The sequence below is a fragment of the Globicephala melas genome, chromosome 8 (assembly GCF_963455315.2).
Source record: "Globicephala melas chromosome 8, mGloMel1.2, whole genome shotgun sequence".
NCBI classification, from domain to species: domain Eukaryota; kingdom Metazoa; phylum Chordata; class Mammalia; order Artiodactyla; family Delphinidae; genus Globicephala; species Globicephala melas.
The window spans coordinates 38,598,744-38,887,101 of record NC_083321.1 but is presented as its reverse complement, the minus strand read 5'-3'; the positions used below and the strand labels follow the sequence as shown (position 1 = coordinate 38,887,101).

At 45.7% G+C, this 288,358-nt stretch overlaps 2 protein-coding genes across 6 annotated transcripts; one reads left to right on the top strand and one right to left on the bottom strand.

Annotated features, from left to right (window-relative positions):
• Positions 1-9,482: 9,482 nt before the first annotated feature.
• On the top strand, positions 9,483-38,858 carry C8H11orf58 (chromosome 8 C11orf58 homolog). Its single transcript, XM_030831492.2, has 5 exons — positions 9,483-9,686; positions 14,544-14,627; positions 34,555-34,615; positions 36,125-36,234; positions 36,959-38,858. Exons 1-5 carry the CDS (start codon positions 9,624-9,626, stop codon positions 37,190-37,192), a joined length of 552 nt encoding a protein of 183 aa, XP_030687352.1. The 5' UTR covers positions 9,483-9,623; the 3' UTR covers positions 37,193-38,858.
• A 16,452-nt stretch (positions 38,859-55,310) lies between these two features.
• On the bottom strand, positions 55,311-265,768 carry PLEKHA7 (pleckstrin homology domain containing A7). Of its 5 annotated transcripts, XM_060303469.2 has the most exons (29): positions 265,642-265,768; positions 265,449-265,525; positions 265,297-265,354; positions 139,945-140,028; positions 126,158-126,269; positions 125,288-125,389; positions 122,594-122,666; positions 121,096-121,196; positions 117,054-117,229; positions 103,834-103,992; positions 103,522-103,608; positions 94,333-94,855; positions 93,494-93,580; positions 90,816-90,869; positions 80,820-80,888; positions 80,565-80,645; positions 79,480-79,629; positions 78,813-78,914; positions 73,701-73,809; positions 73,306-73,532; positions 69,301-69,489; positions 69,091-69,208; positions 67,156-67,259; positions 66,410-66,610; positions 63,433-63,591; positions 61,102-61,235; positions 60,151-60,293; positions 58,596-58,706; positions 55,311-56,703 (listed from the first exon to the last, which is right to left on the bottom strand). In XM_060303469.2, exons 1-28 carry the CDS (start codon positions 265,722-265,724, stop codon positions 58,606-58,608), a joined length of 3,663 nt encoding a protein of 1,220 aa, XP_060159452.1. In that variant the 5' UTR covers positions 265,725-265,768; the 3' UTR covers positions 55,311-56,703; positions 58,596-58,605. The 5 variants fall into 5 exon arrangements, with proteins under 5 accessions (XP_060159452.1, XP_060159450.1, XP_060159451.1 ...); XM_060303467.2 differs by having other exon boundaries at positions 103,522-103,992; XM_060303468.2 differs by having other exon boundaries at positions 67,168-67,259; positions 103,522-103,992.
• Positions 265,769-288,358: the final 22,590 nt, after the last annotated feature.

Genomic DNA, 288,358 nt, shown 5'->3' with positions numbered 1-288,358 from the left:
GTGACTATATTACAAAAATATTTAATTGTGTACTTTAAATAGGTGAATTATGTGGTATGTGAATTATATCTCAATAAACCTGTTATTTAAAAAGCCTAAAACTATGCCAAACTATTATTGATGGAAAATATTTGTAAAATAAAAACTGATGCAATAACAAAAATCTGTACCTAAATCCTAAATTATATTATCCTGAAAGTGAGGGAGGGAAGAAAAGGGCAAAAGGAAAAGTGTTAAATTCTTCACACATTTGACAGGGGAGTCAGGAGACACTGAGATATTGTTTTAATCCTGATTAGAGTAAAAACTAAAGTATAACCATTAATAATATTGAAAACAAAATGTATATCCTCCAAATTAATAGAAAAAAGAAACTAGAAGGATTTACATTTAGATGTTAACTAGTTACCTCACAACTATGGCACTATGAGTGATTTTTATTTCCTCTTCATTTTCCACATTTTCTACAAAGGGTTGTTTTATCTTCATGTAAGTCTGCTTACCTTTGTGACTCTGACTTTTTTAAAATCTAATTTTATTTACTTATGTATTCACTTATGGTTAATTTTTAATATGCTAATAGATTCAGGTAATTTAAAATTCAAAAGATACAAAAAGGATGGTGAAAAGTCTTGCTGCTACCAGTGCACTCAGCCCCCAGCCACCACCACAGGCGTGGAGTCTACAAATATTAGCAGTTACTTCTTGGGTATCTTTGTTGACATATTTGATGCATATATATTAATTCTTTTCTGTCTTTTTAATACAAATGCAGTATAACGTATACACTGTTTTGTATCTTCCTTTTTTCATTCAACAATGTATCTTAGAGATTGTCCCATATCAGTACCTTCAGAGCTTCCTCTTTCTTTTTAATGGCTACATGGTAGTTCACTGTACGGATTACCATACTTTATTGAGCCTCATATTCACATACTACTTTTATAATTGGCAAGAACAGCAAAGTGATTTTGGAGAAAAAACTATCTATCTTTTAATCTCAGGCTCTTCTTCCTCATTCTACTTTTTTTTTTTTTCTTTTCCAAGTAACTGTCTTCTACATGTTCACTGGGTGAATGCAATCACTCTACTAGTTTGCCCATCATATCTAGATGGGTGATTTCCACATTTATGGCTCCCTCCTAACTTTGAAGCCCATATTTCTAACCGTCTACTAGACAACTTCACCTGGTATTCCACTAATACTTTAAATTTAACATGTCTAAAATTAAAAACTTCTTACCACATAAACCTACTCCTCTCTCACCACATTCATTCATATATTAATACAATAAAATTTTATTGAATCATGGTTTATACACAAGACATGATGCTAATCTTAGATCCTATCCAAAAGCATCTTACAGCCTAGAATAGCCAGCAAGACATATATCTTTGTTCATACCTCTGTAATAGCACATATATTTTTGTTGTAAATAATGATGACAGACTAACCAAGATAAATAAAAGGTAGTAGTAGAAAATAATATTGGAATGAATGTTGAGGTCAGAATATAGACCCTTAATTATAGGCTTAATTATATCAACTTAAATCTGTATAAAATGGAAAGCTCCAGAAGTTTTTGAGCAGGAGAGTGTCTACATTCCATTTTCAGATGATGGATCCCGCCATGATGTGTAAAATGGATTTAACTGGGGAACTATTCAAGGATGGGAGAAGGATATAATAAATCTATTAAACAGATGATTTGAACCTGAAGAGACAGAGTGGAAGACTGAAACTCAAGGCTTTGATCAGGCTGGCTTTGATCAGGCTACAGAGTTTTGTCTCGGAATATGATACTTTTGTGCTTATCAGGTTTCAGTCACACAAGACACTAACCATTTCCAAATACATGCCACACCCTGCCTCCACTGTTTTCCAAGGCCTAGCTCAAAAACTTTTGGGGAAGAATTTCCCCTTTTCCCTCAGCTAAAATGAACTGCTGTAACTTACTGGTGCCATTTAATCATTCTTCCCCCACCAAGCTGTAAACTCCTTGAGGTAAGGGATTACCTATTATTTATTCTGGTTTTCCAGAAATTTAGCACACTGCCTGACACATACTAAGTACCCTATATAAATGTTGAGTTATACTGGCACAGTGGAAAGTGCATGGGTTTTTGGAGTTTGACAGACTTAAGGACTCAATCCCAGCTGAGCCACTCGCTCGGTAGCTCTATGATTATGGGCAAGTATTTAACATTTCTTAAGCTTCATTATCTATAAAATAAAGATTCTTGCAAATTGTTGTGAAGCTTTGATATCAGTTATTTAAAAAGCACCTAGCAAAGTATATAGCACATAGTGGAATTCAATATATAATAGTTATAATAATGGCTTCAGGAATTTTTTTTTAGTCTCAAGTAAAACAGCAGATTTTTTTTGTACAGAGCTTTTATTTCTTCTTTAGGTTTGTTAACTATGCTCAGTTATGACTCCCCTTAGTTGAGGGATATCAATGTACGCACTCAACAAACATTTATGAATGCCTACTACATGCTAAGCATTGAGTATATAAAACTGAGGAAGGCATGGTCTCTATACTCAGGAAAATTATTTTAAAATCCTATTAGTAACAGGGTCTCCTTTCCTTGTCTTTACTACCCAAGAAAGAAGGACACTGCAGAGTTTCTGGGCCTTATACGAGATACAATTCTGTTACACTGTATAATTTCATATTTCCTATATTAATTTAAAAAATATTAACTACCCTGTGGCAGGCATTGTCCTAGAAGATACAGAAACAAAAAAAAATGAAGATGGAACAGTTCCAATCCTGAAGAAGGTATTTTAGAGTATCTTCTTGTTTTTAAAAACAAGGAAGAATGCACCCAACATAGGACCACCTCAATACATAAGGCAAATACTAACAGCCATAAAAGGGGAAATCGACAGTAACACATTCATAGTAGGGGACTTTAACACCCCACTTTCACCAATGGACAGATCATCCAAAATGAAAATAAATAAGGGAACACAAGCTTTAAATGATACACTAAACAAGATGGACTTAATTGATATTTATAAGACATTCCATCCAAAAACAACAGAATACACATTTTTCTCAAGTGCTCATGGAACATTCTCCAGGATAGATCATATCTTGGGTCACAAATCAAGCCTTGGTAAATTTAAGAAAACTGAAATTGTATCAAGTATCTTTTCCGACCACAATGCTATAAGACTAGATATCAATTACAGGAAAAGATCTGTAAAAAATACAAACACATGGAGGCTAAACAATACACTACTTAATAACGAAGTGATCACTTAAGAAATCAAAGAGGAAATAAAAAAATACCTAGAAACAAATGTCAATGGAGACACGACGACCCAAAACCTATGGGATGCAGCAAAAGCAGTTCTAAGAGGGAAGTTTATAGCAAAACAATCCCACCTTAAGAAACAGGAAACATCTCGAATAAACAACCTAACCTTGCACCTAAAGCAATTAGAGAAAGACGAACAAAAAAGCCCCAAAGTTAGCAGAAGGAAAGAAATCATAAAGATCATATCAGAAATAAATGAAAAAGAAATGAAGGAAACAATAGCAAAGATTAGTACAACTAAAAGCTGGTTCTTTGAGAAGATAAACAAAATTGATAAACCATTAGCGAGGCTCATCAAGAAAAAAAGGGAGAAAACTCAAATCAATAGAATTAGAAATGAAAAAGGAGAAGTAACAACTGATACTGTAGATATACAAAAGATCATGAGAGATTACTACAAGCAACTATATGCCAATAAAATGGACAACCTGGAAGAAATGGACAAATTCTTAGAAATGCACAACCTTCCGAGACTGAATCAGGAAGAAATAGAAAATATGAACAGACCAATCACAAGCACTGAAATTGAAACTGTGATTAAAAATCTTCCAACAAACAAAAGCCCAGGACCAGATGGCTTCACAGGTGAATTCTATCAAACATTTAGAGAAAAGCTAATACATATCCTTCTCAAACTCTTCTAAAATATAGCAGAGGGAGGAACACTCCCAAACTCATTCTACGAGGCCACCATCACCCTGAGACCAAAACCAGACAAAGATGTCACAAAGAAAGAAAACTACAGGCCAATATCACTGATGAACAGAGATGCAAAAATCCTCAACAAAATACTAACAAACAGAATCCAACAGCACATTAAAAGGATCATACGCCATGATCAAGTGCGGTTTATTCCAGGAATGCAAGGATTCTTCAATATACGCAAATCAATCAATGTGATACACCATATTAACAAACTGAAGGAGAAAAACCATATGATCATCTGAATAGATGCAGAGTAAGCTTTCGACAAAATTCAACACCCATTTATAATAAAAACACTGCAGAAAGTAGGCACAGAGGGAACTTTCCTCAACATAATAAAGGCCATATATGACAAACCCACAGCCAACATTGTCCTCAATGGTGAAAAACTGAAACCATTTCCACTAAGATCAGGAACAAGACAAGGTTGCCCACTCTCACCACTATTATTCAAGATAGTTTTGGAAGTTTTAGCCACAGCAATCAGAGAAGAAAAAGAAATAAAAGGAATTCAAATCGGGAAAGAAGAAGTAAAGCTGTCACTGTTTGCAGATGACATGATACTATACATAGAGAATCCTAAAGATGCTACCAGAAAACTACTAGAGCTAATCAATGATTGTGGTAAAGTAGCAGGATAAAAAATTAATGCACAGGGGCCTTCCCTGGTGGCGCAGTGGTTGAGAGTCCGCCTGCCGATGCAGGGGACGCGGGTTCGTGCCCCGGTCCGGGAAGATCCCACATGCCGCGGAGCGGCTGGGCCCGTGACCCATGGCCGCTGAGCCTGCGCGTCCGGAGCCTGTGCTCCGCAACGGGAGAGGCCGCAACAGTGAGAGGCCCGTGTACCACAAAAAAAAAAAAAAAAATTAATGCACAGAAATCTCTGGCATTCCTATACACTAAGGATGAAAAATCTGAACGTGAAATCAAGAAAACACTCCCATTTACCATTGAAACAAAAAGAATAAAATATCTAGGAATAAACTTACCTAAGGAGACAAAAGACCTGTATGCAGAAAATTATAAGACACTGATGAAAGAAATTAAAGATGATACAAATAGATGGAGAGATATACCATGTTCTTGGATTGAAAGAATCAACATTGTGAAAATGATACTACTACCCAAAGCAATCTACAGATTGAATGTAATCCCTATCAAACTACCGCTGGCATTTTTCACAGAACTAGAACAAAAAATTTCACAATTTGTATAAGGGCTTCCCTGGTGGCGCAGTGGTTGAGAGTCCACCTGCTGATGCAGGGGACACGGGTTCGTGCCCCGGTCCGGGAGGATCGCACATGCCACAGAGTGGCTGGGCCCGTGAGCCGTGGCCACTGAGCCTGCGTGTCCAGAGCCTTTGCTCTGCAATGGGAGAGGCCACAACAGTGCGAGGCCCGCGTACCGCAAAAAACAAAAAAACAAACAAACAAACAAAAATTTCACAATTTGTATGGAAACACAAAAGACCCCGAATAGCCAAAGCAATCTTGAGAACGAAAAATCGAGCTGGAGGAATCAGGCTCCCTGACTTCAGACTATACTACAAAGCTACAGTAATCAAGACAGTATGGTACTGGCACAAAAACAGAAATACAGATCAAAGAACAGGATAGAAAGCCCAGAGATAAACCCACGCACATATGGTCACCTTATCTTTGATAAAGGAGGCAAGAATATACAGTGGAGAAAAGACAGCCTCTTCAATAGTGGTGCTGGGAAAACTGGACAGGTACATGTAAAAGTATGAGATTAGAACACTCCCTAACACCACACACAAAAATAAGCTCAAAATGGATTAAAGACCTAAATTTAAGGCCAGAAACTATCAAACTCTTAGAGGAAAACATAGGCAGAACACTCTATGACATAAATCACAGCAAGATCCTTTTTGACCCACCTCCTAGAGAAATGGAAATAAAAATAAACAAATGGGACCTAATGAAACTTAAAAGCTTTTGCACAGCAAAGGAAACCATAAAGAAGACCAAAAGACAACCCTCAGAATGGGAGAAAATACTTGCAAATGAAGCAACTGACAAAGGATTAATCTCCAAAATTTACAAGCAGCTCATGCAGCTCAATATCAAAAAAACCCAGCAACCTGGGCTTCCCTGGTGGCACAGTGGTTGAGAGTCCGCCTGCCGATGCAGGGGATGCGGGTTCGTGCCCTGGTCCAGGAGGATCCCACATGTCACGAAGCGGCTGGGCCCTTGAGCCATGGCCGCTGAGCCTGCGCATCCGGAGCCTGTGCTCCGCAACGGGAGAGTCCACAACAGTGAGAGGCCCGTGTACCGCAAAACAAACAAAAAAAAAACAAACAAAAAACCCCAAACAACCGAATCCAAAAATGGGCAGAAGACCTAAACAGACATTTCTCCAAAGAAGATATACAGACTGACAACAAACACATGAAAGAATGCTCAACATCATTAATCATCAGAGAAATGTAAATCAAAACTACAATGAGATATCATCTCACACCGGTCAGAACGGTCATCATCAAAAAATCTAGAAACAATAAATGCTGGAGAGGGTGTGGAGAAAAGGGAACCCTATTGCTCTGTTTGTGGGAATGTAAATTGATACAGCCACTATGGAGAACAGTATAGAGGTTCCTTAAAAAACTACAAATAGAACTACCACACGACCCAGCAATCCCACTACTGGGCATATACCCTGAGAAAATCATAATTCAAAAAGAGTCATGTACCAAAATGTTCATTGCAGCTCTATTTAGAATAGCCAGGAGATGGAATCAACCTAAGTGTTCATCATCGGATGAATAGATAGAGAAGATGTGGCACATATACAATGGAATATTACTCAGCCATAAAAAGAAACGAAATTGAGTTATTTGTATTGAGGTGGATGGACCTAGAGTCTGTCATACAGAGTGAAGTAAGTCAGAAAGAGAAAAACAAATGCCGTACGCTAATACATATATATGGAATCTAAGGAAAAAAAAAAGGTCATGAAGAACTTAGGGGTAAGACAGGAATGGAGACGCAGACCTACTAGAGAATGGACTTGAGGATGTGGGGAGGGCGAAGGGTAGGCTGTGACAAAGTGAGAGAGTGGCATGGACATATATACACTACCAAACGTAGAATAGCTAGCTAGTGGGAAGCAGCCACATAGCACAGGGAGATCAGCTCAGCGGTGCTTTGTGATCACCTAGAGGGGTGGGATAGGGAGGGTGGGAGGGAGGGAGACCCAAGAGGGAAGAGATATGGGAACATGTGTATATGTATAACTGATTCACTTTGTTATAAAGCAGAAACTAACACACCATTGTAAAGCAATTATACTCCAATAAAGATGTTAAAAAAAATACAAGGAAAAAGAGTATTACCGAGTTTTTCTGCCACATATGCAGTTCTATTACACTGCATAATTTCATCCTTACCTATAGCCTTCTGTATATGAAACTGAATAAAATCTGATGAAACGATCCAGACTTTATTATCTCCTACGTTACTTCTTGGATTTTAATCTTGTTTTATGATAACTTGAAAATTTAGCCATCCAAGTGCCAACAATTCTGGTGAAGAAATAAAAGGTCACTAGCTCATTAAACTTTTCTGGACTTTCATCAATTAGTAAAGTTTGAACTATTTACTAACTACTAACCTTACTGATGGCCCTTTTTTATTTCAGAATTCTTTCAGAAGTCTACATTACCTATTCAGCCATCCTATTTGTTTATTGATAACAAAAGTAAGGATTCTAAATTATATATATTATAGTCTGTCAAACCCTTTGAGTATGAACTGTAGTCCATCCTAGAAAATTCTGTAACTTAACTGTATTTCATTGTAGTTATGATAATAGAAACTTGGTAGAATCATGGAGTTAGGCAAAGCACTATAAATAATTTAATTAATAGTAAAGAGCAAGCAACCACTTCCCAAAAATACCTTTTCTCCTCATGGGTTTACTCTTCTCCTCCTTAAGGTTTATTCTTACCACAGAACTAATTGATAAAGATACCCTTGCTTGGTTATAAAATATGACCCTACCTTAGATTTTTAAAAATATTACCCTAATTAGAATTGTTATTCCTTTGCTTCCAAAATAAAAGAGCAAAATTTGAATACATGACTGCATAAGTTAAAGAACTGTCTTCCACTAGTCACAGTTCTATAAAAGATTCAGTGATCATCTGAAATCTAGTAAAGTAATACTATTTCTGCACAGGCAGGCAAACTAGTGTAACTGCTGAGATCATAAGCTAATAGTTAAGCAGTTTCACAGGCTGCTCTCAGTACCAAATTGCACTCTTCATCTGTATTGTCTGTACAGACTGTACTTACTTTTGTTTTAGAACAAAATTAAAATTCTGAACAAGGTCAGAAAGCTTCAGAATAAGTAAGGAAAAAGGAGGTTCAGATTCAGGCCTAGTTAAAACTTCAGATACCTTGACACTCCATGAATTAAACTCCAGTATCCTAGTAATACCTATAGATTCAGTGCTTTCTTTCTGACAGTGGTTGGTGGGGAGAGGGGAGATGGGGGAAGGGCTTCTTAATGGGTATTGACAGTTCCTTTTGGGGTGATGAAAATGTCTTGGAACTAGGAAGAGGTGACGGTTGCACAGCACTGTTTATGTACTAAGTGCTACTTAACTGTACACTTTAAAATGGTTAATTTTGTATAATGTTAATTTCACCTCAATTTTTTTTTAAAGTAAATATTTCTTAAAAAGAAAAGAAAAAGATACAGGGCTTTTTCGCAGAGATGGACTTCACTTTGAAAAGGCCCCCAAAGTACAAAGCCTACATACCAGCAGCGAGGTTGAAGAGGGTCACTCCCACTTCACATAAAGCCGCATGGAAAGCTTACAGGATTCCCTCATATGAACCTTGGTTACAATAATGGCCAATTAAGTGGCATTTACCACCAATATGAACTCATTTCAGTGAGAATGAGAAAGCGGGAAAATGTTTGGCGGGAGTTTTTTAAAAGCTGCCCCACCGATTTAGAAATCACCTACGAGCAATAGAGAACACCACGGGGGAAACGGTAGGAGCCATATTTTTTTCTGAACGGTTTTTGTCTTGCGGTGACTGTACTCGTGAGGATTCAATAAGCCTCAAACATTACCTTTAAACCTAGGTGCTTAACTATAACAAATGCATTTGTCAATGGGGCAGCGTCTCACAGGAAAATGCGAAAAGCCAGCCTAAGTCTCTTTCTGTAGCGACGAAGCTTGAGCACAAGGATCACCGCCATACCCACTCGACGAAAAGCTCCCTCCACCAGCCGAGGAAGACGCAGCTTCGGCGGGCACTCCCGCCACACAGCGCGAGCTGTGCCGCTGGGCTTCCTGGGATTTGTAGTTTTAGTCAACCCTCCGTCCCCTTTGTTCAGGCGGTATGTGGTGAACCAGAAAACTACAACTCCCAGAGCGCTCCTGGGTGGAGAGCGCACGCGGCGGTGACGACAGTGGCGGAGAAGACCCGGAGAGGCTCTGCGTTGTGGAGTGGCGCTCCTTGGGCTGGTGGCGGACTGCAGGCTGCTGGCGCCGCGGCTGAGGAGAACGGCGAGTGGGTTCGGCATTTCCCGTTGGGGTCTCCGCAACGATGAGTGCTGCCAGAGAGTCCCATCCGCACGGGGTGAAGCGTTCAGCCTCCCCAGACGACGATGTAAATAACAATGGCGGAGTGGTGGAGGGTTGAGGCCTACTAAAGGCTGGGGTAGGCCGGGAAGGGTGGATGAAGACGGAGGAAGCGTCTGAGGTGACCTGAAGGGGGAGGGCCGAGGGGAAGGACCCAGAAGAATGGGAAATATCCCTTTTGCTTAATTTGAGTTGGAATGTTTGAAGAGGTCCGCATGCTAAGAGCCGGAGGCCTGCGTAGGAAGGGGAATCGAGGAAGGAAATCCTGAATGGTTGGTTGAGAAGTGAAAGAGCTTAGTCAAGGGACCATGTTTGCCTGTTCGTGGGCTGATGAAGCTTCTTTATGGGGCCTTTCTATTCAGTAGAAACGGCAAGATCCTCCCTGTTTTAGGCTTAAAATGCTGCTGTGATAAAGTCAAGATGTTCATGCAAATTTGGACAGATTTTTCTGGCCGGGATTATTTTTGCAATGTACTGTTAAGAGTTAAACTTAACTGTACTATTAAGAGTAAACCAATAAAATATTGAACGGAAAAATGGTACCAGGGGAATAATTTGGTTCTGGCGCACCGTGCTGAGGCCTAATACGTTGAGACGTAGAAGCCCGTTTCGATGTCAAGTACCTCTTTTCCCTCTCCTCCCTCCCCCTACAGTTGCCAGTTTAAATTGCAAAGCATTCATTCCTTAAAGTAAACCATTAAATATTTACTGCTGTGCCAGGTGTTGGGAATTCAAAGATGAATAACTGTGGTGTTTATCCTAGGCCTTTTGTGTGTTTGTACTAGCCCCTAGCGCGGTGTCATGGATGCTGCAGTAACCAATAAACGTAAAACTGGGTCCTTCATACAATGGATAAATGCCATGGAAACGTTGATGGGGAAACTGGGGGGGGGGGCCGATGGAGAGGTCATAGTTAAGAGTGAAGAAGGGAGGACATCTAGTTTTCTTTAGGTTGTTTAAAGTGCTGTCAATTTCTGAATGTGTAGAGTTTATTTTCTATAGTGCAGTTGAGTTCCTTTCGTAATATTTTACTTTGCGAACTATAGAAAGCTCACTGAACACTGTTAGTGCATCAGTTGTAGCAAATGAGATGATGTTAAGACTCATCCCTCTTTGGGTAAGTGGTGGGGTTAGGTCCAGAATAGTAAGGCTCTTTACTGAAATTGATTTTAGCTGTGCAGAAAGATTAGTAATCAGTAAAAATTTGGGGACAAATAGTTATATAGTGAGATTTATTCATTCCTGCTGTTCCTCCCTACAACTGGTTTTGAGATCTTTTCTTGTTAATGTGGTAGGCCAGTACCTACCAGGAATGTATCTAGGCTTTTGAGTAACTTGGGTGCCCTTTTAAAAACTATTACATTGTTTTCCTCCTGGTATTTAACTGTGACTTGATTGCTAGAATGTCAAGCACCTGTTTTGCTAGAATCAAAGAAATAATCTTTTTGACACAAAACTCTAGGTGATATTAGGTAATTTAACAAAGTTAAAGGGATTAAGTAATTAAATCTCTACAGCTTTTGATGGGATCAGTTTAAACTAGATGACCTTTAAGACCTTTTCCAATCCTATAAGCATTTTCTTTAAAAGAGGTGGTTACAGTTGCAATTCAAGATTAGGTCCTAGGACCTTCACACGTTATCTGAAAAGGATTATGTTACTAATTCTATATTTTAGTGCAATAGAGTAGTAACTTGTCCCTTGACGGTGATTTTTTTTTTTTTAGTCAGTTTCTTTAATATTAATTTTATTTTTGTTGGTAATTGGGAGTTATCTTTAAGTGCTTGTGTTTTTAATCTTTTAAGCATAATATATATTTTTAATAGATTTATTCTATTTATTGGCTACGTTGGGTCTTTGTTGCTGTGCGCGGGCTTTCTCTAGTTGTGGAGAGCGGGGTCTACTCTTCGTTGCGGTGCAAGGGCTTCTCATTGCAGTGGCTTCTCTTGTTGCAGAGCACAGGCTCTAGGGGCACAGGCTTCAGTAGTTGTGGCTCACGAGCTCTAGAGCGCAGGCTCAGTAGTTGTGGCGCACGGGCTTAGTTGCCCTACGGCATGTGGGATCTTCCCAGACCAGGGCTCGAACCCGTGTCCCCTGCATTGGCAGGCGGATTCTTAACCACTGCGCCACCAGGGAAGCCCCAGAATATAATATATTTGTTTTTTAAATATATGTCTACGTTTAGAAAATAACCCAATTATAGTGTGTAGTTGGTCAGCAATTTCTAATAAACCTCTGCATGTAAAAGATAAAGTTTTCTTTGCCCACTGACCTCACACATTTAATGGGGGTAACAAATCATTGAATCCAGTTGTAGGAAAACGCTGACAATGGTAGAAATAAATTCTAAGAGTTACTACAGGGTGTACTGAGGAGGAGGTAAATTGACTGCTGTTCTATAATAAGGGTATTAAGGATGAAGCCAACTTAAAAATGGTTTCATTGGTTTGATTGGAGGGGAGAATTGAAAGCTATCTTTCAGGAAGTAAGAGGAATGGGGAGGTTAATTTTAGTAACTGGTGGAGAATCTCTAAGAATGTATCAGGCACCCATGTGATTTTTAGAATGCAGCACTTGAGCAAGGTACTTGCTACTCTATGCCAGGTCCAGGGAACAGTGATTTAGTGAGAATCAGAACTTAAGCCTCACTGGTACTTTGTTTTTTTGTTTTTTGTTTTGTTTTAACTATATTGAGCCAGAAACAGTTAAGAACTAACTAGTCTATGAAAAAATATGAACTGTCAGATGGAAAGAAGTAGAGATTTGGAACTTAGGTAGCCAAAAGGAATAGCCATAAGTGGGTGTCCAGTATGGTACAAATACTTCAACTCTCATATGCCCAGGAGGGATGGTCATCATTGTTTGATATATGTATTATTCTATTAGTCTTTTATGAATAATATTCAGAAGAATAAAAGGATAGTAAAAACAACTTTATTAGAAATTTTGATATGAACTGAACCATAGCAAACCTAGTTTTCTTGATTTTTCACCATATATATACCCAAAATGTTTAGCATTTTCTGAATATAGCTAACAGCTTATCAGTTGTCATGTGTGAAACTGAAACATATAATTTCAGATTTCAAATATGTTTCTAATAGATTTTAGCTTTATTTTAGTTCTTGGATTTGCATCATCAAAATATACTTGAAGAATTTTTTTGAAGTGTTTTCATTGCTCATAGTTTTGTGTCAAACGGGGTTTGTCTTCTTTGCTCTATAATTGCAAAACATTTTCATTTTTAGATTATAAACTCAATGAGAATGATCAATCCAATGAATGTTTTTCATTTCTATATTCCTTCTAGTCACCTGCCCTCGGTACTTGTCCACTTACAAACCATATCAAGTAAATTTTGGTGTACAAATATCATAAAAGATGATATTAAATAGTCACATACCTCTTTAGAAAAACGGGATGGTCCAGGCTGTTGTAGCAATATTGCAAAATATTGCAAGATGAAGTTCTTCCTATTGAATGGCTTTCTAGATGAAAGTACCATATATTTTTGTTATTTTGTCTCTCATTGACTCCCGGTTGGAGAAAAGTTATCTAGTATTTCATCATCCAAAAACTCGTTTAATTGCAGTTAAGTTTGCCATTATCATTAGTTTAGACACTACCTGTCATTTTGCATTCACCTTGTTATTCGTCTAATAATTGTGAAATGCCTTCTGTCAGTTTTCAGTTTTTTACTCGGTTGTCATGAGTAGAAATTAAAATTTTCAGCTGGGTCCAAAGAGAGCTAGAAGCATACAACAGAGGGGTGATGTCTTCTTGAAAGATGATGCAGCACTTTGGACAACACGATGAGAAAACTTTTCTACCACTTTTCTATCTTATTATTTTAGTCATTTTTAGCATATTTGGGAATGATTAATGAATTATAATGAAATAATTCTTAAATTTGTTTCAATATGTAGGGAAAAATATCGCTAGGATTCCATAATATATATTAGATTTATAAAAGGGTTCAATAGACCCATTTGATAATTACAAGATAGAATGAGTTCTATTCTTTTTTTTAAAAAAATTAGTAAATTTTCTCTTTGTTCTTTGGAAGACCTTTAAGTAAGAATAAAAGTCCTAACAGGTACTTCCCTGGTGGCACAGTGGTTAAGACTTTGCACTCCCAATGCCCGGGGCCTGGGTTTAATCCCTGGTCAGGGAACTAGATCCCACATGCATGCCACAACTAAGAGTTCGCATGCAGTAGCTAAGGAGGCAGCCTGCCACAACTAAGACTGGGCCCAACCAAATAAATATTTAAAAAAAAAAGTCCTCACACATCAGTCCTTACAAATAAGGAAAGTGTTCAAAAAAGAAACTAAAATTGGGTCCAGTTGACTCTGATATTGTACTGTTCTTTAGAATATCAATATAGCCAGGGTTTTAAGTTCAGTTAACAGCTGTAGCAGCCTCCTGGGTTCAAAGTATTAGGTACCCTAAGGCCCTGCAAGGCTCTAAGGCAGTAGGTCTCAAAGTGTGGTACCCTACATCAGCAGCATCAGCATCTCTTAGGAATTTGTTAGAAGTGAAATAAATCTTCAAGCCCCACCCCAGATCTGCTAAGTTTGAAACTCTTGAGGTGTAGCCCAGCAGTTTGTGTTTTAACCAGCCCTCCAGGTAATTCTTATAGTATAAACTTTTGAAAACCAGATCTCTGGCTGCAAAAGAACTAAAGGACTTTCCCTTAAGGTAACAGAAAAGGAGTATATTCTAATTCGAATATTATGCATATGCTTAACTTCCTAAGCAAGAGTGAGTCCAGTTTATAGTGAAAACTGACAGGGGGAAAAAGCTTGGGATTTACTGGTAGACTCTAAATTTTTAAATATTTATTACTATGCAAAAAAGATTAATTGGCTAATTTCTTTTCCAGCTTGGATCTAGCAATTGGGAGGCAGCAGACTTAGGTAATGAAGAAAGAAAACAGAAGTTCTTGAGACTTATGGGTGCAGGAAAGGTAAGCATCAGACAGAATACATTTTTTACCTTTTCTGTGAAAATAATGCCCTTTTTTATGTATGTTAAGTGAGAAGGAATGAATACACTTGGATCCCATTTTACTGTTCTGCATGGCTACTTTAGGCTTTCGGAAATATAGCTGACCTCACTGAGCTGCTTCTAGGATTCTCAGTGCCACTGGGTGGTAATGTTTAGAGACTGCATAGAGAAAAAATTTGGTTTGAGGAGACTCTCGTGGAAGAAAGAAAACGTGAAAGTTCATGATTTGCCATCTGTTAGCCTGATAATTTGATACAAGGTACTTCTGGTCAGACCATTTGGTAGGTCTTTCATATTTTATAGTTCCTTCCAGCTCTTGAAGTAGTAGCCAAGGGAATAGCCTTTGTCAAAAACTTAATTTTAAAAATGTTCAGTATATTTTGAAATCTCTTTCAGTTCGATTAACGTAATAGAAGATATAAAATATAGGTGCCAGGAAACATCACGTGTTGGAAAAAACTGTTGTTCCTAGCAATTAATTTTTACATACAAATACAGTGATCTCTAAATACTGATTTTTTTTTGTAAGCAAGTACATTTATTTTCCTAACACTGTCCCAGTAATCTTTCTGCAAACCTGATGTGGAAGAAAAAGGAAAACTTTTTTCTCTTTTAAGCTCTTTAGAAATAAGTTCTGCCCTTTGTTTTTTATTTGTATGGGAATGCATTTTACCAACAGCTGTTGACTACTACATGCCAGGCACTGTACTAGGTCCTGGGTGGGGGGGTCACGTAGATCAGTAACATAAGTTTGGAGCTATCATGTGCTGGAGGAAACCAGATAATGACAATATAGAATTATAATTGCTATGGAAGAGCTATGCACATAATGCTGTGGAATCAACAGGCAAGGGAAGCTCACTCTGGCTTAGCAGCACAAGAAAGCTTCCCAGAAATAGAATTGATCTGAATCTGAGGGGATTAAGAGTTAGCCAGACTAGAACAGTGGATTTGGGCATAAGGAGAGATCATGTAAGATGTTAAGCCCTATACAAAGGAAGCATTTGTATAATATCACATTAATCCAGATTTCCCAATAATTTGTGATTTGTCATAGAAAGTAGTCTGAAGTTTCTCTTGGTTCATGCAAATAAAAGATTTTGCTAAGGATATATAAAGTAATAGTTTAAGGGTATGCTCAAGCTAGTAGGATCACATTTCTTTAAGTACCTAGGAAGAAACACCCTAACATAAAATGTATGAAATTTAGCTACCAATAGTCAATTGTATCTCAATAAAACAGGGCGGGGGTGGGTGGAGAACAAATTGAACAATTAAAAAAAAATTTGGCTGCCGATCAATGGGCATAGCATACGTTAAATTCTTTGCTAACAAGTGCAAAGATCATAGCTTTGATCTTTTACGTAGGCTGTTTAGATTTATACTGTTTTGTGGCCCCAAAGTACATTCCTAATCCTAGCCACTGAGTATTTTATTGTCACAGGGAGAACCAGCTGAGAAAGTATGATAGACCAGTATAATACTATCATCTTAGAATAACTTGATGCCATTATGTATATTCAAATCTTGTTATGAGGTGTCTTCTGCAATAAAGGAACAAACTACTGAATTATTGATTTGCTTTTGTGCTAATAACATGTAAGGCAATAAGCATTAATGCTTGAACCTTTTCAGGAGTATCATCTTTGGGTATGGAGAATGTGTCATGATTTCACAATAGGGTGATTTGTTATTTACTATATACACAGATAATTGGGTAAGATTGCTTTGCAAAGTCAAATTTAATCTCACTTTCACTCAGTTTTAGTGAACAATTTCCCTTTTTTTTCAGTTGGTTTTTTTTTTCTTAATTGAGGTATAACTGATTTACAATGTTGTATTAGTTTCAGGTATACAGTGAAGTGATTCAGTTATGCATATATATAGATAGATTGATATTCTTTTTCAGATTCTTTTCCATTATAGTTTATTATAAGATCTTGAATATAGTTCCCTGTGCTATATAGTAGGACCTTGTTGTTTATCTATTTTATATATATAGTAGTTTGTTAACCCAAAATTCCAAATTTATCCCTCCCACCGCCTTTCCCCTTTGGTAACAATAAGTTTGTTTTCTATGTAAGTCTGTTTCTGTTTTGTAAATAAGTTCATTTGTATCATAACTTTTAGATTTCACATGTAAGTGATATCATAATATTTGTGTCTCTCTGTCTGACTTCACTTAGTATGATACTCTCTGGGTCCATCCATGTTGCTGCAAATGGCATTATTTCATTCCTTTTTATGGCTAAGTAGTATTTCATTGTGTGTGTGTGTGTGTGTGTGTACCACTTCTTCTTTATCCATTCACCTGTTGATGGACATTTAGGTTGCTTCCATGTCTTGGCTGTTGTAAATGCTGCTGCTATGAACATTGGGATGCATATATCTTTTTGAGTTAGTTTTCTCTAGATATATGACCAGAAGTGGGATTGCTGGATCATGTGGTAACACTTAGTCTTTTAAGGAACATCCATACTGTTTTCCATAGTGGCCGTACCAATTTACATTCACACCAACAGCATCGGAAGGATCCTTTTTCTCCACACCCCCCTCCATTATTTATTATTTGTAGACTTTTTGATGATGACCATTCTGATCAGTGTGAGGTGATACCTCCTTGTAGTTTTGATTTGCATTTCTCTAGTAATTAGTGATATTGAGCATTGTTTCATGTGCCTGTTGGCCATCTGTTTGTCTTCTTTGGAGAAATGTCTATTTAGGTCTTCTACTCGTATGTTGATTGGGTTGGGTTGTTTTTGTTTGTTTTGTTTTGGGTATTGAGCTATATGAACTATTTGTATATTTTGGAAATTAATGCCTTGTTGGTTGCATCATTTGCAAATATTTTCTCTCATTCCATAGGTTGTCTTTTCATTTTGCTTATGGTTTCGTTTGCTCTGCAAAAGCTTTTAAGTTCAATTAGGTTCCATTTGTTTATTTTTGTTTTATTTCCATTACTCTAGGAGACGAATCCAAAAAAATAATGCTGCGATTTGTGTCAAAGAGTGTTTGGCCTGTGTTTTCCTCTAGGAGTTTTGTAGTATATGGTCTTACATTTATGTCTTTAATGCATTTTGAGTTTATATTTGTATATGGTGTTAGAGAATGTTCTAATTTCATTCTTATGCATGTAGTTGTCCAGTTTTCCAAGCACCACTTCTTGAAATTAGTGGTCTTTTCTCCATTGTATATTCTTGCCTCTTTCATCATAGATTAATTGACCATAAGTGCATGGGATTATTTCTGGGCTTTCTATCCTGTTCCATTGATTTCTGTCTGTTTTTGTGCCAGTACCATACAGTTTTGATTACTGTAGCTTTGTAGTATAGTCTGAAGTCAGGGAGTGTGATTCCTCCAGCTCTGTTCTTAAAATTGTTTTGGCTATTTGGGGCCATACAAATTTTAAAATTATTTGTTCTAGTTCTGTGAAAAATGACATTGGTGATTTGATAGGGATTGCATTGAATCTGTAGATGGCCTTGGGAAGTATAGTCACTTTAACAATACGGAGTCTTCCACTTCAAGAACACGGTATATCTTTCCATCTGTTTGTGTCATCTTCAGTTTCTTCTATTAGCATCTTATAGTTTTCACAGTACAGTTCTTTTGCCACCTTAAGTAGGTTTATTCCTAGGTATTTTATTCTTTCTGATGTGATGGTAAATGGGGTTGTTTCTTTAATTTCTCTTTCTCATATTTCATTGTTACTGTATAGAAATACAACCAATTTCTGTATATTAATTTTTTATCCTGCAACTTTACCGAATTCATTGATGAGCTGTGGTAGTTTTCTGGTGGCATCTTTAGGAGTTTCTATGTATAGTGTTATGTCATCTGCAAACAGTGACAGTTTTACTTCTTCCTTTCCAATTTGGATTTCTTTTATTTCTTTTTCTTGTCTGATTGCTGTGCCTAGGATTTCCAGTACTATGCTGAATAAAAGTGGCAAGAGTGGGCAGCCTTGTCTTGTTCCTGATCTTAGAGGGAATGGTTTCAGCTTTTCACCATTAAGTATGATGTTAGCTGTGGGTTTGTCATATATGGCCTTTATTATGTTGAGGTAGGTTCCCTCTATGCCCACTTTCTGGAGAGTTTTTATCAAAAATGGATGTTGAATTTCATCAAAAGCTTTTTCTGCATTTATTGAGATTGTCAACTGAAAAAGTGCACAACCTAGAAGTTGAGAATTATGTTTTATTTGGCGGATTTTCTGAGGACTTAAGCCTAGAAGATAGCCTCTCAGATTGCTCTGAGGGACTGCTCCGAAGAGGTAAGGGAGGAACCAGGATGTATAGGAGTTTTGCAATAAAAACTGGATAGTTGGAACATCAAAAGATTACTGTTAATTAAAGAAACTGTTAAGGGAAACCAGACATGTCAAGTTAATGAATTTAACACTTTTCTACATCTAGGAAGATGCAAGACTGGACTCATTGAAATCATTCATTTGATTTGCACCTTAACTATCTAGGGCCAGTATCCTTCTTTTCTCCATTCTGAATCCCCACAGGGTGCACGGTTGGGAGTAGCTGCAATGGCTGCTGGTTTGATGGCTGCAACATCCTTTGTTTACTGATAGGGCAGCATTTTTCATTCACAGTGCTTCCCCTTGATCATAAATTCAACCAACATTTGGGAAGCATTTCATGACCAATTTTGTCCCACAGTGCTAGGAAGGCTCATTCCTAGATCAGGCAAAGATTCTGTTGATAGGCCACTCAAATTTTTGGATTAGGACCTGTTAATAATCTAAAATTCTCTGGATCACCTATCTTGCTAGTCTGCTATGACCTAGAAAATGTTTTCTCTTGTTGCTTCTTTTCATACGAGAGTTGCACTGTTACAGTTATCCTGTGTAGAGTTTTTTATATACATATATATATATATATTTGTGTGTGTGTGTGTGTTTGTATATGATCAACTGTTTCAAGACCTTTAGCCATCATTAATTTTTTTGGAGACCTGGTTACACATTGGGTAAGAGACAATCTTATAAACTAGACAGGATAATTAATATAGTCAGTAACATTAATAAGGTCATAGTATGGCAGAGAGAGACACAGAGCATAAACAATTCAGGAACAAAGAGAACAAATTAAAACAATGATTAATAGATAACTAATAAGAACCTGCTGTATAAAAAAATAAATTAAATTCAAAGAGAAAACAGTGATTAGTATAACTAGTTGTAATCTGGTCACAGTAAACCATCAAGTCCATAGGAGAGCCAGGTGGAGAAGCCAAATATGGAAGGATTAGGTAGAGAGGAAAAAATATGTTTTATTTTTGTTTATAAAAGAATACTTGATCAACTTGTAGGTCATAGCATAATAGAGGAAGAGTTTTTCTGGAAAACAAAGAGGAAAAGCCAATATATTTCCCCAAAAAAGTCATAAAGTTATAAATCATATTTATAAATTCATTCAGTCCCATGTAATTCCTGTTGATTTGGATGAAGTAGTCAGGTTTTACATTAGAGTTTTGTCATTTCTTACCCAGTTCAGTGGTATGATCTAAAAGTTATCAGAAACTTATACTTGTTAAAAAGTCCTTTTTATGAATCATCTTGAAGATCTTCCTTTTATAAAAGCATCAGACTAAAACAATGACTATTTATAAATGACAGGACTTAAAATGCCATGGTTAAAGATCTGATTACAATGCAGTTGACAAGGAACTTGGATATTTCGATAATAACTAGAATTATGATTGATAACATTATACCAGGATATCTTAGATTTTAGTAATTTCATATAAATTTTGGAATATCTGTATTAATGACATTTATACATACAATATAACATAAGGTTCATCACTAGTTACTTGGCAGTGCTTTGCAAGTATTGGTTGGCCAAAAAGTTCGTTTGGTTTTTCCATAGGTTGTCTCTAGTAGCACTTAGTTGTCTTTAACTTCATTCGAAACAATTTTGTTAGATTGTATTGTGACAGTTGTCATATCAGTGTGCATTTTAAAAAAACTTTATCAAAACTGGTGAATTTTTGTGTAGCCATTTTAATATTGAAGAGAAAAAAAAAGCAACAGTTTCGGCATATTATGCTTTATTATTTCAAGAAAGGTAGAAACACAACTAAAACGCAAAAAAAGATTTGTGCAGTGTATGGAGAAGGTACTGTGATAAAGTACCTTTGACTGATTGAATGTGTCAAAAGTGGTTTGCAAAGTTTTGTGCTGGAGATTTCTCGCCGTACGATGCTCCGTGGTCAGGTGGACCATTTGAAGTTGACAGCAATCAAATCAAGACATTAATTGAGAACAGTCAATGTTACACCACATGGAAGATAGCCTACATAGTCAGAATATCTAAATCAAGCACTGAAAATCATTTCCACCAATTTGGTTATGTTCATCGCTTTGATGTTTGGGTTCCTCATAAGTGAAAAAAACCTTCTTGACCGTATTTCCACATGCGATTCTCTACTAAAACCTAACAAAAATGTTCCGTTTTTAAAACAAATTGTGATGGGTAATGAAAAGTGTATACTGTAGAATAATGTGAAATGGAAGAGATCATGGGGCAAGCGAAATGAACCACCATCAATCACACCAAAGGCCGGGCTTCATCCAAAGAAGGTGATGTTGTATATATGGTGGGATTGGAAGGGAGTCCTCTATTATGAGCTCCTTCCAGAAAACCAAATGATTAATTCCAAAAAGTACTTCTCCCAGTTAGACCAGCTGAAAGCAGCACTCGACGAAAAGCATCTGGAATTAGTCAACAGAAAATGCATAATCTTCCATCAGGATAACACAAGCCTGCGTGTTTCTTTGATGACCAGGCAAAAACTGTTACAGCTTGGCTGGGACATTCTGATTCATCTGCCATATTCACCAGACATGGCACCTTTGGATTTCCATTTATTTCGGTCTTTACAAAATTCTCTTAATGGAAAGAATTTCAATTCCCTGGAATACTGTAAAAGGCAGCTGGAACAGTTCTTTGCTCAAAAAGGTAAAATTTTTAGGAAGATGGAATTATGAAGTTGCCTGAAAAATGGCAGAAGGTAGTGGAACAAAACAGTGAATACGTTCAGTAAAGTTCTTGGTGGGACTTCCCTGGTGGTCCAGTGGCTAAGACTCCACACTCCCAATTCAGGGGACCCAGGTTCGATCCCTGGTCAGGGAACTAGATCCCACATGCCCCAACTAAGAGTTCACATGTTGCAACTAAAGATCCCATATGCCACAACTAAAAATCCTGTGTGCCACAACTAAGACCCAACACGGCCAAATAAATATTTGTTTGTTTGTTTATTTTTGGCTGCATTGGATCTTCGTTGCTGCACGCAGGCTTTCTCTAGTTGCGGTGAGGGGGGCCACTCTTTGTTGCAGTGCACAGGCTTCTCATTGTGGTGGCTTCTCTTTTTGTGGAGCACAGGCTCTAGGTGCACAGGCTTCAGTAGTTGTTGCTCGTGGGCTCTAGAGTGCAGGCTCAGTAGTTGTGGTGCACAGGCTTAGTTGCTCCGCGGCATGTGGGATCTTCCCGGACCAGGGCTCGAACCCGTGTCCCCTGCATTGGCAGGTGGACTCTTAACCACTGTACCACCAGGGAAGTCCCTAAATATTTTTTTAAAAATAAATAAAGTTCTTGGTGAAAATGAAAAATGTGGTGTCTTTTGTTTTTACTTTAAAACCGAATGAACTTTTTGGCCAACTGATTAATTTATCATACCACATAAGCTAATTAGTTTGACATTGCTCTCTGAGGTGTCTTGGTTCCTTTGAAGCATCCCAGAGTTAGCTGGAGGTCAAAAGAACTTTAGAATTTGATATTTGGGAAGTTTGTCAAAAATATCAACACTTGGTCAAATAGGATCATATGTCACTGAAATAATACTTAACCACAGTGACAAAAGATTTCAAAAGCAAATATAGATCACTTAAAGACAGAGAAACTCACACAATCCATTGTCAGAAGCAGTGTTCTAATAAACCTTTGTTCTTTAAACAGAGGAACCAAATCCAATCGTGTACCAGTCTACTTTTAATAACAAAATCCATTTACATAATTAAATTCATTCTGAGTTTAGTCAATCCTGACAGTGTACAAAATTCTTTTCTCAGGGTTCCTTTTCCACAATCCTTCCATCACTTTCTATATCCGTATTATTTTGTCTCTTACTTTTCTCATCTAGAAACAACTAGCTCTAGGACAAAATTATTTTCTTTTCCCTTAACAAAATGCAAATCCATTCCTCATACCTTCTTTGTTCACAACACACTTATTTTTCTAGCATACTGAACTGTTTTTCTGTATTATTTCTAGTAGCTTTAATTTCATATTTAAATTAGAATTCTCAACCCTTAAAAACTTTGATTTCTAGTGAATACTAAGAAGTAAGCAATTATGAACTGTCTTTTACATTAGCGTTCTGTAGATTGGTGAACATAAATACCAATTTTTGTAAAGTTTCATCTCAATTCTGCCAACTTTTACACCTTTGACGTTAGTTTCTCTTAGGACCCAATCAACAAGTCTTGGTATTACAAGGAGTCCTAGAAGCTTTCCTTGCTTTTATTCTCTGACCATTTTATCTATTTTGTATAAAAGGCTCTGGGGTCCCCAGTGAGGGGTTGAGCCAACTGACTCAGGCCCTTTTGTCAACTTGATTAATTGGCCTAATTGTTGCCCCAAGTAATTGTTGGTCAGGTACCTCAGTGTAATTTTCTTCCACCATTTAAATATATATATTTTAAACAGGGGTAAATAGAGCAGACTTGCTTGGGGTCCTTTAATGTTGGGTACCAATACAGTGGAGGGGGGGTTCCATTTGGCCCATTGAACCTTAGGAATGTTGTATCAAGATGTTTTGTTTTAATCCCATTAACATTCATTTTATTTATCCCATTTTAAAGTAATCATCTTAAGATTTCTTTATCCATTTGGGATAAGTTCCATTAAAAAGTTTACCTTGTGGGGAAAGAGTCTCTAGACTTTCCCTTTAGTTTTTTCTCTTATTTTTCTGTTAATCAACCTAATTAATTATTCTAATGTTTTTATTAGCATCTGTAAGATCCATTGAGGGAAAGCAGAAACCACAATAAGGTCTCCCAAACCAGTTTTTTTGGTTTGTTTTAAACTAAGCGAGTTCTTAGGTAAACCATTATATATTTTTTTCCCACCTTTAATTTTTTTTCCCCATAGATATCAATAAAACACCTGTTTATAATGAGAGTTCTCTAAAAATTTACCAATTTAGAAGTTTCTCCAATTTAAAGGATCTGTCGTCTGGCCATTAATGAGATATATGTTAATAGTGACTTAAACCAATAGGATGCAAGAGGCTTCCCCACAGGAGAGTGTGAAGGATGCGACCTAAACAGATCCAGAAAGTTTACTCCCAAAAATAGTCTAAGAAAGTAAAGGCCCTCACTAAACAGGCTGACGCAATGAAGGTTAAGATGGCAAAAATTCAGACAAAAGCCTGCTCAGGGGGCTTCCCTGGTGGCGCAGTGGTTGAGAGTCCGCCTGCCGATGCAGGGGACACGGGTTCGTGCCCCGGTCTGGGAAGATCCCACGTGCCGCGGGGCGGCTGGGCCCGTGAGCCATGGCCGCTGGGCCTGCGCGTCTGGAGCCTGTGCTCTGCGGCGGGAGAGGCCGCAGCGGTGAGGGGCCCGCGGTGAGGGGCCCGCGTACCACAAAAAAAAAAAAAAAAGCCTGCTCAGAATCTCAGTCTATTCGATTGGCTGCTAAATGTACACCATATGTGTACCTTTTGGATGACAGAGATCAAGTACTCAAAACACACACACATGCACGCGCACGCACACACGCACACGCCTGAAGATCAGATAAAACATTTACATCTCAAAGACACAGGAGGAGGAATGCAACTTCCCCCTAGAAGGGCTTTTGTTTTTTTAACATCAGAATTCTGAAAATATGTTTTTATCAAGCCAACTTTTTCTAACATAGCTGCGTATACAATAAAAGAGCTCCATTTAGTCATTTTCAGAGCAAGATTTCCTTTATTTACTTGCAGGTATGAGCTCTGTACATACATGAATCTGGCTAGAGTGCTAGTTGGAGGTTGGCTTTCTGACGCCCCTCATTTCTCTGAGAGAATCTGTTTCCCATTTGAACTTGAATTTCTCAGGCATAAAATTTTATTAGTGCACTTTTATCCTGACACATTCTTGTCAAGATAGCCAATTGGAGGAAAATGTCAGGTAAACCTCTTACCTAACCAACCATTCAGCTGAGACTGCTCAGTATCTTTCAAACTGAGGAAATCCTGGTGTCTTTCAATTGAGTTACCCTAGTATCTTTCAGGTAGGGGGCACTTTCTCCCAATGTCTTTCAGCTGGGCTCCCCTAGTATTTTTCAACTAGCAGGGGCCACTCCCCAATATCTTTTAACTGGGGAGCCAGTACCTGTTAGACACCGCCAAATAAAACTCAGGATCATCAGCCAGTAATTGGGAGATCCAAGAACCAGGAGGGACTCACCCAAATTCATCTGGACTCTGCAGAGCCGGATGGGCACAACAGGCCTCTGCTGGTACCAAGGCCCCAGTTCCTTGTAGAGTTCAGGCAAAGCAGAGACGTCTGCTCTGAGTCCCTTCCTGGTCACCAAAACTGTCAACTGAAAAAAATACACAGCCTAAAAGTGGAGAATTATGTTTTATTTGGCAGATTTCCTGAGGACTTAAGTCAGCCTCTCATATTGCTCTGAGGGACTGCTCCAAAGAGGTAAGGGAGGAGCCAGGATATACGCATTTTGCATCAAAAACTAGGTAGTCGAAACATCAAAGGATTACTGTTAATTAAAGAAACTGTTAATTATGGAAAACCAAACATGTCAAGTTAATGAATTTAACACTTTTCCACGTGTGGGAAGTTTCAAGAGTCTGGACTCATTGAAATCATCCCTTTGATATACACCTTAACTATCTAGGGCCAGTTTCATGCTTTTCACCATCCTGAATCCCCTCAGGGTGCACAGTTGAGGGTGGCTGCTGGTTTGATGGCCACAATATCCTTCATTTACTGATACAGCAGGCCACAGCATCTTGTGAATACAAGATGATCATTTGGTTTTTATTATTTAGTTTGTTAAAGTGGTGTATCACACATTGATTTGCAGATATTGAAAAATCCATGCATCCCTGGGATAAATCCCACTTGATCATGGTGTATGATCTTTTTAATGTTTTGTTGGATTCGGTTTGCTAGTGTTTTGTTGAGGATTTGTGTGTTTATGTTCATCAGTGATATTGGCCTGTAATTTTCTTTTTGTGTGTTATCTTTGTCTGGTTTTGGTATCAGGGTGATTGTGGCTTCATAAAATGAGTTTGGGAGTCTTCCTTCCTCTGCAGGAGGTTTTAGAAGGATAGGTGTTAACTCATCTCTAAATGTTTGACGGAATTCCCCTGTGAAGCCATCTGGTCCTGGACTTTTGTCCGTTGGAAGTTTTTAAATCACCGTTTCAACTTCAATACTTGTTATTAGTCCCTTCATATTTTCTATTTCCTCTTGGTTCAGTCTTGGGAGATGGTACCTTTCTAAGAATTTGTCCATTTTTCCTAGGTTGTCCATTTTACTGGTGTATAAATTGGTTGTAGTAGTAGTCTCTTGTGATCTTTTGTATTTCTGTGATGTCAGTTGTAACTTCTCCTTTTTCATTTTTAATATTGATTTGAGCCCTTTCCTTTTTTTCTTGATGAGTCTGGCTAAAGGTTTATCAATTTTGTTTATTTTTTCAAAGGATCAGCTTTTAGTTTCATTGATCTTTTCTATTGTTTTCTTATTTCTGCTCTGATCTTTATGATTTCTTTCCTTCTGTTAACTTTGGGCCTTATTTGTTCTTCTATCTCTAGTTGCTTTAGGTGTAAGGTTAGGCTGTTTGAGATTTATCTTCTTTCCTGAGGTAAGCTTGTATTGCTATTAACTTTCCTCTTATAATTGCTTTTGTTTTCTGTTTTTTCTCATTTTGTTTAGTTATATATATTTTATTGAAATACAGTTCAGTTACAATGTGGTGTTACTTTCTGGCATACAGCAAAGTGATACTTTGCTGTACTATATATATATTCTTTTTCATATTATTTTCCATTATAGTTTACTACAAGATATTGAATATAGTTCCTGTACTATACACTAGGGCTTTGTTGTTTATTTTATTTTTTATTTTAATTTAATGTTTATATTAGAGTAAGGTTGATTTACAGTGTTGTGTTAGTTTCAGGTGTACAGCAAACTGATTCAGTTATAGATATACATATATCCATTCTTTTTCAGGTTCTTTTCCCATATAGGTTATTACAGGATATTGAGTAGAGTTCCCTTTGCTATACAGTAGGTCCTTGTTGATGATCTATTTTATATATAGTAGCATGTATATGTTAATCTGAAATTCCTAATTTATCCCTCCCCTCCCACCTTTCCCCTTTGGTAACCATATGTTTGTTTTCAAAGTCTGAGAGTCTGTTTCTGTTTTGTAAATAAGTTCATTTGTATCATTTTTTTAGATTCCACATATAAGTGGTAGCATATGATGTTTGTCTTTTTCTGTCTGACTTCATTTAGTATGATAATTTCTAGGTCTATCCATGTTGCTGCAACTAACATTATTCTTTTTTATGGCTGAGTAATACTCCATTGTATATGTGTACCACACCACAGTATCATATGAGATTTCTCTTTCTCTGTCTGACTTACTTCACTCAGTATGACAGTCTCTAGGTCCATCCGTGTTGCTGAAAAGGGCATTAATTCCTTCTTTTTAATGGCTGAGTAATACTCCATTGTTTACATGTACCACATCTTCTTTATCCATTCCTCTGTCAATGGGCATTAGGTTGCTTCCCTGTCTTGGCTGTTGTAAACAGTGCTGCAATGAACATTGGGGTGCATGTATCCTTTCGGACCATGTTTTTCTCTGGATATATGCCCAGGAGTGGGATTGCAGGGTCATATGGTAGCTCTATTTTTAGTTTTTAAAGGAACCTCCATACCGTTCTCCATAGTGGCTGTACCAGTTTACATTCCCACCAACAGCGTAGAAGGGTTCCCTTCTCTTCACACCCTCTCCAGCATTTATTGTTTGTGGTTTTTTTTTTTGTTTTTTTTTTTGCGGTATGTGGGCCTCTCACTGTTGTGGCCTCTCCTGTTGCGGAGCACAGGCTCTGGACGTGCAGGCTCAACGGCCATGGCTCACGGGCCTAGCCACTCCACGGCATGTGGGACCTTCCCGGACTGGGGCACGAACCTGTGTCCCCTGCATCAGCAGGCGGACTCGCAACCACTGCGCCACCAGGGAAGCCCTGTTTGTGGATTTTTTGATGATAGCTGTTTTGACTGGTGTGAGGTGATCCCTCACTGTAGTTTTGATTTGCATTTCTCTAATAATTAGCAATGTTAAACATCTTTTCATGTTGGCCATCTGTATGTCTTCTTAGGAGAAATGTCTGTTTAGGCTTTGTATTGCTGTATTCTTTTAGTTTTCACTTGTCTGGGAAATTCTTTATCTCTCCTATTCTAAATGATAATCTTGCTGCATAGAGTATGCTAGGTTGCAGATTTTTCCCTTTTAGGACTTTGAATATATCTTGCCACTCCCTTCTGTCCTGGAGTGTTTCTATAGAGAAGTCAGCTGATAGACTTATGAGGGTTTCCTTGTAAGTAACTCTTTTTCTCTTGCTGCCATTAGAATCCTCACTTTAACTTTTGCCATTTTAATTATAATATGTCATGGTGTAGCTTTGCTTGGGTTCATCTTGTTTCCGACTCTGTTTTTCTTGTACCTGGATATCTGTTTCCTTTTGGTTTGGGAAGTTTTCAGCCATAATTTCTTCAAATGCATTTTCAATCCCCTTTTTTCTTTCTTCTCCTTCTGGGATCCTATTATGTGTAGATTGACTTGCTCTATTTTATCCCATAAGTCTCGTATATTGCTTTCATTTTTTTTCACTTGTCTTTTTGTCTGCCGTTCTGATTGGGTGATTTCCATTATTCTGTCTTCCAGATCACTTATTCTTCTGCATTATTTAGTTTGCTATTTATTGCCTTTAGCTCAAGTTTTATCTTGGCAGATGAGTTTTCTAATATTAATTGGCTCCTCTTTATAGTTCTAGTTTCTTGTAACAGTGATCTGCATTTCTTCTGATAGTCTTTGTTAATTCGTTTAGTATTTTTATTACCTTCTGTTTGGACTTGGGGTCTAGTAGACTGGAGAGGTGTTTCATCGTTTGTACTTCCAGGGGATTTCTCTTGTTCTTTTAGTTGGGAGCAGTTCCTGTGTTTCTTCATTATACTTGTTTCTCTGACTCTATGACTTTAGGAGAAACAGTTATCTACTGTGGTCTTAAAGGGCTGTTTTTATGTGGGAATGTCCCTGTGTAGCCTGAATGAGTCTAATATTTTTGGAGTAAAGGCCGTTTTTAGTATGGATGACTGCCACGTCTTTCCTCAATGTGTGCTTGCCCTTTTCCCCTTGATAGGGGGTGTGATTGGTGTTGTGGTGACCAGAGCCTGCACTGGATGTTGAACAGGGGCCTCCACTTTGCTCTGTAGCTGTCACAGCCCTGCCAGGGGCAGGGTCTGCTCCCCAGGTGTTGGAGTAAAAGCACTCAGATCCGTTGCTAAACTGCAATGTGAGGTAGATGGGACTAGAGTGCTCCCACTGGGAGAGGAGCCACTGGGTATTCTTCCCAGGAGCTGTCCACTGAAAAGTATGCTCTGTGGTGTCTCCTGTCACCTGTCATGAGTACTCACAAAGTACACTGTTGTTGGCACTGCTCTTGGCCCCGCTTCAGCTGTGGGAATGCAGTCAGTTGGTCCAGATGCCCCTCAGGTGCAGTTATCAGAAAGCAACCAGTGCAGATCTGCCCAAGTCAGGCACCATGACCCACCATAGTCGGGCACCTGGACCCACCGTGGGAGCTATGGAATTAGCCCTGGACCCGCCCTAATCACAGAAGCACCAATAATATGCTTGGATGTCCCCCAGGTGCTGAGCTTACAAAGGCACCAGAGGCATAAATCTGCCAAAGTCTCAAAGCTGCTGGCTGGACACAGCTCATATTTCAGCCCCACCTCTGTGTGTAGGCAACCACCAGGGCTTGTCTACTAGCAGAGCTCATAGAGTCAAGAGTTGTGCCCACTGTGAGCACAAAGAGAATGAGGCTGCTGTGGTGGGGTCCTGACCCTCCCTTCATGAGCACATTACCAGTGGGGCTTCTATGGTGGACCCAGGCAGTATCCTGCTCACACCTTGTGGCCTGGGCCATACTCCAATACATTTTGGCTGTCTCCGCGCAGTCAACCCCAGTCCTCTCCCCAGGTCTGTCCCCTAAAGCCTGAGTTTTAGCACCCAGCCCCCTCGCACCAGCAGACACACATCTCAGGCTGGGGAGTAAGTAGAGCGAGGTGGCCAGGACCATCAGTGCTGGTCTCTCTTTGTTCTGCCTTCCTAAAGCCTGTTGCTGCACTCCTCTGAGCCAGTGAAGCACACTTTCTGTCCTGGCTGATTTTTCCCAGCTGGTGAAGGGGGTTCCTGGGGTTAGAGAACCTTTCCTCTTACACAGCTCCCTCTCCCAAAATTGTTTTGAATTTGTTTTTGTATGTCTTTCACCTTTTGTTCTCTTCTCTTGTGATTTGATGACTATCTCTAGTGTTGTGGATAATTTTGTGTGTATATCTATTATAGATTTTTAGTTTGTGGTTACCATGAGATTTTTGTAGAGCAGTCTATATGTATACGTGATTGTTTTAAGTTGCTGCTCTCTTAATTACAAATGCATTTTTGAAATCCTGCGTTGGTACTCTCTTCCCCTCACAATTACTGTTTTTGATATCTTTTTTTTTTTTTTTTTTTTGCGCGGTACGCAGGCCTCTCACCGTCGTGGCCTCTCCCGTTGGGGAGCACAGGTTCCGGACGCGCAGGCTCAGCGGCCATGGCTCACGGGCCCCGCCGCTCCGCGGCATGTGGGATCTTCCCTGACCGGGGCACGACCCGACGTAGGGGACTCCCAACCACTGCGCCACCAGGGAAGCCCTTGATATCATATTTTATATCTAATTGCTTTGTGTATCCCTTAACTGCTTATTATAGATACAGATAATTTTTCTACTTTTGTCTGTCAGTCTCCCTACTGGTTTGCATTTGGATTATTTCCTATATGTTTGCCTTTGTCTGTGAGCTTTTTCATTTCTTAATTTTCTTGTTTCTAGTTGTGGCCTTTTCTTTTTCATCTAGATAAGTTCCTTTAGCATTTGTTCTAAAGCTAGCTTGGTGGTGCTGAATTCTTTTAGCTTTTATTTGTCTGTAAAAGTTTTGATTTCTCCTTCAAATCTGAACAGGAGCTCTGCTAGGTAGAGTATTCTTGCTTGTAGGTTTTTCCCTTTCATCACTTTTTTAAATATATCGTGGCACTCCTTTCTGGTCTGCAGTTTCTGTTGAAAAATCAGCTGATAGCCTTATGGAATTCCCTTGTATGTTATTTATTGCTTTTCCCTTGCTGCTTTTAATATTCTCTCTTTTATCTTTAATTTTTGTCATCTTGATTACATTGTGTCTTGGTGTGTTCCTTGATTCTTTGCACTTCCTGGACTTGAGTGACTGTTTCCTTTCCCAGGTTAAGGAATATTTCAGCTATTATCTCTTCAAATATTTTCTCAGGCTTTTTCTTTCTGTTTTCTCTTTCTGGGACCTCTTTAATGCTAATATTAGTGTGCTTGATGTTGTCCCAGAGGTCTTTGAAACTGTCCTCATTTCTTTTCATTCTTTTTTCTGTTCAGTGGCAGTGATTTCCAGTACTCTGTCTTCCAGCTCACTGATCCATTCTTCTATATCACTCAGTCTACTGTTTATTCCTTCTGGTGTATTCTTCATTTCAGTTATTGTATTTTTCATCTCTGTTTGGTTGTTCTTTAAATTTTCTAACTCTTTGTTAAAAACTTCTAACTTCTTGCTCTGGCATCCATTCTCCTCCCAAATTCTTTGGTCATCTTTACAATCATTATTCTGAACTCTTAGGTAGAATCTTGTTCCTTCATCTGGAACATATTCTTCTGCCACATCATTTTGTCTAAGTTGGTATTTTTATGTATGTGGTAGGTTAGTTACATTTCTTGACTTTGGAGAAGTGGCCCTCTAGGATGTGTCCTATGCATCCCAGCAGTGCACTCCCTTCTCGCCACCCAAGCTATATGCTCTAGAGTTTCCTCCTAAGAGGGCTGTGTGGGTCCTTCTGTTGTGGTGGCCTGACTATGTGGGTGATCTGGTGGGCTTGGTTGGTTGCCAGGCCCTGCCTTGTGCGGATGCTGCTGGCTGCTGTTCAGCAGGCCCTGGTCATGAAGTGACTGCTTGCAGAACCCTAGGGGGCCCCAAGGCTAGTGCTGGCTGGGTAGTCAGAGTCAGGTTCATGAAGACTCTGGGGCTGTTGCCCACCCATTGGCAGGTTAAGCCGGATTCTGGAGGCAACTGGGCAGTCAGAGCTGGTTCCTGGAGTCTGGCTGCAGGGCCCCTGGATCCCAGAGCACATATAAGATTTGGGGTTGGGAGGTGGTTCTTGACACAGTTGGTTATGGGGTCCAGGGTGTCCTGAAGGTTGCATTGGCCTGCTAGCGGGCACAGTCTGGCCTGCTGTGGGCAGACTTGGTCTGTAGTCTGCGGGAATCATATTTTTCTTGCATCTGGTGTCTGCCCCCTGGGTGGTGAGGCTGCTCTAGAGGCTTGTGCAGGCTTCCTGGAGGGAGGGGCTAGTGTCTGCCCACTAGTGGGTGGAGCTGGGTCTTAGTCCTCTCATGGGCAGAGCCATGTCTAGGGGGCATATCTTGAGGTGGCTGTGGGCTCAGTAAGTCTCTAGGCAGCCTGTCTGCTGAGGGGTGGGGCAGTGTCCCTGCCCAGTTAGTTGTTTAGCCTGAGGAGTCCCAGCACTAGCACCTACAGACTGTTGGGTGGGATAAGGTCTTGGAACTAATGAGCCAAGATGTCAGCCGCCAACAGTGTTCCCCGGTATTCTGCCATCAGTGTCTGTGTCCCTAGGGTGAGCCACAGTCCCCCTACCACCCCGTGTCTCCAGGAGACTCTCCAAGACTAAGAGGTAGGTCTGGCCCAGGTGCCTATCAAATTACTGCTTTTGCCCTGTGTCCGGGTGCATGTGAGATTTTGTATGCTCCCTCGAAGAGTGAAGTGTATTTCCCCCAGTCCTGTGGAGCTCCTGCAGTTAAGCCCCAGTGGCCTTCAAAGCCAAATTCTCTGGGGGCTCATCTTCCTGGTACCAGACCCCTGGGCTGGGGAGCCTGATGTCGGACTCAGAACTCTCACTCCTCTAGGAGAACCTCTGCAGTGTAATTATTCTCCAGTTTGTGGATCACCCACCCCAAGGGGTATGGAATTTGATTATATCCAGGTTGTTGTGGTTCCTTCTTTATGTCTTTAGTTGTAGAAGATCTTTTCTGGTGGTTCCCAGTCTTTTTCATCAATAGCTGTTCTGCAGATAGTTGTGGTTTTCGTGTGCTCGTGAGAGGAGGTGAGCTCAAGATCTTTCTACTCTGCCATCTTGGCCAGTCTCCCAAACACTTTATTTACCTTGTGAAACTGATGCCGAAAACTCGGCGTCTGTGCACCAGTACGGAATTGAATCTCGGAGACAGAGTTTTGGGTGAAGTAGAAGAGAACAGCTTTATTGCTCTGCCAGGCAAAGGGGGACACAGCAGAGTCAGTACCTCTCAAAACTGTGTGTCCCGACCTGGAGGGATTTGGTGAGGAGTTTTATAGCAGTGGTTCAAAGGCAGGGTTGCTGATAAGGATCAGGGTGTGTGCAGGGCCTGGCTTCAGGTGGTCTGATGAGTTTCTGTGACTCCTTTAATCTGGCCTCAGATGGTCTCTTGAAGAGCTTCTCTGGTTCCTTTTAATCTGGGATAAAGAATGCTAACATCTTACATTTGTTGGGGGTTTTCGTTCTGTAAAGAACTCATTGTTATGTGTATCCCTTCAGGCAGAACCAGGACCCTATCCAAAGGCTACACTGTTGTTTCTTGACTGCTCCTCCCTTGTCTCTGCATGGCAACAGTTCAAATCTGCCCTTTGGAACTCAGGGAGTGTCACGGAGGCTGGAGTCTGTTCCCTATAAACAAGAAACTGGGGACACGGAAAGGCTTCCATGCCCGGGAGCCCCACAGGCTCATGCTTGGTTTCAAAACTAAATATGAACCATGAAGAGTGGATTGGAACTGATAAATTGAGAGTAATTATGTAAGCTGATTAGTTGGTAACTAATTACCAATTGAGTCATTTATTTTTATGTTTTATAGAACTAGATTGTTTTAAGTTCTGTGCTTTTTGATAGTTTGAAAGTGGGTGTTTATTGTAGTCAAAAGTAATGAGCTAGCTATTTGTGGTATGTTGTTAAATAGTAATGGTTATTTTATGTTTTATATTTTAAATTTCGATTCCATTGTTCATTATAAAGCTATTATTTTTATTCAGTTAAATCTCATTTGCTTTCTTTCTATGATATATGCCTGAGACATCAGAAAGAGAAGGTGGAAAAATCAAAGCAACTCATTTTACTGGCATTTTAGGAAAGAAAATGTTTAGATTGATCCACTTTTCTAGCTGTCTATCCCATTTAAAATTCCAGCTTGAACTCTACATACTTTCTATCCCCTTCCTCTGCTTGGTTTATTGTAATTACACTGCCTTCAGACATACTGTAATTTACTTACTGATTTTGTGTCCCCTCCCCATCCCTATCCACGCAAGAATGTAAATTCCATAAAGACAGGGATCTTAATTTAGTTCTTTTTCTTCACTGTATCCCATAAGCCTGGAATATTGTCAGGCACATAGTAGACACTTAATAATTATGTTGAATTAGTGGTCTCAAATTCTAATAAATTTCCTGCCTTCTTACAGAAAGAACATACTGGTCGTCTTGTTATAGGAGATCACAAATCCACATCTCACTTCCGAACAGGTAAGAAAGTAAAATATAATTAAAGTGGAGGTGCTAAATTTGGAATATGAAATATTTGTACATATTTTGGGATATTCTAACTTTCGTGTATAATTGTTGATTAGTTCTAATGATTAATAAATATTAGAAATATATGTAGTATATGTAAACATGTTACGTATATCATGTAACAGTTAGTATATACTTTCATAAAAGATTTGAGTATATGTACATCGATATGATATTCTAACCAAGAAACTAACCAGTTTCTGTCTTCATTTTTACTAACTCACAACGTGTAGTATTTTAATTGTAGTGAGGTTTTATGCCTCATCTTGCCAACTATAGTATCTAGAGTTTACATGTATTTTGTAAATTATTTAACATACAGTGTTATAGTTGGCATATTATACTGGTTTTTAGTTTATTCACTGAGTTTTGCTCTGAAATCTTGGAAGAGTATAAACTCATTGGAATGCCTGAAGAAATTAATTTTTCTTTTAATTTTGGGGGAAAAACTTTAAAAGTAAAAACAGAAAATGAATTAGAATTTGGATTTGAATTCAGTCTGCTGAAAAGTAAAGTTTTATCCCATTTAAAATTGGCCCTAATCTTAGACATTAGAAATTGATAGGCATTTTATATTTCTGGTGTTGAACAGTTATTTCAAATTGATTTGCACTGCTACAAAAGGCAAAAGAGTCCTGAGCTTTGGCAGAATGGAAATATATTTAACTGTTGCATTCATTCTTTTAAAATATGAAATTCTTCTTGTATTTACAAATTAAAATGTCACGTACAGAAAGCTTCACTGGTATTGGTAATGTTCTGCTTCTTGGGTGGTAAGTTTATAGGTGGTTGTTTAGTATTCTGCTTCATAACTTATATATATAACAATATATGTTAAAAATAATTTATATATCAAATGTTGCATGATAAAATTACAAATAAGTTTATGTTGGTGCAGTAAACTGATATGCAAAGAAAGGCGTAAAGGGAAGCCATTCCAAGGTCATCTTACATTTTTTTAGCCATTCTCTAAACAGAATTGTGTGCCTTTTCAATATTTCTGTTCAAAGACAGAAGCTTTTGTTTGTTGGAGGATTTTTTCTGCATGACTAGGAGGAAACTTTCAGGAGAACCATTATTAGACTATAAATAAACTAAAACATGATGCCCAAAGTTCTTAGTAATTAATAGTTACAATATGTAAACTTAAGCAGTTCTGAGATTCCTGTATCTGGTTTGAATTATTACATGGGAAAAATTAAGTTTTTCATCTTTAATAAACAACTTGTGCTTCAGGGGGTTGGTTATTAAAGAAGTAATCATAAATACATCCTTCAATTATTTTATCTGTTGGGTAACTACCTATGGTTTATAAACCCATCCACAAAATTCGCTGTAAAATTAGTCACAGTTAGAGAAATCAGCCCTGAATATAATAGCATCTGTATTGTGGGTTTTTTGTGTAATCAAATATTTTTATTAATTTGACTGAAACATAATCAAAGTACACTGGACATACAGGGGAAGAAGACAAGAAAATTAACGAAGAACTGGAGTCTCAATATCAACAAAGTATGGACAGTAAATTATCAGGAAGATATCGACGACATTGTGGACTTGGCTTCAGTGAGGTAGTAATTATGTATTTTCATTAAGTGGGAAGATAATTTCCAATTTGATTATCATTTATTTGTGTTAAATTACTCTAGCGATCAAGAACCCTATGTAGAAGGCTTTCTTTATGCAGTTACATTTTTACATGCCAAACTAGGTCTTTGTAGATAATGAGAATAGATATTTTTGACAGTTTTAGAAATATGTTTTCTGATACTAGCTTAATATAAATTCTGCTTAGATAATCATTAGGGCACATCTTAAGTAGGCATGAACAACATACAAGTTACGTGAAATATTTCATGTAAATACCGGTTCAGGAGAGTTTTCTTGGCTGTTTCCTACATCATCTCTTTTCATATAATAACTATTGGTCCATTACTCCAAAGTAATATAATATGCAAAACATAGATAACTGTTTAAATATTCCCATGGATCAGTGGTTAACTTGCCTTATTTACTTAAAATAATACTGTTTCCATCAGGAAGATAATAATATATTATTTTCAAACTAGGGGGGAGGGGAGAAGGTGAGTGGTCTTCAGAGCCCTTTCTTAAACCAAAATCCTACTCAAGTCCCAGGGTATAAAACACATGGAGGTGCCTGAGTCCTCATTTCTTCCCTAGGCAGCCTCTGATCTTAAACTGTTAATGGCTAGGGAGTGAGACAAAAATTTTGGGGTCTTTTCCAGTTTTTATACTGGATAATGTATTTTAATAGCTGTTGATTGATGTTTTTAGGTAGATGATCATGATGGAGAAGGTGATGTGGCTGGAGATGATGATGATGATGATGATGATTCACCTGATCCTGAAAGTCCAGATGACTCTGAAAGTGATTCAGAGTCAGAGAAAGAAGAATCTGCTGAAGAACTCCAAGCTACTGAGCACCCTGATGAAGTGGAGGATCCCAAAAACAAAAAAGATGCAAAAAGCAACTATAAGATGATGTTTGTTAAATCCAGTGGTTCATAACTCCCAAACACTTAGTCTTTGTATTAAAAGTAAGCCTTATTGTTATAATGCACAGTGGAGGACTGCTTATAGAGCACAGACCTTTGTATTATAATTTTTAAAAAGGCCCTTTTAAATAATTACAAAGAGTGTTTGCTTTCAGATGCCATGGGTTACACTTTTATGGGCATGACTATAACCATTTTTGTAAACAGTAAGAGTTGTATAAAATAAGAAATAAATACAATACTCAACTTCCTTTCATGTTAGCATCATCAAACTTCTAATACTACCTTTTTACCCCTTCAAATACAGTTACGGGGGAAACAGTATTTTTTGTGTGGTAGCTGTTTATCTTTTTTTGTTCCTTCATGTTTCTCTCTTATAAAAGTTTATCTGGTACTGTGATGTGTTCATAAAAATATTCTTTTATTATACTCTCTTATAGTAGAACTATTCACCATGGATATTTCTGCTGCCAGTAACAATCTAAATTAATGCTGGCAAAAGATTAGGTACTTAGTTTACTCTTACTGAATCAGCTCTACTCTTTTGGACCAAAGCAACATGAGAGCAAATACTTTTCACACCGGTTAGGATGGAGTTGCAGTTGTCATATATTTGGAATGTTATGATCCCAAGCAGTCTTCGCATAATTTGAATGACACTGTATGTTAGATTTTTGATAAAATTGGCCAGTTTTTACAGAAGAAATTTTTTCTCTGATCATTTGGTCCTATCTATTTAGGAATATGTAAAACTGGATTTTTTTTTTTAAGGTAATATGTGACCAAAGTTAATTTTCTTCCTAACACCTAAATAAAGAGAAAGCAGTTTCTCATATGTGGTTGTGATACCTTTATCCTCATTATCTGAAAATGAGGAATAGGCTTATTGAACAAGAAGCTGAAACAAGATATTCTCTTCATTTTATCCCAGTGCTGTTATCCTGATTATCTAATTACAAAAAGGAGTATTGCTGTATGATTTTATCGCCACTTCTGTTGGAGTAAGATCTGACTGTTATTATGTGGTTAATTTGTACAGCAGAGTAACACAAACTGCATTATGGGCTAGCCAATGATCTTTGAGTAATTGGGTTCAAAATCTTAATGTTTAAGTGACATGTTCAAAGGCTTTGAGTTAAACCTTTTTGTTTGCTGAACTGTTACACATCTAGATACTTAAGTATGTGTTTAATGTGTTTTTTTTTTTTTTTAATTCCTGTGTCATTTTGAAGTTTAGAATTTTCGAGGAATGTAGCAAATAGAACAAGCGATTTCTGGATTATGCAATCCATCCTGAAATTTTTTCATGTATCAGACCCCCAACATTTCATTTTTTCTTATGTCTCACATTGTTTTATAATAGGTGCTACCCTATATAGTAAAATACTGAGTCAGTGACTAGTAGAATGTGTAACATTTAACAAATAGTATCTGGTTTAAACAAGTTTGGCTTTGTTCAAATTTCAGTTTGGCCACTGATTGTCAAATAGCTAGTCTGTAGGGTTGCTTATTACAACTAATTTAAGTAGAAAGTGAAGACTGATATATGTTTAAGAATGGAAGAGGGAGAGACCAGTATTATGTTTTAAAAGGTATTTTCATCAGTTTATTTAAATATGCTTGGTTATTTATAAGTCTTGGTTCTTATATGTAAATAGAAGAGCCTCCTTCTAAAATAACTACACTGGAAGACCTTTTTTCTTCATCTTCAGAGAAAGAAATTCTCATTCCAATTCATATATTATTGGACATTAACAAAATTCAGGGTTGGAATAAATTTAGGTCTGTTGGTCCATGTGGCCTAGTGTCCCAGCACCACATTAAATATCATGGCTGTCTTTTAAGCATGAACATTGGGTTGGTTTTTGCTTTTTTTTTTCCTTATCAAATTGTGTGTGTGTGGTGGGTGGATTAAAGGAAGAGAGATGCCATGGCATTTTGATATCCCTACTGAAGTACCATAAGGGAAAACACATTTTTGGGGGGGCAGTGAAACATGCTATTGAGGGGAAAGTTGAGTGGCAACTTTTTCTTACTATTGATAATTTCTTACCTGAAATACACTTCTCCCGAGTGCTTGACTATACCAGTGATCCAGTGATCTTTCTATTGTAAAGGTTTTCAGGAACACAGATTCCAATTTTGTGTGTATTGATAGGTAAAAATCCTCTTCTCAAATCTAATTTTTTAAATCCGGATGAATTGCAGGTACAGAAGAAAGTCTGAAGTGATTGCTGTTCTGATAAAACAACAGTTTGAGAGCAGAAAGATAGGTCATATTCTCTGAGTAAATTTTGAGGAAATAAATTGCAACTACCTGGTTGACATCAGTGGCCACTTACAGGGCTTTAGTTCCATTACTCTTGTCTCCACAGCAGCCACATCTTGGCTACTTTCAATATCCCAAAACAACTTTACCTCTGAAATCACAAATGTAGAAACCTCACCTCTGACCATAACAGTTGTATTCCTTTACACAAGTTCAAATCAGGTCATTATCAGTCTGTTTTCACCAGTTCCATAAGCCCTGTCTAGATTTTTAAGTGATCTGTCAATTCAGTGTCACTGTTGTCAGTATCCCAAATAACCCTCCCCAGTGTCATAACCTTTCTGGAAAATACAGCCCTAGCTGTATCCAATTCCCTATGGATTATTTCTGGAGAAAGGCCACCAACTGTACAAATCAATATTACTAAGTGTTAATTAACAACACTGCATGTTATCCTTACTGTTACCTCTCATCAACTCTTTTCCTGTTCTTAACTGTTGAAAACTTCTCTTCTCAAACTTGTGACCCTGTCTTTTCTCCTTCACTCTTATAACATGTCCTTGCTTTCTGGCTTACATTAAAGAGATTTTATCAGGCAGAAATTCCCTAAATTGACACCTGTGGAGAAGTGCTCCAATGCTCTAGGTGACATCCCAGCTCTACTAACTTAGTGATAAACTCAGTGACCTTGGGCATAATTAAATCTGAGTCTCCTATCCTCATCTGTAAAATGAGAATATCAGTAGCAACCACGTTGTATGGTTATTGTGAGAATTAGTTGAAACAGTTAAAAAGTTTAAGCACACTGATAAAAAACAGCTCAGTAAATGTCAACTACTGTTAACCCTTTGCATCATCTTGTGAACCTAGTACTTATGATTATCTTGTTTTAGGAGTCTTCAACCTCTCCCTCTCCCTTGATCCTTTTTTTGTCAACATTTCTCCCCAAGTCCCTAGGTATTTCACATCTTTTAAAAAAGATTTTTCCTAGATACCATACACTTCGGCTATAATCCTAGCTCCACATTTTCAATATTCAGTTTTAATAACATTTCTATTACTGTCTGCTTCAGTACCATCCCCTTCCCCCTCAATCCACTCCAATATAGCTTCTACCCAACTTTTTTTTTATTATTGTTTCTTTTGGCTGTGTTGGGTCTTCATTGCCGTGTGCAGGCTTTCTCTAGTTGTGGTGCGCGGCCTTCTCATTGCGGTGGCTCCTCTTGTTGTGGAGCATGGGCTCTAGGCGCTCGGGCTCAGTAGTTGTGGCTCGTGGGCTCTAGAGCGCAGGCTCAGTAGTTGTGGCACACAGACTTAGCTGCTCCATGGCATGTGGGATCTTCCTGGACCAGGGCTCGAACCCGTGTCCCCTGCATGGCAGGTGGATTCTTAACCACTGTGCCACCAGGGAAGCCCTACCCAACTTTAATACAGCTGTATTGAAAACTACTTTGATCAAATCAACAATTCTTATTTTCCTAAACCATATTTTTTAATTCATTCCTTGCTTGACCTGATAGCATTGCTTGGCATTGTTAGCCAGTAGTCTTCAAATGAATACACACTCCTGGGATACATGAAGGGGTTCAACAGAATCAATTTCCCAACACTGTACATTCATATGTACTTGTTCTAAATTGATCTCTGAAAACTACTATTCCTTTCACTGTAACCCTTCACCCGTTAGAAAAAAGAAATACCTCTCATCCATCCCAAAACTCACTGTGTTTACCCTAAGGAGTAAAGCCTCCAAACAAAGGGACAATTTGAAACGTTGATGTTAAGGTCTGAATGACTCCTTTTGCAAGTCAGGTAGTTTCCAGTTACATGCCCTCAATAAAATTGGTAGAGAACTGGATTGTCAGCTGATTCATTAGATATAAAATTTGAAGAAAGATCACTATGATATTTGGCCTAAATTCCAAGAGTTCAGAGGATTAAGTGATGTTTCTAAAATCTATTACTGACGTCATGTGAGCAAGGTTTCTCAGTGCTTTCATCTATAAAAATAGAAAATAGAAATTTTCTCCTTTAGAAGCTCCAATTATGTGCATGTTACATCTCCTATCTCCATGTCATTTTTATTTTTATGCTTTCTCATCGTGATTGAGCACTGTATACTCTATTATTCCAATTTTGTATTCATTTTTATGATTATTATGTAATTTTTTTCCTTGAATTCTGCCAGCTCATGTTTCTTCTGTTTCCTCATATCCTCTTGTATTTCTGATGTCGGCACTTTACCGAGATGTTAAGATATTAAGGTTGTCATGAGATCTTTGATTATAGTTTTCAACTATCTGTTGAGGCAACATTTTTCTGGTGAGTGCTCTTCACCTGCCATGTATTTTTTTTTTTTTTTGATCCTTTTCTATTTTTATATCCTCCTCCAAACCCTGTGCCAGTTCTTTTTTATTGTTTGGTCAACTGCAAATATTTTCTCAGCACCTGCTATGTGCCAGGCACTGTTCTAACCACTGGGAATACAGCAGTAAACAAAATCAGTCCCTCCTTTAATGAAGCTTACACTGTGGTGGAGGGGAGACAAACAATAAACAAATATATATCATTTGTTTTATAAATATTAAGAAAACAAGGTAAAGAGATGCAATGAATAATAAAGCTGGGGCAGCAGAGGGTTGTGAGATGAGTTCAAAGAGAGAGCAGGAATAAGATCATTAGAGTTGTGACATGAACTTTGGATTTTATGCTAAGGAGAGTGAGAAGACATTGGAGAGTTTTTATTAGAGTGACATGATCTAACAAAGCTTAGACAGCTGTAGGGAGTCAACTAGAAAAATGGAGAGCACAATTATGAAATTATTGCAAGATTCTAGGTGAGCACAGGGGCTCGGACTAGGGTAGTCATAGTGGAAGTAATGAGAACTAGATTCTAGATTGGATGTAGTATATGAGAGGAGTCAGAAATGAGCTCTTGGAAGAGAGGAATTTCTGTTTACCTGGATGGGGAAACAGATGACTCGTCTTTAAATGAAGTTCTTCCCAGGTGTTGCAGGGTTTTCATGAAGGGGAAAGGTCAAGCTGGCAGAAAAATTTATCATGGTCCAGAGTTATGTGTGTGAACCATTGTAGCTCTGCCAGTGAAATCAGATGCCAAATGGCTTTTCACATCGCAGGGGACCGCTTCCCTGCTGCTCTAACAGACCTGTCTCACAAATAGCCTCACGTTCAAGAAGACACTAGCTAGGTTTCTCAGATCCTGCAGAGGCAAGCATACCCCCTGTACTCTCCTTTGACCTTTACTACTTTTTCAGCTCTTTCACCCATTTTAGAGTTAAGAGTTTCAGATGTCTCCTAGTTTCGTTGAAGCTGGAGTCAACTTCCTTTTCTCATTCTCCTTATTGCTTCTGGGTGATTTTCAAGAGAAGAGAGAAAGGACTTAACTCTTCTGTCTCCAAACTCGGAAGTACACATTAACTTTTAATACCCAAATTACTATGCCTTGAACCCCTACTCATTTGATTTCTGAACTTCAGCTGCTTACCCCACTGTCAGAAAGCATTCCACAATTACTACAGGCCTGAGAAAAAGCAAAGGAATACCTCCCATATGCTCCCCACAAGATATGCCACCCACAGTTACCCAACAATGCCTTCCCTCTTCTCCCCAACTCCCAAAACCTGCGCTCAAAGCTGGCCTCAAGTAGCCTAACTTGCACTACTGAAAATGGTGCCTCTTGTGCCGTTACCAGTAACAAGATGTTGCCTCCTCAGGCTTTTTCATATGGAGACACTTTACCTGCTGGTCTTTTCAAATTAGGTGAAGCCATTTCCTAAAAGACTGTTATATTAGAAATAAGATCAGTCCTGAAAACAGGCTCACAGTTAGTTAATGTAGTAAATACGAAACTTAGCTTTGAGCTTCCAAACAGCCAAAGTCAAAGGTGCACACACCTATGTCTCTAGTAAACCGGTGATGTGCTTTCTGTCACAAAGCAGGCCATTGGTATTAAGTTTCAAGTGGGTCTTTCTCGTCTGGAGTACCATCCTTTGACCAATGGTTGTCAACCAGGAGGGGTTTTGCCCCATCAGGGAACATTTGGCAATATCGAGATATTTTTGCTTGTCACAACTGGGAGGTGCTACTGATATGTACAGGATAGAGGCCAGGTATGCTGCTAAATATGCTACCATGCACAGGACAGACCTTCACAACAAAGAATTATTTCGCCCAAAATATCAGTAGTGTTGAGATTGAGAAACCCTACCTTTAGACCCAGGTAAGATGGGCTCCTGCCTTGGGGCCTGTGTGTTAGAGGTTCCTGCATATCACAAATAGATTTTTATCAAAGAGCATGTGGGTGCCTCAGTCACTCAGAATTTGCCACTGAGGACTAGCATAATGCAGCCTATAACCTTAAATATTTAACCTTGTAACCAGGAAAATCCTCCACGCCTTTTGCCCTATGTCCTTGAAACAAAAGGTGGCCATGTCCCAATTCCATGAAGGTTTGTGGGTTATGTCAGAGACAGACACTGCTTCTTAGTACAGGGAAATTCGAGTGGCAAAAGCATTTCAGTAAGAGAAATGCTAGTTGATTTGTCAAATCCTTTTCACATGGATGTAATGGATTCTTGCATAATAAGATACTGTTTCCCAGGAACGGACAAAGAGAGAAAAAAGGGCTAGCATTCATATAATTGGAGTCCCTGAAAGAGAAAAGAGAGAGTATGGAGAAAATCAATTTTCAAAGAGATAAAGGTTAAGAATCTTCCAAAACTGACAAAAGATACCCACACATAGATTTGAGATCTACAAATACTAAGCTGGATAAAGACAAAATCACATCTAGGCATACAACAGTGAAAGAGCTGCGACCCAAAGAAAAGAAGAAAACAAGTACAGACAGAAAAAAGGACACATTAACTTCAAGGGTGCAAGAATAAGACATTTAACTTCTCAACGTAAGCCAAAGAAGCCCGAAGACAATGTAATGATATCCTCAAAGCACTGAAAAAAATCATCACCAATTTACAATCCTATCCCAGTGAAAATATCCTTCACGAATAAAGGTGAAGAAATCCGTGGTGGCCAACCCATATAGGGCTTCTAATCATTGAAAGGGAAGCACACGCAATGAGTCCCACATTCCACCCAGGTTTCTCCCTGAGGTCATTTTTCAACCACAGTAAAGCGAACAAGCACAAACAGGTGGCAGACTCGCTGGGTGGAAGAAACAGACAAGCATACAGGGCTGACAAGAGATTGCAATTTGGAGGGAAGAGTACCAGACGTGAGAGAGCTGTAGAGCCCCCAAATCTACATAAAGATACTCCCCTGGGTCCTTGACTGACTCCTAAGCTGTACACAAACATAGTGAGACTAGGACAGTCTATCAAAAAACAGCTCAGGCTCTCACAGCCAACAGCTTTTGGAATGGACAATTCACTTCAGGAGGAAAAGTGATACCAAATGTTGACCTCATGCTTCCTATTTTTCCTCTGGATCTTGGCTCCATAAATTTTCGCAGCTTTACTAGCTCTCCATTGCCTTCAAATATGTATTTTCAAAAATATTTTAGCCTCCTTTTCCATTTGTTCTCAGTAGGAAAGTTGGTTCAAAGCATCCTTGTCTACCATTGCTAGAAGCAGAATTCTTTTTTTCTATAAAATATTTTGGAGAGAAATATTTAAAGGTTTAAATAAATGAATTTATCATATTCATAGATTAGGACACGCATATTGTAGAGATGTAATTCTTTCCAAAGTAATCTACATGCAATGTAGTCTCAATAGAAGAAAAAATCCAATGGAGGATGGGGAGTAAAACTTGACATGTTTGTTCTAAGATTTATAAGGAAAGGCAAAGACCAAAAATAGCCAGGATAGTTGTGAAAAATAAGAACAAGAGAGACACATTGCTTTTCTGTGTGTCAACACTTACTATAAAGCTCCACTAATTAAAATAGTGCGATATTGGCACAATGACAAACAATGGAACAGAAAAAGAGATTCATACATATACTCGATTATGACAAAATGGCACTGTACAGCAGTGGGAAGGAAATGATAGATTCTTCAATAAGTTGCGCATCTATGTGGAAAAATGAAACCTGATGCCCACTTCACACCTTACTTAAAAACCAGTTCCAGGTAGATTGTAGATCTGTGAAAGGTAAAACAAGAAAGCTCCTAGAAAATACCAGAGGAGAAGATTTTTATGACTTAAGTACAGGAAGACTTTTTGAACAAGATGCAAATAACCACAAACTACAAAGGAAAAGACTTAAACACTTGCTTACCTTAAAATTAGTAATGTCTATTCATTGAAAGTCACTGTGAAAAGGCAAGCCCAGATGGGAAAAGACATTTACAAGGCATATCATCTATAAGAGGCTATGTGTCAGATATTCCTCATGCTCCACTGCACATCCTCTTGGCACCCATTTTATTCTAGGTATTACTGCAGTAGGATCTCATTTTAGCCACACCTCTCACGTGATGCCCCAGGGCTTCTTAGCTGCCCCAGCGTGGGCTTCCTATGGGAATCAGTCACACATGTGGGATCTGGAGATGTGAGGGATTTAACACCCCATGGGGAGCCCTTGGTCAAGGGGGGGCCCTGAGCTAGAAGATAAATGCTCTTCTCTTTTATAACACAGGTGGATAATTTTGAGGAACATTGTACATGGCTCTTCAGAAGGTCCCAACGAGAATGAGTCCAAGTTTCCCACAACAGTGACCAACTTGAGAAGGCGTGCTTCTATTGGTTTCCCCTCCTTTCCTTTCTACTTCTGTTCCTTGGATCATTTCCCAAATTAACTCCTGCCTGCAAGCCCTTGCTTCAGGCTCTGCTTTCTAGGGGTAGCCCAGGCTAAGACAGGCTTACATCTAGAACCCCTACAAATCAACAAGGAAAAGATGTATAACCCAACGGAATAATGATAAGAGTCCTGACAGGTACTTCACAAAGAAGGAAATCCAAAGGGTCAACAAACTTGAAACGGTGCTCAATACCAGTAATATCAGGAAGATGCTAACCTAATTCATACACATTGAAAATGGGACAATAAAAAAAAAGTCTTGTTGAGTACATTGATTATCTATTGCCATGTAACAAAGCACCCCCAAAACTTCACAACTTAAAACAATAAACATTTATCTCGGTTTCCATGAATCAGGAATCTGGGCTCTGCTGGGTGCCTCTGGCTGAAGCTCTCTCACAAGGTTGTAATCAAGGTGTCAGAGAGGGCTACAATCATCTCAGGGGTTAACTGGAGGCTGGGAGGACCCATTTCCAAGCTCATTCATGTGAGTTCTCAGGTCCTCACTGGCTGCTGGTCAGAGACATCTGTTCCTTGCCCTGTGGGCCTCCCCACAGGTTAGCTCACAACATGGCCTTCACAGTGAGCAAGTGAGAAAGCAGAGGACGCCCAAGACAGAAGCTATAGTCTCTTTGTAACCTCATCTTGAGAGTGACATCCTGAACTTTGCTGTACAGAACACAACATTGTAAAGCAACTATACTCCAATAAAAAAGAAAGAAAGAAAGGAAGCGACATCCTGTTATGTTCTGTCACATCCTATTCATTAGAAGGGAATTGCTAGCTCCAGCCCACACTTAGGGGGAGGGGCTTACAGAGGGTGTGAATGCAAGAAGGCGGGGATCACTGTCTCAGAGGCTGCCACCACAACGAGGATGTGAGGCAACTCACATGTTCATGGTAGGAGTATAAATTAGTACTACTTTGGAAAACAGTTTGGCATTTTCTACCTAAGTTGAAGATATGCTTACCTTATAACCTAGCAACCCTACACCTAGGTATACACCAAAAGAAATATGAGTGCACGTGGATCAAGAGATATGTTTAAAAATGTACATAGCAGCATTATTTTTAATAACTTCAAACTGGAAACATCCAAATGTTCTTTAACAGAATGGATAAATACTCCTCGAATATTCCTACAGTGAATACTATACAACAGCAAAATGAATGAAACAGTTACATGGATGAATATCATAAACAATGTTCAGTGAAAAAAAGCCTGGCACAAAGGAATGCATTATTATTCCATTCTATTATTCCATTTGTACACATTTCAGAGAACAAATAAAACTAAGAGTATCTGACGATGCCTGATTAGATAGAAAAACTATAAAGAGAAAGCAAGTAAGGGACTTCCCTGCTGGCGCAGTGGTTAAGAATCCACCTGCCAATGCACGAGACATGGGTTCGAGCCCCGTCCAGGAAGATTCCACATGCCACGGAGCAACTAAGCCCGTGCGCCACAACTGCTGAAGCCCGCGCACCTACAGCCCATGCTCCGCAACTAGAGAAGCCACCGCAATGAGAAGCCCCCACTCGCTGCAACTAGAGAAAACCCAGGCGCAGCAATGAAGACCCAACGCAGCCATAAATAAATTAATTAATTAATTATTTTTAAAAAGGCAAATAAGTAGTAACAACAGAAGTCAGAAGGGTGGTTATCCTTTGTGGGAGAGGGAGGGCCTACTGAGCAGGAAGGGGCACCAGCACGGCTTCCTGCATCCTAGCAAACTTGAATTTCTTGACTAAGGTGGTGACTGCAGAGATGTTTGTTTTCTGATCATTTACTGAGCTGTGTGCTGTTATTTTATATACCTTCCACATGTATGTTACATTTTACCATAAAGAAAGCTTTCACAAAACTACACACATACCCACATCCTATTATCCAATTGCACACAAAAGGGGGCCCAGCAGAGGGCCTGGCCTGAGGTAAGCGCTCAGTGTATGTGAGCCAGTATCCACTTCCGGGACCCCTGCGGGTGGGAAATCCTGTCTGCCCCCTCTCTTTGACCATGCCACGCCCTGGGAGGAAAGAAAGGCAACAGGGCTGTGCCTCCTGGAAGCCCCGCCATTTGCAGCAGGGTTTGGCCTGGAGGGGCCAAGGCCCCTCTACCCGTTAGAGGGCCCAATCTTCTCCCATGTTCCCAGCAGGAGGCAGGAGTGGGGCTGGCTGGGGGGACCTCGGACCAGGGGTCAGGGACCAGGAGCCCTTTTGGAGCAGTCACTGGAGCTCAGCTCTAAGACAACCTGCCTGTCCCACGTGACTTCGGCGAGAAGACGCAAAAACCCTCTCTAACCACCACCCCCCCGCCCCAAACACACACACACAGGACTTCAATGAAAAGGTCAAGGGAATTTTCCTCCCCTGTAAGTGGAACGAATCTTTCTTGGGCCCAGAAAGAATTATTTATCAGGTGTTCATGGCATTCCGAGTGCCTTTACAGGGCCTGGCTGTGCTCTGAGGCACAATAGACAACTTTCTTCCTGAAAGCTCGGTTTACAGGCCAACTTCAAAGCCCATGTCCTCAGGGCAGGGCACGAGGCTCCAGTGTGGGAACTGACATCAAAGGCACCCACAGCACAGGTTGATCTGATGTCGGGTGGACAGCCGCAGGGCTGCCAGGGGAGGCCCCAGAGGACTCGCCTGTCCTCAGCCCCTGGAGAATTCAGGGAGGCAGCCTGGTGGTGGCACGGGCCCCGTGAGCCCAAACTTCAAAAGCCCTGGGCCATTGCTTTACTCGCTGCAGGCAACTGTCTAAAATGGCAGACGGATGGTGGAGGGCAGAAGACTGGGGTGGGCGATAGCAGCTGGCCCCAAATCCGTTTATCCTGCCGAGCCGGGGAGAGGAGACAGGCTTTAAATGTGGAAGGACTGCCTGGAGCCTTGCTGTTCGTAAGGATCATACATGAGGGCAAACCAGCACGGTGACTACTGGCTGGGTGTCCCTGCCAGGGATGGCGCTTCAGGATGATCTCCTTTAGTCCTCACATCACCCATGTAAGGTAGGTGCCATTATTCCCATCTTTCAGAGAAGGAAACTAAAGCTTAGGGAGGTTCAGTGACTTGCCTAAGGTCAGAGTTAATAAGGGGATTTGCATTCCACAACTCCTGCTCTTACCTACTACTCAAGGAACTTACAAATAGGGTACTAGGGATGCTCTCTGGGGGCTAGAGTATAAAAGTGCAACAGAGCAGAGAAAGGCAAAATCATCTGAAAAAGAGAGAAGGCTCCCTGGGCAACAGCCCTTGACTTCTTTCATTCTCTCATTCATTCAACGAATTATTTCTTAGCAAGCTCATATTCTTGTGAGGGAGACAGGCAATAAACAAGTAAACAAAGAATGAGAATGTGGTATGTGTTAAATAATTATAATTTAAATGTAGGTAAATGAGAACTTATATGCCATATTTTTTCTAGTGCCTCCTATGGGGCCAGGAACCATGCTTAGCATTTTTTAAAAAAAAAATAATAAAAAATTATTTTTCTTTCTCTTTCTTTCCTTCCTTCCTTCCTTCCTTCCTCCCTCCCTCCCTCCCTCCCTTCTTCTTTCTTTCGTTCTTTCTGCTGCGCCGGGTCTCCTTTCTATGGGGTCAATCTCCTAAAAAGGGACTGGCCAGCCATGGTCACAGAGAAAGGGGGCACCTGAGGGTCAGTGCCATCTTATTCTATCCTGAGAGAGGAAGCCCTGGTCTGGAAATGTGGGCCCCAGGTCTGTGGAATGGGGGCATCCTGCAGTGGAGGTGGGACCTCGGGCTGCTCAGTGTGCTGCTCAGGGACACCAGGATTCTTCAAGACTGGTCCCGAGACTGCCAGGCCACCTTCCAAGAAAGACTTGGCCCCTGGAGCAACAGGGGTGAGGGCAGGGCGCATGGCAGTGAACACAGTAGCTTGGCAGTTGGGCTCTCACTCGGTTTCCTCCATGTGCCTCCTGAGCCCAGTCACTGTGAACATAGCCTTGAGAGACAGCCCTGCTCTTGGTGGTGACAAATCCAGTTTCTGAGCTGCAAAGCCCAGGGACCAATGGCCGGGTTAAGTGAGCCGAAGTAATGCCCCTTCATGGGATCCCCAGGCTGTCAAATCATGGCCGTGGGCGCAGCTTACCTTCGCTGAGCTGAGCACCTCCTGCTCTCCAGGCACTGTTAGGCGCTTCCCTGTGGGTCTCTCTTCATGCTGTCCATGAGCTCTCTGTCCTCACCACAGGCAATGCTATTTCAAGTGACCCAGAATCCAGGCCCACAGGACTGTCTTCCCCCACCATCTCCTCTTCCCAGGGTAACAGCAGCCAATGCAGTGGTAAAGGCTCTCTGGAGTCAGATACAAGCTCCAGCTTCAACTCAGTCTCTGACTAGTCACGGAACCAACATGCCTCAGTTTTCTCATATGTAGTACGGGGATAATGATACCTACAACCTGGGTAGGCTAGATTATGCAACAGTAGAAAGTAAAGCCTAAAGTCCCAGGGGATGAATACATCAAAGTTTATTTCTCACTCATGCGAAGTGAGCCGTGGGCCTCAGGGCCTCTGCTGGGTAGTCCCCTTCCAAGTGGAGATTTAGGACCAGTCGGCTTGCATCCTGTGGTTACTCCGTCCAGAATGTGTGGCTCCCAGTTGTCCACTACAGGGGAAGAGAAGGCTGGGGCGACTGCACTGGCTGTTAAATGCTTCAGTGGCTGTAGGAGAATGAGGAAGGAGTCCTGTGGTAGACAGTCTCCAAGACGGCCGCCGTCCATCCCCTCCGTCTGCACGTGCACGCCACTCCACCCATCAAGGGGTGGAATCTATTTCCCTCCCCTTTAAGCTGGCTGACCTGTGCCTGGCCTTGGTCAAGAGAATGCGGAGGAAGTCACCCTGTGCCAATTCCAGATCTACGCTTCAAAAGGCCTGGCAGCTTTGCTGCCCTTGGAAGCCAGCTCAGGTAAAAAGTCCAACTACCCTGAGACCTTCACGCTGTAAGACGGAGCAGACACGTGGGGAGGCCGTGTGGAAAGACGGAGAAGCCCAGCCAGCTCCCAGCTCCCCAAGCCATCCCAGCTGGGGTGCCAGACATGTGAGTGAGGAAACCACCCTGGACACCCCAGTGCCCCCTCACCACATGGAGCAGAAGACCTGCCCAGCTGAGCCCAGCCCAGGTTGCAGAATCATAATAAATAACAAATTGTTATTTGGGGTGAGGGAGGAGGAAACATAGAGAACGTGTCTGAGCCCCACAGACAGGGGACCTGAGCAGAAGCTTGAAGAAGTGGCTCTCCCCAGGGCTCTGGGTGAACCAGAGCACACAAAACCTTCTCTGGGACCCGAGAGCCACAGAATTAGGGAGCACAAGTTCTCCTACATGCATGCAGACTGCGGCCTGGGCTTGGCCAGGGAGGACTCGCGGTGAGACACACTCATCAGGCACTTCGAGGGTCCGCAGTGCCGGGAGAGGGCTGTGAACTGGGCAGGGACGGTCTCCCTGGGACACAGGCAGTGGCTTCATGGCTTGATGACATCCAGGAGTTGCAAGTGGAAGAACTGCAGCTTGAGAGGCCAGTGGTGAGCTCACGTAAGATATGCCTCGGGACCCCAGAAATGACTGGGGAGACATGGACACAGGACCTGGACCCTCATTGTGAGCAGAAGCGGGGCAGCGGCCATGAAACCTGAGTTTTTACTGTCAGTGGAACTTCCCTGGTATCCACTGGGTAGTGTGGCCTCAGGAAACACAGATAACAGCAGGAAGGCCCGAATGTGACAGCCAAAAACGCTAATTTCAGAGTGTATGTGAGACACCCCTGGGGGCTCCCACAGAGGTAAGAGGAATCTGAATGGGGCTGGTGTCCCCAGTTGTGGGCAGAGAAGACTGGGTATCTTCCACCATTTGTTACTGCGATTCTGACCCCGTTTTGACCTTCCCAGGCCAATCTTCTAGGCTGGAGGTTTGGCAAGGACACTGAAAGGATTTTGCTGAGATGCCCAAGTCCTGGGTTCTTCCAGCACAGGACCTGATTTTCCAGCTCCTCCCTGGGATGATTCTGCCTCTGATCTCGAATTCTGGGTCTAGAAAGGAGGTGCTTTCTAGATCCAAGAGGCCTCCGGAGGCAAACAGACCCTTGGAACTCACTCAAAGGCGGCGGCTGTGTGCCTTCAGTGGGCCGGGAGAGGCCCCTTGTGTGGAGGAAAAAATGCGACTCCGGATGCTTCCAAGGGCCCAGGCCAGGATGGCAAGAGGGACCACTGCTGTGGCCCACACGATCAGCAAAACGTCCTAAGACGTCAAATCAGTTGACGATCGGCATGCAGCTCAGGGCTCAGCAGGAAAGCACCTGCAGTTGTTAAGTGACGTCAAGGGCTGAGGACAGTGGCAGCTTCTTTTCTGACTCTGTGACCTCACCCAAGGGGCTGTGCCTCTTATTCCTGCTCAGTTCTAAAACACAGCGTAAGAGAAAGCGAGTGGCTGAGTAAGGAGCCCCTTATTCCCAAGGACAAAACCCTCGCCCATCAGAAGGGGCCCCTAGCAAGTACTTCTCAGCTCTCCACATAAAAGCCTTTGAGAAGCTCAGCTGGGAAACCTCTTCCCTGTCTCCTAAGCTGTCCCCAGTGAGCTCAGAGAGATCCTTTTTGGGGTCTGTGTGTGCTGCTCCGCAGGCTCGGCCTCTCTCCCCAAAGCTTAGCCCTTCCTGGGCTGGCCTGCACCCTCCGCTGTGTGGGCACGTCCACCCCACGGGTGCCCTCGCTCCATCCTCATCTGCATTTAACATCCCTTGTTGGGCTGTGGCAGAGAATACTCAACAGACTCGTATTAAAAATGCCCTTTAAAATTCAAAAGCTTTGAACTAAAGAAATACCTCGAGAAGTTTTCATGGAAAGTTCAGTTCCGCTGGTTCAATTCACTACACTTAGATGCAGCTTTTCAAATAATAGGAAAAAAATGTAACAAGGTCAGACCCAATCAATATGGTTGTTCAAACAGAATTGCGGGGACTGTGATGTGTGCACATTTTGTACTCTGCCTTTGTACCCTGCCACTCGCTCTGAAGAAAGGTTTCTTTGCTCGGAGAGCAATGAAAGTGGTAGCCTTTGGAGTGGAGATGGCAAAGCAATGGCGTGTTTACCGGGCCGGGAGGGGCTGCCATTTTTCACATCCCCCCCAGCCTCGTCTCTTTGTTCTTTTCGTAACGGCACGCAACCCACATGTGCAAAGTCCCTCATGTGCCCCGGTGTCTGATGCTGAATCGGAAGCAGAGGGCTCCCAGCATTTGCCTGCCTCATCTCAGAGATGTGATCTGTGGATTAGACAAATAATCCGCTGCTTCTTTCCCGCCCTTGGTGCGAACACAAAAGGATTTGCCGTAGAGTTCTGTACCATAGCTGGGGGAAACTCCCAAAGCCTAAAATGGGCTCTTGTCCAGCTGAGTCAGGGTCCACATCCACTCCACCCCCCATGCCTTCTATCCCCAAGCTGACCTTGGGCAGATGGAGGTTTCCCTGGCCTTAGGCTGCAACCTACAACAGCCAGGAGAATTCTAGAACCCAGCTTAAGTGAAGGTGGCCAAGGGGTCAGAGGGAGAAGGGACTAGTTGCGGATCCCATCCCCCCAGCCAGACACAAAGGCGGGCAGAAAAGTGAATGAAAGGGAGCAAACAAAAGGCCTGCTTTCAACACCCGCATCAGTCTGGGCACATCTGCCTCACGTGCACTCACAAATGCACACACACCTCAACTTCAATCATTTAAACAACACCCTGGACATGTTGAGAATCTGGGCAGTTCAGAAGGGTCAAGCGGGCATTAGGAAAAGATTATTCCCAACCCCTGTTAATACTAGATCCTAAAATGTTCTTGTTGGTTCTTGCTAAAATAAGATAGACATACTGGGCTCGACCGGGACCTGGGTTAGAGTTAAAGTCAGGAATGGATGTCAGCAGGGGTGCAGAAGTGTGCTCATGCCCCCTCTGCTGACTGCAATCCCATCGTTTCAAACTCTGCTCAGGCCCGTGGGTCCCGGTAAAGAAGCAAAGCCGGAATCGTTGGGCCACGTGGGGTTTCCCAGTGGCCCCCCCACCTGGAGGGTCCCTGGTCAGCCGGTCCTTCCGCAGATGGCATCTTACCTCAGGTAACGAGTCCTCTCCAGGGGGCGGAGAAGGGGGCCGGGCCATGCGCCTGCTCACACGTGACATAGCCAGAGGGTGCCTTTTCCAGATCACGCGTGCTCTCCATGAAGTCTGAGGCGAGGGCCTGTCACGCTCTCTGTTTGAAATTTGGGCCACGATTCTTACAGAACAGGCTACCCCTCCTCCCGGCAGGAGTCACCCTGTGGGGCGGGGGGGCCTCCTGTACCTTTTTTCTTGCCTTGCACTCAGGCATGGACAAACCCTCCTCCCCACCGCCCCTGCCTCCCTTTCATAGGTTATGGAGATAGGTCCAAGTAATGCTTAAAACCAGAGAGTATTTTTCATTTTAAAATTCAAAAGGAGAGCAGTAGCTAAAAAAGCAGCAGCATTCCCTCTTCGGAATGCCTTGGTATCTATTTTCTCCAGTTTAACTAGTTGGAAAGTCACTCTAAACTGAGGGCGCCCTTCTTGGCAACAGAGAAAAACTGCCATAGCAACAAACTTGGAAGCACACGCATCCCTAAACTGAACTGGCCTCTTGCCTTCTGCTTTAAGCACATATCACAAGTCAAAACGAATTAAACACAAGTCCAGTTTGCAATGGTCCGTCACTAACCCGCCTCATTGGAACGAGCTGGAGGCGTGTGGGCTGGAAGAGGGCCTGCGGAGTCCCTCCCTTTGTCTGGGATTGCAGACCGCCTGCCAAACCAGCCCCGCACAGGAGTCCACAGCCCGGCGGCCCCTCAGCCGGGCGGGGGCGAGGTGGGGGGCCATCCTGAGCGGCTGCTGAAGCCCAGCCGAAGGCCCAAGCGTGCAGGCCTTCCTCCCTCAGGCCTCCAGAGTCAATCACGTGTCACGGAACTGTCATCAGGAGAGACTTCATAGGTGAACACCGCAGGATCCAGAGCTGACACTGGGGGTTTTCCAAGGAAACGGGAAAAAACCTAACACAGGCCACTCAGGAGAATATAGGCAGCAAAAGGCAGGAAGCATATCAGGTTAATAGTTTAATCTGTACATCACATTTTTTTTTTTTTTTGCAAACCATTACAGTTTTATTTAAATTAACTTTTTCTTGCAAAATAGTCATTTCATTTTTTCCAACAAAATCTTATAAAGGCAAAAATAAAATCTTATTTTGGCAAATGTCATGAGGTTGATACTGGCAGCATATGGAGTTAGTTAAAAATAGACGGCAACTTCTAAATATATTCAAGATGATTTTTCTGACCACAGTCAAAGACAAATTTTCATTTAAAGTGTGGCTCCACCCAATGGAGTTGTTTTGTTTTTTTCCAACTTCATTTTCCGAATGCAGAATATCATGACTTACATAAAGGGCCACAAACACTGAGCCTGGCTTAACAGCACCCTCCCCGTTTTAGGCTGGAAGTCAAGTCATAGTCCTGTCATCATGGCCCTGCTGGCCATGAGGGAGGGCAGGGGCCCGCTGCCTGCCCACCTGCCACCTGACCCAAGTCCTGGGTAGGCTGACCTGTGTTCTCAGGGGCCAGCCGCAACGAGCCCGGGTTACCTATCACAGCCTAGTGCGGACTCGGGGAGCTGTAGGTAGATGCCACCCAGTGTGACGTTTATTGCTTATGATACAAATCAAAGGTGTTTCTTCTCACCTTTTCTGTATTTCAAAGTGTTTTTTTTTTTTTTTTTTTTTTAATTACAGCGAACTGTTTTTGTATTTTTTGAAGAGCCCTTTGCTGAGAGAACCTCATGGGCAGGTTGGGAACCGAAGTTCTTGGACACACCTTTGGGCCTAAGCCAGACCCAAGGCCGAGGCTCCACGTGCCAGCTCGGTGGAGTTTCACCCTACAGAGCTGGTCATCAGGCCAGGTCAGGGTCAGCTGATCACTGCCCTGGACAACACACCAATGAGCCCAACACTGGAATCCACTGGAAGTACATCTCCAATCCAACCTCACCTGAGTTCAGCAGATGCTGGACTGGCCTCTGCTCACCCTGCCCTTCAGCTCCCACCCACACCCACCACCCAAACGGTACCTGAATCTGTATGTGCAGCTCCAAAATCCTGCATCCTCACCTTCTCAGCCACTCAGCCCTTGAGGTGAACATTATAAAATATAGCCTGATTCTAAAATACAGAGTCAGTATTTTACAGTGTGTATTAAAAGTGCCTTTGTCACATGTAAAAAGGAGTCTGAACTAAAACAAGCGTGGGTGTTAGGCCCTAGCCCTGTGGTGAATGCCCCACAGCTGGTGGTGCTCTGTCCTCCGGCCTGAACCCCGGCTCAGCTGGAAGGGGAAGAAGGATCAATCTTCTCGGAGGAAACTGGTTCCACTGGCCCCTGGCTCCAGACTTCTCTGCACGCTGGATCACGGGTCAGTCACTGCCTGGGCTGGCAAAAAGCACAGGAGACAATGAGAGGCTGGCAGGACCCCAGCCCACGTCTGGGGAGCAGGCGGTGGGCATGTCTGTGCACACGTGACAAGGAATGGCAGGCTGACAAGACAGAGAACAGCAGAGCAGGGGGCTGGGGCAATGCGGCCGCTGCTGGGGGACCCTCGGCTTCGAGGACTAACGGGCATCCCACCTTTCCTCCACCCTCACCACTTCTAGGAAGTTTGCCAGACACATGCTGGCCCCTAGACTGGGTCCCTGCTCTGATAGGGCAGAAGGCCTGAGCAAAGAGGACTCTGGGGTCCAGTTCTGGCCCTGCCCTTCATTTGCTGAGGGACTCTGGGTAACTCTCTCAGCCTTCATGGGCCTCGTTTTCTTAATCTAAAAACAGGGTGACTGTACCAATCTCCTAATGAGGGTGCCGGAAGGGTACAAGGAAATGTGTGTGTGCTCTGAAAAGAGCATTAGAGGCCTATCTCATGACCACAGGGGCACTAAAAGCAGAGAGGAACAGAGCCTCTCTTCTGCCTCTCTGTGGCCTGGGGTGGTGTCACCACACTCGGATCTCCAGGAGAAAACCATACACCATCCCGTGGCCCCAGAAGACCCTGCAGCCTTTACAAAAGACCTGGCTGGAGCTTTCCCTGGGGTTCCTCAGTCACGAGGTCCCTACTTCACACCTCCCGAGATCCTGGCCCAACAGGCCGACTTCCTCCTGCCACCCTCAGGACAGCGAAGCGCCCAGGCGGGTGGACACTTGCCCAAGACCATGCCTCCGTCCCAACCACACACCGCCATCCCTCACTGCACTCCCTTCTCCAAACATCTAGAGCCCCCGGGGGTGGCCCAGGTGGGCCAATGGAGGTGGCCCAGGTGGGCCCAGGGTGGCGATGGAGAACAGAGGCTCTGAACTCGCACCGAAGGGGTTCGAGCCCTGGCTCTGACACAGCCGCAACTCCTTGGGCAAGCCCCTCAGGGTCTCTGAGCTGCGCTTCCTCATCTGTAAAACGGGGTGAATATCTCCACTGGGTTGCTGTCAAAGGAGACGATCAGCACAATGCCTGGCACGGAGCAGGCGCTCAGCCACGTTAACCGTGTGCACAGAGGGATGCGAGGGGAAGCCCTACACAGTCGTACGAAGTGGGACATCAGGGAGAGGCTGCGGAGACTCCTGATCCGCCCTCCCCGTCCAGGTGAGGCAACAGCCAAGAACTCAGAACAACAGCCTGGACTTGGCCCCGGCCTCCCGACTCCTGGTCCAGCGCTCCCTCCCTACTCCCACGCTGCCTCCTCTCACCAGTAAATGCCCACATGGGGAGGACTCAGAAGGGGTGGTGCTGGAATGTTCTGCAGGAGTGAGGGCCATTGCCCCGGGCAGCCTCCTCCTGAAGCTTCCCTTGTGACTGGAATGAGCCCCCACCCCTCACAGGGCCCGTGTCCTCATCTGCAAAACTGGTTTTTCTAGGCTTCCGGTTCTTCAATTTCTTTGGTCAAAGCCCTGACGGGGAGAGGCCATGATCTAATTCGTCCTTCCCAGCCACCGCCCCTCCTTCCCAAGCTGGCCGTCTGGCCTGCCCTGGTCCTCTGGGGCACTGGGCCGCCTGCAGGAAGGACAGCGGGGCGGGAAGGGGCACAGCTCTGCCTCCTGAGATTTCAGGGAGCCAGGGGGCTTGGATCACACAGTCTCTACTGTATCGGAGCCGCTGAACATTGAGTTCCTAAAAATCATCAGCCCCCAACCTGCCTACCGGTCCAGGAGGGGTCTCCCCAGCAGCCGCTTTGCCCACGGAAGGAAGCATCAGCAGGTGGCACTGCAATCATCTCAGCAGCAGAGGGGAGGGGACATGCTCAGCGCCAGGTGAGGGGCCACACCAGGAGGGGGGCTCTTACTTGGAAGGTGTTAGACAAAGGTGTAGTGGAGTCCGTTGTTTAAGGGGGGGTAAGGTGGCACCGTCCTGGAGGACAGGGGGGCTTTAGGCGGGAGGAGGGCCAGATGCTGCGCTAGACGGGCAGACAGGAATTAAGTGGCGCGTTAGGTTCCTCGTCTGCTCCTGCAGCACCAGACGCCCTGAGCGGCAGGGCCGGGGTGCCGTGGGCCCCGCTGCCCACCACTAACGGCCTGGGCTTGCGGGGGCATATCCATGGGGCCTGGCGGGGGTCTGGCCTGCAGTTCCCAGAAATGTCTCTGAGCTGGAGAGAGGGAGCAAGAGTGAGCAAAGGCTGCAGCAAAGGTGGCCACTGAGCAGGGACGTGACTGCGGGTGTCAGGTCTGGGGCACGCTCGCCTGCTGGTGGTTAAGGAAGCCGAGGACAGTAGGTCCACATAGGTAGAGCAAGCACAGGCCAGAGAGGAGGGCACTTTATGGCAGGGAAGGTGCCCCTGCTAGAGCCCTGGACACGGGAAGGAATTCAAAATCGCCACGATGGGCTCAGGGAGCCCCAGGATCATTACGAGGAGGGGCCCGGGAACGCCGTCTGCTGTCTCCCCAAGGGAGACCCCCTCTCAGCCCACGCACATGTCCTCAGGGGAGTCAGAACAGCAGGGACTTCAGCGACTCTGTACGGGATCCGAGCTGGGAGACAGAGAACAGGCTGGCCCTTGTCCTTGGTCATACCCATGGTTCTGCTTCCCAGGGCCAGCCACTTCAAGGTCCAGCAGGCCCCACCCGTGGTCACTTCTAGACCCTTTGGCCAGGGCTGGAGGGCTGGTGGGGACTGTGACCCCACTTCAGGCTCTATGACCACCCCTCTCACACCTGGCCAAGGGCACCACCTAGACATGCAGTGGCAGCTGCATCTGGGGAGAAACAGCACTAGGTGAACTGTGAGAGCTCACACGGGGGGGCACACGTGGGTGGGGAGAGGAGCCAGGAGTCTCCTTCCTGGCGCGCGCGCGCACACACACACACACGCCCTCCCATCCCGTGGTGCTATTTTTTTCCCACTGGACAGCGAAGTCCCACTTCCCAAGTCCTGCTTTCTGGCACAGGCCACTCTGATAGGTGAACAGTGACTTTGATTTGGGAACCAAAGCATGGACCCCAGGGAGGGTTAGAGGGGCCCCATTCTGCCTTGTCCCGGCAAGAAATCCAAGCACCAAAAGGCTTTCCTGCCCCTTCTTCGTGAGGCCAGAAACCTTAGCCTTGACCCCTTAGCTCAGGAGAACAGGAAAAACCTGTTCTCAACCCACAACCTCAGAGAAAGCGGAATAGCAGTACCACTCCGAAGATTTAAGAATGAGCTATACACCCTCTCCCGGGACACCCCTGAGCCCCAGTCCCCCTCGCAAGCCCTGCAGTGCGCCTGGGACAGGGGAACATACCACTGTCCCTCATCTAGCGAGCCTGACGCCTGCTTTTCCACTGACCCCGACAGGCCATGCCAGGCCCTGAGCCCAAGGAGCAGGGGGTGTGGCCCAGCCTCAGAGGCTGTCCCCAGGGCCTCACCTGCCACCTGCTTGCTGCGCTGGGAGGCCTCTGAGGCCAGGGCGTAGGAGATGTTGATGATGCGCTCCTGCGCCTGCAGCTGCGAGTCCAGGTCGGCCACGCCATCCCGGTCCTGGCCAGACACCGGCTGCAGGTTGCACATGCTGTGGGAGAGCCAGAAAGCAAGCTGTGAGCCTCGCCACCCCCAGGCACCTGCCTCAGGAGAGCAGAGTCTCCCTGGCCGGAGGATCTCACCCTTTTGGGGGCATCAGATAAAAATGGTGCACCTTCTCTCCAGACAAAGGTGCACATGCTTCTCCCCAAACACCTAGTCACAGCTTTGTTCCTCCTTTGGTGGATCACAGACCTCAAGATAAGAGTTCCAGCTCTAAGCTCCGATTAAATCCAGACGGGAAAAGGCTAACCGCTCTCTGAAAGGGAGACCCTCAAATACCCAGTTTACGTTTCTGAGGCTACCATCCTGGCCTCCAGGGATGTGGGCAAGGCCTCTGGCACCTCAGGACGAGGCTGGGCCCCTGGCTGTGGTCTGGGGGTCTGTGTGAGGGAACAATGGCCCTAAGGCTGGGAGGGCCGTCCTTGGGGCCTATCTCCAACTGTGTCCACTTCACCACCACACTTGGCTCCACTCCCCACGCTTGCCAGGGCCACGGGACCCAGATTTGGGGCCAAGGGCCTAGGAGGGCCCTCTGAGTGCTTTAGACCTCCCGGATGACCTGGGCAAGCTCCCTCGCTGATCTGCGGGTGACGTGCTGAGAGCCGGCCTGCTCCTTACCATGAGCAGCGCTGGTCTGAGACGGAGGCCTGGCAAGACACACTCCCCGGCCAGCCCAGCCCAGGGCCCAGCCTGGCATGACACACTCCCCGGCCAGCCCAGCCTGGGGCCCATTCAGCTGAGACACCCCTGGGGTCGGCCTAGCGGGTCGTCAGGACTCAGGCAGCAGGAGGGCTGACCTGGACCGGGTAAGGATGTTACGGATCTTCTCGGCCTTGCGGTACCGCGCCTGCAGCTCCTCCAGGCTGGGCGGGTCTTCAGGATCCAGCTCCACGTAACGCTCGGGGATGGAGACCTTCTCTGGTTTGGAGAGCTGAGGAAAGGTGGTGGGAGGCACAGATGTTGGGTTTGGGACCTGCTCCCCCCATCCTGTCTCCCGCCATGAGGCACGCGGAGGAGCCCGCAGACTTCAGTAACTTGCTAAGATCACAGTGGCAGTTCACTGTGCAGTCCCGATCTGAATCTGGGTCTGACTCCAAAGCCTGTGTTCTATCTACCGTACCAGGCAACCTCCTACAGGCCAAGGGAAGGGAGGGGGGAAGGCGAAATAACTAGACCAGTAAGCCCTGAGGATACAAATGATCACCCTAAAAGCTACCCTTGATGTGATCTGACCTCTCCAGCCACACTGACCCACCTCGGCCCCTGCTCTTTCCTCTGCCTGGGATTCTCCTTCCTTGGGCTCCATGGCCTCTTTCTCATCCTCCCAACCTCACCTCCAGAAAGCTTCCCTGACCCTCCTTCTCCCATCCACCCACCCCTGCCACTCCCTCCCATTTCCTGTTTGTTTCTCCACTGTCTAGAGCAGGGACTTGGTACTTAGCAGCCCTTCAGCAAACACTCCTTGGATGGGTGTCTGGGTGGCTGGGTGGAGGGATGAAAGAAAGTGATAGTGCTTTCTGCCCCTACAAAAGACCCAGACAGAAGGCAGCCACATTGAATCTACTGCTCTCAAGAGGAAAATGACCCCAGCTCCTCCCCTCACCAGTGTCTCACACAAACCCAACAGCAACCTCAGCTTGGTGAACCTTGACGTGGGCCAAGAGCGCTAAAGGCAACTTTTGCACACACCTCAGGGAATTTTTTTCTTCCTTGAACTACATTAAAATGGGGCTGATTGAAACTTCCAAAAACAAGCTAAATCCAATCCCAGGGCAAATCTGGACTTGAATTTAAGCCCATGCAGACCTTTCATTCTGGTGAAAGATGGCAAGAAATAAGCTGTTTTCTGTTATTTCCCATGAGGACAGATGCAGAGGAAGGAAGCAGATTACATTGTAGCAGGAGGGATTTAGGTTAGAGATAAGGAAGAACTTTTTCCCCTGGCTGGCAGGCCAATTAGGACACCGCAAAATGCACTTCCATTGCCAAGGCAGTGTGTAGAAGCTTCTTTTGTGGACCTGAGAAAGCACGGACCTTTGGCTGTTTCAGAGGTGCCAAAGGGAAAAGGTCTGAAGGCAGGGGACCAACCTCGTTAAACCCTGGAGCCCCTGCTGATCCCAGAACCCAGCCACTCCACAGGCGTCAGTTTGCCCCCATCCTGTCTGATCTATCCTTCATGTGGTGAGAGCATTTCGCCTCATGCAGTTTCAGGCCAGGCCAAGTCCTCATACAAATGTGTTTGGGATATCTGTGGGCCACTGTGCACTTCATTCAACAGAGCCGTCATTCAGCAAATATTTACAGAGCATCTACTGTGTGCCAGGCCTGGTGCTGGGTGCACAAAGGTGAACCAAACAGCCAAAGACACTGCTCTACAGAGCTTACAAATGGCACAACATAGGTCACAGGAGACCACCCTATGTCTTGAAGACCCTAAGTGTGTCACGCTCTGACTCCCTTTCTCTTCCCTTGGGTAAGAGACGGTCCTGACTGCAGTTACTTGCTTTTCTGGGCCTGCCCGGCCATGATGCGTTTGAGCCACCAGAGGGCGAAATAACCCAGACCAGACCTATCCAGGTCTCCTAGCCTCTGCCATGGCTGGATATTTCACCTGTGATTTCTAAACCTGCCCTGCCTTTTCCCCAAGTCTGACTGCCCAAATTGGCCTGACTGGCCAGATGCAAGACCAACCCTGGTTGGTCCCCCTGGTTTTCCAGGGAACATATGCTAACAGTAACAACTACCTCATCACCTGCCTACCATGTGCCAGGCCCTGTGCTCACAGCTTTCTGATCATTGCTAATTGTTCGGGCAATGTGCTGAGTCACTTAACCCTCCCCACAACCCACATTACTGCTGAGGAAACTGAGGCACAGAGAAGTTAAATGACTTGCCACAAATTACAAAGAGAGACAGCTCTGAACCTGCATCAAAATGTCTGGTCTCCTCTTACTACCTCCAGGTGCTGTCCATCCATCCTCCTGGGCCACACTGAGACGGAGCCTGTCCTTATTCAGGGCAACAACCCCCGCCCCCCGCTCCGCTCCATGCCCCTGGGAGGGTTGGTCAGGCTGGCATCTGAAGGCTGGGCCTCCTGGGGGCAGCGTGAAGGAAGCCCCTGCCCTCACCTCTCTGCTGATGTCCACGTCATAGTCTTGTGGTTCCAGGTCCAACTCAGTGACAGGCATAGCCTGCACCTTCAGCCAGCCATTCTCCTCCTTGTCCTTTCTGTCCCCTGGTACGGCCCGTTCCAGCAGCTGCAGGTCAAAGTCCTGCTCGCGCTTCCACTGGTAACAGAACAAGAGGGTGAAATGTAGTCACTTCCTGGCTATCCCTTTTGGGTAGGTCTTGCAGGCACTGGGGCCCTTGGGAAGATGGGCCTGTGACTCATTAGCGAAAAGCTGTGTGACCATGGACCTCAACCTCATCTCCAAAACAAGGCAGCAGCAATCCTGTGACACGGATGGTCTCTGCTGTGTTCTGAAACTCTGGGACAGAGAGAACAAGGCCTCTGCCCCTTTGATACAGCCGGACTCCAGACTGCTGATTTCTCTCTGATATGGGCCCCAAAGTGTCCAAACCTCCCTGGCACGGGTCTAAGATCCACGACTTCAGACTCACAAGGGTCCCCAGGGATACAGGAGGCTCCCAGGTCCAAGAAGGTGACCCTAAAACAGAAGCTGGGACAGAGCTCAAGAGAAGAGGTTTGCCGCTTCTGTTGCATGACAGATCACGGAAGCCCTTCTGGTTCGGGAGCCATATGTTGTTCCAGCTCAGAAACAATGGGCGAAACAAACCCTCTGAGGCCCTGGTAAGCGAGTGGAATAGCCAAGAGCCTCTCTAGTGGGCAGTCCCAGCAGGACACAGTTAAGGGTGGGGAATAATGCCCCCACGGTGGGACTGGGGAGGTGCAAGAGGAGCAGCTTGCGGCCAGGGAGGCCGATAAGCTGCTGCGTATCAGCAGCTATTTGGGGCAGATGTTTTAAGTTAGAAAAACCAAACACGTGTAAAATTTAAATGCTAAATCAAATGCAACAATTCCAACTCTGTAACAAGCAGGCTTCACAGAGGGAAACTCTAACCCAGCCACTTTAAGATCCCAGCACCACGGTTTGGCTCCGCCGCGGCCTTCCTAATCACCTGTGGCCTGCATCCCCACAGGCCTCGACGCTGAGCAGGTTGTTGAGAGGAGGGAACGGGCCCAAAGCCTCCCTTTTCTTGAGCAGAAGCCAAGCAGACGCTTCTCCATCCCAGGTTGCCTTCTCCTTCCCACCCCACCCGCCTCACAGAGCCCCAAGTGGTCACCGTTGTCTTTAATGCCCCCTCAAGCCCGCACTCACCCAGGCCCCAAACCCACGGCCATAGCACAACATTTCACCCATTCGTGCACAAGCTCTCCATACTGACTCTACGTCAACGTAATCGCTTTTAGGTGATGGTTTCCAATTAAAGTGTAAAAGGATTAGGCATTTGAAGATTCAGGGATGAAAAATTAATTTCATGATTCACAAAGAAAACACACATTTTCTTACACGCTCACCAGTGCCCCAAAGAGAGACAAGACCTCACATAAACCCAGCCTGATTGTTTCCACAAACAGAAAAAGTTCACTGGACTCTACAATGTATCCTGGGGAAGAACCACGCCAATCCATTATCATTAAGCAACACGTTTATTGGCGCTGAGGCAGAGACTTACACAAGTCTTTTTTCTTAAAAAGAAAAATTACAAGGTATTCAAGTTACGATTTTTAGATCATTTTTCTACATTTGAGACATCAGGTTGTGAAAAGTCAGTCTTACCTCATATGACACTTACTTATAAAGTTTAAAAGTTACTGGCTTTGCAGCTTTTCAGGATATGAGTATCCTGGGTCCTACCCCTTTGGTGTCTGAGCTAACAGCTGCAGAGAGGCCCTCTGAATACAGATCATAATGTATCTTGCTACCCGTTCAAGTTATTAAATACTAGAAACACAAAAAGTTTTCCGTAAGAAATTGTGCCGATGGGGCCGGAGGAATTAAAACTGAACCACCGCAGACTTGGCAGAATTTATTCCAACATGCAATCTCTGAAGTCTGTGTCTACTGTCCAGATGTGAGGCGTGGACTTTGATAAATTCATCATGCCCAGACCTCTGACAATGACCACGGCCCTCAGGCAGTGGGGCTGGCTCAAACTTGTGGGGCAGCTTTTGGGATAAGGGAATTATGAGTCAGTAAGCCTGCATAAAGGGGGCGGCAGAAAGGTGAGTCACACATGGGAGTGCTCACTAGGCTACGGAGAGAAGAGCTGCTATTATAAGCCTGGTAACAAGAGCACAGGCCAGTTAGAGAATGGTTGATGCAAATTAGAAGCGTCTGTAGACACAATCAGGCAGGATTAGAGAGGCAATGAGCGGTAACGCTAAAAGCAAAAGAGCTTGTGCAATGAATTAGGGAAAGAGCAGTCAGGCTAGAGGTCTAGGGAAACATTTGATTTCAAACAACAGGGAAAAGTCAAACGGAATGTTTCCAAAAGGGACCTAAGGCGACTGTGGGCAGGGTGCAGTGCCTGGAAGCACCACCAGGGGGCAGAAGACGCCCCGGCTCTCCTGGGGCATGGGGAGGCCCGTCAGCACCGTGGTGGTGGGAGAGCCCCAGTCCTCAGAGGTGAGGGCCACCACCCTCTGCTCAGCTGCCCCACAAGGCACCCGCTTGGAGGTCTGGGAGGCTGGTTGGCTTGCACTCCTCCTCCTCAAATCATAGCACCACCTTTCTCCTCCACTCCTCGAACCCTGTACTTCCCAAGTCCTTGGTTCAGCTGAGAGACTCCAAATGCTTACAAAGGCCTCCCTCAAGCTCGACTGCAGAACTGACTGTGGACGTTCTCTCTGGCTCCTGGGCTCCTGCAGTGACATCCTCGTTCCTGCTCTAGTTCCGGGGCGCCCTCTGACCAAGTCACACATGCGTCCCGGCTTGTGGACACACAGCCCGTGGGGGTGTTCTCTGAGCCATCCAGGTCGACAGCCCACTCCCTCGGCGCTGAGAAGTGCTTGTGTCTGGAGGACTCGGGGAAGCTCTGCTCCCTGTCCCAGCCCCGCCTGCCTGGACCCTCCTAACATACTGAGCCGAGATCTCCAGGGAGTGGTTGGCCGAGGTAGCGGGACGAGGGCAGACCCGTCCTCTCTCCTTGGCTCAGCGTCCTCTTGCGCTCCCGGACCAGCGCCTTCTGGTGCCGCTTCATGCGCTCGAGCTGCTCCTCCGCGCTCATCTTGCCCCGCTGGTGGTCCCCTGAGTACAGGCGCTCCAAGGCACTCCTGGGTCTCTGAGGGGCAGGAGGGACAGACAGGGCAGCTGGGCTGGGAACACAGAGGGCAGCCGCCCTGCCGGCTTCATCCCCGTCTTTCTTTCTCTCTGTCTCTGTCTCTCTCTCTCTCTCTCTCACACACACACACACACACACTCCAGTTGGGCTCCTCCTGGCCACTGAGAAGCACCTCCTCTAAGCACACTCGTGGACATGATACCGCTGGCCCTCACGGGCTCTCTGGGCAGCACCCAATTCTGCAGATGCAGACACTGAGGCCCAGGCCTGTCCAGTTGAGCAGAAGCATATCATGGGCCACAACTCAGGGTGTGACTCACTGGGCGAGACTGGGGAGAAAGGTGGGAGCCCCTTGGGAAATGGGGAGGGCAGTGTGATGCCCTCACTGGTGGGCAGTGGTGAAGGCATCATGAGCATATGGTGACAGGGAATCTGAGCTCTGGAGGGGTCACCTGACAGAATCCCAGTTACCGTCTACCTCAGAGCCCTTCCCTCTGTGCGTGAGGGAGCAGTGAGCCCCTCAGGAACTTCTCAAGGCCACTCACAGGGTAGGTCACCTTGCTGCTTTCGGCATCTAGACCCCTCCGAAGCGTGACGTAGGGAGCAATGGTGGACGACTGCTGGAGCCTTGACGTGGACCCCGAGAGCCCTTAGTGAGGAAAGAGAAATGCAAGTGGATTTGTGGTGAGGAGGACAGGCCACCAGTCCCTTCTTGATCAACTCTCACTCCCGTGAGGGGACCACGAGGACCCAGCCAACAACCCACGCTTCTTCCTCCCCAGGGCCCGGAAGAGCAAGGCCCCAGGTAGGGAATGAGGGGCCAGCCCATGGGTGCCCTCTGTCCCCTAAGGAAGATCTGGGGACTACCCTCGTCTTCCCTCACATGCAGAAGACCTGGGCTGCTTGGCAGGAGGAAAGGATGGAGGGCGAGGAATGCCCTGCCTCACTTCCTGCTGATGAACTCCTATGCATACTGTGTGACCCAACTTGGATGCCTGCCTGTGAGAAGCCTTTTCAAATGCTCCAGGCAGAATCAGTTATTCCCTGTATTCTTCAGTATATTCACCGGTTACTGCACTGACCACAGTGTCAACACGCCTGTCTACAAATTCAACAATGCCTGGTTGAATGAATAAATGACTGACTGAATAAATGAAGAGTGGAAAGAAGACGGCATCAAGCATTTACTGAGTACCTACTCTATAACAGGCAGGCATCGTGACAGGCATTTCATATAGATTTTGTCCCGCTGGCCCTACAAAGTAGCATTACCTCACCACCGTGGGGGTACGCAACCTAAAGCTCAGAGAGGTGAAGCAACTTGTCCAAGGTCACACGGAGCCTCAGCCCGTGCTTTCTCCACTAGCAACATTCTTAGCAAGGCTGGTCCCTGACATCTGGAAACGGGCATCACACTGAGGACTCCACCAGCATTTAGCACGTAGGAAAAAGAATGATAAATGTCCTGCAATGCCCAGAGACTCCTGAGCGACAAAGAACTGTCCTGCCCACAGGCCACTAACACTGCCATTGATGAACACCTCTAGGCTGTAAAGAAAGAAGGGAAAAGGGTCCCCAGGCACAGTGCCAAGGGTTGCTGTGGCCCAACTCGGCAAAAGCCAGTCCCCTCCAGGACACAGCAAGCCTGCACAGCATGGTGGGCTGGGAGTCACATAACCCCATAGGAGCCCAAATCATGGCGTTGTGGCCTCCTGTTTCCACACCCTGTCAAGGGGGGAAAGCGCCTGACCTCCCACCAAATGAGGGAGTGTGGTCAACCTGCTCTGGGGTTCCAGATGGCCTCCTTTTAAAAGGATTTCAGAAAGAGGATCTGGCTATGGGGAAAAATAGGGCATGGGTGAGCCTAATGGCCTAAATCTGTTCCCACCCCCATCTCAAAGGGATAGGGGAGGAGAGTGAGAAGACCCAACTGAGGTGAAAGGTGTGTTTGTTTAAATAAAGGACTCATTGAGTCTTAGAGTGACACAGAAGAGGAGAAAAGTCTCTGGAAGGCATGGGATGGGATGGCCAAGCTGATGACAGTCACCCAACATCCCAGCCTGCAGGGTGGGATTCTGGCTCTATCACTTATTGGCTAATTGGCAAGTTGTTTCATTTCTCTGGGCCTTGGTTTTCTTATCTCTAAAATGGGGATAACAATAGTACTTCCCTCACGGGATTATCATGAATCTTAACTAAGTGAATATAATAAAGTGCTTAAAACAGCACTGGGCTTTATAGTAACTGCTATTATCATTGCTCCCGGGGGAAGATGTAATAAAAGAGGATGAGAATCAGGATGTGAGCCAGAGGCAGGACGGACAGGCCCTCCCTACAGCCCAGAGTCGGCTGACAGCTGCTACCCAGGCTGAGGCCCCACGCTGCAGGCAGAAGGGTGTGAGGACCGGGTAGGGCTGGGGAGCAGTGGTGTGGCAGTGGCGGGGACGCCCAGGAAGACTCCATGGAAAATCTCGCCTTACCTCTGCCTGGCAACGTCTGGTACCTGCTCTCAGAGCCCACGAGTCCCAGGGAGGGAGGGGCCATGTCCCCACTGAAGGTCGCCAGCTCAGGCTCACTGACGTATGACCGGAGTTCCACCTGTGGGCAGAGTCTGAGGCCGTCACACCTGCCCCGCCGCCGTCCCTCTCCCCACACACAGCGGGGCAACCCCAGGGGTCCCCCCTGCTCACCCTCGAGTCCCCGTTCACACACTGCCCCTGCTCCCGGTCTCGTTTCCTCTCGTCCGACTGCCGCTTGAGGCCCCTCACTGAAGTGTGCCGGATGATGGTGGCCTCCCTCGGTAGAGGTGGCACGGCCGGGGGCTGGTCCTCCGGGCTGTAGAGCTCAGGGAGCGGGGGCCTGGGAGGTGCCTCGTCTTCCTGCTCAGAAACAAAACCAGAACCAGTGCCCGGTGAGAGGATGCTCAGTGGCACCATCATCGTGGTGGCCCAAAGGGAAGGAGCAGGACACCTTGGGTCTGCAGGGAGTGACCACTTCAGCCCAAAGATGCCAACGTTTCCCCTGGTTGAGCTGTGAGGTCGGGAGACGTCTCTGCTCCAACCCCATCCTTCCCTTTGATTCACACATCTTCCATTTTTCAAAGTGTGATCTACACACAATGCAGAACTCAGGACACGGGTCCACGCTCTCATTCCACTGGCTCGGAGTGCACCAGCAGGGGAGGCAGGCTGGTAACTCTGTGTTTACCTGTATGTTTATGACAGCACCCCACCACCGCCACCCCATCCCACCATGCTCAGACGGAGCCAGCCCGCGGTCCCTGCACCGTCTCTGGATCCTTCAGCAGGCTGGGGATCTGAGCAAGGACCATCTACATCCTCCTGCCCTTTCTATCAGAAATGCACATGGTTACAAAATATTTCCTCCTTCCCGACTCAGGCACAGAATAGGCAGTCAGGATGGGTGACTCACTGCCTTCTCCACAGCCCACTCCCTGGGCTGGGATGAATGTAACTATTTTCCTTGAACCCCCCTGTCCACAATGCTCTCCGAGGGCTGTGGCCTCTCTACAGACCGAGAGCCTGGCCCCTGACTGCCATGGACACCCACTCCTGGCACAAATGTCCATCCAGACTCCTTCCTCCTAACCACCCCCTTTCTTAGCCTCATTTTGCTTTGTTTTTCAGAGTTCAGGAAAGGGTGCTGTAAGCTTGTTTTGCAAAAGTCTATCAGCACTCTTCTAAAGCAACACATTTCATTATTGTGTGAAGTTTAAGCTGCCGACCTAAGACACCCAGAGGCTCTCTGAGCATCAGTGGTTTCCAAACCCTGACAAGATCTTGGAATCACCAATTCCTAAAAAAGCCCCCCAGAAAGATAAACGCAAACCATTGATTGCCTTTGATTGAAGGGAATAGAATGTCTGAAGACACGGGGTGGAAGGGAGACGTTTTATTACATATTTTTTTATATCCTTTGACTTTGTACCCTTTCAGAGTATTGTTTAATAAAAAAAAGACATTAAATTTAAGAAAAGCCAAATAAAAATGAAAGAACTGGGCTTCCCTGGTGGCACAGTGGTTGAGGGTCCACCTGCTGATGCAGGGGACACGGGTTCGTGCCCCGGACTGGGAAGATCCCACATGCCGCGGAGAGGCTGGGCCCGTGAGCCATGGCCGCTGAGCTTGCGTGTCCGGAGCCCGTGCTCCAAAACGGGAGAGGCCGCAACAGTGAGAGGCCCGCGTACCACAAAAAAAAAAAAAAAAAAAAAAAAATAAATAAAGAACTATAGCTACATGCAACAATATGGGTGAATCTCACAAACATATTGTTGAAAGGATGCAAGATATGAAAGAATAAACACAGTATTATATATGGGCAAAATAGAAGTGTTTTGGATGCAAATATAGGTAGTGAAACAAAACAAAACAAAAAAGCAAGGAAATTATCAAAAAAGTCAAGATAGTGGTTACCTCTGGGAGAAAGAGAAAGGGCCTACACTGGGAAGGGACCCCCAGGCCCAAGGGCTTCTGATTGCTGGCAAAGTCCTATTTCTTAGAGTCACAGACGTAGAGAACAAATGTAAGGATACCATGGGGGAAAGGGGTGGGGTGGGAGGAATTGGGAGACTGGGATCGACACATATACGTTATTGATACTATGCATAAAATAGACAACTGATGGGAACATGCTGTATAGCACAGGGAGCTCTACCTAATGCACTGTGGTAACCTAATGGGAGGGAAGTCCCAAAGGGAGGGGATATCTGTATGTATATGGCTGATTCATTTTGTTGTGCAGTGGAGGATAACCACACTGTAAAACAACCATCCTCCAATAAAAATTAATTTTTTAAAAAAAGTCCTATTTCTTGGTCTGAGTGTTGGTATGAAATGGGTAGTCTCTTTATTATTATTTACTAAATTATATATCCATGTTTTTTTGTTTGTTTGTTTTTTTCAGTACGCGGGCCTCTCACTGTTGTGGCCTCTCCTGTTGCGGAGCACAGGCTCCGGACACGCAGGCTCAGCGGCCATGGCTCACGGGCCCAGCCGCTCCGCGGCATGTGGGATCCTCCCGGACCGGGCTACGAACCCGTGTCCCCTGCATTGGCAGGCGGACTCTCAACCACTGCACCACCAGGGAAGCCCAATATCCATGTTTTATGTCAATTTCAGGATGGATATCATTGTTTCACAAAAATAAATATAAAACAAGCAACCAACAATAAAAATGGTAAAACTGGTGAACATATATACAACTAGAAGGAGGGGAGAGAAGACCCACCCACCTTGGGGACCCTGATGCTCAACCAAGTTGAAAAGCCCTGCTTCCAAGCCACAGCAACCAAGCTATGGAGAGGAGCCTCTGTCTTCATCTATTTCAAGCTGCTTGTTCTGCACAAGGGGAAACTGAGGATGCTCAGAGAGGGTATGGGCCTTGCCTGAAGACCCAGAGACAGACAAGGGCTGGAATCCAGGCAGTCCCGCTCACAGGCCTTTTTCCCTTTGCTCCTCGTCCCAGGGGGCAGGCATCTTGCATTATATTAGCACCTGTCTGTCCCAGCCATTCCTGCTATTTGTTTTGCTATTTTCTACCTCCTGTTTTGTGGCTGGTGCTCCATGACTCTTAGATCTGGGAGTGGGAAGGAAATCTCAAGATAAAGAAGTTCACAATGACCCTGGTTCCCTGCACCATTTCTTCCAGCTCTGGGCTCTAGACCATGGCTGGAAGCAGACGGTGAAGACCAGGTATAGGAACTCGTGTGAACTGTGCACTGATCTTGTCAGACGTCCTAAGCATACATGGTGCCCAGGCAAAGCTCCTTCAAGCCCTCATTGGCGAAAACCTAGAGGTCTTCATTCCAAGGTCCCCTCTGCTATAGCTTCCCTGTCACTCGGACCAGCCCCCTCATGTTTTCCAGCCAAGGCTGGCCTGCCCTGGGAACATGAGCTATCACAGTACTTGACCACATCTTTTATTTCCTTAGAGTCTTCTGTGCTCCCAGACTCAGCCAAAGGCATGGCCCCTCTATGCCAGGCAAGCCAAAGTGTTGGCCCAGGCAACCACACAGGCCACATACCTAACCTGAGGACCAGGGCTGCATGTCCAGTTACATGTCAGATGGCACAAAGAATGGTCAGGAGATGTGGATTGGATCCACTAACTAATATGGAGACCTCATGCAAATTTTAACACCTTGGGCCTCAGTTCTCTTATCTGTGGGATGGAGATGCTGACCTTCCTGTCTGTACTCCAGGAGGTTACTGTGAAGATCAAATGTATCCTCACCACCCAGCACGATCCTCAGCTGCAGGTGGAGATAAGGATACTCTTCTGCTAAGATGAGCTCACTGCCCAAACCGCAGGTTTGCACGGAGCCCTGCATGGGGCAGCCACACACTTCTCTGCACGATGCAGATCACAAATTCTACCCTACTCAGTGCAGTCACTGCCTCTTGCTAGGCTTCAGTTTTCCCAGCTGCAAAATGGGAGAGTGGGCTAGATCGCCTCTAAGGGCCCTTCCAGTTCTGGGAGACTAAGCACAACGGCAGGAGCCCCTACCTCTCCTTAACTGCTCATGGCTCAGGAACCCCTCAGGACTCTGGCTGGTCTGTCTCCCCAAGCTTCCCTAAAAGCTTCTCTCCCAAGAGAAGAGGACCTGAGGACAGACAAGGACAATTGTCTGCCAGAGAGGAAACGACAGCGCCCAGCTCCTGGTCATCAATACTCACAACTTTGGGCTTCGTCTTGGTTGGTGACTGAAGGGGAGACATCACCTTCCTCAGCTGGGGCAGGTGAGGTCGGTACGGCACGTAGGTTTGCAGCTGGGGGAAGAGTCGAACCTCCAGAGGGGTCCGCATGGGGCTGGTGGGAGGGCTGGGCAGCAGGGACGGCTTGCTCTCAGAAGAGGAGATTGAAGGCACAGGCGGGTAAGGAAACAAAGGCACTGTTTTCCTCTCTGAGGGGTGTGGAGAGAAGCAAAGGGTGCGATGAAACAAAGACCCTCTTCCTCAGAGGACAAGGGGAGTGACTTAGGCCACGAAGGCCCGACCTCCCCAGGGGCCATCCCCCAGGCTCCAGGCGCTGGCCTCCACCACCCCCACCCCCAGGAAGATGGCCCGCTCACCCGGATTTTTGACCGATTCCACCAGGATTCTGAAGTTCTCTTTATTTGCACTCAGGCCTGCAGTGACATCTTCGATCCTCCAGAGATCCTTCTGTATCTGCGATTTCTCCTGAGAAAGAGGAGGCAGTGGGTTCACTTCCTTCTTAGCTCCTCACCAGAAGTTTCTTCTTAGGATTTCTGCTGTCATTCAGACAGAGCCCCTCACCCTGGGGGGCAGTATACCCTTTGGAAACCCCACCAGGTCTACAGCCAAGCCTGCTTCATGGCTTCCTGGGCAAATGCAGACGTGAAAGACGCCCAGGGTCCAGGGGAGAAGTTTCAGAGAAGCTCTCACAGTCTGCCTTTCCTGTTTCCACCTCACTTAAAAATAGACTCCCTTAAATACTGTATGATTCCACTTATATGAGGTTATCTAAAGTAGCCAAATTCAGAGACAGAAAAATAGAAGGGTGGTTGCCAGAGGCTGGGACGAGGGGGAACAGGGATTGTTTTGTTAATGGGTACAGAGCTCCACTTTTGGCTGGGGGGAGGGGGGAATGCAGATTGTTGTTTAATGTGTACAGAGTTGCAGTTTTTCAAGATGAAAAACATTTCTGGAGATTGGCTGTACAACAATGTGAATCCACTTAACAGGACCAAACTGTACACTTAAAAATGGTTAGGTAAGTTTTTATGCTACGTATATTTTACAATTTAAAAAAAGACTGTCTTAGGCAACCACGGCAGAAGGGAAGAGAAGGCAAGGACTAGAGGTTACACCATCCCTAGAACATAAAGGGCATCTTTTTGAAGACAGAGCTGAATCTTGGGGTGTGGGATTTAGTATAAGGGGCAGTGGATATTATGTGGCAGTAAAAAGGAATGAAGTACTATGTCTGCTACCACATGGATGAACCTTGGAAACATGATGCTAAGTGAAAGAAGCCGGACACAAGGTGCCACATCCTGTATGATTTCATTCATAGGAACCGTCCAGAATAGATTAAGTCCATAAAGACAGGAAGTAGATTAGTCCTTGGCTAGAGCAGGGGTGGAAAGTTGGGGTGGGGGTGGGGAGTGACTGTAAATGGGTACCGGGTTGCTTTGGGGGCTTGATGGAAATGTTACACAACTGACTGTGGGGATGGTTACCCAACTCTGTGAATGTGCTAAAAAAAAAAAAAAAAAATCAGTGAATTACATACTTTAAAATAGTGAATTTTATGGTATGTGAATTACATGATAAAGCTGTTATTTTTTTTTTAAAAAGTACGATGGGAAAAGAGGCAGGCTATACAACCATGCGCAAACTCTGAGAAGCTACACCCAAACCACCAGGGAAGAGGCCCTAGAAAGAGGTGAGCAGGGTCTGCTGTGATTAAAGGGTCGTGGGCACCTTTTAATCGAGTTGTGTAAACATCAGATATGGTATTCTTTTTTAAAAAATTATCATGGTCCCACCCCATGGACTTAAAAAGGAAGGCTCCACACCCCTATCTCCTTTCCAGGTACATCGCTGGCCTCAATTGGAAGAGTTCTCACGTGTGTGATATTTATGGACCACTGATCCTGGATACATCCCCACAGGGCTGGGCAGTGAGCAGGTTCTCAGTACATGTACGCTGAATAAATAAAGGACCAATCACATAAAATTCCCTGATCAAATACTATCTAACAGGCATAACAACAGACGTCTGAAGCCTCCCTCCTAAGGGGAGCTCACACTCTCATACTCTCTCCACCCTTCCAACGCCAGTGCACATCCTCAGGGCTGATAAGCAAATAACAGGCTTAATGCTCAGCTCCCCACTAAAGAACGAGTGTCCTAAAACAGACATGTTACTGAGCTAACAAGATTATCTCTAGAGCTGAGGTCCCCAAGCAGAGTGTTTGGGAACAGGTGAAGAAGGAGCATGGGGTTAAGATCATCTCTCCCTCTCTCTCTCTTTCCTCCCCTGGCAGTCTACCTGGCGTACTTCTACCTGTCAGTTCACAATCCTGCCCCCATTTTGCCTGTCACCTCAACGTGTAAGAGAAGAGCAGAGAGAAGCAAAGGCCAGAGAACTTCAATCCAAGGACGATGGAATTTCAGAACTTAACGACAAGGTGAAGGAAGCTTTTGGGGAACACGAGAGTGGGGTTTCATACCTGTATCCTCACATCACACCGAGCAGGAAGGCTCCAATGTACTACATTCAGCAAAGGCTTGAACTCACTGTCCAGACGTAGGGACACCTACACGTAGCCTCACCTCTCACTGACTCTCAGGGTTACCTGGAAGTTCTCTTACCCTCTGGTTTCCCTGCTTGGGTGGCCATGAGGATCTTCATAAATAAAGCTACTCATCTTTACTCAAAAGGCTATGGGTTTTCTCACAGCCAACCCTGGCTAAAGAGGGGTGAGTTTCCAAGCCCCACTGCTGAGAATTTGCATATGGGGCTGCAAGCCTATCTCCAGCGTCAATGATTTATTCAGGACTCTAACAGCTTGCCTGGCCTAGAATTACACCAAAGCAGTTAGCACAGAACCGGCTCAAAGAAAGGCTTTGTGAGCTTCCCGGGTCATTGTGGCACTCAGGGAAAGCATGAGCAATGCCACTAGGCTAGGTGGAAATCAAGCTGCAGGGACCAGGCTTCAGACTGGCCCATCTCCTAGTGACTTACAGGGCTAAGTTCTCTAGGAGGTCCGTGACAAGACCTATACACGGCACCCATTTGTTTTCTGGAGGGAGAAAAGGATCCTGGGCCTGCTGTATGTTACATTACCACGAAGTAAGGCACAGTAGAAATACAAATAGCCAATAATCATAAAAAAAGATGTTTAACCTACTAGTAATTAAATGAATGCAGATGAAAACATGATGTCCTTTTTCAGCACGCAAACTGGCAAAAACTAAGAAGACCGATAACATCAAGTGTTGGCAAGGATGTGGGTAAACAGGTTCAGTACTCTCATGCACTATGGGCGGGAGGGCAAATGAGTGCAGCCTTTTAGAGGGTGATTTGGCGGTATCTGCCAACATTTAAGATGTACACTCAAGTCAACCCAACAAGTCCACTCCTAGGAGCCTATCTTAGATAAATGCTCATAAACAAGCTCTAAAGGCAGTTACATAGATGCTCACTGTGATACCATTTATAAAAGCAAAACACTGCAAATAATTTAAATGCCCATCAGAAGAGGAATGGCTAAATAAAGTATGGGATATCCACACACTATGAAACCTGTAGCATCAAGACCAACAATGTCTAACACAATTTCTGAGATTATGTAAATCTTCCATAATCTGTGCTGTCCAATACAGAAAGCCACTAGCCACATGAAATAATTCTGGTGTGGCTAAGGAATATATTTTTAATTCAGTTAATTTTAATTAATTTATGTTTAAATTTAAATAGCTACCATACAGGGCAGCATAAACTTGGGGGTATCTTTCTTGGAAAGATTTCCATTACATACAGTTATGACAAAAAAAGCAAGTTACCAAACAATGTGTGTAAGTATGATTCCTGTTTAAGTAAGCCCAACTCCCTCCCCCAAATAAATTATATGATACTATGTACGTGCATACGTTTGGAAGTGCACAGAAAATGGTCTGGAAGGCAACACTGCGAACCGATGGCACTGATTACATGCTGGGAAGGTGAGGGACTGGGCAGAGAAGGGAAGGAGGGAGGAGGAGCTTTTGTGTCCTGTTTTAGTTTTGCTTCTCATTGTTTGGACTTTCCAGGGAGATGCATTTATGTGTTTTCTGTATAATTAAAGAAACATAAGGAATGAAAAGCTAAAAAAAAAAATTATGGCTGAAATTAATGAGGATGGTTGAAGTTCAAGAAGATAAGTCTAATGAGACCGAACAGTTCAAGGAACTAGTAACTAGAAACAATTGTTTAAAGGACTTTGCCAACAATATTCACCTATTTATTTTCAAGCCACTATGCTAAATACTGGGGATACAAAAAGAAGAGGAAAATGTTAGCTCAAATGAAGGGAAATTATGGGAAAAACCCAACAGCCACAGGAGACAGACAAGTTCTGCGTGACCTCACAGGCCAACCCTGAACTACAGGCAAGAGTCTCCTCCACATACTCCTAGACCAGGCTCTCTGGGACCAGCTCTAGAGCGCTGAGTGGAGGTGAGTGGAAGCATAGCAGGGCCTGGGAAAAGCCTCCTGGTCCACAAACCTAAACCTCCTCCTGAATTCCTTCAGTTTTCTGGGGTGATGCTGATGTGAAGAGAGTCAACACATTCATTAAGTCACTTGAATGAAGAGGCTTGGCTAGAATTAGCAAGCCTGGCCCCCCGACTGGCCCAACAGGCTGCCTTGTACACAAGAACCCTCAGTTAATGCTTGCTGAATTCAAATAAATAGAATTTATGTCAGGGTCCTGAAAGAAGAGATACAGATCTGAAGTTAGGTTCAAAAGCAGGCTATTTTCCATTTTCAAAACTTTGAGTGTGGGGGAGAAGCCTGGTTGGGCACCCAATGGGGGAACACTGGCAGCTGGAGGACCCAACCTGGAAGAAGGAAAACCACACAGGGCCTTTCTTCCTCTCAGCTTTGGAGGCAGAGGTAGCTATCAACGGGGCAGCCTGGTTTTAGGGCAGAGAAGGCAGGGCTCTAAGGCTGCCTTTCCTGAGTGAGGCAGGGGCCACAGCAATGGGTATCACCCCACCTGGCCTGAATTCACACTACTGATCAGGTGAAGGCTTGATAACATCTATCCTCAGGAGTCCGGGAGGGAAGGAGGCGGGGCTTCCTGCTGCTAAGTGAGTAGCTAGGAACCCAAGGCAGGGCCGAGAACCAGGAACACAGATCACCCTCAAGTATTTGCAAGGTTAGGTCACTACTGTCTCCCCTTGGGGCTGTTTCCCCAAATGATCAGTAGTAAAACCCTTAGAAAAATGCCCAGGAGCTTGTCTTTGAGAGCAAAGAGGCAGGGGGAGCTGAGGCGAGGCTTCTCACGACAGCCTGGCTGGGGCAAGGGTTCCCCAAGGGAGCGCTTGGGGTGGTGAGCAGGCTGAGTCCAGGTGCAAAAAGAGAAGGCCCCTGGGTAGGGCTAACATCCCCCACAGGTGAAGACTCCAAGAAGAAATCAGAGCTCAGAAGGGATGAAGAACCCTTGGGTCACCTGGAAAAAAAAGGCTCTTCTGTGTCGTTCCTGCAGGGTCTGCTTCAGCTGCTCCACATCTCTCTCTAACTTCAGGTATTCATTCCAGGCATTTTCCATCTCCTGTTGGCCAAGGAAATGCTTCTGATTCTTCGTTATGCCACGCCCACCCCTCAGAAGGCCCCGTGAGCACCTGTGCTCCTGACCACTGCTGACCCGACAGGGGAAGAGGGAAGGGGAGCCTGGTGGGTCTCAGGCAGGCCTGGGGAGACAGACAGGCCACCTGCACCGTCCCCTCTCCCACCCTTGGGGATGCTTTGGTTCCCAGCTCTGGCAGAAGAGGCCTGTACCACATCAGATAGACAAATAAAAGAGTAGAAATTCTGACGTCTCAGAGTTAACTGTACACAGATCAGGGGAACAGTCTTGCAGGCTGCTCTCAAACATCTGACCCCTTGAGTGTCGCTGTAGCCACCCAGGAGTCACTGGCAGAAAGCACCTTAAGGCACCGGTAGAGACAAGGTAAGCTACTGTTAGGAGGCAGCCTGGAGGCGTTCTCCTATGCCAAGACTCTCGCCCCCAGCCACCAACTCCACTACAGCTTGGGAGGTGAGAAAAGCAGCCCCCTGGCCAGCCCATGCTGGGGAGGGCAGGGGAGCGTCTGCCACCCTCCACACCCTCTACGCACAGTGGACTCTCTGGAGAGCTCTGCCCGGATGTGGACAAGGTCCTCCTGCAGCAGCCTCTGCTGGTAGGCAATCTTCTCCAGGTGCTGGGGCTGGTCTCGGTACTGCTCCATCTGCCTGTGCAACACCTCCAGCACGGATTCCAGCTGATCCTGCACCAGACAGACCGGGGCCAAAGAGCAAGAGAATGGCAGAACATTCCCAGGAGGCCGTCCCCTCCAACCCCGCCACGCCACGCCACGCCAGGAACTAAGCAAACCTGCTGGATCTAACCGAGGCTGAAGGGGCCAGGGGCCAGCACCCAGCTAGGGGCCTGAGAGTCAAGGCCTCTGATTCCAGCTCTGACTCTGCCCGTTGGGTGGCCTCCTGGGACAAATCACCTAACAGCTCTGTGCCTGTTTCCTCATCCATAAACTGGGCATTAGGCCGTCCACTCCTTAGGGGATAAACTATGAGGCTAAATCAAAGAACAGATGGAAAACTCTCTAAGCACTTGAATAAAAAGGCCATGTTATTTATAAACCTTGAGCGTCACAAACATAATGCCTTGTTAAAATGCGGAAAAGAAAAAATTCACACGAAGTGTCTAAGAGACCAAACATCAGTGGCTACCAGCCTATTCCTCCCCTCCCGACCAGACTTGCTTCCCCTATGGCCCAGATCCTTAGAGGAAAGGAGCTTTAGGAAGTGAGAGCCTCTGCCCTGCTACGACTCTGGCCACTTTCTCCAAGGCAGCCCCCGCTTCCCTGGGGTTCAGGAGCCTGGGGTCATCACTGCAAGCCAGTGGAGCCGTACTCTCCCAGGCTCACCTCACAGGGCTTCCAGGGAGAGGTGGGGGTGGCCCAGAGCAGAATTAAGGTCAGGGAGGTAGTACTTGGAATAAGTAGGCTGAGGTCTCCCTATAAGGTTTCCTCTGGGTTCAGACAGAAACTCCACAAGAAATACCCTTTAAATTCAAAAGACGTTGTTCTGGATAAACAGACATCTGTTGTCCAGTACTAACATGAGAGTCCAGTCTATACTGAGGAAACACAGGATGACAAAACCCCTGCCACCCAGCCCAAGACTACGCAAAACCGATACATACTTTGTTCTCCTTGAGGGCTCGTATCTTGTCTTCCAAGTCCTGGAGGATCCTGTCTTGTTCACAGAAGACGCTCAGTTTAACCTGTGAACAAGAACAGGTTGGAGAGGGCCTGGGATGATGAGAAAAGGCCATGGCCTTGGAGCATGATCCAAAAGCCTTTGGCTACAGAGCCATCCAAACCCTGCCCGAAGCTGCCCACCCTGGGTCTGGAGGCAGCAGGCAGGTGGGGGTCAGCCTGTTACTCTGCTCACTCACGTCAATGTCACTCTCGGCAATCTTCACTGGCCTCAGACTTCGGTCCTTGAGAAGATCCCGGCCTGTCATCTGGGAGGTGAACAATTTAAAGGAGGTTTAACCACGGGGTTCGGAATCAGAAGTCAAGAAGGAAAGTTACCCCTACAACGGACAGGTGTGGAAGTCTCGTCAGTGGCAGGTAGGGTCACGGCATGGAAAGGGCAAAATCTTGGGCAATACCTGCTTTATTTTTATGCTTATTTCATTTCAGGGAAAAAAGAAAACCTTTTTGAGATCTTTTAGTAGTACTTGTAAATTTCTCAAATTGAAGAAAACACAGACTTTCAAGTTACAGTATCATCAACTGTAAAGGCTTAAATTTGCCCCAAGTGAGTTCAGTATGAATCTTGGAAGATTCGCCACTGATAAGAGAGTTTTGCTACTAAACCTGGGGTCAAACATAATTAACAGAAGTCCACGACCCCGCCCAGGGCCATAGGATGGGTGGACCAAGAAGAACTAGCAAATCCCTTGGGCATCGTTGAGCCTTACTTCAAGGAAGTCTGAACAGCCCACCTCCCCATGACTAAGATCAGCCTTCCTCACTCTTCTCCTATTTGGGAAAAGGATCTGGCCAAGAGAAGAAACCTGGATTGTTCCTGGCTGAGGTTTTCAACTGATCCCTGAATAGCTGTACTTGCAATACAAGTTACAAGCTACCCTGTCCTCTCAAGAAAGGAAACCACAAAGCAGTAGACAAAAATCACCCAAACTTAGAAGCCAGTGGAATTTCACAACATTTGCCATCTTTCCCTAGACCCAGCGTGGGCGACACGTTGCCCATCTCTCACTGACACCTATGAAGTTAAACACTAACTCTTTTAGTCCGTGTTTTCATTTCCTCCAAATCTCCTTCTTCGTCAAAAACTGTGCAGGGGCAGGGGAACCATTTTCATAGATGTACCCCCATGGCCAAACCATGGTCAGGGATGGCCAGGTCAAACGTGCCCCTTGTAGGGGAGGCCGTCTGGCTGAACTCCATTTTGCAGATCTGACCAGAGAAATGGAGGATGGAGCTAGCTATAGCAGAGCTAGCTATGCAGAGGGTCCCAGTATGGAGGGACACACAGCTGCTGGAGAAATGGCCCTCACTTTCTCCCTACTCCGTTAAGTTTGTGAGTGTGAATCAGAAGCAGAGATATATTAGCAAACATTCCCCTCAAAACTCAAGCGGACCACGTGCCCAAATCTAAAGGTCAAGGGAGAAGCCCTCTCCACGCCCTGAGCGGAAGGCTGAGCCTGGGCTGCAGACCCGCCCCCACTCATTCCCCTGCTCCCTTTGGCGGCACAGTAGAGGATAGGGACCACTGTCTCCTTTATCTTGGTAAAGTCAGCCCCGAACGGAAGGCCTGGCACACTGGAATGCACTCGGCAAATTGATTATTGCCTCACAGGTAGGTGAAAGGGAAATACATGTAGGTCAGTTGTAGAAAAAGTAGAACTCCAGCCAAATTCTGCTCTTCAAACTGGCAAATTTTGTGTACATACAACCATACACACAGTCACAGAACACACCGACCGCAGCAACAATCCACAAAAATGCTGGCTCCTGCAAGGGTCGGGGGCGCAGTGTGGGAAGCGAGGAAGGGGAAGTAATCCTGGTGAACCACCAACAACCAGGCAGGTGTTGAATTTCCCAGGCAGGACTTGGGACCCTAGCAGGTAGAGGTAGGGGAGTCTTCACTCTGGGTCACAGTCCTTTGCCAAAGTGAGGCGCCGTAAGCTTGTCTACTCTCCAAGGGGCTGACCCTTGCCTCGCTTCCTAGGAAGCAATCATTTTCAAATTGAGATAATTCTTTGGGGACTTCTCCTTTTAGCAAAACTCTTCCCTTTATGGTCACTGAAGCTTCTTCCAGATGATATGTTTTTGATACTGAAATAGCAAGGCAGAGAGTCTAACTGAGCAATGCCTCATTTATCCAGCACCATCAGGCGAGGAATGAGGTATTTCTGCACAAAAAGGGCACTTTCAGAAAGCTGTCTTTTAAACGTTTTGATGGAAAGCTTTCTAAAAGTATGTCCTTTACTACCTTCACAGAACACTGAATATAAATGCAACCTTTTGGGGGATGAATCAGAGTCATTACAAAAATCAGTAATATAGAATTTCTTAGAAGTTCGTGATTAGGACTATTTGCCTATCTAGCTAAATGCTCCCAAATGTCTGCGCTTTCATTTCCATTTCAGATTGACTTATAATGTTTCTTCTCTCTCTCAGGATATGAGCACTCCCTCTTTCCTAAGAAGTAACTTTGTCTTTGTCCCCTTTTAATGTGCTGCTTTTAAGGTGCTATGAATTAGGAGTTCAAATGACTGAGTCTATGAGGATTAGAAACTCAGCAGAAGGGACACACTTGCTGCTCTTCCCTGTCTCCCTCCCTCCATCTGGGTTTGGTACCCAACAAGGGACATCCTCCCACCCCTTGTGTCTGCCACTATCATGGGCCTTAGTAGATGATCTGTTGTCTCCCCTCACTTGACAATAACCTAATTAGGAGGGACTGTGGGGACTGTGATGTATTTTCTCTGTACCGTCAAAGCCCAGCCCAGGGCCCGGCGTGAGAAGCGTTTGCTTAGTGAGTCTGTGAATGTGACAAAACGAGGTGAGCTGGCTGTGCTCAGGGCCTGAGACCTCTTTCTGTGGAGTAAAGGTCACAGGGTTTAGAGCAGGGGCTTCGTGACAGTGTTTACACAACTCACAGGCCCTTGAAGCTTCTGAATTTAGCTTTGTTCCAGACAGCTGAGGCTTCTAAGACACAGCCACAAACAGTATATTCCACCTCATTTTCCTTTTAAAATTGCACATTTGTGATAGCAATGTTTAAATCCATTCAAAACATCAACTATGGGTCCCTAGCAGCTCTGTCACCAGAAAAAGTGAAAGTTAGTGGGCACTCATCCATCTGAGAGAGTCTCCACGTCGGAAAGCAATTAAAGGCCTCCCAGGCACCTTACTCCCCTCCAGCACATCCCAAGACACCTATATGCAGGGCTCAAGATGACTGGACACAGCTCCCGCTTTCCAACCTGCAGCCTCCCTTGGAATGCTGTAAAAGCTGGCCACGTTTCAGGCACTACCTCTGCATCTCTCAAAGGGTGGATGGTGGGGAGGTGGGCGTTTTGTTCTAGTCCAGCTCCAGAACGTTTTCAAACATCAACACCCTGCCCTGAAGAAGAGCCACCCTGATCCCTGGGCCACGGTGGAATCTTGGGACACCCCAGCTCCTCCAAGGTGACCAGGAACTGCTGCTCCCTCCCAAGGAACCCAGGCTCTAGGGCAGCCCTCACCATGAAGGCAGACGAGCGAGGATGGGGACACAACACAAGCTGGTGGCAAGCTAGGCAAGCCCCACCACCCCCCGCCCCCAATGGCAGCGCAAAAGATGGAGTCACAAAACGCTACGGATGAGAGGCTCAGCCTCGTGCACCAGCCAAAACGCTGAGGGAGCTTCAAGAGACAGAAAATAAACCGAAATGACTCGCGGGAAGCCTGGAGGCGGTCAGGAGAGCCCCTGGTGAAGCAAGTGATGGAGTCGGCACTGAGCCAGAAGCAATGGAATGGCCCCGCCTGGAGATACAGATCAGATCATCTTACGCTTCTCCTGGGCCGACAGCCCTGTGCTGACTTCTTCAGCACTTTGTAAAGCACGTTGATCAAAGGTTCATTATTTTTTATCTGTTCCAAACAAAAAGGCAAATACAACAAATCGTAACAGGTAAGACATCAAATGACATTTGAAGGAGCCAGAATTTGGGGAACTGGCAAGGGGAAACCTTAAGGAGGATGTGCGTTGTGCAGTTCAAATGAGTGTGTCTCAGCCTGGTTATGCGGCTTCCCAGCCGGTGGACCTTTCCAGACTTCAGTTCCCTCATCCGTAAATGGGGGATCATAAGCGCTGCCTGAAGGATCTTCGTGAGAGTGCTGATTTCAGTGCCCATGTCCTTCCTGGTTCTGCCACAGAAGGCAAGAGGGGACTGCTTCTTCCCCTGTCCTCCCACCATCACATGCTGTAAGATACTGAATCTGTAGTTTAGAGTGGAGCCATGCATTAGTCTCAGCCCCACCCACCTTTGGTCCCTCAGACCCTCGCCTCCACACCTAAACCACTATGTCTTACCCATGATGCCAAATGCTTCCAGCTCCTTTGAGAAGGAACCGTCCCCACCCACCAAGACCCTGGATCTCAACCCTGCCTCCACCACTGAGATCACCCAGGAGCTTTAAAAGACTGATGCCTGAGTCCCACTCCAAGAAAACTTGGATGTAATTGGCCTGGGGTGGGGCCTAGGCACTGGGATTCTTAAAAGCCCTCCTGGGTGGGTCTGATGTGCAGCCAGGAGTGGGAATCACTCCACTGAAAAATGGTTCTCACACTTGAGCATGCTTCAGAATCATCTGGAGGGCTGGGCCCCACCTCCAAAGGTTCTCACTAGGCAGCTCTGGGGTGGGAGCCAAGACTGCTCATTTCTAACAGAGCCCCAGAAATTGCTGACACTGTTCATCTGGGATCACGCTTTGAGGACCACTGCTTTTAAACCATGTTTCTCAGCCATACCTACACATTAGCACACCTAGGGAGTGTCTTTCTTTCTTAAAGAGTAATACCTGAGTATTACCAATTAAATCAGAGTCTCTAAGGGGTAAGACCCAAGCATCCATTTTCATTGCTCTAGTTCATGACCAGCGTTAACAATCTCTCTTCAGAATAAAAGACCTCTGCTTACTGTTCACAAGAATCACCCCAGAGCTTGATTTTAAAAACACAGAATTCTGGGCATCATTTCCAGCGGTTCTAATCCAACAGAACCCTCCAGATCTGCAATTTTTTTTTTTTTTTTTTTTTTTGCGGTACGCGGGCCTCTCACTGTTGTGGCCTCTCCCGCTGCGGAGCACAGGCTCCGGACGCGCAGGCTCAGCGGCCATGGCTCATGGGCCCAGCCTCTCCGCGGCATGTGGGATCTTCCCGGACCGGGGCACGAACCCGTGTCCCCTGCATCGGCAGGCGGACTCTCAACCACTGCGCCACCAGGGAAGCCCCAGATCTGCAATTTTACATCAAGCTCCCAGATCATTCTGAGATAGATGGTGCTCCAGACCATGACTTAAGAACTCTGCTCCAGAAGCTAACTGGAAACAGACTCTGAACAGAGAAGCCTACATCTCAGGCTCTGTTAGGAAAAGTCCAGAGGCCAGCACCTGGAGCCACTGATGACGTCCCTCACTAGGGACAAGAGCCCCTTTGGGGCTGACTTCAATCTGCTCCACCTAAAAGGCACCACCTGTGTGGTTGCAGGTGCCCTCCCCCCACCTCACTTTACCAGCTGTGCTTCCCAGATGCATAAAAACAATTCAAGCCGTAAACAACAGCGAAACTTCATACCCCCTTTTCAGACCTGGCTCCAGTGTAGGGTTCTGAAGAGCAGAACATTAATGCCAGAAATACAACTCAGCGAATGCAACTTCAGGGCAGATGAGGTACATGGCACACGGAAGAAAGGAGGCAGGTGTGAAGTTGGTCACAGGGTTCGAATCTCAGCTGCATACCTTTGCAGAAGTTACCTCTCTGATACACGGGTTCCTGATTAGTAAGGTGGGGATAATAATTCTTATTTGCTCAAAGGTGCTGAGAGGATTAAGTGAGATAATGAACAACGGGTGCCCCACAATTGCCAGGCAAGGACAGATGCTTAATCAGCGTGAAACCCTTTCCACCCTGACACTGCCAAGTAAAATGCCAGGAAAGTAAACATTTCCAAAGAGGACACCAACACAGAGCACCTTCTAAGAGAGTGGAGTCTGCTTTTATTTGCTCACTTGGCACCCCAGCAGGAATGCTCACTTCAGGAGACCAAGCTCCACAACATGCGGGCAAACACCACCAACGGCTTCTGGAACCCAAGCATCAGCTGATGGAGGTGGAGGGGAGATGGGCTCTGGATCCTTAAGTCTGCGGCCTTTGGGACAGGGACGCGGGGGACCCTGTGCCAACCTGGTGGGGGCAGGGAGACCATCCTTCTCCAGAGAGGCTTACCTCTCCCGACAAGGACTCAGGAGGGACCTCTCACAAGAAGCTGGTCACAGCGGGGCTGTGCTTGGCACCATCTCCATGACCAGGCTGGGCTACACGGCCCATTCAGTTGTGTCTTCCGAGGCCCTCGTCTCAGGGACCCCACTGGGCTCGCGGCAGCTCATCTTGTCTAGCACGTCACAGGATCTCAAGAGTCAACGGGCCTGAGGGTTTTCCTGATCCAGTCACATCCCACTCAGTGCTCACCTGGCCTCAGCTGCGCCCCAGTGATGGGGAGGTCACTGTGACCTGTGGTGGCCCTTTTAGAGAAGTCTTTCTTCTACTCAACTAAAACCGTCTACTTGTAGCTGTGATCCGCTTGTCTTACTTGCCCCTCAGAGCCACGGAAGACACATGGTAACATGTTAGAGCTTATAGACTGTCTCTATGTCTTGCCTGCATTGCCCCCTTCCTCCTTCAACCGACCACACTGTAGCTGTGCTGCCTGCTGCTGTGTTTCTTGTTTCTGCCCAGTCTGCTTTCCATTAGGGAACCCCCCACCCTTCACTCCACAGGGAGGCTCGGCTGGGATGAAGCCAGCCTGAGTGTGCAAGTGGCCACGTTTCTTCCCTGGCCGTGTGGAAAGTGGAACAGTTGGTGGCATGGCCTGAGCTCCTGGAACGCAAGCCCTGGCTACGTGAACCAGTATATTCCCCTTGTAGCTCAGCAGGCTGATTTGGGTTTCGGACACCTGCCAACAAAAGCATCCCGCCTAATACACTCCTCAGACACAGTTCTTGCAGCCCCTCATCACCTCTCCTTTGATTCCAGCCCTTCCCTCGTCTGGATCCTGAAGTGAAACGTCCATCTGGGAACTCTACACCCCAGCTGGGTCTGAGCAGAGCAGGCCCACTGCCTCCCTGATTTGGAGGGAGGCCTGTCTCTTGGAGGGAGGCCAAGGTGATATCAGCCTTTCTGAATGATGACTCACACACAACACAAACCCCAGCATCTTTTCCCACCCATGTTGCTGGTAAGCCAAGTGTCTCTCACCTGCTGGTGCTGTTACTGGGGGACTGGTTCTCTAAGAGGAGCTTAGCAACTGAAGTAGCGGCTATAAGACCAGGGAAATTCTGGTATCAACACAGCTGTTTTTCAAGATAAACAGTGACAACTTCCAATCACTAGTTAATGTTTTGGTCACATACGGCTCCTAGCTGGTGAAAACACCCCAAGGATGCAACCTTTTCTCTATCACAGCATAAATATTTCCTGGCAGAAGGACCTCAGTTCAGCTCCACAAAAAACTTAATACCTTCGGGTCCACAGTAGTAGAAGCAGCATTGTAAGAGCGGCTGGGGGGCAGGGTGATTAAGAGTACCAGCTTCAGAGTCAGCGCTACTCCCAAGTACTGGCTCCCCCGTAACTACTAACGTGGCCTTGGGAGAGTCATTTACTTCTTTGAGCCTCAGTCAGTGAAAAAAAGATAACACCACCTCCCTTATAGGGCTACTGCCGCGGGTACATAATTTCACAGAAGTAAAACATGGTGACTGACACACACTTTACCCTCTATGGTTATTCCGCTTCTGTTGGCGGTCAGGACACAGACTCCTGGCTCTACTCTGCTATCCTATGCCTCAGTTTTTCTCTCTCTCTCTCAATCCCTTTTATTGAGCTCAAGTTCTATAATCTTTAAATAAAACCAAGCTGAGCTGGATCTTCTCTCCAGGACCAACTGTGAGGTCGGCTATCTCACACAAACAGGAATCAGAAGACACCTATTTCCTGTTACTCTGGCTCAGGCACTTTATGAGGTCCCCTCGCACCGTGCACCGAGCACGCTGAAGAGTGTCTCCTGGTACACCTGTGCTGCTGTGAGCCACGCCTCTCCCACAGACCTAGGTACATCGTGGATGCTCTACAAATACTTCTGTGTCACCTGCATGGCCCCGGGCATGGTGAGGCCAGGGAGCAGGGACATGGTGGTACACAGGGCAGGTGGAGGCCGGGGGCTGCTCCAGGTCAGATGGGGGAGGTGGGCATGGTGGAAGGACCTACCCAGGTTCAGAGCGCCGGAGGGAGGGCTGGGCTGCACATCTGGCCCACACCACCACGTCTGGGTACCGAGGCCTGACTACCATACTCACTCACTCATGCTCTACGTGATCTGAATACCACGTAAGCTAGAAAACGTCCTGGTTCTGAGAGACCCCTCCTTGTTTTGCTCATGTCTGAAAGCCAAGCCTGACTTTTCTTCACTGCACCTTCCTTCCTAAAGCTTCTGGACAATCTGTCCCCACTTTTCCAGCCACACCACCCTCACCCTGGCTCTCCCTGGCTCCCACAGTTCCCTTCCCTTTAACGTCAACCAACCTAAACCCTTGGCTCTGCAAGGCTCTGGACACACGCCACCTCCTCCAGAAGCCTTCCCAGCACCGCAGCCACAGTCATCCTCACTATCTCAGCTCTGAGCACTGGGCCAGACAAATCTTTATACGCTCATTGCAAAAAAAGTCTGTGTTATTTCAGGACGCTTTCTTTCCCCGACCCAGAACATCTGGAAGTTTCTCAAGGCCAGAGAGCCTCAATTTTTCTCTTCCATCCCCCCTAGCTTCTCCAGAGCTGGATACAGCACAAGTGCTCATTACCAGATACATTAAGTTAACTGAGGGATTCCTAATCAAAGGTGTTGATCTTGCCTCAGAGGGGGGAGGCCCCTCCTCTGCTGCCTTAGGACCTAATGTTCCTACCCCTGCTCCTACAAGGCTGGATGACAATCCCCAAGTTAAAAATATCTCAAGCCAGTTACACTGGGGACCGAGGGAGGCATGTCCCCCGCCGCAGTCACCTGGGTGTCCTCCCGCAGGGCCCTCTGCCCGCCCTCTCACACCCGCAGTTAATTAAAGGTCACATTCCTTCAGTCTTAAGTCATGGCTCAGGCATAAGAAGTGCTTTTCACAGTGGGAGCTTTCAGAGAGCTGTGGGAACAGAACAAAAGCAGCTCTCTTCCAGGCAGAATGCCTCTCGCTTCTCTAGCAGCTTTCCCAGCTCTGTCTGTGCGGTGGAGGCTGACTTAGAGCCTGAACGTCATCGCCTACAGGGTGGGGCCCGACGTTCATCTCCTAAACACGGATGGGAGGGATGGGAGACACCGGTACCCCTCAGAGCCACGTGATTCCATGTGGCACTTGCTCCCCACACTACAAAACCAGGCAATCCACCAAACTGCTTGTGCCTGAAAACACATCAGTGGCGCCCTGTGAAACAAACCCATCCCAGCCCCACTGGAGGCTCTGAAGAAGCAACTGGTTATTATACGGAGGAACCCTGTGGTTCTAACCAAGGACAGGAAGAAAGCAAGATCTCGTGCCCTCATTCTGTAAGCCAGAGACCTTACAGCAGAATTCGCAAGTAACTGAGAAGAGCCCAGAGTCTGAGGCTACGAGAAATAAGACTCTTCTAAAAGGTACAGACTTCCAGTTATAAAATAAATAAATCATGAAGATGTAATGTACAGCATAGTGACTATAGTTAACAATACTGTATTGCATATTTGAATGCTGCTAAGACAGTAGATCTTCAAAGTTCTCATCATAAGGAAAAAAAAATTTGTAACCAAGAATGGTGATGGATGTTAATTAGCTTTGTGATCATTTCCCAATATATACAAATATCTTTATGTTGTACACCTGGAACTAATACAATGTTATATGTCAATTATATTCAATTTAAAAATGAAATTTCCAAAAGCCACAGCAACCAAAGAAAAAAATCAAAAACCCCAAAACAAAAAATCCCCCTTCTGATTCAGACAGGAGACATCTTCATTTGAAACCCAGATTTGTAAGGCCTGCAAGGCCTTTGGCTTTGGGGCTGGTCTCCAATGAGGCTGACACTCTCAGAAAGGTAAGTGTCCCAGGACAGCAAGACCCCTGAAGCCACTCACCTTTAGGTCCAGGTACTCCAGGTCTTTCTTCAGCTGGAGGTAGGTATCGTCAGCCTTCAAATGAAGCAGAGAGAGAAAAAAGCCAGTTATGAACACCCAAGGTGTCCACAACTCAGGGCTTCACGGGCGACTCATTTACACCTGTGCAGCTTCGGGGACAAGAGACCACAGCAGACCAACACATCCAGGCCACAGAGGAAGCACACATGTCTCGGCGCAGCTCAGAGCTCTCTCAGCATAGTGGATCTCACAGGTCTACCATGTGGGGAAAGCCAGCTTGTTCCCACCATTGGCTGGGGACAGTTTGAGGAGGAGGAGGGAGACAGCACACATCCCACCAGAGGACCAGGCCAGCAGAGCAGCTGAGGCGGAGGCGAGCTCCTGAGACAGAACTAGAGAGGTCTACCTGGAAGAGGACATGCCACGCTCCAAACCTTTGCACTGGGCCACTTCACATGCATGAAGGAAAATGACCCCCTGACGGGTGCGGATGGATGCCTGGAAGAGGCATGGAGATGACCTAGGTGACCCGGGGAGGTTCCCTTTTGACCTTGGGTTCTAGAACGATAAGCACCAGGAGCTGCAGAAAGTTTCCTGAAAGCTTTGGCTCCGTCTGCTGAGCATGGAGCCAAGGTGGCTGGGTCAGGAGCTAGATAAGGAAGGTCCAGGCAGACCTGTCTGCTTGTGTCATCTCTGACAGTCTGTTGAGTTCTTCAGTATAATTACCAGAAACAGTGAGAATAAGGAAAAGACCCTTTGATTTCCTAGAACTTGTGCTTCCTATGTAATGGATCACAGAAGCTAACTGTGAGGGAGAGGGGCTACGAAAGCTTAAGAAAAAGAGTCCGGGCACTTTCTCAGCCAACTAAGGGGCCTCTCAGCAAGCCAAAGCAAGCCAGGGCTAGGAAGGTCCGAGTTTAGAGCTCTGATGTAAAACAAACAAAAATAAATAATGCAAAACGTTCAGGCAGCGCTTTTAAGCATGAGAAGGCCTGAAGGAGCACTGCCAGGGACACCAGTGGTTTGCAAGATCTTACTTCTGTCCCTAAACTGTCTCCTTACCCATCCCTACTTCCTCAATCAGCCCAGTCCTGCAGTAAGAGGGACAGAGCAATGTTACTAAAAATCACCCAAATTCACAAATTAGGATTTTTGCATGTGCTCCCTTATATTCATTTTTCCAAATACATTTCCTGTATCTCTCAGGTCCCACTAAAATAGGACAGGTAAGGATAGTGACAATTCCCTCAACCTCCTCATCTGTCCTCTGCCTACTTCTGTGCAGCTCGGGGGACCAGGCTCGTGTGGACCAGCATCTTCTTTAAGATGCTTGGGATGCCCAGGAGAACGACTGTCTGGCTACTCCTCGAGGAGCTTGCCTGCAACCCCTCATGTCTTGGAAACAGTTTAGAACACTGTGCCAGACAGGACCTGGAATCTGGCTCCAGCCTGCAGGCCACTAGCTGAGGGATCCTGGGCAAGCCACTTTCCCACCTGTCCTCCCTAACCTCTCCCAGGCTACTGTGAAATTCACTGAGATCAGGGGTGTGAAGATGCTCTGACAGTCAGCAGGGCACTATCCAGATGAGAGGGCACCATGCCTTCTCCCTCCAGGCTGACACACACCTCTCAGCATCCCAACGAGGACCCAAGGTGGCAACAAGGATGACAGTTAGCGCAGCCCTTGGACGTGACCACACACCAGCCTGGCAGTCATTACTCACAGGCAGAGAAGCCACAGTTCAGGTCCCTCACACCACATGCAGCCTCCTCCCCAGCAACAGGGGCGTGGGCCCCACGATGGCTGCACAGTGTCTGGCAGTAGCATCCAGTAGCAAACAGGCAGGAACAAGGGAGAGAGCCAGACAGCAGGACAGACTAGAGCACGGGCACGAGGGAGCACAGGCCAGCATGTCACTCCCCTGTCCCCGGGGCGGCCCCCAGCCCTGAGAGAGCCCACCGGCGCTGACCTGGCAGGTGGGAAAGGTCAGCTCGTGCTGCAGTAACTGGCTGATGGCGAAATTTCGCACCCTGGCCAACTTGGCCTGGTGCCGCCGTAACCGGGTGAGAAGCAGTGAGAGCTCCTCCAGCTGCAGGTGTGTAGACACATCATGAGGAAATGAGGCACCGCAGGAGCACGACGCTGTAATTACTCTTCGCCCCGGTGCCGGCACAGCATTGATGCGACACCATTAAGTAATTATTGCATTAATTCTGTCATTAGGACAAGTAAAGGCACCGGCAGAAAAGGGGCTGCAGGAAGTAGTTTTTATCAGGAAACAGCCACCAGCAGTGCAACCTCACCCAGACTTGAGTTTTGAAGACAGTGAACTAATCAAAGCAAAGACCAGGAAGAAAGGAGAGGAGCTAACCGGAGAAAAAGGCAGGTGGCTGGAAAATGCTGCAGACAAAATGCTGCCCAAAAGAGAATAAACACCACAGTCTCCTCCACTTCCCCCGCCACCCCCACCCCCACCCCCCGCTCTTCCGCTGACCTCAGGAGGTCCCAATGCCAGCGGGATGGGCCTGAGCAAGTCATTCGACCTCTGAGTCTCAGTTTCCTCATCTCTAAAATGGGGATTGCATCTGACTGGCTCAGGGGAGAATTCTGATGAGATTAGCCCTTTGAAAGCTGGATAAGATCAGTCGCCTGGAGGGGGAGAGGAGGTGCTGCTTACCGATTTTCCATGTAAACTGGGAGCACTGACAGTGTGGGTCATGTAACCCATGGAGGGCATGGAGCGTCGGTCCAGATGAGAGGAGTTCTGCAGAAGGGGAGACATGGTCACACGGAGAGCCGGGCGTGGAGGGGGGCGGGGGCCAGAGCCTCTGCCACTCACTACCAGGGCAGCCAAGCACATGGCACGGCACCTCTCTCAGCCTCACTCTTCATCCGTCAAATTGGGATACACATCTTTCCCACCAGGTTATGACAATGACAAACTGTGAGAGCCCCTCCGGATTTAAAACTTAAGTCAGGTTATTATAAATAATTGAACTAGTTAAACACAGACATCTTTCCCTGCCTTCCAAGCTGCAAGGAAGCAGACTTCTAGTTGTGTGACCGTGTGCAAGTAACTTCATCCCTTAATGCCTAAGAGTTCTCACGTGTGAAATGGGCATACGGGTATCCCCTGCTTTACAGAAGTTCGCTTTATGCCACTTTGATTTTACAAAAGACCTACCTTTAGCACCTGATAACCGAAATCCAAAGGGGATTTTCACTTTCACAGAAAATGTAATTGCTTCTTTGCTTTATGCCACTTTGGCTTACTAAAGGTTTCATAGGAACGCTCTACCTTCAGATAGCGGGGGAAACCTGAAATAATAGCACCTACCTCATAGGGGTGTTGTAAGAATTAAAGCCTTTAGCGCTACACCCAGCGCTAAAGTACAGTACTACGTAAGTGTTACCTACCGTTATCCTACATTGCTCAAGTTTGTGTTCAAACCATGTGAGGCTCCTAACGTCCTAATGCTGGGCCCCAGCAGCCCGGCAGGGCGTCCGGAGTCTCACCTTGGTGGTGTGGCCCCATGTCTTCCTGGGAGAACCGCTCAGTGAGATGTCCACACTCCTTCTCCGGTCCGGTGGCTTCACAGTGACCCTCTCTGCTGGCGTGTGTGGCCGCCGGGGTGGGAAGGCCCTCATGGGTCCCGGGGGAGGAATGTCCGAGGGAGATGGAGGCACAGAGATGGAGCGGGGCACCTCTAGCATGCTCCTGCTTCGGCCCTGGTCGGTGAACTCCGGGGAACCGGCACAGATGGGCGCCGTGGGGCTGCCGTGCCGGAACTGCTGGCGTTGCTGCCACTCGTAGAGCTGCCACACCGTGCCATCCCGGTGTGCCCGGCGCTCCTCACTCGACATCTTCAGGTGGCTGGCTCGGTCCTGCGCGTACTTGTAGTCACTCGGCAGGTTGCGGGGAGGGGGCGAAGAGCCCCCTGAGGGGTGTCGGCTGCTCCTGGGAAGAGTCTGGTAGTTTTCTGGGAAGGACAGGGATTGGCTGGGACCATGGCGAGGAAGGGTCTGGTCCAGGGGCAGGCTGAGGAGAAAGGAGAGGACAGGTAAGAGGACCAGCAAGGGGTCTGCTGGGCTTCTGGAAACACAGCTAGGCAAAGCCACAAAGCCAGGCACGTGAGAGAGCCCTGTATGAACCCCAAAGAACAATCAACGCAGACACCCAGGACTTCAGTCACTTCTTCCCTTTGCACAGGATTCCTAAACCACTTTATCCATCAACCTTGGAGGGTCAACCCCCCTACCAGGCCGACTTGGCTGCCCCACTTCAAGTGCAGCATGATTAAACCTGCCTCTCTCTCTTGCCATCAGTCAGCTTTTCCATCAGGTATGCATATCTCTAGGCGATGCCTCATGATTCTCCCGGTCACCAAGATGTTCCCCAGCACCAAGCCCTGGAGGTTCTTAAAGGAAGTGGCTGGCATCAGTTCCTTTCTTTCCCTATTACTTTAATCCAGATCCTGATTAACTACCTCCACCCAGACAACTCTGAGACCTTCCTAACTAGTTTCCATGCTGCACAGAGTCAACTGCTTGGATATAATCACTCCTGTGCTCCAAAACCATCAATGGCTCCCTAATGCTTATGAAATAAAATCTAACCCCCTTCTCCTGATACTCTCAGCCCTCTAGCACCTGACCTCAACCCACCTTCCCTTCCTGCTGTTTTCTCACTGCTCCTCCTACCCGGGCCAGGATCAAATTGGGGCAAGTTGGCCGTCAAGGGTCCAACACTGAAGGAGGCACCCCCCTCTCAGGTGCACCCCTGCACTTGCTGGAGCCTGAGTGTGAGGGCCTCACCCTAATCTTGCCTGGCCTCCTACACACTTGGACAACTTTCTGCAGTAGAAAAAGCAGAGGAAGTCTGACCTAGGGTTGAATCCACTGGCTGTGTGACCTTAGGCAGCTTACCTGACTGCTCTGAGCCTCAGCTTCCTTACAGATAACACGAGGACAGAGCTACCTGCCTCCTAAGGCTGCCCTGAAGAATACATGAGACAGGAAGAGAACACAGGCTCCTTGCCTGATACACAGGCAGTACCTTCACCAGTGGGTGCTCCCTTCCCACTTCTCTCTCCTTACTCTCATCATACTGTTCCTCCTTCCCCTACCTGTATGGGCTCACCTTGCCCTATCACCAAATCTCACTCATTCTCCAGGTCACTGTCCCATGCCTCTTCCACAGAGGCCTTCTGCAATGCCACAGCCCTCAGGGTTCCTGCCCTGCTCTGACCTAGTTACTGTACAGTCTGTAACTTTTCCAAGGTCCTGTATTGATGTAACCTTTTCCTACCCGTAAGCTGTCTCTTCCCCAGACAAGCTGTAAATCCTCGCTGGGCAGCAACCGTGTCTTACACTCTGCGGTGTTGTCCGCGGTCTGAGAAAGTGCTGACACATAACCAGCCCTTCAACAAATACTCCAGCACACAAAAGCCGGATAGGATGGTGAAAACTACTACCGACCAGCCATCTTATTTTCTGAAAGAAAAATTCAGCAAGGGCCAACTACAGTTTTATTAAGCTTTAAAAGTCTAACCTGAGAGGCAGCAGGATGTAAAACGGCCAGGTTCTGGAGTCAGGCCTGGGCTGGAATCCTGACTCTGCCTTTACCTATCAACTTTATCTAACAAATCTTTATACAGCGGCGCTCACCAGACCTTGTTCTAAGCTCGAAGTGTAGTCCAGCAGCATCAGCACCACCTGGGAGCTTGTCAGAAATGCAGGTTATCAGGCCCCACCTGAAATCAGGAACCCTGGGGGTGGGGCCCAGCCACCTGTGGTTTAACAAGCCCTCCAGGTGGTTGATGTTTGAGAAGTGCTGTTCTAATTGTTTTTTAACTCATTGTATCACCCTCCTTACTGTAAAATGGGGCTACTAAGAACCATTTAATAGATTGTTGTGAGGATTAAAAGTAGTTGTCATTCAAAAAATGGTGGCTTTCTTCTCCCTTTTTATCGTTATCTTTGCAATTACGGGAAGTAATTTTAAGATCTCTTCAGCTTGCCCAGCTTGTCTCCTTGCCACCAGGTGGCAGGGTTTGCTATGGATTTCCCAGAGTCAGAGGGGAATGTGTCTCTGAGGAAGGGGCAGTGCCTGAACCCTCAAACAGCAGTGGTGGCAATGGCAGAAACCAGGCTGGGGGCTTACCCCGGGGAGTTCATGACTTTACTAACCATTGCTCATTCTGCCTGAAGCAAAATGCAAACGATGCGAAGCACGTCCCCAAAGACCCCAGTGCAATGGTGAGTCCTGGTGCCAGAGGCCAAACCACAGTAACCAACGGATGGTGGAGGGAGGGACACAGGAGGTGGGATTGTAAGACTAGGTAAAGGTCACCCTGGAGCAGGCAGGAACGCGCAGAGCAGCTCTGTCCTAAGAGCAGATCCATTTGCTGGCCCCCAACCCCAGCTTTATCCAAAAGAAGGCTCGAGGTCTCCTGCCCTCAAATCCCGCTGTGCCATGGGGGGCTCCCTTTCCAAAAGGCACCTATATATTCTGATATAGCCCCTATAAAATGGTCATATCGAAACATGAAATCAAGTTTTATAACCAATTACTTATGCAGCAGGCAGTCCTTACCTGAGCTTCCACATTGGTTGTGCAGGACTTCCACGTTTTACTCTGTTCCTCGTGGTAATGTTTGCATCCCTGACTCAACACCCACCCCTGCCATTTTATTTTACAAGTATGCATTACTTTAAACACCGGGGAAAAAATGGAAGGCTAGAATTTCGAAACAACCTCATAGAATGGGGTAAGATTCTAAGGGTGTATCAGTCTGTCCTTGCAAACCATCATTCTAAAGGAGTTTAAAAAAGTGAAATATAAATATACATCTCCAAGCACTAAAAGAACAATTAGAAAGAATTCCCTGTGTGGTCTAGAGCCGAGAATATGAGATCATATTACAGTTCTAATAACCCTCCTTCCAATTTAGCACAGTTTCAATCATACACAGAGCAGGGATATCCCTCTTCTGTACTATCAACAGGAGGAGGTTCCTTTATTAAGCAGCCAGAACTACTTATTACTTGACTGTAAGAAATGACAAACACATCTTTAAGGAAAAAAATAAAGATAACTCTGATATGCAATATGCTACAAGGGAACAACCAGCTACAAGTGAACGATCAGATGCTGAGCACTCTGCTTACGCAGAGGCTGACGGCTTTCTTCTCAAAGGGTCGTCTTCAATCCCTCACGTTTACTTTTCAGCCCCCTGAGAACTATTTCTATCATTAGACTGAGATTCCTCTTACTGAGTGCTCAATGACCTTCAAGGCCAACAAACTGTTTTCATTTAGACCTAATGTCTCCCTGCCCCTTAGATAAGAAGGGCTCGAGCTCCCCCCTCACATCCTAGGGACAGTCCGACGCCTTCCCAACCACCTCTTATCTCCTTGCAGTTGACTTCTCATCCTTTAGCTCCCCATGTGCCCCCAGCCCTCATTATGTGTAGCAGAATAACGTAGGTCTGTGGGCTGCCAGAGTTATGTAGAGACATTTCACAACCACAACTTATAACTTACAACTTATACCAGCAGTGCAGCTTTGCAAACTCCTTTCTGCACCCCTGCCAAGAAGGGTTTCTCAATGGCCATGCCTTCCTTCTGGTTCCCTTTGGCCTTCCCCTCGCATTACTCTGCCTCCTGACTTAACTTCAAAATTCTAGTTCTATTAAGAAGGTCTACTCATCTAAGCCCATCAAGAAGCTCAGTGGAACCAAAGGCCTCTGCTACTGAGCAGGAGACCAGCAGAGAGACCCTGACATTCCAGATTCTCCTTCCGTGGTACCCAGCCTCCTTAGAAGGCACCACATCCAGGGAGCAGTCTCATGCTGCCCACTGGACTCCTTCCAAATGAAACTTCCCTCACCACACTCCGGTTTTCCTCCTCCATCTTCTGCTAGACTTCTTTATGCAGACTCTGCTTTTGCCCACCCCCTTGGACTGGAGATCCTCAGGGTTCTGCCTTTGGCCCTCTGCTATTGTTCTAAGCTAGTTATTCTCAACCCTGATTACATGCTAGAATCACCAGGGGTGGGGGTGGGGGGTTTGAAAACTCCTGATGTCCAGGCTGAAATTCGGATCATCAGAATCAGATTTTCCAGCATGGGACCCAGGCCTCAGTAAATGTCAAACCTCTCATATATACTGGTATCACCTGGAGAGCTTTTAAAACAGACTGATGCCCTCACCTTGCCCCACACCAAATAAGGCAAAATCTCTTGAGCAGGGCCTCAAATGACCAAATTGTGCGGCCACGATTAAGAACCACTGCTCTAAGCATTCAACCCTCAGTGATCTTGACTACGGCCAGGGCATCAGTTTCCACCTCCAGGGCAATGACTTCCAAATCTCTCCCTAAGCTGAACCCACATTCGCTATAACCTACGGCTTATCTCCACCTGGCCACTCCACAGGTACCACATTCCCCTTCAAGCTCATTTCTTTCTCCCATGCTCACATCTTGTGCACAGCGCCACATGCACCTATTAACCAAGTCAAACTTGAATGTTAACCTCAACTCCACCTGTGGCCCTCCTCACCTTCCAGCCGTGGATGAATCAGTTTCCCAAGCCCTATACCTACCCAATCTCAACGTCTGTGTATCCCATCCAACCCCTCCTCACAATCCTCACCATCTTTACCGCTTTTGTTTAGGTCTTCTTCGCCTCCTACCCCAAATATGACCACCTCATACTTGGTCATGTTCTTTCCAGACTCTTCTCCATTTAACCATCTTCTCTATGGTCACCAGAGCAAGCAGTTAACCTAAAACAGTAGTTTTCAGAGATGATGTGGGGTGGGGAAACAGGGACACTTTTGGTGGGGTATAAACTCAAACAGCATTGTTGAAGGTCAATTTTGTAATATCAATCAAAATTAAAATCACATATATCCTTCAACCTAGTTATTCCACTTCAAGTAATTTGTTCTTCAAGTATACCTGCACTTGTTTGCAAAGACAATTAAGCACGGACATTCACTGCAGCATAGTTTGTAATAGCAAATGTTTATAACCAACCTAATTATCCATCAATAGGGAAATGGTATAAAGATCACTGTAGATGCATACAATGCAATACTCTGCACCATTTCAAATTAATAATATGTCTAAATGTGCTGATATAGAGAGCCAAGATATCTTAAAATATCTATCGATATATTTATTGATATATTAAGTGGAATGAAGCAAGGTGAAGAACATGGATTTTTGTTTTGTTTTGTTTTTAATATAGTGGTTGGTCTTTGGGGAGTAGATCTAGGTTTCTGAAATAAAATAGGAGACACTTATTTTTCAGTATTTATCCATTGGTCTTATTTGGATTTTTTACCTTGTAAGTATATTACTGATTATTTGAGGGTACTGAGCAAAGAGAGATTTACACATTTAGCTATGAATTTGGCGATGAATTAGTAATGGGTACAGAGAAAACTAAGCAAGCTATAAGCATGAAAATTATCAATACCAGAAAATAAAAAACTGTACCACAAATGAAATTTAATTATTGTATACTACATGGCCCAGCTGTGAATATTTATACTTCACATTATATAATAATGTAAAAACTGACTAGTGATCTAAACAAAAATTATGCTATAACTATATTATGAAGCTGGGATAAGGGTAAGTGTGTCTTTGGAAAGGAAAGGTAGAGGGGGGAATAAGAGTCTTGAATCTTTATCACCTAGAGTAGAATGTTGATAGCTAATTAAAACTGAAAACTCAAGAAACAGCAGTATAAGTTATCTTATTTGGAAATATAGAGATAAATACATAAAACTACTAAAAGAATTGAAAGTGGTTGCCTCAAAGGTGGTGGAATCAGGAATAGGGATGGATGGGGTCATACTACTTAAATTCTTAAAACTATATACAGGTATTACTTTAATAAAAAAAAGTTTTTTAAACAAGGGGTAATTAAAACTGCCATTCTGGGCTTCCCTGGTGGCGCAGTGGTTGAGAGTCCGCCTGCCAAAGCGGGGGACGTGGGTTTGTGCCCCGGTCTGGGAAGATCCCACATGCCGCGGAGCGGCTGGGCCCGTGAGCCATGGCCGCTGGGCCTGCGCGTCCGGAGCCTGTGCTCCGCAACGGGAGAGGCTACAACAGTGAGAGGCCCACGTACCGCAAAAAAAAAAACCAAAAACCTGCCATTCTCATTTTGGGTGGGGTACATCAGAATAGCCTGGGAAATTTCTTCACCATATTCATGGACCTGCTGTGTGAGAACTGAGATGAGGTAAGGAATATCTACCTAGTCTGAAAAAATCTCCTGAGGCCTCTTCCCTGCCGACACCCTTCAAACCACCCTCCTAAATATTAGACACTATCATGCCATGCTCCTGTTTTAAGTCCATCAATGGCTTTCATGGGCCTTCAAGATTAAATCCAGACTCTTCAGTAGGAAATACAGGCTTATCAGGGCCAAACCCATGCCCTTTCTATCTGCTTCTATTTCTGGTTTCTCCTGCTTTTACCTGCCCTTGTCAGCCCCATACCGACTTCAGTTCCTAAGAGTTGCTGTCAATACATATAAAAGGAAACAGCTAACTTATCACGAGTAGCTTCTCTCTGACACACTGTCTCCTCTACTGGATCCCCCTTCTGTTGTTAACATCCAAGTTGGGATACCACTTATGCACTGATTGCTCCCAATCAGCATGTCCAACCAAATGTCAAACCTCCACGCCACAATCCATATCCAAGTGCCTAACCTAACACCTCCCTCACTGGGGAGTTAATAGGTTTCTCAAACTTAAAAGTCCCCAAAATGGAAACCCCGATTTGCCCCCAAAACTTGTTCCTAAGCCTTCCCCATCTCAGCAACCACCCGGTTGTTAAGTCAAAATTTAAGGGGTCATCCTTGTTCCTCTTCCCTTTCTCTCATCCTGCACATCCAATTCATTGACAAGCTTTTCTGTTTCAACCTCCAAAATGTACCTCAAATCTATTTCTTTCTATTTCCATTGGCACCATGCTGGACTACTGCAACAGCCTCTTCCCTAGGCTCTTCTTTGTGAATCAGATCACATCATTTACCTGTTTAAAACCTTCCAGTGGCTCTCCTTATTGCTTTTTCAAATAAAATCCAAATTCCTTACCTTGGACTATGAGGACCTGCACGATACAACCCCTGCCAGCTTTCCAATCTCACTCAGCAGTAAGGTCACTTAGAACTACCTCCTAGGAGGTCTACCTAGCCCAGCACCAAGAATAGCAGCTTCCCTCCTCTGTGTCCTTGGGCAGTAGCTATTTTCAATAAAACACAAAATCTGATCAAACAGAACTGACACCTGGTCTGTCCCAGGAGGGAATGGGAAGGTATCTTAGCTACAACACAAAGGGCCTTCCTTCTCCTAGTCTGACCCACAACAATGTCTACCAACTGCTTAGGGAGTTTCCATTAACTCCCAGCGAGTTCTCCACCATCTAACCTCACAATAGCCCACCTGGACCAGATTAAAGAAGTTACACAACCCGCACATGCATACAACACCCACATATTCACAACAGCCCCACCCACCTAAAAAGAGGCCTAGCCTATTCCCCTTGGAGCACCACCACCTCCAGACCCCATAGTGGAAAGTGTGGGCCTCACACAGGGAGAATGGAGAGCAGCACTTTAAAGCATGTGTATCAGGCCTGTGGCAGACTTGGCCTGAGCTCTGACACATTCACTGTGGCCCCTCCAGCCCTTGGCGGGTTTTCTGAATGCACCACGACTTTGCTATCTCGTCTCCAGTCTGGGGTTTGTTTTAGAAGCCTGAGGATGGGGCTTCCCTGGTGGCCCAGTGGTTGGGAGTCCGCCTGCCAATGCGGGGGACACGGGTTCGTGCCCTGGTCCGGGAGGATCCCACATGCTGCGGAGCGGCTGGGCCCGTGGGCCGTGGCCGCTGAGCCTGCACGTCCGGAGCCCGTGCTCCGCAGCGGGAGAGACTACGGCGGTGAGAGGCCCGCGTACCGCAAAAATAAATAAATAAATAGAAGCCTGAGGATGGCGAGGGGGATTTGCTGTCTTCAAAGTGAAGACAACACACAGTGGCTTCTAAGGACAATGTGGAAGCTGAGTGACCCTGAATTCTTCACATTCATAAATGTGTCCTAATTAATCTAAAATTATAATAAAATACAGATAGTGCTTTGCAAATGGCAAGAGATGCATTCCCTCTAAATAATTAAAACCACTTCTTGAAGGAACGGGTATAATAAAGCTTAATGTCAACAGTGCCTGAGCACTTCTCTACGTGCCTGGAATTAAAAACGGATCTGTATTTACTCAAGCTGCTACAAATATTTCCCGGATGCAGAGAAGTAGCTAAGTAAGAGGAGAAGATCAGTTACTGTCTACATGCCGACAGTCTCAAGGCATGCTCCCTGGGGAATGGGAAACCCCTAACCCGATATAATCTCGTGTGCACTTGGGAGGCTCACGGACTGAGTCTAAACTCTGCCTTTGCCGCTTATCTGTGTGCCCTGGGCAGGTTCCCATACTTCTCCAAGCCCCAATTTCTTTGTTTATAAATTGAGGCTATCACCCCTCCTTGCAAGGCTGTTGCAGGGATTTATGGAGATAACAGAGGTAGAGTTCAAGGCCGGCATGTACCAGCATGTGCTGGGTAAGTGATAGCTACTCTTATGACATTTTTATGCTCATTAGCAGCAGCGATCCTGAGTCCACTACTGACCTCCTGCCGTCCGCCTTCTGGGTCTTTGCCCATTGCTCCACGTGCGCCAGGCTGCTCTTCCTCTGGCTGTGCTTCTCAGCGTTGGTCCTGGAAGGAAAGACCCGCTGGTACCCGCCAGTCCCGTTCTGCTCTCCTGGGCCAGATGTGCCAGGCAGCACACCGTTCCTCTCTGCCCTTTGGGGCTGAGCCTGCTGGCCTCTTGGGCCACAGGGTAAATCCACGAACAAGGCATCCTCTTCGGTGGGTGAGTATGGGGACCTGGCCTTGCTCCTGTCCCGCTTGCCCTCCAGTGGGTCCCTCTGGGAGCGGTACCGGTCTTCCTCCTGCTCCCGCCTCTCGAATCCAAAGGAATCCTCGCGTTTGCGATGAGAACAATCCCTTGCATGTCCAGGTCCCACGCGGCCACATTCTCGACAGGACTCTGTGTGGTTGGCCTGGGGGACCGCCTGCCGCTCCACCTTCTCCATGTCCCTGCAATGACAGCAGCACGTTCAGCCCCATCCAGACTGGAACCCCCAGCCGAGACTCCCCAAAGGATACACTTTACACTCCAATTACCTCCAGGCCTTTGCATGGGCTCTTCCCTCTGCCTGGAGCTCCTTTCATACCTATCCCCTTACTCTGCTGGCCTAACTTCTACTCTGGCTTAAATGTCACCTCCTCCAGGAAGCCACCATACACACACACACACACACACACACACACACACATACACACACACACACACACACACACACACACACACACACACACACACACACACACACACACACACACACACACACACACACACACACACACACACTCTAGATCAGGATCTCAGCTGACCCCACTATCACACTAATCACACTGGACCATAACTGCATGTTTACTCATCTAGCGCCCAAGTAGACTATGAGCTCCTTCAGGCCAGAGGCCCAACTGGCCATTCATCGTATGCCCAGAACTTCCATGAAATAACGGTACAGAATAGGAGCTCTATAAATACCAATAAACAAATAAACGGTACATGTGGTATTCTCATGCCTTTCCCTTTTGCTGTTTGTCCACCTGTCTGTCTGGGGCAGGTCAGCTTGGCTAGAAGGCTCCTGAGCCCAGGGTCTCTCCCACTGGCATCCAGCACAGCCCAAAGTACAATTAGCAGCATAATTAACATTCTTCCAAGATGGTGGGTAGAGAATTGGCACAGCAATCTCTTTATATGACTACTTTTGTATCTTGTCGGGGAACTGCTCAAACAGGAATGCAAGAACACTGACCTGACCACAATTCTCTGAAGTATTATTAGTCAGATTTCAGAGATAAGGAAATGGAGGCACAGAGAAGATAAATGACTTGCCCAAGACCATACTGCTGGGAAAGAGAGACACCAGGGCTTAATCCCAGGCAGACTGCAGAGCCCATGTGCTATAGCCACTGCTCTCTACTGCCTCTCCAAATGCATGTCCATGATTTGCACATATGCAGACCTGGAAACTGCAAAGGAGAATGGGGTGGGGGTGACAGGGGAGGACGTGAACCAAGGCTAAAGAGCTTCTGGGGCATAGAGAAGGGCAAGTTTCTTTCATGGCCCATCTCACACTGGAAGCTGCCTTTCTCCCCACCTCCTTGGGTCCTAGTTAGGTCTGCCTCCTCATTACTTGATACCAGAGAGACAGCAGCAGCAGCTCCATAAGCTTAGCAGAGTTTAGACTGGGGAGGCAGGGGAACCCACTCCAGCCTAGCTCAGAAGGACCAGAAAAATTACCAGGGAACCTTGAATGGGCAGCTGGTCGACTTGTGCTCCTTGGTAAAAAGGTCCTGGTCTAGACATCCCTCACTCCTTGAAATGGCCAAGCCTGAGGGTTCTCCATTTCAACAGGAGAACGAACAACGGAAATGCTGCTGCATTTACATCTTGGTGGCCAGACCTCAGGCGTCCCTGCAACATATCTCAGAACCTCAGCTACCAATAATCAGCACTGATTCAGGGCAGATCAATCCAGTCAGGGAGCTGGTTAAAATGTCAGTGTAAAGTGAAAATCCAAACCCTAACACAGGTCTGCTTCTTAGTGTGTGCAGGCTGAACTGTTGGCCTTAACTTAGGCATGGAAACTGAGAAGAGCAATCTCACATCTCATGTCCATGTACTCATGACTTCTCCATAAAAACCCAAAGCTTTGTGGAGGGGGGAAGCTTGTTTGGACCTCCTTCTATCCATCACTAGGGCACATCTTCCCCCCCATCTCCCACCCCTTCTTCTAACAGTGTTTCAGTTTTCATTTGGGGATCACCCTCCCCACGCTCAGTCCTTGTGGTTTAAAAGGTGCTGCTGACTCTACAAGTCCCTGTGGAGCTGAGGATCCAAAGTCTCAGTGACTGGCTCAGAGGCTGACACATCACCCAATCCAGGCCAATCAGAGTTAGCTCCAGGACTCTGGTTGGAGCTGGTCTTGAGCTGCTACGACTACATGGGAAGCAGGTACTTGAGAGTGAAACCAACACCAAGAAAAGCAGACGGAGAGAAATAGAATCTTAAAGACTTGGCCTGAACTAGATTTAGCCACACCTAAACCAGATATATCCTTGGACTTCTTGGTTGTGCATCAATATATTCTGTTTCTCACTTAAGCTAGTCTGAGTTTGGTCTCTATTACTTATAGCAGAAGGAGTCCTATTACATCATTTTATAATGACATATTTAGATGGTGATCTCCAAGGACCCTTCCATTCCTAAAGTCCAGTGAGTCTATAAGCTCAAGTAGTAGGAACAGATGGGAAATATTCAGGGACCTGCACTTTAAGAAAAAGCAATTCTTACCATAAGTTTTTAAAGGGACGACTCTGTTCCACAATGTACACATTATAGGTTTTAACTTTGTCTTTCTTTTCTTCCTTTAATCCTCCCTCCCAACACCACATCAGTGTAACCCCAGTCTTCAAGTCATCTAAGTTGGCCTTTATCTTCTCTACTGTTTCTCAAATTCAGGAAACCACCCCTTAGTGGTGTGCTTAGGCTGCTGTCTAGAAGATTAAAGCTCTGGCTGCCCTCTGGGTCACACCCCAGCCAAGATGCTGAAGCTTTATAACCTGCTTACTCCAATTGTGAGACCGAAGTAACTGTACCTCCTTGTTGTTCCCACCACAAAGATAAACAGCGCCTTGTCGTAAAAGCCATGTAGTAAAACGAATATGCACCTAAATGGATGACATTAGAATTGAAGGGAAAAGAGGGTTTCTTCAATCGACAGATGAATGGATAAAGAAGATGTGGTACATATATACAATGAAATGTTACTTAGCCACTAAAAAGAATGAAATAATGCCATTTGCAGCAACATGGATGGACCTGGAGATTAGCATACTAAGTGAAGTAATTCAGAAAGAGAAAGACAAATACCATATAATATCACTGATATGTAGAATCTAAAATATGACACAAATGAACTTATCTATGAAACAGACCCACAGATATAGAGAACAGACTTATGGTTGCAGGGGGTGGGGAGGTGTGGGGATGGATTGGGAGTTTAGGATTAGCAGATGCAAACTATTATATATAGAATGGATAGGCAACAAGGTCCTACTGTATAGCACAGGGAACTATATTCAATATCCTGTGATAAACCAGAATGGAAAGGAATATGAAAATGAATGTATATATAACTGAGTCACTTTGCTGTACAGCAGAAATTAATACAACATTGTAAACCAACTATACTTCAATAAAATAAATTTTAAAATAAAATAAAATAAGAAAATGTCCTCAACTTCAGAACCCGGGGGTTGTGGGTACTGTGTCTTAGCCGAACCAACTGTAACGGGCATTTTTCTTCTTTTACCAATCAACTTCCATGTATTTATTGAGAACCTATATATCCCCACTGGTACAGGCACTAGGGGATATAAGAAAGTAGTAGAGAAAATAGCCTCTGCTGTCAAACCCAGACAATCCTAAAGTCTGATTTAATCATGGTAACCACATTTAATACTGTTCTCATAAGCTGACCCCAAATCATGGAGTTTGCCAGTCTTTTCTAACCTTGGAATTAACTTATAACTACAAATATTAGCCCCTACTGTGTGTGTACATATGAGTGTATATACTCTGACACATGCCAACACGTCCTGAATATAAAGTTGATTGAGAAAGATAAACCCTTTTCTCAGATTGACACCAGCATTTACTGCAAAACAAACCTTTAGAGGATGGCTAAAAGAATGGCTGTCTGCTTGCTACCTGGCAGCTTTCTAGGCCCTAATACTCGGGCTTATGAACAGCTTCTATTTCCACAGCTGCTGGGACTCACCTCAGATAAGATGCCTTTGTGTCCAAAACGTTCAGGCTCTGGCTGCACGGAAGAAAGGTGAAGGGAATGTTCCCGACCCCCCCACCTTACCTGACAAACATTTAACTTAGTAAGTTACGGGACTTAAGGCAAAAGTGTTTTTTGGTCTTCTCCCTGTCTCCTTGCATTCCCACCAGTGTAACACATGACTTCTCAAAGCAGGAGATCTATCACAATAGATTTGCAATGCTCAATTTAGCACAGTGGTGGGAAAGAATGAAGTATTCCTTGGCTTTCAGTGACGGTGTCATTCAGAGAAGTTGGCCATGCAGGGCACAGATGTTCAGCTAAGATGACACAAGCCTTTCTCGTGCAGGTCATTACTATCGTTGTGAGCACCTGGAATCAGTGACTCTTCAAAAACACAGGGAATTCCTGACATTTGGTGACCATTTTGGCCACATGTGTCACTTCTCAAGCTTGACAAACCCAGAGTGCATAGGATTAGAGCCAGTCAGACCTGGATTCAAGAGCTGGCTCCAGCCCATAGAAGCTGGGTGCCCTTGGGCAAGTCCCTAACCTCTCTGGTCTGAGGTTCCTCATCTACAAAATGGGGACAACCCCCGCCTCCTTGGGTCGTTTTGAGGATTAAAGGAGACAATGCACAGAAAGAGCACAGCACCGGGGCTGGCACATAGCGTGTCCTCAAATAGAAATGTACTGGCTTCAAATATCTATTCCCTCCTTCTTCCTTGCCCCGGTTTTTTCAAAGTGGCAATGTACCCAACAAAAAACTTACATTTCCTAACCTCCCTTGGAGCTGACGGTGTAACATAAATCTGGCCAATAAGATGTGCACAGAAATTGCTGGATGGGTTTCCAGGAAAGCCTTTAAAAGAAGGAATGCTTAGCTCTCTTAGCTAACCCTTCCCTTCTTCCTGCCTGGAATTTAGACTCTATGCTGGATTGCAAGGTGACAAAAATGAGGATGAAAGCCACCTGCCAAAATCTGGGTAGAAAGTGAGAAAGAGCCTGGGTCCCTACTACATTAGCCCAAATTAACTGACTCTAGATCCCTGCTAGTGAGAAAACTAAAACTCAATTTGATTACGCCACCCTAAGTTGGGTTGTTCTATTACTGGCAACCAAACGCAATCCCTAACTGATGCAAGGGGCTGAGCCCATCATTAGCAGGGACTGGGCCACCCTATTTTCAGCACATCACAGCAATGCTTTATGTCTGCTTAGAGAAAATCCTTGTTTTCCCCTGCAAGTGGGAAGAGCACCTATCTCAGACTGAGGATACTTCTATCTTATTCCTGTCCTTCACAAGAACTTGGAAGTAAACAGATCATACCAAGCAGTTGTACACTGACTATTATTTTATTCTGCCTCCAAACGCTTTATCTCACTAGGAAATAAGGAACAATATTTACTTCTATCTTAATGTTAAACACACACACCCACTGAAATCTCATTCAAAGACTTGGGTGAGAAAAGGAACGACAGCTTGTAGGAGCTTGGCTGGACCTTGGTCCTGTTGGCAGACACAGCCTTCCTGTTGCAATCCCACTGGAGGATCCCTCCCTACTCACCATACCTAAATGACCAAACTAATAGCCCAAGAACAAGGGTCAGGCCACTGATAATCCTTGGAGAGTTTGGTCTGAGCCAGGTCAAGGGCAGAAGTTCCTGAGCACTGACCCCAAGGCTCAGGAGGGCAGTGGGCTCAAAAGCTAGAACCCACCCTGAGCACAGTCCATAGACTTGTATAAAAGGCTGAAGAGGATGGGCCCAAAGTCTCTAGGAAGCATGAAGGCAGGCTTGCTCAGTTGAATTAGTTCCTAGATTTGAGGAAGGAAATGGCTGGAGAGAAATGGAGACAGGAATCGGGTTCTACTTTTCCCCAGAGTTAAATAGGGCAGTTCCCCTGCGATGGGGGAAGATAACTTGCTGCCTTTCACTCTCTGCTCTAAATAAACAAGAAGAGGGCCTGTCCTCCCCCAGAGAAGAGTGAGACTGAAGGATAAATGAAACACCAGACTCCCACCTGAGGCCATCACTTGCCTCAGCAGAGTGGCTATCGGCAAAGTCCCCTGTGGAGTTTTAAGGACCTGACAAACCAGACGAAGAAGAAAGGAAAGATATATAATGGCTGCCAGGTCTCCTCACTTTGCTCATTCCTGCCCGGAGAATCCTTCCCTCTTCCTTCTAGCTGCGTAAGTAACGCTCAACTGTCACAGCCCAACCTGAGCCAGTCTGGCACGCACCAAGCTCCCTCACTTCCCATCTCTCTACAGCAGTTACAGTCTGGGTCATTCATTTTCTGTGGCCAATGCTTGGTTATTATATGCTGCGTCCTACTGTGTGCCAGGAACCGGACATAGGTTCCATCTCTAATCCCTACAACAATCTTGCAAGGTCAGTACTGTCAAGCCCAGAGAGGCTGAGGGCACTCACGTGAGCACCAGATTACTTACAATAAATTGTCTCTACTGAAAGATAGGGACTGTGGTGAGCACGTACTAACTGCAAAAGTAAGTTAAGCTATAAGCACTTCAAATATATTATCTCTTCTTATCATTGCACAAAGCTAGAGATATTATTGTTTCATTATAGGTAATGAACGTGAAACTCAGGTTAAGCAACTTGCTCTGAATCATGCAACCAGCGACATAAGCAGGACTCAAATTCCATCTGATCCAACTCCAAAGCCCCGCACCTGGGCTGAAAACATGTCTATAAATTACTTCTGTCAAGGGTCCAAGGGGCTTGTCCAACCTCAGGCGTTGTCCTGCCACACTTTAACCAAAGGGATCAGAGTTTGGAAGGCCAAAGATTCCATGCTCTGAGGAGAGTGCACATAGCCAGAAACGTGTGGGCCACTTCTGAGCAGGCTGAGTCCCCACAATCAATCCCACAGCAGTGCTCAGACGGCTCTCAGACACCACAAGTCCTTATCTGAACATCTTACAGGTAGAAGTTTTGTTCATCCATCCAACCACCCACGTGCCCAGCCAGCCAAACACCCACACACCCATCATTAACTGAATGCTTACTATGTGCCAGGACTATTCTCATTTTCAAGGAGCGTACAGTCTAGCGGGGTGACAGTGAGAAAGCAGGCCAACATAACTTTAACATGAAAGTTCTATGCATAAGGAACGAAAGAGTGCTACAAGCAGAGGCATCTGACACACTGAGGGTCAAAGAAGGAAGACATATGCATAGGCTAGGACCTGAAGGCTGTGCTGAATTGTCCTAATAAGAGTGAGGGCCAGGGGAGCAGATGAGCAAGGCCCAGAGGGATCCTGGGCCTCACGGTATGGACCTCCATCTACCTGCCAGAGCTCATCACAGTCTCTTCTCCCCCTAGCTCGCTTTGATTGGCCACAACTCTCCAGCTTTCTGTTCCTTGAATAAACCGAGCTCCTTCCTGCCTCAGGGCATTTGTAAGTGCCATACCTTCTGCCCAGAACAGTCTTCTTCGAAGTTTTACATATGCAAGTTTCTTGCATCAATCAGGCCTCACCTCCACACGTTCCCCGTATGGAGGCCTCCCCTGACCACCCCAACAAAAGTGGCTGCTCCCTGCCCCTTAGTCCCTTCCCATCTCATCACTCCATTTTACTGCCTTCATGCACAGATCGTGATAGAAAATCATCTTGCTGATTTGTTTGCCTGTATACGGTCTCTCTCCCCCTCACCCACCCAAGAATGCATGGGACTCTGCCTCTCTAATGAAGACTGCTGTATTTCTCAGTATGCTTAACAGTGTCTGACGCACAATATGCCCTCAATAAATAACTGTAGAATTAAAGACTAAGTGGACAAAAGTACAGACAAACACACCCAATTCAATAATTTGAGTATGGTTGGGGCCGAGAGGATAAGGAATAGCATAATGTGAGCCAAAGGCACCTGCAGGGACCAGACTCAGGCAGGGATCAAAAGCCCTACTAAGGAGACTGGATTTTATGCCAAAGGTGACTAGGCTATAAGTTCCTTCAGTCCCAAGACAGGACTATAGTTACACCACAGACCAGAGACGTTTGGAAACTGATAAAAAGCGATAAGTTGTCTTCCGATAGGCCCTCCTATCTGAATTGCTTGTCAGTTTTGTGAACTGTAACGACAAGCTGACCTCCTTGCTTAGTGCTTTAGCTTACTGGAAAGAACAAGACATCCTTAGACAAGAGAAGAATAACCAGTTCAACAGCGGGGAACTCAGAAGACAAATGTCAAGGAGGCTGCAGAGAATCAAAAACCAGAATCCAAAGTCTGGTAAGTGGAAGAACATGGAAACAGGGGAGAAGAAATTATGGACAGAAGGAGGTAGAGGGCAGGCTCTGGCAGCAGTGCTTGGTGCGCCTTACAGCCTAGGGCTGGGGCCTCAAGAATACTTGTCTATCAAGAGACCCTGAAGCCTGTGTAGGAAACAAGAGGACAAAGGGAGGAGGTACAGCAACGGTGCTCAGCACCCTCTATGGTTAGAGGATGTAGGAAGAGGCTGGAGGAGGAGAGCGGCGAGGGGCAGGCTGAGGGACAGTGCTGTAGGGAGCCTGGACTGCTGAGCCACAACTCACACTGCTAGGGGATGGGCACATCCTGGCAAGGGAGAGAGTATGATTTGCTCACAGGAGATTCATCATCAATGTAAACCAGAGGATTAACGATGAAACTGGAAGGGTGCAAAGGAAAAAGACCCAATGACATTGTTAAACCAAACCCTATGGAAGCTAGCACATCTGAGATGGACTATCAACTATGTCTTAGGCAATGTGCGAAGTAAGCACTTTATACACTCATTTAATTTAATCTTTGCAAAAATCCGATAACTTAGAAAAACTGAGGTTTAAAAAGCATACCTAAATTGCACAAGTGACACAGCTAGAAAGTAGTAAAGCTGGGATTTAAACCCCGGTCTACCCAACTTCAGAGACTAAACTTTGGAAGGAGTTAGTACTTAAGGCAAAAGAAATTGATACAGTAGGAAGTGGCCTGGATACTGGTTGCTTACATCGCGTTTACCACATCCCATCAAGTCATTTCTCCTTCCTCTGCCCATAACCCTAGCATTACTTGGGAATCCACCCCTACCTGGCTCTCAGTCCCCATGGTCTAGTTCTCAGAAGTGAAGCATGTATCCCAGGTCTGTGCCAATCAGTACATGCATTCCCTAGCCACAGTATGTGATTTTGGGAATCAATGTGACCTAAGCCTGTCTAATCAGAATAAGACCTCAGAGCTTCTGGATAAGACTCTGGCTCTTTCCTGCTGAACTTAACTTGGACAACACAAGTCTGGGGCTACTGCAGCTATCTAGCCACCAGGTCCTAGATATGCCAGGGACCTCCACATGGAGTTTAAGAATGAATCCAGCCCAGGCAGGCAGAGCCTGAGAGAATTACTTGTAATGATACTGTCTGAGCCTTGAACCCAACTGTTTCTAAAGCTAGAAGCTATCCTGAACTTTTCATTGACATGAATCAATAAATTCCTCCCCTTTTAAGGTAAATTTGCATTTTCTTTTACCTGCAGTCAGAAGTCCTAATGTACCACATTCATAAAGAAAGCATTTGCCTGTATGAATAAGCATAGAAGCTTTTGGGTGAGAAACAAGGAGGGAGAGAACAAAAAGCTATGGTTGGGGCCACCCACGTAACAGAGATGGAGGTTTTGCAGAGCAGATCACCAAAGTGGAGGAGAGGCAAGACGCAGTCCTGCATGATGAATACTTCTAACTAACCAAATGTCTGACCATCTTATTCTGGTAAAATAGAACATTTAATAAGTCTGAATTTCCTTGGCTGATAATTTCACCTCTCAGAAAATTAAGAGGAAATGTTATTCTGCTTTTTGTCTGCGTCAGAAGGTATAACAAGTTTGTTTTTTTTTTTTTTAAATGGGGAAGAACCTTGGGCAAAGATGATTATGGGATTTTAAGAGTTTATTAAGAGCATAGTAAGAACACATTTAAAAGTTCAGGAAAAAGCTAGGGACAATACAAATGGCCTGAGATCTGGAAGGCAGCCCAGTGGAGAAGGGAAGGAGCCCCTCTAAAACCAAAATCTGATAGTTAATTACAAAATCTTCAGGTAGGAAAAAGTAAAAAAACAACAACAAAAAAAATCCTAATCTCAGCTAGCAAGTTCATCCTGAACGGTTCAAGGCAGACATCACTTATCAATCACAGCACTTTTTCCTATTAAGCCTGATCTCATTCTCAAGTTATCTTTGACCCAATGCCCTAGTCAGGCACGAAGAACCGAGCAAAGCTGGGACACAAGAATGAACCCATTTAACGTTGCCGGTAGAAAGAAACCAATGTAAAAACACAGGGAGCTCTCAGAGCTCACGTTATAAAAGGACACAAGAAATTCATCAAGCAGAGATAAAATACAAATCCAGTGGAATGGGCCTACATGAATGACTACAGAAACAGTAAAGTCTAGAAGGACTGAGGTTTGTTTATTTAAAGCAAAGTAAAATAAAACAAAATTTTCTATTTTCTAAGAATTAAAATAAAGAAGGGGAGAACTTTAAAAAAAATATGAGACATAGGTATCTCTGCTTGGGAAGATGACCACAGCACAAATAAAGTTGAATTCTTCAACTTCTGGATTTAGTTCCTTATCTTCATTGAGATGAATGAACTTCATCATGAATAAGAGAACAACCTTGGTTAAGAGAGACTGAAAGACCAAGGTGGGGAGGAAGATGGAAAAGACCCAGCTGTTAGCATGCCAGGGCCCTAAGGGAGCTCGGAGATGGGCTCAAGAAACCTCTCAGGTGATCTCTGAGGAATCCAAGAGAACAGGGAAAATGCCAGAATATTACAGACTAAATAACAAGACTGGAGAGCCTATAACCAACCTCTGCAATAGGCTAAGCTGCATTCCTAACTGGGCAGATATCAGCACATGTAGGAAAGGAAGCATAGAGGAAAAGCAAGCAACTCGGTAGAAAAATGGGCAGAGAATAGGTACCAGCAATTCAGTGCAGAGGAAATACAAGTGGTCAATAAATATAAAAGGTCCCTACTATCATGAAAATACACATTAAAATAACCAGATACCATTTATCTACACAGCAGCTCAGCAAAAATGAAAAAGATTGATAATATCAACTGCTGGCAAAGATGTGGGGAAATGAGCGCTCTCACTAGTGGAATATACAGCTTCCTTTAAAGGGCAGTTTGGTGGTATTGATTAAAATTAAAAATGCATTGTATATTGACCTAGCAATCTGAAAGCCTCACACACGCAGAGGCCTGTAGAAAGTTTTTCATTACACAAAACTACCTACAGCAGTAAAAGAGGACAAAAAATAAACTATCCAAGATATGGCACACGCTTAAATACATTATGGTACCTCTACCTTATGAAGTATCATACAGCAGTCAAAAATAAAGGTAGCCCATGTACACTGATACAGAATGATTTTCAAGATCAGTATCATTCATGCTATAAAAAAAAGCACAAAAACCCCCTCTATATTTATATAAGCACATATATGAATAGAAAATAGTTTAAAAGGATCCCTGTTAACTTGGTAACAGAGGTAACCCTGGGAAGGTGACCAAGGATATTTCTCTTTGCTTTCTGCATTTTTTTTTAATTGTTAATTTTTCTGGCCTTTATTGTGCTGATTTTTTTTTTTCTTTAGGCCGTGCCACGTGGCATGTGGGATCTTAGTTCCCTGACCAGGGATCGAACCTACGCCCCCTGCATTGGCAGTGTGGAGTCTTAACCACTGGACCGCCAGGGAATGTCTTCACTTATTGTACGTATGTACGTATGTATGTATAAATAAATTAATTAATTAATTAAAAAAAAAAGAATGAACAACAAAAACTAGGAAACAGTGAGCATGTACACTAGGAGTAAGTCGTGTCAAACCTTCCCAGTTTCCTTCTCCTAGGATGAAGGTGGAAATGCCAATGTCACTCTGAACAGAGTACCTGCAGGTTAATGGCACAGGCTTTCATATCATCATTATGGACATAACAGAAGAATTCAGGCTGGATGACAATGCTAAGAAGCAGAGGCAAACCTGACTGAATACCTGTAGTTAAAGAGTTACTGATTCAGGGCCCACGGGGAAACCTCCAGGACAGTCTTTGGTCCTGGTTCTGTTCAACGTATTCATTCATTCTTCCTATCTCTCACTTACTCACTCAACAGACACTTGAGAGCTTACTATATGTCAGGTGTGCAGAATATACAAAGATGATTCCCACCTGAAGCCTAGGATACTGAAAAATAGACAGAAAAAAAAAACCCAGCATGACAAATGCTCGACTGAGTTGCTAGGAAGCTCCAAGGGTAGAGCCTGACCTCTTGAGGGAGGTCACTATCTATATCAAAGGTCTGATCGTCTCAGGAAAGATATCATGAAGCTAGGAAGTACCACTAACACCAAAAATAGCATACACGTGAGTTGGAAAAGGTGGACAATATAAAAACATCCATGTGAAACCCATTTGCAGTTACTGAAGAATCTTGTCTTTAGGTTGCTGGAGAACACTACTCTTGTTTTGAGCCCTCACTAACAGACCTTTGTCAAAGAGGCCTCTAAGCAGAGCAAGGTGTCCAGAGAGTGAAGAACGGGGCTCATGTCAGATGAGGACTGGCTAAAGGCACTTTCCAGGACTACCCCACCTTCCCCAAGCCCATGACTCCACTCATGTTTCTCCTCTGCTTTCTCACAGGGAATCACCCACAGTCAACAGACTCAGGAACTTCAAGATCCCTGATGGTACCCTGGTTCGCCCACTCGAGGGAAGAGGCAGCTGGACGACAGCTCCCAAGTCAGCTCCCAACAACAAGGTGGGCCGTCGGTGGCATGTTTCCAGTTTGCAAGATCTTTCTTGTCTGTCTGCTCCCTCCTCCCCAATCTTAGCCCCAAGGTTTTCCCTTCCACCACACACAAGAGAAGAAAGACTGAGAAACATGCAACCAGGTACCAAGGCTGTGTATCCCAGGCAGTCATTTCACCCTCCCAGCCCTTCCTGTTTCTCTGTTTAATGAGGACAGTGGACTAGATAATTCCTAGGGGACCTTCCAGCTCTGCCTGCAGCATGTGCCTGCCCTGTAAACAGTCTCCTCCTGGAAGAAGTCACCATTTAAAAGGACTTCAAAGAGAGGGCAATGCTTAATAAGAGTGAGTGAACGGTGGAATTCTGGGCATCCAAGAGTTCTTATTTGGGTTCCCCCACCTGTGTAGGAAGCGCTCTGGCAGAGACCCTCCATGGGGACTGACCTCTTCAGTGACGATCGAGATAGCACCTGTGCAGCCTGGTTCATGGCCCTGACCCAAGCGTTCATGTCCTCCTGGGTGTCGGCACTGAAGTAGTAGGTCCTCATGCCTGACTGCTCGGCCTGAGAGCCCCTGGTGGAGCTATTATAGATGAGTGCTCGCATCCCCATGTGCACGGCCTGGAGGGAGAAGACGGAAACCCAGGTCAGAGAGGTTAGTGCGCGTCTCACTTCCAGGAGCAAAACCCAGAAACGCCCCGGCCAGGTTCTCCCTTCTTCCAGACTAAAAGCCCATGCACCACCCAGCTTATTTCCACACCTCGAAAAAACGTCACAGGCTGGATTCCCTTTTCTTGGTGAAGTCAGGCCTAGGAACAGCTGTGTCTGTTCCCCGCAGCAAAAGCCCCGCAGCTGTACCTGTTTCCTACTTATCTTACTCCCACTTAGGGAGGGGCACACAGTCAATTCAAGGTTTATTTGAGAAAGAGATTTTTTAAAAAAAACCCTCAGTCCATAGAAGCAGACTCTCGGGAGTCCCTGTTTTGGTTCTTCTGAAGCACCTGCTGACTGGAACTGATGCAAAAATCAGCTGCTCAACAGCAGGCAGCTCGGTGCAGATATTCACTCTGCTTCCTGCTTGGGCGTGAAACATGATGTACGCCCATCAAGGAAGCTGCTCTTTTGTCTCGCCAAAGAGGCAACACAAAGCTCAGCTGAGCAGTCCAACACTTGACTGAAGACCCTGGCACACCTACTATACGTCAGGAAGCATCAAGGTGCTTTCACATGTTCCACAGGTACTGGGAAAAGCAACCGCAATGGACTACGAACAAGAGGTTTTCCCCCTTGTGCTCTGATAAGCAAGGTCCTTTAAATTGGCAAGGAAAAAGCTCACCAAATCCACATAGGAAAATGATGCGGAAATAGGAAGATTTACAGAGTGCCTACTATGTGTCTCCTAGGTACTTCCGCGACTTTAATCTCATTTTAATCCTAACAGCCTTATAAGGAAGGAACAGAATCTCTTTTACAGATGTGGTAAGTGAAGCTCTGAGAAGTTAAGTAACTTTCCTAGATTTCCACACTTGGTCACAGATTCTTCACAGCACCTATTACCTGGTATTCTTTATTTTACATGCTTGTTTATCATCTGTCTCTTCCCTGCAGAATATAAACTCGATGAGAGCAGGGACTCTATTTTGTTCACTACTATATCCCCAGGAACAGTGCCTGGTACATAGTAGGTGCCCAATAAATAAATAAATAAATAAATATATATATATATATATATATATATATATTTTTTTTTTTGCAGTACGTGGGCCTCTCACTGCTGTGGTCTCTCCCGTTGCGGAGCACAGGCTCCGGACGCGCAGGCTCAGTGGCCATGGCTCACGGGCCCAGCTGCTCCGGGGCATGTGGGATCTTCCCGGACCAGGGCACGAACCCGTGTCCCCTGCATCGGCAGGCAGACTCTCAACCACTGTGCCACCAGGGAAGCCCAATAAATATTTTTTGAATGAATGAAAAGTTGGAGGCAGGATTCACACCTAGGAATCCTAGGAAGCTTGGACTCTGAGTCCAAGCTTCTCTGTTCAGTGCTCTCAGGCTCTATCCAGAAATGAGTCTGATACAGATCACTAGTCTGATAATCTGGATCCAGAATGACAGACAGACGCCATGCAAGGACCAGTCAGAGAAAGCAAAATGAGAGAACTAAACAGAATCTGGAAAATGACATGTTTCTAAAATCACCAATGGTCATGGATAAAACCTCTCAGATGAACTGTCAGCATTCACTTCTCCACTCACATGCCTAACATCCAGGTCCAAAAACGATATTAAATACGGGCCTGCTTGTGACATTCACATATCTGAATCCATCCAGCCCAGTGCCAAGGGAGTCCAGGCAAACTCGGCCTGCAGCTAAGGGTTCCACAGCGGGTTCTGGGGCAGGCATTTACTTGAGTAAGCTAAGGTGATTCCGTGAACAATCACTGACTTGCAGAGGACTAAACATGAAACAGAAGTAAGCCTGAACGACCTTAACTTGGGAAGTATAAGGAGTGTCATTCACCACAACTCCTACTACAAATGACGGCTCCATGTTATCTGTTTGCAGAATGAGACTAGCCCCATCTACCCTGGCAGAACTAGCTGATGGTTAGTTCTCCTGTAGAAAGCTCTGAATGGGTAATCAACCATTTATAGTGCAGTGATACCAGACCTGTGGATGTTCAGAAGAAAAGTACCTAACCCGAGGACTTAAGGAAGGCTTCCTGGAGGAGGTGGCCCCTGAGCAGACACCTAAAGGACAAGTAAGTAAGAGTTGGGGAACTCTTCAGGGCATTCCAGGCTGTGATTAAAGCTCAAGGGGGGTGGGGGTGGGGGGGAACGATGGCTCCTAAAGGCCACCGAGAGCCCTGCTTGGCTCGTCCTGCAGACCTAGCGGAGCCTCAGGGCACATCTAGCACCCTGGCTCCCTGACAATGCCCAGGAGCTGCCTGGCTGAGAGTACAGTTAGAGAAGACAGACGAGAGAGGACCACACAGCCCTTTAGGCTCTGCCTATGTACCACTACAGGTACTCTGAACAATCTCAGGCAAGGTACCCTAGCAACAGTCAGAGAATTTCAGCTCTGCAAACAGAAGAATTGACATCAGAGGCAAGCATAAGGCACAGGACACAAAATACTGCACACTCCTCAGTATGCCCGAGAACATGGATCCTGAACTGTCCCAGGGCCCATCCTCAGGTTCCTAAAAGAATGACACTGCGACCCAAAGGGAAGGGAAGTATTTCACACTCAGGAAACCACAGCCCTGTCTGGAGAACCACCTGAACATCACCCATTCTGTCTGCAATAGCTTTTCTCCCTTCTCAGACCCTGAAGACCCCAATCTTCCCCACAAACATGCATGCCTTCTGTCTCCCAGAAAAAATATTTAGGGAACACTCCTGGTGAAGCCTATTAAAAAAAAAAAAAATGTATGACACATAAAAGATGTTTTCCTAGAATGTATTTTCACACCTCCCAACAAAGTGTTAAGATGAACTATATATAGTTATTATAATCAGTTACTCTGAGGATATCCCAAATGCTGTCGCCCCCCCCCCCAAATTCACATGCAACAGCGTTATCCCAATTGTTTGCCCAGTAGCAACACTAAACCCTAGAAAGGAAGGTTTTTCTGAGGAAGGCTTTCAGGCTGCAAAAGACCAGTGTGACACCCATCGAACAAAATGTTTTCAGAGCCAACAATAAGCAAGAGAGGCTCTGAACAATTTAATAGAACAGTATTCCTAAAATGATAACAATAAACATTAATTGAAACCACCTCCCGCCTCCTGCAATGTGTATATGGGTGACCAGAGTAAGACATGGAAGAAAAGCAGAGAAGAAGAGAAAGAAATTGTCCTCCCTCCCTGTAATGCAACTGAAAGAGGACAGAGTTCAGGGTGGAGATCTGCCTCCATCATCTTCCAACTTTGGGACTGTGGGCAAGTTTTTTCAGCTCTCTGATCCTCGTGTTCCTAATCTATAAAACGAAGCTAATGATCCTGACCTCACAGGCTCCCCACAAGCACCAAATGAGGCAACATGGATAAAAGTAGTTCTCAGTCACAGAAGGTTTTACAGAAATAAGGCAATACCATATCACGCAACATGAAGTGAAGGAGGATCCAGAATCTTCAACCCACAGCAACTCTGGAGTCACCGGGGACAGTGGCAGTGGTAAGAAAGCATGAGAAGGGCCGTGCTGATACTTGTCACAGAAACAGCGACAGGAAAAGAGGGGTCTAAAAACTCAAGCAAGGCTGGGGGACTCAAAAGCTAAGATACAAATGAAAGTACTGTGATGTGACATTATTCTTGTTTAAAGAATTTATAACTTTGTTAACATGAGTCTGAAACGCTCAACCTCTTAACTTCTTCCCCCCAACCCCCAACAGAAACAACTGCTTTTGTGAAGCCATTTTGGGGAACACAACATTTCTTAGGATGGAATTGCTGCACTGGAGGAGCGGGGGTCGGGGGGCAGTACCTTAAAGGAATACTTGCGACTTATGCGATCCTCGGGGGCCACTGTTGAGATCACGTAGCTGGGCAGAGGGATGCTCCCAAGGACCACTTCTTCTCGGCTGTCTTTGAATGGAAATACAAATCAGAATAACCTTCTGTGGCACCTTCCTTGGGCTGGTCCATCCCACTGCCCTAGTTCAAGGCTCCTTATCTCTCCCAGGATGACAGCAATCACGGATCGCCCATTCAGGTGCTCTGGGGACCTTTGTGCTAGTGCTGGAACTACACAGGTGAATCAGACAGGGCCCTCTCCCCGAGGAGGGGGACAGGCATGTAAACACGCTCAGCTCGACCTGCTAACTCCTGAAACACAGAGGCATACCAAGTGCTGCGGGAACACACAGACAGGAGTGGCACACAGCCTGGGGAAGTGGAGATGGCTTCAGAAGGTGATATTTAAACTTTTGCAAAGGATGGGGAAGGGAATTCTGGGTGGTACACACCTCATAGGCAATGTTAGAGCAGGTGTGAAATATCCTACCTTTTATGTCTATTCTCTTCCTCCCCCAAACCGTCTTCGTTACCAGAGGTAACTTCCTAATGACAGAATTGGTCCCACTGCTCTCCCACCCAAAGGCACTTGCTGACTGCCCACTGGATACAGGATGAAGCCCAACTTCCTCTGTCTAGTGTCACAGCCCTTTTGCATTTGGGCTCTTACCCACCTCCTGAGCCTTATCTCCTAGCGTGTGCTCCATGCAAGACTCACTCTGGCTTTGCAGGTCTGTCATTCCACTTTCTTCTGCTTCTAGAACTTTAATCAAGTTGTTTCTTCTGCCTAAACGCCCATCATCCCCCTACACGTGGGCAAAGCTCAACCCATCCTAAAAAGCCCAACTCGAGCCCTAATTCTTCTGAGGAGCCTGCCCAAGTTCTCCAAGATGGAATTGGCTTCTTGTTCCTCTTGAACTGCCTAAGCACTTTGGATGTCTTCAAAACCTAGTCTTGTCTTAAAATTAGGCTATCTCTTCCTCCATATTTTGAGCCTTACTTTCTTCTCACCTTTGCACAGCCCCTAATTCTACGTACTGGGCTCCACAAATGTTCCTATGGCCAATTTAGTTCACCAGTTGCCCATCCAATAACGGGATAAATCCAGATAACAGGTCACAAAATATAATGTTCACCTATACTTCCCATCTCTCCAGACTGAATCAAAGGTGTGCCTGTGCCACAAGTGGGGCAGAAGCTGGAAAACCTCCAGATCTTGAGACCTTAAGTAGAAGGCAAACCAGATTCTATTATTTTAACTCAACAAATGGCACTTCCAGTGCTGGGACTGGTAAAAATGAAATCACCAACCATGCACATATGTAAAAGTGAACACTTCAGCAGGTCAACAGGTTATCGATTAGCTCAGGCCACTGGTCCATTCACTGGATTTGAGAAGACCACCATTTGCATGACCTCACCACCCCCTCTGGCACAAAGACCCCTTGGTGGCCTGAGCCTCAGCTCACCTTTATAGTAAAACAAGCAATAATCAGCAAGCACAAACCACCTCCTCTTCCACAGCCTCATCCCAGAACTGTCCTGCAAAGCAAAGGAAACTAATCAGGGCAATATCTGAGCATACTGTTCCCCCTCCCCAGTCATGTACAACCTGATTCTGGAACCGAGACTTGCCCATATTCACTCTTTCTTTCAATAAATTAATAAGGTTTTTTTTTTGTTTTTTGTTTTTTTGCGGTACGCGGGCCTCTCACTGTTGTGGCCTCTCCCGTTGTGGAGCACAGGCTCCGGACGCGCAGGCTCAGCGGCCATGGCGCACGGGCCCAGCCGCTCCGCGGCATGTGGGATCTTCCCGGACCGGGGCACGAACCTGTGTCCCCTGCATTGGCAGGCGGACTCAACCACTGCGCCACCAGGGAAGCCCGAAATAAATTAATAAGTTTTTACTGCATAGCCATTCTTTGAATAGGACATTAAAATTTAGATCCAATGATGGTTTAACCCCAGGAAGTTTTGTTTCCTATAAACAGACTAGTGTATCATAAGCATCCTCCTTTTAGAAAGGAAGATATGAATTCAAAAATACAGTTCTTGGGCTTCCCTGGCAGTCCAGTGGTTAAGATTCCACGCTTCCACTAAAAGGGGCGTGGGTTCAATCCCTGGTTGGGGAACTCCCACATGTCGCACAGTGTGGCCAAAAAAACCCAAAAATACAGTTCATCCATTAAGAAAGAAATCAGTTTTTAACAAAAGGGAAGTTATTTATTTACTCCTTCCGTCCTTCATTCATTCACTGATTCAGGTGCTACACTAAAATACCTTCACTTATACTGATTAGAAAATTGATTTACATAGTATGAAACAAAGAGTTTAAGTTAGCTAATTAATCAATGAGGCAAAGTTCTCATTTGACTAAGTTCAGTTATCTACCACAAAGGAGTGATTTTGCTGTCTTTTTCCTTCCTTTCAACAGAAAAAGACCTGGATTTTCTTGTGAAAAGTTTTTTAAAATATGGCTAGGGTAGGAAAATAGTAGTTTTAGGGTCACTTTTCTCCCAAACCTAGGAAAATTCCAGAGCCATTTTTAGCTGTTAAAATTGTCTTCCTTCTGCAAAAGTTTTTGACAGGCTTAAATTTTTTAAAATTTTATTCATCCTCCATTTGCTAAAGTGTTAAAAACTTGCTAAGCTCCTGCGTTTCTTGGTTTTATCTTCTGCATTAACCAGATGATCTGGCATACGATACTTGCTTTGTCTGAAAAGCTCTTCTCCATCCTTCCACATCTGCTTCAAATGTCATTTCCTCTGGAAAGCCTTTCAGGACTCCCCCAAGCATAGCTACATTCTCTCTGCTGTGTGCCCACAGCACTGTACACAGACCTTGGTTACAGCTACAGCCAAGGAGCCGAGGGGCCTGGGCCAGGGGGTGTCTGTTGGGGAGAAGGATTATTTACAATACCTTCCCTCTACCTCCACATTTCAAAGGAGCATCCTTTTGTTTAACGGAGACGGGGATGCAAGTGGAAAAAGTCAGAGGGTTAGATTACTCAGGTAAGAAAAGAGAATGAGAGCAGAGCTGTGAGGGAAGAGGGAAGCATTAAGAGAGGGTGGTGCCAGAGGAGTACCGGCCGGAAGAGGCTGGAGAGCTGTGGGAGATTTCAAGGGGACATTTAGGAATTTATTCTGTGTGGTGTGAAAGGTAATGTCTTCCTCTGTTTTCCCACAAAGCCTTTAGTAAAAATGTACATCATTGCTCTCAGAATTTGTGTTTTTTTTTGGATAATATGCTATGTGAGAGACTGCGCTGGGTGATGACATGACACGTGAGAGGTGTTTCTACGTTTCCCCCTGCAGACTATGACATGAGTTCCTCAAGGGCGGGAACCACATGTTACTCATCTCTTTGTCGTTGCTGTGAGAGCACTTAGAACACGGCAGGCACTTGGTGGGTGGGTGGGTAGATGAATGGATGGATGGCAAGAAGAGAAGGGAGGAGACAAAAGGGACGTGTTCTCTGACCCTGGGAGCTCACAGCCTATCCAAGGCCAGAGGACCAGAGGCAGAACAACTGCCTCTGGTGAAGTTGTGGTGAAGTGTGGTGAAGCTAGAGATGAAGGATGGCCCATGGGAGAAGGAGCTGGTGATGGTGCTGAAGTTTCTAACCTGGGTGCCTGGGAAAATGGTGGTACCCCCATCAAGATCCAGAAGAAACAGTTCAGGGGAAAAAGACAGGTGAGGGGTGAGGAGACAGTGAGCTGAGTTTGGCCGATTTGGAACCTGAGGTGCTAGGATGCCAGGTATGTGTGTTAGACTGGGGGGAAGGAAAAGATGGGATTTTTCAGGCAAATGATAACAAAGGCTCTTTCACATCAGGAAGGCAAGTGCTGGCAGAGGATTGGCGGTAAGGCTGGATTCATACTGACCCACCCACACTTGGGCCCGAGTCCCAGGACAGCCAAGAGCAGTGGGAACCAAAGTGGTTAAGTGGGTTTGGGGAAGGAAACTGCAGCCACTGAGCAGACTGCCGACGCACAAAAACGAACAGCAAGTCGCTTAGCACAGTGGGCAGGATCTACTGGCCTCAGACAAACTCAGGAACAGAAAGCTTATTATGAGCCTGTTCCCAGTTCCCGGGAGTCAGGGTAAGGAAGGAATTCAGCAAGAACTACCTCCCTGCCACCCCTCCCTCCTCAGTCTCCTCACCTGCTTGTGCAACCAGCCCCTCACCACCACCGGAACATTGGGGTTCCTCCGAATGGCTTGGTCCCTCTTCCCAAAGCTGTGGACTTTACTGGACTTTATGATCTAGGAAAGAGCAGACTTGAACTCTAGCAGCAAGGGGGATTTGGGGAGGCCCAAGAAGCATCTGCACGATAGGAGGGCTGTAGGCTCCCTGCGCCGTCATCTATGCAGCAGTGCCCTCTGATCAAAAGAACAGCAAGAAGACAGAGAATGGGCGTGCACATGGCCGCAGCATCCTAGTTAAAAGGTGGGTGCAAGAGCTAGCAAGCTTCCTGTTTGGGTCACAGAGGAAAAAAAATGTAAAGGGATTTTTCAATCAACTTTCACCAGCAGCTTCTGGCCCTAATATGTCCTATGGCTTTCTGGAGCAATGCTACAGTCTGGTCACAGAATTTGCCAATTTCCAGATATTTACCCCTCCCATCTGGTTCACTCCTCAGCACCCTCCCCTTCTCTGCAATGCTGGTTCTCTTCCCTGTTCCTCAGTCAGTGCTTCCATATCGTGGGCACAGAAACCTCTGGGCCCTTCTGTTGTGAATCTCACCATGCAGTCTTTGACACACATGTGAACAGAGGTGTGGCCCTCCAAAGACACGACAGGAAAATGAAGAATGCGGCCAAGGCCGTAGATGTCAGTCCTGGTTCTGTCAGCAATCACCTGTTTTCTTGGACATGTGACATAACCCCAACTGGCCACAATGTCCTATCTGTCATCTGGGGAGAACACTTATTACATGTCTCCCTCACAAAACTATGGTGAAGATCAAACGGGTTTCTGGCTACAAAGGGGCCTGGCAAAATGCAGAAGAGGGGAAGTGGCCAGGAGCTCACCTTGGGGCCAGGCTTGGCCTCCACGGTAGAAGTGGTCCCAGCCGTGGACGTTTCACTGACCATGCTGGACGGTCTTTGGTTTCTCTCTCGCTTCGACATATGCAGATTTGGCCTGTGGGGAGACAGAAGGGAATCCAGTGATTAAGTGGCCAGGTCGCAATGGGAAGTGGAATCTGAGATTTATTTCAGGTTAGAACTGGTTGATGGACCTTAAACAGCCCAAGACAGATCTTCTAGACACCACCTAACTCCAGACTGCCGTTAGAGGGCCACGACACCCAGCCTACCCACGTGCTTCAGGGAATCAAGAGCATGACAGATGGGCAATCTCCACAGCCTGACACCCCACGAAGGGGCCGGGTCACTGCTGCCTGCTGTCCCAAGGTCCCCACCTTTCTTACTCGGGTGTTTGTGGCAACTGCCCCATCAGATGGGCCCACACGGTTTACCCCACTCTTTACAGCAAAAGCAATCCACACTCCTTACACACACACACACACACACACACCTCCATTTCCCCTGGCTCCCAAAAGAAGCTGTTTCTAATTAGTAACAAGAAACCACTTGCGCACACATCCATACCCCCGGATACATAGAATCGCTTACATAAATGCCAGTGGGGCTTGCCTCCCAAAATAGATTACCCAACAAAGAGTCTTATTCTAGGAACACTCCATTAGCCCCAAAATAGAGCCATTGAAGATATTAACCCCTTGTGCCATGCCTGGAGAGCATGAAGAAATGAAGCACGCCTGCATCCCCAGTGAGGTTCCCCTTGATGTGTCCCCATCGGCATCCAGCAACATCACGCGTCCCACCAAGAAGGTCCACCTGCCCTGGGAGGGCCAGCGCCCTGGGAACATCATGGTATAGCACTTAAGAGCCAACACAGAGAACCCTTCTTACCTGCCTCCACGGAGCCCCAGCATTTGCCAGAGTCTTTCAAAGCAGCAGCGGCAGCAGAATGACTCCACACAATCCAATCCCTATCCTTAAACAGCTCAACGCTTGTTTCCCAGACCCTGCTAACTCTAGGATCCCTAAGCCTTCCTCAAAGTGTAAGTCCCAGCATTCTATGGCTGGGTTGTCTGCTGCTCTGATGGGCAACAGGACCCAGGTAGCTGCAGTAGACTGAGGCTTTTGGCTTGAGGAGTGGAGAAAATCCGATTTGGAGGCCTGGGCCAGGGCCCTGAGTAGATGGAGATGGAGGATCCAGGCAAGACACAGCTGAGGAAGACACGCTCTGGATGTCTGTTCGCCAGGCTCACTTTTACACGGGTGCTACGAGGGAAAATCCTAGTTTCCACCCTGCAGACACTCTGCTTCCTTCAAAATCACTGCTGCTCAAAGGATAAGTGATCCTTCCCACACCCCAAGACAGAGACCTGACACCCTGTACCATTAGAGAAGTCCTTCGCGGAAGTAGCTGTGACCCCCGTGCTCTCTGAGCTGTGCCAACAGCAGGACCACTGCAGCGGGCACCAGCTTTCCAAGCGGCTGGGCCCTGCCGGATGCTTGGCAGCTGGAGGTGCAAGTCCCACCAGGCAGAAAGATCACTGGCTCCTTGTCAGCTCAGGCACTCACTCCAGATTCCCCGCCCCCGGCCTCCATCCCAGCCAGACTTTTGTTACTGCTCCCCACTCAGAGAATGTCACCACACTTAGAGTCCGCTCAGTGTTGGCAGAAGCTGTGTGCAGCACAGATAATCGCCAACCGGGGGTGGGAAGGGCCTCTGAGAGGCTGCCTTGTCCAGCCCCTGCCTCCAGACAGAACTATGCCCGAAACGTCTTCCTGGAACCTGGGCTTGCCTGACTTCAGATTTACAGAGGTTGAGACAAGGAAGAAGAGTTCTCAGGTTATCTCAGTCACGGCAGCTGTATCTCTAAGCCAAAATTCAGGACACAAAGTCCAACAGTAAGAAAGGTTTGTTTGGGATTTTATCAAGTTTAATTGGCTCCCATTTAAGACACTGATATGCGGTTATTACAGAATACTTGAGAAATATAAGAAAAAAGCTAAAACGAAAGAAAAAAATATCACCATAGTTCTGTTACCCACAGAAAAGTCATTTTTAATACTTGGTATATTTACTTTCATTCTTTTTATATGCCTGTGTTTTTTTTGGGGGGATGTGTGCTTTTTTGTTTTTATATCATTGTGATCATACTGTGTTTACGATTTGGCATGTTGATTTTTAAACTTATTGTAATATAAACATCTTCTCCTTTATTCCTTTTTTTTTTTTTTTTTTTTTGCGGTACGTGGGCCTCTCACTGTCGTGGTCTCTCCCGTTGTGGAGCACAGGCTCCGGATGCTCAGGCTCAGCGGCCATGGCTCACGGGCCCAGCTGCTCCGCGGCATGTGGGATCTTCCCAGACCCGGGCACGAACCCGTGTCCCCTGCATCAGCAGGCGGACCCTCAACCACTGCGCCACCAGGGAAGCCCTTCTTCTTCTTTTTTTAAAAAAATATTTATTTATTTATTTGGCTGCACCAGGTCTTAGTTGTGGCATGTGGGATCTTTAGTTGCAGCACGCGGGCCCTTAGGTGCGGCATGGGGGACCTAGTACGCTGACCAGTGATTGAACCCGGGCCCCCTGCATTGGGAGCATACAGTCTTACCCACTGGACCACCAGGGAAGTCCCTCTACTTTCTTTTAAACTCATCCATGTCATTTTAAATGACTGCATCACATTCCATCAACTAGATACGCCATCACTACTCTGTGAGACAAAGAAGAGACTATCTGGATTGGTGATTGCTCAGGAAGTCCGGGACAGATGCCCACCACTTTTGCCATTTCTGCACCTTACAACCTTGAGCTCTAACTGTAGTCATCTTCCTGTATTCTAACCCCATGTCCCCTCCCTACACTAGCTTCTGGGATGCTGGCTGGCCGGGGAGCTCCTCCAGCTACAAGTGCAGGAAGAAAGATGACTTTCTTGCAGCCTTGGGTAGGTGAGGAAAGAAGGTACGACTACCACCTGGAGAGCCAGGTATGAACAGATTTCAGCTGGAAAAGGACTGTTTGTGGCCCCAACACTGAACATTAGTGAGGGATGGGACAGGGGTGGCGGGGTGAGGACAGGGAGAAACACATGAAGACAACTTCATTCTCCATGACTATAGAGACCTCTGCTCAGCAACATCCAGAGAAAGCTGCCTCATTAGCAGACAGGACTGAAGTCCAAACTAAATCTGCCCCAGAGAGGGGACCACGTCATCTCTACAAACAGGGAGCGTGTCTTCACCAGGACTCCACACTCAAGCAAAAGACTCAACCATTACCTAGCAGTCCCTGACCTGACTCTCTGAAAGAACGAGGCGCACACAGCTACCCACCTGGCCAAGTAACAAGATCTGCATTCAGAGGATGTTCCTCTGAATCTCTTCAGCATGGGCCATGGTCTCTTAGGTCCCTCCAAGGATGACTATCACTTCTGGAAATCACTAGAAGTTATGTGGAATTTCAACTGGTTTAAAACAAAAAAAACCCAAAAAACGATGGTAGTCACCCTTGGGACACCATTTGGTATTCAAAAACGAGGATATGAAAAATGTCTCAAAAATAATTTTCTCACTTGGCTGAAAAGGTGGCTCTGATGGAAACTGCTAGAGGTCGTTGACCACATTATTTGGAGCAGTGGGAACATCAGTGGAGCATGTGTGTAGCCTCCTGAAGAGACAGCTCTGAAAGGAGCAACAATCACTTGGACGTGGGCATTCTGGCACATTTGCTCCAGCCAGTTACATCTTACAGGTGTGTTCCCCACTTAAAAGACTGACAGGGCAGACACTGATTTGTCCTCAACTCCCCAGACTCCTGACAGGTCTTACTCAAGAACAGCGCCCTCCCCCAGAGAAGAGAAGAAGAGTCTGTGGCCCTGAGCTGAGCAGCTGTGAGGGTGGTTGGGTTCCCGGCAGCATGCCCTCAGGCACATGAGTCACACAGATGCCGGCAGAGGCGACAAAAAAACTGCACACACGAGGGGAAGGCAGACTCTTAGTGTCATTCAATAAAATCTATTACCTTAAAAGCCTGTGTGCCAGGTTTCTGTGCTATCCTGAATCCCAAAGTACAGTGGGATGATTTGAACAAAGACTTCTCTTTCCTTGACTTGGGCTACATGAATGCTGATTATTTGCCGGAGGGGTGTGGGCTGAAGTTCAAAACAGTGTGAGCTGGAGTTTTAATTCAATTGCCTCCCCTCTGAAAAGAACAAAAGAAGTTAGAACCACACAAAAATCAGTCTGGAGAAGCCCAGGAGGAAAGTGACCTTCATTCTACTCTGAACTTCCTCAAGGATGTGTCAGGTGAACCTGGGCAGGAAGTCATTTTCTCTGTCCCTCAATTTACCCATCTACAAAAGGAGCTGCTTCTGCTTCCTACGTTTCCAGGAGCAAATGCATATAACACCGTCAGATGTAGTAAGAGAGAGAAGTTATAAATTCAGAAGCCACTCCTTTCTGCTGGGTCTGAATTTAGGTGTGTTTGGTTAATGGGCTCCTCAGCTGCCTCTCAGTCAACATCAGGAACTGGAGCAGACTGAAGCGGTGGCACAGCAAGACCCTATTGCTGTTGCAACAGGTAGGTCGCCAGGCCAAGTATCACCAACCCTTAGGGACGGGTACACAAGGTCCAGCAAGCCCAGGGACCAGGCTGTATTTGTCCAGCACCTGCTGTGTCAGGCACTTTGCCTGCATTATCTCACTTACCCTTGCAAAGCCAGTTTTACCTTCTCCGTTTTGTCAAAGAGGAAACTGAGGCTCAGAGAGATTAATGACTTGCCCGAGAGAGAAGCTGGACTCCAAAACCTAGGCTTCGCCACAGAGATACCATCCCACGGCAAGTCCCAAGGTCTGGCGGAAACAGGCTTTTGCTCTTCTCAACCCCAAGAGCAACCCCCAAACCAAGAAGATCCTGGGGTGGTGGAAAGACCACGAGCCCAGAATAACGGGATCTCAACAAAGCTCTGCAGCTCACTGACTCTCCAGGAGTCATGTCACTGTTCTGGGCCTCAATTTCCATTTTTGCAAAGTGAGGTGAAAAGAACTCTCGTCTCACAAGGTGGTTATGTAGACTGAAATGACTCTTCGAAAACCACGAAGCACTGCACTCAACGAAAAGCACTGTTTGTCCCTGTTACCAGTGGAGACTCCAGAATTTAAATCTCAGGTTTACTTTATTTTTATTTCTAAGGCACTTCTCTCCAGAAAGCTGAAGGTACCAGATCATTAACCTCTGAACAGCAATCATTTCCCATAAACAGCCCTATAAACACCTTCACTGGGGCTTCTTTAACGTGTAATAACCCTGTGGCTGCGGCGCTGGCCTCCCTTTCTTTCTCCAGGAGAAAGGTAATGTCAAGAGTCTTCAAGGCTATGATGGGAGGTTAGGAAGCTATGAGAAATCAGGAATCTCTTACGAAGAAGACATCATTAGATGACATCTGTGTCCCATTAATTCCTAGAAAAATAGGCACCCCGGGCTTCCCTGGTGGCGCAGTGGTTGAGAATCCGCCTGTCAATGCAGGGGACACGGGTTCGAGCCCTGGTCCGGGAAGATCCCACATGCCGCGGAGCAGCTAGGCCCGTGAGCCACAACTACTGAGACTGCGCGTCTGGAGCCTGTGCTCCGCAACAAGAGAGGCCGCGATAGAGAGAGGCCCGCGCACCGCGATGAAGAGTGGCCCCCGCTTGCCACAACTAGAGAAAGCCCTCGCACAGAAACGAAGACCCAACAAAGCCAAAACTAAATAAATTAATTAATTAATTATTTTTTTTAAAAAAAGCCAAGCATTTGAAGAAAAAAAAAAAAGAAAAATAGGCACCCCAATTCATGCTCTATCCTCAAGGATTCTACATGGAGAACTCAGCTGAGATTACTGGGTGCACGAGAACAGGCACACTCACAAACAACCAGCACAACCAGCATTTTTTAAGCCGCTCACACCCACTACCCTAAGGGGTTTGGGGAGAGCAATACACAATGAAAAGCAGGAATAAAACAAAGTTCTTGTCCCAAACAGGCAGACATCTCCACACCCCATCTTCCCAGAGAAAGAGACACACAGATGGACCACCAGCACTCCCTGTACACACTCCCAACACCCCGGGGAAGGCTGTCTGACAGGGGTTTTCATTCAGTGACTGTGGCCTCATTACTCAGCTAAGGCTTCCTGCATTCCTTCCCCTTCACCCCCAGCTCCTCTCTTGAACACAAGCTCCCATTCCTCCCCCTACTCCACACCACCTCGGGGGCTGGAAACCAGCCCAAACGGCAGCCCAAAAGGCAGCCCTCACCAGGCACAGCAACAACCCAGCAAGCTTCGAGGGCTCCTCTCTCCCACCTTCAAACCCAAGCACTGTCCTGAACTTGGCCTGAGTCCCGCTCTGCCGTATGAGCCTGGTCCAGTCTCTTCTGCTGTCCAGGCTCCATGTCTCTGTCTATGCCGAGGGAGAACCAGACTTTGACCTCTACTGTCCTCTTCACCTTTGTTCTGCTGTTTCAGAGATGCTACAATTCTAACCCCAGCCTTTGGCAAGCCCTTTTCTAAGCAAATCCGCTCCTCCTGGATAACCAGGCAGCCACTTTACACAGTAGGAAATAGCCTTTTCTAATGGAGATCTGGGTACTTCCAAGATCGAGAGGAGGTCAAGGAGGGCAGTCACAGGAAGACAAAATCACTGTGCGAGCAGCAGCCTCCCTTCCACACACAGTAAAGCCACCACTGCAGCATCTTCCTCAGCACAGACAGCCGGAGACGTGGTTGCTGTGTGGCAACGACTGCATCCCCAGTGCCAATGCCCTTCGAAACATCAACATCAAAAGCCAAGCCAACACCCAGGTGTCTGAATGAACTAAGGACACCATCATCACCTCTTCCCTTACCTGTGATTGTCACCAACACCGTCTCTTAGACCAGGAAGGAAAACTGAACAGTCAAGTTTCTGCATCTGCTTGCCAGGTGTTCCCATTTTTCCTCATTTTTCTGCTGCCATGGCAACCAAATGCAACAGGCAAAGCTAGCCCAAGACTGCCAGTCTGGAAAGACAAGGTGCTGGCTGTATCAGCCACAGACAGGAACACATCAGCCTCACAGCCCGGGACTCACAGGACAGACTCTTTCTCCGAGCTCAGAGTTGTAGCGCACCCCCTCTGCCAACCTGGGCTCTTAATCTCTCACTGCGAGCTTTCACCAACTTGAAACTGCAGGAGGAATGGGAGACAGCCATCTCTAGCAGCAGGAGATACCCCACCCCCAGGCATAATCAGCATATGCCTTGGAGAGTCTTGCCCTGCAACCTGCAGAGTGAACCCCCAAAGAGGTCAAAGGTCAGGAAGGTAAGTCTAACCTTCAGCAAGATAGTATCTTTTAAAGTCTTATCCTCCAAACACCACTCATGAAATTCTAAGCAATTCCAGCTGTGGTTTTTTTCTAAGCAGTCCAATAAGAAAACGAAGGGCTGCTCAGACCTCAATGGAAGGAACAAGCTAAACTTCCTAGGTTGCCCAGGAAAGAAAGACAGGCCAGGCAAGGGTCCTCTCCCCTGGTTAGGAAACTCCAAGGTGATCTTGGGGGCCTTACAGCTGGCTTCTGAGCAGAGCAGGCTTCTGAACTTCCAGAGCGCATACTCTCAACCAGGCCCCACCTCGTCATCAAATGGTTAACAGAGCCTGGGGATCAGTGTACACAGCCTGCTGCCAGCCTCACGGCTCCGGAATGCTTCTCTCCTCTTCCCCAAGAGCTGCAGAGGCGTCTGTCAGTGGCTTCCTGGGCATCCCAGCACCGAGGAGTAAATGCTCCTGCGCACGGCACCAACCACCAAAACCACAGCCTGGGAGTTCTCTGTGCCAAGGCTTCCGCCTTTATGAGGGCCCCTGGGTGTGGTCCTTTAAGCCACAAGCTCCCAATTCAAGAAAATCACTGAGAATCAGGAAAGAGGCCTTCAGAAGAGACCAAATGATCCAATCACTGTAACTGAAGCTCTGTAAAAAGGCTCGAGGATGTTTTCTGGAGAAGAGACTACCGGGGAAGCTGGCTCCTTTCAAGCAAGCATGAAGTTATTAGATCAAATTTCATTACTGCAAATACAATTACAATTAAAATTTCTAAGTAGCAGTAGCCTACTTAGTCAACACATTAACGCCTAAGTACAGCCAAGGAAGGGGAATGTCTCCTGAAGACCAGTGAAATGAGAGGCAGTAGGTGTCGTAGTTAGAGGCACAGCATCTGCAGCCAGACTACTTGGTTTCAAATCCTAACTCTGCCACTTATTAGCCGTGTGACTTCTGGCAAGACTCTTAACCTCTCTGTGCCTCAGTAGCCATGATAATAACATTATCTTCCTCAAAGGACTGTTGTGGAAATTAATATATGGAAAGCACTTAGAAAAGTACCTGACAATAAATCATAAGGACTCTAAGTATTAGCTATACAAATAATAATAATATCAATATTATTATTAGTGGAAAAAGCCAACTCTTATTCTAAGAAGTAGATTACTTCATTTAATGTTAAAGATGAAATTCTAGATCTTGAAACAAGGGATGATAGAAAATCTCCTTCCTAGAAAATTAGAGACTGAGCTGAAATTTGCCTGCCTTTTACTTTTACTCATTGATCTGATGCCTGCCTTTGGCAGCCACACGATAAACATACCCCACTTCCACCTGCCAGCCCTTCTTGAAGACTTACAGCACATCCTCCTTCATCTTCTCTCCTAAAGACTAAACATGATCGGCCATAGGACAGGGTTTCCAGACCCCTTTTCATAAGGGGATTCCCCTCCTCGGGGATATCTCAATTGCTCAACATCCCTCTTGAAACTTAGTACCCAGATCAGAGCGTCTGGGGCTTGGCATGTCCCTGGGGCTCCATAAACTCAGAATGAATTAATGAAGTAGTCCACAAACACCATGGTATACCAGAACTATTCTCCCCCTTTCTCTACACATTATATTTTTATTAATGCAGCCTGGGCTTATATCAGCTCTTCCAAGAGGGATTTCCACATGCCCGTTGGCTTGGGTATACAGGGGTCTCCCCTGGGGGTCAAGGCTGCAGGACCTGTTGACTGATACCCACCCGCCTTGGGGGTTCTAACAAAGAACTCAGTAGCATAACAGAAAAGGTGAAATGAAAAAACAAATGCTAGTCATGCAACAAAAGATGCTCGTCAGCGACAGTCTCAAAAGGTCCTGCTTCCCTTAATAAATCTGCACTGTGGGTTATTAAGTGTAGTCATTAGTGCTGACCAACAAATATTTCTGATTTCCTCTCCAGATGCCTGGTAGAAAAGCACTTCCCTGCCCCCTTGGAGTTAGGAGTGGTCATGTGACTCGTTTTAGCCAATGAGATGTGAGTGAAAGAGCCGGTGTACAATTCACCAAGTTTCCCTTTTCTGGCCTTTGGCAATCATGGAAGCACAGAGATGCAGGTCCTTCAGTAAAGGTGACAGAGCTGAACCCCTCAGGGGACCTATGATGGACACATGGGGCAAAAGTGAGAACCTTAATTGTTCTAAGTCACTGAGATTTTATTTGTCGTTGTTATTACCAGAGCAGACCCTAGACTATCCTGACTGAACCTGTATTACTGAAACAGAAACTAGAACATTCAGAGTTTATGTCCTCTAGATCCACCAGATCACAGCTTTCACATTCTTTCTCTTCTCCATGCTTCTAATCAGTAAGATGGGAAACAATCTTTTGGTGGGCATGCACCTGGTACACCAAACAGCTCAGGTGAGCCCCACCTGCCAGCAGTGCGGGAGATGGGTTATCTGTTCACATCAGTAATGCTCTAAAGGAAGTCACCATGGAGAATGTTTTTTTTCTTCTCACAGGATAAGGAATCCCAAGATTATCTGACTAAAATCCATCTGAGATTGCCACTGTAGCCCAAAGAATGATGGGTTATCTGGAGGAGACTTAAGGATAAATAGAAGAATCTGGGAGTAATTCAGGAGGGATGGGAACAGCAGGTTGTTTAAATCAGTGGTTCTCAAACTCTTACCAGAATCAGAATCACCTGAAGGCTTGTTAAAACACAGTTTATGGGGGTCCTACCTCCAGAATCTCTGATTCAGTAGGTCTGGGGTGGGGCTTGAGAACTGCATCCCTAACAAGTTCCCAGGGGATGCTGGTTCAGAGACCACACTTTGAGAACCACCGCTCTAGAAGTGGTGAAACCGAGGCAGAGGCTCTGGCGAGAGGAGTCAATGTGACCGTAACAGACTTTTGGAGAAGGAAAAGAAAAGAGCCAGTTTTCCTTTTTCTACCCAACACATTAATCTGAGAGCTGATATAAAGACGAAAAAGGTCATCTCAGCCTTTTTTTCCTCACCACATAACACACTACACGACAAAATTAAGCTCCTCTAAAGGGAACAAAGTGGAAATCATACTCCTTAGCACAGTTTTTAAAAATGGTTATTGGGAAGGCAAATCATGCCTCACTCACCCTCCGGAGCTCCCCCAGGATTTACCTGGAGGAAAAGCCAAGTCTATTTGGAGAGAGGAAGCAATTTGGATAATTGGCTGCAACCTCCCTCTCCAACCTTATCTCTCCTTCACAAACCTCCGTTACATGTCAGTCTTCTGGAAGGCTGCCTATCTCCACTTTATTGAGTTGTTTTTCTGGGGTTTTATCTTGCTCCTTCATCTGGTACATAGTCCTCTGCCTTTTCATTTTATCTATCTTTCTGTGAATGTGGTTCTCATTCCACAGGCTGCAGGATTGTAGTTCTTCTTGCTTCCGCTGTCTGCCCTCTGGTGGATGTATAGGGTAATGCCTTATTTCTGCTAGTGTTGGAGGGTCTCCTGCAGAGGCGGGAGGCAGCTGTGGCTCACCATGGGGACAAGGACACTAGCGGCAGAAGTTCTGGGAAGTGGCATGTCAGTCTTCTTGCCAAGGCTGGTCACACTTCCCTCAGCTGTGAATGACCCTCACACTCGTGCACACTTATCTTCTCTTATCTAAATCTTACCCCTTCCTCCAGTTTAGGGCCAGACACTTCAAGAAAGTCTTCCCTCTCTTTCGTCCCCATCACAGCCAATCAATCACCAAGTCCTGTCAATTTTACCTCCTAAGTATCTCCAGAATCCACTTTGTGCTCTTTGTTTTTCATTCTAACTCAACTAGTATAGATTCCCCATGCTCTCCCCTCTCCGTCTTTGCACGAGTTGTTCACCTTGACTGGACAGGTCTCAATTTAAACAACATCCTTTCCCAGCATGGAGAGGCCTTCCACAATCCCTGAGCCAGGTTAGAACTCTCTTTTATCAACTCCCATTGAACCCTATGTTCCCTCTATCCTGAACATTTATCACATTTGTGATATCTTGTTTAATTATCTTCCCTGCTCAACCGTAAGCTCTTCACAGACAGGACCACATTTGTCTTGTTTGCTGCTATAACTGCAGAGTCTGGCATAGCCCCTGACACACGTAGGCACTGACTAAGTATTCAATGAATAAGTGCAGCAATTACCACATCAGTTCATAGGAATCATCCCTTCCTCTCAACGCCTAAAGCACATTCTGTCTGCTTCAAGGAATGTCTGGCCATATAGTTGTTCCCATCATCTGAAATGAGCAAGCACCCCTTACGACATTCAGGAAACGGGATCTAGAGGGAAAAAGTGACCCTTGAAAAGAAGGAATATCTTTTCCTTGGAAACTGGATGGAATTGAGATTAGCTGCAGAGATATTTTGGTAGGATAAAGAGGCTACCTTCTCAGAAGTAAGTGGTCAAGGGATAAAGTCTTCTGTTAACAATGAGAAAAAGGATGTGTGTGACAGAGGTGTTTAGTGATGGAAAGTGTGCATTTCTCCAGAAGCTCTTATTAAAGTTGGTAACTTCTCAAGCTAAATGTTCTGATGGATTCTACATCCAGACCTTTAATAATGACAGGCGCCCGTGTCTCCTGGATGCTTAAGGAGAGGGGCTGAACTCAATAACCTCCCAAGAGCTTCTAACCTTCAGGATTCTATAAACAAACTCATTCCAACCTGGAATTCGGAGAATCCACATTCTGGCTTTGTCTTTACACAGCAGGTCTTTTTCAATGTAGGAGACAAGACAATCTTTACCTTGCATCCCCTCTTTCTCTAATAGTATTAATGCTTTCAAAGTCAAACACCCCCCAACCCCCCACAAGCCCCACAGTCTGGCTGTCATGTCCTGTGGGCCACGAGCACCCAAGTAACTGAGCAAACAGCTTCTGACTAGGGCAAGGGTTAGACCTGACCAAAAAGAGATCAGGTTGGGATGGCATCCTGGCTTTTCTACTTCTAGCCAGGCAACTTTGGGCAAGTGACGTGACTTCTTTGGGTCTTAGTATCTTCGTCTCTAAGATGGTGATGATGGTCTACTTCTCAGGATTATTGTATTAAATGAGATATGCATATAAAAATCCCCAGCACAGAGTAAACATGCAAGGAATGTCAGTATGATCATAATTACAGATTTCTAGTTTTAAAAGTTCTGTTGGATAATGATTCTAAGTTGAAAACACTATTGAGATGAAATAATATGTTCGGAATTTGCTTCAAAATAATCCAGGGGTGAGGGGGAGGGTACAGATAAAATAAAATCAGCCATGTTTTGGAAACTGTTGAAGATGGGTAATGAATATATCGGATTTATTACTGTATCTCTCTACTTTTGTGTATGTTTGAAATTTTCTGTGTTAGTTTAAAAGTTTAAGTACTGAGAAAGGGGAATGCTGTAAAAATATAAATACTGATAATTTAAGATTATATTTGAACATATCTAGGTGATTGAACAGAAGAAAAATGATTTGAAGGGGGAAAAAAAAACGCTTGGGAATTCCCTGGCGGTCCAGTGGCTAGGACTCCGCATTTTCACTGCCGAGGGATTGGGTTCAATCCCTGGTCATGGAACTAAGATCCCACAAGCCGTGTATTGTGGCCAAAAAAAAATTTTATATATATATATATATATATATATATACACACATACACACACACACATTATACATATATTATATGTATGTGTGTGTATATTTTTTTTTAAAGAAAAATGCTTAAAGCCAACGTCTCTATTAGTTTCTCAGACAGAACTGTTTTCTTCAGACAGAGCTATCTCAAATGAGCAGAAGGGAACACAGACACTTGCACACGTTTCTCTGCCTTCATTTTTGGGAGGACACCTCCCCAAAATGTATGCGTGGGCTGTACATGCATTTTTAAGTAGACAAGCCCTGGGTGGTATAAACTACCTCTGAGCACCCCAGAGGCCCTGGTGAAATGGGACTGAGGGGCAAGACGGTGCCCGTGTTAGGGAAAGCAAGCAGAAAGGACTCAAAATGTTCAGGGACAATGGGGGCCACCAGCCCTCCTCTCTTCTAAGCCCTGGCTTTGGGCTCCTATATGAGGCCTCCTCAGGAGGTTGGTTCAGCCGGACCTGAGGCTGATTTAAGGTACTCTCACAACAGGTGAGTGGGTCCTCTCAGAGCACAGCTAGTGTGTTAGGTGACGCTTGAGGGGAAAGGGATCATTCAGGGAAAGGGAGCTATGAAGAGGCTCTGACAATAACCATCACAGCACATCCCCATATCATCTCCCCGCTTCCACATCTACCCGCTGAAAGAAGTCTAGAGACTGACAAACAAAATTCTCGAGTTTCACCTTGAATCAAACAATCCACGTCAAGCCCCTACGTCTGAGAGAGAAAACAGTCCAACAAGCTTTGTTTTAAGCAAATGCCTTTAAGCTCAAGCTGTGCCTGGAAAAGGAGAATATACAAATGTACTTACTCTTCTTGAAGAATAAATTCGCTATTTTCTGGAGAAAACTGCCCACTCACAGGATGTCTGAAGGCTGTGGTCTGCTGGTTATGGCTAAAGAGAAAGAGAGATAATGAATGAGAAATCCTGTGAATGGAAAGGCTCACAGACACAACAATAGGTCATTAATGTCTGAGGACCCCTGGTCAACACAGACTCCTCCCAGGGTAAGACCACTCCAGAAGCCAGCTTCACTGAAAAACCAAAAACTTCCAGCTCAGGCGCCAAAGCTCACCTAAGACGTGGGGATTTCAATTCTAGGCAAGTCTTGCCTCCAAGACAGCACTGTATCTTAGAGAGACAGTCCATGAAGGGCTAACTCCAAGAAACTGACTCACTCAGCGCAAGTTACTTTAAGATGGCACGAGCTGAAAACAAGAATGAACGAAAGCAGATGGCACTTTCAACAGCTTCCAAAACCCATGAACCAGGAAAAGAATCCTAAGAATTAACATCCACCCAGAAAAATCTATCTTCTTAAAATTCTTCTCCCTACTACAAAATGTCTTCGCTTCAGTGATGGGATATAAATGTATGGGCATGTCTCTGCAACATGACCTGTACAATTTCAACACTGTGGAGTTTCTATCACCCTTTTGAAGTGAGAAGGGATCAGCTTCCACGCCGAGTTGACAGACACAACCGAAGTGTGTAGGTGTTTTGTGTATTCATAAAGGCTGCCTGGTTCTTTGAAAGGAAGGAGGAGTTGGGTCTAGAGGCTGCTGCTCTGATCCACACGAATAAACTAATCTAACCTCCTTTTTCTATTCTTTAAAGAATATGATTTATGTTAAAATGTTTTTCTCAATCGCAAAATCATAGTTGTTTTAGAAATTTTAGAAAATATAGAAAGAAAAAAGGTCACCCATGATCTCACCACCTAGAGATATACCTGGGTTTCTTCTCTTTCCTAGCTTTCTTTTTTTTTATCATTTTATTTTAAAAAATATGATTTTACTGTATTTAGAAATCTGTATCCTGCTTTTTTCACATCCAATTAACATAGACAATTTCCTATGTCATTAAGATGTCTTCATTTGAAATAGGTGAATAATAAATAGTCTTATCATATAGATGTAAAATTTTTACTGGCCATCTGTGTGCCAGGTACTGCCTGAGGTGCTAGAGATACAGAGTGAACAAAAAAGTCCTTACCCCACAGTGCTTACCTTCTAGAAAGATTTACATTCTTCTAATGCTGGACATTTTAGGTGCTTCCCCTACCCCACCCCCACTATTATAGTCAATATATCTTTGCATTTATGGGCTTTTTCTGCAATTCAAATTATTTCCTTGGGTTAAAGTCCCAGAAGTAACATTACTAAATCAAAGGGCATGGTCATTTTTTAAGGCTCCTTATACAGACGGTTAAAATGCTTTTTCTTGTCAGAGTCAACATATCATCTCAGTTCGATAGTGTTAAGATATCAGCCCCATCCCCAAACTGAGCCCTGACTCACCCCAGAGATTAGTAGGTTTAAATGAGCATAGCATAAAGGTTAAAAAAACAAACAAAAAAACCTCTAAGCCTACAAAGTTTGCCTTACTCTGCCCTGGAGCTGTCAGAGCGTCCTGCGTCTGGTGGCTGGGTAAAGCTGGCACTGAGATCTGAGCAGCCTGAATCCTAATAAGCCCTAGGTGAAATAGGCAGAGCTATCAGGCCAGTCTGCTCCCTGGCCCTGCAACTGCACACCACCCCTAGCACCCCCGCAACCCTCCCAACCACTGCCGGCCTCCGAATTCCCAGCTTCTGGCTCCAGGCAAAGCCCTTGGAATCCTATGACCTCATCTGGCAGGCAGCAGACTGTTCTTCCCAAAAAAAATAGAGTTGAGGAATGAGCGTCTGGATAAGGATGAGAAGCAGGCCCCCATAACACCAATTTCAGAAATCCTTGCATTGTGTTCATGGGTTAGGCTTTATTTGCACCCAGTTTCTTTTCGCCATCTCCATTCACCAGGGAATTTGAAAACATTCTACCTAAGCCTGCCTCATTTCTACCTAGAGGAAAAAAAAAAAATGCTCTGATCATAATGGGAATAACAATAATCCCTAACCACGATTACCTCTACAAAGCCTTTTCTTACACATCTTAACAATTAACACCGTCGACCCCTGTTTGATGAATGAGGAAATGGCTCAGAGAGGTTAAGAGACTTGCTCTAGATAACTTTGTCAATAAGTGATAAGACTGGGCCATGAATCCAGGTCTTCAATTTCTAAATTCGATGCTCTTTGCATGCTAACCTGCTGTCCCCTTCCCTTAGGAGTCTGTGGGGCTGGCAGCTTCCTGGTCAAGATCAGAAGTCCCTAAAGTCAAGGCATCTGAAAAACAGCAGCATCTACTGCTACCTCCTCTCCCTCCCCTTATGCCCAGGGCCAAACTTCTGAATGACACCACCTGTGTGGCACTCAGTAGCCCCCAAACAGCCTTTGGTCCTATGCCAAGGTCAGCCTGGTGAATCTCTGGTAGGTGTGAGCAAAGAGCAAACCTTCTATGTGCTTGGAGCAGCAGCCGGCATCCAGCAATGCCTTCATACACACTGTACAACCTGAATAGCAACTCCTGGGCTCCCCACACCCAACTTGTACCAGCTTAAATAAGCCCAGGGTCTTGGGTAAATGAACCCTGAGCTGGAAGGTGTAGGCACTGTGATGATTTTCACATTCTAACATTAGAAGAAAGATAGTTTTTTTAAGTGGACAAAAATATAGCTGTCATTTGATCAGACCTAGAGGCAGCTCCTCAGCCTTCCTTCCCTAATATGGACGCTGCCCTTTTTGCTAAAAACAATTACCAACCACAGCACCATCACCACCATTTCCTGCATTTACATGAAGTTTTAAGTGTGGTCACATTCATTATTGTATTTGACCCTCCCAAGTACCCACTGAGGTAGGCAGCACAGATATTTTTATTCCTATATTATGCAAAAATAAATGAAGATGTGGGTCACGGGATGTTATTGGAAGACTAAATTAAAAAAAAGGACTCAATACATTGAGAAAAGAGATGAATCAAAGCAATGCCTCCTGGGGGACTTCCCTGGTGGTCCAGTGGCTAAGACTTCGAGCTCCCAATGCAGAGGGGCCCAGGTTCGATCTATGGTCAGGGAACTAGATCCCACATGACACAACTAAGAGTTTGCATGCTGCAACTAAAGATCCCACGTGCCGCAACGAAGATCCCACGTACAGCAATGAAGACCCGATGCAGCCGAATAAATAATTAAATAAAATTTTTAAAAAGTAGTAATGCCTCCTGAATACTGAGGTCTTAAAATTCGATGGTTTCTGATCAAACTCGCCCAGCTTGCTAATGGCAGAGCTTCTGGTTCAGCACTTTTTGGCAAAGGAAGAAGAGTTAGGTCCTTGGACTATTTCATTCAATCTGCCTAAACACCCAGCAGGGCAGGCTGTGTTTCGTTACATCAAGCCACAGGTGAGGAAAGGCGCAGAAAGGGGAAATGACATGCCCACAACAGTCAACTCCTGTGCTCCTGCACCCACCACCTTTCTGATCTCTTTCTACCACTCCAGGCTCACCTTCACCAAATGGAGGTTGCCTATGGAACGCTAGATTCCCCCACCCATTGGGAGATTGCAAAGTCCTCTGACTTTTCCTGCTGTCCTTAACTCCTCAGCCCAAAAGCCCCCAGCCTGCCCCATTTCCTGACTTTTGATTTTCTAAAACCCATGAAGAATCTCATGTCCTATGACCCTATCTTAAGATGAAGTTAGCAGGCACAGACAAATCCCCTGAAATACCTGTTCTTAAACCTGAATTGCCACCTTGCTCCCTGACAGTGATGTAGGTGACCCGGCCGGGAGCCAGGTGGCTGGTTTCAGTGGAGCACAGAAACTCTCTCTCCTCCATACAAGGGCTTCTGTTCCATTTCAGACTACTGAGACAGTAACTCGGCAAATGAGGTAGAGCAGAACCTAGCCTTTATTTTCAGATCCCACTCTTCCTCCCAGGAGCAGCCCTCCAGGTTGGAGGGCAGCCAGTCTCACCTGTGAGAGGACCAGGGAGCACGGGTGGAAGATGGCAGGGAAGGACAAGCCCCATAAAGGCGGGCCATGGGTAACCATCCACGTAAACAAGCACGTCTTCACAAGCCCTGGGCTGGAAGGACTTGGGTTAGGCCCTCAAGAAGTATGACAGCCAACACAGGAGACTTGGTAAGAGAACAGAGTGAGGGCCAGGGAGAACCGGAGACTGATTTGAGCTCACTAGAAGGAAGAACCCACCTACAGCCACAGACAGGGCTAGTCAAAATGTAAATGAGTCCTACAGTTTCTTGCAACATTTTTGCAAGATTAATTCTTCCATTCATACAGATTTTGACTATAACGTGAACAGTGACTCTGGTTGGTTAAACATAAAGGTTCCAATTTACTTAGCACAGCCACTGTTTCTGGCATGGCAAGAAGTTCTGGAGTTATGTGAATGGTGCTCAAGAGTGGAGGTCGGAGCAGCCTGGTAAATCTGCTTTTCTGACAGTGGTGGTATTGGTATGCTGAGAGCGTGACAGATCTGCTCTGCCAGCACGAGCTCTTATCTGGCCCCTGCTGTAAAGAGCAGAAGAGACAACTTAAAATGTAAGGAAAGCATCCGGCCTTGAAGCCCACGGGGGGACTCTATCAAGGCTCTCCTCATTGGTATGCTTGGCGGCACCTGCCACTCTGGACCTTCTGGCTCCTCAATACAGCTCTCAGAATGCTGTGAACGAGTCACCCTACAGACATCAAGCCACAGTCAGCACTGCCTCCAGACTTGTTACGGCACTTACTATCTTTGTGCTGAATCCCAGTGTCTCCAGAAAGCCAAGGTTCCAGGTAACCTACTAATCCTCCCAGTTAGGTCCCCGAATTAATAACCCAAAAACACAAGAAATTGCCTCCCCGCCTTCAGCTCCCATGTGGGCTGCAGAGTAAAGAGATAGCGGCCAATAGTCGAAATGGCATCTCTACATTCCCCCAACACTTCTTAAGAAACTTTTGTTTTATTTTACTTAACACTTTTACAAAATTGCTCATTTAGTAAAAAGTGTCACCGCTATTCGTGTGGCATTCCTAAGGGGGCTGAGGACGTTACTGAAGTGGTCTTTGGAGCTTGCACTATTTGAAAATGTCAAGCAGCTCGCTGCACACTGGCATGACTCTGACAGGTCCTCCTTCCAGAAGCATGGGAATCAGACCTTGGCGAGACAACATATGGTCCCCATCCTCTCTCCAGGTGAGTGCCATCAACACAGTATTAACCAGCCTCCTTCAATATCCACCCTCGGCAACAAGTCAGCCCAGAGTCCTGGGGTCAGAAGACCTGGGTTCAAACCAGAACAAGCCACCTCAGGTCTCTGAGCCTCATTTCATCCATTTGCAAATAGGAAATAATAATAATATCCTTCCAAACGGTTGTTGTGAGGATATATGAAAGGGCATCACACAACGCCTAGCATACAGAAGGTACTCAATTCATGTTTGTTGAACCTGGCTGTGTCTTTTTTGTTTGTTTGTTTTTTGGTTGTGTTTGGTCTTCGTTGCTGCATACAGGCTTTCTCTAGTTGCAGTGAGCGGGGGCTACTCTTCGTTGCGGTACGCGGGCTCTAGGTGCGCAGGCTTCAGTAGTTGTGGCTCGAGGGCTCTAGAGCGCAGGCTCAGTAGTTGTGGCACACGGGCTTAGCTGATCCGTGGCATGTAGGATCTTCCCGGACCAGGGATCGAACCCGTGTCCCCTGCATTGGCAGGCGGATTCTTAACCACTGCGCCACCAGGGAAGTCCCCTGGCTGTGTCTCGACAATGGCAATGACTAACAGGCATCTAAATTTTAACAGGGCAAAAATAGAATGAATCTCCTCCCCTCACTCCCACCAAATCCAATACTCCTCCTCCAGGTTTCCCTATGTCCGTTATCAGCATCGCTATCCAACAACCTAGGAGTCATCCTCCACTCCTTTACCTTAACCGCTACACATCATATGTTCACAAGTCCTGTTGCCTCCATCTAAAAAACATACTCTGAACTCATACGCTTCTTTTCATGTCTACAGCCAGCACACTAGTCATCGCAACAGCCACCTAACTGCTCTCCTGCTTCCACCCTGGCCTCTGTACCACCCACCCTACTCATCAAAAGCCTGACGGATCTTTTAAAATGTCAGTTAGATCACACACACTCCTCCTTTCAACCCTACAACAGCTCCACATCACACATAGAGTAAAATTCAAGCTCCTTACCTTGGCTTACAAGATCCTAGATGATCTGACCCCTGCCTAGCTCCGTCCTCTTCTTGCACCACTCTCCTCCATCCCCATCCTGCTCTGGCCACATCGGTCTCCTTTCTGCTCCCTGAATACCAAGCTCTCTCTTACTTAACAACCTTTGTACTGGATGCTCTTCCCCTTACTTTCTAACTGGTTCCTTGTCATTCAGACCTCAGCAGAATTATCATCTCAGAGCCCTTCCCAACCACCCACTGAAGTAGGCTCCCAGTCACTTCATATCACATCACCCTATTTTAATTGTTACTGTTATTTTTCTTACTTATGTCTGTGTTTGCTGATCATCAGTAACCCAAACTAACAGTGTATTCCAGGAGAGCAAGGACCTTGCCTGTCTTTTTACTGCTATTATCAGCTTGTAACAGAGTCTGGCTCTGTGATATGTGCTGAATGAATGAATGAGAAATAATGATGAAGGAGACTCCTATTTTAAAGCGAGGCCATGCCTCCAAATAGGCTAGCTAACCCTACTGAAGTCTGGACTTGGATCACAGACAGACAAAAACAAGGGTCATAAGCCATCAAAAGGCAGTGGCTTCTGCTCTTACCACCTGAGGAAGGAAGCATCAGACACCAACATAGTACGAATGCTTAATCCTTGGCTCTCTCCCAACTGTGTTACAATATAATTTGGAGAAATTAACCCTCCCCTGCAACTCCCCTCCCCCTCACTGCTGCAAAGGAGAGGTAGTACACTTGGCAGAGAGAATCAAAGAATGGAATGCAAACACCCTAGAGGCAATTACTGAGTGATTAAAAACACACAGGAGGATAATACAAACATCACCTGTATCTCCTTTTTGTGAACTTGGAGCCGTATTTGGTGTGAAACCTACAATTTGGTGACTGGCTATATGCTCTCACATTGCTCTCTACTGTTTCATGTGTGTTTGCTCTCCTCCCCCTCTCCCCCTACCTCCAGTAAGATCCTAAGGTCCCACAGGGCTGGGGGCAGTCATTCACTGATTTCTCATGTATCTCCTGCAGCACAGAACAGCAATACCATGGAGCAGGCACTTGAAGTCCTTTATCTGAACAGCCTGAGCACAAACACACGCCACCTTCAGGGAGAGGCTGTGCAGAACCGCTCTCATTTTCTGGTTTCAGCAGTCCAAGGATCACATGCCCCAGAGAGAGTTGGGGAGGCAGAGGCCCCCAGGCCCTGATAAAGGATCCTACACCCAGGCTAGGAGACTCCATCAGCCCTGGGGAGCACGGTGCAGACCAAGGAAGGGCCTTCCCCACTTCCACACTGTCCACAGTTGACTCACTCAACTAGGCAAAGACACTGAAATGCAGCCAAACCTCAGACCCACCACCCAGAGGGGCAGTCAGTACCTGTTCTCCTTGCCCAAAGGTGCCAAAAGGGGATGAGCCTGGCACAGACAGAGCTGGGCTCAAGGGAGTCACAGAATTAACTGAGTTAACTGGAGGCTCTCACATCTTGCAAGAGGGAGGTCTCTCCTTTCCAAACACTGAATTTAACAGACCGAAATCTTCCATCATGATCTGAAAAGATCTATGTTTCATTAGGCTCTCCACTCAGTGACCAGCTCATTTCATAAATTACCTCTTCTGACCCAGTAACCCACACTGCAAGCCTCTCTTCTCCCCAAGCCCCAACATGGGGCTCCAATACTTAGGATTGATGGTTAATAGGAAGTTTTAATTGTGGCTCCACAGGACTTCAATAACCATGAAAAGACTAAAGCCAAACTCCTGACTGAATGAGGAAATCAAACCCAGATAGCCTCCCCTCCCCTAACTCTTTTTTTAAAGGAAGTTGGCAGAGAAGCAATGTAATAGGAGCCGAGGTACCAGCTCTGTTACTACCAACTAGTTTCACACCCCTGAGCAAATACACAACCTCTCTGGCCCTTAGTTTCCTCGTCTGTCCAATGAGGGGCTTAGACTCTCCATCAAGGCCACATGCAGGCTTCAAAGCATGAAGCCCAGGCTATTCAGTCATACAGGCTGCATGCAGTTCAAACCCCAGCTCTGCCGCACGCTGGCGGTACCCGACCTTGAAAGAGTTAATGACCTTTCTGAGTGTTGGTTTCCTTATCTGTAAAAAGAGGAGACAATTCCAACCCTGCAAGATTGTTATAAAGAGTACCGATAATGTGCCTGGCCTATGGCAGACACTCAACCTTCAGTGTCTGTTATATTTTTCTTTTGCTAGCTCTAAAACTCCACTCTAATAGAGTTGTTTTGTCTTTTTCTATGTTGCAAACTCCCATATTATTAGCCTGGCTCAAGAACACATTTTCTTCCCTTTGAGTTAAGGCAAAACACCCAGCCTCTTGTTTAAACTTAGAACTCGCCTGCCAGGCAAAGTAGTTTCAGATCAATAAGCACCTTCCTTCAGCCACGCTTCTGTCCCTCACTGGGTCGAGCCCCATGGTTCAGAAAGTGCAGCCCAAGAAAAAACAGCCTTCCCAGCAGGCTGTGCTGAGCCAGGGACACACACTCTACAGAAGTTTTAAAACTTCATGGTAACATTTTCGACCTCAGAGAACACCCAGTTTTATGCTTCTCTTTAATGCTCTTCAATAAGTCAGGTTCCTCAAGTGTAAAATGAGAAGGCTAGACCAGGTGATGTTCTAGGGATCTTCCAGCTGTAACATCTTGAGACACTGAGGTTCATCTCAGACTACTGCTGGAGCCACAGACTGAAATGTAACAACACTGCACATAATTGAAAACACAAAGGAAGGAGGCAGAACAGCTGTCCTCCCCAGTCTCGCTTGCCAACAGAATATCCTTTGTAATAACATCGGGGAGGTGTAGTTAATGATACTTTTGTCCTGTTTATTCCCAATTAAATTGGGCTCTTCTTTTTTTTAAACTGCAGACGCTCCCAACCAACCCATCAAAAACTCCCTTTCTTTGTCATTACTTGACTTTCATGAATCAGAATAAACGGCAAACTGAATCCCAGTAATAGTAACCAGTATAGGACTAACCTGCTCTCCAGCTCTGTTCTCGCTGGGAAAGGCGGCAGACACACTCACTCTCTCCTCGAGCTCCATGCTGTGTCTTCCCAGCCCGGGCCTTATGAAAACCCCAGTTCAGGTCAGACTGGGAGGGAGGGTCCGGCCACCTGCAGAGGTGAAGCAGAGGCTCCCAGCCCGCCTGTTCTCTTTCAATTTCGGTTCTGGAGCAGCTGCCTCCCAAGGTGTTACAAATCCAGCAGCCACTTGCTCCTACTCATTCATTCTCCTTTCTCCTCGCCCACCCCTACGCAAAACCTGGCAACTATGCAGGAACACAGTTCCAGCTGTGAGTCACCGCCACGCTGTGGCCAAGTGGAGCACCGGCTGGAGGTAAACACTGAGGCAGGCACTTTGTGTCTCCAGGCCCCAATTCTTCTGTTCTTTAAGACCATGGGGTTGGCTGCCCCTCTTGTAGCAGAATATAAAAAAACACCTCCACTTGTGAGCCCAGGAGTCAGAATGAATTGCTCACTCGGTTCTGCTCTGCCACACTGTGGCTGAAATCAGCCCCAAAGCAGAGAGTCTTTAGTGGAGAAATGAAAGCTCCTCTATCACTATCTCTCATGGTCATGGCCAGGAAGAGGCTGAGCGGTTACAAGCCATCATACTCACTCCCAAATCTATGATTCTTTCATCACTGCTTGGGATGGCTACCAAGAAGGGCAGGGGGTTAGAAAGGCAAACTAAGGTATCAAAGTGCCTTTATCTTCACGGCCTCAGAGCAACACTGTGGCTCTTCACTGCATCTGTGTAGGTCTACAAGTCATGATGCAGGTGACAAGGACTTCTTTTTTCACAGCTATGTTCCAATGCCTACATATGCCTGGCACACAGTAGGTGCTCAATAAATATTTGCTGAATGAAAAAAAAACAAAAAACATAAAACAAAACAACGGGGTTTTGTTCTGAGTCTACTTGGAATGACAGCTTTACTAAAACCTGTATCCATTAACATCATTTTTTCCCTTTTAGAAATTTCCATATCCTTCACAACTCCCACCCCTGCCTGTAGGGAGTATTCTATAAATCTTTAAATGCAGAGATGATTTATTGTGAAACTAAGGAATTTCAAGTATTAGGGCCCCTCACTTTCACAAGCCCCTTCCAAGGCCCTAGAAAGGGGCCTAGCAACGTGTGTACATGCTTTCTACAACTGTATATATTTTAAAGAAGACCTCCCAAATTTTGTAAACATCAAGTCCCACAAAACAGATCTGCCACTGTAGAATGAAAGAATGAAGGACTCGACAAGCCATCCTGACATATCATCCTAACAAGGGCATTTGAATTGACAAAACTTGTTTCAGGGCTTCCCTGGTGGCGCAGTGGTTGAGAGTCCGCCTGCCGATTCAGGGGACACGGGATCGTGCCCCGGTCCGGGAATATCCCACATGCTGCGGGGTGGCTGGGCCCGTGAGCCATGGCCACTGAGCCTGCGCGTCCGGAGCCTGTGCTCCGCAACAGGAGAGGCCACAACAGTGAGAGGCCCACGTATCGCAAAAAAAAAAAAAACTTGTTTCAACCACAGAGAAGTTAGTCTCTCAACTACAGATACACCCTAATCGATCAACTGTTTGTAACTGTTTGTAAAGTCAACTGTTTGTAAAGGCTGGAGTAGGTTTAAGAGCACAAACTCCATTCATTCAACATTTATTTAGCGCTACTATATGTTCTGCGCTGAGTGTTTTGGCCTAAAACAGTGATTAGAACATAATTACTCCCACTGAACTGGAGCTTACAATCCAAAAGAATAGACTGATATGGTCATAAATAGATACAGTAAGTATTTTATAATATTAAACATAAATAATATAAATATATATAACTGCAGATCAGAGTGAGTACCACAGTGTAAAACTACAGCAAGGCCCACGAACTTGCTATGTGTCAATCTGCTGGGTACAACGACCCTAGAAGGTAAATCGTTTTATCCCCATTTTGCAAACATGAATATTGAAGCCCAAAGGGGTCAAGTGCCACCCCACGGTCACATAACCAGTAGGTGACAAAGTCAGACTTCAAGCCCATATCTGCCTGACTCCAAAGTATGGGCCTGTTCTTAGCAGCTACACTTCAGTCAATGGCCAGTTCCTCCACAGAACCTCCAAAATGTCTGGGGAGACACGCTGGCAGCAGAGGTACAGGAAGCACATCGAGCACCAACAGAGGCTGGCCAACTTCCAAAGCCCACATTCCTGAGAGTGGAGAAACGGGAAGTGCTGTGAGCTTATTCACCAGGTATATAGCTATAACTTTGTTCACCAGGCAACACCCTGGCAGGGATCAGTGACAGCTAGCTGGGATCCCAAAGAGGCCACATGACAGGCTCCCACCCTGTAGTCCTGCCTCCAAACTCCCGCGTCCTTACTGCCAGACTGATCATGCTGGAGCACCGCTCTCGTTCCATTATCTCCTGGCACACACCCTCCGTGGCTCCTCACTGCTAAAGCCTCCCTCTCTCTCACCACTTCCCTAGACCCTCAGCTCCTACCAAATTTAAGCGTTTATCAGTACCCAAATCACCCGGTCTATCCCACCCCTGGGCTTTGTCTCCTGCAGTCTTCTTCCCTAACGAATTCTACCCAATCTTCAAGGCCTCTTTCCTTCCCAGTAGTCCTTCCTGATCACTCCAGACCACTCTGCCTTCTTCCTTCCTTGTACTCTCAGCACTGAAGGCTTACACTCTTTATACGGCAATTATGCTTCCCAACAACTCTTTTCATTTTACCCTACAAAAATTAAGTACAGTCGTCCCTTGGCATCTGTGGGGGATTGGTTCTAGGACCCTCCCCAATTCCAAAATCCACAGATGATCGGGTCCCTTATATAAAATGGCATAGCACAGTGAGCCCTCCTTATCTGTGGGTTCTGCGTTTGCGGACACAGAGGGTCAACTGTATTCCGTGTTACAGACAGGTATAAACTAAAAAGCAGAAGGTCCCTTTTTTGCCTTGAATTCAGTGTCAATCTCAGAGGCAACACCTTTACCAGTTTCTTGTGTATTCTTTGTTTTTCGCCTTTATGAAATTTTTATGCATTTAAAATTTATATACACATCTTTTTAGAAAAAAATTTACATAAACAGAATAAAACTGTACACATTTTTCTTTAACTTGCTTTTTACTTTACGTATCTTCGATTCCTCCATATCCACATGCAAGGATGAACATAAGCGGCCCCCTCCGCACACAGCTCCACTAGGACCGCCCCCCCCCCACCAAACCAGACCAACCCACAGAGAGATGACCCAGGAGCCCATCCCATATGCCAATCTGCCCCAACATATATAAGAGGTTTCAAACTGATTACCTGCAAACCAATTTGCCCCCAGAATTCATTTTATTTGAACCACATAGATTTTTAAAATTGAGCCCAAGTTTAACAACAGGAAATTTTCATACAAAAACCCAGCTCATCTTGGAAAACCAAACACTGTGGCAACAGCAGGCCCCCATGAGAGGTGGGATGGCCCTTCTAGTTCACTGCAGTCCCCACTACTCCCTACTGCTTCCTGATGTTGAGGGTGTACACCTAGTGCTATTTGTCATCACACCTTTATTTCTAATTTCCCTACAGGACAGAAATTTCTTCATACCCATATCTCAACCAGAATTAGGGAAACAAAAGATAAACAGAGAGGACAGAGTATTCCTAAAACAAATTGGAGAGCATACACACAGTCTGGTTTTTTGTTATCTGCTAAGCCTCTACAGACATTTGTGTTTGCAACACCTATCTTGTACCAACACCACTGATTCTAGAGAAGCTCCTCCTTTTAAGAAGATCTGTTTTAAAGAATAGAGATTTCTTACATAAGAGTAAGAATGGAAAGATGACGCAAAAATAGGCCAAAAAATTTCCCTCTCACAAAAAAACTTCGAAGAATCTTCCCAACAATAATGGCAAGTGGACTCGCCTTTAGCCTTCCCTGACTGGTCTCCTGAAAAGGTGAACCCCATGACAGCCAGCAGACTGTTTCTTGCACAGAGTGAAAAATCCAGAGAGGCACTGCTAACAGTCTGACCCTAAAGAATGCAAAAGAAGAGTGGTGTCAGTGGCTGCAGCTCCTTATAGACACCCACAGGGGCCACTGAAGGCAAGCGGGGCCTCCTGCAACAGAACAGCATCTGGCCAGGTTCTGTCTGGAGCAAGATCACAGACCTACCCCAAGCTGAAAAATGCAGTCTCCTGTGGTGTTTAGAGCACAGGCACTGGAGTCCAGCCACACAGCCGCCTATTTCACAGATAAGGAAACTGCTCCAGAAAGCAACTTCGAAACACTGCCACCATCTTTTAAAAATAATTGCTTCTGGGTTGGGGGGAGGAAAGAAATAGGTGAGGGAGATTAAGAAGTACAAATTTCCACTTGCAAAATGAATGAGTCATGGGTATGAAATGTACAGTGTGGGGAATACAGTCAATAACTAAGCAATTCCTTTATATGGTGACATATCGTAATTACACTTATCATGTTGATCATTTTGAAATGTACAGAAAAAAATAACTATGTTGTGTAACAGGAACTAACGTAGCATTGTAGGTCAATTATACTTCAAAAACAAACAAAAGCAAATATACAAACAAACCTACAGAGAAAGAGATCAGATTTGTGGTTACCAGAGGCGGGGGTGGGAGTGGTAACAGTAAGGTGAGTGAGTTGGGGGAGGGGGAATTGGATGAAGGTAGTCAAAAGTTACTATGAACTTCAGTTATAATATAAATAAGTACTAAAGATGTAACGTACAACATGATAAATATAACTAGCACCGCTATATGTCATATATGAAACTTGTTAAGAGAGTAAATCCTAAGAGTTCTCATTACAAAAATTTTTTTTCTATTTCTCTAATTTGTATCTAGAAGAGATGATGAATGTTCACTAAACTTATTGTGATAATCATTTCATGATGTATGTAAGTCAAATCACTATGCTGCACACCTTAAAATTATAGAGTTATATGTCAATTATATCTCAATACAACTGGAATATAAATAAATAAAAACTATTGCTTCTGCTAGGAATACACTCAGGAGGAATCTTAACAGGCCCGCAATTACTAGATGATCAGACCTGAATGATACTGCATTACTTGCTCCCAATAATGATACATAAGTATATTCGTTCACTCACGCAACCAATATTTAAGAGCCAACTAGATGCCAATCCTGCAGAGTCTCATACTACATGAGTAATCGAGAAGAGGGAGGGGGTGTGTCACAGCTCAGACTCTATGTCCTGTCAAAGGTGAACAGAAGGACAGTGTTTTTCGGATTTTCAGATTCATGAATGATTGTCTTCTTAGTCAAGAGCTGTAAATTCTCAATCAGTTTATTAAGGCAACTTGAGCCCTTTTATCACCAAGGGTAACCCCTGCTTTCCAGAAATCACTGTATTAAGAATTTTAGAGCTGAAAATGACCCAGAGTTCACTCACCTCATCCAATCTCTTTGTTTTACACATGAGGAAATTGAGGTCAGGGAAGGTTAGAGAATTGCTCAAGGTCCTAGCTATTACTAACCATAAATTAACACTAGGTTCCTGAAAACAAGGATTATGGAAAGAAAAAAAAAAAAACCAAAAAACATCATCACCACACTGTTTTAAAATTTATTTCCTGCCTTAAAAAAAATCCATCTTCCAGTGACTAATTTCTGCTAACAAACATGAAAAATATATTTTAGAGAGCTGGGAATCCTCGTGTCCAGTCAAGAGACCTTGCACAGAAATCCAGTGCCGTTGGTCTGGATTTAAGTGGCACATAAAACACATGCAGGGAGAGATGGTCACGTGAAGCCAGAGGCCAAGAAGCAATGCGTCTACAAGCCAAGAAATGCCAAGAATTGCCAGCAACCACCAGAAGCAAAGAGAGAGGCATGGAATGGATTCTCCCTCAGAGCCTCCAGAAGGAGCCAAGGCTGCAGATGCTGTGATTTCAGACTTCTGGCCTCCAGAACTGTAAGAGGATAACTTTCTGTTGTTTTAAGCCACCAGGTTTATAGTAACTTGTTACGGTAGCTCTAGGAAATAATACAGAACTTGCATTAGTTTAGTGACTTACCACAAACCCAATTAGTATGGAAAAGCTGTCACAAAGCCACTAAGACCTTGGGACTCACTCAATAGTAGTACAGAGACTAAGACAAGGGAGGTAAAAAATGTTCTATTTTTGAGGGCTTCCCTGGTGGCGCAGTGGCTGAGAGTCCGCCTGCCGATGCAGGGGACGCGGGTTCATACCCCGGTCCGGGAAGATCCCACATGCCGCGGAGCGGCTGGGCCCGTGAGCCATGGCCGCTGAGCCTGCGCGTCCGGAGCCTGTGCTCCGCAACGGGAGAGGCCACAACAGTGAGAGGCCCGCGTACTGCAAAAAAAAAAAAAAAGTTCTATTTTTAACTGATCCAAATATTGTGTTCACTTCTGGTAACCACACCTACAGGCCAGAGTGGAAAGCTGGAGCACGTCCAGGAGAGAGAAGCCAGGGCTGTGAAGGGTCAAAGCCACATCACTGAAGGAACTGGAGTTTTATGGCCTGGGAAGACTCAGGGCACATGACCGTTGTCATTGCCTCTGAAAGGCTATCATGAGGAAGAGTAATTTGATTTGTTCCCTGAGGTCCAAGATGGTAGAACTAGGATCAGTGGGTGGAGTCACTGGGAGGCATATTTTTCAAGGAATCAAGTGTCAACAATGTCACAGTCAGAGCGGCGTCTGAACATCAGACTGGCTGGCTGTCTCCTGTGGGTGGATGTTTTCGAGCCCAGAGGCCAAAAAACCCATTGGGCAACATGTTGCTAAGGAAAGAACGTAACCCCCAAGCCTGCAATCTGCCAATAGGACCTTATGTTCCTCTCTAGCTCTGTGAATCCATTAATTCATGAAACACACCATTTAGCCATTATGTGAGTCAAGAGACTTCCGAAATACACGGGTAGGAGGACGAGATTCTGAGCATGAGGAGATACTTTGGTGGGAAAACAAAGAAACAAGGGCCTGTACGGAGCTATGGCTGAGAACCTATGCCCAACTCCCAGGAACCTGGCCACAGGAGCAGGTGGTCAGAGTTCTGTAGTGGAGGCTGGGTTAGGTTCCTTAGCCCCTTCTCACAGGAAGCTTACACTGAGATTGACAATACCTCTGTCAAGCTTTTTCTTTCAGATCCACAGCTTGCATAGTTCAGTGCAGCCAGTATCCATTAACAAACCACTGGGGTCCGTCACCTTTTCCTGAATACCTGCCACTGTGAGTAACTGCCTGAGATGCTTGCATGTATTACCTCTCATGGCCATTTCAACACTGCAAGGTATTATCATCTCAGGCTGAGGTTAAGAGGGGTTAAGTCATTTGTCCAAGGCCACACATTTCAGGATTTAGGATTCCCGCTGGAATCCAGGTCCAGAAGCCAAACTCTTTTCCTGCATCATGATGATGTCTTCTCTGCATCCTACTTCAGGCATTTAATTTGTTCAAGGTAAACAACAATACCACGCAAGGCGGAAGCAAGCAGGCAGCTTTCCCTCTCTGGGCCTCAGGCCTCTCGTCTGTAAAATGGGAAAAGGTTGGAAATGATGAGGAGAAGAAGCCCTTCCAGCTCTTGACACCTGATGCAGCTCGACTAGATTCCTTTACCCCATGTCCCCTTCCAGGCTGCGAAAGTGGTGACAGGCAAGGCGGTTAATCTCTGGTACTCACAACAAGGGGGACATGGCTAGCAATGTTGTTTTGCGTGCTGCCTGGAGGCCAGGGCAGTGATGGAAGGAGGAAACCAAGAACAGGCCCAGAGTCAGCTGTATGAGCTCATGCGCAGGTGTGCAGTGAAGAATGGCCCACATAAATCTTGACATTTAGCACTTCATTCCATAAACCAGGGCTGTCCTGTAAAGAGTATCAGCACACAAATCTGAGGGCTACCTGTGCCAGGACCCAGGGGATGTCCATGAGGAACTAAAGCCCAGGGTCTTTGTTTGGAAGTTGTTGGTGCGGGGATGAGAGGTAAAGTAGTCCAGCCACATTCCAGGGGGAGGGGCCTCCTGCAGCTGCTCTGCACAGCACAGCCTCCATGGATGCGGTCCTGAATCAGGTTAGGACGCCCATCCACCCTCCACAGCTGCTTCCTTACATGCCCGCTCAGGACAGCCTAAGGCCACCTATTTTCCAACTGTCCCTCTGGAGTCTTCTAGCAGTGGCATTAACAGAGCCAAGGAACTCCGGACACCTAATCACACAGCGTGACTGGCCAAGCATCCCTCCATGACCCAGGGAGGGGGGACCATACCAACTTCAGTGCTGGAGTGGAGGCCAGGGGGAAGGACTTCAGACATCCGGTCAGGGAGGGGCTCTCTCTGCCTCTCTCACTTCTAGAAACCCCCCACCCAAACCCATTTCCTTCTCAATTTCCTAGTGATGCCCATTCAGGAAGGGAGTGGAGCCTCAGGTCGAGGAGCATAGCAGGAAGAAGGCACCTAACCCACAGGACCCCGAGTACTCAGACTTTCCAGTAAGCACACCACGGAGCCCAGACAGAATATCCTGACAGGCCTTTCTGGTTCTGTTCTACTGTTTATTTATTGCTTTTCTTTTTTTTTTTTGGTGGGGGGAGGGGGCAGGGGCAAAGCAGGCCTGAGAGGCGAGAGGGCAGGGGAGAGACATCCAAGTCAGTGGAAGACTGTGGATTTGGAGTCAGAACTGGGTTCCAGTTCCAGTCCCACACTGCCAGTGTAGGTTCTGTGAAAGATTTTCTAAATGGTGTCTGGCATCAGGAGGTGAACAAAAGGGTAGCTGATCTTATCGAGGTCCCCTCTGCCTAAAGAAAACCTACTAGCTCCCACATCCCTAAACAGAGGGCCCACCATGCCGAAGGGCCAGATTTCTGCAGATAGCCAAAAAAGTGTGCGGAGGGGAGGGGGGTGGGAGAGGGTTGTAGATAAAGAACCACATAAGATGAGAGAGATCCGTAACAGTGACTGCAGCAAGTATATCACACATCATATCATCTGTTCCAGGCGCTCTGCAGGTATCCTATGTCTCACGCGTTATTACAATCCTAGGAGGCAGGTATTATTATCTGCATTTTATAGATGTGGAAACTGAGGATGAGAGAAATTAAGGGGTTTGTGTAAGATTACACAGTTAGGTAGGGGCAGAGCCAGGATTCAAACCTAGGTCCTCTGACTCCAACTCTGGAGAGGTGGATGATGAGGGGTCCACCCTCTGAAATGGACCCTGGAGTGAAAGGACGGACTATTCCCCACGAAGGCAACATGGCAAAACTGGCTCCTTATATTTCCGAGGGAAGAAGAAAACTTTGGTATAGGGTAAGAGCTCACTAGAAGTCAATCTTACTAGAATCTTCACACTCTGAAAATCAATCACCAGCCCTCCACATCCCGGTCTGAAGTCCCAACCCCCTGGCGTGGGTACTGGCTGAAGGCCTGAAGGTTAGAGCCCAGAACTTGTTATCTTTAACCTGGAATGACTCCTACATTTGAAGGAGGTAATGTAAAGGAGATGGGAGTGCAAAGCCTCTTGGACCCCTTACCATCCAGCTCTCTAAGCACCCCTACTTTGGAGACAGTTGCACATCACTGACTCTGAATCACACATTTAAACTGTGTTTTTCCAGATTCAGACTCAATTCCCCAACGTCAAACTATGTCAGCAGGCAGGGATGCAGACATCAGAGAAAGAGCTCAGTGAATCATTTTCTCTGCTAGTGATGGTATCTGATGCATGTTAAACGTCTCCCTGCAGTTCCTCAAGTGTCTATTAATCAGTGAACCAAGAACACAGAAGGCACCAAGGAAAAATCTGCCACTGCAGGGAAAAAAGCAAATCATGAGAAGCCGCCTTACTAACGCACAAAGACTTCTAAACCCAAGGTGAGGCAGTGATAGTAACAGCCCAGTCATTGAGACGCTTGGACCAACTGGCCACAAAGAAAGACATCAAAGAGCCCTTCAAAGCAAAGGGGCAAAATCCACTTCTCCCCAGCCTCATCTGGACACTAGCTGGGCCAAGGGAGAGAATCTGCCAAAACTGATAAAAAGAGAAACTTGGAAATGTCATTTGCTCTTGCAGAGCTTCAGGTTCCTCTTCCCTGTAGACCCTGGAATACTATCTGTCCTCCCCAGCACACAAGATTAAACAAGATACATGATGGTCCCTGAAGTTCTGCCATCCACCTGCCCCTTCTCATGTTAAGTATCCTCCCTGGAAAGCCCCTTAGCTGCCATGGGTATGACTCCTGAAGCTGTACCTCTAGTGCTGTCCACCCTCTTGTGTCCTGGATCGCTAGATCCAACTGCTTACACTTCTACCAACATGTAAATCAAACATAAAATCAACATATTCCACAAAGGAACTCTTCCCACCCTATTTCTCCTCTTTTATTCCCCATGTTGGTGAAACCACCATTTCATGGTTTTTAACCAGGGGCATATGGAAAAATTACAGTGACATTTTTGTTGCCACAACAACTAGGGAGCATTTAGTGGGCAGAGAACCCAGGATGCTGAATGATACTGTCCTGCACAATGAAAATCTGTCCCTCCCCAAATGCCAACAGCAACACCATTTAGAAATGCTGAAAGTCATCCTACAGCTTTCCCTCATTCCCTCTCAGTCAGAAACTTGTCAAGTTCACTTCCTGTTTCACCAATCCAGTCCATCTTCTCCATCCCCATGGCCATTCTCACTGGGATGACTGCAGTGGCCTCTAAGGTCATTATCCTATCTCTGTACTTACCCACCTATTCCCAATTAACTTTCAATAATCCTCCACACAGCTACCAGTTATATTTCTAAACCTACAACTGTGTCACTCCTTGTCTTAAGATAATCTATCAGCTGCCCCCACCTCTGGATAAATACCACCCTTTATCTGTTCCCTGCCTCACCATTCACTGCTCACTAGGCTCCAGTGGTGCCTCCGTGTCTTTGCACATACTGTTCCTTCTTCTTGAAGGCTGTCTCCCTGTCTCTCTGGCTAACTATACCCATCCTTCAAGACTCAGTGCAAGGGTCACCTCCACCTAGAAGCCTTCCCTGACACCAAGCAGAGTTAAGTGCCTGCTGGTGCACACTGGAATCACACATTTCCATCTTTTTTTTGGCCGTGCCGCACAGCTTGCGTGATCTTAGTTCCCCAACCAGGGATTGAACTCAGGCCATGGCAGTGAAAGTGCCGAGTCTTAACCACTGGAATGCCAGGGAAGTCCCCTCCATCTTATTCTGATTGTTGTTCTCGCCCTGCCTCTCTGTCGACTCTGATTCTCCAGCACAGAGCCTAGTGTACAATATGAGCTTAATGAATTAGAATTTACAGCTTCTACAGCACCTACAGCTGACAAAGCATCATCTCAAGCAATACAAGGACCTGGAGAGGGAGTTACTGTCGATGCTACAGTTTTCTGGAAGAGGAAACCAAAGTTAAGCTCTTGCCCAGGTTCACAGGGCTAGCTAAGAGGTGGAGCTAAGACTTGAACCAGGTTCTCTGATGGCAAATTCTTTGCTCTTTGTCACAACACCACTCTACGTGACAGGTTATAGAAGAACTGTCCAGTTGGGGGTGGGAGGTGTCACAGCCTGTCTTCTTCACACCTGCAGACAGAACTCTGGAAAATCCACCCATATTACCCAACCCCCCAACATCATTCTTCCCTACCTCCCCTTCCTGCACCCCAATCACACAGTGCAGAAACCCCAAAGCCAGTAAAAGAGCCTGGATTTACTGTCAGAAACAGCCACACTCCGCCTGCATGCAGCCTGATGGCTCCAGTGTGCCGGCTGGGTGCAGGGCGGGGAGGACCGGTGGTAAATGGCAGCATTTAAAGTTGCCAGGCATTAAGCACAAGCCTCGTTCAACGGGCTGTCCACGGAGAAGGGGTGTCAGGCAAGACTTCTGAGTGCCTGGAGCGGGGCAGGAGGGCTGGGACAGGGAGGAAGCCTCCCAAGCTGTTCCGCTGTGCCACGTGAAAGGCTGGTAGCTCCTGATTACTTTCTGAGAGTTTTCATGAGCACCTCACATATGCCATTTTGCTTCAGGAGCACAAAGTAGTTAGAAATGGGGTTTCAGACTTTACGACTCTAACCATGGCTACAAGCAGAGCTCATTCCCTCACATGCGCGCATGCATGCACGCATGCACACAGCTGGCTCAAATTCAAATTTAAGGCGATTAAGGAACTGTGCAGTTTGATTCTGCAGGTCTCTCAGGGGGCAGGGAAAATGATAAATGCTCATTTCAGGGCTCTGGATGGCAATCACTACCCACTTTCAGCAATGTCATTCAAACATCACCATGACAACCACCAAAAGGCTTCCTTCCTCTGTGGCAAAGACAACAGAATTTTTTTTTTTTTTTTTTTTTGTGGTACGCGGGCCTCTCACTGTTGTGGCCTCTTGCATTGTGGACGCGCAGGCTCAGCAGCCATGGCTCACAGACCCAGCCGCTCCATGGCATGTGGGATCTTCCCGGACCGGGGCACGAACCCATGTCCCCTGCATCGGCAGGCGGACTCTCAACCACTGCGCCACCAGGGAAGGCCGACGACAGAAATTTTAACTGAGCCCATTCTTTTTTTTCTTCTGACCAATGGACAAAAAACATCAACAAAATGTTACCCAGAAATACATGACCAAGAACACTTTCCGAATTCAAAATTCCTTCTGCTTTCCAGAGTCACATGATCTCCATCCCCAAAGCTGCCCTCCTGCCCTCTCAACAACTCACATTTTATAATCTCATAAATTCCAACTTGTCTAGATCTTTTATCAAACATTATAAAACTAGGTAAACATTCCAATTTAATTTTCTGACTATGACTGCAAACAGTATTTGCGTCACTTTTATTTCAGTCATAAAATTCAAAAGGTCTAGCACATTTTCATGAAGTACGTCCAATAAACTCTGAAACAACCCGAGATTACACAAGTGTTCAGTGGCCTTTCGGCAGGAGCAGATCTAGATGTGAACTAGCTTGGTTCCCCTGGGTGACCTCGGGTTAGTTACTTAACTTCTCTGATATTTAGTTTCCTCACCTGGAGGACAGAATACTGCCTACTCTGGAGCTTTGTGAGAAGTCATGAAGACGGTAACACGCCAGCACTTTGCTTGGTACACGGTGAGTTAGCAACAAGTGGCAGCAAGCGCTACCCTTCTTCTGCCTTCTTCTGCCCTGAAAGAATTAAGAAGGCCCTGACCGCTCTTCCTAGGAGATGTCACGGGCATGTCTTGTCTCCTCCCCCTTCTCACAGTCCTAAATCCAAGCTTGCGTCTTATCTCACCTCTTCACTGACTTCCTTGCTTCTAGACTCTGCTCTCTCTTGGCCTCATGGCCACCCAACCAATATCCTTTGGTCTGTGAATCTCTGATAGGACTTTCATGGAGAAAATATGGGTTTACTGAAAAACATGTTAAAAGGCCTAAGTGAAAAGAGAGCTGGAGAACCCCAATGTCATAACGATGTTGCTTCTTCCCTAAATTAATCTATAAATTCAATGTGAAACCAATCAAGATCTCACAGGGTTTTTCATGGATCTTCACAAACCGATCTTAAAATCTAAGTGAAAGGGACTTCCCTGGTGGTACAGTGGTTAAGAATCTACCTTGCAATGCAGGGGATGTGGGTTTGATCCCTGGTCGGGGAGCTAAGATCCCACATGCCTTGTGGCCAAAAGACCAAAACATAAAAAAAAAAAAAAAAAATCTAAGTGAAAGAGTAAAAGGACAAGAGTAGCCAAGAACATTTCATTATCACAGAAACTTCTGCTGGACAGGTTAATCTAGAGTAAACAATTTTTTGTTTCAATGGGTTTTATTTTGGAGAAATGTGTTCAATATAGACTAAAATTTAGCACAAAAATAGGTAGGTGGGGGAGAAAATATTTTACTAATACTGACAGGGGGCCTCTGGAGGTGGAGAAAACTGGGTTACTTTCTCTGCCAACCCAGTGTAGGAATCAGGTGAGGGAAAGGGGAGGCAAAGAAAAGTGGATTAGGAAAGAGGTAATGATCTTCATTAAAGGCTTAATGTGTCTCAGGCACTGTGCTATGCATTTTCCATATGATTTTCATTTAATACAGGCATACCTCGTTTTATTTCACTTCACAAATATTGTATCTCTTTACAAATAGAAGGTTTGTGGCAAATCTGCATTGAACAAGTCTACCAGAACCATTTTTCCAACAGCGTTATTTTTAAATTAAGGTATGTACATTGTTTAAGACATAATGCTATCGCACACTTAACTGACTACAGTACAGTGTAAACATAACTTTTATATGCACTGGAAAGCCAAAAAACTCGTAAGATTCTCTTTATCACAATATTCGCTTTATTGCAGTGATCTGAAATTGAACCCGCAGTATCTCCAAGGTGTGCCTGCATCTGCCATGAGCATGGAAGGTAGGTAGCATTATTTCTATTAACGATTAGGAAAAGCTTAAAAAGGATAAGTGATTTGCCCAAAGGCAAAGAGCTGTTGTAAGTGGTAGAGTGAGGACCCAAACCTTGCTCTCTGGGATTTCTCTTTCTACCATACTTGTGAGCTATTCCAGGCCTGCTCTTAAAGGTCCCAGGTGTCTGCAGGAAAAGAGAGAGCCCGGGTGCCAGGGGGTGTGCCGAAAAGTGCTGGCAGGCTCACTGGGTAAGGTGGGGGTCAGGTACCTAGCAGACCTGCTCCCCCTACCCTTACTCCTCACGCCCCTTTTACCTGGAAGGCACCTGGACCTTACTTTCAGACAAACACACGTGCACACAAGTAAACAAGAAGACCTCAGGGCCCAAAGCTTGCCACTTCTAGCCTGAGAAATCCAGGTCATGTTCCAAGTTGCCTACTTAATGTGTAATGGGAAAAGAACTCTCCATTTAAGCCTCTCACGGGTTGTAAATCCTCAGCTTTACTCTGATTGCTTGACAGCAAATTCTGCCCTCAAACATACAGTTGGATCTCAATACATTTCACTTCAGTGATCCACAAATCCTGTTAAAAAACAAAACAGAACATACGCATGGTCTTATTAGCTCAGGTAGAAAGGAGGGGGCTACAGTGAATTCCCCTTCTGTGAAGGCCTTGTAACTTTCATGAGGTATTTTACTGGGTTACGAGTAGACTATGTAATGCTGGCATCAGCAATGGAACAAATTACCTAAGGGCCCAGACCCCACTACATTTCTTCCTTCTACTCATATTCAATTTGACCATCCATCACCACCACCCCTCCCCCCTCCCCCCCAATCATCTTTCCCTTGTAAGGAAAGTTGTGCACAAAACTGTATACAGCACTGTGATCATTAACAACTTGGTGGTCCTTGGACAGGCACAAAGAGCAAGTGAGAAATGAGAGGGTGAAAGGCAGGAGGCTTTGAGGAGTGACTGGATCCTGATACCAGCTCAATTCAGGGACACACACTTGTGGTACCTCTCACTTTTTTTTTTCCCAAAAAATATTTTTTCTAGGACAAAAATAATCAAACTAGTTCAAGTGGCACAACATGTAGAAGTCATGATGTTCTTTTTACATAACCCAATGGAATACATATTTCATGACATACTTTATTTTGGTTTCCTACTTATAAAAAGTAATACATACACCTTACAGACTTCCCTGGTGGCGCAGTGGTTAAGAATCCACCTTCCAATGCAGGGGACACAGGTTTGAGTCCTGGTCTGGGAAGATCCCACATGCCGCGGAGCAACTAAGCCCATGAGTCACAACTACTGAGCCTGAGCTCTAGAGCCTGCGAGCCACAACTACTGAGTCCGTGTGCCACAACTACTGAAGCCCGCGTGCCTAGAGTCCATGCTCCGCAACAAGAGAAACTACCGCAATGAGAAGCCCGTGCACTGCAACTAAGAGTAGCCTTGCGCACAGCAGTGAAGACCCAATACAGCCAAAAATAAATAAATAAATAAATAAATTTAATTTTTTTAAAAAAGTAATACATACGCCTTAGAGAAAAACTGAAAAACCCAGAAAAGTAGACAGCTGAGAAAAAAACCACCTCTAGGGTCCACCAACCAGACAATCAACTGGGAACTAAATATTTAAGTTTGAGCTAAGTTCCACCATTAGCAATTTGTTTCTTTGGGTAAGAACTGTCCTTCCCAGCTTTTCTTCTTTTTTTCTTTTTGGTTTGGTAACAACTTAGTGAGACATAATTCACATGTCAAACAATTCACCCATTTAAAGTGTACAATGCAATGGCTTTTAGTATAGTCTCGGTTGTGTAACCAAAGCCCACTCAATTTTAGAACATTTTCATCACTCTAAAAAAAAAACCCCATACCCTTTAGCTGTCATCCCTCCCAGCCCTAGAAAGTAGATTAGGCAACCACTAAACTCCTTTCTACCTCTACAGATTTCCCTTTTCTGGACATTTCATATAAATGAAATAATACACTATGTTATCTTTTGTGACTGGTTTCTTTCATTTAGCATAATGTTTTCAAGGTTCATCCTTATAGCATATATCAGTACTTCACTCCTTTTTTTTCCTTCACTGCCAAATAATATTCCATTGCATGGATATACCAGATTTAATTTATCCATTCATTGATTGGTGGACATTTGGGTTATTTCCACTTTGGGGATATTATGAATAATGCTTCTATGATCATTCACATGAGTCTTTATACAGATATATATGCTTTCATTTCTCTTGGGTATATACCTAGGAGTAGAGTTCATGAGTCATATGTGGCTCTATGTTCAAACTTTTGAGGACCTGCAAAGTGGTTTTCAAAGTGGTTGCACATTCTCACCAGCAGTGTATTGGTGTTCCAATATCTCCACATCTTTACCAGCACTTTTAAAATATCTGTCCTTATACTACAAAGCTACAGTAATCCAGACAGTACGGTACTGACACAAAAATAGAAATGTAGATCAATGGAACAGCATAGAAAGCCCAGAGATAAACCCACGCACATACGGTCACCTTATCTTTGATAAAGCAGGCAAGAATATACACTGGAGAAAAGACAGCCTCTTCAGTAAGTGGTGCTGGGAAAACTAGACAGCTACATGTAAAAGAATGAAATTAGAACACTCCCTAACACCATACACAAAAATAAACTCAAAATGGATTAAAGACCTAAATGTAAGGCCAGACACTATCAAACTCTTAGAGGAAAACATAGGCAGAACACTCTATGACACAAATCACAGCAAGATTCTTTTTGAACCACCTCCTAGAGTAACGGAAATAAAAACAAAAATAAACAAATTGGACCTAATGAAACTTAAAAGCTTTTGCACAGCAAAGGAAACCATAAACAAGACGAAAAGACAACCCTCAGAATGGGGGAAAATATTTGCAAGCGAAGCAACTTTCAAAGGATTAATCTCCAAAATTTACAAGCAGCTCATGCAGCTCAATATCAAAAAAAAAAAAAAAAACACCAAACAACCCAATCCAAAATGGGGGGAAGACCTAAATAGACATTTCTCTAAAGAACATATACAGATTGCCAACAAACACATGAAAAGATGCTCAACCTCACTAATCATTAGAGAAATGCAAATCAAAACCACAATGAGATGTTGATTAATCATAGCAATATAGTTATGTGTTAGATCCAAAAAAAAAAAAAAAACCACAATGAGGCATCACCTCACACTAGTCAGAATAGCCATCATCAAAATATCTAGAAACATGGGGCTTCCCTGGTGGCGCAGTGGTTGGGAGTCCGCCTGCCGATGCAGGGGACGCAGGTTCATGCCCTGGTCGGGGAGGATCCCACGTGCCGTGGAGCGGCTGGGCCCGTGAGCCATGGTCGCTGGGCCTGCGCGTTCGGAGCCTGTGCTCCGCAGCGGGAGGGGCCGCAGCGGTGAGAGGCCCACGTACCGCAAAAAAAAAAAAAATCTAGAAACAATAAATGCTGGAGAGGGTGTGGAGAAAAGGGAACCCCCCTGCACCGTTGGTGGAAATGTAAATTGATACAGCCACTATGGAGAACAGTATGGAAGTTCCTTAAAAAACTACAATTAGAAATACCATATGACCCAGCAATCTCACTGCTGAGCATATACCCTGAGAAAACCATAATTCAAAAAGATACGTGTACCGCAATGTTCACTGCAGCACTATTTACAATAGCCAGGACATGGAAGCAACCTAAGTGTCCACTGACAGATGAATGGATAAAGAAGATGTGGCACATATATATACAATGTAATATTACTCAGCCATAAAAAGAAACAAAATTGAGTTATTTGTAGTGAGGTAGATGGACCTAGAGTCTGTCACAGAGAGTGAAGTAAGTCAGAAAGAGAAAAACAAATACCGTATGCTAACGCATATATACGGAATCTAAAACAACAGTACTGATGAACCTAGTGGCAGGGCAGGAATAATGATGCAGACATAGAGAATGGATCTGAGGACACAGGGGGAAGGGGAAGCTGGGACGAACTGAGAGAATAGCACTGACAGATGTACACTACCAAATGTAAAATGGATGGCTAGTGGAAGCTGCTGCATAGCTCCATAAAGCTCCATAAAGCTCCATAAAGCTCCATAAAGCTCTGTAGGCTTTATGATGACCTACAGAGGTGGGATAGGGAGGGTGGGAGGGAGGCTCAAGAGGGAGGGGATATGGGGATATTTGTATACATACAGCTGATTCACTTTGTTGTACAGCAGAAACTAACACAACATTGTAAACCAATTATACTCCAATAAAGATGTGGAAAAAAAAAAAAGAACTACCATATGATCCAGCAATCCCACTTCTGGGTATACATCCAAAGGAAATGAAATCTGGATCTTGCATAGATATGTATACTCCCATGTTCACTGCAGCATTATTCAAAATAGCCAAGATATGGAAATATGGAACAACTTAAGTGTCCATCAACTGATGAATGGATAAAGGAAATGAGGTTTTATATACATGTGAATATTATTCAGCCTTGAAAAGAAAGCAATCCTGCTATTTGCAACAACATGGATGAACCTGGAGGACATTATATGCTAAGTTAAATAAGCCAGACACAGAAAGACAAATACTGCATGATTTCACTTATGTGGAATCTACACGAGTCAAACTCATAAAAGAAGAGAGTAGAATGATGGTTGCCAGGGGCAGGGGATGGGGAAAATGAGGAGATGTTAGCCAAAGAGTACAAAGTTTCAATTATACAGTGTGAATAAGATCTGGATATCTAATATACAACATGGTGACTGTAGTTAATAATACTGTATTGTATACTTGAAATTTGCTGAAAACAGATCTTAAGTATCCTTACCACAAAAAAACAAAAAAGGTAACTATGTTAGGTGACGTGTGGCCATCATTTCACAATGTATACGTATATCAAAACATCATGTTGGGGCTTCCCTGGTGGCCCAAGTGGTTGAGAGTCCGCCTGCCGATGCAGGGGACACGGGTTCATGCCCTGGTCCAGGAAGATCCCCCATGCCGCAGAGCGGCTGGGCCCGTGAGCCATCGCCACTGACCCTGTGCGTCCGGAGCCTGTGCTCCACAACGGGACAGGCCGCAACGGTGAGAGGCCCGCGTACCGCAAAAAAAACACACAAAAAACCCCCAAAAAAACATCATGTTGTATACCTGGAATACATACAATTCTTACTGGTCCATTATACCTCAATAAATCTGGGGGAAAATAAAAAGTCAAGGTCTTTGCTATAAAAAGCACAGCAAATAAACTTAAAAATAAAGGTGTATGATTCAAAATAATGTAAAAAAAAAAATATTTGTCTTTTTGAATATAGACATCCTAGTGTGTGTGAAGTAGTATCTCATTATGGTTTTGATTTGCATTTCCTTGCTGTCTAGTGATGTTGAGCAGCTTTTCATGTGCTTGTTGGCCATTTGCATATCTTCTTTGGCCCAGCTTTTGTTTTAAACTGCAAGTATCTCTGGACAGGGATACTGCCTGAATTCAAATGTACTTATTCGCTGAATTATCTTGAGTAAGTCACTTAACTTTTATTAACTTCAGGTTCCTTATCTGTAATGTGGCGATAATACTACTAAGCATGTAATAGAGGATGTGAGAATTGAGAGAAGGTATACAAAGGACTTAGCACACAGCTGGGCACAAGTAACAGCTTGTTAAAAGGGCAGCAAGTAACAGCTATTATTAACAACTGACTCGACCATTAACACTTCACAATCCATTAATCCCAGAAAGGAATAGTCTTAAAATCTGGGACAGAGAAGTTGGGAGCAGGGAGCAAGGGGAGTTCAAAAGAGGGAGAAAAAGGAAAAAGAAAATGTGACTCGTGAACCGTTTTCAGAGTCTTGTTTTAGGAGTCACTACCGCAGGCCAGCTTAGATCTTGCTCCTCCACCCTCCCAGTAATGATATAAGCACCTAATCCACTGTATGCAATCCATGTCTGTTTCGAATAGCTAGTTTCTCATTACTGCCATTGAACCCTGACTGAAACAGGAAGGAAGTCTTAGTCACAGCTGTGTCACTACGGCCTTGACACTGCATGACGTATAACATTCGGTGATCGATAACTAAAGTGAACCAAATAGAATAAATGAGTGAAGGAATGAACGGAATGACTAAATGGACAAACAGAACATGTATGGGATGTATGCTCAGCCAGGTGAATGAGGACTCCCTTCCCCAGAGGGTCCTAGGAAAGGCTAAGAAACAGCACAATAGGACCCAGCAGCCGAGCTTCTCACTGCCCATCCACAGCCCATCACCACCACACAGACGTCTACATGAGAATAATTTTCATTTCTCTGTTGCCAACACTCAGGGATTATAGAACCTAAAGAATGCTGCTTTCCTTTATTTATTTCTTGAAGTCGTGAGTGAGAAGGTGGAAAGGCCTCCACTTGTGCTTTCTGGCATATAAATAGCTCACAGTGTAAAGAAAAGGGGAGTCAATTGTTCCAAATTCAAAATAAAGACAGGCTGTGCTGACAAGGTCCAAATTACAGAGCGCTCCAGGCACAAATAGAGACACTTTTTAGAGAAATTCTATTTTCCTATCCAATTCCGAAAGAGAGAGTTAAGCCAGGAAAACCGTCGCAGCCTTCCACAAACTGATTTGCTTTCAGCAGCCATTTGGGCAGCACACAGTCAGACAACAAACTACCTTTAGGCTTTTGTCCTTCTTGGCATGTTCCCTTCCTTCAGAAACTGGAAAAGTATCAGTGCCACTTGATCCTTCAACATGGCGCAAAGACAGAGCAGCTCTACATTCCGACTGTACAATTTTGCAAATCACTGTCTTCCCCCAATACATTTCATGGCTGAAATTGCAGAATCCTCTCAAAAACCTTGAAGCTATCAGGATATGACAGGTTTGGATTTTGCAGTCCATCCTGAGGTCCCTCTTGACAGGCCTTCACAGCTGTAAAACATTCTTTATTCTTTCGTGTTATTATTTATTGAAATCATTTATAGGACACTCCTTTACTCATGCCCCCTCGTTCACTAAGCACAAGCACTGCTGCGTGCCTGCTGCATACCCATCCATTGGATGATGAATTTTTTTTCCAATTTTGTTTTACTGTGGTTAAGTACACATAATATAAAATTCACCGTCTTAACTTTTTTTTTTTTTCCTTCCCACTTTTGGCCATGCCATGAGGCTTGTGGGATTTTAGTACCCCGACCAGGGATCAAACCCAGGTTTTCGGCAGTGAGAGCATGGAGTCCTAAGCACTGGACTGCCAGGGAATTTCCATGTGTACCCATCCACTGGTAATAGAATTCCTCTAATCTCTGGACTGATTTTTTCAGGGTTGACACTTCCAAATGCTGTATTTACTTAGTTGTTCATCCTGGCATTATTTTAACAGTGAAAACTGGAAGTTACCTAACTGTCCAATCATAAGGGAATGATTAAATAAAAGTGTTTCTACTTGATAAAATATTCTATGGTTATTAAAAACAACGTTTATTAAGAATCTAAGCTTCATAAATACTATGTTAAATGAAAACCAAGTAGGACCCACAACAATATAAAATATAATTTCAACTGTGTTTATAAAATGCAAAGACTAAATAGTCAATAAAAACAGGTCAAAATATTAATTCTAAGATTATGGACAATATCTACTCAGCATACTTCTCTGAATATTCCTGCTCATTGTAGAAAATTTAGAAATAAAAGCATAAAAAATAAATATATCCAGACAAAACTATAATTCAAAAAGATACATGCACCCCTATGTTCACAGCAGCACTATTTGCAATAGCCAAGGCATGGAAACAACCTAAATGTCCATTGACAGATGAATGGATAAAGAAGATGTGGTACACACATACAATGGAATATTACTTGGCCATAAAAAGAATGAAATAATGCCATTTTCAGCAACATAGATGGACCTAGAGATTATCATAAAAAGTGAAGTCGGAAAGAGAAAGACAAATACCATATGATATCACTTATACAACATAAATGAACTTATCTATGAAACAGAAACAGACTCACAGACATAGAGAACAGACTTGTGGTTGCCAAGGGGGAAGGTGGGTGGGGGAGGGATGGATAAGGAGTTTGGGATTAGCAGATGCAAACTATTATATATAGAATGGATAAATAACAAGGTCCTATTGTATAGCACAGGGAACTATATTCAATATCCTATGATAAAAATAATGGAAAAGAATATGAAAAAGAATGTGCATATATATATATATATATAACTGAATCACTTTGCTGTACAGCAGAAATTAGCACAGCAATGTAAATCAACTATACTTCAATAAAATAAATTAAAAAAATTTTTTTTAATAAATAAAAATAAAAGTCACCTGTGACATGTCACCACTGTTACAATTTGGTATTTTGCTGTCCACTTACATAAGAATAAAAAATTTTAAGTATATTTTTGCACATATTGCTTGCAAAATTTTTAAAATCTTTAAAATGGGGAAGAATAAGACATTTAGACATGTGAAGATCAAGTAACGTTGACTGAAAGAGTCAAAATCATATGTATGGGGACTTCCCTGGCAGTCCAGTGGTTAAGACTCCGTGCTCCCAACACAGGGGTCACAGGATCGATCCCTAGTCGAGGAACTAAGATCCCACATGCCACACAGCACGCCCCTCCCCTCCCCGCAAAAAAAAAACAAAAAAAAAATATGTATGAAATGACTAAAAACATGTTCTATAAAGACTTATTTTTCACTGCTTTGTACCCTGTCAAATGTGTGCCATGTTACGTATACCTAAAATAAATGAAAATTATTATTCCTCCACCTCCCCACAAAAATCCAGAAGAAATACATTACGGTGAAATGAATATGAGCGCTCTTTACCCTCTTCTCTATTATCCAATTTTTGAGGTAATATAGTTATACTACCTTCATGATGAAAAAAATTTTTTTTAATTTTCTGCTTTCCTCTAGGTCACCATAATCCAAAATATCTATTAGCAATTTCCCTTTAAATAACCCAAGTCCGCCCCCCAAGCAGCCCTCTTTGCCCCAGGGAAAAGCAGGGTGGGCCCTGTGGCGAGTATCTGCAGGGGGACCTACAGGAACCCCTAGTCCTCCAACAGTGCCTGTGATCACTTCCTCCAGAGCAGGTAGGGAAGCAGAAACACGTCCACACAGGGTGCACTGGCACTGCATGAAGGAGGAAGGCTGGGTGAGAAGGCCTTTAAAACAGCTGGCAAATGGAGATTAGCTTGCGTCTTCTTCCCCAAAGTGTCCCTATATTTCATTCCCTTGAACATTCTCCCCCAGGCTCCCACTCTCCTCTCCTCTGGAATCATGATGGGGATGCACCAGGTGCTGAGAAATCATTAGTCTCACAATCCCACCTAAACCCAGAGTTTATAAACACTTTGAATATGAAGTGTCTAACACTCTCAAAAAAAAAAAAAAAAAAAAAAGGAAATTGTGAGACAGGAATTGCCTCCACTTTATAGCCAAGGGAGATGAGGCTCCAGAAGGTTAAGGGATCCATCCAACCAAAATCCAGGCCTTAGTCTCTAAAGGTTGTGCCTCCCTTGCCAGCTGGCCTCTAGGTTCCTGAGTCAGACACAGCTCTTCTCATTCAGACTCTTGGCACAGGCTGAGAGGGAATGCTCGGGGGGCAGGTGGAGAGCCACCCAGTCAGGACAGCTCTAGAGGTTCAAACTGGCCATCTGAAGCAGGTCCTCGAAGGCCTCGACGCTGGCTAGAGAGGAGGAGCGGGCTGGAGGGGTTCACAGTAACTGCCCCCAAGGGAGTCAGGAACTACAGATCAGGAAGGAGCCTATTCGGGCTTCATCAGTTGGAAGGGTTTGAATCTCAGCCCACCCTCCCACTCTGTGAGCTTGAGTAAGTTCCTTAATCTGTGTCCCATTTATAAACAGAGACAGTTATAGCACCCTCTCAGTAGAGTGTTTGGGTGGATCAACTGAGATGTGCATTGTGGTAAACACTTCACATGCACTGGCATACAGTAGACACTCAATAAACAGCAGCAAGTATTAATAACACCAACAATTAATATCAGCAGTGATGATGACATAGGATCACATCATAGTGGGAGAATATGTATAGCCAAGGGATGGTGTTCGAAGTGGCTGAAGAAACAAGAGGGGCTTCAGTTTCTCAGTCTTCTTCATCTTCAATATGTTCACAGTGAAACTGGTGCCTTTTCCCCTCAAGATGTCCTGCTGTAAGAATCAGCAGAAATCATGCTGTGTACTGTGTTGAATTCTGGTGAAGTTCCACCCATAAGCTACTGAGCTAAAAGAGATGATCTCACAAGACCTATCAGGCAATATCTGAAGTAAAACAGAGGGCAGCCACAGCGCCCTGGATACGGCGTGGGGCCTGCTCCCCCCACATCGTCCAATCGGCAGCCTGGACACGCGTGAACATGTGCCGAGAGCCTCGGCCGGCACCTGGAAAGCCTGGACCACAATCTTACTCTGCCCCTGTGATACCTCAGACATGTTCTCTCTCTGGAATCAGTTTCCTTGTCTGAAAAATAAAGTGCTGGACTCGCCGAGCTTTGCTGTGCCAACAGCTCAGAGACCTTTAATCTCCAAGTTCATTTGCATGCAACTCTTTACAGACTGACGCTGGCTTCACCGCCTGCATTCAGGCCTCATGTACCAATTACTATGGATTTCCCCGGGTGCTGGCCATGAGGGAAGGGAAGGTGACACTGGTTTTGATTTTCATAAACTATTTGACGGCCCTTCTGAAACCTTACCATAAAAAGAACCTGGCTCTTGCCAGTCACAGGTAATAAACTAACAACCAATCTTGCAGAGACAATGACCCAAAAGAGGTATCGCAACGGCCAGTAAGAAGAAGGAGATTAAATTTAAAGTGAGAGGGGGAAGATTAACTTTATGGGCAGAAACACGACAAGGGTAACATACTTGGCCAAATACAAGTCTAGAATTGATTGCTGTGCTGAGTTCCGCACTCTTGAATTTGAGAAAACCTCAAGTGCTGGTAATTAGACCTGAATCTTATCATCGCCACTTAATATATGAATAATGTTTTATAAACACTTCCACATTCAAGGTGTCACTTAATTCTCGTTCAAAACAAACATTTATTTCTATCATAATCAGATGAGGAAAGGGGCTCAAGAAGGCAAGCGACTTTCCCCAACATCCCACAGCTATTAGGACATGCAGGGCTGGCAGGCAAACCACAGACTAGAGTCCAAATTCAGTGGTCCTTCCAAGCTTATTTATGTCTTTCCTCTGCAGGCCAAAACAGAGGAGGAAAGAGCTTATATTCAGCGTGACTTCATTAATGTGTGCAAATCCAGCACAGTAGCCAAGTCGGGTAGAAGCCAGCTATGCAAATTTTAAAAGTGAATCCCTAGATATAAAAATAAACGCTGTAGGATACTTTTAGGGAACATCCCTGACACACAGCTTTTGCAGCTAAAGCTGTGGTTCTCACCTGGGGTGATTTTGCCCCCCAAGGACATTTGGTAATGCCTGGAGACATTTTTGATTATCCCAACTGTGGGATGCTACTGGAATCCAGGGGGCAGAAGCAAGAAATGCTGCTAAAAAATCCTATAATGCACAGGACAGCTCCCCACAGCAAAAAGTAATCTGGTTCAAAACGACGATGGATGACGCTTTCCATCTTAGCAAACTAGAGGGGCAGAAAGATGGGCTACGATTTCAAAGAACAAAGGTCTATACAACTATGAGGTGATGTTAACATTCTGGACTTGGCTTAGGTTCTTCCAGCTTGGCTCCAGCCCGAATTCACTGAGTGATCCTGGGCAAGTCACTTAACCACTCTGTGTCATGTTTCCCCTGTAAAACAAAGGGGGTGGCTGTTTTTTGTTTTTTTTTTTTTTTCGCTGTGTTGGGTCTTCATTTCTGTGCGTGGGCTTTCTCTAGCTGCGGCGAGCGGGGACCACTCTTCATTGCGGTGCGTGGGCCTCTCACTGTCGCGGCCTCTCTTGTTGCGGAGCACACAAGCTCCAGAAGCGCAGGCTCAGTAGTTGTGGCTCATGGGCCCGGCTGCTCCGCGGCACGTGGGATCTTCCCAGACCAGGGCTCGAACCCGTGTCCCCTGCATTGGCAGGCAGATTCTCAACCACTGCGCCACCAGGGAAGCCCTTTTTTTTTTTTTTTTAAACAAAGTGATTCTCAAACATTCCTGTACCTGATAATGGCCTGGGATTCTAGCTAAAATGCAAATTCCTAGATTCTAGTCCCAGAGATTCTGCATTTTTAACAGGCACCCCGGGGGAATCTGTTATAGACAGCTAGCAAAACTGCAGTTTGAATAGCATGAGAAAACTAAAAATAAATAAATAAAATGTGTGTAGCTTTTTCTAAGCAGGATTTGTAAGTTTGAGGAACAGTGCCATCAGCACCCCAGGGGTTAATCTAGAGGCCACCTCACCTCTGACAAAGCTACACGGGGCTCTCTTAAGGGAGCTCCAACTTCTCTAAGGCTGAGAGGGCCTGGAAATGGCCAAACCATGAGACAGAAGCCAAGAAGCAGCTGAAACCACAAAAGCAGCCCCTCAATCTGAGAGGATGCTCATGGAACAAAGCCCCAACCACAAACACCCCAAAGAGGGTAAGGGAAGGTATAGGACTTAAGACATCAAGTCAAATGCATTAGTCAACAGGGGCATAACCATCCTTGAATCACGTAAAGGAACCTACAGGCAAACCCAAATACCCTTAGTGAAGGGGCTCATTCACTCATGGCAATAACTCGGTCTCCTGTTATCTCCTCTGGGAAGAGGTATCTACAACATTCAAAAGGAAATTAGCCTAAGTGAGGCCTTAGGGATCCCAGCCTGCAATGGGTAACAGAGAGCCATGAAGGGTTGAACGTTCACTGCAAGAACCCACTGCTTTGACCTCTCTGTCCTCTAGCCTGAAACTGAACGCCATCCTCTGCCATTCACTCACAGCCCTGTTCCCCATCCATCCCATTTGCCCCATGTTCCAAACGTTTGAGAAGAAGGTGAATCCAGGCCCTGGCTAATGAACTGAATATAAACAGGCTCATTGCCTGTTTGTTCCTTTTTATCGTCCACCTTAACTAAAACATCCTCCTCCTGCCCAGGTCCCCTGCTTAATTACTAGACAGACTGACAGCCAGAGCACATCTTGGTAACAGAAAGGGATGCTAGGTACATCCATAGGGGCTTCCCATCAAGCCAATACCACCCACGAAAGCCTGTCACAATCCTCTCATTTATCATTTTACCCTTTCTGCTTCCATAAAGGATGTGAGCAGCCTGCTGCTGCAGATATCACAGGCTCCTAACACATCTTTCCATAAAGCGAAACTGCTGACAGGACAGAGCAGGAATGAACATCTTACTCCTTATTCTGGGAAGATTACTGAACACTAGAATCACCTGTGGAATGTTTTTTAAAATGATGGTGCCAAAAAAACAGACATATAGATCAATGGAACAGGATAGAAAGCCCAGAGATAAACCCACACACATATGGTCACCTTATCTTTGATAAAGCAGGCAAGAATATACAATGGAGAAAAGACAGCCTCTTCAATAAGTGGTGCTGGGAAAACTGGACAGCTACATGTAAAAGAATGAAATTAGAACACTCCCTAACACCATACACAAAAATAAACTCAAAATGGATTAAAGACCTAAATGTAAGGCCAGACACTATCGAACTCTTAGAGGAAAACATAGGCAGAACACTCTATGACATAAATCACAGCAAGATCCTTTTTGAACCACCTCCTAGAGTAAGGGAAATAAAAACAAAAATAAACAAATGGGACCTAGTGAAACTTAAAAGCTTTTGCACAGCCAAGGAAACCATAAACAAGACGAAAATTCAACCCTCAGAATGGGAGAAAGTATTTGCAAATGAAGCAACTGACAAAGGATTAATCTCCAAAATTTACAAGCAGCTCATGCAGCTCAATATCAAAAAAACAAACAACCCAATCCAAAAATGGGCAGAAGACCTAAATAGACGTTTCTCCAAAGAAGATATACAGATTGCCAAGAAACACATGAAGGATGCTCAACATCATTAATCATTAAAGAAATGCAAGTCAAAACTACAATGAGATATCATCTCACACCGGTCAGAACGGCCATCATCAAAAAATCTACAAAGAATAAATGCTGGAGAGGATGTGGAGAAAAGGGAACCCTCTTGCACTGTTGGTGGGAATGTAAATTGATACAGCCACTATGGAGAACTGTATGGAGGTTCCTTAAAAAACTAAAAATAGAACTATCATACGACCCAGCAATCCCACTACTGGGCATATACCCTGAGAAAACCATAATTCAGAAAGAGTCATGTACCAAAATGTTCACTGCAGCTCTATTTACAATAGCCAGGCGATGGAAGCACCCTAAGTGTCCATCAACAGATGAATGGATAAAGAAGATGTGGCACATAGATACAATGGAATATTACTCAGCCATAAAAAGAAACGAAATTGAGTTATTTGTAGTGAGGTGGATGGACCTAGAGTCTGTCATACAAAATGAAGTAAGTCAGAAGAAGAAAAACAAATATCGTATGCTAACACATATATATGGAATCTAAAAAAAAAAAAAAAAAGGTCACGAAGAACCTAGGGGCAAGATGGGAATAAAGACACAGACCTACTAGAGAATGGACTTGAGGATACAGGGAGGGGGAAGGGTAAGCTGGCACGAAGTGAGAGAGTGGCATGGACATATATACACTACCAAATGTAAAATAGATAGCTAGTGGGAAGCAGCCGCATAGCACAGGGAGATCAGCTCGGTGCTTTGTGACCACCTAGAGGGGTGGGATAGGGAGGCTGGGAGGGAGGGAGATGCAAGAGGGAAGAGATATGGGGACATATGTATATGTATAGCTGATTCACTTTGTTATACAGCAGAAACTAACACACCATCGTAAAGCAATTATACTACAATAAAGACGTTAAAAAAAAAAAAATGATGGTGCCAGAGCCCCAGCTGAGACTAAATAAATCAGAATCTCTGGCGTTGGGTCCCAGGCATCAGTATATTTAAAAAGCTCTCCAAGGGATTCTAACAGGCAGCCAGGGATGGCATTCACTGGGCTAAGGCCTCACAGTGGGGACACTGGGCTCCAACTTGTCAAGGTAAAAGTACCAGCAATATTCAGCTCCAAAGTGCACAAGGGATAACAATAAGGTGAGGCGGGGAAAAACGCTCCCCCTCTTCAAAAGGAAGAGAAACCATCTGACATGGGATTTTCAATGGGGGCTGAAGAGCAGAGAACTAGCTTTTTTACTGAGTGCCTAACACCACTGGGTTTTGCCTCATAAATGCTTCTTTCATTTCAATCAAGCACTAGCATTGTACCAGGCACTAAAGGAAGGAACAGTAAACCAGAAACAAAGCATCTCGTCTTAAGAGTGCAGACCTTCTGAGGAGGTAAAGCTGGAACATCAAGCAGTTCATACTGAGGCAGGATCTCCTGGTGCTGACGTGGAAGGGACGGCAAGGAGCTGGAGAAGGTCAGCCAGCCTGGGCCGGGCCCCAGGGACACTTCAGGCTCCAGCCATGCTCAGATACTCCCACAGGTGCTGCAGGACTCAATCCCCAGTCTGTTTCCTGTACGACTTGGTCCACTCTGCTGGCCTATTGCCAGCCAGCTCTAAAAGGCCTAAGTGAGGGACACAAGGGGCCTCTTGCTGCTTGTGAAGTTGCAGCTATATTCATTTCCCTTCCAAATTAACATCCTACTGCCCCACAAGAAAGCTGTCAGCTCTCAACAAAGGACTCGGCTAAGAAAGGTAGCCGAGGCTCTTCAGGTGGAGGGCACAGCAGCTACTTGATGCCAAAGGTGGGAGGCCCAGGGTGGGACCCTACCCTTTCCACACTGACAGTGGGCTCCCTCATCACCAGAATGCACTCAAATGCCCCTCCCCGCCTAGCTGAACTCCTTCACTGCAGTTACCACTTGGCCAATGCACTTGGGACTGAAACACAATTAATCCCTGCTTTAGCCACATTTCTTTTTTCCCAGAGAATGAATCTGATAGACCCGCAGTGTCAATAGGAGAGCACCACTCTGAATGCTAATTGCCCCCACGAGCTCTGCAGAGGGCACGGGAGAGGCCGGGATGCTGGCCTCCACGCCATGGGCACTCTCAGGTTTGGAAACCCTACCTGGTGTTATCGGCGGCAACTCGATGCAGGGACCGCCCTCCTAGTCGTGACAGCAGTAGCCAGAGACCTTCAAGTTTCCTCCAGGGTAACATAAGGCTGGTGGCCGGAGCCGTGGTTGGTCAGGCAGTGGGGAGAGAGGCGAGTGGGCTGCCTGCAGAAGGTGCACAGATCCGCTCCACTTTGCTCCACTCCCACTGAGGGGAGTCAGCAGCGGGTGAGGATTTTAAATGCAGCAGGTGAGATTTAGGTTAGATTCACAGATGAACTTCCTGACAGAGAGGGAAGCACTGGAGAAGCTGACCGATTACTTAAATTTCACTGGGGAGCTACAAGGGGCTGATTGTACTGTCTGCCAGGAAGTGAGTGAGCGGTGAGGAGGCAGCCTCCTGTGCACAATGGTCAGAAGCAGGGACCTCACCCAGCTGGCCCACAGCCGCCTGACACGCCATAACGTTTTTGCTTTAAATATAAGGTAAACAGAACAGTCCGATAATCCCCACCAATAGGCACTTTTAAATGTACTGATTCTTTGGTCTAGGAATCTCCAGTTCTAGGAAACTAAGAAGATAGTTTTAAAAAAAAAAAAAAACAACCGTAGTCAAATATTTTTACATATTTTAGGGGAAAATACGTATTTATGTTATTTCAGTAGTTGCAATCTAAATGCCCAACCTCTGAATGGGGAATGAGTAAGAAAATTACGGTACATGTACCCAACAGACTATTATGCAGCAAATTAAGATGTTTCTGAGGAATATGTAATAATATGGGAAATGCACCTGATATAATGTTAAGTGAATAAAGCATATTCAACTCTGTATCTTGCGAAAAAAAGTATATGTTCATTTCAAAAAGAATGGAGGGAAATACACTAAAATGTTAGCAGTAATCCTCTCTGGGTGTGGAAGTAAATGTTTTTATTTTTAAAAAATACTTTCCAAATATTCTAAAATAACCACTACCTTAATAACCAGAAGATGTAGACATTCAAAAAAAAAAAAAGGAACAGTCTATTCTTTGAAATACCTCAGCGCCATAAATCTACCTTATCTGCACGGCCATTATTCCCAGAAAGCAAAACAGTGACACTCAATCCTGTACTTGGCAAGATGAACACGGTCTCGCTTCCAAAATGGCCCAGCAGACCCACTGCAGCCACCTGAAAACCACCTGTCACCATTTCTCGCTGGGAAGCACAGGGTCTTCCCCATCAAAGAGTCATGGGTCTCTCATTCTGTGGACAGACCTCCGTTCACATCCAATTACAATGTGCCTAAGTGAGTCTGAAAGGCAAGGGAGAAAGGTGGAATTTCTGCAAAGAACTGGAATCTGTTGGATTAACCCTGAGAAGTCTCAAACTGCCAGCTTTAGAGATGGTCCCTATTTACTGAATGTCCGCTATAGGCCAGGAACTGGGCAGGATGCTTTCACATGCTTTGCAAAGTAGGGATCATTAGCTCTATTTTACACATGAAGAGACTGAGGCTCCAGAACTCACATCAACTTGCCTCAAATCACTACATGCTGCTCGCCCAACTTCCAAGTCAGGAATGTTTCCCCCTCAGTCACCTCTAGCGTTGGCATCTTTGCAGGGAACACAATGCAGACTATACTTCTTCCTTCCAGACTTACATTCCCACTCTCGGTACCCTGAGACAGGCCACTCCCTGTCTCTTGCCCACTTTCTATCTCTACCACCACCCACAGATGCAAACACTCTAGCCCCATGTGGACACGTCTATGATCCACCGTGGCCAAATTCCCCAACCTGCCTCATGACCCTTAAGGATGACCAGTACTGCAAGACAGGGCTCACTAACAAACAAGGACCTTTCTGGAGGTGTCTGAAACTCTGGGGAGAGGGGAGGAGTTCACAGCAAAAACACATTCCTTCAGCATCTCCTTTAGGCTCACAACATCTCTGAAGCAGGCAGGCCTCTTATCCCCTTTTACAGATGGAAATACTGAGGTTGAAGAGTAGATTGACCTAAATCTAGTAAGAAGCACAGTTAGCACTAGATCTCAGCTCCTCTGATTGCTGACCCAGGGATCTTCCTACCGCAGAGCAGAATACTAAGAACAAGGGCTCGAAGGCCTGAAGGCCTGGATTCAAATCTCAGCCCCACTACTTACAAGTTACGTGGTCTTGGGCCCATTACTTGACCTCAATTTTCCCCAGTCACAACATGAAGAAAATAATAGTCCCTACCTCTCACAGTTGTTGCGTGGATTAAATGGGAAAATATGTGAAAGACCTAGCAGGTGCCCAAGACGGTGTTAGGTCTATCGTCACACAACCCTGAAGGCGTAGCACCAGGACTTTTCCATCTTAGTTCCCACTGTGCAAGGCTTTAGTCTGGAAACAGGGCCATGAGGACCTGCACCAACTTAAACCAGCTTTCTGCCTTGGAAGGCCTGGCCAGTCGCCTCCATCTAGTTTTCAGATCTTATTGAGATGAACTTGAATATGCTCTTCTTTCTCCATAAAAGCTCTTCCTGGCCTCCTTCATCCCCTAACTCCACTGAGGTCAGCTCATCCAAGAAGTTTTTCCCCAGGCTGAATTCCCTTATCTCCCACAGATTCCTGACCTTACAGCCCTAACGGGATACTTATCACTGTTATCAAAATTGGCTCTGTACTTGCCTGTCTCCCCCACTGGACTGAGAACCACTGAAGGCAGGCAAGGACTGTGCTATGTTCATTGTTCGATCTTCCGTACCCATCTGGTATCAGTTTGTATTATATTTGTGGTGTAACAAATTACCACAAATTTAGCAGCTTAAAACAACACACATTTACCATCTTACAGTTGTGAAGGTCAGAAGTCCAAAATCAGTTTCACTGGGCTAAAATCAACGTGTCAACAGGGCTGCATTCCTTCTGGAGAACCCATTCCTTGCCTTTTTCAGCTTCTACATTCCTTCCTCACAGGCCTGCATCACTCCAGCCTCTACTATAGTCATCACATTTCCTTCTTTTCACTCTGACCCTCCTATAAGGATTCCTCTGATTACACTGGGCTCACCCAGATAACCCAGCATAATCTCCCCATTCCTCGCTTAATTACACCTGCAAAATCCCTTTTACCACATAAGGTAACACTGCCAGGTTCCGGGGATCAGAACATGGACACCTTTTGGGGAGGGAGCCATCTTTCGGCCTACCTCACTATCATAGCTCTTAGTGCATAACAGATGGGCAGTGACTGACTGCCTCCTGCAAGAAACCATGCTCCATGTGGTCCTAAACCACTGAGACGTAGAAGCTTCTCGACAGGTTTAGGAGGGACCCAAAGCCTAGAGCCCCTGTTCTAGCCAAAATCTCCCAAAGGAGGCCTTCTCTTCATAATGCAACTCTGAGTTTCTTCAGCTAACGTGGACGCAGCCCACACACCTCCACCCTAGGTAAAAACCTACTGGTTGATTCTCTGAACTCTGAAAATATGGATAAATGAATCAGTCTCAAAAATCATTCGGTAATTGCCCTTTAGATAGACTGACAGGCACAGTCTATGTCTTCCTGGAGCCCACAATCCACACGGCGTCATCATAATGTGTACAGAAGCCAAAAGGCAGCAGGATAAGGATTTTACCACTTACCAGCATGAGTCAGATTTGATAAATACACATATTATAGATACAGCACATTCTTTGAAATTCTATCAAAATCAAGCTTTAAATTAGCAGGTTACCGCAGCAACCTAGCAACCCAATCACATTCATTTCCACTTGAGCCTGGTACCTGAATAAGATAGTGTCAGAACCCTGGACAAGGGCAGGCTGGGTGCAGGACGCACCCACCTTGTGGAATGTGGCAGGTGTCAAGGAGGGGCAAGGGAAGGAGCCCAAGCTGGGATCTGAACTCTCACTCTCCAGTCTACCCTGTGTGACCATGGGCTTGTTAATCAACCTCTCGGAGCTTTCTCAATATACAATATACACACAATGAACCCATTCCTACTGACCGACAGGTAAAATACCTAGTAGGTAATACGCTTCCACTAGGGTCTGGCCCCCTTCTTCCTGCTCCTCAAAGAATCAAGTTGATAGGGCAAGTAAATCCTCTCGGAGAGTACAACTTGGTGTATCCACGCTGTTTCCCTAATGTCATCCACGCATTGCCCGCACGCTGCCTCCACGATTCTGCCACCTCGCTGTCGAACCTGTACGTCCACTTTTTCCTTTAAACAGACACAGCACAGACTTTAGACATATCCTAAGCGACAGGAGCTGCCAGATGATGAGTTCAAGATTCGTCATATTTCACACGGAAGGGTCATACACTCAGGTATAAAACTAGTAAAATTTAAAATACTCACCCCTGTATCATCCCATATCCTGTTACATTCTGGGAAACTGGTGAAAAAACCTGAGTTCTGGTCCTGACTACGCTAACAACTATTAGGTACGCCCACGTCAGGTCCCTTCTCTGAGACTCAGTTTCCCCCAAGTAAGAAAAGAAAGAGAATGATCTAGACAAGCTTTCCGTTTCCTCCAGTTCTGAGGTTATGAGATTTATTATCAAGTGGTCCGGATAAGCAAAAGAATCCAAGCAGGGAATTTTCGGAAAAGGTAATGAATACCACTCAAAATCATTAGAATCATTTATCATAAAAGATGACAGAAGAAAAAGATGAGAGAGAATGACAAAGAGATAAACGCCATACCTTCCCTCATCTTGAAAGACTCAGACTTTGTGCTTCTCTTTTAAGGGATTTTCAAAAGAGAGGGCCCTTGGTCTTAAAATGGGACAACCTGGATTTGAATGTCAGCTTGGATGGTTGTTAGTTTTATCCCCTTAGGCAGGCCATTTAACCTCATAGTTTTTCTACAACTGTAAAATGGGTAACACCTCCTTCACAAGGCTGTCTGGGGATTAAATGTGAATAACTTGTCTAAAGCACCTGGAACAGAGCTGGATACGGTCGCTGTTTGCTATTACTATCACACCTGGACTAATGGGTGGAGTACACATCTGCCTCTCCCACTTGATGATAAACTCTCTAAGGGCAGGGATGCCTTGTGCATCTTTCTCTCCCCCACCGTGCCTAGCACGGTGTTTCACATAAAATAAAGAACTTGGCCTGAATTTGTAGGGAATCAAAGCTCACAGAAAGAGTGCCTGCTCCAAGACAGGAAACTGGAGATGCCCAGAGATGTATAAATAACAAGCAATTCTTCCCTGACAAAGACAAACGTTCCCTTCTTCCTAAAACAAAAGTCTTTAGAATTCACCAAGATGTACACAATGCTTGGGCCATGATTCCCTGCTTCGATCTTCCTTTATAATATTCTACATTTCCCATCATGTGTCCATAATAGAAAAATTATTAAAATTGTTACAAGGATAAATGAGACTGCTTGCCTCTGACTCAGAAACTCAGAGACCTGGGGTCCAGTCTCCAGCATTACATATCTGGCTATCTGACCTCAGAAAAGTTACTCCATTTTCCAGTAAAATGACAGGAACACTACCCCTCTGATGACATCACCAGGCTGCTGTGGGAACTAAGGCACCCAGGTCCGTGCTGTGAAAAATCTCTGCTAACGAGAACTCTGGAATCTTCTGACTATGCCCGGAGTCCCACCAGTTGCTTTTCACTTTTTATTCCTAACCAGACCTTTATTCCTTTATTTGTGTTATACGCCCATAAATGTTATTCCTGTCATAAAAAGAAAGAATAACCCACAAAGCTGCAGCCTTTTTCTTATCATATAAACGTGCTACAAAAGTAATGAGAATAAATTTGAGGCTGTGATCATAACTCTCTGTTAATGAGCACCACCCGTGTTTGAAACACCACCAGCCATGAGTCCTTATTTTCACAGGGTGTTTGTTTCTTTCTTCCCTTTTTTATTCCCCTAACACATTTAAAACTTCAGACCTGGGTGCTCACTGGCAGCTGGTTTGGAGCAGAGGGAAGGATACAAAATAGCTAACCAGAACCATTAGAAAGAAAGATGGGACCTTGAAAACTCCAAGCCTAATGGTTGGCTCTAAACCAAACATTTCCTCTGCCTAAAGTCAAATCAAGTTAGCAACCTCTTTATTTCTTTCTTTTTTTTAATAGATATCCACAAACATTTAGTTTATTTACATGACTTACACTCAAGTCAGAAGGAGACACAACTGATCCTCAGTACCTAAGTGTGGCCCAGCATTAAGGCAAGCTGATGTACAATCCTTTTTATATATCTTGCATTACTATCCTAATATCAACTATCTTTGATCCACCAGCAACCTCGTTCTTAAAAGGTACCACTAAGTGAGTGAGCCCAAGAGGGTTACAGTCCCACACAAATGACACTTAAAAGTAACAGCCAAGAAGGTGCTGTGTCTATAAGCCCCACAGAGCCTATGGATGAAAGGCGGAGGGGACAAGAGAGGGGCACCGGAAAACCAAAATGACCGATAAGGACCTCTTTTACTCATATTACAAACATATCCAGAGCTAGCTGGAGATGTTAGAATAGGTGGATGGAAGAAAGGCAGTATGCAAATGTACTTGCAGAAACTTCAGTTTATTCTTACTCTGGGAGGCAGAGATCTTCAGACGCATGATCTCCACAGGGGGTCAACCACGCAACAGTAACAATTCCTAAGAGTCAACTTCCTCGTCAATAAAATGCGGGCAATAATTAACTGCACCATAAATTGTTGTGAGAATTAAATGAGATAATATATGAAAGCACTTAGAACAGTGTCTGGTACATAGTAAGCTGCGTTACATTACTGCATTACAGTTTTGCATACACTATTCCATTTAATCATAAGAGGCAGGCTTTATTACTCTCACAGAACACCGGTTCAAAGAGACAAAAGGACTCGTCCAGAGTTACAGAGATAAAAAAGTGCCAGGTGTCGGGTTGTTCTTGGGACTAACAATCCACAATCCACAATCATGGCTGGACCAGAGATGGCTGCATTAGCAAGAGTCTGAGGCTGCTACCTTTCCAGCTCAATTATGCTCTGTGCCTGCAGTCAGGGATTCACAGGTCTCCAAGGCCTCTTTGAATAATTTGAGACTGGAAAACAGACTTAATGTGAAGGTCAGAAGAAACTCTTCCAGGACAGTTCTCATATCTGACCCTAGGAGCCCAGGTATGGCCTCTGGGGTGGGCACAAAATGCCATTTCTGACATTCTCATCTTCTGTAAAATAAAACAACCCTCTCAGCTGCTGCTCCAAGGATCCTCTAGTTACCTTTAATTAAAAAAAAAAAACCTGACAATTAACAAGCACTGTGTTCAATCCTTTACAAACGTCTTGTATAATCCTCACAATTATCCTACTGGGGGGAGGGGGTGAAGAGAGGTACCCTTATCCCTGTTTAACAGGCAAAGAAACAGACTCAGAGAGGCCCACAAACACAAAGCTAGTAAACAGCAGAGACTGAGTTTGAACCCAAGTGGGCAGAGAAAGTGCCACAAACCATACGCCTCAACTAATTCCTCATCATTCTCTCTCCCCTCACCTGGAGACGCAGGGGACATAGACCTGGAATAACTAGCCTCTTTTTCTCTTCACCAGAGATAGTACAAACCCTAGGGAGGAATTTTGTATTTTACAAATCAAGACTGCAGAGACTGCCAGGGTCTTTATTGTTTCTCCTCTTGATCTTCTGTGATTCAGAGCACTTCAGAGCACCTCTCTCTTAAACTGGGTATTTTCTCCAGCTGCCCGTCCCAGGAAGAGGCTCCCTGCCAGAGCTGGGGCTGAGGAACACAGTAACAGCCACCACTAAACCCAGCACCTCTGTTAAGAGGGAAAGGAGAAGTCTAGGAGCTGCTGTACAGAGAGAAAGTCTGACCCTTTTCCCAGGAGGCAGTGGCAGTCAGGTCCCAGAACAGAGGTCTCAGCTGATGCTGGACCCCCCCTACTGCCCGCTGTGCCCAGCATGGACATTAGGAACAGGACACATGGGGGAATCTCCAAACCAGCCCTGCTCAGCCCTCTGACCCTACCACTCACAGTGACTCTGATCTCCTCCCGTTCACCCCACAATTCCCACAGCCTTTATAACAGCTGCCTCACTTTCCCCACAACATCACAATCCCTGATGACCTCCTGTTTGCTTCACAGTGCCCCCAGGGACCCACCTACTCTTTACAGAATCACCTTGAGTAGCTTCCCAGGCAGTGGCCAGGCCATTATCAATGAGGATTCAGCTATGACCAGTAGGCTGCAAGTGAGCAAACATTAGATGGCAGACTTCCCGTAATCTAAAAAAAAATTGTTCTTAATCAGGACCATCTCCAAATCCTCAACTCGCAGAGTGCCAGCAGATCACCAGCAGCTCAGGGCACTGCTGGAGAAGGTGGCACTCTAAAAGCATGTGAGTTGGGGGAGGGGTGCCACTGAGTGCACATACCACAAACCCAGTGGAAGACAGGTGGCACAGACTCCCCAGTAACCCAGGGTGTCAGGATCAGAGGCCTCTCTGAAGCCAAGCCCTCCTCCACTCATTTCCTCCCCGGAAGGCTGGGGTGAGATGGGGACTAGGTGTCCCTGGGCAGCCATCAGAACAGTCCAGCCCTGGAGACCAGAGCCAGAAGGAACCCAGTAAGCCAAGCCACTGAGGTAGGGGACAGACAACTGAAGGGAGGGATGTGGGGTCCTACAGCAGCCTGTCAGCGAACAGGCTCTGATGCAATTCACAGCCCACAGTTAGAGCTAAAATCCCCCTCCCTGCATTCCTCACCCCTATAAGCCCATCCTCCTCCCCACATTCATCTCCCCCCGCATAAGCCCAGCCCCCTCTTGCACCCTCAAGAGTGTCAACTTCCAAGGCAAGCTCATCTTCTCATCACAGATCTGCCAACCCTTCAGTTTACAAGGCTGAGTCCTCTATCCTAAACTGACAAAGAAAAAGCAGTGTCCCAGGTCTCTAAGGCACAATGCTGCCAGGAGGGCTGAGTTTGACAATTCTCCTCAGGCTCCAGCTGGGGCAAAATCTCAGCCCTCCACCCAGCCCAATCCACCCAGCCAAGCCTCATCCACAGCCGTCCACTGAAACCTGGGCCCTCCCATTCTTATTCAATAGCACACACAGAGCACACCTGGTGAGACTACCAGTTTTAGAATCCACCTTCTCCCAGCCAGCCGGGAGGGAAACTGAAATCAGAGCAAGAACTCCGCCCTCAGCTCTTCCCCAACCTTGACCTCCTCCTTCCTCTTGGAGCTGAGGGAACTGGGAGAGGCAGGTCAGGTGACCACCTGACAGACACTTTTGCCTCGGCCCACAGTCCTACAGAGCAGGGGCCTGAAAATATACCCCAGGGCACTTGTTGAGCAGGGCGGAGGTTTTCAGGCACTGAGGCTGGGACACGGCAGCTCTTTTCAGAAGGCTTCAGGCTACCGGCTGAGGGCTCAGGTCTCACACACCTGAGCCTGGAAGCTGCTCTGAGGCAGGGGGCGAGAATGAGGTTGGTTTCAGAAGGCAAAGGAGGGAAGGTATGGGCCGGTTCCAAAGTAGATAAAAAACAAGAGCTGCTCCCTCTGTGCCCTCCGGGGGGAGATGGGGCTGTCCCACAGATGGGGAAATGGGGTCCCTTTCGCGGAGTGCCGGTCACTGGGGGAATGCCAGCATCCTTCTCAGGAAATAGGCTGCAATACCCTGGGCTTAAACCTCGATGGCCAACGCCAAAAAAGGGAAAGAAAAACCTGCAACCCACCAATCTCATTTCCAGATTCCCTCCCTGCAGCCTAGACACATTAATAATTAACTTGCCTACCCGGGAGCTCGCCGGCGTTGCTATAAAAGATGAGTAATGGCACTGGAGTCCCGGCCTGATGCCCGCGGGCTTCTGGGCTCGGGGCTGGGACGGGCGCTGGAACAAAGCCTCCGCATTCCTCCGGGAAGGTGTGTCTGAAACTAGACCTGTCAACGGCGAGAAGCTGACCCCTTACCTCCCCCATAGCCGGCTCCCAGCGAGAAGGGGTGGGGGGAGGGGCCGGCGCCCCGGCGCGCGGGGCGGAACGGGTGGACAGGTCTCCTTTGCCCACTTCCCCTCCCCCGCACCCCGACCGACCAATGCCCCCAAACCACAGCCGATTTCGGGAAGCCGCGCTGTCTGCTGAGAGATAATCCTGTTACCATGAATGCAGTCTGTACTTGGAGACCAATTCTCAAAACAACAAGGCAGCTCCCTCGGCGCCCTTCCCGATGAGTAACCCAAAGCCGGTCGCCGGCTCAATGAATTCTCTCGCTGAAACTCCAGCGGCGAGCTGCGGCTCCCACGCGGATGGCCGGCCGGGGACAAACCGGCTCCCATCACGCCAGCGCCCAGACACAAAAGCACTCCTAAATGCAGCCCGGGCACCCTGAACCCTACCCGCCCAACAGCCCGCAGCCCCCCGAAAGTTACGGCGCGCGGACACACCTGCAGGCCCCCCGAGGCGGCCCCCTCCAGCCCCCCAGGGCGGCGGGGCACGCGTCCCCGGACGGGCAGCGCCGCGGCTCCATGAGCCCGCTCCTGGAGCCGGGGCCGGCTACCGGTCAGCAGCGCGGGGCGGCGGAGCGCGCTGGGGCCTCAGCGCGCCCGCGGCGCATCTCGCTCCCTCCTCGTCCTCGCCCGGCCTTCCCTAAGAGCCCACACCCACTTGACATCAGCGCGCATCAAAGCACTTGGCGCAGCGCCAGACGGCAGACCCCGGCGGTCCAGAGTGCGACCCGGGTGCCGCCGCTCGGCCAGGACAGCGCGTCCGAGCGCGGCACGTTCCTCTCCTTGCAGAGGATGCTGCAAGCAGGAGTGGGCAGGGAGACGGAGGAGGGGGAGGAAAACCGGCGGAGGGGGCAGGACCTGCCGCCTAACAGCAGCGCTGCTCTGGCGCCCAGCCATCCACCAGCAGACCTTACAGCCGTTGCCGCAAGCGCCCATGACTGTGAAGACCAGGTCGCAGGTGACCTGGGTTGCTGTCCTCTCCCCGCCAAGGTGAGTCCTGACCTTGAATTCTCTTCCTCAGAATGACTCAAGGAGGCTCCTCTCCAACCACCTCTACGAAATTGCCGGGGCTGATTCTGCCAAGCCAGTAATAAATGCTTGATTGGATGTGGGTGCTGACCCCACCACCCAGGAGGCCGCAATGGGGCACCCAGGGAAGCAGACCATACCCTCTGGCTTGTGGCTATATCAGCAGCCTCAACTGGGTCTCCTTTCTCTCTCTCGTCTCTCAATGCCTTTGGCAATAAGGGACAGTTCTCCTGGTTCTGCAGGCAATCAAAAACAGCACCACGCAGCAGCTCACACACACTTCTAATTCACTCATCCAAACAGTCAAACATTCGAGCATTTATTAAGGCTTAGTATATGCCAGGACCAACAGAAGATAAAACAGCATTCCTACACTCATAGAGCCCTACACTCATAGAGAAGACCGTCTAGTCACCGAGAGAGAGATATTAAAAATAAAGCAAGGTAATCACAATTGTGACAAGGATATTAAAGGTAAGAGGTGCTACAAGAATGCACACAGGGACCCTAAACTATCTTGGCAGTCAGGAAAGCTTCCCTAAGGAAGTAACAGTTGAGCTGATGAGGAATGAAGAGAAGTTATCCAGGGGAAGGCAAAGTTCAGGCAAAGACCCTGGTTATTAAAGTGTAGGTCTGCTCCCATTCACAGGTGGAGATAATCAAGAAGACAGTGAAATGCCACGCCCGAGACACCTAAGTCTTTGTCCAGGAGGGGTTTGAGGCAGCTCACAGGCCCTGGAAGAGAGCCTGGCCGTCTGTCCAAAGAGGCCCTATGTCTGCTTTCTCATCTGCCCCTGAACCAGGCTGGCCCACCTCATCATTGAGCTCTGAACAGGTAGTCGGGAGCCTTTACTGTGGCTCCAACTCCATCATCAATTTGCTGTGTGGCTCTAAAGAAATCCCTTCCAACTCTCTAGTTTCAGTTTCTCTATGTGAAATGAGGGTTTGGATTAGAATAGTGTTTCTACACTTTTTTTTTTTAAACCATACTCCCTTTTGGATAAACACAGAACTGTCGTTCCTGTTCTGTAGTATCTATGATGACAAGACATCAAATCATTTTCCAAATCAAAAATTATAATATTGAATGTGCTTTTAAAGCTATATATTCCCTTCAAGTATTCACCATTAAAAGATCTCTGCTGAAGATAACTTGGAAGCAGGATTAAAGAAATGGTCTCCAAGCTCCCCCTTTTCCTGTTATCTGTCCCCATTCCTCCAGCATGAACCTAGCCACAAGCACTTATCACCTCCAGCCTCCTTTCTTTTATTCTTTCCAGGATAAATTGGCCAGGCAATGAACAGAAGCCGTGGGTCATCCAAAAGGCATGCTGTGGAAGGCTCTTTTGAATGATAATTTCCAGTGATGCTGGGAAACAGACACTTTGAAGGAAGCACATAATGTTCCTGGGGACAAATTAGCTATATGATTTAAAAGCCTTAAAAGTGTACTATCCTTTGAACCATCAATTCTCCATCTAAGAATTTATCCTCAAGACATAATTATGGATGAACACAAAAATTTATACACAAGGATTTTTATAACAGAAAATGATTGGTTAATAAACTGTGGTACATCTTTGCAACTGAATATATGCAACTTTAAACCTAATACATAGAATATTTACTGCTGAATAAAACAAAATGAAGGTTATAAGACAAATGATCCCAATTGTGTGTGCATGTGTCTGTGTATAGGTTTGAGAGGGGTGGTAAGCACCTATGGTGGAATGGTACTGTGTTCATTTTTCTTAGGATGACTCAGAACCTAGCCCTTGGACCGAAACGTGACATCACTATGGCTTGTCATCCTCACAAGTAAATCTATTAACCCATATGAAAGTTATAGAAGTTTAATATTAAAACAGAACAGAATAAACCTTACAGACAGGCAAGAACACAGTTAAATTCTCCACCGCCATCCACTTACCATTAGGGATCTGATAGTAATCTTAAAGGTAGAATGGTTTTTCCCCCAGACTTTTCATTTCATATAGATTTTTTTAAGTTGTTCTTTCCTTGAGTCTAGTTCAATAGTTTCCAATCTTCAGAGTGCATAAAACTTACTATCCATGGTGGTTGTAGGGTAATCTTGACTTTGGGATTCTTTTCCCTTATATTCTGAGTTTAGAACCTCATCACTCTTTGACAGTTCAGAAAAAAAGACTACCAGAAGGATATTTAGCAAAATGTTAACAATATTGGAATTAGACTTGGGTTTTATTTCCTTCCTTGGGAATTTCTGTGTTTTCCAAGTGGTCTGACAATAAATATATATTACCTTCATAATCAGAAAATAAAATGCTGCTTAAGTGGGTTAAAACCCCTCCAAAAGATAAAAGAAACTATGCCTTCCACGCCTTTCACATGCCTTCTCTCTGCCAAGTTCTCGTACTGCCCCAGTTGGTGCCCCAATACCCAAGGACAGACAGTACATTGTCGCTAGGATACCATGCAGGAAAAACTGGCAAGAAAATTATTTTTACATTTACCTCCTGGGGTGTGCTTACAATAATGCTTAGAAGCTTAGACTAAAGGGTCCAAAATGAAGCAGCCATGACCATCCGCTAATGGATCTCCTTCCCATGAAACTCTCTACCAAATATTCTAGGTTCTTAATAAGCTGAGAACATATAAGGCATATACACCTTTGATCCTAAGGACCAAAAACGATTCAGCTTTGCTTTTCCCAGACCTGATGGTGCCACCAAGCACACCGGCAAGGACCAGCAGAAAAAGGACAGGCCATAAATCAGACTGGGCTCAGCCAGTAACCGATGAGTGATCTCTGCCTCAGTTTCCCCTCTGTTAAATAGCCTAATAAAGGCTCTACTTTTCTTTTAAGGGGTGGATATAAAAGCATTAGGATAAAGTGAACAGTAGTATCTCAGTGTAGCATGTTATTATTTAATGAAAGTATATGCTAGGAATTTTGGGAGGAGAAGGAGCTGGCTAGTTGTGAGTTCTTTGGCACAAGGGCAGTAAACTGCAATTTGCCTCATATGTCAAGCTTTCTGAGAACCTAGGGTGCTCACAAACCAGACGAAGGACGTGAGCTGGGAAACATAACTGTGCTGACTTTCCCTTGTGGCATAACTCATGAACTCCTGAGTCAAGGACAGAAGGTGGGTTAGATGAAAAATCCAAGCTGGAGGCCCAGGTTTCTCAATACACAATAGCCAAAAACCATCAGGGCAGCATCTAAAGATGAGGAATGCTCATATTATTTGGCCACTTTAATTCAATAATCATTAAATCCCCCACCAGGCTCAGCAACTGCATTCTCTGCTCAAAATGAAGCACATGACTTCCAAGCCAGACAGAGATGCCATTAGGTTACATTTTAAATCCATCTAGAGTCTAATAAAGTTAATTTTACTGTTATGGCATCTATTAAATTATGGGGCCTTTGTTTAGAGAGTAAACAGAGGGGAGGGAAGCACAGACTTGAAGATCTGGGAATTTTGATTATTCTAGAATTGTTTCTGGAAAGGAGGTAACAAGAACAAACTTGATTTGAAAAAAATGTTTTAATGGGACCAAGTGTATAAGAAGGGCTGCTCTTGTACAACTATCCAGCCCCCTTGAGAACAGACCAGCCTCCCCCCCACACACAGCCAGGCAACAGCTCAGGGACAAAAATGAGGCGCCCTGCTTCACCCAAGCAGGAAACATTGAACACACTGACCACAGTAGCCAACTTGGGACTGGAACTTGGAGCCTAAGAGTCATTAAGAATGGGAAAAAGGGCTTCCCTGGTGGCGCAGTGGTTGGGGCTCCGCCTGCCAACGCAGAAGACGTGGGTTCGTGCCCCGGTCCGGGAAGATCCCACATGCCGCGGAGCGGCTAGGCCCGTGAGCCATGGCCGCTGGGCCTGCGCATCCGGAGCCTGTGCTCCGCAGCAGGAGAGGCCGCAGCAGTGAGAGGCCCATGTACCGCAAAAAAAAAAAAAAAAGAATGGGAAAAAAGCCTACTTGCTCCATGGTCAGAGACTAAAAGCCATGCAAATGAGTTTTGATAAAATGAATAATTAATAAGCAAATATACAGCTTTACACATCTTTTAAAAATCAAGAACAAAACCAAAACACCTAATTAGCTAGAATACATGTCTATGACCAGTGATCTTCATACATCCATTTTAATCAAAATAACCTTGGTTGATTGTAAAAAAGCAGATGCCACGGGTCCACCCCTAGAGAATCTCATGCAACAAGTCTAGGGTGAGCCCAAGAATGTGCATTTTAGCAAACAACACAGGTGATGTCACTGTTTGTGGTCTAGAGACCACACTTTGAGAAATGTGAAGCTACAAGGCCGGGAGGGCCTAACGCACCTGGCTCCACTTACCGTCTAGCAGGTGTCACCCTCCTGGACTTGAACCCTCCTGGACTTGAAGCAATTCATAATGGAAGCTGAATGAATACAACTGATACATCTTGTGAAACCTCAACAAAATTGCAACAAAACTAGGGCATGATGAAGAATGCCAGAAAAAAAGAAAATAGGAAGCACTTAGCACATAGGAAGTGCTCTAAAACTGTTACCTTTTAGAAGAATGAGGATAGTGAAATTTTGATACCTGTCTAGTCTCACCTTGTACTCATAAGCCAGGTATAAATCCCCTAAATTCACTAGTGTTATCACCAAAAAACTGCACAGACTCAGCCAGACATGAGTTAAAAATCTGGGCTCACCCACTTGCCAGCTGGGTGGCCCTGGATAAGTTTTTTCTTCTCTGAGTCACTCTACCTGCTCAACTCTAAAATGGGTTTAAAAAAAAAATCTATCCCCTTAATGTTATGAGGAAGAAATAAAGAATTGTGAAAGTGTGTGGGACATAGTAGGTACTAAATAACTGGCAGCTATCATTACTTAGTCAGTCAATGGATAAACATTTATTAGGGCCTTTTATAAATCAGGCACTGTCAGCACAGGTGATACAGTAGTGACAAAAGAGACAGAGGGACAAAAACACAGATAACGAATAAATAATTTGAGAGACTGATGTCTGCTATGAAGAAAATAAAACAGTGATGTGACAGAGTGAAATAGTGGTTCACAGTATGTATCAGGAAAGGCCTAAGATGTGGCATTTAAACTAAGATCTTGTGGAGGAGCACTTCCGGCACGAGACCAGGTGGGAACAAACCAAGCGCATTCCTGGGAAGGAAGGACAGTAAAGCCAGAACTCAGTGACCAGTGGGATGGGCGGTAAAAGAGGAAACTAGGGAGTCAGAGAGCGAAGGTTATGGAGGCCGTGTAATACCTAGTGAGAGTTTAGATTCTCTTCCAAATGGCAATAGGAATCATAGAAGAATTTAAAAGAAAAGATCGTGCCATGGCAGAGGCATGAACTGATTTGCCTTTTTAAAAGACTTTTGTAGCTGCTATTTGGAGAATGGCTTGGGGGTTGGGGACAAGCCATTAGAACTCTCCTAAGAATGTTACATGTATGATCTCTCTTAATCCTCATGAAAACTTAAAATTTTTTTTTTTTTTGGCTGCATTGGGTCTTCATTGCTGCGCGTGGGCTTTCTCTAGTTGAGGCGAGCAGGGGCTACTCTTCATTGCGGTGCACGGGCTTCTCATTGCAGTGGCTTCCCTTGTTGCGGAGCACGGGCTCTAGGCACGTGGGCTTCAGTAGTTGCAGCACGTGGGCTCAGAAGTGTGGCTCGTGGGCTCTAGAGCACAGGCTCAGTAGTTGTGGCGCACGGGCTTAGTTGCTCCGTGGCATGTGGGATCTTCTCGGACCAGGGCTTGAACCCGTGTCCCCTGCATGGGCAGGCGGACTCTTAACCACTACGCCACCAGGAAAGTCCCATGAAAACTTTTTATATGAGTACTATTATCATCCCGATTTTACAGATACCAAACCCAGGCATAGAAAGATTAGGTAACTTGCTCATCACAATAAGTGGAGGATCCAGTATGCAAACCCAGATGGTCTGACTGCAATGCCTCTCTACTGCCTATGAAAAGAAGTAGGGAGAACTAGCAACACTAGGTAAAGAGACTACTGCAGGGGTACAGGCAAGAGAGGGTGGGGGCTGACCAAGAGAGCAACAGAGAAAATGCTGAGGGGGATTCAGCTGTGCAAAATGTCTTGGTAGCAGAGCCAACAGGACTCACTGATGGGATTTATGACAGGGGTGCAGCAAACAGACAAGCAAAAAAGACTCCCAAGTTTTTGATCTGAGCAACAGAGTGCATGGCAGTGCAGTTTCCTGAGATGATTAAGACTGGGGAAGAAAAAAAATCAGAGAGGGGAGGCATTAAAATCAACCAAGAACTCAGTTTTGTACTTGTTAGGTTTGAGGTGTCTATTAGACATCTCAGTGGAGAAGTCCTGAAGGCAGTGAGCTGTGTCAGTCTCCACTCAGGGGAAAGGTCAGGGCTGGAACTGTAATCAGAGGATCTCATCATCACGTGACTCCTTACTTAGTGTATGTGTATTTGTGAGGGTAGGAAGAGGAGGACTCTTCCAGCTACGGACCTCTGGTTTGTTGTAATAAGCCAGGGCAGAGCTGCATCTCAACACAGGACTGCAACTTGCTCTGAGGCTGAAAGCACCTCTGTGATCCAGTAAAGTCTGCATCCCAGCCCCATCCTCTAAACTAGCTTCCTGGGAGCCTATGTAGACAGAATTCTTTCAAGATGACCTCCAGCATGCCAGATTCCCGGAAGGCAACAGAGGCTGGGGAGAGGAGAGGTTGGAGGAGAGGCTGGAAATAGGAGCCGTGGAAGGAAGTTTATCGGGCATCCTGCCAGCTTGTGAGAAAATGACTTCTGCCGCCCTCTTCCACTTCAACACTCCTTTTTTCGGTCCTCCTATCATCGAAGCCCATTCGGGTGCGAGTCCCTGGAATTGCTCACAAGGGCCAGGGTGTGATAGTAATAAAGGGTTTCCAAAATAGCCTTCCACATTCAGGCTTCCCAAATGCCCAGCTGATCTCCAGGCTACACCATTTCCAGAAATATAGCAACCTCGTTTGATAAAATACTTTCAGTACTGACACCACCTTAGCTCAGAGGAAGTGGGTGTGTGCTAGAGGTCAGGTAGAGGTTGGAAGGAGAAGAAAGGCAATTCTTAAAGTTCAGCTGAAATGTCAGGAACACGAAGCTGCCCATGTTTACACAGAGCTTTCCAAAACTGAGAGCAGCTTCCAAGCAGCTTTAAAAAAAAATGGCTACACCAACCTTTCCAATGAAGTGGCTTTTAGCTTAACAGAAATAGTACCAGGCTGTTCTCATTCTCCTGTCTCCTTAGGCTTAATCTCCTAGTACAATTTATATTCTTGCTGTTGCTGATTGTTTTCTTTTTCATTCATATTTTATGCCTTTCTCATAAGCTGCTTCGAATCCACTGTGTAACAGGATAAAGCAACAGATGAATAGACAAATAGTGCATAGTTTTGACATTCCTGGATATGAAACTTTCAGATTTATGCAATCAATAAAGGTTGTTTACCATGGATATTAACTGGAGGTTAGGGGGAGGAAATGCCCTAATATGTAAAACCCTTAAAAAATTTGATCTCTTGTTAAAAAAAAAAAGAGAGAGAGAATCTGGTCATAATTAGCACCTACATTTTTCATATTTTTTGTCCCTAACTGCTGACCAATAATTTATAGGGCAAGTGGGTGAAATCTTATGTCCTATATCTGTATGGATGACTTTGTGGCTCTTACCATTCAAACTAGGAACAACAGGATGCTAGTTCAATAACGGTGCTACTTCATCTTCCAAACAAGACTTGTCGAAGCCACTGAAGGAAATCAGAATAAGACTCAATCTAAATCTAACCACAAACAAAGCTGGAATCTGTCAGTCCTCCTCTGGCATAGAGAGGTAAAGGCATGTCAGTGCCCACTGCTACTCTCTCGTGTCCTTCTAAATGCAGAAACAAGCTTTAGAATATGAAATAGCCAGCAGCCTGGGAACACAACTTTGGAGACACAAAAATTATTAGGTTTTCGAAATCACTGACGTGAGCCAAAATCCTTACCGAGACTAGTGGGACAAAGATAGAACCGAAAGCCTCGTCACATTTACAAGCATCCCCTTAAATGCCTTCTTCAGGAACATTCTCTAACATAAACCTGAATATAGCAATTATTCAGATCCCCAAGTGCAGGCAGCAAATGTTTTTGAGGAGGCTCATCCTCAAGGGAGCAAAGGAAAAGTGCTATTTTTTTTAATCACCAGAAGTCACCGGAACCAGGATGTTGGCACTCTAGAGCACACAGTGATGACAGATGCTTATAAGCACGCTGAGGACTTGTAACCTTGTGGAAGAACAGACAGATCAAACTATGCCTTGTTGCAGTTTGAAATGTGTTTTACTGCCTTCTAATTTTCTGAAGATTGACACTCCATGCAGTACACGGTAGGTGGCAACACTGAGCTATAAGAATCTCCCATTTCCCAGCCTTGCGGAATAGACAAAGTTTAATATAATAATAAATCCCATTCTAAAAATTAGGTCTCTATTAAAAGAATGACAACAGGCAACAGGCACAAAGTAATTAAAAATACATGCCTGACAAATTTGGAATCAAACGCACCATCAAACGTTATGTCCTGGCATATTGTCACTTCCTGCCTCCACTCTCCCAATCACTGGGCAGGTCCGATTATTCCTGAGACAACCGAATTGTGCCTCTCTTCTCCCTGTCTCCCTAGTGACTTTTATGAAAATAATATTCAACTTTAATGCGCCTGCACTTCAGGAGACACTGTGACAAGAGCAATAAACACATTCTCTGTGTGCGAAAGCCAGGACAAATGAGTTCTGAGACTGCCTTGGCCAACACTAGGTGTGGGCTTTCTTTCCGCAACTCAAGAGAGACCGGAATGTAACAGCTGTCAGAAAGCAGCAACGGCCTGTGCCAGAAATACCTTGCTGCGCAGCTCTAACTGCCAAGAGATAAGAACCCATAACTCACACAGACGCTTGTGGCTCAGGCTCAGACACAGCAGGCAGAAAGGAAACAGCACGCACTTGAGTCAGAGAGACCTACACTCTGACTCTTAGCAGCTATGCGACCTTGGGCAAGCCCTCCACCTCCCCTGAGCCTCAGTTTCCCTCATCTGGGAGGACAAGCATCAGCGTGTACCAAATGCCTACTACAGGATTGGACTTATAGCAGGTGCACAATGCCCTGGAGTTATTATTATTAACAATCTCTGAAGGGTACAGTGGAGTAAAACGAACTTGGAGATACTGCGATAACTACGGTAGTCAAGCTCTCTGGACAAGAGACAGTTTGTACCTTTGAAAGAACCTTGATTTTCTGTGAGAGCTCTATAAGAATCACATAAGATCCCTGGCTGCTTTTGCCTATTCGTTTGTTCAAACAAGTATGTACCGAGGGCTCACAGTGTGCCAGGATTATGCCAAGCACTGAAGACAACATGGCCCTGGCCTCATGGGACTTAAAACCTAGTGGAGAAGACAAGCTTTCAAAATAATCTGATTAGTAGATGTAAATGTACATCTGTGATAAGTACCACAAAGGAGAGTTCCATGGCCATCTGTAACATGGCCACCTGAAATGAGAAAATTAGCCCAGTCTGAGGAGCTGCAGGATGACGAAGACTTAATAAGACAAAGAAGAAAGCTAGAGGACACTGTTCTCCATACCCTCAGTGGGCCCGACATAAGAAATTTAACTTAAAGGAACAAACTAGGAGGCATTTAGCTTCTTCTTAATGACTAGGGTGTTTTTCTTCTCTAACAGTAAAATCCAGAAAACCTACTCTGTTCCCTTTTTTGTTTTGGCTACCAGGAAGCTCCAAGTCAAATGTGAAGCTCAGCAGTAATGCAGACCCTTAATGCATGCATATTTACACTCTCCCCATCCCCCTTGGTTTGCTTTCTTCTTTTTACTTATATTTTCCCTAGTCCTGATTTCAAATTCCTATTTCTATTTTATCATTGTATCTATTATTCATGAATCCTTGGTGAAAGGAGACAGGACACAAATAGAGACTTATTAATACTCTTTCTAAGGCTAAGGGGCTGAGCTGGAAAGAATTAACAAGAGTGCCCTTTGTGTCCCTGCCTGGTGTGTTACCCCAGAGGCAGAGAAAGACATGTGGCTTGGTCCACTTTTATATAAGCAGTGCATTCCTTGTGGTTTGAGTGATCTAGCACAATAGTGCTTTTTTCCAGAGACACTTTATCACGTTATATTTCTACCCTAACAAGCAGCTTTCCTTTATGCTCATTTTTCTCTGAAACATTCAATGACCTATATTTACAGTGAACCTACATTCTGGATATTCCAGGATAGGTGCCCCCTCCCTTTTTAAAAAGTTTTTTTTTTTTTTTTTTGGCAATTTTCTGTTTAATAAAGGCAACTCATGAAATATATAACCGGAGTTTTCCTTTTATACCTCTGAAAGGCATGATATATACACATAGATACTTCATCAGACCATATGTCATGATTTTTGGATCAGAAAATAGTCACTCTCCTCTTAATGACTGAATTAACGTTCACACAGTGAAGGCTGAAAACAGGATAGAGATGAGGAGGAGATGTGGGAGAGGCCGTTACCATTTTTCAGTTTTCAGTTTATCTGCACCTCATTAAAAAAAAAACAACAGGATGTTTTATGTGTAGAAAGTCCATTTTTTGTAGAAAACTATTCCGCTTCCTGGGAAGATGAAATCTTTGTAAATGAAAATTAGGCATAATTCCAAGAACTGCAAATTGAGGCTCTTCTCCTTATTTGGTCCTGGCCCCCTTTACATGATGAAAACTTGAACTGTCTCCCCCCAGGAAAAAAAGACATAAACACAATTTTGGCCAGTTTTAGGAGATTTCAAAAAGCTTCTGAAAGTCCATTCATGAACTTCGTAGGCAGAATTTCCCCAAGATTGGAGCAAATACCTGAGGGTACCTGAGATGGCAGTGCGGCAAGAACACTTGAAAAACTATAAGTGCTATAAATAATAGTTATACATAATGTAGCTAAGAACTATGAAGGCTAATAAATATGAATGTAAAATTATTTTTTTATATCACTTATTTGGTTTTTTTTAAGTGAGTCAATTTTATATGGCTATTATAAAAATGCAGAGGTGGAACAGGAATGCCTAAAGTTTGAATGCCTGAAGTTTAGGGAACATTGCACAGAGGATTCACAAAATCTAAATGTAAAACACTGCAGATACATTCTGAAATTCATTAAACATTTGTCCAAACCCATAGAATGTACAGCACCAAGAGCAAACCCTAATGTAAACTATGGACTTCAGGTCACAATGATGTGACGATGCAGGTTCATCAATCATAACAAATGTACCACACAGGCGGGGGATGTTGATAACGGGGGAGGCTGTGCACATGTGGAGGTGGGGGGGATATGGGAAATCTCTGTACCTTCTGCTCAGTTATGCTGTGAACCTAAAACTGCTCTAAAAAACAAAGTCTTATTTTTTTTAAAAAAGTCACTCTCATAAAGCAGCTCCTTCAAGGACGCTGGTTTTTCCTTTTCTCTCTCCTCACGTTCTCCCAGACCAGCTGCCTTGGCAACACGTACCCCATGTCATTCTTAGCCCTCCTCCCGGCTTTCCTTCTGCTCCGAGCCAGAGGATTCCCATACTGCTGCAAAGATGATGAAGAGTTAAAGGCTGCTCTGGCACAGGAGGCGTGTATGGGGTGAAGGGTAGGGATTTCCCTGAGCTGCCTGTACAGAGGTAACTGACCAGGGTGAGGCGACAAAGACCAGCTGCATTTCACTGACACCCGGGATCTGATGAGACCCAGACTTCGCCACAGGAAGTGAGTCAGAAACTGAGGAGCTCAGACAATGTGCCAACAGAAGCCAGGGCCACTGGAGGCTGGGACAAGAAGGGAAGGGAAGAGCCACCATTCAGACAGCCTGCGTGGGTCTGTCTCCCCTTCGCAATCACCACCTTAGAACTACTCACTCAATGCCCCTCTCCCCTTCTGGGCTATAACTTCCAGGAGAAGGACCACTTATATCTTTGCTCAGCCCCGTATCTTCAGGCCCTCGCACAGTGCCTGGCACACAGTAGGCACTTTGAAGGAACGGAAGAACAGTGGCTAGCAGGTGATTTGTACCAGTAGATGCTCAGGAAATGGTTCTGTTAAAGCAAATAAACTGCTTATCGTTAAAAAAAGAAAAGAGCAAATGAATCCAGAGAACACAGTCCCTTTGCTTTTTCACTTCCTGTAGGCAAGTCCAAGGTAGCAAAACAAAATGGAGGAGTGATTGAAACCAAAATTAAAAGCTGGCTGTGGCTTCCCCAGAGCTGGCCGAGTGGTCCAGACACAGCTGTGCTCCTCCACTAGCCACTTGGCTCTGAAGTCATTTCAATCTACTCCATCCCCAGAAAAGGGAATTTAAGGATAAGTATGGCACTGAGACTCAGGTACCCCACTCTCTGGATAAACAATGTGGTAAAGGAGTGACACGCCTCTCTCCGACTCAACCCTAGCACCTGTGTCCAAGAAATAACTACACTCAGAAGAAGAAGTATTAGCGGCAATGTCAGGGTGAGTGCCCCTCCTGGCTGGGTGGGGCAGCAAGTCTCTAGAAGTCACAGCTGCCCTTTAGAAACGGGCGCCCCAAGGTGTTGGGATGATCGGGTACCCCTCGCTAGGGTTTCCTTACCTAGCTGGACCAAATGTTGATGACCAAACAAAGGCTCCATCAACTCAGCTGGAAGCAGTCTTCAAAAACAACGAACCCAGGGCTTCCCTGGTGCCGCAGTGGTTGGGAGTTCGCCTGCCGGTGCAGGGGACGCGGGTTCGTGCCCCGGTCTGGGAGGATCCCGCACGCCGCGGAGCGCGTGGGCCCGCGTGAGTCATGGCCGCTGAGCCTGCGCGTCCGGAGCCTGTGCTCTGCGACGGGAGAGGCCACGGCGGTGAGAGGCCCGCGTACCGCAAAAAAAAAAAAAAAAAGCAAAAAACAACGAACCCAAGGACCATCCCTTTACAATATCCCTGCTGACTGTCTAGCTTGGACAACCCCAATGATGAGGGACTCCTACCTCTTACCTCTCAAGAAAACCTTCTCCATCTTTGGGCACCTCTACTGAAATTCTGGACCTCTATTTTTCTCTGAAAAAGAAAGATTCCAAGGCACTCCTGAACCACCTAGCCCGTGGAGAGGGGCATCACAGGAGAACATGATTCAGTTTTCCCTTACACCAGCCTGGGGAACTTTCAGTTTTAGAACCACTGACTTCCAGAATCTCCAAAACTAGAAGTGCTGGCAAAAATAGCTAACACTTACAGAACACTTACTAGGAGTCAAACATGCTAAGAGCTTTCCAAGCACTGTCTCATTTGGTATAACACTGAATGCCCACACTCTCCTTTGTGGAAGATATTATAACTTTTAAAAAAAAGATAGTATAACTTTTTTATACATGAGGAAATGAAGCCTTCGAGAGTTAATATAACTTGCCCGAGGTCACACAGTGAAGAGGTAGGTGAGCTAGGAATGAAGGTTTTGTATTTGCTTTGTTTTGTTTTGTTTAGCAGTAGAAAACTTTAAAAAAATAGACTCATTGTCAAAACCCAATAAATAGGGCGATTGGGATTGACATGTATACACTGATGCGTATAAAACTGATGACTAGTAAGAACCTGCTGTATAAGAAAGTAAATAAAATAAAATTTAAAAATTAAAAAAAAAATCTGGCTCAGTTTTGGCTTCTAACAATTAAAGCTGCGCAGTAATGAAATCAGTTGTCTCACAAAAAAGTTGTGAGATCATTGTAAATGGAAATATACAGGCAGGTGCTAAAAACTGTGAACTGTAGGACTGTCAGTCTCTTTCAACCCTAAAATAAAATAAAATAAAATAAAAAACCCAATAAATAAAATAAAGCAGCACTGTGCATGCAGGTCCCTAAGGTAGTGAAATACTCTGATTATAATTAATAAATATACCTTGAATTCCTCTACTAAAAGTACCTCTCTCAAAGAGAGTTTTACTGCTTTGTTCACTGCTGTGTCTCGCGCTTAGAACAGCACCTGGCACATAAAAGGCACTCAAAAAATATTGTTGACTGAATGAATCCAATGTTCCTAGAGTATTTACTATCTTCCAGGCACTGTTCTAAGGACTTTCCAGGTATTAGCTCAATTAACCTCACAACAGATCCTATTGTCCCCATTCTATAGATAAGGAAACTGAGGTACAGAGAGGTCAAGTAGCTTTCCCAAGGTCACACAGCTAGCAGGTAGCAGAACTGGTATTCAATCTGGGGTGAGACTTTGTGTCTTTTTAACTATATTGAACTCTTCTATTCCCTTAGTTTATAATAGGAGAAAGATCTGAGGCCACAGAAGGGAGACAGTTTGCCACAGAAACAGTTAATGGCAGGGGACCTTGATATTCCAGGCTTTTAATATTAACTATTTGTGTACCCTGGACATCCTGCCCCCCTCCCTTTTTTTTTTTTTGTGCCATGCTGTGGGGCACGTGGGATCTTAGTTCCCCGACCAGGGATCACACCCACAACCCCTGCCTTGGAAGCTCAGAGTCTTAACCAAGGACCACCAGGGAAGTCACGTGGACATCCTGCCTTTTAATTTCTCCTTTTTACTTCTTATAATCCCACCATGAGGTAGACACAAGAGCTTTTATCATTGCCACTTTGGCGATGAAGAAAATGGTCTGAATTCCCAGGAAGGCTGCCATTTAGGGAGAAATTCAGTGACCAGTGCCCACTCCAACTTGGCCATTGCTTAGGAGCTAAATCTGCTTTTCTTAGTCTCGCTGTGTGAATGCCTGGCTGGACCCTCACACACTGTAATCACCAAACAATATCAGGGGAAGAGAAAGAGAAAGCGGAGGGCTAGAGAAAGGCCAAAAATGATTAGGAAAAAGGGTAAGCAGTGCTTCTATTGATATTTCATAGCAGTTTCATCCCAAGTCCACAGTTAAAAAATGAACTGCAGTGTCCACTATAAACTGCGGTCTTCTGGCTTTGCAGCTCTGCAATAAAAATCCAATCTGAGCAAAGCAATTTCTCGCTTAGGTTTCCTTCTTGCCCCTCCTAGAGATGTTAGAAGACTCTCTTTTAAAACAGTAGATAAGCCACAAATGCCCTTCAGACCAAATTTCATGAAATTCCCACTACAAAAAAAAAAAAAAGCACCACTGATAATAATACTGCAAATATTCAAGGTTGAGTTAAATGATTCAGAATAACTGTTCTGGATGGTCACCTCAAATATAAAACATGGCGCTTTCCTGGCAGTCCAGTGGTTAAGACTCCACGCTTCCACTGCAGGGGGTGTAGGTTCGATCCCTGGTCAGGGAACTAAGATCCTGCCTGCCACGCAGCGTGGCCAAAAAGAAAAAAAAAGAAGTAAAACCCAGCTTTTGAATTTGTAGGGTAAAGACCATGAACTTTTTGAACTGGCCCCCAACACTGACTTAAGACTTAAAGCAACAGTGTCTGATGAAATGTAATGCGAGCCACATATGCAATTTTATTTTATTTATTTTTTACGTTTTTTGTTTTTTGTTTTTTTGTGGTACGCAGGCCTCTCACTGCTGTGGCCTCTCCCGTTGCGGAGCACAGGCTCTGGACGCATAGGCTCAGCGGCCATGGTTAACGGGCCCAGCCACTCCGCGGCATGTGGGATCTTCCTGGACCGGGGCACGAACCTGTGTCCCCTGCATCGGCAGGCGGACTCTCAACCACTGCACCACCAGGGAAGCCCCACATATGCAATTTTAAACTTTCTAGCAGCCATATTAAAAAGGATAAAAAGAAACCGGTACCATTAATTTTAATAATATACCTTAACTCAATATATCCAAAAAATTATCATTTTCAACATATAATTAGTATAAAAGTTATTATTGATATATTTCACCTTTTTTTAGTATTAAAAATAAATCTGTTATGTATTTCAAATTCACAGTACATCTCAATCCAGACTAGGAGAACCTCAAGTCCTAAGCAGCCACATGCGGCTAGTGGCTACCTTTCTAGTATAGCACAGACCTCAAGCTTTCAAGTCCCAATCATAAATGCCTGGCATGGTCTCCCCTCCGCAGACAGACCAAAGGTCAGAATCAGAGGCTTTTTAACGGCAAAGAGTTTGCTCTTAGACCAAAGCACAGGCCTTTGTTACTTATTTTACAACATTAAATCCTATCAGAATCAACTTCAGGCTTAAAAGATCTGTTGTATTGCAGTGGTAACTCTGATTCAATCATTAGGGAAGGAGTGGGACTGGGAAAAAGGAACTATTATAATGAATAAATAGGAATGATAATCCCTTACTTTTACTGAGCCCACACAGAAATGTTCTCACCCACCATCTCATAAGATGCCCGTGCCTGATAACCCTGGGACTACCAGAGCCTTAGTGACCAGGAGGTCACCCAAGTAGACAGAGGCAGCACCAGGAAAAACTAAGCCCAGGGCTTAGCCTCAGAGTCCTGATTCTGTCCTGGGTTCCCTAACTGAGCCCCAAAGGAGAATTACCTGGAGGTACTTATTTAAAACACAGACTTGCAGGCCGTGTCCAGATATACTGGAGCAGTTTGGGGTAGGGCAGAAAGGCAGAACCCAAGGATCTGTATTTTAAAGACATTTCCCAGGTGATTCTGATGTTGCCTATCTTTGGGAACAACTGTACCAAATCACCTCACAAGTATTAAAATGCCTCTCCTTTAAAAAAAAAAAAAAATCCAGTGTGCAAAATCCATACTTGATAAAACAGCGTGTTACCCTTCACCCAGTAGGCTCCTTTCACTGATGAATTGAACTGCTGGAGTTATTCCTTTCACTTACGCTGAGGCGTGTTACAACAGGCAGCTTCATAAGACTTGTTGGATTCACGCTGAGCAAATTGTCGGAGATGTTTTTCTGTGCATTTTCAGTGACTTCCCTCCAAGGATCCTGGAGAAATTTTCTTCTCTGACTTTGATAACTGATAACAATTACAAAAGCCAATATTTACTTATTTTTTTAAATTAATTAATTTATTTTATATTTATTTTTGGCTGCGTTGGGTCTTTGTTGCTGCGCACGGGCTTTCTCTAGTGGTGGCGAGAGGAGGCTACTCTTCGTTGCAGTGCGTGGGCTTCTCATTGTGGTAGCTTCTCTTGTTGCGGAGCACTGGCTCTAGGCGCGCGGGCTTCAGTAGTTGCAGCACATGGGCTCAGCAGTTGTGGCTCGTGGGCTCTAGAGTGCAGGCTCAGTAGTTGTGGAGCATGGGCTTAGTTGTTCCGCGGCATGTGGGATCTTCCCGGACCAGGGCTCAAACCCGTGTCCCCTGCATTGGCAGGCGGATTCTTTACCACTGCGCCACCAGGGAAGTCCCAAAAGCCAATATTTATTGAACAGTTACTATGTTCCACAAATATACATTATTTCATTTAAACCTAAACAACAATCCTATTAGGTTGGTGCCATTATTATGCCTCACCCAATTTACAGATGAGGAAGTTGAGGCTCAGAAGAGTTCACACTTCTAATCAAGCTTAGTTTGAAGTAGGTCTGTATAATGCAAAAGCTTCATTTTCATTATTCTTCCTAATACTAAAAATCACTAGATTTCTTCCCAGCATCTAGCGTGTTCTGACCTTACAAACACTGGATGGCCATTAACAGAGTCAGCTCACCTTTACACAAGTGCTCCTCCTCTGTTATCCCACAGTTCACAAAACTTGCCTCTGTACTTGACCCTTGTCTGCCTTCTCCAACAGCCTGAGAGTTCCTTAAGGATTATACGCCTGTCACACGTACCTCTGTACACTTGAACTTCACAAAGCCCTATAGTACTTGGTAAGTGTAGGATGGATGGATGGATACAAGTCTGATAGGAGACGAGGGAGATTTAGATCACTGGACTTTATCAGCTGAATAAACGGAAGCTCCATATTGTTTCTAAGAAGGGGACAGGATGAAAACTTTGGTCCAGGAGTATCTGGCACTATCTGGAGGTGAGGGGCTGTGTGGGGACATGTGGCAGCAGGGACCGGGGTTGGCCCTACAAACAGCATATCTGAAGGGAAGAGGGCTTGCTTCAGCAAAGGTCATATTAAAGGCAATTTCAAAGGAATCAGGGATCTGGGCCTAGGAAAAGGCTGGACCATGGGCCCAGTAGGGACGTGATCAGGAGCAAAAGTCCTACAAAGTCTTGTACTTTCACTCTGGCTCAAAAGACATCCCTACTTTGCTCTCTCATTTAGTTCACGGGTGTATTTGGTTTTATTTTTAAGGGAACATCCTTAAGGGCCATCCCTGTCTGCTTATGACCAAGCCACAGAAAAGAACCAGCCTGATTCCTTCCCCGGTGGCTTCCTTGGCCTCCTCATTTACAGGACAGCCAGAGCCTCCACCATCGGGAAGTCGCTTGCTTTCCAGAGTCCTCCTCACGGGGGCAGCAGGAACCATCTGTGGCGCCACCCACACTCTCCACCTTGGGGTGCATCAGCTGCCGCCTCCTGCCAGAGACCAGAAGGGAACTGGCACCCACTTGAGCCACAGTCCAGTGGGCCCAAAGCTGAGCCTTCCAGGTTTTCTCCCAGGACCTTCTCCCAAACAGTACAGCCGCTGGATAACCAGCCTGAAGAGGACTGGATGCCCGCCGGGGCCAAAACCCTGAAAACCAACCCGCCCCCACCCCGCACCTCTTACAGTGTGAAACCCTCCTTCCTTACTTCACATCACAAGGCAGGATCAACCTCAAAGTGAGGACGGACAGGAACTTTGAAATTGAACACTGAATATTTTTAAGGGTTAGGAATCACTGGGACTTTTGTTTGTGTTGACGTTTTTGATGTGTTCAAAGAATCTCACTTCAAGTGTCTCCCAAGAGGTTCACAGCATTGGGATGCACAGGGGCGCCACAAACCTGCCCCAAAGCCTGACTTCAGTGCCTAATTAGAATGGCAAATCAGGGTATTTGAAGGCAAATCAGTTTGTGAAGTGAAATTTCTGTAGAAAACAGCAAAGAGAACTCATTACTGACAGGCCCCAACTTGCTGTGGGTCTTAATAAGCATCCTGTTAGACTCAGGCTGTGGCAACACACACCCACCATGCAGAGGAGACCTGGGGGAACATTCCCTCAGCCACCTCTCTGCTCTGTGATGAACCTTCCTCTCTGCTGATCAAAGTGGAGAAAGAAGGAGTCATTCTCAAGTTAAAAAAAAAAACCCATCCCAGCTGAGGAATTCGCAGGCCCTTAATCCCTTGGTAAAAGGGCAAAGCTACTGGGTCATCTGCGCTGATGGTTCCAAAATGCAGCTACATCAGCATCAACAAGCTCCCCTGGGAGCTTGTAAAGAACACAGATGCCAGGGCCCCACAGGCCCTGAGGAGCTGTAGCATCTGTAAGCCCTGGTGGTGACCACTGCAGAGGCAACTGACTGTATTTTCAAGTAGCTGGCTGTCAAAATATATCTGAATGTATCGCACTGCCTTGCCCTCAATTTCCCTCACACCAGGAAGGTGACAGCAGTCACAGCAATGAGAAGAAAGGAAAACAGTAAGACAGCATCTGCACAAATACATATATATATACATATATATACATCACACACACACACACACACACACACATGCGGCTGGGTGAGCTGTCAGGCAGGATGAAGGACACACACACACACCAGCCTCTAGCAAGTTCACAGGAGCTGGAGAAGATTAAAAAAAAAAGCACAGACACTTGAAACAAGAAGATACACTTTCACATTAAACATGGATCACACCTCTCAGAATGGCCATCATCAGAAAATCTACAAACAGTAAATGCTGGAGGGTGTGGAGAAAAGGGAACCCTCTTGCACTGTTGGTAGGAATGTAAATTGATACAGCCACTATGGAGAACAGTATGGAGGTTCCTTAAAAAACTAAAAATAGAACTAACATATGACCCAGCGACACATGTATTTACAATAGCCAGGACTTGGAAACAACCTAAATGTCCATCGACAGATGAATGGACAAAGAAGATGTGGTACATATATATAATGGAATATTACTCAGCCATAAAAACAAATGAAACTGGGCCATTTGTAGAGATGTGGATGGACCTTGAGTCTGTCATACAGAGTGAAGTAAGTCAGAAAGAGAGAAACAAATATCGTATATTAATGCATATATGTGGAATCTAGAAAAATGGTACAGATGAACCTATCTGCAGGGCACGAATAGAAAGGCAGGCATAGAGAACGGACGTGTGGACATGGGGGGAAGGGGAGGGTGAGATGAATTGGGAGATTAGGTTCGACATAAATGCAGTACCACGTGTAAAATAGATAGCTAGTGGGAACCTGCTGCATAGCACAGGGAGCTCAGCTCAGTGCTCTGTGAGGACCTAGATGGGTGGGATGGGGGGTGGGGTGGGAGGGAGGTCCAAGAGGGAGGGGATATAGGTATACATATAGCTGATTTACTTCACTGTACAGCAGAAACTAACACAACATTGTAAAGCAATTATACTCCAAATAAATAAATAAATATAAATAAATAAAACATGGATTGAAGTGTTTTAGGACTTGATCATGAGCTCCAGGTTTCCCACAGCCCTCTCCACGAAGCCCTTTCCCAACGTTCCCCCACTCCACAGTCCCCAGGGATATCCTCAACACAGAGGGAGAAAGGCAGGCCCTGCAGGTGACCGGTCCACACAGATACCCACAGATACCCCATAGGAAGTCACCACTCCTCAGTATGGTGTTCAAGCCCTCATGACCTGAGCCTTTCATGTGCTTCCCTTCATATATTTCCAACCAGCCAACCCAGACCCCTTGTCATTTCCACACTCTGGATTTCTCACCTCCATGCCTTGCTCATGCTGGTTCCTCCTCCCAGAAAGCCCCCAGGCCCCCTTCTCGTTACCTTCTCCCCGTCTCTACTTAGCAAGCCTTATCTGTCCATCTGGTTCAGAGTAACCCCCTCACCTCCTTTGTGCTCCCCTCCCATTCATCGCTTTCCAAAGCCATGTGTTCTACCCAAGCCTCAACTCCCCCACAGGTGGGAAGGAGTGGACAGGATCACGCTCACCTTCCAGACTTCATCTAGAAGACATTTCATGCTTAGCAGCTGAAATGCATTTAAGATTGGCTCACTGTCCATTAAACCAAGAGTTCTCAAATTTCAATATGAATAAACTCACCTGGGAGGGGGTTAAAAATGCAGGCTCCAGAACCATACTCCCAGTGATTCTGGTTCAGTAAATATGGATAGGGCCCTAAAAACCTGCATTTAAAAAAAATACCTCATTATACACACATGAATCTGATGTAGACGGTCTGTGGAAAACACTTTGAGAAACATGACTATGCAGTTAACTTACAACAAATCCCCCGAAAACTGTTTCTTCATTCATTTATTCCAATGTCTGACTGCCCACTGTATGCCTGTCCTTGGCACTTGGGGGGGAGTAAAGAAGAGTATTAAGGATCAGATCTTGCCCTGAGAGTCTGGCACAGGAGTTAAAAGATAAATATAAATCACCAAAGTAAACCAAAGTACAAGAAAGAAAGTAGCAAATGCCATCAAAGTACAGAGATCATAAGCCACAAAAATTCAGGAGAGAAAGCAACCAAACTGGAGGTAGAGAGTAAAGGAAGGTGACCATTCCGAATGAGCAGCAAAATGAGGTTCTGAGAAAGACAGTCTGGTCACTAAAGTCAAACTCTAGAAAGACTTGGGGGAATTAGGCCTGACAATAGCCTTTGGACTTGGTGAGTAGGAAGCCAAGCAGATCTCAAAGAGTGGAGGGTGAAAGCCAGACAGCAAATGGTTAGAGTCAGTGAGTGGAAGCAGAGGAGGGCCACAGAGAAGGGAGGGAGGGAGGGAGAGCAGAGAACTAAGAATGATTTTCCAGGTGCTGAGAAGGGTTTTTCCTTTTGCTATAGGCCATGCCGTAGCATCTGTGAGGTGAGACAATGGAAAACAAGTGGGCATGGCCCTGACTACCATTACAGGTGAAATCTCAAGGCAGAGTAGCCCTCAAAGGGATGGAGAAGAACTCCCACACCAATGATGCGAAGAGATGCCCACTCTGGAGAAGGTTCCAGGGATCCATTTCTTCCTGGTAAAAAGATTTCCCCTGATGTTCCTAAAGACACAACTCTGTGTGTTTGGCGTGGGGGTGCGTAGGAAGGTGATTCTATCCCGTTTTCTGGAATACAGACAGGATGGCTGGAGCTCAAGCAGCTATCTTGAGCTTTGAGATGAAAGCCATGTACTAGGGATGGCAGAGCAGACTAGAGAAAAATTAGAATTCTTGGGGACCAGGAGATTTTTGAGGCCAATCTAACAGACCTGAGATGACTATCTCCAGACTTTTGTGTAAAATAGAAATAAATTTCTTTAAGTAAGTCTCTGTTATGTCAGGTTTCCTATCTTTTGCAACTAAACATAACCCTAACTAAAACAAGTAAGAATAATGATTTTTAACTTTAAAAAATTCATAGACCTCCATTGTAACGGTTATACCTTTAGTATTTTTTACTGTAAAAATACAACAGGACAAAGAGCTACTATGAATTTAATAAGGCATTTTAATTAAATTTAAATATTTTAATTTCATTTTTCACAATGGCATCTACATACATTTGAAAAATAATATTTTTGACAAATGACATATTGTTTATTCAGTCTGCAGATGTTTAGTATCCATGTGAATTTGCTGAACCACTGCAATAATTCTGAAGTTCCTTTCTAGGAATCTAAAGCCAAGGTTGGGGGATCCACTTCCCTGAACAAGACAGGGACGTTTGAGCTATGCCTTGAAGGCTAAGGATTAAGTTATCACATGCACAAGAGGGGACAAACAAAGGGCACTCCAGGCAGAGGGAACAGCTTATGTAGAGGCATGGAGATGATACTATTAGATCCTACTGGATTATACAGTCTCATAGACTATTCTTAAACCTTGGTCTTCATCATAGTAATCAGCTAAATGCCTTGTATTGGTTAAATGACTAAATGAACGTAAGAATATATGAGTATGAAGAAATCAAAGAGGGACTTCCCTGGTAGCACAGTGGTTAAGAATCCGCCTGCCAATGCAGGGGACACGGGTTCGAGCCCTGGTCCACGAAGATCCCACATGCCGCGGAGCAACTAAGCCCATGCTCCACAACTACTGAGCCTGCACTCTAGAGCCCATGAGCCACAACTACTGAGCCCATGTGCTGCAACTACTGAAGCCCATGCGCCTAGAGCCCGTGCTCCGCAACAAGAGAAGCCACTGAAATGAGAAGCCCGCGCTCTGCAACAAAGAGTAGCCCTCGCTCTCCGCAACTAGAGAAAGCCTGTGTGCAGCAACGAAGACCCAACACAGCCAAAAAATATATAAATAAATAAAAATTTTAAAGTGAAATCCAAGAAAATTATCAGAAAGGTCTTGTGAGTTCTACAGTCACTGTAATCTACAGGAAGCCTGACAGTTCAAAAAAAAAGAATAAGAACAGGGCTTCCCTGGTGGCGCAGTGGTTGAGAGTCCGCCTGCCGATGCAGGGAACACGGGTTCGTGCCCTGGTCCAGGAAGATCCCACATGCTGCAGAGCGGCTAGGCCCGTGAGCCATGACCGCTGAGCCTGCACGTCCGGAGCCTGTGCTCTGCAACGGGAGAGGCCACAACAGTGAGAGGGCCGCGTACCGCAAAAATAAAAAATAAAAAAAAATAAGAGCAATTACGCACACCACCCCAATTTAAAAATTAAATAAGCTAGACCAAATGGTGAGGACCAGGGCTCTTCATAAGGTAATAAACTAAGACCTTTGGTCACATGGTTGAAATATAAGATTTCATTTTATGTTCTAATTTTGCACCAAAATAGAAGAATTTACACTGACAAAGTTTGCATCAGAGCTCTTTACTGGTTAACTTCTAGTGTTTGAATAAATAGTACTGCATTTAAGGGCACATCTTAAGTTACCTCCTAAAGATAAATTTACCTGGTTGATTAGACAATGTTTTCTAATTTGTTTATATTTTATTTTACTTTTTTTGTTCAAATAAATGAAGTCTATTACTTACTCTGCAGGAACATGCAAAGCAGATATAGAGGGTGCTTACTTTTCTTTCTCTTCTCTTCCTCCTCAAGAAACTGGAAAGACGGGAATGTGACAAATCACAAAGGTTTATAAAAGAATGATTTGGCCTTTATCATGATCAGAAAGTTGACTCACCAAACATAAACTTATATAAAGTTCAGAAAAAAAACCCTCAGACCCACAGGAACTGAATGGAGAAGTCAGAAAGGAAGTTCTGGACTTCAGTAGGTAAGAAGCAAACTTAACACAAAGACGAGGGACCTCCACAAGTTAAGAGAGATTTGTAGGGTTTCTCACCCTATATATTTTGTTGAACAATAACAAAATAATCATTAAATAAAATAAAAACATCACCATAAATGTTCTTTTATCCAGCACTATCAGAGCACAGAATAAAAAACTAATAATTATAGAATGCCATAGTTACTTGAAAGGTCACAGAAATCCTCCAAATAAATTTCTTGGGAAGAGAACAAAATAAAAACAGCTAACAAGAGAGGTAAATATTATGTACACACCTTATAGTTGTCTCATGCTTTATTTCCATATACACTGTTTCACCTGAAATTCAGTTTCTGCAGATGTCAGAGTAATTTTAACTTCCCTTACCTATCAGATGGATTTTAATTTACTCAAATATTTCCCAAACAACTGTTGTACACAAAGCACTATGCTAGACACCCTAGAGAATATAAAGAAGAAAATCTAAACTAACAAACCATGGTGCCTGAACTGTGGCAGACTAGAAGGCGAGACTTGCTGAACAAATGAATGGAATGAAAGTTTTTTTCCAGAATACTCTTCCCCTACCCATCCATATGGCAACATCCCACCCATCCTTCGAGGCCTGGTTCAATGTTGCTTCCTATTGAGCCTATCCCTGGAATGAACTGCCCTCCCCTCTGTGTTCCTGTTGCATTCTATACAAATCCACAAGAGGACACTTGTCCCATTGCAGTTGTTTATGTATCTGCTCATCCCCACTGGACTGGGGCATCTTGAGGGATCATGATTTACTTATCTTTGATTCCCTAGCATCTAGTATAGTGTCTGGCACACAGCAGAGGTTCAGTTAATGTTTGAATTAATTGAATAAGTCAGTCGTTTACAGACTATTAGAGAAAACAATGTATACACTTAAGCTCAGAATCAATAAAGCTTAAAGAAAGTTACTGATCTACATAGATTCGGAGGTTCTTTTCCTCCAAGCTGTGTCAAACATGAGCCAGCAGTCTGTAATGACTATAAAAGACAGTCAAGACTACCTCTAGAAAGCTCTAGAATGGTGGGCAGGGAGCAGGATGGAACGGTAAGGACTGCTCCCAGTTATATCAAGTGAAGGTAGGCCTAGTGAGCCCACACAAGGGATCTAAAATGACCGAGGCATGGTTAGAGACCCAGTCATCTAGAAAAGGGAAGATTTCAGAGAACATACACAGCCACTTAGAAAGCAGAGTTGGGGGAAAACCATACCCAGTGATCTAGTTTGTAGGAATATATTCTTTTTGGATAATTTCCACAGGGACCAGGCAAATAGGCACATTCTGTCATCACAACGGAGTAGCTCAGAGGAATGTGTGTGTGTGTGTGTGTGTGTGTGTGTGCACATGTGTGTGCCCAAACTTGTTCATGTTGAGGCTTACTCCGCCCCAGGCACTGTATGCTAGGCTTGGAGGGAAGAGTCATCCAGGATGGTCCAGCAAGTGCAATTCTGAAGTGGGGCTAATGCCCAGGGCAAGTCAACACCCACCTAAAGTACAGATAACCTGATTCCTAGAGGGTAGCATGTCTTGCCCAACGTCACACAGCTAATAAATGGCACAGCAAAGCTTAGACCTCACTTCGGTGTTTCTCTCATCAGCTCATTCTGTGTTGTGCACTCACTCTCATTCTCTCTCTCTCTCCCCACAGAGTCAGCCAAGGACCCTTCAATGATCCCATGCTCACAATGCCACAGTAAGAGTCAAAAGTAGCTCACATTTTAATAACACCTAATCCAGGTCTGTGACAGGGGTAAAGGAACATCCTGCCAGTCTTGGATCTTGCAGGAGATCTGAAGTCTCTCCATGAAGGCTGCTCCTGGCTAAGCCCTAATCCACAATCTGTCTACACAGAGCATCTCAGAGCCAGGCTCACGCTGGCACTTCTTGCACCTGGATGAGAGACAGGAAACAACAGCTTTTACCCGAGGTCTCTGTCAGCTACAAGTTCCACAAGCACTGGCCAGCCCTGTCAACTAAATCTAAAGCAGTTTAACCAGTCTCTGCAAAAGTTGCCCTTGAAGAACAGAAAGATTCCGCAAAAACAGCCCAGATGATCCCAACGGAAGTGGCAGGTTTAAGTGCTACCTTCTTAAGCGCTACCTTTGTGTAATGTGAGGTATTATCACCTTGCACGGTTTAAAGCTGCATTAGTCACGCTTACCAAAGAATGGCTTTGATGGAAGATATAAAACTGTCAAAAAAGGCAACAGGCAGACCGAAGGTTAGAGGCTAGAGTCTTTCATTCGAGGAGACAAAAAAAGAGTTTCTTTCATAACCATTTTCAAACTAAATTACACGGGATATTCGAGAATGTGTGTCCTTTCTAATCTGAAATTTTTAAAAAGGTTTAGGCACAAAGATGTTCAACACATTATTACTTGTAGACATTAAAAAAATGGAAACAACCTCAGTGTCCAAAGATAAGGGATTAGCTAAATTATGGTATATCCATATGACAGAATCCCAGCTCCCTGATGATGACACCTTACACTGAAGACCAAGGGCCTGTTCAAATAGATCCATACAAGCATACTATGAGCCAATAAAAATCAAGTCTCGTGTATGATTCCATTTACATGAAATATCCTGAACAGATAAATCTATAGAGACAGAATGCAGACTGGCTGGTTGCCAGAGGCTGGGGGAAATGGGGAGAAACTGCTTAATGGTAAGGAGATTTACTTTAGAGGATAGAAATGTTTTGAAACTAGATAGAGGTGCTGGTTGCACAACATTGTGAATGTACTAAATACTACTGAGTTGCTCCCTTTAAAATGGTTAATTTTATATTACATAAATTTCACATAAACAAATAATTTTTTTAAAATCATGTCTCAAAGCAAAACTTCATGTCATGACACACATTCATGGGATATTTTTAAGTAAAAAGGGAAAAGAAAGGATGTCTGTATATGCATGACCCCAATTTGTGGTGAGAGAGAATGTGTGTATATGCTTGAGAAAAGAAAGACTGGCAGTGTGCACATATAGACAGTCACAAAGAGTGGTTCTCTCTGGATGGAAATATAATCAGTGCAATTTTTATTTTTCCTCTCTGTGCTTTTCCTCTGTATTTTCCAAATTTTCTACAATCAAATATGAATTGTTTCTATAATAATAAAAAGAAATAACTATCCTGCAAGTGCAAGATATATAGACTTATGCATGAAGAGTGTAAGACCGCAATAATATTTTTAAATGCCCCCCAAAATCTAGAAGGAACTATGCTAAGATCTTAAGTGCCATTATCTTGGGGTGGCAGGATACTGGGTAACATATTTTCTTATTTGCTAATTCCTTAATTACACAGCAGATATAACCAGAGAAAAAATATTGAAAAGAAAAAGAATCATGAAGTTTCTCACCCAGAAGCACAAGCAGTGTCTACTGCAAGAATGGAAGCCTCACGGCTGGGGGATGGGGGGAATGGGCCTGGGGGCCCAAACCCCTGCCTGAGCCAGGAAGCTCCCTGTCTTTACACTTGGTGACCCACCGCCAGCCATGGCAGCCTTTCTTTCCAACTTTCAGCCTGGCTTCCCTTCCACCATTGTCTGATTCCTTCCCAGTCTGTCTCCATACAGTGAGAACTGATGGAATTATTCATAAATATGACAACTGGAAAGAACTTTTGAAGCCCATCTTGTTTGTGCCAGATTACCTCGGGAAACTGAAGAAAACACGATTGTAAATGTTTAATAAAATTCAGAGAGCCAAGAAAACGTGCCTACATTCTTGGGTTATCTTTTTCCAGGCTCAGCACCCTATGAGGGTGATACCTGAGAGAGATGCCAGGCCAGTAGTTAAATCGAGTTTGAAAAACTGGACCCAGTGGGGCCATAAGTAATAACATCAGGGCTGAATACCTTCGGTGGTAACAGGCCAAAGTAATGAACCTGAATTGGCTCAGTGAAACCGTAGCAGTATTGAAACTACGGTGATTAGAAAGGCTCCTGCAACAAAAGGCCCACTCAGTTGAAATCTAATCTGTGTTAATTAACGCCCCCAAGAATGAAAACACTTTTTTATCAAGGTGCGGTTCCTGGCTCCAGCTTTCCCATAAAACATGGTTCCTGGGTGGAGGGGCCCTTCCGAGCCACACAGGCCTGCACCTCCATATGTGGCTCACCCCAGGCCAAGCCCAGGGGGAGGAGCCCAGGTGACGCTGGTGGATTTTTAGGGCTGAAACCTACTGCCCCCAAGGCACCCACTGATGACAAGGAGATGAGTGACGGCCTGGGTTCCGGGTTCCTGTGCACCCCATGCCCCAGGCCTCTACTCTCCAGCCCAGACCAAGCTCATGTACACACCCTCACCCCTCAAATCCATCCCCCGCATGGCTCCACCAACCATAACCCTTGCTGTGAACCGGCTTCTCTGTCCACCTTGGGCCACACGTCCTTTCAGTTTCCTTCACTCCTGGACACTGGCTCCTGTTTCCTTTTGCCCCGTATGCAGCCACTGGCAGCCCCCCAGCCCCACTCCCGCAGCCATCACAGCCTTAAGTCCCACCAGTCCTGGAGAAGCCGGCACAGCCACCAAGTGGCACCCAGGGCCTGAGCTGAGCCAGGAAACAGTAACGAGATGAGAAGCCACTGAAGATCTAGATTCCACACACAACCCCCCACGCCCCGCCCGTTTACTCAAATGTTTCCTGAGACCTGGGTGCCAGGAGAGTGAGGATCAGGCCAGTCCCTGGTGAGGGGGGAGAAGAACAGAAGGCAGGGAGAGGGGGACATGCACAGCCACACTGCAGAAACAAGTGCTGCAGGAGTCCACGAGAAGGGAAGAGCTGCCCTGGGGATTCCAGGAGGGCTCCCTGGCCTCCGTCACTAACCCACGTGAAGCATCTGCTGCAGTCCCGGTAAGCAGCAGGTACTAACTACAAACAGGTGATTGCAGGGTCCAGCGGAGAAAGGGTTCCCACAGCCCAAGGTGATACTCCACTCACAGGCCCCCGGTCAGCCACAGGAGAGGTGCTTAAATAATAAATAACGACAACAACAACTGTGTAACAGCTACACCCCCGAGGCTGAGGCCTCCCGACACTCCAAGGGATTTCACCCCCAATGTACAAAAGGGGACACTGAGGCACACAGAGGGCTGGCCCAGGGCAGGAAAGAAGCTCTCACTCCAGTTACCTGCCAACTCCTTGAACCCCAACTTGTCCTGAAACTTTGGCTTCCTTTCATCACTCAGTCCCCGCTGCCCAGCTCTGCAGCCTGTCCTCCCCAGGAACAGACCCAGCCAGCAGCTCCCCTCTGCACTCCTGCAGGACCCACTGCCGGTTGTTGCCTTTGGGGGGGGTCTCAGACTGAAGAGCCTGATTTTCTGAAACATATTCCTCCTCACTTCCGGGTTACAGCTTTTTCCAAACCCAAAACACAAAGCCCTCAAGTTTTAGAAAAATCAGGTCATCGAGCAAAGTTTCCTCAGCACGGTCCCCAAACTACCCCCGCCCCAGGCTGGTTTCTCTGACACTCACCAGGATGCCCGAGGCTCCTAAAGAGATGACAGAATCTCAGCAGCTCAGCCAGAAAGGGCTGCAGAAAGGCCGCCAGCTCCTTCAGGTAATCCTGATTCCAGGCTCCGCAGCTCACGGGAGGACAAGTCTCAGAGGCAGAAGAGCACCTGCTTCTCACACCTGTCCTGGCCCCTCAAAAGCACTGACCCTGCCGCGGCTTCCAACCGGCAGCCAAGAGCTCCTTCCAGAGAGTTTACAGTTACGGCTACAGGCAACCTGAGAAGTGGCCCAGAAAAGAGGCCCTTAGCCCTGCACCCACCCCTGGCCGTGCCCAAAGGGGGCGTCCTAGCTGTTACTCTCCCGGGGGCAGGATCTGCAGGACACCTGGGGGAAGCATGAGGACCCTCCTCACCTACCTCTACCCGCAGCATCTCTCCCAGAAAGGGCATGTGTCGTTTCAACCTTGGCCCTCAGACCTACCCTGGCATCATCAAAGCCGGAGACAGGCTTTTGGCAGAGCCAGGAGTATGGAAGGTCACGGCAGCCCCACTGCACCCTCCTGGAAGAGGGTGGAAAGGCCAGAGATTTTTTTAATCAGATGGTCCTGAGATCAAACTGAGGTTCTGCCATTAATTAGCTATTTAACTTGGGCAAGTGGTTCACCTCTCTGAACCTCAGCTTTCTCACCTGTAAATTGGGAGCAGTAATACCTAACTCACCGGCTGTTGGGAGATACTATGAGGGAAGCACCTAACATAGGGCCCGGCACATAGTAGGTGTCTGATAAATATGTCCATGGTAGGCCTGACCAAATGCAAAATGCAGAAAGCAGGAGCCTGCGTGCCACAGTCAGGCTGACATCAGCCCCCATCCAGCAGGGGAGCAGGGGAGCAAATAGGGGGAGAGCGGAGCAACTTTTATTCTGTCCTTTTTCCCAAAAAAGGAGGCTGTGGGAGGAGGAGCAAAGCCCTGAGTCCTGAAACTGTGCCCCAGGTGAGGAGGCAGCCCTGTGGCTTTGACAGAAATGACTGACTCACACGTAGCGAGGTGCACAGGCCCTGGAGACAGACTGCATGGGTTCAAATCCATCTTTACCTCTTGCTGCCTGTGTAGCCCTGAGCAGGATACGTAGCCTAAGTTTTCTCACTCTAAATGGGCATGATCACAATATCCACCTCATGAGGTTGTCTGCATAAAGACCCCTGGAGACAGGCCCAAAATGCAGTAAGTACCCAGTATCTTTCACTATTATTATTGTTATTATTGTCTCATGTAACACTCACTTCCTGAAACAACTGTAAGTCCTGCAAACTCAAGTTCTATCTGTGGGAACAGGCACCTTGATGTTGCCCTTGTGCATCCTCCCTTGAACCTGTGTTTCTAAGAATCTTTCATGCACCTGGTCTGCCCAGTGCCCAGGACCAACAACAACAAAAACATCAAGTGCCCAAGATGCGGCAATTGGCTGCTGGAGCCTTGGGAACTGGTGGCACCAAGGGTGTTTCGGAGTTAAAGGCAGCCCTCCCCAGGAGAGCCAAGAGCTAAACAGGCATTCTGAGGGGGGGTGATGAGGAGAGGGCGCAGCCACTGTGACCCGGGGACATCTGCCAGTCGCCTCCCCACCCCAGGGGCAGCTCATCATGAAAGACAAGGCCTTGTACACAGTCCATTCCTCCGGGACGAGGGTGACGTTGTCTCTGTACAGCTGCAGTACTGGGACAGGGTGACGAAAACAGAAAGGCAGAGAAGCAAGCACCTGAACAAGAAGCCATATTTGGTATTTTCCAGATTTCAGCACCTTTTATTTTTAGAGGTACTTATTCCAATTTGGCTGAAGTGTCTTCAGGTTCCATGTACCTTGCTTAATTTAGGACATTTTTTTTCTTTTTTGGTGGTGCGATAGCTGTTAAGTACAGCTTCTCTCTGCCACCCCTGGATCCTAAGCCCTAAATTTAACTCCAAAGAAACCTGTCTGCCCTACTTCATGATTCCAGCCCTCAGAGAAAAACCATTACCTGCTTCTGAAAATCCGAGAGCTCTCACAATGGAACACCCAGAAAGGTGTGTCCTCGATCACAGGGTGCTGGGCTGCAGTACCAAAGCTGTCATCAGCTGACTAGGGAGAGGGCAAAGAAGGGGGACAAATGGCCCTACTTCATGGCCTAAATCTTGATGCCCATTCCCCTGGGGGGCCTGGAGAGCTACCTGTACAGCCAGGGCGCGGCCACGGGTATCCCATTCTAGCAGCCCTAACGCCAGGCACAGGTGCCTACAGGGAAAGGGACAGTCTGGCATCTGATCGGCAGTGGTAACACATTCAGACGAGGAATTAACTGCCTGTCTCTCCACCCCAGCCCCCAGCCTCCTCTCCTTGCTTATTCTTTTTTTTTAAGTTTTTTTTTCTTATTTTATTATATGTACAGTGTTGCATAACTGTCACCATTATTTACTTCTAAAACATATTCATTACCCTAAACAGAAACATTATAATCGTTCATTAGCAATAACTCCCCATTCCTCCCTGCCCCCAGCCCCTGAAAACCTCTCATCCATCTGCTTCTCTGTATTTGTATGTGTCTATCCCCCATGTATGGAATCATACAGTATTTGCCCATTTGTGTCTAGCAGCATGATGTCTTCGAGTTTCATCCATGATGAATGAATATATCAGAATTTCATTTCTTCTTATGGCTGAATTATATGCCATTGTATATATATCACATTTTATTAATCCATTCATCTGTTTAGATAGACACCTGGGTTATTTCTACCTTTTGGTTACTGTAAATAATGCTTCAATTAACATTGGCGTACAAGTATCTGTTCCTGCCTTCAATTCCTTTGGGTATACACCTCGAAGTAGAACTGCTGAATCATATGGTAATTCTATTTAGATTTTTGAGGAACTGCCAAGTTGCTTGCCACAATAGCTGCACCAGTTTACGTTCCCAGCAGCAATGCACAAGAGTTCCAGTTTCTCCACATCCTCACCAACCCTTGGGCTATACCCAATCCCCCTGAAAACAGCCTTCCCTTGTACCCTAGGATGTCTGAAAGCTACTGGGGACTGAATGAGGGGCTCAGGAATAACAGCAAAAGACTGCAGCCAGTGCAGCATCTAGGAGAGTTTCCCCCTTAGCTCCAGGCAATTTGGTAAGAATTTAAGCAAAAACCATGAGGGCTGGAAGGGCTGTGCCTGCCTGCTTTGCTTCTGAAAATCAGAGCACCTAAAAATGGAAGGTCTAGGTAGATATGCCCTCTCTCACAGGGCACTGGACTACAGTAGCAGAGCATTTATCAGATAACTGGTGGGACGCAGAGGTCTCTATAGGGGGGCACACTCAACCCTGAGGTGCTCAAATGACCCACTTCAGTTCAGGAAGAAAATATTAGAACATCTATTCATGTTTATTTTTATATCATCCTTTTAAGTGTGCATGTATATGTCTTACAGGTACATTATCACAGCAGTTTATGAATATAATTTATGATTATGCATATATTAGGGTACATGCTAATTTATTAATAGGATATACACGATCAAAAAAGTTTGAAGACGCCAATCCCTCCTTTGTTGCCTTTTTTCCTTCCTGACTTTTATAGTATATTGTACCAACAGCAATAATAATGACAACGGGGGAAATAAACTCACAAAATCCACCACCCCAACCCCTCAGAGCCTGAAACTTTCCTACTGCTAACTCATCTTCAGGGAGCTCCTACTCCAGGGGTAAGTGAGACAGTGGAGCAGAGGGGAGGGGAGAATGGGCAGCATCTTTTCTCGCTGAGGCACTCACTCCACTCCAGCTCAAAGCCCAGAGAAGGGAGGCTTGTAGCCTACAAGTTAAGAACTCAGCTTTTGAATCAGGGATGCCTGTGTGTGAGCAGAAGTATCACCATTAACTTCCATGGCAAATTAGTTAATCTCTCTTGACCTTGACTTTCTCATCTGTAAAATGGCAACATAATACTAGCATCTACTTCATAGAGTGGCTATGGGGAGTCAATGAGACAGCAGACATAAAGCACTAGTGCAACACCTGCCTGGCATATACTAGGTCTTCTAATAAAACAAGTAGGAGTGAAGACACACAAGAGGCATAAGAAAGAGAACTCCGGGTGGAGCTGGGAAAGTGAGGACACACAGGGACAGGACCGAAGGTAGAGGGGGTGTGTGTGTGTGTGTGTGTGTGTGTGTGTGTGTGTGTGTGTGTGTGTGTGTGTGTGTGTGTGTGTGTGTGTGTGTGTGTGTGTGTGTGTGTGTGTGTGTGTGTGTGTGTGTGTGTGTGTGTGTGTGTGTACATCGCACACAGCTGTAAGTAACCACCCCATGCATTCCACAAACATCTACTGAGTAACCACTGGTGTCGGGCACCTTGAGGGATATAGGTACGAGGCAGGCAGCGTCCACTCTCTGAGCTCATTTCTGTGTGCCACACTGTGAACCACAAGCCCACCAGGGTACCAGAGAGAGTGAGCAGGGCACAGGGACGCCTGGAGTAACTAGCCAGGGTGTGAACGTGAAATCAGAAGCCTTAACTAGGGAGGGCCTGAGATCCAGGGCCTCTAACAAAAGGTACCAATCTCCTGCAGTAACACACACCACTCGGAATCCAGGAGGAGCCTCCGTTTCAGTTTCCCTAAATTTTCCATTCAGAGATTTTTTTAAAAACCTCTTCTCTTTTCCAAAGCAAACTCTGCAGAAGGACTTTGTCATCTCAGATACCGGACTCCCCGCTTTATTCCTTGCATCAGCCCCACCCCTGTTCAGCCATGAGGGTTTTATCTACCTTGTGTGCCTGAAGCATCTGCCTGCGTCATGATTTGGGTCTCCCTTTCCTGCTGCAGCCACCTTCACTGGGCTACCCCACCAGGGGAAGAGCTGTCCCAGCTCTGCGGCTTTACAAAGTGGTGAAATGGCCTCCTGGTTCATCTACTAATGGGCAGCACTAATGGGCCAGGGAGCCTGGCATCAGGGCCTCCTGGAAAGGCCACTGACGATAACAGGGGCATGGAAACCCTTCCAGTTAGCACAAAACCACTTATTCCAACAGAAACATTGAAATCATTCCAGGACACACATGTTCTCAATGTCCTATTTTTTTAAATTCCCTACCTTGTTTTTTAAATTGGCTGTTAAACTTCAGCTCAACAACTCACCAGGTACATTATTAACTGCAAACACTGCTATGGCTTTGCTAGTTAAAGTTTAGAAAAGAACATTCCCATTAAAATATAATTTCACCAGCAACCCCCAAGAATAGCCTAGCGTGCATTTCATTAGGGCAAATCTCAACTAGCACCCCTGCTTCCTCCCACAGGATTTCCCCAAACTGGCTTCTGTTCTCCTTATAGCAGAGATAAGGGAAAATCTGGACAATTCAAATTGACCCTTGGCTGGGTGTCTGAGGTCTGGGCAGTGCTGATCAAGGACAAGCACTAAGGAGACACTCATGTATGTCTCTCTACCCAGCGGTGGAAAGGGAAGGGCGAAACAGCTCTGCTTAACGCCAGGCGGCCCTCCATGCCTGGGTCCACCCTTTACAAGCCACAGTGTGAACACAAGTCACCACCTGCCAGGAGAGAACGGCCGCCAGCTATCACTTCTGCTCTGCCTCACTCCACTAGCGCTCCTTCTCCAATGCATAGGTGCTCTCCAAACTAGGTTCTTCTGGTGTGACAGGCTAGGAGCCCAGAATGAGACCCAGACAAGCATTTGTCTTGGGCCCTCCAGATACCAGCGTGATTTAGGCATCCGCATTAGACACACAGACTTGCCAGCCTGCTGCCTCAAGCCCCAACCCCTCAGCAGTCAATCACAGCACTGGACTCTAGATCCTTCTTTGGACCAACTGCCCAGGAAGAGGCGCTCATCTAAATACTAGGACAGTGTTCCCTGTCTAACCAAGCCCCAAACTCCCCTGGGGTGGAAAGGGGGCTCAGGGCATACAGGAAAAGGGGAAAGAAGTGATGCAGACAAGGAAGGAGAGAGAGAAAGGGAGTGGGGAGAGATGGAGAGGCAGAGACGGAGGACAAGCAGAGAGAATCCCATTCAGCCCAAGCCAAAATAAAAAGTCCAAAGGGAATCTGGTGCAGGCAGAGGAAATAGCGAGCTACTGGGCTCTACCCATAGGAAGTCATCTGGATGTCAAAAGACAGGCTGCCAAAGCATTGAGCGGTTTGGCCAACCCACCCCAAGGTGAGGAGGCCTCAAGCACCCCTAATGGTCATCAGCAGAGAGACCTGTCTCCCTCTTCACCCCAGCAACCACTAGGGAAACTGCTCCCAGACTCAGATCACGACACAAAGACACACACAGCATACATGAGGCTCCATCAGACCCACAGGGCGACATGCGAAAGGCCGCTCTCCAGTCTCATTCTTGCCCAGCTCACAGGCGAGCCAGTGCCTAGATCAGGCCTCCTCCCGCCATTGTCTGTGGTCTCAAGGCCTTCCAGGGCAAGGCTCTTCCCCACTACGCTCTGTTCCCCAGGGCTCCTCTGGATGCTGCTGTCCAACTCTGCTTCTGCCAGGCCATCTGGGGCGGTTCGCCCTGTGCTGCATCGGATGAGTGTGACACTCTGCCAGAACTGCTGCACACCCACCCGCCCTCTCTGAAGGGCTGCTTTGTGTTTCTTGCTAGCAAAGGAAGAAAACTTTTTGCAGCTGAACAACACAGTTTGGAGTCTTCAGTAGAAGGATGGAGGCCAAAAGCCACCCGGCACACCCATGGCACACCCCCAGCTACCAAGACTGCCCACGTGCAGGGGCTGGCACGCTCGACCAGCAAAACCCCCAAAGGGCTCACAGGGACTTCCAGTCCCCTACTAGCCACCCTACAGCACTGCAGACTTCTCAGGAACCTGCTAATGCCTGAAAGCCTGTGGAAATGGACCTACCACGTTCTCTAGAATACCTTCCCTACCCACCCATGGCACGAAGTGAGTAAAGTCTAATCTAGATCCTTCCTACTTCAACTTGAAGTCCATTTGGAGTCTCGGTAGAAAAGCAGACTACACGATGCCCTTCCTGGTGACCCCTGACACACTATGAACCCAGAAGGCTGACCTCATGGGCCAGGAAAAGGGAACTTAGAGGTTTGTGGGGACAAGGGAAGGCAGGAGAAGATTCTGACTCTTTTGATGCAGGTGATTACCTGGCGCTATCTCATTCCCTCATCCCTCCCTTGCCCCTCACCAAATGTCTATCGACTGATTGCAGAGAGCACTGAGCTGGGAGGGAGACCAGTGTGCCAATTAGGGCTAAAGGATCTCAACAGGCTGATCCTCTGGACCCAATACAGCCGTAGGAAATCTACAGGGATAAGCTTAAAGACCTAACATGAGTCCAAAATCTCCCAGCAGAGGTAGCACAAGAAGGGAGAGACAGGCTGAGCACTAGCCCTTGATGTAATATGGTTACATAGTAAAAGGGAACCCATTTTGATTTTAGGCTACATTAATAAGAAGTATAATGTTGAGAAAAAGAGAGATGATGAACCCACACTCTCTGAGCTGGCCAGACACCAGCTGGCACACAGTTCGATTCTACATATCACAATACCATGGGTTTGCATTGCTCACACGCATCCCTTCCTTAGGAAAAGCCATACCTCCCCATCCTGTCGTGTTGCAACTGTCAACCAGCATGTGCCACTCCTAGGGGTGGGCCCCTGATCCGAGCAGGGACAATGAGAACCTTCTCTAAGAAGTGATCTATAGATCCTGAGAGAGTGAACATCTCTCTGACAAGGGGGTTAGAAGAACTGAAAGGAGAGAGAACAACGCTGTCAAAATGCCCTTTGAGCACTGGGGTCCAACCGTGCCAAGACTAGATCAGACGTACCCTTGAAGTTTCCAATTACTGCAGCCAATATATTTCCTTTTCTGTTTAAGCTGGTTTGAGTTGGGTTTCTGTCACTTCCAACCTGAAGAGTTGACTAATACACACACTTCAAGATGATTACTGATAAAGTGGAATATGCCCAGAGTGGCATCAAAGACAGTAAGTTAGTAAAAAACCATGTTTCCTAAAAGAACAAGGACGATTTAATTTGGAAAAGGGAAAGCTTAGAGCCACATGGGAGCCTCTTCAAATACTGAAAGGAAGAAGACTTGTTCTATGACGGGCCAGAGGGCAGACCCAAGACATCAGTGGAAGTCACAGAAAGTGGAGTTTCTAGGAAGTCTGAATAATACAACAAAACTGATGAATCTGAACCCATCTCCTACTCTATACCCTCAGACTCACTGGATTAAAGCAGCTCCCTTTACCACTCCAAAGTAGTTTCTTAGCTTGAGCAAACTGCAACTTTTATAAACCTCAGCTTCCAATGTGTACAATGGGGATAATAATCCCTCCGGTACCAGCTTCAGGGTGTTATTTTAGGGATCAAAGGAGAAAATGTAAATGAAGGGTGCATTGTCACAGGCAGATATCCTAGGACCCATCAATGACTCTTCTAAGAATTTATCCTGAGGAAACAACCAGATGCTAGTAAAGACAAGGGTATTTATAACAGCATTATTCATAATAATGAAAAAAATCAATTAACAACCAATAATTGTCCAATAATTCAGAATCACTCATAAAAACTAGATACTGTACAGCCTCTGGAAATCATGTTGTAGAAGAACAATTACTGACAGGGAGAAGGATCTAAAACAGATTAGTAAAAGAAGCAAGAGTCAAAACCATATGTACAAGGGACTTCCCTGGAGGGCCAATGGTTAACACTCCACGCTTCCACTGCAGGGGGCATGGGTTTGATCCCGCATGCTGCATGGCACAGCAAAAGACAAACAAACAAAAACACATATGTACAACATGGTCCCAAGTTTATAAAATTTATAATATATCTGCAATGAGAAAAGACAGGAAGGGGACTTCCCTGGTGGTCCAGTGGTTAAGACTCTGCATTCCCAATGCAGGGGGCCTGGGTTTGATCCCTGGTCAGGGAACTAGATCCTACATGCCGCAACTAAGAACCTGCATGCCGCAACTAAGACCCGGTGCAGATAGATAGATAGATAAACGGAGGGAGGGCGGGAGGAAGGGAGAGGGGGAGAGAGAGAAAGAGAGAAAGAAAAGACAGGAAGAAAAAATGTTAACAGTCATTATCCCTGAGGGATTATGAATATTTTTTCCTTCTCTGGGGTTTTCCCTACTTTCCTAATTATATAATAAATATGTATTTTAAAAAAATTCTTTTGCTGTTGTTGAAGTATAGTTGTGTACAGCAAAGTGATTCAGCTATACATACATATGCATATAACTCTATTCTTTTTTTTTGATCCTTTTCCATTATAGGTTATTACAAGACACTGAATATAGATCTCTGTGCTATATAGTAAACCCTTGTTGTATATCTAAATAACTATTCCTTTGAAACTCAGAAAAAAAGTTATTTACAAGTGCTTTATTAACTGTAAAGAGCTATAGAAACAAAGTAACATGGTTGTCAAACAGGTCTCTGCCTCACTTGTCTTTTTTGCTCTAAACATACCAACTAGCCCTTGATTATAAAATGTCTTACTCTCTATTTTTTTTTAATAACAGAAACATATGAGGATTGTGAGAAACACACTGGATTCTTATAAAAGACCCACATCCAAAATTCTGTGACGTTTAGGCAAGTCAATTTCCTTACCAAGAAAATGAGGGGGGTGATAGTACTGCTTTGTATGTTTGTGGATTTAAACTTTCATTGAGAACCTCCAGATGCCAACATATTTCATAATTTTCTTTTATCCACTAGGGCACAGGGAACACTTTCCGTATCACTGGTGGATATTTTACAGCACCATTTTATTTATTTATTTATTTTAAAAATAAATTTATTCGTTTATTTAATTTTTGGCTGCACTGGGTCTCCGCTGCTGCACGCGGGTTTTCTCTAGTTGCTGAGAGCGGGGGCTACTCATTGTTGTGGTGCACAGGCTTCTCAAGGCGGTGGCTTCTCGTTGCAGAGCACAGGCTCTAGGCGCACAGGCTTCAGTAGTTGTGGCTCCCGGGTTCTAGAGCACAGGCTCAGTAGTTGTGGCGCACGGGCTTAGTTGCTCCATGGCATGTGGGAATCTTCCCCGACCAGGGCTCGAACCCATGTCCCCTGCATTGGCAAGTGGATTCTTAACCACTGCGCCACCAGGGAAGCCCTACAGCACCATTTTAAATAGATGCATAGCAATTCATTGTATGAAGGTACCATGACTAATAAAACCAAGAAGTGGTAAGTTTCTTTTCCTTGGTTTGATTTCTGAAATAGAAATAATCTCCTCACCAACCCTTTGAGCTTAGGTATTCCAAAGTGCCAGAATGTAGTGTACGCTCAATACATGTAAGCCATTATTACTACCATAGCCACTATTACTATTACCTCTCAGGTTCCAGTCAGTTATCCAAGTTCTGTTGACTATCTTAGGTTTTTAAAAATGTTTCTCTGGAAGCCAGGAAAAAATGCTGTTATAGGTATATTTTAAAATCACTTCCTTGTTTTCCAAACACCTCCAAACATTCTGATGAATGGGTATTAACATATCAGTACACATGTGCTGTCACTCAGCAGCCAGTTCTCATAAATGCCTGAAAAATTAGAAACCTTCTGGCCAGTAACCATACACCTTGCTATAATAAAACAAAGGGTTTCCCAAAGAGGCATAAACCCAAGGTCTCTAGCAAATCCACAGACCCAGATGGTTTTGCAGAAAAAAAGTAGACTGAGAGTCAAATGACAGAGGTCCAACTCTGACTCACTCCTTTGAATCAAAGACCCTCTACCCTCTCAGAGCCTCCGTTTCCCCAACTATAAAACAGGAGTAAGACTGCCTGGGCCATCTGCCGTATAGGCTGGATGGGAGGATTGGGTGATCCCATGTCTGAGGCACCCTGTGACCTAAAAGGCAGCAGGGATATGTGAAGAATATCATAGTCTCCCTCTGATCCCTCCAGACACTTATCAGGCCCCAAATCTGCTCTCTTCTAGTCCTCACCAGCCCCTCCCTTCCTCTGGGTGGGCAAGGGCTTTGGCCACATAAACATCGACTGCAATGTTCAAAATTAGCAATCATCTCCACATAAGGTAAAGAGACGTGGGGACTGGAATCCCAGTTAAAGGGTCACCAGCATACAAACATCAGACTCAGCAAGGACCATAGCAGGGAGCCCCCAGGTCAACCACCTTCACACTAGCCTCAAACTCGCCTGATGACAGCATGGAGGTGAAGTGAGATGTTTCTCTTCATGCATCTCCTAAATGCCCTGCACTGTGCTGAGTCCTGGGGTAGAAGAACCAACTTAAGTGTTTATGGTCTCACCACATGGTTCTCAACCCTGGCTGTACATTAAAATCACTGGGAGCTTAAAGAAAACACTGCCAGGGACACAGCCTCAGAGATTCTAATTCATGTGTTTATTTTATGATCAGCTACCACAAGAAAGATACTCCCTTTTAGAAAACAACCCCCCCAAATCTCATCCATTACTAGTTAGGTAAACCACAATACAACTGTATAAGGACATACTATGCAGCCATTAAAACTGATGAGGTAAATGTTAATTAATGATATGGAATATATATCATTATTAAAAAATACGAAATATTTTAAACTGTATTATCCTAGTCTTCTTAAAACACACACACGTAGATACACAACAAAAAGTTAACAGTGATTATCTCTGGGTGACAGGATTACAAGAGATCTTTACTCTCTTCCTGTTGCTCAGTATACATTGTCTAGATTTACGACAATGAACATGAACAACTTTATAATACAAAAAGTAATTTTTTTAAATGCTTGGAGTAAAGCTCCAGTTTTGCCACCATTAAAGCTTCTAGCCAAAATTGTGTCCTCCCGCTAGCAAAGTATGTTGGGTGGGTCTCCATTCTAGGACACATTCCATTCACAGGCGCAGTACAGCTGCTTGTTGGCTTGCCCATCCCACCTGGGGCAGGGGCTGCACTGCCAGCTGCCTCCCTGGGCCCCGGGGGCCCGGCCCTTGAGGGGGTGGGGCATCGGTACTCAAGAAGGACCTGAGGCTGCAACCACAGCAGGGTTTGTTTGGCCACAGCCCCAAGGCTCAAGGGAAAGCCTCTGGAATTTCAGCAAGGTATCTGGCCTTCTGAAGTGAGTGACATCTTGGTCCCCACCACCTAGGCCTTCAGAAATAAGGCCTTCAGTAATGAGTTACCAAACCGCAGGCAAGGTGAAGAGCTGAGCCCAGCCGAAGCTTCTCTGAATCCCTGATTTGGGGCTTCACAGAGGAAGTGAGAGTGTTCCTCCGGAGCTTGTCCTGTTTGAAGTATTCTCTTTGTTCCATTCTAATGTCCATCCCATCCCTTTTTTCTCCTCCAGCTCCTCCTCCGATCCAAGGGCAAAACCAGCCTGGAAAGCCAGGCTCAGCCAGAGAAGAGCCAGCGTGGTTTGGGCAGGAGTGCTGGGAAGCAAGGATGGACAGAATGTGCTGTATAGCTCTAAGGAATTCCCCCAACGTATGGGAGACCCCACTGTTCAACTCACCTCTAAGAAAAGGGAGCTGCTGTCCAAAACCCCACCCTCTGGGCAAGCTCTGTCCAGGAGCTTCCTCTATAAGATCTCATCTCTGCAGTGAGAAGCAATGTTTTCACTCTGGTGGAACAACCAGGCTATGGAGCACACTGTTTTCTTAGAGCAGCTCAGCATTTTTTTTCCTGTCATGTTTTTTTTCTCACATGACATATACTTTCAAAGCCAGACCCAAAGAGAGGATCAGGTCTGTTTCACTCATCATATGCCTAGCTTAAGTGCCATGGTAGACACTCAATAAATAGTTGTTGAATGAATGCACACACGCACACCAACCGTTCCTTAAGCTGAGCACCTGGCAGGATGTGGTCACAACCCTCCCACGCCTAGACCAGTGCACACACAGCTATCTGTCTCCTTCTACTGTCAGAACCATCACACACCCATGTCAAAGCAAACCTGATAGCCCCAGTCAACATCAGCTGGGGCGTCCCCACCCCTCCCCATCACTACTCTTACAGATGAGTAAACATTCTAGAGTGGTGAGGCAACTCTTCCTCCCTGCCTCCATCACCCACATTTTACAGGAGGGCCAGGTACATCACCCTAGACTTGTTTCCCTCCATGTCAACTCCCCGTTCAACAGCCTTCAGTGGCTCCCCATGACCCAGAGAATCAGGCGATGCTCCTCGGTCCAGCGTCCAAGGCCTCCCAACCCACCACCCTCCTTGCTTCCCAACCAAGCTCACGCTCACTCTTCACCTCCAAGAAACCCCCACTTCGGCCCAGACCCGCCAGCTTCACACCATTGCTCACGCCTCCCCCTCTTCTCCCCACCCGCTCAGTCCTGCTGGTTGCTCCTCTTCAGACTTCCTCCACCTCCTGTTTTCTGTGCCCCTATTCATCCCTCACCACTCCTTGCTGCAGCTCTCCGTGTAAGAAAGAGTGACTTCAACCGGATGGTAGACAAGGACAGTGTCATCCTGGCCTCTTCTCTGTGTCCCCTCAGGGTTCAGCATCATGCTGCATACACAGCAGACATGAAATACACACCTGACCGGTTAGTCCTCACGCTGCTCCAAACTCAGAGCCTTCTACCCTTCACTCGGCGTCCAAGGCCAAACGTGGTAACAGCGCCTAACTACCCAGACTGTGGCCCAGTCCCTGCTCTAGGACCACTGGCACCTAAGGCAAAGCACAGGGGCTTGAGGGCAGACAGACCTGTGGTCAATCCTGGCTCTACCAATTCCTAGCTGGGCAAACTAAGCAAGTTATTCAACCTCTCTGAGCCTTGGTATCTTTGTCTGCAAACTTTCCTTCCACTTCAAGCTGCTGTGAGGACGAAACAAGATAATATATGGTGCTAGCACCCAGCAGATGTAAGGCAAAGCTTTCCCCTCCCCCTTTGCCACCCCAACAAAAGCACACCGGCTCAGATGTGCATGAAACCTCATCTCCCCTCACCTCTAGTTGGCTCCCTAAGACAGGAAACAAAGCCTGAATTTACTCTCACCCACCCCCTGCCCCCAAAGCAGGGAGGTCTCTGGAAGAGGTCTTTGTTAACACAACCTTAGTTTAAAGGCTTCTTTATGGGCCAGATACACTGTTTCTGTTTGTAAGAGGGAGGGAGAAAAAAGGGGGGTGAGGGAGAATCAGCCTACAGCTTAACATCACTTAATGCTGATAACAGGCCCTTTGTTCACATTCCTCAATTAAATTCTGCAGTAATTAGCGGCCACCTACTCCTGTTGCTTGAGGGAAACAAGGAAGCAAGAACAAGGCATGGTCCTTGTTCACAGAGACCCAGACACAAAACAGTTATCAAGTAACATAAGACAGAAAGTCACACACAGGGAAAAAGAGCAAACCCAACCTTGACCGGCACTGACGAGTCATGGAGAATAATGGCAAAGCGCTACCAGGCTAAATGCTGCACATATGTTCTTCTGTTCTTTCAGTTGATATATGTGTGTACATTGATGTGTTCAGAAAAAAAGACCCGCAGCATCATTTTGGGGATGCGTGGCTCCATAATTTAGTTATCTGGTAACTAACTGTTGGACAGCTAGGTTGTTTTCAATTTCCTAGTCTTATATACAAGGCTACAAGGAACATCCCTGTACATGAACCTCTGCAATTTTGTCTACTTAACCCTGGAAGGATAGAGCCACTGTGATGGAACTGTTGGGTGTCTGTATTTTTGATTATCTCATTAAACAACAAAACTATCCTATGTGCACACAGAGGGTTTTACCCTTTCCCAGAACATATAAACATGCACACACACACATACACACACAAATGTGCTTCGTGTCCTCCTCTGTGCCCAGTTCAGGCCCATATCATCTCTCACTTAGATCATCACAGGAGTCCCCTAGCAGGTCTGCCTGCCATTCGTCAAGTCACGCCCTGACATGGACACCAGAATGAGGTTTGTAAACTACTGACCAGATTCTGCTCTCTGTTGCCTCAAGTCACTCTACCCCAGGACAACACCCTCAGGGTGAAACCCCAAAACACCTAGCCCACCTCCTGCCTGGTCCACAGGGCGGCCTCTCCCCCACATGCCCACAACCCTACCTTCACCCCTTGGCACAGTCCTACAATGCCAAGGTGTGTCTGCCTCTAGCTGGTGCCTCTACCTTATACCCCTACCTTTCTTATCTCTGCCCCACTCAAGTGTCACCAGTTCTGGGAAGCCTCCCCTGACCTCCCAGAGTTGAGTACCAATATACCTTCTGGGTACTTCTAGCAAAGCACTTGCCAGAACGCCATGTTCACGATATCCATCCACTCACACATCCCTACACCATCACCGCCATCTCTGGGCTCCACAAGGAAGGAGACTACGTTCTCTCCATCTTTAGGTGCCTGGCTCTGGGACACAGTAGATCTAACAGAGGTTGGTTGGTTAAATGAATAAATATGAATGCACAAGAGCACGTGATCTTTAACTCCTGAAAACAACTCTGGGAGGCAGGCAAAGCTAGATGGTTACTCCCATTTTACAGACATGGAATTTGAGGCCAGCGTGCTCAAGGTCACATAGTCGGTCAATGACAGAACCAGGATAAAGCCCCAGCTCTCCTGACTGTTGAGCCCAATAATCAGAGAACTGAGGTGACACAAACCATACATCACCATAGCTCCCTGAAATTAAATCTTCCATTCTTCTCTCTTTCTAAGGCCTTTCAAGCATTATCATTGTTTTCAATGAGATGTATTTGCAAAATACCCAAGTCTCTGAGAACTTGGCCCTAATAAACTCAGCAACATGAAAGGAAGACATATTCATTCTCCCCTTCTTGACCAGAGATTGGTTATCTGGATAATCTCAACTCAGAGCAATTTTTTTTTTTTGTCTATAAATAATTCCCATTCGGATACCAAGTATCCCATTCATAGGCAGGCAGGTCTATCCGTAAGCAGTTTGTGCACATGGGGTCTCTATATCTTGTGAGGCTACCCTGTGTCTGTTACCCAGCTGCCACCACAAGGAGTGGCTACATCAATGAGCTAAGTCTGTGGCTGAGAAGCAAGGGATCCCGCCAGGGACAGACTGAAGCGAGGCAGGCAGTGCCAGGAAGGACAAGGGACCCCTGGGACCTCCCTAGCCACTGTATGTCTTCAATTCCTGTTACCCCCCAAAGAAATCGGTCCAGTGCTGAGCCTATAGAGAGAAATACTCCACACAGAAAAATGCTGTATCAGACCTTTGGAAGAGTTGCAATGGCCGAAACAGCTAACACGTGTTGAACACTCACAGTACGTCAGACGTTGTTCTAACGCTTCATGTGGATTAACTTTTCGCAAGAAACCTATGAGGCAGGTGCTATTCTTAGGGCATGTCTAGGGCCACACAGTTAGTGGTGGAGCCAGGATTCAACCAGAGTCAGCCTGGGTCCTCAGAGGATGGTGGTTAGGGAATTCCCAAACTCTCCCCCGGTGTGATCTATTCCCCTGGACCACAGCCACCACCCACAGGGCATTCCTGGCAGAAGGCAGAATGTACACAAAGGCATGGAGGATGACAGCCAATGAGACAGCAGGGAGGAAAACTGTTCTCTGAGGTAGAGTTATGCTTTTCTTTGGCTTGGTTTTGCGGGGTAGGGGAGAAAAGACAGGCAAGATAGAGCCAATTGATGAAGGGTCTTACACAGACTTTGCACTTAATCTAAATGAGTTGAGGTGCACCAAGTGCCCAGGACTTAGCCACAGTAGGCCTTCAATAAACAAAAGTTCCTTTCTCCTTGTGCAGAGGGATCAATGGGGACTCACTTAGGTTTTCTAATCCAAGGAGTGACAAAATCAAATTTGCATTTTAGAAAGAATGTTGCTCTGTTCATCTTGTAGTCTCAGATGAAGCCTTGAAGGGTGAACGCAATATTGATGATGATCAGAACACAATAGTAAAATGACACAGGGCTTCCCTGGTGGCGCAGTGGTTAAGAATCCGTCTGCCAATGCAGGGGATATGGGTTCGAGCCCTGGTCTGGTATGATCCCACATGCCGCGGAGCAACTAAGCCCATGTGCCACAACTACTGAGCCTGCGCTCTAGAGCCTGTGAGCCACAACTACTGAGCCCACATGCTACAACTACTGAAGCCTGCGTGCCTAGAGCCCGTGCTCCGCAACAAGAGTAGCCACCGCAATGAACAGCCCACGCACCACAGCGAAGACCCTATGCAGCCAATAATTAATTAATTAATTAATTAAAATTAAAAATAGGGGCTTCCCTGGTGGCGCAGTGGTTGAGAGTCCGCCTGCCGATGCAGGGGACATGGGTTCGTGCCCCAGTCCAGGAAGATCCCACATGCCGCAGAGCAGCTAGGCCCGTGAGCCATGGCCACTGAGCCTGCGCATCTGGAGCCTGTGTTCCGCAACAGGAGAGGCCACAACAGTGAGAGGCCCACGTACCGCAAAAAATAAAATAAAATAAAATAAAATAAATAAATAAAATGACATAATATAATGATAAATGCATTTCTGTGGTATTTACTATGTGCCAGGTATTATCTTTATTATGTTATGTGTGTTAAATTAATTTAATTCTCATAACAATCCTGTGAGTTAGACACTATTCTTATCCCCATTTTGCAAATGGGGAAAGTGAGGCCCAGAATGGGAAGTGTTACCACTGGGATTCCAACCCAGCTGGTCTGACTTTATAGCCAGTCCTTCTAAGGCCCAGGCAGCCCTGTCCAAGGGGAGGAAGAGCTTCTTATATATAGCACCTGTGATGATACTCCAGCCTGGGTTACAGGGATGTCTCCCAGCCACCTCCAGCCCCTCACCCCAGCACTCCTCTCTCTCACCATCGCCAAGTTAGCCAAATGCAAACCACATCCCAGGCTGGAAACACCATTTTCCCACAAGAGGCTGGTAATATTAGAGGGGAAAAAAGGAGCTGCAATAAGCTGGCTCTTGAGCCACAAAGAGAAAATGAAGGAATGAAGAGGAGTGGGCCACCAGATCCCCTAGATTTCAGGGTGGAAAGTGTTCAATTAAAATGCATTCTGCCCGAGCTCAGCAGCAGCATCTCAACAGAGCCTCCATTGTTCCTGTCTAAGCTGCTGCTGCCCACAGCCCACACGCGGCAACGGAACAGGCTGTCGTCATGGAACCGGAATGCGGGGTCCTGGCCCTCAGACAGCACCAGAAACACCACTCTGTTTACCCACGTTGCCCCTATTTAAAAACAAAACAAAAAACTCCACTCCACCCTTGGACCTTCAGCATCCAAGACCCCGGGGGAGGACAGACGGTGGTGGGAGGACACTCCTTATGCCGCCTGTGCGCGGCGGGTCTGCCAGAAGATTCCCAGTGAGCCAGCCAGGCTGAGAGAGACAGGCCTCCCCCAGGATGCTCAGAAAGTACCTTTGGGAATATATAAAAATCAGATACAAACAGCCATCTGTGTGGGGCATAAACCTCCCTGGAAGGGTCCCAGGCCCCTTCAAAAAATCTTTATGCCCGAAGAATCTGGAATGTTGGGCCAAGGGCTCGGAGTCCAGGCGCTATTCATGCAGGCTCCCTGCATAAAGAGAAACCCTGCAGGGCAGAGACAGGGCTGTGTGTCCAGCCAACTCTGGGACAGAGGCAAGCTGAGGCCGGCTGCTGGCCATGGTTACAGTGTCCCAGCCTCCACCCCAACCCAGGTAAGGCGCTCCAGAGGCAAGGGCCTGAAGCCAGGCTCACCCAGTGCGTTGAGCTCAGAAACATGATGTCAAGGGTGACTGGCACATTCAAGGTGCTGACTTGTCCCCGCTCTGCTCTACAGAGGTCCCAAGGACAGGTTTAATCAGTAACTCCAGACAAGAGCAAGAAAGAGAGTTTGAGGTACTCAGAAACCCATTCATCAGTTCTAGGAGAATGTGAAACCTGTGCTACCTGGGCCCCCCAGTAAACCCATTTTTAAAACCCATTCTCCTAGGTAGCCCTCTGACTTCAGGTTTGTGACCCTCGGCAGGTCACAGGTGGCCCTTCACGCTCTGGCTCTGGCCTACCTCTCAGGCTTCTTCTCCCTTATGATCCCCGCTCCCCACCCCACCCCACCCCACACACCCTCCCTACTGCTCCTGTGATACGAACTACCTAGAGTTCCTGGACTCTACATACTATTAGAAGACACTGCCTTACCTCCTGCCTAAAGGCTTTTCTCCCCTTCCTCATCTGGCTAACTCCTCACCCTCAGGACCCCACTCCAACATCATGTACTCTACAAAGCTTTCCTTCACCTTCCCAACTAGCTGATCACTCTGAGTAATAGAGCAAGAACTACAAAGAGCCTCTTGGGACACTAGTAAACTTTTTCCTAATTGGGAGGAAGCGAGGGGTAAGGGATAAAAGGGGTGAGAGAGAATACAACTAACTCCCTGTATTTCAGAACTAAAAGCAATGAGGGAAGTCAGGACATAGAAGATTTCAACTCAACCTAAAAGGGAACTTTCTAACAGTGAGGATGTGACAATTAAAGGAGGGGCTGCTTGGTCAGGTAGCAGGCTCTTCCTGTTATTCAAAGGAATCCATCAGAGACAATTTGATCAGCACTGCTGCTGAAGGGATCTCTGTATGGGGTGAGTGGATAAACTGCATCAGAGACCACATCAGCGTCCCAAGACCTCCCCATAAAGGCCTGAGATTTTGGAGGTGGAGAGAGGGAGGAGAGACGCTCATGAATGAATGAACGCTCCTACAAGGTAGGTATTCTTACTAGCCGTATTACAGATGTGGAAACAGAAGCTCAAAAAAGTTGACTCACTGGTCCAAGGTCAAACAGTCAGCAAGGGACAAGATGGGATTAAAAACCAGTCCTGTCTCAAGGAAACAACCTAAATGTCCATTGACAGATGAATAGATAAAGAAGATGTGGTATATATATATATATATATATATATATATATACACACACATACATACAATGGAATACTATTCGGCCATATAGAATGAAATAGTGCCATGTGTAACAACATGGATGGACCTAGACAGTACCATACTAAGTGAAGTAAGTCAGAAAGAGAAAGATAAATACCATATGATATCACTTATATGTGGAATCTAAAATATGACACAAATGAACTTATCTTTGAAACAGAAACAGACCCACAGACAAAGAGAACAGACTTGTTGTCAAGGGGGAGAAAGGGTTGGGGAGGAATGGATTGGGAGTTTGGGATTAGCAGATGGAAACTATTATATACAGAATGGATAAACAACAAGGTCCTACTGTATAGCACAGGGAACTATATTCAATATCTTGTGATAAGCCGTAATGGAAAAGAATATATATATGTATAAATGAATCACTTTGCCGTATACCAGAAACTAACACATTATAAGTCAACAATACTTAAAAAAAAAAAAAAAAAAAAGGAGGGTCTGACACCCTCCTTAACTCTGTGATGCCATCTTCTTTGACCAAAAGAAGTGTCTGGGCATCCTACACCACAAATATTCTGGGTGCCAGCAGACTGGGCACCTCCTCACCCTGTCTATAGTTTCCTCTGTCTGGGCTCCTCACGGCAGATGCCTCTGCCCCACCCACCTAGGAATGGCCAGCACCTGGCCCAGGGCTGGCACACAGGTGCCCGCCAGACATCTGTCAATAAATCAACCCACTTCGAGGCCCTGGGTCCATCCTTATACTTTTATTTCTTTATGCACCACTTCACATACTGCTCTTCGTTTTACTGGATATGAGAAAGGGCAGAAGTACATAAAAGTTGAAATAGAATTGGACCTTGCCTTGAAGAAATCTATAACCAGGTGAAGGAGAGAGATGTCGACACAAAAAGTAATATGAAGCAGGGCAGTCACGTGAGGAGCACATACAGTGCCAGAAGTGTGAGGGGGAAGAGTGCGGCAGGCGGTGGCAGGGCTGCACATAAGTAGATATGGGCAGGTTAGAAGGGAGAGGAAAGTGGGAAGCCTGCTCATTCCCTCATTTATTCAACATTAACTTTTAAGGTTTTCTTTGACAGACACTGTGCTGAGTGCTAAGAATACAGAGACGAATGAATAAAACATGAGGAGAACTCACAAGTTAATGTGGAGACAGAGAAACATTAGTGTAAACTAAGGTGATAGGTAGCAGGAGAGGATGCTGGGATATAAGCTCCATGAGCACACACACCTTTGCTTCGTTCACTGCTGTACTCCCCAGCACTTATAACACTGCAGGCTCATAAAAACTTCTCATGACATACTTGTTGAATAAATGAATGAAAGCACCAAAAAAGGGATGTCACAAAGCCTCAGTGGAGGCGGGTCAGGGCAGGTTTCCTGAGGGAATGTGAGTCTTAAGGATGCATAGGAGTTACCTGGATGGAAAGGGGGCATTGCTGGTGCTGGGAACTGCAAAAGCAAAGGCACAGAAGGAAGAAAGTGCTACAAACACTACGATGCTGTTGGGTTGTGCTCAGGCCGAGGCGAACACTGTGATCCGACAGGACACAGATCACATATATAGAAGCCCCAAGTTAAGAACACCTTGGAAGGCCCTGATCTGGAGGCACGTTAGGATGAGGTCTTTGGGCCCCTGGAGAGAGGACAGGACCAAAGCAGGACAACCATTCAGGACCAACTGCACTAGTCCAAGTTTGAGCTGGTGACGGCAGGGCCCTCAGAAGGCACCAGAGCAAGGCACTGTGCAGGAACCTTCACCAACCACAGGTGCCAGACCCCGCTGGGGAGGCAGATGGTCAAAACGAGCCACAAAACACCGTGAGCATGCGGGAGAAGGGCAGCCCCATCACAGCCCTCATAGGAATGCTGCAAAACTGCCTGGGGGAGATGGGAGCAGAACCATGTCACATCCTGTACACAAACCAAAGCAGGGACCCCTGTGACTGGCTGGGGGCAAGGAGGAAGTCAGGGAGAGAAACCAGAAAAAAAGCCCACGATTTATTTCACTTGCACTTTGAACACACGAGAACTGGGAAGACACCCTGGCCCAAGAGTGGAGAAACCTGGCTGCAGTCCCAACTATCACCAATGACCTGAGTGACCTTGGACAGGTAACCTCACCCCCGGAGCTCAGCTTCCCCATCTATAAACCGAGCTGCCACCATGGGCCCCAGCCCATCCCACCCCTAACAGCATCCTAGAAAGGCTCTAATAGATAAATACCAGCTCTGCATGGTACTTTATAAAGCACCTACTGTGTGCTCTTCCTTGTACCAGAGGGGAGGCAGGAAAAGGACATGCCCAGTCCCTGCCCCCAGGAAAGGTTTTAACAAGGGGCCCAAGCAGGCAATGCGGGAATCCGGGGAGAGCATTCTCAGGACGTTCTCCGGCCAGTCTGACTGCCCATTCCAGCCCAGGGAGGGGGAGAGGAAGTAGTGAGCTGTTTTACAATCCGTCAAATTAATTGCCCCAAATGGGAAATTTACAGGCCTCCCTACAGCCTCCGGTGTATCCCATAATCTCCCACGGCCCTAATCTCCTGAGAAAGAATGTGTGGGCTGTAATCTTTCCAGCCCACTGTTCTCAGGGGCAATGCCTTGGAAAAACCTCAGTCCCTACCAGTGGTCAGCCCCAACCAAAAGTCCCCCAGCTCGGGGCCGGCCAGGGCCTGACTCCACCCACCAGGAGCCAGCTCAATTGACCTTGACCTAAGACTCTGGCCTCAGCAAGGAGACCTGCCCAACCAGCCTCTTTGGTAAATACAACTTTGCTTTCTCCTCCTTTACCTTCTTGAGAGGAATAGCCTGCCGGGAGGCAGAACCAGGAAAAATGGCAACTGGGCCAACTCATCCATGGAGTAAGGTGAAAACTTGGAGGAGGTGTCAGGCGTTGGTTCTAACCTCAGCTCACCCTAAACCTGCTAGGAAACCCTCTTCCCATCTGGGCTTTACCTTCATCTGAGAAATGAAAAGAATGTAAAACAGCCTCCCCAAAAGTTCTCACCCTGCCTCTTCCTGCCCCATGTTCCACCAGCAAACTGCAGTAAACCCGGATCCCTTTCAACCACAAGACAGCTTCGTGCTCTATTGCCAGGAAGGGAAGAGTCTTCCAGCTGGCAGGCAACACCCCACCCCAATAAGGAGACTCCCTACCTACCCCAGCATCTGATTCTCTCCCTCCATGTCATTTATACCCCACACACACCTTTGACTCCTCCAGGCCCTTGCCCCCTTCCCTGCATAATGAAATCTTTGTCTAGGCCCTACTCACATGTCACTTCCTCCATGAAGGCTTCCTGGATCTCTCCTTTCTCAACACCCATCCCAGTCTCTCCTTCTGCCTCCACTCACGGGTCTTGAAGGCAGGGGACTCTCTTGCTTATCTCTAGTGATAGGGAATTCACTTTATCACAAAATATTTCACAGGGCTCCGCACAAACCTGGAGTCAGTTCTCCAAAGCACCTCACCTAACAAGTCCTCGATCACCACTGCGTGAAGTTTCCCAGACACGGAACGGCCAAGCTCCTTGAAGTTGATTACACTCCTGGTGACCAGAGCTGCACCCATTAACAACCAGTGTTTGAACCCTCTCTCCTTGACAAAGCATTTTCTCACTCACTACCTGATAAAAGGCCAACAGGTGAGGGCCTGACATGATCCCCTTTACAGAGAGCAAAGGCATGTTCAAGGTCACACAGTCATAAGGGGCTGAGCCAAGGTTCAAACCCAGGTCTTCTAATTCTGATTCTAACCCTGTGTTTGCTCCACCACCCCTGGAGGCACATACAACCCTGGAGTCTGCTGAGGAGATCTGGGTTTGGGAGAGATACAATCTAAACCCTTCCCTTCTGTACCCCCTCCAGGACCCATACCCAGAACAGCAGAGACACAGCCACAGTCAGGGGCTCTGGGCAGAGAAATGATAGAGGGCATTTAGTCCATACCCTCCACTGCTTCCATCTGTGCTTGATTACCTCTGGCGACAGTATCTCACTACATCCTGAGATACGTTAGACGGTTCTGTTATAAACCTGGAGCCAAAACCTTTCTCTGTAGCTTTCCCAGAGAATAAGACTCTTCTACACGACAGCCCTTCGGATATTTGCAGCCAGCCCCCAGTTTCCTGTGGGTTTCCTCTTCCCCACATGAAACACCCCCAGTTCCTGAAGATGTTCTTCAGGAGACAAGGTTTCCAGTGCCCATCACAGCCAGAAGGGCTTAATCTAGTCACATCCCTCTTAAAAGGGTGATCTCAGAAGGGACCCCAATACTCCATCTGTGATATCCCCCAAGCAGGGCAGCACCACCATCTCCCATGTCATGAGCACTATACTTCCATTAATGCAGGCTAAAACAAAATTAGCATCCTGGCTGGTCACATCATCCCGTAGACTCCTATGGAGTCCATGGTCAATAAACCCCTTTGCCTAGAGCTGCATCTCCAAGAGGACCCTGGCTGTGCTGGGGCATGGACGAAACTCATTCTCCTCAGCTGGATAGAGCAGAAAGCGCGGGAACTTTGGAGTCAGACCTGGGTTGGAATCCTGGTCCTGCCACTTATTTACTAAGTGACCCAGACAAATTACTCACCCCCTCCAAATTTCAATTTCCTCAGCTACAAAATGGAGGAATATTTTTACCTCAGCAGTCCGATTTTAGGAATAAATAAGATAAAGTATGTAAGCACCTAGCCAAGAACAAGAGCTTGCCCAAGGTCAAGTAACTGGTTGGGTCAAACCAAGCCTGCCAACCCAAAGCTTTGTGGCCTTGGTCACCATGCTCCAGCCTCACCCTGTTTTCTTTGTCCCACGGCCTTTCCATGCTGAATATCATCCTTGGTTTGTCTTTCTCCCTGCACTGGACTGTAAATTCCTTGACGACATCTTTGTCTTTGTAGCCCCAGAATCTGGCATGGTGCCACCTGGTGCAGAGTAGGAGCTAATAAATGCTGATAAACAAATGATTACATGAACAAATTAACTGAACTAATATCAAGAAGACAGGCCCTTTCTCTAATCTCACCAGCATGGGCTGGGTAGCAAGAAGCATTTATTTCATAAGGGCTTTAAGATACTGAATCATGCCAGCACTTCCCACTCCCCCTAAAACAGGGAAGCCCATTGCACAGTCCCCATTCTTTCCTCAGGCTCCTCCCCTACCCAGGATATAACAAAGTTCTGCCTTCCCAACCACAAAATCTCAAAGACTGGTGAGGTTTGCTCTAAGCTGCTCCCAGAGCCAGGCTGAGCTGCATGTACTCATATGGGCATTGTTTGGGATGGTCCCTGGTGACCCCAGGATGCACAGGTCCTATGTGGGGAGAAGGCTGGTGCCAGGGTTTCTCCAGACCCAGATTGCTGGGGCTTCATTAAAAATATCTTCTCCCTATTCTCAGGTAATTAATAATGGGAGAAAAAAAATATCTGTTCATATTCAACAGGCTGTCTTAAAACCATCCAAGCCACACCTGATAGAGCATTCCTGTCTCTCCATCTGTGCCACTGCTTAATGCCACACTGCCCCTGTGACTCATATGCTAACAGTTTTTTACAGCCTGGTTGTGAGTTCCCCTCTAGAGTCTTTCCTAGTTATTCCCAAGGCTCTGGAGTCAGTGAGAGCCTTGATTACATCATTTCTGAGCCTTAAATTCCCCCATCCATCATAGGGGCACTCAATCATCAACCTCGAGGTTGGAACATGGTTAAGAGTGAAATAACCATTGCGACCACGTGCTACAAACAACAGGTGTTCACTGAACCTCGGTTTCTTTCCTTCCAGTCTATTACATCCTGAGTCCTGAATCAGACTGTTTTCCTGGGCATAGCTCAGCTCCAACTCTGCAGGGAGAACGTCGAGAGAGGGACACCATCTCCTCCGGCCACCATAAGTATTTGTATGGCTTTGAGAACTCAAAGGGCATTCAAATACCCCTCATGGTTAGTTGGTAAGCCAACCCATTTTAATTCCCCGTGGTCAATGTAGACAGGCATAATAGAAAATGTCTATTTTCAGATGATTCCCCAGAAGGGGTGACTGGAATTCAGCATGGAGACAAATAAGGACGCCATGTGGTCCCCACACTGTCTCTGGGGACAGCCGAGACAGAGCACCCAAGGCCTGTGCCTCTCAGGCCATAGCAGGGAGGCACCACTCAGTGGCTGACGGGCTTTTCAGGCAGAGTCCCAAGGAAAGACTATCACAGAGTTCAGTGAACCATTTAATAAATTCATCCAACACTTATTTTCTCTCACCACACACACAAGAAAAAGTAACCATGTAAAGTGATGCATGTGTTAACTACCTCGATTGTCGTGATCATTTCACAATGTGCATGTATATCAAAATGCCAAGTAATACATCTTAAATATATACAATTTTTATTTGTCAATCATACCTCATCAAGCTAAAAAACCTATTTTCTGAACACCTACTTGTTCCAACCACTATTCTAGGCACTAGAGGTACAGCCTTGAACAAAACAGGCACTATTCTGTGTCATCACGGACGTCAAATTCTAGTGGGACTACTGGGCATATACCCTGATAAAACCATAATTCAAAGGAGTCATGTACCACAATGCTCATTGCAGCTCTATTTACAATAGCCAGGACATGGAAGCAACCTAAGTGTCCATCGACAGATGAATGGATAAAGAAGATGTGGCACATATATACAATGGAATATTACTCAGCCATAAAAAGAAACAAAATTGAGTTATTTGTAGTGAGGTGGGTGGACCCAGAGTCTGTCATACAGAGTGAAGTAAGTCAGAAAGAGAAAAACAAATACCGTATGCTAACACATATATATGGAATCTAAAAAAAAGGTTCTGAAGAACCTAGGGGCAGAACAGGAATAAAGACGCAGATGTGGAGAATGGACTTGAGGACAAGGGGAGGGGGAAGGGTAAGCTGGGACGAAGTGAGAGATTGGCATGGACATATACACACTACCAAATGTAAAACAGAAGCAGCCAATAGCACAGGGAGATCGGCTGGGTGTTTTGTGACCACCTAGAGGGGTGGGATAGGGAGGGCGGGAGGGAGACGCAAGAGGGAGGAGATATGGGGATACATGTATATGTATAGCTGATTCACTTTGTTATACAGCAGAAACTAACACACCATTGTAAAGCAATTATACTCCAATAAAGATGTTAAAAAAAAATTCTAGTGGGAGGCAACTAAACAAGTTAAAATTGTAATATGTCTGGGTCGAGTTGAGAATTCTAAAAAAAGAAAAAAAGAAAGTAGGGTTAAGGAAATAGATTGTGCTGGGGGAGAGGAGTCAAGAAAGGCCACCTTGGCACAGTGGTTAAGAATCCCCCTGCCAATGTGGAGGACACAGTTTCGATCCCTGTTACGGAAAGATCCCACATGCCATGGACCAACTAAGCCCGTGAGCCACAACTACTGAGCCTGCGCTCTAAAGCCCGGGAACCGCAACTACTGAGCCTGCGAGCCACAACTACTGAAGCCCACGCGCCTAGAGCCTGTGCTCCACAACCAGAGAAGCCACCACTGTAAGAAGCCCACACACCGTAACGAAGAGTAGCTGCCGCTCGACACAACTAGAGAAAGCCTGTGCACAGCAACGAAGACCCAATGCAACCAAAAATAAAATAAATTAAAAAAAAAAAAAGAAAGGCCACCTTGAAGGGGTGACACCTAAGCAGAGACTTGAAAAAAGTGAGGGAGCAGTAGGCTGTGGGAATATCTGAAGGAAAACATCCCAGACAGAGGGAACAGTGAGTGCAAAGGCCCCACAGCTGGTTGTGCTCACGCGTTTGAGGAACAGCAAGGAGGCCACCGTGGCTGGAGCAGAGTGTCAGGGAGAACAGGAGGAAATGAGGTGATGGGGTTCGGGGGGGAGCAAATGACACAGGGCCTCAAGGGTCACTGTGAGGACCCTGGATTCTCTGTGTGAGATGGGAACCCTTAGGTGGTTTGAGGTGATCCAACTTCCTTGGCTCGCACTCCCTCGTGCCACATTCCCGTCAGGCTCTGAGTACCGGGAGCCCATTCCTACAGGATCAAAGTTCCCAGCAATTTTAAACGTGGCCTCGGGCTCCAATCCACCAGAAACAGCCAGCACCTGTGGGTCATCCATGGAGGCTTTTGCTCTCTCAGTTCTGGAGGTTCTCCCTGCTGGTGGCACGGACCTCCCAGAGCCGTTCAGATGAAGGACCAGTGAGCACACAGTAGGTGCCGAAGAAGTGGTTGTTCTGTGGTTACAGAAACAAGCCTGGGGCACGTTCCTGACTCAGGACTGCAGACCCGAAAAACAACACCAGGGGCCACGGTTAGACGGTTCCACCTCACAGGCCTGCAATGTCATTTCCACACAATTTCCATCATACCCACAACCTCAGTTAAAGTTTAAAAGTCCTGCGCAAGGACCTTCAGCAGATCCTGCATATAAATCATCAACCACAGAAATAAGTCCTGAAGGCCTCAGAGAAATCAGGACGGACCAAAGAAAAATGAGGCAGAGGGCCTAGGAGAAAATTGAAAGCCTTCTCCATTTTCCTCTTTTCTACTGTCTCTGGGTGGGATTTAAGGAAGTTGGGAAGGAGAAGGAACGAGGGAGTAAAGGGTGTTACTGTCTGTCAGATAGTTAAGTCTGTGAAGAATTATGATGCACTGTGGAGAACAAAAGCCTAAATATGAAGAGTTTTTCCTCCAAGTCTTCTTTATTTGTTGTTACATTTAGTCCCATTAACCTGAGTCCACTAACCTATTTTCATCCCCTTACTTCTCTTACTCTCAGCCCCCGTACCCTTTCCCAGAAGCACACGGGCCTGCGAACCGGACTTCCTCTGTCGGTGGGATGGGGCCGAGGCCACCTGGCGACAGGACTTCTGCACACAGCACAGGTTGAGGAGGGACGAGGTAAGGAGGGCAAGGCCGCCCTTGGCAGCTGTCCCTTAGAAGGCCCCGGCGTTTGAGCGAGGGTGAGGGTGGCTCTCGCACTTCCAGGGGGTCAGGTTTTAACTAGGTCACCACTTGGACACTCACACCACCACTCACTCTTTATCTCCATCTCTTTCTATTTTAAGGCAGGAGTGCTGCCAGGCAGTGGTGTGGGTTTCCCAGCGTCTCCTCCTCTGGAGGCCAAGCCCTCACCTGCCAGGTGGGATGTCTTGCAGGCTTCAACCTACTTCCTCCAGCCCCACCTCTCTGGACTCCTGAGCCAGAGTTTGGGAGAGTGACCAGCACACCCAGGATATCTCACCTTCATCCCTCACAACCCCGGGGGCTCCGTCACACCCCTCCTTAAGCCCAGATCCACACCACCCTCACGATGATGCTCCAGCTCCTCTAAGCAGCCCTTCCTGCAGCCTCCTTCCTCTCTCAATGTCCTTGAACATGCCATGTTCTCACCTAGCTCTGCCCATGCTGCTTCCTCTCCCTTGAACATCCAAACTCTCTTTCACCACCCAACAAATTCCTGCTTGTTTTCCAAGGTCCAGCTCAGGCTCCTCCCACCCCCCCAGGAAGCCTTCCCTGGCCACCCCTGTATGTGCCCCTCTAATCCCCATGCTTCCTTTATCAAGTCATTTGCACAGTATCCTCTAGGTGTTGACGTCTGTGTCCCCACCAGAGAACAGGCTCCTAAGCTCCTTGAGGACACCAATGGCACTTTGATTCCTTAACTGAATGCCTACCATGTACCAGATACCTCCTGAGAGCCAGCGATATACCAGTGAACACAACAGAGAAAATGCCTGCCCTCATGGAGCTCATATTCTAGTGATAATAATAGTGAACACTCAAGAATACTTTATTCAAGGGACTTCCCTGCTGGCGCAATGGTTAAGAATCCACCTGCCAACGCAGGGAACACGGGTTAGAGCCCTGGTCCGGGAAGATCCCACATGCCACGGAGCAACTAAGCCCGTGCGCCACAACTTCTGAGCTTGCGCTCTAGAGCCCGCAAGCCACAACTACTGAAGCCCTCACGCTTAGAGCCCGTGCTCCGCAACGAGAAGCCACCGCAATGAGAAGCCCGCACACCGCAACAAAGAGTAGCCCCCACTCGCCACAACTCAAGAAGCCCGCGCACAGCAACGAAGACCCAATGCAGCCAAAAATAAATTAATTAAAATAAATTTATAAAAAAGAGTACTTCATTCAAGACTATTCTGAGTACTTAATGTTAATTCATTTAATCTCCACCACAATTATTATTATCCCCATTTCACAGAGGAAGAAACTGAGGCTCCATATTACATAATTTTTTTAATAAATTTATTTATTTATTTAATTTTTGGCTACATTGGGTCTTCGCTGCTGCACGCGGGTTTTCTCTAGTTGCTGAGAGCAGGGGCCACTCTTCGCTGTGGTGCGCGGGCCTCTCATTGCGGTGGCTTCTCTTGTTGCGGAGCACGGGCTCTAGGCGTGTGGGCTTCAGTAGCTGTGGCACACAGGCTTCAGTAGTTGTGGTTTGCAGGCTCTAGAGCGCAGGCTCAGTAGTTGTGGCGCATGGGTCCAGTTGCTCCGCGGCATGTGGGATCTTCCCAGACCAGGGCTCAAACCCGTGTCCCCTGCATTGGCAGGCGGACTCTTAACCACTGCGCCACCGGGGAAGCCCCACCATATTACATAATTTGCTCAGGATCCACAAGCTAGTAAGTGGTAGGGCTGGGATTCAAACCCAGGCTATCTTGTGCTAGACCATGCTCCCAACCACTGGGCCTTTCTGCCTCCCAAAACTGTTTCCTCTACTCTGCTTTACCCATTTTGGTATCCACAGTGCCCAGGCTGGTGCTTGGCACACACTGAGAGCTCAGTAAAGGTCTGCTAAATGAAGGGTCCGCCGCCCCCATAATGAACGCTGGTCCCCCTGCCTGAGGCACCCACTCCTCCTCTCATCCCCACCCAGTCCAGCTCACAAGACCCCTCAGTCTTCCCTGACTCATCCAGCTACTGAATTATTTCCTCCTAGACGCTCCTCTCCATGCTGTACCAGTACTACTTACCTGACACTTAATCACACACCACCTGACCATCCTATGGCCTGAAACTGTGTGGACATCTTGTTTCGCCAGCTCCCTGATATCCCCCAGAGTACAACAAGTATGGTGCCAAGCACACAGCAAAAGTGGACACAGAAATACTAAACTGAATCTTGCCTCCCCTCTCCATTTTTCCATTATCACGGGAGCTGTTTTTCCCCTTGCCCTGGGGAAGCAAGCCAGGGTCCGGGTGAGACACAACCTTTGCTGCAACTATATCTGAACTGCCTAAACCCATAAGCTGTAACAGCCACGGTCATAATCAGGGTGCAGCTATGGTTAAAACCAGGAAGTAGAGTGGGCCATTTTCAACCCCTTGGGCAAAATACATCAAGCTGTTCAATGCCCTCTATGAGAAAATGCCCATAACTGAGAATCTGAGCTAGGCAGTACCCACAGGTACCCTCTGTGTATATCACAAGACAAGAGCCCCTGCGGGATGTAAGTCAAGGAATCGCCCAAATACGCCTGGACCTGGATATTTTGTCTTTTTTTCACTACAGAAAAGAAGACAAAATACCCACTGTTAATGGAAATACTTGCTAAAATTGATCGAACTCTAAAATGTTCCGGGGATTGAGTACTTTACATGTATTATTCTCATGCAACCAGTGCAAAAAGCCCATGGGGCAGATGCCAGCGCTTGCCCCATTTTATTTAGAGGTTAAATAAAACGACGTGGCCACAAAGTTGGGCTGCCTGTGCGCTCGCCCACAACCCCAGAGCTGCCCTATCTGAAGCCTGGAGTGGAACAGCTGAACTGTATGTGAGCCTGAGTCCAAATGGAAGCATCAGCACTCAGGGAGGTGGTCCCTCCGCCTATCCCACCTGCTAACAACACCGCAGGCAGGTGCAGCCAGGGCTGGGAGGGGAATAGGCCTGAGGCCACATCCAAATCCCGAAAGGTTCAGAGGGGCAGGGTTGGGGGGGAGGGGGGAGGGGGAGGTATCAATCTGCGGCGGGAAGTAGGCCGAGCTACCAGGTCCTTTTCTCACGTCACACAAGCATGGGTCCGTTGTGGATCTGTCAGAACCCAGGGAGATTGCCCTGCCCAGAGGCTCTGCTTGTGAGCCGAGGACATTTCGGCTCCCTCCCCCAGGTGGCCAGTGCTCCCATCACCACCTCCCTTACAATAACCCTGAGGTGACTATGGGTCGCCAGTCACCTTTTCCCTGCTTCAGCCCACAGACTGCCTCCCTCTCCTCCCACTAGGAATGTCCGAGGACAGGGGCCTGAGCAATAACCCGGAGGCTGCAGGAAAGTACTAGATGTGAGGTTTTCATGCTAACTCTCCTCAAAAGGCCAAACCTTTTCACTATGAAGAGGAGTTGATTTTCAAAATCTTCTTTCCACTTTGGATGGGACTAGGGGAGGGAGGTGTCCATCACTAAAAGGAGTCAGGTCCAAAGGAAAGGCTTTTGGTTAAAAGGATCTGTTTCCTCTCCTAGACCCCATGCTCCTGCAAGAGAGGAGAGGAGGAGCGGCTCAGGGAGCAGGGGAACCTAACCAGCCCGTGGCTTTCCTCTATCACTGGCACTCTGGGCAGAGAAAGATGGTGAAGACCTGGGGGCCTGCCTCAGCCAATCTATGAGCTCAGGATATGGTCCTCTGGACAGAGTCTGTAAGAGCCATTTCCAGGCACACCCCCTCTGGGAGGGACCACTGCAAAGTCCAGGGGGCTCTCTACAATTGGATGTACCGTGTGTTAGGGCAGGGTGGGGATAATTCCTACCAGACCAGCCAGGGCTCTGTCCAGGAACTGACGCAACAGAAGGCCTGACACGGTTTGCTCCCAGTTGAGTCCTAGGCCAACAGCTCAGACCACATCGTTGCCTCTCTCTCCCTGGCCACAGTCCCTCAGTGACGTGTGTGAAGCTAGAGCTTTTCCCTGAAACAAAATGGAGCCAGTCTCCACAGCACGGCCCACCATGGAATGTGGTGGAGACAGGCCAAGCAGGGCACAAAGGGACCATGAGGACCCCAAATAAGGACAGTTGGGGTTGATCCCACCCCTGCCACCTAACACCTGTTCCGAGAGTTCCGTAACCTCCCTCATCTATAAAGTGAGGATCATAACAGGACCTGCCTCATAGGGTTGGTACGAGGGTTATATGAGCCCACATCTGTTAAGCCCCTAGAACAGCGCACACAGTGTGCACTAGATAAACATTTATACAACAAACAAGTAAATGAGGACTCAACAAAAGCAACCGGCTTCTCACTGTGACAGTCCCCCTGCCCCAGCACTCAGCTTACTGTACCCGAAAACCAAGGAAAATCCAACAAAGGCCTTAAAGAAAAAAAGAATTCTCAAACCCTTCCACGAACTCAAGGAGGCAATCCAGCACCAACCAGGTCCTCCCTGCCCCGAGGAGCAGACTCAAAAGGCCCAGCAAGGTCACTGCACAACACGATTACTGTATCTTAACTCACTGTGCTCCTCAGACACATGGAGTTTTTGAAATAAAAAGAGTGTGTTTTAGATTCTAATTTAAATTATCTATCCATTCACAGACTAGGAAGCCAATTATTCTTCCCTCCCCCAAAGAACTAATATCACCCGCCCAGAGTTTTAGAAACCATATGGTGCCAAACACACCAACACATTCATGCATTTTCAGGTGAGGAGGGCCGGGGAAAAGTCGAAGCAGAGGCGGAGCGAGCTCTCTCCAGCTCCCACCTACACACCAGCGCTAAAAAAGAATGTAATTATTCAAAGCCTCGGTAAATGGATGTAATTTCAGGTACCGCCAATTCTGCTTAGAAATACATTAATGGGTACAGGGATTATAGCTATTTAGCTTCACAGCATCCATGTGTCTATTTTTTTAAAATCCCCAGGTCAAAATGTGTTGAGAAATCTTTCCAAACACTTTCATGGGCAGGCAAGGGAATGATTTGCCCTCCCTGGGACCCTGACCACTGACTTTGTGTCCCTCCTCACCCCTTCACTTACAGCCCCAATTTACTCCTAACTCCAGTCAAGCCTCTCTCCTTGTGTGCCTGCAAGCGTCAAGAGGGTCATGCCAAACGTCAGATCAACAAACCCACACTGACTTGGTTGAGCAGCGACTCTGTGCCTGACACTGTCCCCAGGGAGTTGGTGAGCCGTTCACGGCACTGAGTCACAATCCTGCCCCCACCCCATCTTCCCCAGGACCAGCTCAGGAAAGACTGCAACACCAGACTCCTCTAAGATTCATCATCACGACTGTCTGCCAGGATACATTTATTCTTCTCCCACACAGAAGAAGCATTCCCATTTCTCAACTTAATTGCGGCTGCTTGCCTGCTCTGGCTATCAATGTCAATCACTCAGAACAACCCTCCCCTCACCCCAGCCCCTCCTCTGCCCTCAGGAGGATCTCTAAGTGGTCATGGGGTTCTGAGATGCGTAATGGCTAGCCCACCCCTCAGGCAGACACAGTCCCCACTCAATGGTCACCCAAAAGACCAGCCACACTGTCAACTTGGGGGCTGACAACATCATCTGGGCAGAGGGGAGGAGAGCATATTCCCAGCCTCCACAGAGGAAACCAGAGGTCCCAGGGAGCCTGGCTCTCCAGGATCTAACTGGGGTCACGGCCTGGGCATTACTGATAGCTATACCCACGGACGCTCTCTCAAGGCCTTTCTCGAAGCTCCATCCAATGAATCCTGACAGACGTCCTCTCTCAATGAAAGGGCTCACGAGGCCTAAGCACCTACTATGTGCCTAACAGCATGCTGGGAGCTTCAGATGGGCCATCATGTTTAATTCTCATATAACACTTGGGAGGAAAGCAGCGCAGCCATCACCACACAGATCGGGAAGCTGAAGCTCCAAGACGTTTTCATCTTCAGGGTCCGTAAGAATCACCCATGGAGCCTGTAATAACGCTGATTCCCAGTCCACCCCCTAGAAGTTATGCCTCAGCACAGAACACAGCTTCTACTTCGTGTCTACCCTCCCTGCTCCCTCATCAAGTGTTTTAAGACAGATACCAGGGTTATTGCTTCCAAAACAAAGAGCTCAGATGCCCGGCCAGGCAGTGCAAACACTAATACTAACACCTGGGAACCCTCTCCCCGGTGGTGGTGGTGGCAGCAGGGGATGGATGGGGAGGAAATCAAAACAGCCCATTTGGAAAATGTGTCAAACGCAACTACAAGAAAAATACTCATTTTCTCTCAGGTTGGACACAGCCAGACAGGGCTTCGAGGAATCATTTCTTTGACATTTAGCAACAACCATTTAGTGCCCAGCTTCCTTTGAAAGACAAGTCTCAACAAGAAAGCACAATTCTGCCTCCTGTTAGCCTGATCTCAGGAGACTTCCCCCAGGAGAACGAGCTCCTTTGATTGGGCCACATTTCCCCACGGGAGGAGGCTCCCTTTATGGGAGCGGCAATGGTTAATAGTTAAATGCTAGTTATTATACCATGGACGATTTGCCAGGCACTGTTCTGAGTTGGCAGTACAGTCACTGCCCCCATTTTACAGACGAAGACACAGAGAGGTTTAAGTGACCTGCCCAAGCTGGCAGCAGAGCCAAGATTTCACCCCAGGCGCCCGGACTCCAGCATCTGTGTTCTGTAACCCCCACGCAGCACCACCCCTCACACGTAGAATTTGGGGAACCCCTAGGCAAAATCCCCAATTACGTCACTCTTCTAAAGCCCAGCTACTAGTCAAGTGCGGTATCCAGGTCAAGTTCCTACTACTCAACTCGGTGCCAGCCTCTTCAGGACGCAGACAGGCACACACCTACCCTCAGCCCCAGCTCCTTCGCGTTTCCTCCACTGGCCTCTCCTGCCTCGGGCTGCCCACCACTCCGCTCCACAGCTGCCTGGCCTTCCTCACACTCACCCTCTGAAGCTCCCTAGGGCGCCCTCCTCAGGCTGCCAGCCCCAGTCACCCACACTGAAACCGCCCAGTATCCCTCTCCTCTCTTGGACTGGGCACTGCTGGAGGGCAGTGACCTCCATTCCTCTCCACATCGCCCAGTGGGGAGACTGGCATATAGTAGATGTTCATCAGAGTCCAGATGAAACCTGGATCAAAAGCCATCCAGACTGTGGTCAGCCTGTGGTTAAATGCTCCTCCAGCAAGGTGCTATCTGTGGACACACAGACCCTATCCTCTCCAAACTCGGTTTGGAGAGGACAGGCTTATTGCAGAGGTAACTGCATTAACCTAAAATACTGCTCTGCTTCCACACCTCCCGGGTCGGAGATAGTCTCATCTCTCACTTCACCCAAGGGGAGAGAACACAAGAGGCTGTGCAGCCTGGGCCCAGGCACAGGGCTGGAATGGGATCTCTGCCCCCTTCATCCCCCGAGCACACTGCCCACCTCCCCCCAAGCCCTCCCCGTGCTGCAGTGTTCCAAGGAAGCACAGGAGGTAGCCAGCAGCCCCTGGAAGAGAATGCATATGCTAACCTCACGCTGTCAGACCTCAAGAGGGTGAGGGCTCTGCCTTGGCAGGAAAAGCCCCTGAAAAACCCTGAGAACACTGACTGTGACGCTGGAAACACTCTCCTGGCAGAACCTTGCAAGAGGCAGCCTGGCTCTAAGCAGGCTTAAGAGGCTCATCAGCCCCTAAGCTGTGGTCAGCTGACATCTGGGGGGAGGTCGGGGGATCTACTCCCCCAGAGCACCAGGGACCCAACCCACTGCCCTGCCTGGGAACCATCTACCCTGCCCATCATTCTTCTATCCTGCGGGGGACTTTCTGAGGGAGGCCCAAGGGGGCGTCTGCCTCAGGGTCATCAGGGAAGGTACAGAGGACCATTTTTGGGGAACAGACTGTAAAGGGAGGATTCAGGACAGAAGGAAAGGCGCAATGGGAGCCAGAAGACACCTCGCACCATGATAGAAACAGTACACAAATTTGTAGCCAAAAGGACCCGGGTTCAAGTCCCAGCTCCTCCACTGATGCTCTGGCCTTGAAAAGATCTTTTAACCCTTCTCCCACCCCCTGCCTCAAATGCTTGCTTGATCTGTAAAATGAGGACAATAATAAAAATACCTGCTTCTAAAAAGAACGTACGTGTTTTTCAACAATCAAGCACCACAGAGATTATTACTGTTGACATCTGTGGCCCAGGCAGCAACAGACAATGTCTGTCCTTCAGCTGTCAGAGCCGATAACCAGGTGGCCACCCAGATTAAGGATCAGACATCTGTGCAGCCCTCTAAATGCCCAGGAAAGAGACAAACCAGGAGCCGTTTTCACACCTCATTACGCAGGGCCCTTGGTCCCCAGGTCCCGACAGCCTGGACAAGGTACCCATGGCCTTGGAACAGCATAGCTGTCGTTGGACAAGGTTATACAGTGGGTTTTTTGGTTTTTGTCTTTAATTTATTTATTTATTTTGGGCTGCGTTGGGTCTTCGTTGCTGTGAAAATCGAGAAATAAATGTTTTGACAGCCACTTAAAAACAACAGACAAATAGAACCATATTCCCCCATACTTTTCCCTCTGCCAGTATTTACTTAAGACACCCTGCCAGTCTGCTGAGATCCTGCTGTCTTACACTGAGCAAAAAAGACTCAAACCCATGCTCTTTCCTGAAGACACAGAAAACTAGAGTAAGCACCTCACTAAATCACCAAATAGTTCATATCATGAAGTGCTTTCTTAAATAAGCTCCTTTTCCCAAAGTCCTCGATTTAGGAAGCCCAAAATTTACTCCCGTAAATATCAAGAGAATGATACCTACACCCACCGTCTTCACATACGCACTGCAATGCAAATCAGGGGTCACATTCTCACCACCCACCCACTGTCCTTTCTCTGAAAAAAAGAGCCTTAAGAAGCAACTTGCCACCATTCGTCTTAAAGAGGTTTTCCCAGATCTTTTCTAGGTTGGTTTTGAGACCGTGGCACAAATCATGGCTCTCAGTCCTCCCTCCGGCTCTCTACACAACACCACTCTTGTTCCTTTCGCACAGAACCTAACATTTCAATCCATGAGCCAGTTTTCACCCTTGATAAAACAAACAGGAAATGAAATATAAAGTGTGGGATTAGGCCAAGGCTTGCCAAGCTGGGAGAACCTTTTCTTAACCTTCAACAACAAGAGGTTTCAGAATTTCCCTTCTAAATAGATGTAAGCTGCTAGTTTCCCAGAAATTCTTTGTGGAACTGCTGCTTTCTGGTTTGAAATAAAGTTGCTGGGACTGCTGTTCCCAGCAACACCTCAATGAGAAAGATGACAAATACTCGAATTAGTAGGCTGGCACACTACGAGACAAATTTCACTACCATGAAGTTCAACATTTGTCTGGGGAGGAACATGTGGCAGACAGGACAGATTTCTTCCTGGGGTGCCCTGGAAGACTGTCCCTTGGATGATGGCTTAATTAAACCTCAAGAGGGCAGCCTCCTGGGCCATCTAGTATTCACAGGCTTCTACACCTGGTGCCTATGGCCATCTGGGGTCCCCACCTGGACATTCTGTCGCCCCTGGTTCAGCCTTCACTCCCTAACTCCTCTTCTCTCCCTTTCAGACTGAACGATGGGTTTTTAGAATAAAAACACACACACACTTTAGATATTCAGCATTATTCCAGAGGACTAATCCTTCTGAAGGAGGCTTGAAGCCTTGGTTCATGCCTGGTCTCCACTCCCTGCCTCCATAAGATGGGTCCTTAACTGCCCACTCCCAGCGCCCTGGAGCACCAAGCCCTGCCCAGCACTGCTGCTCCTCACTCCTGTCCAGGGGGCCTGAGCACTGGCACTCTCGCCCTGTGGTGTCTCGGAGTGAGACATGATGGTGGCGATTCAGCCTATGAGGTCAATGCCCTGACGTTTGCATTTAGAGCTTTATATTCCACAGTTCACAGATGAACCATAAGATTTATGCTAATAATTTAAATTTCTAATTCTTTTAAACTTAGGATGACATTAAATAGCAAATAGAAATGCCATAACAAGTTGAGGGAAAGCCAGCAGAAGAAAGGAAAGCGCTTTACACTTTAATACCTTTTTTTTTTAATTTATTTATTTTATTTATTTTTGGCTGCATTGGGTCTTCGTTGCTGCGTGCGGGCTTTCTCTAGTTAGGGCAAGCAGGCTTCTCACTGTGGTGGCTTCTCTTGTTGCTGAGCACAGCCTCTAGGCTCGCGGGCTCAGTAGTTGTGGCTCACGGCTTAGTTGCTCTGTGGCATGTGGGATCTTTCCAAACCAGGGCTCGAACCCGTGTCCCCTGCATCGGCAGGCGGACTCTTAACCACTGCGCCACCAGGGAAGCCCTACTTTAATACCTTTAATGGCACCTTTTTTTTTTTGAACAAGAGACCCTTTACTTTCATTTTGCACAGGGTCCTGCAAATCAGGTTGCCAGTCCTGCCCCAGGATCTGCTGCGATCCAAACGGCTGGGGAGGGGAAACTGGCCTTACTCCAAGCCTTACTCCAGCACCCACAAAGAGAATGGCACCTACACAGCATGGCCTGAAAGGCTCCAAAGCTAAAACTGAGGAGGACTTAAAGTTAGAAGAGACCGTGTGCAATCATCTGTTTCCCACCAGGACCCTGGAGCCAAGTTACAGCAGACACCAAGGCCTGGCAACCAGAGAGGGAGGGAGGCCTGGTCCAAAGGCCAACAGATGTCCCGTTCCCCAGACGCAGAGCATGAGGTTATAAGGTGAAGAAGACAAAGGAGGCCAGGTTCCCACTTTGAGTGCTGTTCTTGACACCAAGCAACTACATCCAAGAAGCCTGAGGGCCAGGCACCAGCCTTGACAGGTGTGGCTCCTGGCCACTTTGCTTCCTTCACCTTGCCCCGTTTCCCCTATACCCCTGATCTACTTCAATAAATACCAAATGCCTACTCAGTGCCCAGTGCTGGGCTGGGCACCAAAATCTCAGAGAAGGCAAGACCCCTCCTCTCTGCCATTCATCCTCCTTATTGACTCAAGATCTAGTCAAAGCCTGCTGTAGGGAGAACCCAACCCACAGGGTTTCATGAAACCCTGAAGCCCAGCCCACTGTAACACTCTAGCTCCCAAGGCCTCTTCTAGAACTTTTCCTTCATGGGTTTTATGTTTGAAAAGGCTGTGTCTGCCAAACTGTTTTTACTAAGTAATAATGGGGAATTCCCTGGAGGTCCAGTGGTTAGGACTCCATGCTTCCAACTGCAGGGGGCACGGGTTTGATCCCTGGTCAGGAAACTAAGTTCCTGATAGACACGCGGTGCAAAAAAAAAAAAAAAATTAACGTCTTCCACTTCTTACTAATCAGAGACACGCACCACCACCAGACAGCATAGGACACCAGGGCTGCTGCCCTTCCAAGGCACTTCAATCCCCAGCAAAACAAAGAAGAGGTGCAGCCACATGAGCCCTGGTCAGCTTGACTCGGAGCAGTGGCACGTGGCACACAAGGCTCCTTCAAGTATCAACGCTGGCTCTCACCTGTGATCTGGGGTAGGAGCCACCACCACTACCATGGTGACCATGAAGACCTACGGTCTAGTCCCAGCTCTAACACTTCGGCCAAATTACTGAACCCTCGTGAACCTGAGTTTCATCATCTGAAAAATGGGTAATCCCTGATTTGCTGCTTCTAGGGACTGTCAGAAGGATCAGATAAGAAAAGGTACTGGAGAAAGCCAACTGCCCTTTGCTGCCCAAATGCCCAGGATTATACAAGATTCCACATCGGTAAAATGGGACTAGTAACAGTTCCTACCTCATCAAGTTGTTATGAGAATTAAGTCAGATAATAGCTATAAAACAGTTCCTGGCATTCTCCAAGGACTCAGAAAGATGAAGCTATTACATAATTGCTACTACTATTATTGCTGTTGCTGTTAATGACACTATTATCACAATTTTTTTTTTTTTTTTTTTTTTGCGGTATGCGGGCCTCTCACTGTTGTGGCCTCTCCCGCTGTGGAGCACAGGCTCTGGACGCACAGGCCCAGCGGCCATGGCTCACGGGCCCAGCCACTCCGCGGCATGTGGGATCCTCTCGGACCGGGGCATGAACCCGTGTCCCCTGCATCGGCAGGCGGACTCCCATCCACTGCGCCACCAGGGAAGCCCCACAATTATTATCATAACTTGTTACCTGGCTAAGAGACTCATGGGAAAGTAAAGAAGTTTTAAAGTACAGGAAGTCTTCTTAGGAGATATCAGCATCACCTAGTCTAGAATTGGGAGAACCATGTTTTGTCCCAAGTTAATCCAACAATGAACCAAAAGTGCAGAAATCAAAACTAAAATCCACCTGCCTTAGCTCAAGGTTTTCTGCTTCAAGAAATTTTTCTGTGGAAAGTATTCAAACACCTGCTAAATATCAGGAGCAACTGATGCATCCTGAAAACCTCACACAGCTCTCTGGTCCGAGGATCCACTGGGGAAAATAAAAGCAGCTGTGCCAATGCTCTGTCCCTCTAACTGAGCCCTATTAGAGGAGGACCAAAAAAAAAAAAAATTGAACACTCAGAAATGCTCGTAGCAAATCTAAGAAAGCAGAGTGAAGCAAAACATTTTTTATGTAGGAAAAAGGAGAACAATTACTCCCAAACCCTTAAGTCTCTCAAGAAATTGTCACGGGAGGTAGGAAGTATAATCAGCGGCCACAGGGTCTCAGCTTCCCCACATGGTTCACCTTTGAGCGTGGGGACACTGTCACATACTGCTTTCCCCTAGGCCTGGGAGGACACAGCCAAGGCCCTGGGGGGTAGGGAGCCAGAGCTTGCTGTAAGATGATCACCAGGGACTTGACACACAGCTACCATAGAAGAGTCAGCAAAAGACAGGAAGGTTGGGAGGTTGTGACTATGGCCTATAGAGTCCTACACACCCCTCAAGTCCCCCAGCCCAAGACTTTGCCTAGTACCTCATGAAAATGACCGAAACTATCAGACAGGAACACCCACCTCTCCCCTCACCAACCTTATCAACCTCCTTACATCAGCTCTGGTACTCAGCCCCTTCCTTTGCACAAATGGATGAAATGCCCTGTTCCCATCTGAGACCAGTGAGACTTAAGCCCTGGATGCTTCCCTCCTACCTTCTCTGAAACACTACTCCAGTAATTGTCCCATCTCTTTCCTGCATCATCTATTTCTCCATCTCTTCTGGATAATTCCCATCCAAACAAAACACGCTCTACAATCTCCCTCTAAAAAAAGACACCCCCCTCCAAATGTACATCCTCTCCAGTTCTCAGCTCGTTCCTCAACTTCACTCTGTAACAAAACCACCTGAAATATTCACCGATACTTACTGACTCCATTTCCTTACCCCATGTGCTCTCTTCCACCTGTTCCACTCAGGATTTGTCCTTCAGGCTTCTGGGAGCCCTTATTCTCCTGGATTTTCTCCTACCTTCTCAGTCCTTCTCTTTTGCCAATCTCCAAATGCTGCTCTGTCCCAAGGCTTAGGTCATCTTTTCTGTCTACACTCTTTTCTTAGGTGATTTCATCTAATCCTGTGGCCTTGAATAACACCTATAATACCCAAATGTATATCTCCAGTCCTCTCTCTTTCCTGGGCTCAGATTCACACATCTGACTAATTGATATATTCACATCTCAATGTAACATAGCACAACAAGATCTCACGCTCTCCCCCACTCCAAATCTGCTCCTCCCGGCCTTCCCATCTCAATATAAACACCATCCACTCAGGTGCTCAAGCCCCTGGGAGTCATCTCTGACCCTTTTCCTTCTCTCGCAGAGTGCAACCCAGTCACCAAGCCTGAATCTGACCACTTCTCTCCAGCTCTGATGCTACCTACCACCCTCAGTCAGGCCATCAATGATGCTTGCCTGGACTACAGCAACAGCCTCCTACTACTATCCCTACAGTTGCCCACCTACAGCCCACTCTAGAACAGGCAGAGAGACCATTCTGAAAATGTAAATCAGGTAATTCCCTGCCGGTCTAGTGGTTAGGACTCAGAGCTTTCACTGCCGGGGCCCAGGTTCGATCCCTGGTCGGGGAACTAAGATCCTGCAAGCCGCCAAAAAAAAAATTAAAAAGTAAATCATTTGTGTCACTCCTTACCCTGGCTCACAAAGCTCTGTACCATTCAGCTCTCTCTTGTCTGTAACCTCTTCTCCTGCCACCTTCTCCCTTGTTCACCACATTCCAGACACACCCGCCTTTCTGCTCCTTGAACTCCAAGCTCTTTCGTGCCTTAAAGCCCTTCCACTGGCAGTTTCTCTCTTCTGGAAATGCTCTGCCACCTCATCTACACAAGGATGGCTCTTTCTCGTCATTCAAATTTTACCTTAAATGTCACCTATTCGGAAACACCAACACTAACCTCCCAATCCAACCAAACCACCCAGTTACTTATCACATCACCTTATTTTAATTTTCTGCATAGTAGTTACCACTATCTGACATTATTCCTGTTTGTTTTTTCCCTTATTTTTCTGCTTCCTCCCCTCCCCCCCCACTCAATTGCAAGCTCCCTGAGCAGCCGACCAGTGTCTGCCTCTTCACTTCTGTAGTCCCAATGCTTACAACAATGTGTGGTACACAGGAGAAATCTAATAACATCAATGGATGCAGTTATGAGCCAGAGAGGCCCACTGACCAAGAGGTTTGAGGTCCCAGCCAGTTCCCCAACTTCTCTCTCAAATACAAATGTGAGGTAGGAGAGCAGAACCACAGTCACAGGGGTAGGGCTCATTTCTATAAATCTCATCCATCAGGATTTCAACCAGCTGTCAGAGCCCAAACCGGGAGGGAGGCTCTGGGATGTTCTGGGACCATCCGAGCTTCGAATATGCTGCTCCACTACTGACTAGCAGTGTTTTAGTTGGTGAAGAAAGGAATTCTAACTCACAGTCCCCCAAAATACACCAACCTCTATCCTTTGCCTAGTTTATTCATTCAGTGAACAAACATTTACCGAGTGCCTACTCTGTGCCAGGCACTGGGGCAAAGGATCAAAAGCAGTTTCCGACCTCATGGAGCTCACCTGCGAGCAGGCAGAGGGTTGCAGAGAAACGCTGCAACGCAGGTACACGCCCAGAGAGGGAAATTAAAGACTATACTAGTGTTAGCGTCAGGACGGCGCCTTAACTCACTGCCCCTCGATTTCATTTCTACAGACCTAGGTCTAGGGTACCTGACGACTGGGGCAAGGCTCCCGAGCTTGAGGAAAAGCCACTGACTGACTAGCAGAGGCAGGAGTGTGATTGACGAGCAGAGGCAGGAGTGATAGTCCCGGTAAAGCGCCAGCTGAAGACACCTAGTGTTCGAGGAATGCTATTGGCTGACCGGTTCCCTCCCCAGCCCCATCGCTCCCCCGCAGGCCCGCGCTTTGGAGAAGTGGGGCTGCGGTGCCGATTTTCCACCACCATCCCGGACAACGTGGCCGAAGAGGAAGTCCCCCTGACGAGATGCCATTCGTCTCTTTCCCCACCCCCCCCTCCTCCCCAACCCCAGTTGCTGGACCCGAGTCAGAACCCCTACTTCTGCTCTCCCCACCCCGGGCCATCCCGGCCCCGGCAACCGCCAGACTCCGCTTAGCCCGAGACCCCAGCGCGGAGGTGTGTCCGACCGCTCACACCAGCGCCCCAATCCCGCCCAATCGCCGCGTCCCGGGCGCAGTTTGAAGCCCCGGCGCCCGCATCGGGCCGGATACCGGACCCCCGCCCGGGTCCCCCTGCGGAGATGCGGCCCCCGCCTCGCCTCCGCCTGGAGCCCGCCACACAACTCAGGCACAAAATAGCCCACATGAGTGCGGCCGCGGCGCAGTGCGCGCCAACTCGCCGGACCCGCGCGGGAGGAGGGGGGGCGGCGGCGCGGCGGGAAACGGGTCGGACCCCGAGGCACAGGTGAAGGCGCGGCGCCCCCGTCACTCACTCGATGAAGTAACTGGCGCCCTCCTCCGTGAAGCCCTCCTCCCAGCCGCGGGGCAGGTCTGTGGAAACGCGAGAAAAGTCCGGTCAAACTTGGGCCACCCAGGCGCACGACCCCCTCCCCCGAGCGCCCCACCCCACCAGCCCGGCGCCCACCTGAGCGGATCATGTGGCCAGAGTTGACTGGTTCCCCGGTGCGCGGGTGTAGCCAGGTTGTGCAGCGAAGCTGGTCGCTGCGGAGAGAGAGATGCACCTGTTAGCGCCGCCGCCGCTCTGGGGGCGCTCGCCCGGCCCCGCACCCCCGCCCGGCCCGCGCCCCAGCCCGCGTCCCCGCTTTCCCGCGCCGCACTTGATGAAGAAGACGCGGCCGTCCCGGCACACGCCGTAGGACCAGTGCTCAGGTAAAGTGTCCCGCCCGACCGCCGCCGCCATGTTCGCCGCGCACTGAGTAGCCGCGGCCGCCGCGGGGAGGGAGGGAGGGGACGGAGGCGGGGGAGGGGGCGGTGCGGGCGGCGTGCAGGCGGGCTCGGCCCGCGCGGGCCCGAACTGCGCCCCCGGGCGCTCCATTGCGGCGCTGGCCCTTCGGGGCGCGGGCGTGCGGCGGCCAGGGCCCAGGTTGAGTCCCGGCACCGCCGCGGGAGTTCGCCGCTGCACCCGCCAGCCCCAGCGCGGTAGCCGCGGCCTTTGTCCCCGCGCCTTCCCCGCCCCCAGCCCGCCGCGCGCCCCTTGGCCCCTGAGGCCACGAGACTCGAGCAGGGCGGGGGCCGCCTTCGGGGCGCGGCGGGCCAACTCGTGAGACAGGGTGCTTCCCGAATGCGCCGGTAAACCCCACCGGACACCCACGACACAACTCTCTCCAGGAACTGTACTTCTTTCTGAACCATGTAAACCTCAACAGGTTACTTCCATATTCCCTCGAGCCTCGGTTTCTTCCTCTGTAAAATAAAGTTAGTAATAAATACTACATGGGATTGTTCTGTAGATTAAATGAAATAACAGTGGTGTAAAGTACTTAACTGGACCCGGGCACGTATAGGTGCTCTGTTAATCCCAGGTCAGCCATGATTTCATTTTCCCAAGTTTGCAGCTGGCGTATGAAGCAGCAGGGTGCAGGTCCTCCCCCGACACACCAACACATAGCCCTGAAGTTGGAAGGAATAACAGGTCTCTGCCTTCAATTCTTGTCAAGTGACAGACAGGTGCTGAGAGCTGTGCTGCATCTCATCCATCTTTAGAAGAACAGACCCTCCAGGCGGGGGTGGGGGTGGGGGTCTGTAATGGGGGCTCTGGAAGCTTCTTTGCATGACTGGAGCCTTCTCAGTCCTTGATATCATCTCAGCTCCTGGGGGATCCCTCCCCTGACCTCACTGTCTAAAGGAGACCTTTCCCCTCCTCCACTCACTATTCCTTTACTTCTGTGCACTTAGTTGACATTATTTGTGTTTGTTTATTGCCTTTTTGTTGTACATTATCACACATACACAAACACACCAGTAAAATGTCAGCTGGATGAGAGGAGGGGCCTTGTTCTGTCTCACTCACTGCCATATCCCCAGTGCCTGGAACAGTGCCTGACCCATATATATAGTCAATAAATGTGGCTTGAGTGCATGAAGAACACTCCACCCTGACATCCCTGCACACTGAGCATGGACAGAGAGGAAGCTGGGCTCTGGGAGATGTCAGGTCCAGCCTTTGAGGGACATAGGAGGTAGTTGGTGGGATGCAGCTCACATGAAACTAAGACTGTAGGCTAGATTCAGAAAGGCACCCCACTAATAAGAACCTACTGTATAGCACTTTACTCAATACTCTGTAATGACCTATATTGGGAAAAGTATCTAAAAAAGAGTGGATATATGTATAAATGATTCACTTTCCTGTACAGCAAAAACTAACACAACATTGTAAATCAACTATAGAGGAAAGAAAGGAAAGGAAGGAAGGAAGGAATATGCCCCAGACACGTGGAATTTGGCTGGACCCTGAAGGACTGGTCAGATTTGACTGGGAAGAACACATCCCAGAGGAGAGGGATGAGAGAGCAAACATGGGATTGTGGAAGGGGTATGGGGTGTTGAGGAGACCATAAAGGTGCCCTTCCTTAGGAACAGACAGTGGTGTTCGGGAAGGAGGCCCATATGAGTTAAAAAGAGAGAGCTGTGATTGTGGAGGACCTTGAACACCTGTCCAAGAGGGCCACCTCCCTTTGAGGAGATTCTTGAGCAAATTACAAGGGGAGAGTAGTGTCTTTGTTGTTAAACATTAATTTAAAAGAATGCATTAAGTGGGCAAAGGACATGAACACACAGTTCATAGAAAAGTAATACTTTTTTTGTATAAATTTATTTGTTTATTTTTGGCTGCACTGGGTCTTCGTTGCTGCAGGCGGGCTTTCTCTAGTTGTGGCAAGTGGGCTTCTTACTGTGGTGGCTCCTCTTGTTGTGGAGCATGGGCTCTAGGTGCATGGGTTTCAGTAGTTGCAGCATGCAGGTTCAGTAGTTGTGGCACACGAGCTTAGTTGCCCCGTGGCATGTGGGATCTTCCCGGACCAGGGATGGAACCCGTGTCCCCTGCATTGGCAGGCAGATTCTTAACGAACGCACCACCAGGGAAGCCCAGAAAAGTAATACTTTTAAACAAATGAAAGAATATTCAACCCCCTCATAATAGGAGGAATGCAGATTAAAATTAAGGTAAGATTTTTAGTATCAGATTGGCAAAAATCACTTTGTAGAGAAAGACATTCTTGTTCATTGTTGATGGGACTATAAAATAGTTGTCTCACTGAAGGCAATTTGTCAACAGCTATTATAATTTAAATGCATATACCTTTTGACCTAGCAATTCTTCTACTAGAAATTTATCCTACGTTAATGCTCACACAGGGGCACAAAGACGTGTATACAAGAGTATTCACTGCAACATTGTCAATAGTTACAAAAGACCAGAAATAACCTAAGTGTCTATCCCCCCAAAATGGATTTGTATAGTGACAGATGTTAACTAGATTTATTGTGGTGATGTTTTGCAATATATACAAATATTGAATCATTATGTTGTACGCCTGGAACTAATATAATGTTATATGTCAATTACACCTCAGTTTTTTAAAATGGGTTAAATTATGTCATACTCCTACAATGAAAATGGGTTGCTATGCAGCTGTTAAAAAGAATGAGATAGATCTCTATGTACTGGTATGGAATACTCTCTGAGATATTAAGTGAAATGTAAAACGCAGAACTGTGTATGTGGTATGCTGCTATTAATATATAGGTGCATCATGGCTAAATAAGATACCCTTAATTTGTGTCCTGCCTTCAACAACAAACAATATGGCATCCATCCATGGACAAGAGTGCTTTTATGGCAGCTGTGGGATCCAGCACCACATGCCAAGGGACCCAGGAGGAGTCTCACCCACACGTTTCAGGCAATAGACGTACAAACCTTGGTCCCAGCTGTGGACCCTGAGGGGCCCACAAACCAACTGCAGCCCCTCTCAGACACAGTCTAGGGGCTGTGGCAAACACTGTCTTAGAAAATCACCCGCAGACAAGAGGGTCTTTGTGGAAGTCCAGGTTTGGTGTAAAGTTCCAGCACACCACTGAAGCAAAAAAAGACAAGTTTGGATGCATTGAAAAGGGCAGTTAGTAAAAACTAGAGGAGGGAGCTGCTCTTTCAAATGCAAAGACAGCAACACAAAACTTCAAGGAACATGAAAAATCAGTGAAACATGACACCACCAAAGGATCACAATAATCTTCCAGTTACCAATCCCAAAGACATGGAGATATGCAATTTACCCAGTAAATAATTCAAGATAGCTCTGTTTTGGGACTTTCCTGGTGGCGCAGTGGTCAAGAATCTGCCTGCCAATGCAGGCGACACGGGTTCAAGCCCTGGTCCGGGAAGATCCCACATGCTGAGGAGTAACTAAGCCCATGCACCACAACTACTGAGCCCACGTGCCACAACTACTGAAGCCTGCACACCTAGAGCCCGTGCTCTGCAACAAGATAAGCCACCTCAATGAGAAGCCCACACACTGCAACAAAGAGTAGCCCCTGCTCACCACAACTAGAGAAAGCCCGCATGCAGCAATGAAGACCCAACACAGCCAAAAATAAGTAAATAAAATAAATAAATTTATTTTAAAACATAGCCCTGGGCTTCCCTGGTGGCGCAGTGGTTGAGAGTCCGCCTGCCGATGCAGGGGACACGGGTTCGTGCCCTGGTCTGGGAGGATCCCACATGCCGCGGAGCGGCTGGGCCCATAAGCCATGGCCGCTGAGCCTGTGCGTCCGGAGCCTGTGCTCCGCAATGGGAGAGGCCACAACAGTGAGAGGCCCGCGTACCGCAAAAAAAATAAAATTAAAAATTAAAAAAATTTAAATATAGCCCTGTTTTAAGGAAACTTAATAAGCTACAAATAATAAATGCTGGAGAGGGTGTGGAGAAAAGGGAACCCTCTTACACTGTTGGAATGTAAATTGGTACAAGCCACTATGGAAAACAGTATGTACATTCCTCAAAGAACTAAAAATAGAGTTTACATATGATTCAGCGATCCCACTCCTGGGCATATACCCTGATAAAACTATAATTTGAAAAGATACATGCACCCCTATGTTCATAGCAACACTATTTACAATAGCCAAGACTTCGAAACAACCTAAATGTCCATTGACAGATGAATGGATAAAGAAGATGTGGTGTTTATATATAATGGAATGTTACTCAGCCATTAAAAAGAATGAAATAATGCCATATGCAGCAACATGGATGGACCTAGAGATTATCATACTAAGCAAAGTAAGTAAAAAAGAGAAAGACAAATACCATATGATATCACTTATATGTAGAATCTAAAATAAGATACAAATGAACCAATCTATGAAACAGAAACAGAATCAGGGACATAGAGAACAGACTGGTGGTTGCCAAGGGGGAGGGGGAGAGGATAGGAGTGGGAGTTTGGGATTAGCAGATGCAAACTGGTATATATAGAATGGATAAACAAGGTCCTGCTGTATAGCACAGGGAACTATATTCAATATCCTGTGATAAACCATAATGGAAAAGAATATGAAAAAGAATATATATATATATATATATATATGTATAACTGAGTCACTTTGCTATACAGCAGTAATTAACACATTGTAGTTCAACTGCACTTCTATAAAAGATAAATTTAAAAAAGAAAATATTCAAAAAAAGTTAAAAATAAAAAAAAATAAAATGCATATGGGGACTTCCCTGGTGGTCCAGCAGTAAAGAATCTGCCTTCCAATGCAAGGGACACAGACTCGATCCCTGATTGGGGAATTAAGATCCCATATGCTGCGGGGCAACTAAGCCCACACACCACAACTACTGAGCTCGCACGCCTCAATGAGAGAGCCCGCATGCCTCAAACTATAGAGCCCATGCTCTCTGGAGCCCATGCACCACAACTACAGAGCCCGTGCACCCTGGAGCCCGCATGCCACAACTAGAGAGAGAAAACCCACATGCCACAACTAGAGAGAAGCCCAAGTGCTGCAATGAAGAGACTGGGCGTGCCGCAACAAAAGATCCTGCATGCTGCAACTAAGACCCGACACAGCCAAAAAAAAATAATAATAATACAACAAAATAAAATTCATATGGTACCAAAAAAGACCCTGACTAGCCAAAGTCATCCTGAGAAAGAAGAACAAAGCTAGAGGCATCACACTTTCTGATTTCAAACTATACTACAAAGCTACAGTAATCAAAACAGCATGGTACTGGCATAAAAATAGATATGTAAACCAGTGGAACAGAATAGAGAGTCCAGAAATAAACCCTCACATAAGCTATCAACTGATATTTGACAAGGGAACCAAGAATACTCAATGGGGAAAGGATGGTCTCTTCAGTAAATGGGAAAACTGGATGGTCACACCAGAAAAATGAAATTGGACCCCTATCTTACACCACTCACAAAAATTAACTCAAATGGATTAAAGACTTAAACATAAGACCTGAAAACATAAAACTAGAACATAGGAAAAAAGCTCCTTGGGGCAACTAAGCCCACGCGCCACAACTATAGAAGCCTGCGCACCTCAATGAAAGATCCTGCATGCTGCAATGAAGATACCATGTGCCGCAACTAGACCCAGCACAGCCAAAATAAATAAATATTTAAAAAACAAAAAAAAAAGCCCCTAGAGCTCAGTTGGGATTTCAAATCTCAGTAGGAAGGGCCTGCCAGCAAGGCATCTTCATCTCCAAGGTGATTTCTGACTCTGATGTACACTGAGCAGGACTTCAGAAAGGGGACCAGGTCCTAGATGTGAACAATGTGGATTTCCAAGATAGCAAGCACAGCAAGGCTATTGAGATCCTGAAGACAGCTGGCGAAATCAGCATGCATGTCTGCTTTTTTTCTGTACAATTATCAATAGCAAAAAGAGATGACTGTGCATTAGAGCACTGCAGCCCACAGCCCTCCACATGAATCTGCTAGGACAAGCTGGCGAGTCCCCTGCACAGCCACTGGGGAAACTGAACTCTTAGCCCCTCCCTGGCCCAGTAGAGTGGGGAGGATGGGGAGACAGACCACACACTGAGCCAGCCAGCCAACTGCATTACTCAAACTGCGTTGTGCTTTTAATTGCCTAGTTTTCTAGGTGACCTTCATTACCTGAAAGGAGAAAGATGATGGTGTCTAGGTACAGCCTAGCCTGTAGAGAACCCTGCTAGAAAAGGCAACTGATATTTATTGAATACCATGTGCTAGGCAATTACATATATCATATTTTCATTAGATTACAAAAATCAGTAGAAAAAAGAATCTTGGGGGCCTTCTATCTAATCTGCCTGGCCGTCTCATCCCATACTTATACTACTAGTTTCATACACTTTGGAGACTCCAGTGGCACCCTGCTTTCTTCCCCTTACTCCTCCTATCCTCTCCCCCCAAAAATAAAATGCAATGTTGAGAGGAAAATATATACGTATATTTATGGATAAAATAATACAGTTCATCAAGAGATCCAATAAGAGATACCATGAAATTATCTCAATAAATGCCAAAAGATGTATTTGAGAAAACCATCACTCATTTTAAAAATTATGTTAGAATCTAAAATGAAAAATAGTGACAATATCAAATGCTGGTGAGTGTGCAGAGAAATTGTCTCTCTCACACATTGCTAGTGGGAATGTGAAATGGTACAGCCATTCTGGAAAAGAGTTGGGCAGTTTCTTACAAAACTTAACATTCACTTACCATATGTCCCAGCATTCCCACTCCTGGACATTCCAGAGAAATGAAACATGTTCCCATAAAAACTTATACGTGATTGTTCATAGCAGCTTTTTGTAATAGCCTCAAACTGGAAACAAACAAAATGTCCTATAGTAGCTGAATGGTTTTAAAAACTGTGGTACATCTATACCATGGAATACACTTGGTAATAAAAAGGAACAGACTGTTGATATATACAACAACTTGAGTGGATCTCAAGGAATTATGCTGAGTGAAAAAAGCCAATCTGAAAAGGTCACATTATATGATTCCGTAACATTCTCAAATTTTAAAAATTACAGCGATGGAGAACTCATCAGTGGTGGCAAGGGGTGAGGGATGGTGATGGGAAGGGGAAAGATGAATAAAAGAGTGGCATGAAGGAGATCTTTGTAGTGATGAAATAGTTCTGTATCTTGATTGCAATGGTGGTTACACAAATCAGTAAAATGACTACAGAATGATATAGTCTGTATTCTGTAAACTATAGAATGATGTACACATACATTATACCAATGCTAATTTTCTTTTTTCTTTTTTGGCCGCGCCATGTGGGCGTGCGGGATCTTAGTTCTCCAACCCACACCCCCTGCAGTAGAAGAGGGGAGTCAACCACCAGACCGCCAGGGAAGTCCCTGTACCAATGCTAATTTTCTAATTTTGATATGATATTGTCCTGTAGTTATGTAAGATGTAACCATTGGTGAAATGGGTGGAGGGTAAATAGGGACCTCTTTACTGTCTTTGCAAACTTCTGTTTGCAATCTATAATTATCTCAAAAGTTTAAGAAATGTATTAGAAAATTAAAAATAACCAGATGTTACTTTTGAGAGTATATCTCTCAGACATACACATTCTTTAACAATGAAACATTTAAAAATATTCTCATTAAAATAAACATTTTTTTAAAAAAGAACAAGCACATCTATAGTGATGCTATTATTTAAGGTTGTTTTAGAAGTTCTTGCCAATACAATCAGACCTGAAACAGAAATAAAAGACTTAAGTATTGGGAAGGAAATAAAATTATCTTCATTTGCAGACAATAAAAATATGGCATAATGCCTTAAAATATGGAGAACAACCCTAAACTCTTAGAATTAATAAGGAAACTCAGGACCAAGATAATATCACAAAATTAATAGTTTAATAATCAGTTGAACTCTTTCCCCCATAATAGTAGCAGCAAAAATATAAACAATTTAGGAATAACCCTAATGAAAAAATATACAAAACATATGTGTAAAACCTATATGATGAAAACCACAAAACTTTACTGATAGTCAATGTTATAACAACTTGGTTTCAAATTTAAACCTGTAAATGTAAAAACAATAATAAAAGCAATGCATGCATTCTAATCGTTTTTGTAAGATTTAGAAATTCTTGCAATTACTAGTAACATAATCCAATGAATTACTAGCAAAAATGTTTATATTACCTAGCTCTGCATCACCCCAAACAGCCACTGGCCATGGGAATTATGGCTAGCCTACATTGTCTGAATTGATATGTACTCTAAGTATAAAATATAGAGCAGATTTTGAAGACTTAGTATAAAAAATGTAAAATACCTCATTCATAACTTTATAATGATTACATGTTGATATAATATTTTGGATACATTAAGTTATGTAAAATATATTATTAAAATAGTGGTTACTACCAAATTCAAAACTACATATATTGGCTCACCTTTGCGGCTCACATATTTCAATTGGACAGCTAGTGCTGTTCGAGCATTTTCCTTTTTTTTTTCTTCCAGCTTTATTGAGATATAATTGACATACAGTACAGCACTGTATAAGTTTAAGCTGTACAGCATAATGATTTGACTTACATACATAATTAAATAATTATCACAATAAGTTTAGTGAACATCCGTCATCTCATAAAGACACAAAATAAAAGAAATAGAAAAAAAGTATTTCCCTTTGTGATGAGAACTCTTAGGTTTTACTTCCAACTTCCATATATAACATACAGCAGTGTTTATTATCTTTATCATGTTGTACAGTACATCCCTAGTACTTATTTATCTTATAACTGGAAGTTTGTACCTTTTTTTTTTTCTGTCCTGCCACGTGGCTTACAGGATCCTAGTTCCCAGACCAGCGAGCCAACCCGGGCCCTCAGCAGTGAAAGCATGGAGTGCTAACCACTGGAAGTCTGTACCTTTTGATCACCTTCATCCAGTTCCCCTTTGTGCCTCTGGTAAACACAAATCTGATCTCTTTGCTATGAGGCTGTTTCTAAAGTAACAGCCTCTAAATTATTTTCTAAAGTCAAAATAATTGACTTTCAACACTATGTTAGTTCCTGTTATACAATATAGTGATTCAGTATCTCTATACATTTCAAAATGATCATCACAATAAGTCTAGTTACCGCCTGTCACCATAAAAAGATATTACATAATTATTGACTATATTCCCCACAATGTACATTTCATACTTGTGACCCATTTATTTTGCAACTGGAAATTTCTACCTGTTAATCTCCCTCACTTACTTCTCTCCTCCCTTGCTCCCCTTCCCTCTGGCAGCCACCTGTTTGTGCTCTGTATTTGTAACTGTTTCTGTTTTGTTATATTTGTTCATTTGTTTTTTAGATTCCACTTATAAATGAAATCATACAGGATTTGTCTTTCCCTGTCTGACTTATTTCATTTAACTTAATACCCTATAGGTCCATCCATTTGACAATAATGGCAAGATTTCATTCCTTTTTATGACTGAGTAGCATTCCATTGTGTGTGTGTATATATATATGTATGTATCATATATATATATATATATATATATATCACATCTTCTTTATCCATTCATCTATTGATGGGAACGTAGGTTGCTTCTCGGCTATTATAAATAATGCTACAATGAACATAGGGGTGCATATATCTTTTCTAATTAGTGTTTTCATTGGATAAATACCCAGGAGTGGTATGTACTTATTGCCATTTTGTTAATTTGGGGGTTGTTTTTGTAGTTCTTTTTTGTTCCTTTTTTCTTCTTTTGCTCCCTTCCCTTGTGATTTGATGACTATCTTTAGTGTTATGTTTGGATTCCTTTCTCTTGTGTTTGTGCATATATCTGTTACAGGTTTTTGGTTTGTGGTTACCATGAGGTTTATATATAGCAATCTTTATATATACATGATTATTTTAAGTTGCTGATCTCTTAAGTTTTAATGCATTTTTACAACTGCATTTTTACTCCATCCCCCCTCCACATTTACCGTTTCTGACATCACATTTTACATCTTTTTGTTTTGTGGATCCCTTAACCACTTATTGCAGACATAGATGAGTCTATACTTTTGTCTTTTAACCTTCCTCTAGCTTTATACATGGTTGATTACTATCTTTACTGTATATTTGCCTTTACCAATGAGATTTTTCCTTTCATACGTTTCATATTTTTAGTTGTGGCCTTTTCTTTTCTGCTTAGAGAGGTCCCTTTAACATTTCTTATAGAGCTGGTTTCATGGTGCTACATTCTTAGCTTTTGCTTGTCTGTCAAACTTTGTGTGATTTTGTGTGCACCCTTTAAGAGTGGAGTCTCTTTCCAAAGACAGCCTCTTCAATAAGTGGTGCTGGGAAGACTGGACAGCTACATGTAAAAGAATGAAATTAGAACACTCCCTAACACCATATACAAAAATAAATTCAAAATGGATTAAAGACCTAAATGTAAGGCCAGACACTATCGAACTCTTAGAGGAAAACATAGGCAGAACACTCAATGACATAAATCACAGCAAGATCCTTTTATTGACCCACCTCCTAGAGTAATGGAAATAAAAACAAAAATAAACAAATTGGACCTAATGAAACTTCAAAGCTTTTGCACAGCAAAGGAAACCATAAACAAGACCAAAAGACAACCCTCAGAATGGGAGAAAATATTTGCAGATGAAGCAACTGACAAAGGATTAATCTCCAAAATTTACAAGCAGCTCATGCAGCTCAATATCAAAAAAACAAACAACCCAATCCAAACATGGACAGAAGACCTAAATAGACATTTCTCCAAAGAAGATATACAGATTGCCAACAAACACATGAAAGAATGCTCAACATCATTAATCATTAGAGAAATGCAAATCAAACCCACAATGAGGCATCACCTCACACTGGTCAGAATGGCCATCATCAAAATATCTAGAAACAATAAATGCTGGAGAAGGTGTGGAGAAAAGGCAGCACCCCTGCACCGTTGGTGGAAATGTAAATTGGTACAGCCACTATGGAGAACAGTATGGAGGTTCCTTAAAAAACTAAAAATAGAACTACCATACGACCCAGCAATCCACTACTGGGCATATACCCTGAGAAAACCATAATTCAAAAAGAGTCATGTACCACAATGTTCATTGCAGCTCTATTTACAAGAGCCAGGACATGGAAGCACCCTAAGTGTCCATCAACAGATGAATGGATAAAGAAGATGTGGCACATATATACAATGGAATATTACTCAGCCATAAAAAGAAACGAAATTGAGTTATTTGTAGTGAGGTGGATGGACCTAGAGTCTGTCATACAGAGTGAAGTAAGTCAGAAAGAGAAAAACAAATACCGTATGCTAACATATATAATATGGAATCTAAAAAAAAAAAAGAGTTCTGAATAACCTAGAGGCAGGACAGGAATAAAGACACAGATGTAGAGAATGGACTTGAGGACACAGGAGGAATAGTAAGCTGGGACGAAGTGAGAGAGTGGCATGGACATATATACACTACCAAATGTAAAACAGCTAGTGGGAAGCAGCCGCATAGCACAGGAAGTTCAGCTCGGTGCTTTGTGTCCACCTAGAGGGGTGGGATAGGGAGGGTGGGAGGGAGATGCAAGAGGAAGGAGATATGGGGATGTATGTATATGTATCGCTGATTCACTTTGTTATACAGCATAAACTAACACACCATTGTAAAGCAATTATACTACAATAAAGATGTTAAAAAAAAAAAGAGTGGAGTCTCTTTCCTACAGCCCTCTGGCTCTTCTGAAAGCAAGCCCTGCTGGCTTTCAAAGCCAAATGTTCTGGTGTCTTGTCTTCCTGGTGCAAGACCCCCAGTCTGGGGATCCTCATGAAGGGCTCAGACCCCTCACTCCTTAAGGAGAACATGTGCAATTGTAATTATCCTCCTGTTTGGGGGTCACCCACCTGGGGGTCTTGACTGTACTGTGTCACCACCCCTCCTACCCATCTTGTTATGGTTCCTTCTTTATATCTTTGGTTGTAGAAGATCTTTTCTGCTAGACTTTGGGCCTTTCTCGTCAATAGTTGCTCTGTAAACAGCTGTAATCTTGCTGTGCATGAGGAAGGAGGTGAGCTCAGGGTCTTCCTACGCTGCCATCTTGGCCACTCCCCCATTTCAGCTTTTCCGTGTCACGCTTTCATGTACCTATAGACCTTACTACCCATTAGAATTACTTGGGAGCTTTAACAAAATGCCTGTGCCCTATCCCAAGTAATACAATTGGTGTTGGTGGCATTGGTATGACCTTAAATCTCCCCAGGTGATTCTAATATACACCCAAGATAAATAAGCACCACTACTGACCCCAAGCTATCAGGCCCTAGAGAATTCTTTTTCACATTTTTCAATTTATATAATTAAGAAAAGGCACTCTGCAGGCTAAGAAGTAACATCTGAATGTGAGTGCAAATATGTGGTGCCAGTTCCCTTCTGGATCGATACCTCCTGTGATTGATCAAAACAAGATGGGAATTTTTCCCAGACAATCATTGCCTAGTCACGGCAAATGTTTCAGTTTATAAAAACAAAGTAATGATTTTTTTTTAAGTTCTACATGATCCTCGGCTGAGTACAATTACAAATATTTGTGTTGGATGGAATTTAAGACACGGAAGTTTTGTGTGCTTTCTCCCCTTTTCTGATCATAGCATCTCTAGGAGGTGGGCAGAGCAAGAGTTTTTATCCCCATTTCTAAAGGAGGACACAGAGACCCACAGAGGGCCAGTGGGTCTCCTAAGATTGTGTGGCTAGTAATGTAACATAGGCTAGGCTCCAACACACCTCTCTGTATCTGTCCAAGGCCCTTTCCAACCTAATTATCAGGACAAATCACCACCACCTGTGACAAAAGGAGATTTGTCCAGAGGATCTTCCCCTTGATTGGGGAAGGACTTTAGTTTATACTAGACAGTCCTGCTGAAGTACATGACACTAAGCCATCAACTTAAATGCAAAATAGTTCATGTTCAAAGATGAGCCAAAATATGATTAACTCAACGAAACATGTGCCCAAGAATTTTCAGCTTCCAAGAAACCAATAATGCATTATTCTCCAGTAAAAAGTCTGCTTTACTATCAAGGAGACAGTATGTAGGAGCATGAACGTTGGGGTCTAACAGATCTGCATTTGCCTCCAGGTGCTGCCCCTCACTAAGGTGTGTGAACCTGGGCATGCCACTTCTCTTATTATTGAATGTAATAACTGTCTATCGGCAGTAGGCACTGCAAAGTCCTTGAGCTTCTACAGAACATACATCATGGTCCCTCCCCTCAAGAATTCTCAGTATTTCGGAGAAGTGGGTCTTTAAATACCAGAAAACCAGAGCTGCTCTGAAGCTGCTGGGAGAGCACTGCAGGAGCCTGAAGATCCTGGTGCAGGAAAAAATTATACAGATTTATAGAGAAAGATAAAGCAAATGTGGCAAAAGTTTAACAACTGGTGAATCTAGGTATTTGGGTATTCATTGTATATTTTGCAACTTTTCTATAGGTTGGAAAATTTTCCAGATAAAAATTTGGCGGTGTAAGAGTTAAAAAAAAATTAAATATTAAAATATTTAGTAATAAACTAGTGAGAAATATGAAAGTTTATTATGAAGAAAACTCCTAAATATTACTGAGGTTTATAAAACATGACTTGAATAAATAGGAGAGACATGCCTTGGGTAGGAAGACTCTAAATTGGGGGTGGGGACAAGAATAAGAAGTATTATGGACTGAATTGTGTCTCTGTGCCCCAAAATTCATATATAGGAGCCCTAATCCCCAATGTGACTGTATTTGGAGATACGGCCTTTAAAGAAGTAATTAAGGTTAAATGAGGTCATAAGGGTGGGGCCCTAATCCGTTAGGACTGGTGTCCTTATGAGAAGAGGGAGACCAGAGCTCATTCTCTTTACACCCACAGAGGAAAGACATATGAAGACTCATCAAGAAGACAGCCGTCTGCAAGTAAGGAAGAGAGGCCTCACCAGAAACTAACCTTGTTTGCACTTGGATCTGGGACTTACAGCCTCCAGACTTTAGGAAATAAATTTCTGTTGTTTAAGCCACCCAAGCCTGTGGCACTTTGTTAAGGCAGCCCAAGCCCACTAAGACAAGAAGTAAAGTGCTTCACCCAGGGCCAAGGTCCCACAGTGAGGAAATACTGGAGCCTAGATTTGTACCCAGAGCTATCTGGGCCCTCTCTCCATGAAGTGATTGGGTGAGTCAGGTCAGTGCTTCTCAAATGTTAGTGGGTATCAAAATTGCCTGGGGTGGAAAATCAGGGATTTTTCCTTACCCTAATTCTAGGAGGTCTATGTGAAGCCCGAAATTCTGCATTTTAATAAGCGATGTCCCCACCGGGTGATTCTGTTGAAGGTGGTCCCAGACCACATTTTGAGAAATGCTGCTCTAATCTGAGCCTGGAGGTTCAGAAAGATGCAGGAGGGAGCAGGTGACCCTCAAGGGACATGCATGTAATATTTCTACAAAGATATGCAGAAAATATTGTTAGCCTCTGAGAAGAAGGCTTATGGGTCTGATATGAGAGTGAGACTTACTTTAAAATTCTTGTTTTGTTTCATATTTTTTAACCTTAAGCATGTGTTCTTTTTCAGTCAAAAAACTAACTTGAGGGACTTCCCTGGTGGCACAGTGGTTGAGAAACCGCCTGCCAATGCAGGGGACATGGGTTCGATCCCTGGTCTGGGAAGATCCCACATGCTGCAGAGCAACTAAGCCTGTGTGCCACAACTACTGAGCCTGCACTCTAGAGCCCGCAAGCCACAACTACTGAGCCCACATGCCACAACTACTGAAGCCCACGCTCCTAGAGCCCGTGCTCTGCAACAAGAGAAGCCACCACAATGAGAAGCCTGTACACCGCCAACAAAGAGTAGCCGCCCCTGCTTGCTGCAACTAGAGAAAGCCCGCGTGCAGTATAGAAGACCCATCACAGCTAAAAATAAAAAATAAAAAAACAATGGGCTTCCCTGGTGGTGCAGTGGTTGAGAATCCGCCTGCCAATGCAGCGGACATGGGTTCAAGCCCTGGTCCGGGAAGATCCCACATGCCGCAGAGCGACTAAGCCCGTGCACCACAACTACTGAGCCTGTGCTCTAGAGCCCGCGAGCAACAACTACAGAGCCCGTGCGCCACAGCTACTGAAGCCCACGCACCTGGAGACCGTGCTCTGCAACAAGAGAAGCCACCACGATAAGCCCACGCACCGCAATGAGGAGTGGCCCCCGCTCACCGCAACTAGAGAAAGCTCGCGCACAGCAACGAAGACCCAACGCAGCCAAAAATAAATAAATAAAATAAATTAATTTTTAAAAACCCCAAAAAACTAACTTGAAAAAAGAGATCATGAATTTAAAGAGCTTATTATTAGGGTACTGCCCAACATATAGTAGGTGCTCAATAAGTAAAAATTCCTTTCTTTTTTGTCTTCCACTCAAAACATTTGCCGTTCCTTCACTTCCCTCCCTTGTCCCTTCCAACAGTATCTCCATTTGTGCATTTGATCAATATATATTAATTTAATGCATATTATATGCCAGACATGGGTCTAAGAGTATAGGTGGTTGCATAAAACAGACACAGTCCCTCCCTGCCTGAAAGGAGTGTCTAGTCCCCATCCTCACCTCTGGCAATCTTTTTTTTTTTTTTTTTTTGCGGTACGCGGGCCTCTCACTGTTGTGGCCTCTCCCATTGCGGAGCACAGGCTCCAGATGCGCAGGCTCAGCGGCCATGGCTCACGGGCCCAGCCACTCCGCGGCATGTGGGATCTTCCCGGACCAGGGCACAAACCCATGTTCCTTGCATAGGCAGGCGGACTCTCAACCACTGCGCCACCAGGGAAGCCCACCTCTGGCAATTTTGACTTCTTAACTCCTGCCTACCTAGCTCTATGCAGGCCATCCCTCCACAGAAGCCTAAAGTAGCTTTCCCACTCTCTTCCTTCAGAATCTGACCTAAATTCTTCTCCATGGAGCCTCTGGACCCCCAGTGACATTCTCAGCAGAGGGACTCACTGGAGCCTAGGGCCAGCTTCCTGCTGCCCTCTGGTGGGGCTCCCTGGGGCTCACAGTCCCTCTAAATTTCTAGGACCCAGGGCTGGTTTCCACAGCACCCATGCATGGCCTCTGCGTGTGGCCTCTGCTCTCTCACAGCTTGGAGGCTCAGGGTCAGCCTTCCTACCCCAAGCATGAGTGATCCAGGTAACAAGGCCTTTTCTGCCCTAGCTTCAAAAGTCCTAAAGTCACTTTTTTTGAATTCTAATATTGATAAGCAAGTCACAGGCCTGGCAGATTGATAGGGAGGACGATTAGACCCCACCTCTTGAGTGGAGAACAAAAAGAGTTTGATATAGACAATCTCCCACACCCAGGGTGGATCCAGGCACCCCACTTACTGCCCAGCACAGGACAGTGGGCCTGAGCGGAGCCCAGCTAGAAATGGGGTGGAGGTAAGATGGGAGAGAAGATGGACTCATCTCTCCTCAGACAGTTTCACTTGACCATGGCTTCAGGTTCTACTCCTCCCTGAAGATGCTACATCTCCTGCCTAGAGCTTTTTTCTCTGAGCTTCAGACCAGTATGTCCAACTGCCTGTCTGCTTTCCCTTTCTGTGCCTTGGTGTCTTTCGGAAAATGGAGATGCTGATGCTCTCTACTCATAGAGTGACTATCAGAATTAAATGAGATAATACTGATAATGCCCTTAGTGTAATGTCTCGCATGTGTAAGTGCTCAGTGTTACTATTATTTGACCTAATTGGATATCTTATAGACAGTTCAAACTCAACATCTCCAAAACTGAAACTCATAATGTACAGCCCACACCTGCCCCGCTCCACCCAGTGTTCCGTCTTCATGAATGACTGCCACCCCTGCTTCTGCCCGTGCCAGAGACTGGAAGTCATCTTTCATACCTCTTTCACTCCCCACATCCAACCCAACACCAAGTCTTAACAGGTTTATGGTCTAGATGTTTCTCTAACTTCTCCACTCTTCTCCACCTCTACCCTGACACCTTAGTCCGAGCTGCAGTCATTTCTCCTTTGGACTCTGGCCTCTCTGGTCTCCCAAATTCACTAGGTCCAGTTCATCTTCCACCCACCCTCATCCATTCTTCACCCAGTGGGCATCCAGAATACTTAAAAAATGTAAAGCTGATCATGTCACTCGCCTTAATTAAAACCCTATTGCTCTAAAGAAAAGACCATCCCTTTCAAAGGCCTACAAAGTCCTGTGGGTCTGGCCCCTGCCTCCCTCCCCCACTCACTGGGCTCCCTCTGTCATAAGGCCTTTGTATGGGCCATTTCCTGTGCCTGGAATGCCCACTGCATTTCCCCACTTCACTCCCCCTTACGTCAGACAACAGCTCAAGAGTCACATCCTCAGGGAAACCTTCTCTACCCACTTGGTGAAATTCCCCCACCAGACCACCCGACCACCCATAGGCTCTTGTAGCACCAGACCCATCTCCTTTGTAGAACTTGTTACCATTGGCATCTGCATTTGTATGGTGATCGTTTAATTAGCATCTCTCCCCTCCAAAACCCTGTAGGCTCCATGAGGGCAGGGACCGTGTCTAGTTTTGCTCACTATTGTATCTCAAAGCCTAAAATAGCAGCTGACACACAGTCCAATAAACATTTGTTGATTGGATGGATGGATGAGAGAGGAGAGGAGAGGGGCCAGGGCCGTTGTAATAAGCACCTAGAAAATGTTGCTGAATGAAGAAATAAATGGGCAGGTTGGGCAGAGCCCAGGAAATGACTCACAGCCAATTTTCCATCCTTCAGGCACGCCAGAAAGGAATGTTATGATGTAAGAAAAAGTGATTTAGTCAGGACTGGAAACACATCCTCCCTGCCCCAGGGCCTCTCTTCTGGAGGTGCTGGAGACTTGAATAGTTTCACCTGCTTCCAGAACTTAGCATGGCATTGCCTGGGCGGGGCGGGTGGGAGGTGGCTTCCAGTCTATCTGGTCCAATCTCCTTCTTTTCTAGTAAGGATCAGCCAGGCAGTGAGACTTGCCAAAGTTCACACAGCACCTCTGGGGGCCAGTGCAGGGATGGAGAAAACAGGGCTCAGGTACCGACAGCCTGGGTTCCATTCTGGCTGTGCTATTCACAGATGCGCTGTCCCAGGCTCTTTGCCCAGTGGTAGGAGGGGACCTAAGTCTTATCACCTGAATGGCTAACTGACCACACCCCCAAATCCCAGTTCAGCTTCCTCGGTGACCCTCCTGCCATGCATTCTGGGTGGCATCCCACACCCACCCAAATGACTACTTGACTTTCCTTTCCAGCCCTACCCAATCTTTATCTTGCTTTCAAAGGTCAGAGACCTATCCTGGTCAGACAGTAATCCTTCCACAATGTAGAGTGTGTCACACCCCAAGCTGCTTTGAAAAAACAGGAAGAAATAAGACTTTGTTTCTAAAATCTAGTGTCCAGTCTCTGTGGCCTCATATTGGTCATGTGACCTTGGGCAAGGGATTTTACTTCCAGTTTACAAGAGGAAGCTGAGGCAAAGAGAAGTTTAATAATTTCTGTGGTACAGGGTTGCTGTAAAGGTCCAGTGAGATTACTGAGGCAAAACTGTTTGTGATCCTAAGTTCCTGATCCTGAGTTAGAGGTGGTTAGAGCTCGGGGTGACTTGCATGAATAATAGCACTTTAGTTACTTTAGTGTAGGGCTTTACAGCTACAAAAGGCAATCAGGCCCTTCGAATCTTTGTGAATTTGTTAATAGATAACTGTTCCGAGTAGGCTCTCAAGTAATGTGCCAGACCCTCTAGGAAATGTATGTGTCCAATGATGAGATTTCAGACACTGCAGTAAGTTAGCTGGAGAGATTTAGGGCGAGTGGGGGTGGGGGGGGTCTGTCTAATGACCCTCAGAGGGTAGGGTACCAAATCAGTCTTCCATGAAGACCAGTCTGGCCCCAATCTTTGAGCCAAAAGCCATCCTGGTGAGGTGTGAGGGCCAGTGCTGATGGCCCATGCTGAGAGACTCCCAGATCAGTCAAAAGCCCCTTCCCTAGACTAGAAGAGTGGATGGTGGCAGAGCAGGACCCCCAGTGACACAGGACCATCCCATACCTCCAGCACTAGATTGTCTCTGTCCCAAGTCCCTGTTGCATTCCAGGCCCAGTACCATGGCACCCCCACAGAGGCACCACAAAGGCAACCCAGTACCTCCAACCTCCAGCCTGTTGGTCAGTGCCTGAGTGGAGAAGAGCACAGCCTCAAAGCAGCCCTTCCCCCCTTGGATCCCCCAGCCCGGCTCATCCTCACGCACACTGACTGCCAGAAGCAGAGACAGTGCCCTCACAGAGATAGCATGCTTTGTACTTTTACAAGTTCTTCCTCCTCTTCCATCTCCTCCCCCCTCACCACGGCCCTGTGAAGTAGAGCTCCATGTGAGACCCAGCAAGACACATGGGGAACTGCTACCCAGCAGTAAAAACCATACTCCTTTTGAGTGATGAGCTTCCCATCCCTGGAGGAGTTCAAGCAGAAACTGAACAGCCACCTGTAATGATGCCAACCCAAAGGAAACAGTAGGTCCTGTGGACTCTACTGTTGTGATCTCCCACCTGCTCCTGTCTCTCCAGGTCCTGTCTGTGACCACCCAAGCTCTGTGAGCAACCTGCCACTCTCCTGCCCTCCTGGCCTTACAGCAAATAGCTCTATGTCTCCTACAGAATAGTCTAGCAGCTTGGCCTGGACCTGGGCCCTCTGAGAGTTGATCTAACTTCTTTCCTAGGCTTTTCAGTCCCTACCACTGAGTTCATCAGGCAAACTAGAATACTCACTGGACCCTCACACTGCACACGCTCCTACCTCATACTCTGCGCGTGCTGTTCCCTCTGCAGAGGAGGTCCTTCTCCTGGAGTGCATCCCTCCCCTTTCCCAGAATGCCCTTCAAAATGCAGCTCATCTGCCATCTCCTCTGTGAAGCCCTCCCAAATTCTCTGTGATTTTTCCTTACCACTTTATCTGCACCTCTCTTCTGAAGTTAACTTCAACCTTGTGAGATTAACGACTAATGTGCCCTACCTCACACTAGTCTAAAACTTTTTTAAGGTGCAGGATCAGGTGTGAGTCATCTTATTAACATCTGGCATAGCACATGCATGTTGAATGAATTAGTGATGAATCTAGACCCTAAATTGCTGTTCACTGCTGTCTAGAATGCTTGTCACAAAAGTGCTCAATAAGTATTTGTGGAGTGAATGAATTGCGTTTATAACTCTAGACCCTGTAGAGACTTTTAAAATGAATTATGTTGGGCATACAAAAGGCAGAATATAACAAAACCCCTTGTACCTATCACCTAGCTTATGAAATAAAACCTGACAGACACAGTTGAAACTCTCCGTGTAGCCCTGCCCAATCTTGCCCACCTCCTTCGCCCTGGAGGAATCACTATCTTGATTTATCATTCCCAAGCTGCTGCTACACGTCACAGCAACAGGTACCAGTGTATGAAGCAGTTTGACTGCAGGTGAGACTGGGAGCCGGGAACAGCACTAGCTTAGACCTGAAAGACAACTCTTATCCTTAGCTTAAGAGAACTCTAATTTCTATTCATAGGTAAGAAAACGAGAGGGAGAGAATTCCCTGGCGGTCAGTGATTAGGACTCCGTGCTTTCACTGCAGAGGTTGTGGATTCACTCCCCGGTCAGGGAATTAAGATCCCGCAAGCCTTGTGGCGCGTCCAAAAAGAAAAGAAAATAAGAGAGAAATAATAGTAAAAACTGCTTATACTGAGACTTCTGAAGATTTAAAATTTTGATTTCTCTAATGGATATATTGTCATATATTAAGCATTAGCTAAAATATTACTCAATTTTTTAACTGGTTTGTCTAGAACACGGGTCTTTATTATTTGCACTTCTCTTAAAAAAAAAAAAAAAGAACAAAACCTGAGAAAATGGATAAGAGGCATCAGTTGTAGTGACAGGAACACCAGGCATCTGAATGGCCTTAGTTTGAGTTACCTTTTCTGAGCCTCAATTTCCCCATCTTTAAAATGGGGGTAATTTTCTCACATAAATGAATTTATGCCAAACCTCCCTCCAAAAAACTCTAGAATCAACTTTTTGGGAAGTTGTGAAAATCAAAGAAATAACAAATGTGAGAGTACTTTTAAATTATAAGAAGCTGCTGGTATAGGGTACTGTTAGCTTCAACACACACACACACACACACACACACACACACACGCACGCACGCACGCACGCACGCACGCGCGCTCCCTAGTGGTAGAAAGAGTAATTGCATCTGGATACAATTCCATATTGTCTATATACTATACTGTATAGCGAGCATCCCAACTGGACATTTGAGGAAAGCCTTTAACATAAAAGACAAACAAACAAAAAAGGATCTCAAAGAAAATATACAATGTAGAGGCAGAAAAAGTTTATCTGTGAAACAACAGGTTTCTATGAAAAGCAAGTTCAGGGAACAAAGATGAGCTCTGAGCAGTGATGAGCTGGATCTGGCTCATAAGGGCTAACAATACCCAACTGTTACTTCCTGAGGAATTCTGAAAGCTAGTTAAGCACAGGGCATTACTCAAAATTAAATTATATAAACTCAAAGGTAAATAAATTATTTTTTAAAAATTTAAGAAATAAAGCTCATCACTTCCTAATTATTTTACATCATTTTATCATCTACAGTCTTGAAGTCATTTATGTTTACTGTTTCTGTATAGGCAAAATACTATGTAGTTGGTCTACTGCCAAGTATCTCTTCCCAGCTCCATCCCACTGGTAGCTTGAAATTGGCCATCATGGGATTTTTTACATCACAGAATAGGTAAACACTACAAATCAGTGCCCAACCCCCCCCCCAGAGATTTAAACATTCACCTACATATATGTAAATATTTTATATATATATATATATACACACACACACACACACATACACACACGCCATCCAGCATACATATAACATTTACCAATATACCACTGGCTCTGGGAAATTAAAAATGTAAAGGTAGAAATGGAAAAACTTAGTAAGACTGGAAGATAAAGTGGAAACCTCTCAGAAGGAAAAGCAATGGACAATAGTTGGTAAAAGATGAAAAAAAATAAGAGGATCAGTCCAGAAATCTAATGTGCAAATAATGAGTTCCAGAAAAAGAACACAGAAAATAGTGTGGAAGAAATATTAAAGGAGTAATTCCAGAAAATTTCCCAGAACTGCAACACAATTTTGAAACGGAAATAGCTGAGTACCTTGCAGAACAAATGAAAAAAGATAAAACCAAGGCATTATTGCAAATCTCAGAACACTAAGCAACAGAGACAATCCGAAAAGCATCAGGTCAAGAAAAGAAGAAAAAAAAACCCAAAAGAAAAAAAAAAGGTTATAAACAAAGGAGTGGGATACAGAATGACATCTGACTTCTCAACAACAGTTTTTGTTCGTTTTTAGTTTAAAACAGTAAGCAGTGCTAAAACTCTTTAGGAAAAATTATTTCCAATCTAGAGTCTACTCCCA

What these genes read in the sequence shown, in the direction of transcription:
- C8H11orf58 (XM_030831492.2), top strand. Translation starts at nt 9,624, where the DNA reads ATGAGTGCTGCCAGAGAGTCCCATCCGCACGGGGTGAAGCGTTCAGCC. An exon ending in GACTTATGGGTGCAGGAAAG is followed by an intron (nt 14,628 to 34,554) that starts GTAAGCATCAGA and finishes GCCTTCTTACAG; the next exon opens with AAAGAACATACTGGTCGTCT. An exon ending in CACATCTCACTTCCGAACAG is followed by an intron (nt 34,616 to 36,124) that starts GTAAGAAAGTAA and finishes CTGGACATACAG; the next exon opens with GGGAAGAAGACAAGAAAATT.
- PLEKHA7 (XM_060303467.2), bottom strand. Translation starts at nt 265,724, where the DNA reads ATGGCGGCGGCGGTCGGGCGGGACACTTTACCTGAGCACTGGTCCTAC. An exon ending in TGGCCACATGATCCGCTCAG is followed by an intron (nt 265,355 to 265,448) that starts GTGGGCGCCGGG and finishes GCGTTTCCACAG; the next exon opens with ACCTGCCCCGCGGCTGGGAG. An exon ending in CCAGTTTACATGGAAAATCG is followed by an intron (nt 90,870 to 93,493) that starts GTAAGCAGCACC and finishes CTTCATTTGAAG; the next exon opens with GCTGACGATACCTACCTCCA.